This window comes from Hemitrygon akajei, chromosome 5, assembly GCF_048418815.1.
Source record: "Hemitrygon akajei chromosome 5, sHemAka1.3, whole genome shotgun sequence".
NCBI classification, from domain to species: domain Eukaryota; kingdom Metazoa; phylum Chordata; class Chondrichthyes; order Myliobatiformes; family Dasyatidae; genus Hemitrygon; species Hemitrygon akajei.
The window spans coordinates 167,154,157-167,442,514 of NC_133128.1; the positions used below are offsets into that span (position 1 = coordinate 167,154,157).

General features: G+C 39.9%; 2 protein-coding genes across 9 annotated transcripts in view; both read left to right on the forward strand.

Moving 5' to 3' along the window:
• The first annotated feature begins 6,446 nt into the window (after positions 1-6,446).
• Positions 6,447-134,759, forward strand: sestd1 (SEC14 and spectrin domains 1). 4 transcript variants are annotated; one of them, XM_073047108.1, is made up of 19 exons: positions 6,447-6,551; positions 16,655-16,718; positions 20,419-20,510; positions 27,559-27,667; positions 34,207-34,297; positions 51,662-51,775; positions 71,496-71,609; positions 88,477-88,574; positions 96,138-96,193; positions 103,479-103,690; positions 105,162-105,284; positions 116,976-117,170; positions 117,703-117,817; positions 124,012-124,171; positions 127,135-127,216; positions 127,325-127,447; positions 129,006-129,197; positions 131,819-131,952; positions 133,746-134,759. In XM_073047108.1, exons 3-19 carry the CDS (start codon positions 20,456-20,458, stop codon positions 133,867-133,869), a joined length of 2,097 nt encoding a protein of 698 aa, XP_072903209.1. In that variant the 5' UTR covers positions 6,447-6,551; positions 16,655-16,718; positions 20,419-20,455; the 3' UTR covers positions 133,870-134,759. The 4 variants fall into 4 exon arrangements, with proteins under 4 accessions (XP_072903209.1, XP_072903208.1, XP_072903211.1 ...); XM_073047107.1 differs by lacking the exon at positions 6,447-6,551 and adding an exon at positions 6,560-6,693; XM_073047109.1 differs by lacking the exon at positions 6,447-6,551 and adding an exon at positions 6,753-6,957.
• A 21,048-nt stretch (positions 134,760-155,807) lies between these two features.
• ccdc141 (coiled-coil domain containing 141) overlaps positions 155,808-288,358 on the forward strand; it is a 144,881-nt gene continuing 12,330 nt past the window's right edge. For 3 of the 5 annotated variants that reach the window (XM_073047113.1, XM_073047112.1, XM_073047114.1), the window contains exons 1-23: positions 155,808-156,067; positions 156,324-156,446; positions 173,670-173,861; positions 174,020-174,128; positions 177,567-177,820; positions 178,657-178,776; positions 181,792-181,986; positions 194,316-194,488; positions 208,566-208,707; positions 229,566-229,685; positions 230,781-230,972; positions 231,476-231,649; positions 238,885-239,064; positions 240,448-240,573; positions 241,883-242,071; positions 253,191-253,370; positions 253,466-253,615; positions 264,077-264,217; positions 264,331-264,528; positions 269,189-269,372; positions 275,792-275,910; positions 278,089-278,640; positions 281,928-282,901. In XM_073047113.1, coding sequence (XP_072903214.1) covers positions 155,966-156,067; positions 156,324-156,446; positions 173,670-173,861; positions 174,020-174,128; positions 177,567-177,820; positions 178,657-178,776; positions 181,792-181,986; positions 194,316-194,488; positions 208,566-208,707; positions 229,566-229,685; positions 230,781-230,972; positions 231,476-231,649; positions 238,885-239,064; positions 240,448-240,573; positions 241,883-242,071; positions 253,191-253,370; positions 253,466-253,615; positions 264,077-264,217; positions 264,331-264,528; positions 269,189-269,372; positions 275,792-275,910; positions 278,089-278,640; positions 281,928-282,901 — 4,889 coding nt within the window. In that variant the 5' untranslated portion in view covers positions 155,808-155,965. Of the gene's footprint in view, positions 156,068-156,323; positions 156,447-173,669; positions 173,862-174,019; positions 174,129-177,566; positions 177,821-178,656; positions 178,777-181,791; positions 181,987-194,315; positions 194,489-208,565; positions 208,708-229,565; positions 229,686-230,780; positions 230,973-231,475; positions 231,650-238,884; positions 239,065-240,447; positions 240,574-241,882; positions 242,072-253,190; positions 253,371-253,465; positions 253,616-264,076; positions 264,218-264,330; positions 264,529-269,188; positions 269,373-275,791; positions 275,911-278,088; positions 278,641-281,927; positions 282,902-288,358 lie in introns of those variants that run through there. The other 2 variants (XM_073047115.1, XM_073047116.1) reach the window with 2 other exon arrangements.

The window sequence follows — 288,358 nt, forward strand, 5'->3', positions numbered from 1 at the left end:
TTGATGGACCTGCCACTAAAGGGGTTTACTTGTCAATACATTGACTAACAACCCAGTAAGCCACTGTCAGTTCCTTTCATAGGTTTCATCTTCAGTCCTGCATATCTTCATTCCCTTGGGGCAAGCTGTAAGAAAGCTGCCAATCCTATTGCTTCATCACTGTCACCCTCACTTGAGCTGCCAGAGGCAACTGTGGATCCATATCATGTCCATCCTGAAATTCATCAGAGTTCAGATGGTGTCACTGTCGCAGAGGACTGTCGAACATGGGTAGTAACTCCTTGGAGTTCAGATAGTGTTGCGGTCTTGGACGACTATCCAGTGTAGGGAGTGTTTTCCAAGGAGAAGCATCAAAAGATGTGTCACTGGCAGCGTCACCGCCCATCAGAGGGTCCTGCTCAGCTTTTAGATATTAGCTCAGTCAGCCCTGAAGCTCTGTACACCGTACTTCAAGTTGATTATATTTATCATGTTGTTTTTCCACCCATTCAGTTAATGCAGAGATTTGCTTTTTAGATGTTTTAGAGTCTGTATCATAGTGTTTTTAATTGATCACACATTTCTCTCCCAACTGGTGAGTAAATGTCTTTACTTGCCCCATTAACTATTTTAAAAGTTCACACAGTCAATCAAATGGACCGTGTGTTCTTATCTTTAACTCACATATTGCAGGTTTCTTCTTTCCCTCTGGATCTTATCACATGCTTTCTTAATAAATTTAACATTGTTGGTATATTGCATCCATTTCTTTCATTAAATTTTTCAAACTGGTATCTTTTATTCAGGTACGATCTCGGTTTAACAACTTCTGTCATCGTCTTAATTCAATCCTGCGTAACACTTGATTTGTACCTACTTTTTACATTGACTGTGACCTAAAAATATTGTTAGACTGCAACCAAAATGATATGATAACGGAGCAGAATTAGGCCATTTGGCCCATTGAGTCTGCTCTGCTATTTCATCATGGCTGACCCATTTTCCCTCTCAGCCCCAATCTCCTGCCTTCTTCTTGTATCCCTTCATGCCCTGACTAATCAAGAATTTATCAATCTCTGCCTTAAATATACCCAATGATCTGGCCTCCACAGCTGCCTGTGGCAACAAATTCCATAGATTCACCACTCATTGGCTAAAGAAATTCCTCTGATTGAGGACTAACCAATCAGGAAGGACAGACTACAGGGGTATAAATACCATCTGACTAGACATGTCCAGGCATCATCCCTGATGAAGATGGTAGAGTTTGTCACTGAAATTATTGTCACCAGTTATAATTGATACCTGTACCTGGTTGGAAGCCCAAGAAGAGCTTATTCATCACTTACACCAGGAAGTCACTAGATTATTTTTTGTTAACCAATCACACAGCCCTATTTAAATAATGTGATACCAGAGAACTTTCCAGATTCACACTCTGTGACCACTTGGGAAACATTCTAAACAGTTACATGTACATAGGTTATATGAAATAGAAGTAGGCATAAAAGTTGAGCTGTAAAGAAAATAACAATCATACAATCTAATCCAACTAATATGAAAAGCAGCAGCAAAAGAATTGTCCAGCCAAAAAGTAAACCTTTTAAAAATAGCTTCTCTCAAAATTGATAGTGCACCAGGCATGATTGGTAAAGAGACAAGTATTGTCAATCTACTAAATATGTTAGTCATCCATGATGGACTTTCATCGTATAGTATACGAGGAGGCTTTGTGTGCAAAAGATGGCCTTAAGGAACTTGAAGATGTGATGAAAATTGTAACCAAGGTAATTCATTTTATTCCTGGGCATGCTTTGAAAATAAAAAGACGATTTCAGAATTTACTGAGTGAGGTGAATTTGTAATACACAGGATGAAGTGTCTTGAGAGGTTGGTGATGAAACTTACCAACTTCTGCCTAAGAAGCGACTTGAATCCACTCCAATTTACCTACTGGAGCAAAAGGTTCCCAGCAGATGTAATCTCATTGGCTCTTCACTCAACCCTGGAATACTTGGAGAGCAAAGATGCATACATCAGGATGCTCTTTATCGAATACAGCTCAGCATTCAATGCCATCATCCCTTCAAAGCTAATCAATAAGGTCCAAGACCTAAACCTCAATACCTCCTTGTGCAATTGGATGCTCAATTTCCTCACTTGCAGATCCCAGTCAGTTTGGATTGACAACACATCCTCCATAATCTCTATCAGTACAGGTGCCCCACAAGGCTGTGTGCTTAGCTCCCTGCTCTACTCATTTTGCATTTATAACTCTTGTGGCTAAGCACAGCTCCAAAGCAAATATTCAAGTTTGCTGATGACACCACTGTCGTAGGTCAATTGAAAGGTGGTGATGAATTGGTGTATAGCAGAGAGATTGAAATCTGATTGAGTTGTGCCATAAAAATAACCTCTTACTCAATGTCAACAAGACCAAGAAGTTGATTCTACGTCCTGACGAAGGGTCTCAGCCTGAAACGTAGACAGTGCTTCTCCTTATAGATGCTGCCTGGCTTGCTGCGTTCCACCAGCATTTTGTGTGTGTTGTTTGAATTTCCAGCATCTACAGATTTCCTCGTGTTTGCCCCAAGAAGTTGATTATTGACTTCAAGAGAAGGAAACCAGAAGTTCATGAGCCAGTCCTCATCAAAGGTTCATAAGTGGGGAGGAGGAGCAGCAACTTTAAATTCCTCGGTGTTATTATTTCAGAGGATCTGTGCTGGGCCCAGCAGGACAACAGCAACGCCTCTACTTCCTTTGAGTTTGCGAAGATTTGACATGATGACTTAAACTTTTACAAACCTCTATAGATGCATAGTGGAGAATATATTGACTGGCTGCATCACAGCCTGGTATAGAAACGCCAATGCCCTTGAAAGGAAAATCCCACAAAATGTGATGGATATGGCCCAATCCACCACTAGTAAAGCCTTCTCCACCATTGAGCGCATCCACACAAAAAAGCTGTCGCAGGGACCCGCAGCACCCAAGACATACTCATTTCTCGCAGATGTCATTAGGAAGAAGGTATACAAACCTCAGGATTCATACCCCCAGGTTCAGGAACAGGATTTTGAACTAAAGGGTTCACTTCCTCCCTCACTGACATGTTCCCACGACCTATGGAATCACTTTCAAGGATTCTTCAACTCATGTTCTTGATGTTTGTTGCTTATTTATTTATTACTATTATTTCTCTCTTTTTATTTGTTGTCTTTTACTCATTGGTTGAACGCCCAAGTTTTTTATTCCATTTATTGAGTATGCATTAAAAAAATCTCATGGTTGTACATGGTGGCATGAATGTACTTTGGTACTAAATTTACTGTGAATGCAGAAAACTTTGAAATCAAACTGTAAGTATTTAAGCATGTTACTGAAAATTGCACTTTTAAGTATTTCCTAGGCATGAAAAAACACATGATAGATATTAAAATTCCTGGAAGGGTAGACATTTAGAGACTTCTAGTGCAATCTCTGAGAATCATTGGTTCAACTACTGAACAATGCTCTTGAAGATTCACTAAGATCAGAATCGGAATCAAGTTTAATATCACCGGCATATAGTATGTTGTGACATTTGTTGTCTTTGCGGCAGCAACACAATACAATACATAACACCAGTGAAAAAATGTGATTTGTGATAAATGTGAAATGTGATTTACTGTAAGTATGTACTTTGTATATATTCAGTCGTAAAATGAAATGAGGTAGTGTTCACGGGCTCATGTTCATTCAGAAATTGAATGGCAGAGGGGAAGAAGCTGTTCCTGAGTGTGTGCCTTCAGGCACGTGTACCTCCTCCCTGATGGTAGCAATGAGGGCATGTCCTGGGTGATGGGGGTCTTTAATGATGGATGCCGCCTTTTTCAGACATTGCTTCTTGAAGATGTCCTGGATACTATGGAGGCTCGTGCTCATGATGGAGCTGACTAAGTCCACAATTTTCTGCAACTTCTTTTGATCGTGTGCAGCAGCGCCCCTGAAGCAGCCAGTGAGAATGCTCTCTATGGTACATCTGTAGGAATTTGTGAACGTCTTTGGTACATACCAAACCTCCTCCAATTCTTAATGAAATATAGCTGCTGTCATGCCTTCTTTGTAGATGCATTGATATGTTCTCTTGACCTTTCTGAAGTCCACAATCAGTTCTTTGGTCATACTGCTGCTGGTGTAGTTGTTACTACACCACAACTCAACTAGCTGATCTATCTTGCTCCTGTACACTCTCTCGTCACTATCTGAAATTCTGCTAACAACAGCTGTATCGTCAGCAAATTTATCAATGGCATTTGAGCTGTGTCTGGTCACACATCCATGGGTGTAGAGAGAGTAGAGTAGTGGGCTAAGCACACATCCCTGAGGTGTGCAAGTGTTTGTTTGTCAACGAGGTTGAGAAGATATTTTCAATCCATACCTGGAGACCATAATCTGTGAGGAAGTTGAGGATCCGGTTGCAAAGGGAGGCACAGAGGCCCAGGTTCTGGACCTTTTTGAACAGAGCTGTGGTCAATAAACAGCATTCTGACATGAGTAACAAAGAAGATGCTGGAAATCCAAGCAACATGAAAAAAATGCTGGAGGAACTCAGCAGGCCTTTGGAAAAGAGTACAGTCGATGTTTTGGGCTGAAACCCTTCAGCAGGACTGAATATGTCAGCCTGAGTCCTGCCAAAGGGTCTTGGCCCAAAATGTTGACTGAACTCTTTTTTCCATCGATGCTGCCTGACCTGCTGAGTTTCTCCAGCATTTTGTGTGTGTTGTTTGGATTTCTAGCATCTGCAGATTTTCTCGTTTGTGATTGGATTACTATACTGCAAAATCTCTTCCAGGTATGTCTACCCTGAAGAAGTTTAAATCATCCCTTCGACAGGAGTTCAATGAAACCCTCTGTCACTGTTCCCCCGTGATCTCTGCAGACCTGACATGAGTAATTGTATTGTCCAAGAGATCCAAGGCTGCTTGTCATCTGAATAAATATTATAATTCATAAAGTATGCAGCCAATATAACATTAGACAAACAGAATTTGAAAATGTTGCAGTGGATTGATTTGGAAAATTTTGAAATGCAATTGATTGATTTACAACAAAGCTCAATATTGAGACAAAAATATGTTGATTTAAGAGCTCAACTAGAAAATAAACTAGATTGGTTAGTGACTGGATCTAAGCATAAAATCTCAGACAGTAGTTCTGAAACTCTGGAATTCCATTCCTGAAACTTTAACTGTCTGAAATATCTTGTAATGGCAATATTAACAGTATTTTCCTCAACATAGTCACGTGACCTATTGTTTTTCAAGTCTAATAACAGTAGAAGATTTACTAATGAAACTAGGGCTACTGTATAACTCAAAACAACCAAATACAAGCTGGATATAAAATATTTGTTATTAGTGCAGCAACAAAAATTTTACTGAGAATAAAGTGTGTTTATTTTCCTTGATCTTTTATGAATATGCACTAAAACTTATAATTTCACATTCACTTTTCCTATGTTATAAATGAGGTACAATAACAATAGTATTTATAAATGATGTCATTTTCAATTGTCTTCTGAAAAGATTAATATTAATAAATAACAGGTTTTCTGAAATGCTTCATTTATTTCAATCTATCTCTATTGTACTTTTATTAATAGTAAAACAATCAGTAGATGTAAATAAGCAACAGGATTCATCCTTTTCCCTTAAAAATCCACAATTATTGTTACTAATTCATTAATTAATGATAATCTCTGCTGAAAATTACAATGGGAAACAAAATAATTTTTTTAGAAGATTATAGCCAATTTGGGCACACATTCTCAAAAAGGTTTGCCACCTCTTATTTAAGATGTTCTGGTGATTTAAGAAAGCACTTTTGATGAAGGTGCCTGTGTGGATTTATATCTATATACAATCAATGCCTTCAGGAGAAAAGGTAGAAAAGTGTGAAAAATAACTCTTGATTGATATTAAATACAAATCCGTTACATTTCATCATATTTATGTTAAATTGTACTGATAAACTCGGGTAAATCTGAACGAAGTTATTACTGCCCTTTGTCTTAATAAAGCCAGAACTTCATTCTGGGGATATCATATTACACTCAATAAGAATACATATTATTGGCCAGCTTTATATATAACCCGCATGTAGACATTGAATAGTCCGTTAATGATTTGGTAGTAACTTTTTAAATAGAAAGGATATTTATCCTCATTTTTTAAAATTTACGAGGCTAAGTATTGAAAAAAAGACTACCTTGACTATCTTGCTGAAAGGAGGCGGGAATATCAGAGAAAGCAAGTAGGATGAACACTGATTCCATACATAACGTAGCATCTCTCAATTGAAGGGTGTTTTCTCTGTTGTTATGAGACTTACTTGGTCCGTTCATTGATCTCAATTATACAGCACGGCATCGTAAAGTGGGTGGGGAAAACTTCGGGCTTGTGCGTGAAATGTTAATTTTGGAGTAGTGGTTAATTTGCCTTGTGTTAAACGCTGCTGCGAGTGGTGGGCGGGGGAGATACAGAGAGAGAGAGAGAGAGGAGAGAGCGAGAAGGAGAAAAGCTTTAATTGAGGCAAGTTGCAGTGAGAGCGCTGCTGCCTGATGCGATTGCCGTCCGTTGTTACTGAGGAAGGGGTGGGTGTCCGGCTGCGTTGGCAGGCGGCTGGACGCGAGCAGCCGGGGAGAGGGGAGCTGCGCACGGCGGGCGCTTGCAGGTGAGCGGGGGAGCGCGGGCTTGCGTTGCTTCACCTGTGTGCGGCGAGCTTTGCGTGAGACGGGGCAGCCCGGTTCACCCCGGGCAACAAAGGAGGGCGGCCGCCCCGGTCTGCTGGCGTGCCCTCCCCTCTGTCCGCGAATCGTGTTGCCGCGGCCCAGCGGTTTGCCACCACTGCCGCCGGTAAAATGACCGTCCTTCATATAAATGCGAGAGAATTCGCGGTGGAGGAGATTGCTTGGCCGAAGAGGACTCGAGGGGAAAAGTAGGCCTGAATCAGTTGGTTTGGATGGAGCTTTGTTCGGTGGCAGCGCCCACAGCCTATTGGGTGGCTGCAGGTTATTTTCCCAATCTGCAACCCCCCGGTTTAGGATTTTCATTTTATTTTTAATGGCAATCCATGCCCCCCTGTCCACGCGGATTTAAAATCACAGCCCCCGGTGCTGAAAACGGGGTGCGCGCTGTGTTGGGTCTATTCCAGCCATTTTCAAAAGGGATTGAATGAGTACTTCCTGTGGGTTGGGAGCGGATCATGATATAAGAGAGCAAGTGCTGCTTCTACTGTAATATCACATTACTGCCCAGCCCGCTGGTTGGAAGGATGTGATTAAGCTGCAGAACAGATTTATAGGAGTGTTGCCGGTATTGGAGGGCTTGAGTTATAAAGAGAGACTGGAGAAGCTGACTGTTTTGCCCTGCAGTGAAGGAGGCTAAAGATGAAGTTTAAAAAATCACGAGGGTTGATAGTCACACTCTTTTTCCCTTGGTGGATTCTAAACTTAGAGGATGTGATTTAAGATAAGAGGGGAAATATTTAAAGGGGGTGGGAAGGCCAATTTATTTTTTTCTCACAGAGTGGTGGGTATATGGGATGCCCTGCCAGAGGTGTATGAAAAATTTGGACTGGTACATGGTTTGAAAGGATATGGGCCAAAGCATTCAAATGGGATTAGTTTAGATGGGTATTTTGGTTGGCATGGATGAATTTAGCCAAAAGGCCTATTTGCTGTATAATTTTATGACTCAATAAATAATGTATAACTACAAAGATAGAAAATAGATTATTTTCTAAATTAGATTGATGAATGTTCTTTATTTGGTCAGCTGAATGTCTAAACCCATCATCATGCTTTAGACTAAGCTGTTGAGAAGTCTGCTTAATTGTTCATATGATGTGGAATGTTGTCATAGTCCAACATGTCTCAAATCTCCAATTGGGATGCTTCTTGTGTTAAAACCATTAAAACAGTCCAATTGCCAAACAGTACTTTGCTTCTGTTTTTAAAACTACTTGGTGGATCTAGATTTTAGTGAATAATACAGATTATTTGCTGAACTGTAAAAGTATCAGTATGTGAATAGGGTGGCACCTTGCTCGAACTCTTGCATCTGAATAGCAAATTTCACATTGTCATACTGGGTATTTGAGCACATAGTATAACACTAGTATAGGAAACTGGTGTGTTGGCTATCTTTTGCCGATTAACTTTAATTGATGTCATGTGTTTTTAATTGTAGAATATACTTGGAAATATACTTGGTCACTTAAGTTCTTCAATCTGTTTTGCCATTTCACAAGATTATTTTTGACCTGTGACAAGTCCAATTATTTGCCCTCGTTCCCATATCTTTGAATGCTTACTGGTTAACAGAAATCCTCAAGATTGGACTCTTAATATTTAAATGAACATCTACTACTTGAAGAGTTCTAAGCTTTCACCCTTTGCAAATTTTAGGTTCACTTCTGAAAAGGCTGGCTCTGATTTATATATTGTACCTATTTGATCCTGACCTTTGGTGTTGTGTATTTGGAGCTTGCTTTTTCTCCTGACTTTCCTCTGGTATAATCTGGCTCCCTCCTACATTTCAAACATTATAAAGACATTTTGTTTGTTATGTTAATTGGTTACTGTAAATCACTAATAATTTGGGTGAATGGTGGAAGAATCAAATGGGCAAGATATATAGTACTGGCAAAAGTACTAGCCTGGTGTCCTGATGCAGGGTCTCGGCCCGAAAATCACCTATACTCTTCTATAGATGCTGCCTGGCCTGCTGAGTTCCTCCAGCTTTTTGTATGTGTTGCTTGGGTTTCCAGCATCTGCAGATTTGCTTTTGTTTGTGATAATGTCCACAACTATGTTTTCTAGTGCCATGCATTTTCATTGTCTTGATATATCTTTTAAATTCTGTTTTGCCTTGATATTTAATGCCTTATGAAGACCCACAACAGAATTTGATTCTGTTTTTAATTTGTCAAAGTGATGTCTGACATAGTTATGGATTGTTATCTTGTACTTTCATATATGCAGCATACAATGTTAATTAATGATCATCATCAAAATTGAAAATAAATCAAGAAATACCCCGAGGTGCTTATTTTTTTCTCTTGCTTATCCAAGTTGTAAGTAGCCACACCTAAATTGCCCTTTAGTCGCATATAGCTAGTTGCTAATATTGACTCCATTGGCATAAAGGCACCATTTTAAATACTTGAGGGATCTCATGCCATTTGTGTCCAGACCATTAGTTGGAATAACCTGAAATATTCACTCTGCTCCACTTTCCAGAGGTTTTCCTGACCTAATGGTTGTTCCATGCACTTTTGTTTTTGTTGCAGATTTCCAGATTCAGCTTTTTAAAGGTTTTCATTTAATAATTTTATTAATTTACTGACTCTAGTTCTGTTTAAAAGCTATAAATTGATCATTGTCAAAGCATATCCAGCAAGGGTTTAGCAGGGAAGGTGCAAACTGATTTAATCTCTTCCTGGTCTCAGTTCTTTGATTGTTCATTTTATTTCTATAATCTGTTGACATGCTTGCAAGATTACATTATCAATAATTCATTATTTTAACATGCTACTTAATTATAGTTTTTAAGTACAATTCTATAAACCCTGTCTTAAATTCATATACATAATTTTACAGTATCATAGGAACATTTTGCACATTGGTGTCATTGTGCAGGAGAAATTGCATAACTGAAATTCCAGGCTCATGGATAAGTTAGAAAAGAGTTTGATTTAGATTTCCTGTTTTATCACACTCTACATAGGTTACTGAAATCTGTTTTGTTGGATGATAAATAGAACCGCTGGAAAATGATGCTGGAGGGGTAGTAATAGGGGGCAAAAAATGTCAGGTGAACTAAATAGGTAAGTATTTTGCCTGAGGATGGTGACAGAATATATGAAGTTACCGTTACTGGGAAGCTGAAAGGTATGAAGGTAGGTCAACCACCTGCACTAAGTGGTTTACAACCCAGAGTTCTAAAAGAGGTGGCTGAAGAGGTTGTGGAGGCACTGGTTTCTTTCAAGAATCAATGGATTCTGGCACGGTTTCAGAGGAATGGAAAATTGCAAATGTTATTCCACTCTTCAAGAAGGGAGAGAGGCAGAATAAAGGAAATTATAGGCCAGTTAGTCTGACCTCAGTGGTTGGGAAAATGTTGGAGTCGATTGTTAAGGATGTAGTTTTGGAGTACATGATAACATTTAAGGGAAAGCCATGCCTGACAAATGTATTGCAATTCTTTAATGAAATAACAAGCAGAATAGACAAAGGAGAACCATTAGATAGTCTGCACTTGGATTTTCAGAAGATCCTTTGACAGGTTGCCGCGCATGAGTCTGTAGTATTACAGGAAAGATACTAGCATGGATGAAGTAGTGGCTGATTGGCAGAAGGCAAATAATGGGAATGAAGGGAGCCTTTTCTGGTTGGCTGCCAGTGACTAGTGGTGTTCCACAGGGGTCTGTGTTGGGATGTTGGAATTAATGGTTTTGTGGCCAAGTTTGCAGATGATATGAAGAGAGATAGAAGGTAGTTTTACAGAAGCAGAGAGGTCACAGAAGGACAGACAGATTATGGGAATGGGTAAGTACCGGTAAGTGGCAGATGGAATGCAGTGTTGGGAAGTGTATGGTCTTGCACATTGGTAGAAGAAATACAAGCATAGATTATTTTTTAAATGCTGAGAAAATTAAAAAATCTGGGGTGGGACATCATTATGCAGGATTCCCCAAAGGTTAATTTTCGGTAGAGTCGGTGGTGAGGAAGGTAAATGCGATGTTAGCATTCATTTCAAGAAGACTAGATTGTAAAAACAATGGTGAGGTTTCATTTAGAGTATTGTGAGCAGTTTGGGCCCCTGATCTGAGAAGTGCTGAAATTAGAGAGGGTTCAAAGCTGGTTCACGAAAATGATTCTGGGTTTGAAAGGCTTACCATATGAGGAGTGTTTTATAGCTCTGGGTCTGTACTCTCTAGAATTCAGAAGAATGAGGGGGGTGGATCTTATTGAAACCTATTGAATGTTAAAATGTTTTGGAGAGGATGTCCTACAGTGGGGGAGTCTTGAGACTGGGGACACAGGTTCAGAACAGAAGGATGTCCATTCAGAACAGAAGGATGTCCATTTAGAACAGAGATGAGGAATTTAATTAGCCAGAGAGTGGTGAATCTGTGGAATTCATTGCCACAGGTGGTAGTGGAGGCCAAGTCATTGGGTATATTTAAGGCAGAGGTTAACAGGTTCTTCATTAGTCAGGACATGAAGGGATACAGGAGATAGCAGCAAATTTAGCCCATTCAGTCTGAGTCCGCTCTGCCGTTTCATCATGGCTGATCCATTTCCCTCAGCTGCAATCTCTTGCCATGTTATGGTTTTATAAGTTTGTCATTTTCTGTTCTAGACTAATGTAAACATGCTTATTTAAGATAAAAATGTGTGGAATCAGGATTTTGTTTAGCCACAGACTGAGTTTCATGCTCTATAACTGAAGTGTTGCTGAGATGCATCCTAGAATGCAACAGGTCATGTCATTAGTGATGTAACCAGGGGTCATTGGGTGTCTCAGGTCTTTCAACATCAGACACTGTTGTTCAAAAAGACAGCCAAGGTTGATCAGGCCCCAGCTTGTGTCTCAGCATCATTAGTCCACAGGTCATGCTTCTTGATCCACAGCCATCTGGAGGTGTGCTCAGCAGCCTGATGGTTCTTCTCTTTTTAGCCTTCGTTATGCCAAGGGAGAGTGTAGGTTCTGCAGAGTGAGCATGTGATGGAGAACATTGGATAAATGCATTTCATACACATGCGAATTCACTCACACCTACACATTGCCTTGCCATTTTGCTGTTGTTGCGGTGAGTGTACGCACTTGAATGTTTTCTCTCTGCATTCTACCAACATTTAGAGTCAAACACCAAAGTTAAGTTTTAATTTTAAACCGAACTGATGTGCTTGGGTTGGCTTAATAGTGCCTTTTCTGCAATACATAACAGAATATATTTCTTTAGTAATAGGATGTGTAAATGTGTATATATGTTGCTTGTATACTGTATTTAAGGTAGATACTTGTTTTAGCATTGTGACAGCACTATGGGATGCATCATATTCTAATTCATGCATAGTGGTAAGTTAACTTTCTGGTCTTTAAAGGTGGTACCCTCAGTAAGGGAGAGGGATAGGATGCGAGGAGTTCACACTGAACAAGAATAAGTACAGAGCTATTGTATTCTTGTAGATATAATTTTGTAAATATTGGCATTTTTTACTATCATTAATTTTTATGAGTTTGAATTTTGACGCACCTACTGAACACCCTTGCACTAAAGTGCTAAGTGACTCTAGCTGTTTTTTTTGGGTTATAACCCACGTGTCTAACATTTGGCAGCAGCGGTGGGATGGCCAGTCGCAAAGGGGTACATTCAGCTCTGGGGAGAATGGGATTGCAGTCCCGAGTCAAGAAACCCTGAGGCTAAAAATGAAGCCGATGCCCGGGAAACAGTGGAGACCTCAGAGAAGGAAGAATTTCGGCCCAGGGCCAAACTCAAGCCTGAAGCGGAAAGGTCTTCAAGTGGCAACACCTCTGAAGCCTTCTTGGAAAATTTATTCAGAAATTTTGCCTCTGCCCAGCAGAGGAGAGATGATGCTTTAAAAAAGGAACACTAAAGCCTGCAGAAAGGTCCCATGATGCCTTGGCATTAAAAGGTAACGATATTGGGAAGTAGCTCCTCAGGTTTGAGAGGATGGCCTGGATTATGGCAATGGCCAGAGGAGGAGTGGGCCTGTCTGCATTCCTATACTCTACCACCAGGGGAGTCAACCACTGAAAAGTATTATCACTTGAGGGGACCCTACAGCCGATGGATTTGACTAGAGCAGGAGTCCAAGCAGGAAGCTGGTGAGGCTGTCGTTCTATAGCATCTGCTATGGGTTCTTCCTCTAGACACCAGAGCAAGGGTCCGAGAGCATAAGCCAATGGATAGACACTGCAGTACGTCAATGCCTGCAAGGGGGCTTCATCATGGCCACCATTCTGAAGCAACAGAGACTCTGACCCTCCAAGGTACTGGCAGGGTAAATGCAGAATTGGAGAGTGGGAGATATGAAGGCAACGGACCTTTGGTAGTTTCTTCAAGGCTTATTTGCTACTATTGTCAGTTGCCGGGTTATAAGTTCTGTGTCTCCTCTCAAGAAGCCCAAGTTGTCAGGTATGTGCTGTGTACCAGGCGAGGGAGAGTGTGGTGATGATGATAGTGACTGTAATGATGCTGAGTATGGTAATGGAAAATGAGAAGAATGTGAGGAGAAAGTTAATGGAAAACCTGTTAAAGCTCTTTTAGATTCTGGTAGCTCACTGTCATTAATTAAGAAAATTATGCCCTTCTTTGGTGTTAACTGCAGTCACTAGACACCTGTCCAGTGTTTCCATGGTGACTGGACGTCTGAGTCGCTTACAGAACTCGCTATTGATGAAAGTGGGTGTTCTGGAGAGATTACCAATTGACATGATTCTGGGGAGATACTAGCCTGTGTTACTTGAGTTACTGAGGAAGGGAAATGGCCAATCACATCCATCCGTTAATCCAGGAGTAGATGTGCTGTTTGTTATTTTGCCTGCTTTTTGGTTTCGTGCTAAAACCAAAGCATTGGCTGATTTACAACCTCTGTGCAAGGGAGGAACCAAAAGGCCTAGAAAGTCAGCACTGGCAAAGGTGCTCTGAGAAATATGCCAATTCTCCCACCAACAGCACATCTCTGCTAGATGCAGAAGAGGATGACTCAGAAGGGGTTGTGGAGGCCTGGAGGGGCCCTGGGAAGGTTGACCTCTCCCATCTTGATGGCCATTAACCAGTGGAACTGCAGATGGTGTTTGCTGACTTTCAACAACTGTTCCAGCAGAGACTAGGACTGCCGAAGGCCCTAAAGAATTCCACCAGGATCAGAGCTGATCAGGGTTCAGTACACCAACACTGCTACAGAGTGTCTTGTGGGGTCCCTGAAAGATGAGATTTGGACCAAGCTGGAATTGGGAGTCATTGAGACGTTAACTAGTGAGTGGTGCAGTTCTATTGATATTATCCCCAAGAAGGATGGCACCATGGGGGTATGCATTGAGTTCTGAAAGTAGAATGCCATGTCTTGTTTTTTTGATAGTTGTCCTATGCCCTGCTTTGATGACCTACTAGAAAGCATTGGATGGGAAAACAACATTACTACACTGGGCTTTACAAAGGCTACTGACAGATTCCCCTGATTACCAAACAAAACCTTTCACTGCCTTCCACACACCCTGGGTCTGTTTTAGTTCACCATGATGCTTTTTAGTCTTCATGACGTACTATCATATTTCCAGTGACTGATGGATTGGGTGCTCCAAGGCTGTGAGGACTGCAGTGCAGCCTACCTAGATGACTTGATTGTCTACAGCCAGATGTGGTTAGAGCACATGGACCATCTGAACAGGGTCCTGGGGAATATTCATGCTACCAGTCTCACCCTCTGTCAACAAAAAGTGAGTAGGCAAAAAGGGAAACTAGATATTTTGGCTACCAGCTGGGACACAGAGTTTTGAGCACAGGTGGACAAAGTAGAAGCGATCCGTAACAGCCCCTCGACCTCACACCAAGAAGGAAGTGGAGTCCTTCCTGGGTCTGGCAGGGTGGTATTCCAGGTTCGTTCATCAGTTCACCATTCTGGCCACACCTCTGATGAACCTTACTGGGAAGCTTGTAAACAACCCAGTGGCTTTGACAAGTGTGGATGAAAATGCTTTTCAAGCCCTTCAAGCCCACATGTGCCCTTCACCTGTCCTTCAGACTTTGACAAATGGTTCCTTGTCCAGGTGGATGCCTCAGGAGTAGGTGTTGGAGCAATGCAGACACAAGGAGAACCTGGAGTCGAGCGACCTATTCTTTAGCAGAGCCAAAAACTCCTCCCAAAGGAAACCAGCTTTTCCACCATTGAAAAGGAGTGTTTGGCCATTATGTGGGGTCTTGACAGCCTCTGGTACTACCTCCTTGGTAGGGAGTTTGGTCTTTACACAGACCACACTGCATTAATGTGGATTCTTACAATGAAGGACCATAATGCCAGAGTGACATGGTGGTACCTGGAGCCCCAACCCTTCAAATTCTGTGTCCACCATAAAGCATTGAAAGAAACTGTTACTGCAGACTACCTGTTTTGGCTGCTGAGCATTGTCGCTGCAGGAGAGAAGGGTGGTAATGTGACAGAGAGCACTCAGTAAATGCACTCCTTAGACATGCGAATTCATTCGCATGTAAACATTGCCTTTTCCTTTAGGTGAGTGTAGGCAATTCAACATCTTCCATAGGAACCCACTGTTTTCCCTCTGCACTGCTACGTACATTCAGAGCCAAACACCAAAGTTCAGTTTAATTTTAAACCAAGCTGATGTGCTCCAGTTGGCCTTATGGTATCTTTCCCGCAATGCATGGCAGAATATTCCATTTCTTTAGTAATGGGGATGTGTAAATGTGTATGTGTTGTTTGTATGCTGTATTTAAGGTCGATACTTCTGTTTATTTTGTAATAATGTAACTATACTATTTGGTGCATCATATTCATATTTAGGCTTAAGTTAACTTTGTTGGTAATTAAAGATGGTATGTCCTAGTGTCAAAAAAAGGAGCTTTTTGCCCTCAATAAAGGAGAGAGATAGGGACTATGAGGAGTTCACAATGGGCAAGAAAATATATGGAGCTATTGTTGTGTTTATTTGTAGAAATATTGCAGTTGTTTTTCACTATTTTCACTAATTTTTGTAAGTAATTTCTGATGCACCAAATAAACACCCTTGCATTAAAGTGCTAAGCAACTCAAGTCATCTTTTCTTTGGTTGTAATCCAACTATCTAACAGAGCAGCCAGCAAAACCTTTACACCCCACCTCTGTAGGCTCCTCGATATGGATTACATCCTTCTCAAACTGCAGCCACTTCCTCTGATGGTTTGCTGGAGGCCACTTAACCAGTCAGTGATGTACCTCTCTGCCTGCCAAAGGTTGATGTTCCTGTCCTGGTGGGGTGCTCATCCAACCCCCTTCCCCCCCCCCCCCCCCCAGGGTCCCCTGTGGTTATGTCCTGTAGATCTGTAGCTTGTATGTAGGTTTTTTCCCTCTTGGAAGATGCAGGTTGGGTTGTTAGTCCTTCTTGAGCTTTGTTGTAATGTCTGCCTTTTCTACCTTCCTCCCCACTACTAGTTTCAACCTTTTTTTTTCTCTTGTGCTTCCTTGCTTACTTCAAAGTCACTGCTATCTGTAATTGTTCTCCAATCATCCATTACTGTATTCCTTGAAATTCTGACTTATTGTTCTGTACTACTTTGACAAAATCCTCACCCTTTTTGCAAATTTATTTACAAACCTGACAATCCTCCCAGTTTTCACATCTGTCTTAATACTGGATTTAAAGTATATTTTTTGTTAAAGTATGTATGCAAGTCACAACCCTGAGATTCGTCTTTCCACAGACAGCCATAAAGAAAGAAGCACAATGGAACCTGTTCAAGGAAAACATCAAACACCCAAAGCACAAAAAAGAGCAAATCACGCGAATGGCAAAAATCGAGCGAATAACACAGAATATTAAACATTGCACTGCAAAATCCTTGAAACGGTTTACCATTATATCAGCTTTATTATTGTATTTTATAGGACATGGACTTGTGATGAATTTTGAGACTGAAGAATCATGTATCTGCTGACAGAATTCCTTCAAGTAAGTGGTAACATTTCTTTCCGTAAGCCACATAACTTCATAAAGCAGGTCAACAATAAGAGCATGTGAAGTAGAAGCAAGAGTAATAAAAAGTTAAAATTAAATTGTCGAAGTATCTATATGCTACCATATACTACCTTGAGATTTATCTTGCAGTCATTTACTGGGAAAAAAACTAAATACTGTAGCGGGGTGCTACGCGCAGCGCTGAAATTACGACACGGAGTCGGTAAACTGCAACCACGGAATAAGTTTATTTCACAAACACAGTCTTGCTTAAAAGCCTGTCTCCCCCCACTCGAAACTTGGAGAGGCACATAACTGAAACTCCCTGAGGCTATGTATCTTTGTCTCTGGCTCTGGCTAATTGTCAGCCGGTTCGAGTGTGCTAGTAATTGGGTCGCCACAATACAATAAAATTATATGAAAAAGAACTGTGCATTAACGACCAATGTGCAAAAAAAGGACAAACTGTATGAAAAGTAATACTGAGAACATGGGTTGTAAACAGTCCTTGAAAGTAAGTCTGTAGGTCATAGTATCAGTACAAAGTAGTAAATAAAGTTATCTGCACTGGTTTAGGAGCCTGAAGTTGGGTAATAACTGTTCCTGAACCTGATAGTGTGAGACCTATCAGGTGATCTGTATCTCCTGCCCAATTGTAGATGTGAGAAGAGGGCAAGGCCTGGATGGGTGGGGTCTTGGATGGATGCAGCAGTGCTCCTTGTAAATCTACTCAATGGTGGAGAGGTTAATTTGCTCTATGGCATCTGCTCTGTCATTCAGTAAGGTCATGGGCGATCTTTTACATCAGCAGTTTAGTTGGACAATGCTTTTAACACATTGAATTTGTATTTTGCTTGGTTTCTTAATTTCAAGTAAATGTGTAAATTTAGTTGTGCACTTTGCCCAATATAATTCGGTATGTTACTGAATAAAGTAACGTATCTTGCCCGCAGGTGTAGCCATGCTTCCGGCATCAACATATGTCTGGAATATGGGTGAAAACTGGCTCACCTGGAGGAAACCCATGCAATTACAGGGAGACATAGAAACTCCTTACAGACAGTGGTGGTAACAGGACCCCAGTCGCTAGTGCTGTAAAACATTACACTAACTGCTATGCTACTGTGCTGCCCCCAGATACGTACATGGATTTGTATCATATACACAAGTACATACATGCACATGTGCAATAATAAACTTAGTTGCAGCAGCACCATAGGCACAAAGAATCATATAAACAATATTCACTAGAAAAACACAAATTAAACATAAATTGTACACAATTTTTACACAAAAGAATGGCATTAGAACAAAAAAAGTCAATTTTTGGTGCAAATTGATCAAGTCAAATGGGTCATGGCGTTATTAGACTGGGATGGCCAGTTAATTCAAGAGCCAAATGCTTGAAGGGAAATTGCTGTTCTTGAACCTGGTTATGTGGGATTTAAGCTTCTTTCCTCCTTGCCTGATGGTAGCTCTGAGAAGGTGGCATGCCCTGGAGGGTGGGAATCTTTTCGATGGGGAATTTGGGTAGGGGTTGGCTTCCTGAGGCAGCATCTCTTGTATAAATTACTGATGATGGGGAGGGGAATTGAGCAACTGAGAGTAGGTTGTTGAGAATGAGAGCTGTTTGATAACATAATACCTTGCAATTATTTTGAGGTTGATGGTGACTGATGGGACTGTAATTGACTGCTCTGTTTTATTCCTGTTTTGTGTCAAGAGCAAGTGGGCTATTTTCCACGCTGATTGAATTGGCGTCAGTGTTGGGCACTGCCATCACAAAGGATGTAACCTCTTTATGGAACCTACTCCTCCTTATTGATTGCTTTAACAGATGTACTATGATTGTAAAGCTTTGATTAAATCTTTTGTTGACCAGTTGGTTAAATATATCTGTACAGTACTATGTTGAATCTCAAAATGTACAGGTTTGGGTAATATGACAGGTTTTCTTCATTAATAGTAATTGGTGATCTAAATGAATCTACAGTAGATTCCAGTTAATTGGGTCATCGATTAATCGGGGCAGCTCTTATTTGGTTCACGTCTTAAAGAACATAGCCGGGATTCCCTATGTTTATTTGGGACACTATGCCCCTTAATTGGGACAGAAGACTGTTGGTCAACTATGTCTAACTAGCATTGGTTGCATGTACTTGTGAGGCTGTTAGGCACTACACCATGATTAAGAGTGAACACTTTTTAAAGTAGCGTCAGTTGCTTGTATTTGTGTTGAAAAAGCATTGATTTTTTGTCATTGATAGTTGGTGGGAAATTAGCAGTAAGACTGTTCAGAACAGTATTGCTCATTGCGGTTTCAAGTGTTTTGGCTTGGAGATGTCAGAACGGCTAGGAGTGAAAATGAAACTTTTATAACTTCAACAAATTAGGAACTATGAAGAATTTGAAGGTATTGACAATCACCTTGAATGTTACAATGAAAGTGAAGATTTGAAGGATGCTATCATCACAGCATTGTATGAAGGAAGTCTATTATCTGCACTAGGTTTATGTGCAGACTTTATTCATTTATAGTCGATCAAAAGAAAACAGCGTACCATCAAGAGCTATTTGGAGCTAATATACAGCATTATAGTATGGTAGCAATATTTGTCGTGTTCCAATTTATTTTGTTATAATCTGGGTAACAATTTGTTACTCAGATGATAGTTTTACTTTTTTTTGTTACTACTTTTGTAACTATTTACATAAAACTTGGACTAATTGGAGCAGCTGTTTAATTGGGCCAAAATGTACAGGTTCTGATCTGTCCCAATTAACCAGAATCCTCTGTGATTGAGGGGTTTTTGTTGTTGACGTGAATGATATTAGCTATTTATTGAATTCAATATTATTTTGTTCATGAATTTAAATTCCAAATTTTTTCCCAGTTTCACAAATGCTGCTAACTTGCACTATCTCACCACTCACATAGTTTACAGGAAATATGACACACATACATGTTAATCACTTGCATTTCAAAACCCTACTTAAGACCACATTAGACAACATTGTTTAGTAACTTTCATCCAAGTACATTTGATGAAACCAGAATGTCCTGAAACATTCTGATTGTCATTTTACATGTATGCGTCTTATTGGCAAGTGTTTTGTGTAGAAAGTTGCTTGATTGTAAACCCATGCAGTGTGAAGAAACTGATACTTAGAGCACCAGTTTGGGGTTGGTGGCTGGAGGCGAGAATTTGATTGTTTATCCAAGTTTGGATTTTATAGAATTAGTTTGCAAAGTGGCAAAAACCTGTCATGGATGTTCACTTGCAAAGGCAGAATTGTTATTGAATTGAATAGTTTTTGGCAAAGATATGTTCAGGAATAAAAGTGTTAAAATGGTTACTTTACTGTGAATTGTTCTGTGTGTGTCATATCATGCTTTAGCTATCCCTGGTACTTCATTACTGCATTTGTTGTGAGGTACATTTATATGCCCAATATACAGCCAGTGAAATGGCATGGAGCCAACAAGAGGAAGGGGATTTTGTTTTGCTTGTGTACCCAAGGTGGATTTTATCAAAGCATGTTTCACGCAAAGGATTAGAGTTGATGCCTGGAAATTGGTAAAAGTAATGTTGCTAAATTAGTGATTGACTCACTACTATTCTTATTCTACATATTCTGAGGCAGAGCTAATTTTTTGAAATGATGCTGATTCAATATATATTTTTTCTTACAGAATTGTGGACACTTGTGACCAATCTCATCTTGAAACAATGGAAGCCACAAGTATGTTGCCTATTCTGAAGAAAAGGCTAGCCTTTCTTTCAGGTATAGTGTTTTGTGTTACTTGTTTGTACATGCTAAGTAGTTCTCAGAAAGATTTGTGTTCCCATTTATGTACATACTTGGTTTAATAAATGCTTGTGGTTCTAATAGTGTATTATTTTATCTTTGTATTTTGAATTTTATTAGTATATTATTAAGGTTACATATTAAAGAAATTTTTCAAATATGCGTCATTGGGGTTTCATCAGCAATTTCAGCTTGTGGAATGTTTGTATTGGATATCAGAAAATGTATTGCTAATGCTGTAGAATATTTTTTTAAAGATAATATAGTTGTGCATATATTTTGATCAGGCTTATTGTTGCTGTTTACTCATACAAAATTGGAAAGTAGTACTGCCTGATTTTTTTTTCTTTGAGTTGTGAGGCAGTGATAGAATGCAGAATTAAATCTGGAAAAATGTGAAGTGATACACTTTGGAAGACAGAGTACAGGTTTACAGCAGTGTGGAGGGACAGGAGGATCTTGGGGTCCATGTTCATAGATCCCTTCACGTTGTCATGAAAGTTGATAGGGTGGTTATGAAGGTTTATGGTGTATTTGCCTTCGTTAGACAGAGAATTGAAGCTGTATAACAGTCTGGTTGGACCACTCTTGAATTATTGTATTCGGATCTGGTTACTTAATAGGAAGGACGTGGAAGCTTTAGAGAGGGTGTAGATGAGATTTACCAGGATAAAGCCTGGGCTGGAGAGCATGTCTTAATGGGGAAAGGTTGAGCAAGCTGGGGATTTTCTCTCTTGAGCAAAGGAGGATGAAAAGTGACTTGGTAGCGGTTGTTGAGACAGGAGGAGGCATAGATAGAGTGGACAGCCAGTATCTTTTATCCAGGGTGAAAGTGGCTGTCATAATAGTACGTTATTAAGGTTATTTACAGAAAGTATAGAAGTGTCTAAGGTAGATTTTTTTTTTACATGGAGTAGTAACTGCATAGGACGTAATGCCAGGGATGGTGTTAGAGGCAGATACGTTTTCTTTGTTGTGATGCCATTATCCCACACTACTCACTACTACTAAAACACATTTGAATGAAACAGTCCCTGCAGGTGGGAAGCACTTTACCTGCAAGTCTGTCAGTTCATATACTGTATCCAGTGTTCCCCGTGTGGCCTTCTCTGCGTCAGTGAGGCCCGTTGTAGGCTGTGGGACCACTTTGTTGAGCACCTATGTTCCATCTGCAACAAGCAGGATTTCCCAGTAGCCAACCATTTTAATTCCACTCAGACATTCCCATTCTAATATATCAGTCGGTGGCCACCTCTACTGCTACAATGTGGGCAGTCTCAGATTGGAAGAACAATATTTTATATTTGGTCTGGGTAGCGTCCAAACTAATGGCATGAACATCAAGTTGCCTAACTTCCAGTAATTTCTACCACCTTCTGCTCTATTTTTCTATTCCTCTTTCAGGCCTCCCTCTTACCCAGGGGTTCCCAACCTGGGGTCCATAGACCCCTTGATTAATGGTAAGGGTACATGGCAAAAAATGTTGGAAACCCCTGCTCTTATCCCTTCTCCCCACCTGCATATCACCTCCCTCTGGTGCCTCTTATTTCCTTTTCCCTGTGGTCCACTATTCACTCCTATCCAGCTTCACCTATCACCATCTGGCTCGTACTATTTCTCTCCACCACATTTTTGTTCAGTAGGTTCAATTTAATGTCAGAAAAATGTATACAATCTACATCCTGAAATTCTTTATCCTCACAAACATCCACAAAAACAGTGGAGTGCCCCAAAGAATGAATGACAGTTAAATGTTAGAACCCAAAAGCACCCCTAGTTCCCCCTTCCCACACATAAGCAGCAGCCAAGCAACGAGACCCCCCCCTCCCTCACCAGCGAGAAAAGCATCTGCACCCTCCACCAAGCACTCAAGCGTACAGCAAAGCATCAATAAGGCCACAGATTTGCAGTACCCCAAAGACTACTCGTTCACCCAGTAATTCAATATATCACAGCCACTCTCTCCCTAATAAAGGGAAAAAGAGTTGTCCCCCCCCCCTCTCTCTGTGAAATGGGGACATAACAAAACAACTCACCGATTTATGGTGTTAAAAGTCTGTTGCGTCGCTTTTTCCGAGTTCTGCATCCAAAGATCTCGGGTCTCAGGGCACACAGCCAGTTTGGAGCTTACAATCTTCCATATCCCACGACGCACCAGTTTTCAGAGGCAGCACTGACCTGGAATCTGCCTGCCTCCAGCGCCTTGAAGGTGTGCTAGTCTCCAAGGCCAAGCCCTTGGCATATCGAGAAACGGCTGGTCATGAGGCCCTGAGAGTGGGTCCCATTCCAGCAAAGAAGGAAGTCAGCATGTAACCCCAGGTCAGGGTCTTCAAAAAAAAAAACCCTGAAAAGGGAAAAAAGATATTAAAGATAGAAATAGAGCTGTTTCCAAAGATGCAAGCAAAGGAGTCACAGTTAGACACCACCATCCTAAGCTCCACCCTCAAAATTCAGGCTTCTTCCCTCTTCTTTTCCAGTTCTGATGAAGGGTCTCAGCTCAAAACATCGACTCTATTCCTTTACATAGATGCTGTCTGACCTGCCGAGTTCCTCCAACATTTTGCATATGTTACAAAGTTAATACATTCACGACAGATGACAGTGATATTAAACCTGATTCTGAAGAAAAGGAAAGTTGTGACATTTTGGGTATATAAAGCGATACCTATAACTTTTCAGATGAAAGCAAATGTATGTTGTCAAAATGATGTTTTAATTTCTAAAATTTTCAAGTTTACATTTAATAATTAATTTTGCAGTTTACAAGAAAGAAAATGGTGTGGAATATTAAGACAATAATTGGATGTACATTACTTTGTGCCTCCATTTATACGGAACTGTTTTGTCGAGGTCTAAATATTGAAATTTCACCAGTAAACTTAAACTGTAAAAGCAAAAATGATCAAAAGTGACCCTTAGCTAATATTTTGTAACAAATTCAGTTGGCTTACCTTGCTTTTTACTGTAAGCATTCTCTTGATAAGCATTAAATAGCACAGTAACCTTGAATTTTTCCCCTTTAGAAGGACAAGTAAAACTTCCAAGTTGTGTAAATATTTTTTGAACTTGGAAAATATTTATAGATTCCATAGTGTTGATAATCATTTGATGTAAAAGAGTCTGTTGGCATTAGGTTTACCAAGAATATCTAATGGACTTCTGCACAAAACTAGATTCCCAAAGTGCAGTCTTTTTCACTTTCTGTATATTAAAGATAGATTTGGACTTTTTCCACTAGGATTGCAAATAAAGTTGCTTGTTTCATCCTGTTGATTAATTTATTGTAATGCTTTTAATAACTTAATTTTGACAATAAAAAATAGTACACATCTTATCTGAAAAATAAACTTGCAAGTCTAAGCCTTCTGATGTCACTAAAGCCATAAAGCTGAGAACTTTGTGTCTGTGTGGAATTTCTAAATTGTTAGATTGGTTTATTATTGTCACATGCACTGAAGTATAGTAAAAAAAAATTAGCTTGCATACCACTCAGAGATCAATTCATTACAAACAACAGTGCATTGAGGATAATACAATGTAGAACAACAGAGTGCAGAATAAAGTGCTACAGAAAGTGCACTGCAGTTAGACGATAAGATACAAGGTGTTAATGAGGTAGATTGAGGTCAAGAGTCTTATTTTATTGTACAAGTGAACCAGTGATTAAGACCCTACGATATAGAAGCAGAATTTGGCCATTTGACCTATTGAGTCTCAGACATCCCACCTCTCCTGGAAGTTCCAGGAGTCTCCCGCATATAGATAGCAGTTCCCTGATGCCTGCAAATTATATACAATATCCCAGAAATAAAGTTGGATCACTCATTCTTCTGAATTTCAGTGAATACAGGCCCAGAGCTATCAAACACTCTTCATATGATAAGCCGTTCAATCCTGGAATCAATTTTGTGAATTTCCTTTGAACCTTCTCCAGTGTCAACACATCCTTTCTAAGATGAGGGGCCCAAGACTCCTCCCGACACTCCAAGGGAGGCCTCTCCAATGCTTTTTGAAGCCTCGAGTAAAGAATAGCCTCTCAACAGAGGGATAGAAGCTGTTCTTGAGCGTAGCTGCTTTCAAGCATTAGTATTTTCAGGCCAACGGTAGGAGGGAGAAGAGAGAATATCTGGAGTGGGTGGGGTTTTTAATAATGCTGGCTGCTTTATTGAGGCAGGAAGAAGTGTAGACTCTTCATGGTGGGGAGGCAGTTACAGAACAGAACTGTGTTCATGATTCTGCAGCTTCTTGCAGTCATCTAGAGTGGTTGCCATAATGAGCTTGGATGTACTTGGATTGGATGCTTTCTGTGGTGCGCCAGTTTAAAATTGGTGTGGGTCAGAGGGGACGTCGAATTTCTTTGGGCTCCTGAGGGAGTAGAGACACTAGTGAGCTTTCTTGGTCCTGCCGTCTATGTGATTGGATCAGGACAAGCTAATGTGATGTTCACTCTTTGGAACTTTAAGCTTCCAACCCTCTCAACCACAAACCCATTGATGTAAACAGGAGCATGTGAACTATGACCCAATCCCACCTTCATGAAGTCAATGACTAACTCTTTTGTTTTGATAATATTACTGGGAAGATTATTATGATACCATGTCACTAGGTTCTCCTTCCTGTACTCCGATTCATTATTTAAGAGGCAGCCCACTGTGGTGGTATCATTGACAAACTTGCAGATGGCGTTGGAGCTAAATCTGTGCATACGGTTGTGAGTGTACAAGGAGAAAAGTGGCTGAGGACTCGGTCTTGTGGGGCACCGGTGTTGAGGATAATTGTGGTGGAGATGGAGGTGTTGCTGCTTCCCCTTGCTGATTTGCAGTTTGTTGGTCAGGAAGTCAAGGATTGTGTTGGAAAAGGAACTATTGAGTCCCAGTTTGAGGAGTTTGGAGATGGGTTTGCTTGGAATTGTATTGAAGGTGGAGCTGTAGCCAATAAACAATAGTCCTATCATAGATGGGTTTACTGTCAAGATGCTCCAGAGATCAGTGTAGGGCTAGAGAGATAGCATCTGCTGCAAGCCTGTTTTTGGTGGTAGGTGAATTGCAGTGGGTGGAAGTTATCCTGGAGGCTGAAGTCAGTGCATGCCACTGCCATTGAAGCACTTCACAATAGTAGATGTCAAAACAGCTGGTTAGTAGTTATTAAGACTACTTGGATATAGGGATAATAGTGGTGGGAACTTCAGATTGAAGCAGGGAGAGAATAAAAATTTCTGCAAATGCCCCGCCTGCTTATCTGCACAGGATATAAGGACACAGCCAGTGATACCATCTAAGCCAGATGCTTTCCTATTGATCTAAGGCAGAAAATTGTTTAGCAAAATGGGAACAGTTCCCTAATTTACTGAAATGCAAGACAGATCACACATTGTGCGGTGACACCAATTTATTTTCTGCTTTCAGATAGTTGCTGTGCAATTATAATTTTATTAGATCTTGGAAATGAAACCTCCTGGGGAATAATTCAACAAGTTCATTTAATTTACTGAATGGCAAGGCCACTCTTGCACATTCTTTTGTAGGTAAACATCACTGAATCTATAACCACTCCCACTTCTTTCATGTTATTATTACCTCTGATACCTGATGGTGGGATCTTTTTCTAAGAATAGTCTCTATTCTTTCACAGATTTTGCAGTGAATAGCTTTAACTTCATCTAAAACTCATCACTTTTTCTTGCATTCTATTGAAACAGAAGCTTTGTAAAATCAAAATTGGTATGTTTTAAATTGGGTTGTAATGAAAGAGAAGTCTAAAAGGTTAAGATTTAAAGAATAATTTTATTTTTACATCGAAATTTTCAGTGAAATGCATCATTTGTGTAAAGACCAACACAGTCAGAGGATGTGCTGGGGCACTCCACAAGTGTCTGCATGCATCCGGCTGCGATGTAGCATGCTCACAACTAACCCTAATCTGTACATCTTTGGAATGTGGAAGGAAACCGGAGCATCCAAAGGAAGCCTGTGCAGTCACAGGGGGAAAGTACAAACTCCTTACAGACAGCAACAGCAATTGACCCCTTATTACTGCCACCATAAAGAAATGTGCTGACCGCTGCACTGCCATTCCACCCATCTTGAGCCACCTAATGTTGAAGAAATGAGGAATTTGTGAAGGGGGTGCACCTGGATGACAAGCTTGAGTGGAGCATCAACTCAGAGGCTACAGTTGCCTCTGCTTCGTGAAGAGACTGAAGTCCTTTGGAGTATGCGTGTTCTACCAGTCTATTATTGCCAGCACAGTATTCTATCCGGTGGTGTGTTAGGGCAATGACATCAACACGGGTGATGCCAACAGGTTCAGTAAACTGATTAGAAAGGATGACTCTGTTATAGGAGTCAGACTGGATGCACTGGAGGCTGTGGTAGAGCAAAATTACCCTATGGAGAATCCTGGCAATTTTGGACAATGTTTCTCACCCTCTGCATGCCACCTTGACTGAACAGAGGAGCACTTTTAGTAATAGACTAAGACAACTGTGCTGTTCCAAAGAATACCATATGAGGTCATTCTCACCCTCGGCCATTAGATCCTATAATGAGTCAATCTATAGTCGGGGAATGACCTGTTCCTGTTAGACTGTTTGTGGTAACTTAGTTTTTATTCTTCCTATTTCTTTTCTAATATTTGTATCTGTGCACTTGTAATGCTACTGTGACAATGTACTTTCCTTTGGAATCAATAAAGTATATATCTAACACTTGAAAAATCAACATGATATAGACTTCACCATTACAAATGCATTGAGCACATAAAGATCACGATTATAAATTCATCTTAGTAAGAGTACAGAGATGACCTAGCATGGGCATGATGGGTGGGGGAAGAAAGTCAAACATCTGTGGATGCTGAAGGTCTAAAATAGAAAAAAAATTGTTGGGAATACTCAGCAGGTTAGGCCACATCTGTGGGAAGAGATGAGACCAGTTGAGGTTTTTGATGTGATTAGATTCTAATGAGATTTTGTATTGATTAACTTTATTAAAGACAATATGCTAACAAAACTTGTATTTTTCAGGAGGCAAGGATAGAAGGAGTGGCCTTATCCTAACAATTCCACTCTGTTCAGAGCAAACAAACATGGAGGAGTTGAGTGTAACTCTGGATTATTTGCTCAGCATTCCAAGGTGACTTTATTCATGTATTTTTTCTATACTTTAAAGATATAAATATCTTTATTAACCAGATGGCTACAAGTTACTAAATTAATAATTAACATTGTTTTGACAAACCCTTTTATGGTCACTATATCAAGATATAGATATAACTAACCTTAAGGTTGATTACCAAAATCCTTGTGAAATAAAATTGCTGTCAGATTTTGAGCAACTCACACAACATGCTGAAGGAACTCAGTAGGTCAGGCAGCATCCGTGGAGGGGAATAAATGGTGGAAAAGAAATAAAATAGAAAGAGGACAGGTGAGGAGGAGGGGAGCCAGAGGCGAGTGGTGAACAGATGGGAAGAAAAGAAGTGGTGAGAAGGTAACCATAAAGCAGAATGGAAAAAGAGAGAAGGAGGCAGGGCAAGAAATTTCCTGAAGTTAGAGAAATTGATGTTTATGCCATCAGGTTGGAGGCTACCCAGACAGAATGACGTGTTGCTTCTCCCACCTGTTTATCTTCATCATGGCAGTAAAGGAGGCAGGCCATGGACAGATATGCCATTATGGGAATGGGAAGTCAAATTGAAATGGGTAGGCGCTGAGAGATGCATCCTCTTGTGGTGGACAAAGCAAAGATGTTTGACTAATTGATACCCCAGTATGCTTCGGGTCTCACTGATATAGGGGCAACTGCACCAGTAGCACGGGATACAATAGATGATCCCATTAGGATCATAGGTGAAGTGTTGCCTCATCTGGAAGGACTATTTTGGGCCCTGCATGGTGGTGAGTGAGGAGGTATAGGGGCAGTTGTAGTATTTGTTATGCTTGCAGGGATAAGTGCCAGGAGGCAGATTAGTGGGGAGGGACGAGTTGACAAGGGAGGTGAGGGATTCTGACAAAAAGCAGAGGGAGCTAAGGGAAGAAAAAATCCCATTGCAGATGGTGGAATTTATGGGGCCTTGTGAGGTGGTAATTAAGGATAATGAGCCCCTATTCCTGTTATGGTGGAGAATGGAGTGAGGTTGGATGTGCGTGAAATGGAGGCAATACAGGTGAGGGCAGCATTGATGATGGTGGAAGAGAAATTTTGTTCGTTGAAAAATGAAAACACCTCAGATGTTCTGGAATGGAAAACCTCATCCCAAGAACAGATGTGGCAGAGGAACTGAATGAATCTACGGGACTTCCTTCCTCGTTCATGTCCATCCTCGCCAATTTCACTCCTGGTACTATCAACTTATGACTTGTATAGAGAGTAAAGCTTCCACTAACTGAGACAAATTGCTTTGGCTGATGAAGAATCATCTCAGAATCTGTAGTTTTGTATTTCAGGTGTAGATACTGCTTTGGAAATTTCCATTTGTATTTACAGCATGTTCTAAATTTTAGGATTTATTACGTTTTTGAAAGTGCAGATTCTATGAACCAGTTCATCTCTTCCTATCTTGCGATTATACCATCATTTTATGATTTGTACTTGGGGGTGGGGGGCAGTAGTGTAAACCACACTGAATTGACTAACTTGTACAAAACCTGCACCATAATATTTGTGTCAAAAATTAGGACTAAAGATGTATCAAGGATCTGAAACCATAAGTGCATTCTGTGAGGGTTGTAAAGCCAAGATGGATTTTGATGGCATTGAAGATGTTTTTTGAGCCTAATGATGTAGGTTTAGGGTTAATGATACACTACCTGTATTTACCACACACATCCGTAAATGCACTGAAAGTTAGTTTGAGACATTGAATGCTTATCTCAGTGCCAAACACGGTGAAGGACTCCAGATGGTAAATCATTCAGTATTCCAAAGGTTGTGGTATGGCTTTGTCATCTCTATAAAGCTTGTGTCAGCAACTCTGTGTGTGTCCATGAGTAGGTAGATGCATGTTTCTGGCCTGCACATGAACTGCACGAGGTGCAGGACATTCCTGATGAGCAAACTTTGCTTTGAAGATCTGCAATGGTTAAGTGCGAGGTGAGGACAAATATGACCATTAAATGTAGGTTGCAGGTTACACTCAGCAAAACTTTGATTAATTTATGTGTACCATCTGATGCTGTTATGCTCTTAAATAGCAATTATTGTCATTTTTCTGTTGCATTGAAGTATTTAGTGTTTTCTGTACCTGTAAAATCACAAAGTTTAACTGCTTAAAATGGATAGGGAAATACACTCCTTTATTTGCAGCTACTTGTAACTCTCCAGGGATAACGGTGAGAAGAGCTGCCTCATTTTATTCTTTTTGGGATGGTGGAGATCATAGACATTCGGGAAGGAAACAGGCCTTTGTCCCAATTAGTCCATACCAATTATCAAGGAAAATTTGCACTAATATTCTATCCCATAGATAAAATGACCCTGAAAGCTTTTATGATATAATACGCCAGCAAACAAAGTTAATAAATTTGTTACAATTAATTGTGTAAGAAAATAGGAGAAATCTGGAATATGCATTAGCTAGTGAGGAGTTTCTATCAACATAAGAATAACTGTTTTAATCACATTTGTAATATTTCTTTGAAGAGAAACCCAGACATTTCATTGTAGATTGTGATGTGCTCTGAAGAGCATTGACTTCATCATCACTAAATGGTTAAAGCCTATGTTAAGAATAAAGAATGTTTTGCTTTTGGAGGCACAGAATTCTAAATTAGCATAATGAATATATATTAATACACAAGTATTAATGCATATACATTCCAGAACCAAAACTCTTTATCCAATTAACTGTGAACAGAAAAAATACATTGGATGTACAAATGTATTCATTCTAATTTAAGACCATAAGACAGGAATAGAATTAGGCCATCTGGCCTATCAAGTCAACTCCGCTATTTCATCATGGCTGATCCATTTTACCTCTCAGTTCCATTCTCCTGCCTTCTCCCCATATACCTTCATGCCCTGACCAATCAAGAATCTATCAACCTTGGCCTTAAATATACATAAAGACTTGGACTCCACAGCTGCCTGTGGCAAAGAATTCCACAGATTCACCACTCTGGCTAAAGAAATTACGGTCAGCCCTCCTTATCCGCGAGTTCCGCATACGCGAATTCAACCAACCGCGAATCGAGGAAACCTGGAAGTGCTCTTCCAGCACTTGTTCTTCAAACATGTACAGACTTTTTCCTTGTCATTATTCCCTAAACAGTGCAGTATAACAACTATTTACATAGCATTTACATTGTATTAGGTATTATAAGTAATGTAGAGATGATTTAAAGTATACGGAAGGATGTGCATAGGTTATCGTGGATCGGGATTGGAAAAAATCAGAAGTTCTCTTACTAAGCAAGTTGGAACAGCTACATCCAGTATTATTTAGCGTCAGTTAGTCAAATGTTTGTCTTAGAAAATAGTATATATTTTACCTTTCTATGCATATAAAACACTTAAGAAAAGTATGTATTTCAATAATTAAACCACTGCGTTGCTTAGTAATAATTGTAGCTTTCATCGGGGCAGGACCTTTCTCACTTAATCCGTTGTTCCGATCGTTGACCGACTGTAGCCTAATGCTTTTCCAATGACAGATGGCATTTCACCTCTTTCCGATTGCTTTATTATTTCCACTTTATTTTCAGTCGTGATCGTGATTATTTTCGTGAACAGAAACACTGCGGATTCAGAGCTCCACCGGGTCCTAAAGACCATTGCACTGAAACAGGTTAAATAAGGGACTCAAGTATCTGTGGTTTTTGTTATCCGTGAGGGGTCCCAGAACCAATCCCTCACAGATAAGGAAGGCCGACTGTACTCCTAATCTCAGTTTTAAAAGGATGCCCCTCTATTCTGAGGCTGTGTCCTCTGATCTTAGACTCTTTTCTCCCCCCCGCCCCCCAAAGGAAACATACTCTCCACGTCCACTCTATCAAGGCCTTTCACCATTTGATAAGTTTCAAGTTATCATTCTCCTAAATACCAGTGAATACAGGCCCAGAGCCATTAAACACTCTTCATGTGACAAGCAGTTCAAACCTGGAATCATTTTCGTGAACGTCCTTTGAACCCTCTCCAGTTTCAGCACATCCTTTCTAAAATAAGGGGCCCAAACCAGCTCACAATACTCCAAGTCAGGCCTCAGGCCTCACTGGTGCTTTATAATGTCTCAACATTACATCCTTGCTTTTATATTCTAGTCCTCTTGAAATGAATACTAACATTGTATTTGTCTTCCTCACCCCAGATTCAACCTTTAGGAAATCCTGCACAAGGACTCCCAAGTCACTTTGCTCATCAGTTTTTGTATTTTCCCTCCATTTAAAACATTGTCAACCCTTTCATTTTTTCTACGGATGTGCATGACCGTACATTGCCCGACACTGTATTTCATCTACCATTTCTTTGCTCATTGTCCAAATCTGACTAATTCCTTCCATAGGCTCGCTACTTCCTCAAAACTACCTGCCCTTCCACCTATCTTTGAATTGTCTGCAAACTTTGCAACAATTCCATCATCCAAATGATTACCGTACAACATTAAAAAGGTATCAAATCATGCAAGTGAAAGGTTTCTGTTCCTAAAGATTGCATTATCATCATTCATGGTGGGATTTACCTGGACTCCAGATTCAGGCTGTATTTTTCATGTGGAAACAGGTGTAAGAAATTCTGAAATGCCAGAGGAAGAGAAGCAGTGTGATCAAAGCATGGGTTCTTTCAGAAGTCCAGCGTTCCCATTTAGTTTCCATATCAGTCATAAATAACAATTATTTGTGTTTGTCTTCTCTGCAGCTGCTGTTGATTTTTCTACAGTAAATTCCAAAACAATACTTCTGCTTTGACCCATAAATAACATAACTGGGCACCTTCCATGTTTAATAAAAACACAAAATGCTGGCAGAACTTGGCAGGCCAGACAGCATCTATGGGAGGAGGTAGTGATGACGTTTCGGGCCAAAACCCTTCATCAGGAGTGAAGTAACATGGGATGGTTGAGGGGGGGATAAGAAGTGGGGGAAGGGATGAAGTAAACAGCTGGGAAGTGATGGGCTGGGGGAAGGTGGAGAATTATGGGAAATAAAAAAGAAAGAAAGGTAGGGCTGGGGGGAGATTATAGTTGGGGGGGGGAGGGGGGGAAGAGAGAGAAAGAGAACCAGACTAAAATTATAGATAGAGATGGGGTAGACCTGCTGAGTGCTTGTGAAATAGACCAACTCAAATTTAATATGGAAATCCTTCTGGTATTCTGAATTGCAGAACATTGGACTTGTTGCTATCATTTTATGTTTGTCAAATTAGTATAAGATTCAGTTTCTGTATTTCTTAAGGTATTTTAGTATAGACATTGTACTTCATTGCAAATACACAGTAACCTTAATAACAAAACACAATAAAGGCAGTTTCACAAGAAACACTGACATTTATGAATAATTGTTACTAGCTTCCTGTGATAAAAACATTTGCATTTAGGAGTATTAACACAACAGATAAAGCAAACATGAGCAGATAATATTAACAATGTCTGTAACCCATAGGCATTTATGAGCGAAGTTACAAAAAGTTTGTGTGCATCGTTTATTAAACAGTGTGTATGTTTTATACTCTGCTATCACATTATTCTGTCACATTTCTCTTATTTACAAAATAATAGGCCTGAAAAATATCTTTTCCCGTTTATTTGACTTGAGAACCACAAGCAACCTCTGAATGCACATGAGAATGTAATGACCTTGTATCTTGAACTGTTGTGTACTTTGATAATGAACATTTATTACTGTTGTGATGCTAGATGGATGTTCAGGATTAACATGGGGATATAATTAAAAAGGTGGAGTAAAATACGTAGTTTGTAGATTGTGCCTGAAACCCTTCTGGGTCAATGAAAATGCAGAGTTGGGAAGTGTTTTGCAATTGTTTTTATAGGATGCACATACAACTACTGCAGTGCATTGGTTTGCCAGTTTATAATGTTACAAATGCTTTCAGGGCCTTTGCCTTTGTGATTCAAAGGATTAGTAAATAGTTCCTTGTCAATTGGCATAGACTTAGTGGGCCAAAGGGAAGTCCCAAGTGGAAACAAGACTGAAATGGATTGAAGCAGTGAGTGTGAAAGCAACATGATACAGAAGTGAGTTGTGGATGAAAAATGCTCTCATCCACAATATTATTTGCTGAAACTCTAGACTTAGGCTTGTTTTTAAAAATGTCTTTAAAACCTTAGGTGTACTTTTGCCCCTTCTTTTTCTTTCTTGTATCCTCTGTGCTGTGAAAAATTTCACATCTACCAAGTGCTTAGTGCTTTACGTAACTACAAATTTGTAAAAGGCAAATGCTTTTCTAAATATTCATCAACACTGAATTTCGTGTAGTACTCCTTTGTATATTTCAACTTTGACCTTTAAGCTCTCCAAAGTAAATGTATTTAGTTAAAATCAGACAAATAGTTTGTTGTGAAATGCTTGTTTTTTTTTTAAAAAGCTCTAATAAAGCTTCTTAGAATATTTTGGAACAAGACTTAAATAATATAGTTAATGTAACATATGAAGTAATATAGTATGTATATAATACGTTTTTCGGTTAATCCAGGATGATTATTTTCTCTCTTGCAGTGATAAGTGTAAAGCCAGAGGTTTTACTGTTATTGTGGATGGTCGGAAATCTCAGTGGAATGTGGTGAAGACTGTTGTGCTGATGCTGCAGGTGAAGTTTCTTGACACCTATGTATTTGTTTTTTGAGATAGACAATTTAATTTGACTTAAATGCAACAATTTGGAACAGATTATTGAAATTTGGATTGTTCGCAGGTACCAGCTACCTCATTAAAATTAGTCCACTTTAAGAAGGGCTCAAACTTTTTAAAGTGACTGGAAATGTTATTATTTCATATTATGACACATGAAGAACAGTATAATGGCATAATTTGAGTCATTATATCCCCAGTGTTACAGTGCTTATAAAAATATTCACACCCTCTTGGTAGTTTTCATGTTTTATTGTTTTACAACATTGAATCGCAGTGGATTTAATTTTGCTTTTTTGACAACTTATCAACAGAAAAGGATTCTTTTGTGTCAAAGTGACACAAGATCTGTACAAAGTGATCTAAATTAATTACAAATATAAAACACAAAATAATTGATTGCACAAGTATTCACCTCCTTTAAAATAACATAATTAGTGAAATGGAGATCATCTGTGTGCAGACAAGGTGTTTCAATTGATTGTAGCAAAAGTACTCCTGTATCTGGAAGGTCCAACTGCTGGTGAGTCATATCCTGGCAAAAACTACACCATGAAGACAAAAAAAAAACTCCAAGCTACTCTGCTAAAAGGTTATTGAAAAGCACAAGTCAGGAGCTGGATACAACAAAATTTCCAAGTCTCTGAATATCCTTTGGAGTACAGTTAGTCGATCATCAAGAAATGGAAAGAATATGGCACAGCTGTCTAGAGCAGACCACCTTCAAAAACTGAGTGACCACACAAGAAGGCAACTAGTGAGGGAGGCCACCAAGAAACCGATGATGACTCTGAAGGAGTTAGAAGTTTCAGTGGCTGAGTAGGAGAAACTGCGTAGGGTGTCCCCGGGTTACGAACGAGTTCCGTTCCTAATTCCTTCTTTAAGTCGGATTTGTACGTAAGTTGGAACAGGTACATCCGGTATTATTTAGCGTCAGTCAAATGTTTGTCTTAGTATATATTTTACCTTTCTATGCATATAAAACACTTAAGAAACATATGTATTTCAATAATTAAGCCATAGCGTTGCTTAGTAATAATTGTAGCTTTCATCAGGGCAGGGCCTTTTGCATGCTCCATTATTCTCACTTTTATCCTTTAAAATTGTTCCGATTGTTGACTGTTACGTACCCCATAACTGGGTCACTTACCAGCAAAGATAGAGAGGTCCATTGAAGTCTGATGGTACTATTTTTAACAGTATTTATTGATAAAAATACACAAAATAATATCACGGCAAACATACAGATAATATACGTCGTCAATACTAAATCTAAAAGTGCGGGTCTAATAGTAATCAATAAGAAATAGCTCTATCGTTGTCTAGGGGATAATGTATTGTCCGATGGAAATATAAAAGTCACTCAGTTCATTCAAGCTGCAGCTTTTGGGTTGGAGAGAAAGACGGGTTAAAACTTGCCCATTCCTTTTATGATGTCAATCCTTCGAGAGTCGTTGGGAGTTGATTTCCCCGTTGTTAGCTAAAAACCGTTCTGCCGTGGTACAGGGCCCACCGATTCCGGGGCAAACGGAAAAGGACGCACGTGGCCTTCCACTGGTTTTTGCTAGTACGGGATCGTTAGTGTTTCTTCTGGTGCGTCTGAGGGGCTGTTCCCACAGACCCTCTTTTTATCCTGACTCACAGGGTCTCAGATGTCAATCAGGTTGGGATGATGCAATCCCTCCACCAACCTCCCCCTCGGTTCATTGCCTGGGGGGGCTTCGATGCATCGTACAGGATGCAATACACAAGTCTGTCTCCAAGAGACAATAGCCGGTATCAATGGGTCCGCCTTTCGGAGGCCAGGACACATTCCAACTCTTTGTGGATTCTGCATGTCTTTCTCTCATTTCCTGGGTCTCCTGAACTGACTTACTAGTGATCTTGGGATTCTCACAAAGGAGGGGGCTACCCTGCACCCTTCAGCCCCTCAGAGCTGTGGCACATTCGTAACATGACTGACTGTAGCCTAACACTTTTCCGATGACCGATGGTGTTTCACCTCTTTCCGATCGCTTTATTATTTCCACTTTATTTTCAATTATGACCATTCTCTGTCAACGGAACAGAAATACTGTGGATTCAGCAGCAGCTGCGAGCGGCAGATCCTGAGCTTCCCCTGGTCCTAAAGTCCACCCACACTGAGACAGGTTAAGTGGGTCAAATATGGGTGGTGCTGACTGGAAAGGGGGGGGGGGTCAGGGTGAATCTTGCTAAGAAAAATTTAAGCCAAATACAGTGTTACACACTCAACACAATGTTAACGGCGCCGTGATCCAACTTAAAATGGCAGATGCTGTTCTCCTTCCTTGAGCCAATGAATTTTTAATATAATAGGCTTTATGACAGGCCGTTCGTAAGTTGGACGGTTGTATCTCAGGGACAAGCTGTATATAACAACTATTGCCTGGGTGTTTCAGTTATATTGGACAGTGGCAAAGAGAAAGCCACTGTTTAGAGGGGTTTGGGGGAAGCTCACATGAAGTCTCAGCTAGAGTTTGCCAGAATGTATGTGTAGGGGACTCTGAAGAAAAAGGTTCTATGGTCTGATGAAATGAAAATTGAGCTTTATGGCCATCAGACTAAAAGCTATGTTTGTCGTTAGCCAAACACTGCACATCATCAAAAGCACACCATCCCTACCGTGAGGCATGGTGGTGGCTGCATTGTGCTGTGGGGATGCTTCACTGCAGCAGGCCCTGGAAGGCTTGTGAAGGTAGAGGGTAAAATGAATGCAGCAAAATACATGGAAATTCTGGAAGAAAACATTATGCAGTATGCAAGAGAAATGTGACTTAAGATTTGTTTTCCAGCAAGACAATGACCCTAAGCATAAAGCCAAAGCTACACAGGAATGGCTTTAAAACAACAAAGTTAATGTTCTAGGGTGGTTAAGTCAGAGTCCAAACCTCAATCCATTAGGGAATTTGTGGCTGAACTTGAAAAGTGTTGTTCATTCACATTCCCCATGCAACCTGACAGAGCTTGAGCAGTTTTGTAAAGAAGAATGGGAGAAAATTGCAGTGTCCAGATGTACAAAGTTGATAGAGACTTACCGTAGATTCCGGATTTTAAGCCGCTACTTTTTTCCCACATTTTGAACAGCTTTGAACTTTGCGGCCAATAATCCGATGCGGCTAATGCAAGGTTTTTTTCATGCCGCCTCGTAAACATTTTGCCTCGTAACAGTAGACCAATAAAATTGATGAGTAGTTCACAGAGGTCCAATGAAATTGTACGATAAATCAAGCGCACTTTCACAATTAAATTATTGTAAATCAGTCATTTGTACTCACCCTCATCAACATGGAAAACACTCGAAGCATTGTGCTACCTACCCTCTTAGTTTAAACTATATTTGTTTTCTGTACTACATCGCGGGATGCTATGACGACACACCCGGTTTCGCGGCGTCTTGTGGGAAAATGCCGTTTGCGATGAAACGGAAAGGAGGGGGTCGAGCGGCGGAGCGGCTTTGGATCCGAGCGAAATCTGCTTTTAAATGCCGTTTGCGATGAAACGGAAAGGAGGGGGGGAGCGGATTCCGCGAGCGGCTTTGGATCCGAGCGAACTCTGCTTTTAAGTTAAAGGTATCAATAACTTTTCCTGGTAGGCTGCAGTATATATATTTTTTACCAGTCGTTAGGAGATATTGGAATGTTGTTCAGTAAAGAAGTATACGCAACGTATATTTAAAAGTAGCCGCGTACGGGCACGGTTCGAAAAAAAGCATTTGCAATATGTATTTGTTTTTGTTACCATATGGATTTAATTAAAAGTTAAAAAAATCCTCACGTGTAATATCTTTCTGTGTAAATATCTCATATTACAACGTGGGACACCTGCGGCCTAAAATCCGGTGCGGCCTTTACATTTAAAAAAATGATTTTATTTCTAAAATTAGTGCCAGCGGCTAAAAATCAGGTGCGCTCTGTAGTCCGGAATCTACGGTATTCACACAGATTCAAGGCTGTAATTGCTGCCAAACTTTCATCTACTAAGTAATGGCTTGAAGGGAGTGAATAATTATGCAAATAGTTATTTTGTGCTTAATAATTGTAATAAATTTAAACTCATTTGTAGAAATTTCTTTTCACTTTGACACGAAGGAGTCTTTTCTGTTGATCAGTGTCAAAAAAGCCAAATTAAATCTAAGGTGATTCAATGTTGTAAAACAAGAAAACATGAAAACTTCCAAGGAGAGGGGTGAATTCTTTTTATAGGCACGTTATGTTTATTTTAGTTGGCTTAGTAGTATTTTGAAAACATGCAACTTAGATTACAGCATGAAACTGAAATGTAGATTTTCTTTCTATTAGCAGAGTATTAAGAAACACGAGATTTGTTTAGTTTCGACTGAAAAGTAGTATTTTGGACCAAATGTTGCATTTTTTTTTAGTGCTTGGAAAACTCTTGAGTCATAGCAGAGTTGGCAATTCAGCATCTGCAACTGCCTGCCAAAATTCCACTTAATAGTTTATTGACTTAGAAGTTATGTATTCCAAACTAAGCCAAGCAATTCAGCAAACATACAGATAAAGAAATCTGTTGAGATTGGTTGAACCTACAGTGCGTCTCAGTTGGGAAATATGAAATTTCAGTAACTATAAATTCTAATCATGAGTTTAATGAAAGCTATTTCATTTGTTTTCGGTACTAAAAAGAATTAATCTCGGCAGTAAATATTATAGACTTAATTGTCAACTCAGCACATTTTTGTAGGAGTCATAACTGGTGTCATTTTTTTGGACATAAATTTTAATTTGCATCAAATTATTTCCATTAAAATGAGTGATAATATGTTGGATCTTACAGGATTTGAGAAAAAACAAACAACTTGGGAAGGAAGTAGGCTGCTTGCACACAAACTTACGAAGTTACACACTTAATATCGGGTGACAAAGAATTATTAAGACATTGCAATAGCATCCTTGATATTATCATTGAGTTATCAAATTGTTACAAACCGTTTCATGTTCTGGCATTTAGAGAGCATAAGAATCATTTATAGCTTGAAAAATCTGCTATAAATTCTGGATCCATTATTTAGAAGTAAAATTTAGACTACAGCAAAGTCAATAGATTTAACTTCATGCTACCTTACAGCTCCTCAGTTGTGCAAAGTTGTAAATGTATTGCGTACATATGATAATCCTAAACTAGACCACACTCCATCACTGTAAAACGTTGCATAATTATTTTAGGGGTTCTCTGTTCTATAAGGGTCTCTCCCTGGAATGTTCACTATTCATTCCTCTCCATAGATGCTGCTCAATTTGTTGAATTCATTCAGCTCTATGAGCTGCTCTGTACTTATTTATTTTCCTCTCCTTGCTGTTACAGTTTTTGCTGTGCCAATTTTTGCCTTCAGTTTCTGTATTATTCTTATCATTTTGTCCCATCCTTGGAACGTTTTGTACTAATTTCATATGGAGAGTCTCGACATGAAATATTGACAGTCCGTTTCCCTTCATAGGTGATGCTTGACCCATCATGACCTCCAGCATCTGTTTTGTGCTGCTGTTGATTCCAGTGTCTACATTCTTTTGTCTTTTGATTTCCCTCCATGACCTCACTCGTGTCTTTTCCTTCATCCTTTGATATTGCCTCTTGAATTTCCCTTCAAGCTCTCTCCAAGGTGCCTTTGACATCCCTGTGAAAGCTTTGGCAAGATGAGAAGGGAAATACATAAATATACAGCTGGGGCAGAGTGAATCCCAAATACCGTAGATTCCGGACTACAGAGCGCACCTGATTTTAAGCCGCTGGCTCTAATTTTAGAAATAAAATCATTTTTTTAATTGTAAAGGCCGCATCGGATTTTAGGCCGCACCGGATTTTCGGCCGCAGGTGTCCCACGTTGTAATATGAGATATTTACACAGAAAGATATTACACGTGAGGATTTTTTTAACTTTTAATTAAATCCATATGGTAACAAAAACAAATACATATTGCAAATGCTTTTTTTCGAACCGTGCCCGTACGCGGCTACTTTTAAATATACGTTGCGTATACTTCTTTACTGAACAACATTCCAATATCTCCTAACGACTGGTAAAAAAATATATATATTGCAGCCTACCAGGAAAAGTTATTGATACCTTTAACTTAAAAGCAGAGTTCGCTCAGATCCAAAGCCGCTCGCGTAATGCGCTCCCCCCCTCCTTTCCGTTTCATCGCAAACGGCATTTAAAAGCAGCGTTCGCTCAGATCCAAAGCCGCTCGCGTAATGCGCTCCCTCCCTCCGTCCCGTTTCATCGCAAACCGGCATTTTCCCACAAGACACCGCGAAACCAGGTGTGACGTCATAGCATCCCGCGATGTAGTACAGAAAACAAATATAGTTTAAACTAAGTAGGCAGCACAATGCTTCGAGTGTTTTCCATGTTGATGAGGGTGAGTACAAATGACTGATTTACAATAATTTAATTGTGAAAGTGCGCTTGATTTATCGTACAATTTCATTGGACCTCTGTGAACTACTCATCAATTTTATTGGTCTACTGTTACGAGGCAAAATGTTTATGAGGCGGCATGAAAAAAATCATGCATTAGCCGCTTCGGATTATTGGCCGCAAAGTTCAAAGCTGTTCAAAATGTGGGAAAAAAGTAGCGGCTTAAAATCCGGAATCTACGGTAGTTATTTGGGGTTGCAATAAGGAAACCATAGATACCCAGTGTTTGTTGAATTAGTGGTATGTTCTTGGTGAGCTCCTGGTAAGGCACAATTGCGTTTTTTTAAAAAAAACAGGTGGGGAGAAACTAAAGGCCAGGAATTGTCTTTGTTCTCCAGTTTAAACCTCGAATATGTAAAACAATGAGCTTATGGAGGAACACAGTAGGTTCTTCAGGGTCCTGGCTTCAAACGTAGACTGTCCATTCCCCCTCTCCCCCAAGATGTTGCCTGACCTGCTGAGTTCCTTTGGCAGCACACTTTTTGCTTCAGATTCCAGCAGTGCAGTCTCATGTATTCCCTTGAATGTTTAACTCTTTTGCAGAAGAGAGTGGAGAAATGAAAAACAAACCAACATATCTTAGTAATCTGAAATACTGAAAGTGCTGGAAATACTCAGTAGGTCATGCAGTATTTCTGGCTAAAGAAGCAGAGTTGATGTTTCAGATCAGAGACCCTTCGTTAGAACTGGGGAAAATATTTTTTAAGCAGTTTTAAGTTGCAGACAAGGATAATTAGAGCAGCACACATGAGAATATCTGCAGATGGTGGAAATCTAAAGCAACAAACAAAATGCTGCAGGAACTCAGGTCAGGCAGCATCTATGAAAAAGAGCGAACAGTCGACATTTCAGGCTGAGACCCTTCATCGGGACTGAACAGAGCAAATTAGTCTTTCAAATAGCCTAATAGGAGCAATTAGTTGGTGATAATGCTTCTTTGTCTTCTGTTTGTTCTTGAGTAGATAAGTTATGGGACTTACCCCACAGTTTACTCTACACTAATAAAAAGAGTAAATCTTAGCAAATATGATGGAGGATGGGTAGTAGAAGTGATAAATTCTGATAAAGAATGAAAGCCAGTTGCTAAAGATGTGGAATTTGAACCTGTGTCTGCAAGGCTCTAAAGTGTCCAGATGTGAGATAGGGAGTTTTTCCACAATCCTGTTCTGGATTCATTTTAATAGTGCAGGAGGACACACAAAGGTCAGATTAGGATGGAGAATTATTGTGGAAGCAAACTGAATGCAGACACTCTAGAGCAGTGGTTCCCAACGTGGGGCATACGCCCCACAAGGGGGTAATTTGATTTTTAAGGGGGCAATTCGAGAAAGTTATTAACAGTGAATTTTTTCTAGTAAGTCTGTGTGAGTATGAGTGTGTGTGCAAGTTAATACATATGTGTATATACAGTATGCATACATAAAAATACTTGTGTGTATGTACATGTGTAATTGCGTATGTACTGTATATATAGTGTATCACCATCATTACAACCATCAAATGGCTTTCATAATTAAATTAAAGAATTGACTGATGTAGGAAGGAACGAATGAACAAGTCCAAACGCGTAAGAAACTCGTACGAGGTCGCGCCAATGCTGCTTTTTGTAGTAGCTTTCGGTTCTTGGTGGTGTGAAGGTGTGTACATTGCGTCATGTCTTTTAAACGGTGTATCTGTCTTTGTATGCTGTAGAAACGAATCGGCATTGTTTTATTTATTTATTATTATTATTTTAATATCACTTAATGTTCTTTTTTTACAATTTCTTAATTTCTTTCTCAGAACCTTAACAGTCCTTTGGTTCTTTTATTTTTCTCTTTCATGAATGCCATGTTCTTTGGAAGCTTGTTTAAACCAAGTTAATGGTCTTTTAGGCTTCCTCCAGGTGAATAGGAGCTCACTTTTTGCATAATAAGAATTATATATCACCACAGGGGGCATCAGGATTTTAGAGGTGATTAGGTGGGGCATGGCCAAAAAAAGGTTGGGAACCACTGCTCTAGAGAGTGATTTGGTTTCTCCAAAGTAGAGACCAAATGGTGTATAGCAAATACATTGTTCTCAATTGGAAGTTGTGTAAGTGGAATAATTGTCAGGGTCTCTGGATGAATGGAAAGGAAAAAGTGGAAGGACAAGAATGGCATCAACTTTGGCTACATGGGAAAAGTGCAACATGTAGTTGGTAGGAATGGATATAAAAACCAGAGAGTTCAAGAGGGATTGTACTTTCAGGGTAAGGATGAGCCATTTTAGGGCTAGGGAATTGGAAACTGTCAAAGTGGCAGAGTACATCTGAATTGCGAAAGACTGAACTTGTAAGAGACTAAACTAGGGGTGAAAATATGGACTTAAGATATAAGAAAACAAGTTTGGTGAGGCAGAAGCCATTTGAAAGCTGTGAGAAAGGTCTTCTGAAGAAAGGAGACCTGTGATTGAGTATTCAATTTTGTGCAGCTAAAACTGGAAATGGATGGTTAAATCAGACACATCCTAGTATGTTTCTTGAAATGTTACATGCTGGATGATTATGTAGGATGAAGATGATGACTTTGTAGGAGCAAATTAGTTTTAAGTTGAGGAAATTGGTGAAAGGATCAAGAGCTGCTTGGTATTTTGGATTCTGAGTGGTTTGGTAGATCAGGGAGTGGAGGTGGTAGTCATACAGCATGTCTGTATTGATCATTAGGTTACCCATCTATTTAAAAAAAAAACCGCTTGCCATAACTTCATCTGTAGCCTTCTATGCCTTGATTCAAGTACTTATCTGGAAACTTTATTGTTGTAAGAGTACCTGTCTGCTGCATCTACTCAGAATATAAGTGACAATGAGTTTATCAGTTTGATCATAAACTATATGATGAAAAATCAGTGGCATACTCAGAATATTGAAATTGGAGAAAGGGGCTGGGGAGCAGACATGGAGATTAAAATTATATTGTAAGGATTCATTTAGTTCTGGATGGCGAGGGAGGATATCTTGGATACAAGAGGAAGAATGTTTTGCTCATAGGTCAGCGGTCAGACCTCACCTGGGCTACTGCGTGCATTTCTGGTCAATACACTATTGGAAAGATGTGAGAGGGTGCAGAGGAGACTCATCAGAGTGGAGGAGGTTAAGAGGGGGGCATATTTGAGATGTATAAAACTGAAGGGTATGGATAAGGTAGATTACAGGAAATCTTTTCTCCATATCAGAGGTACACAAGACTATAGGACATTGATTGGGGTGGGGGGAGTGGTAATATTGATCTGCAGATTCTTCGGAAATCAAGAATGAAGCATACATTTGGTGGTTATGGTTGTTTTATTAGGTGTTACAAGAACAAAGTATGAACAAAGAAATACAAAAGGGAAAAATGGTTGTCTCATTGTAGAGATTATCTCAAAGTAAAGAAATTGCATTCCATTGATAAAACGTAACTGATTATGAGCAATATTGATAGGGTAAATGCAAGCAGGCTTTTTCCCAGTGAGGTTGGGGGAGACTAGAACTAGAGGTCATGGGTTAATGGTAAAAGGTGAAATGTTTAAGGGGAACATGAGGCTTAACTTCACTCGGGGTGGTGAGTGTGTGGAACAAACTACCAGTGGAAGTGGTGGATACAGGTTCGATTTCAACATTTAAGAGAAATTTGGATAGGTATGTGGATGGGAGGGGTGTGAGGTGTAGGTCAATAGGACTAGGCAGAATAATAGTTTGGTGCTAATTAGATGGCCTGACGAGCCTGTTTCTGTGCTGTAGTATTCTGTGACTCTGTGAAATAGCCACATTTGAGCAGTACAGCACCTGCTGCAGAAAAATTTAAAACCTTCCAGGCAATACAGAATGGCTGAAATATAATGACTAGAAATTTCACTCAACAATTACCCACACATAAATTATAAGCAAGCACAGGAAAGTTAACTATATGAAAATTAACAGTTTTACACCCTAATCCAACAGTGGTAAGAGATTTAAAAGGAGTCTGAGAGGGCCTGTATTTATTCAGAGTGGTTGGCAAATACCTGGAATACACTGCCTGAGAGAGTGGTGAATGTGGAGTAGCTGACACCATTTATCAAGTATATAGATGAGTATTTGAATTGCCTAAGCATTGAAAGATATGTGCTAAGTGCTAAAAGATGGCTTAAATTGAGGTGGGTGCCTATTTCTATGCTTTATAATATGGTACTTTGAGAGGGCACTTGCCGAAAGTATAGCCAGATAAGAATGCTTCAGGCAAGGGCAAAGCTAGTTATTAAGAATATTTTCTGTGCTTGAGCCCCTGAATTGAATTAGAATGAGCTCCAGATTTGGGCTGTAATATTTTTAATCTGTTCTGTGTTGAAGCTCTGGCTGCAGTCTTTCAGTTGATTGAGGGTGTGGGAAGAGTACTGGTGCTCGAATTTGCAAATGTTGTATTCCAGTTCAAAAACTATAGAGAGGTAAAAACATTGATGCAGAGCATTCATTGTAAAATTCATTAATGGGGGAAAAACTACAACAGACCTTTATCAACAACAAAATGAATTACTTATTACAGAAATAATGTGGGGCTAGTTGGGGCAGAAGAGCCTGTTCTGCACTGTACAAGTGGTCCCCGCTTTTCAAACGTTCGCTTTACGACAACTCGCTGTAACGAAAGACCTACATTAGTACCTGTTTTCACTAACCAAAGAGGATTTTTGCTTTTATGATAAAAAGGCGCCCGAAAAACGTCTCGGCCCGAAATGTCGACAGTGCTTCTCCTTTATAGATGCTGCCTGGCCTGCTGTGTTCCACTAGCATTTTGTGTGTGTTGCCCGCTTTATACGTGGGTTTACCCCGAGAAAGACAACAATGACTGTGAAGCCTTGTGCGGGCAGTTGTTTGTGCATGCATGTACATGCGTATGTGTGTACGTGCCAATTTTTTTTTCTCCAAATCGATTTTGGCTCGCTGTCTTCCTGAGTTTGATAAATGAAACTACACAATACCTACAATATTTCTACTTTACATAGGGTGTATATTTATCATATCATTCCTGCTTTTACTATATGTTAGTGTTTTAGGTTTTGTGTGTTATTTGCTTTAATTTGGTAGGTTATTTTTTTTGGGTCTGGGAACGCTCAAAAATTTTTCCTATATAAATTAATGGTAATTGCTTCTTCGATTTACAACATTTCAGATTACAAACGGTTTCATAGGAACGCTGTACCTTCGGAGTGCAGGGGAAACCTGTATCTCTAAGTAAACAATAGGGTTAGTGTGTCAAGTCAGAAAGAGGGAATGAAGAGTTGAGTTTTTATTCTGGGCTAATTCAGTCCTCTTGGTCTGTGGCACCTACAACACGCAGCCGACGTACAACAAGCAAGAGCAGCAAACGAAGCCCTTTCCCACCCATACAGGCAAATGGGTCTCCAGCTCCAGAACAAGCCACCTCCAGGCTTTAGACCTCTGACCTCTGGATAAAATAAAACTAACTATTTTACTGTTTTTGAGCAATATGAACATATGCAGAACAAATAGCTTATATCTGTACTGTTAAATTCAATGAACGTAACCAGTTTGAAATTGCTAACGTGTTTTCTAATAGCTTATCAACTGAGTGGAGCATGGTGCTCAGAATGTGAAGCATGCACATGTACAAATATAAACCACTGGAATCTGCTGTTGGTATTCTTGCAATGGGAATGTCACTGCTGTAAAATTGTTGGCTGGGTATAGTAAAATCATACCTGAAAAAAAATCAGCATCAGATATTTATTGTGTTTAATCCAAGTTACATTGCCATTTGATAACCTGGCCGAAGTTGACTCGAAAGGGAGAGCAGCAATGGCTGGAGTTCCTGCAAAAAATGAGGGAAGTGCAAGACAGGTATATTCCAAATAAGAAATTTTCAAATAGAAGGAGGACACTACCATGGCTGACAAGTGAAGTCAGAGCCAAAGTAAAAGCAAGAGAGGGCATACAAGGAAGCCAGAGCTAGTGGGAAGATAGAGGATTGGGGAGCTTTTTAAAAACTTGCAGAAGGAAACTAAGAAGGTCATTCAGAAGAAAAAGATAAATTATGAAAGGAAGCTGGCAACTAATATCAAAGAAGTTACTAAAAGCTTTTTTAAGTATATAAAGGGTAAAAGAGATTCAAGGGTAGATATAGGACCAATACAAAATGACACTGGAGATATTGTCATGAGAGATGCAGAGATGGCAGAGGAACTGAATGCGTATTTTGCATCAGTCTTCACAGTGCAAGACCTCTGCATTATACCAGACATTCAGGAATGTTAGAAGTGAAGTATGTGATGTGAAAATTATGACTGAGAAGGTGCTCAGGAAGCTTAATGGTCTGAGGGTGGATAAATCTCCTGGACCTGATTGAATGCACCCTTGGATTCTAAAGGAAGTAGCTGGAGAGATTGCAGAGGCATTAATGATGATCATTCAAGAATTGATAGATTCTGGCATTGTATTGGATGCCTGGAAAATTGCAAATGTTACTCTGCTATTTAAGAAGGGTGGGAGGCAGCAGAAAGGAAACTATAGACCGGTTAGCCTGACATCAGTGGTTGGGAAGTTGTTGGAATTGATTGTTAGGGATGAGATTACGGAGTACCTGGAGGCACATGACAAGATAGGCCAAAGCCAGCATTCAAAATGCAGAGATGCAAAGGGACGTGGGAGTCCTTGTGCAGGATACCCTAAAGGTTAACATCCAGGTTGAGTCGGTTGTGAAGAAGACGAATGCAATGTTGGCATTCATTTCTAGAGGTATAGAATATAAGAGCAGGGATGTGATGTTGAGGCTCTATAAGGCACATTAGACCACACTTGGAGTATTGTGTGCAGTTTTGGGCTCCTTATTTTAGAAAGGATATACTGTTATTGGAGAGGGTTCAGAGAAGATTTACAAGAATGATTCCAGTAATGAAAGGGTTACTGTATGAGGAATGTCTGGCAGCTCTTGGGCTGTATTCCCTGGAGTTCAGGAGAATGAGGGGGGGATCTCATTGAAACATTCAGAATGTTAAAAGGCCTGAACGGATTAGATATTGCAAAGTTATTTCCATGGTAGGGAGATTCTAGGACAATAGGGCACGACTTCAGGATTGAAGAACGTTCTTTTAGAACTGAGATGTGGAGAGATTACTTTAGTCAGAAGATGGTAAATCTGTGGAATTTGTTGCCACAAGTGGCTGTGGAGGCCAAGTCACTGGGTGCATTTAAGGCGGAGATAGATAGGTTCTTGATTAGCCAGGGCATCAAAGGGTATGGGGTGAAAGCAGGGGAGTGGGGATGACTGGAAAAATTGGATCAGCCCATGATTGAATGGCAGAGCAGACGATGGGCTAAATGGCCTACTTCTGCTCCTATAGCTTATGGTCTTATTACATCTCAGAGGCAGAATAATCAGAATTGGGTTTAATATCACTGGCATATATCGTGAAATTTGTTATCTTGGCAGTACAATGCAGATTATGATAAATGTAGAAAAAATAAATCAATTACAGTAAGTATATATGTATTGTTAAATTAAAAATAGTGCAAAAACAGAAGAAAGTGAGGTAGTATTCATGGGTTCAATGATCATTTAGAAATTGAATGGCAGATAGGAAAAAACTGTTCTGGAGTCACTGAATGTGTGTGCTTAGGCTTCAGTACCTCCTACCAGACTGTAACAATGAGAAAAGGGCATGCCTGGGTGGGGAGGGTCCTTAATATTGGACGACGCCTTTCTGAGGCACTGCTCTTTGATGTTTTGGATGCTACGGAGGCTAGTAACCATGATGGAGCTGACAAATTTTACAACTTTCGGTAGCTTACGAACCTGTGCAATTGCCCCCACTCCCATACCAGACAATAATGCAGCCTGAAAGAATGCTGTCCTCAAACTCCTAATGAAGTATAGCTGATGTATTGTCTTTATAGCTGCATCAATATGTTGGGACCAGGTTTAGATCCTCAGAGATATTGACACCCAGGAACTTGAGATTTCTCACTCTCTCCAATTCTAATCTCTCTGTGAGGATTGGTTTGCGTTCCCTTGTCTTACGCTTTCTGAAGTCCAAAATCAGATCTTTGGTCTTACTGATGCTACTGCAACACTACTCAACCAGCTGGTACACTATATCTTGCTCCTGTACACCTTCTCATCTCCATCTGAGAATCTGCTAACAATGGTTGTATCATCAGCAAATTTATAGAAGGCATTTGAACTATGCCTAATACACAGTCATGGGTATAGAGAGAGTAGAGTCGTGGGCTAAGCACACACCCCTGAGGTGCACCAGTGTTGATCATCAGTGAGGAGGAGATGTTGTTATCATTCCGTTCAGATTGTGGCCTTCTGGTTAGGAAGTCGAGGATCCATTTGCAGAGGGAGGTACAGAGGCCCAGGTTCTGTAGCTTTTCGATCAGGTCTGTAGGAATGATGGTGTTAAATGCTGAGCTGTAGTCAATAAACAGCATCCTGACAGATGTTTGTGATCCAGGTGATCTAAGGCCACATGAAGGGCCAATGAGATTATATCTTCTGTAGACCTATTGTGGCGATGGGCAAATTGCAGTGGGTCCAGGACCCTACTGAGGCAGGAGTTGATTTTAGCCATGACCAACTTCTCAAAGCATTGTAGATCATCATTGTAGATGTGAATTCTACTGGACGATAGTCATTAAGGGAGCTCACACTACTCTCCTTGGGCATGGATATAATTATTGCCCTCTTGAAGCAGGTGGGAACTTCCAACCATAGGAGTGAGAGGTTGAAAATGTCTTTGAATACACCTGCCGGTTGGTTGGCACAAATTTTCAGAGTCTTACCAGGTACTCCTTCGGGGCCTACCACCTTGCGAGGGCTCATCGTCCTAAAAGACAGCCTGACATCGGCCTCCGGGTGCTGCAGGGATCCTCACAGCTGTAGTTGTATTTTCCCTTTCAAAGCGGGCATAAAAGGCATTGAACTTGTTTGGTACTGAAGTATCACTGCCATTCATGCTATTGGGTTTCACTTTGTAGAAAGTAATGTCCTGCAAACCCTGCCAGAGGTGATGTGGATCCGATGTCTCCTACAACCTTGCTCAGACTTGTCTCTTCGCTCTCGAAATTGCCATCCACAAGTCTTACCTGGTTTTCCTGTGCAGACCTGCCTCGCCAAACTTAAGTGCCACAGATCCAACCCTCCTGGTTCATCTGCAGCTTTTGGTTTGGGAATATGCAGCAAGTTTTTATAGCCACACATTCCTCCACACAGGTTTTTAATGAAGTCGGTAACAAGTGTGGCATACTAATCAGGTCCAAAGATGAGTCCCTGAATAGAGTCTAGTCCACTGATTCAGTAAGAAGACTAAGCACAATATATTAAAACCATTCTATCATTCCCACTTTTTAATTATTGCTTCCACCAGTTTATTCTTGCTCCCTATGGCATTAGTCTCTTGTTGTCTAATTGATTCAATTTTCATAGTGTAGCTGCATTGCTTAAGGAGAAAAGTTCAATGTTATGGCTGAACTCCACATTGTTCCTGTTAACGTCCATAAATAAGAAAGGTTATGACAATGAAGAAGAGCTGCATAATATTGTTTTGGGTGAATGCAGCATGAATATTGTTTTGGGTGAATAAAGAATACAGCATGTCCATCAATGAGTGCTGAACAATGTGGAGGAGTGACCATTAACGTGCCACTTTGCAGCAAAAGTCCAAGGATATAGGATGTTGTACGTAAGGAGAAAGTATACATTTAATGGCAAGAAAATGAACAGCGTTGATATGTAGTGGGCTGGGGTTCAAATCCAGTTCACTAAGGATAGCCCCACATGAAGATAGGTTGGTAAAGAAGACATATGAAGACATGGATTGCTCGCCTTTATTGGTCAGCACACTGATAATAAGAGTAAGGAAGTCATTTGCAGCTATATAAAATTTGACTACACGTGGAGTATTTCTAGGGCATTTCTGGTCACTCCATTACAGCAAGAATGTGGAGGCTTTGGAAAAGGTGCCAAGGAGATGTACCATGTTGCTATCTGTATTAGAAGTTATGGGCTACAAGAGGGTGGACAAACTTGGGTTGTCATCAGAGGCTGAGGGGAGACCTGATAGAAGTTTATAAAATCAAGAAAAGTGCACAAAAGTGGTGGATATAACCCAGTCACAGGCAAGGTCCTCCCCACCATTGAATACATTTACATTGAGCTGCCACAAGAATGCACCATCCATCAATTACCTCTATCATCCAGGCCATGCTCTCTTCTGGCTGCTGCCAGTGGGAAGGAGGTACAGAAGCCTTGAGTCACAACCCACCAGGTTCAGGAACAGTTATTATCCCTCAACCACCAGGTTCCTGAACCAAAATTCAAAGTAAGTTCATGTGTGTCACCATATACAACCCTGAGATTCATTTTCCTATGTGCATACTCACTATTCCATTGATATGCTAACTGTAATAGGATCAATGAAAAATCACCTAGAGTGCAGACGACAACAACTGTGCAACTGTTCCTGAATCTGGTGGTGAGAGTCCTGAGACTCTTGTACCTTCTACCCGATGGCAGCAGCGAGAAAAGTGTATGGCCTGGGTGTTGGGGATAGCTGATGATGGATGCTGCTTTCCAATGACAGCATTTCATGCAGATGTGCTCAGTGGTTGGGAGGGCTTTACTCGTGATGTGATGGGCTGAATCCACTACCTGAAAAACATATCATGCCACTGAAACAAAGACAACTTTGCTGGATGCTACCACCTGGAGCATAGACAAAATCATGGCAGTCATTGTCAGATACAATACAGATCTATTTCAGGCACCAAGGCCTGAAACACAATGCCCAATATATAGTCAGTTTCTTCCTTATACCTCCACAGTTAGGCTGTAAATGTGGAAGTCTAACTGATTTTCTTTTCTTATTTAGAATGTGATTCCTGCTGAAGTGTCTCTTGTGTGTGTGGTGAAACCAGATGAGTTCTGGGACAAGAAAGTGACTCACTTCTGCTTCTGGAAAGAAAAGGATAGACTGGGATTTGAGGTATATGAACACTTGTGTTCTCTGTATTATATTAACATTGTTTAAATTTGTTTCCAGCTTTCAAAATTACTTGCATTCATTTTTAAACTGTTAATTTAGAAATTGAAGTTAGCTTTTAGTAATCATAAACAATAATAGCAATGCCGTATGTTCATTCTGTCCACAAACTGAAATGATAAAAATTTTAAACATTTCTTAAGATGGCCATCATAATTGTATCAGAAGGTAGATTACTGTCTATCCAAAAATTAAACTCTTTTGGAGGTGGAGGTATATTCTGGTTGAAGATGGCGCTGGTGAAGCTCAGCAACTACTTACTGGCAGCAAAGAAAACAAATGAATACTTTATTAATAACACTTTTTCTAATAAACAATCACAGCAAATAATAACCTGTAACTTCCCTTTCGGAGTTGAGCTTTCGAAGTGTCTGTACGACTTGACATCTTGTAAACTGAAGTCTCAAAGGTTCAGTGTGGCTGTGGCATGGCAGCCGAATCAAGGCACTGGGGCCCAGACCCAAGTGCAGGGAATGAATGAGTTGATGTACGGTCATTGCTGGCGTGGTAGAACCAAGTCGAGGCAATGTAAAGTCATTTTATTCAAATAGACATAAAACTTATTCAAGGATAGATTTTTTCCTATTATCACAAATATTCAAGACAGTGAAAAATATGGAATATAAAGCAAGAATATTGTCAGATCATTCCCCCTTGACAATGATAATGATGGATAAAGAGGAATCGATTTACAGATGGAGATTTAATTCAATATTATTAAAACATCAAGATTTTTGTGATTTCATGAAAAAGCAGATTCACTTTTTTTAGATACAAATTTACATTCAGTTGATGATAAATTTATAGTATGGGAAGCAATGAAGGCATATTTGAGAGGCCAGATAATAAGTTATACTTCTAAAATTAAGAAGGAATATATGGTAGAAATAGATCAATTGGAAAAAGAGATTACAAAATTAGAAAAAGAATCTCAAAGATATATGACAGAAGAAAAATGAAGACAGCTTGTTAACAATAAGTTACAATATAATACACTTCAGACATACAGAACAGAAAAAGCAATTATGAGAACTAAACAGAGATATTACGAACTAGGTGAAAGATCACACAAGATTCTTGCTTGGCAGTTAAAAACAGACCAGATTTCCAAAGCGATAAATGCAATTAGAACAAGTGTAAATAAAATTACTTATAAACCTTTAGAAATTAATGAAACTTTTAAGAATTTTTATTCTGAACTGTATCAATCAGAATCACAAAATGATAATGTCGAGATAGAAAGGTTTTTATCACAAATAACTCTTCCAAAACTGAATTCAGAAGGACAGAAGGGATTAGATATGCCTTTTACATTAAAAGAGGTCGAAGAAGCTCTAGGATCACTTCATAGTAATAAATCCCCAGGAGAAGATGGTTTCCTGCCCGAATTTTATAAAAAGTTTAAAGATTTACTAATTCCTCCTTTAATGGAGTTAATATACCAAGCGGAAAGAACACATAAACTTCCAGAATCTTTTTTGACAGCTATTTTAATAGTATTGCCAAAAAAAAAGAGATCTTTTAAAACCAACATCATATAGACCTATTTCTTTGTTGAATACTGACTATAAAATAATAGCAAAAATTTTATCTAATAGATTATCTAAATACTTACCAAAATTAATACATATGGATCAAACAGGATTGATCAAAAATAGACAATCGGCAGATAATGTAACTCGGTTACTTAGCATAATTCATTTGGCACAAAAGAGGGAGGAAATGAGTGTGGCAGTTGCCTTAGATGCAGAAAAAGCATTTGATAGATTGGAATGGGATTTTTTATTTAAGGTATTGGAAAAATATGGATTAGGAGAATCTTTTATAAAATGGATTAAAACCTTAAATACTAATCCTAAAGCTAAATTTGACAAATGGTCAAATTTCAACATCATTTCAGTTAACAAGGTCAACTAGACAAGGTTGTCCATTATCACCTGCTTTATTTGTGTTGGCGATAGAACCATTAGCTGAATTAATTAGAACGGACCCAGATATTATGGGTTTCAGAGTTAACCAGGAAGAATATAAGATTAATTTATTTGCTGATGATGTTCTGCTTTATTTAACAAACCCATTGCATTCGCTGCGTAAATTATCTTCTAGATTGGAAGAATATGGGAAAATATCAGGCTACAAAATAAATTGGGATAAAAGTGAAATTCTACCTCTTACTAAAGGAGATTATAGTCAACGTCGACTACTAACTCAATTTAGATAGCTGATAAATGGTATAAAATATTTAGGTATAAGAGTTGATAATGATATAAAGAATTTATATAAATTAAATTATTTACCATTATTGAAAAAAATTCAAGATCTTGATAAATGGATGACATTACCAATAACATTAGTAGGCAGAGTAAATTCTGTAAAAATGAATATATTCCCTAGATTACAATATTTATTCCAAACACTACCAATACAGTTACCGCAGATGTTTTTTCAAGAGTTAATTAAATGTGTGAGGAAGTTCCTTTGGAAAGGTAAGATGTCAAGAATGTCATTGGAAAAATTGACATGGAAATTTAACCTAGGAGGGTTACAACTTCCAAACTTTAAGAATTATTATAAAGCAAATCAACTTAGATTTATTGCATCTTTTTTTGATGAAGATAAACAGGCATGGATTAGAATAGAATTAAATAAAATAGGAGAAAATATACCAGAAGATTTTATATATAAGTGGGAATCTAAATGGATACGGGAAAAGAAAGAATCTCCTATATTAAAACATTTGATTGATTTATGGGATAAGATAAATGTTGATGATGAGATAAAGAAATCTTTATTAGCAAAGAGACCTTTAATTCAAAATAAACTTATTCCTTTTACAATAGATAACCAACTTTTATACAATTGGTTTCAAAAAGGGATTAGATATATAGGAGGTTGTTTTGAAGGAGGTATATTAATGCATTTGATCAATTAAAGAATAAATACAAAATATCAAACAACACTCTTTTTTGTTATTTCCAATTAAGGGTTTATTTAAGAGATAAATTGGGTCAAACAATGTTATTGCTGAAACCTAATGAAATAGAAACTTTAATTCAAAAAGGAAAAATTAAAAAAATTATTTCTTGTATGTATAGTTTGATTCAGAAACAGGCAATTAAACAAGGAATTCATAAGTCAAGACAAAAATGGGAAACTGATTTGAATATTAAAATTGAAGAAACAAGTTGGTCAAGACTATGTCTTGACAGTATGATAAATACAACAAATATCCAATTAAGATTAGTGCAATATAATTTTTTACATCAATTATATATTACACCACAAAAAATAAATAAATTAAACCCAAATTTATCTGATCAATGTTTCCGATGTAATCAAGAAATTGGTACTTTTTTACACTCTACTTGGTCTTGTTTTAAAATTCAACCTTTTTTGGACAAATTTAAGAATTTTATTGGAACACAACTTCCACATAATCCAACATTATTTTTACTAGGCGATATTGAAGGGATAAAACCGAAATCCAAACTGAATAAATATCAGAAAGAATTCATAAAAATTGCATTGGCAGTAGCCAAAGAGGCTATTGCAGTTACTTGGAATTCGGATTCATACTTAAGTATAGATCGTTGGAAAAATGAAATTTTGAGCTGCATTCCACTTGAAAAAATTACTTATAATTTAAGAGATAAATATGAAATATTTCTGAAAATTTGGCACCCTTATTTACAAAAGATAGGATTAAATATATAGGTGCTCTGAAGATAAAATTATTGGTTATCTGGGGAAATAAATAAATATATATACTAAAGCTATTATAAACTCCATGGAGCATGTGGGGATCTTCCGATATCCAGGCATTCTTTCTTTCTTTTTTTCTTCTTTTTTTTCTCTCTTTCTATAGGGCTATGTTAGGGGGGAGGGGTTAAGGGGGGGGAAGGGTTGATAGTGTTATGAAACCAGTAACTGGTTTCACTTACCAGCAAAGATAGATATGTCAGTTGAAGTCCAATGGTACTATTTTCAAAAGTTTTATTAATAAAGGGGCACAAAAATTAAGGTTAATACAAACATTCAGATAACATGCGTCAATACTCAATCTAAAACGCAGGTACATTAATAATCACTCAGAAATAAGCTCTTTCGTTGTCTAGGGTATAATACTGAGTCCAATTGGAAATATAAAGAGTCACTCTGAAGTCTGCAGGCTTTTCCCTTTTGGTTTCACGTGTTGGAGAGAGAGAGATAAACGGAAAAACTTGCCCAAAACATCCGTGGAATCAGGGGAGCGATCTTCCCCGTTGTTAGTTAAAAGCGATCTTCCGTTGGTTCTAGCCACAAACTCCGCATTCGGAATTTAACGCACGTGGCTTTCTTCAAAATGGCTTCCCGTTCCCACGGGAAGCGGTATCGTGCTTCTTGGTGTCTCCTTGGTGCGTCTGAGGGTCGTCCTCTTTCAGACCCTTCTTTATACTGCCTCACGGGATCTCAGGTGTCAATCAGGTTGCAGGTGATGCAATCTCTCTCTCTCAACCAGCCCACTTTGCCCGAGGGCTTTACAATGTCCCTGCGAGTTGGCACGTCTGCAGTTCCCAGGTGTCTCCTGAGAACAATGCCACAGTCGCCAGCTTTTGTCCCAGTGGAATGCGGTATCCAGCACGTTGCTGTCTTTCCATTTCCTATGTCCATTCAGCCTGTCTCTCTCTCTCTCTTGCTCTCTCTCTCGGGTCATTGACCCCCCTTTCACTAGGGCTCTTGCAATTCTCACAAAGGAGGGGGCTGGTATCATAACACCTCCCCTCTTAAAGGTTTTTTTACCAGCGGTTAAAAACACAGAGTGGTACAGAGTCTTACAGAAATTTTGAATCTAACACAATACAGAAGCTTTTCTTTTCACTACAGAGTAATACAGTTATACATTCAAGTCAGCATCTAAACAGGTAACAAGTACAGTGCCCCTTTCCTTTAATACCTTAACCTCACGTGCCATGCTAACGCCTGGCAGCATCAGACTTCAGCTCAATAACCAGCTTATTTATTTGTTTTCTTCAGCAACATAACTAAGGAGGTGTGATCTTAGCTTAGGTGCATCTACAAAAGTTTATGCGAATACTAATCGTTTCGGTCGGTTTACTTCGCCGGCAGGTCTCCAAAGGTCTGTCTTTATTATTCACAGGCTTTGGCGCAACCCGTAAAACCTGCTTTGCTGTTTAAAAAAAATGGCATCCCCATTAACCGTCACCTCTTTTCTGGCGAGTCCCCCCGTTGGGACTTTGAGTAATTTGGCGTGGTGAACTCCCGCCCGCCTCGTTCATCGGGGCTATTTTTTTCAACACCATGCCCCAAACTGTCAAGACCCTTCAGGCTATTTGTTTTTAATTCCAACTCCTCTTTCAGGTAGCATTTCGAATGCAACCTCTTCACACCCCACCCTGGCGTAACAATAGAGTGGGGGGCCCCGCTATTTCCCGACTCACTCTGTGAGCGATCTGCCAGGTTTAAAATTTCTTCCTTCGACTTGGGAACTACAGACTTTCCGTTTCCTTCAATAACAATCCTCATTCCCCCCTTAAATTCGGCATTAACCTTGGCCCCACTCTCGAATACAAACACCGTGGAACTCACACTTCCCACGGTTACCAAGGTTAACCCTTTTCCTACTGAACCAACCCTATCTGATCCACAAAGACGGCCGCCCCGTCCCCCTGAATCAAACACCTCAGACTTCCCCTGAGCTCTGTTACCAGGTTCAGCACCACGTGCGCCCCCATCTTGGACACACTCAAACGGGACATTGGCCCCTTCCAGGCTTTCAATACCCGTACCTTTTTCAAATTCTAACGTCCCCCGATCCTTCCAGTTACTCTCTAGGCAGCCCCCCGTTGGGGAAGGCGCAACCCTGCGAGCTGAAACAACCTCCTCGGCCATTTCAGCTGACTTCTCCACAGCAAGGATACCCTTCCTCTCTAAGACTGCCCTCATTTCACTCTCGGGACCATCGAGAACACCTTTAGAACTCTGAACTTCTTCAAACAATTCTGCCAAACCAGACAGATTAACCATGTCCAACTCTGGACATTTTAACAACTTTATCCGTTTCTCAACTTTAGTTCCTACCTCTAGGACCTTTCTCTTCACTAAGGGCAGGGCTATTTCCTCTCCCTTACCCCCTTTTACTATACTGCTTTCTGTTTTACCACCCTCGGAACCCTCATGGTACAGGGTCGGTAAAAACATCTTGGCCAGATTACTGCTGGCCCGATTTAAACTGCTCACTGCTTTTCTGGACAGGCTGCGTGTGACCGCGCATGCGCGATAGCTTTGGTACTCTAGGGGCGGGGCCACCGCACTCGCCGGTCGGCGGGTCGGCATCATGGCTGCCCAAATCCTCCCTCCTGCTAACACACTTTGTAACAACGCGACCCACTGCTCTTGTGGCCACTTCTGGTTCACTGCCACCTTTTCAAAAAGCAAGAAATAACTATCAACATCCGTCTCTTCGAACGGAGGTACTACTCTCAGCTCCCGACTAACATTAAACCGCTCTCTCCTTAGCTCCTCCCTCTCTCTTTCTCTCCCCGCTGCCGCTCTCTCGGCTGCTGCTAACTCTCTGATCCCAATTTCATGCTGTCTTTGCCTCTCAGCTTGATCCTGCTCGTTTTCCACCTCTAACCCCTTCGCCAAATTTAACAAGTCTGATTTGGTGCTCACCTCTAGCGCCGCCACAGTCGCGTTTTTCATAAATTCACACACGTCCATCTTTGCTGGTTTTTCTGTCTGGCTACCTGCGTACCAGATCCAAATTATTTTTTTTTGACTTACAATCCCGATTGACTGACCTCCCCCTTTTTGGTGTCAAATCCCGAGACGAGAACCCCACTTGTTATGAAACCAGTAACTGGTTTCACTTACCAGCAAAGATAGATATGTCAGTTGAAGTCCAATGGTACTATTTTCAAAAGTTTTATTAATAAAGGGGCACAAAAATTAAGGTTAATACAAACATTCAGATAACATGCGTCAATACTCAATCTAAAACGCAGGTACATTAATAATCACTCAGAAATAAGCTCTTTCGTTGTCTAGGGTATAATACTGAGTCCAATTGGAAATATAAAGAGTCACTCTGAAGTCTGCAGGCTTTTCCCTTTTGGTTTCACGTGTTGGAGAGAGAGAGATAAACGGAAAAACTTGCCCAAAACATCCGTGGAATCAGGGGAGCGATCTTCCCCGTTGTTAGTTAAAAGCGATCTTCCGTTGGTTCTAGCCACAAACTCCGCATTCGGAATTTAACGCACGTGGCTTTCTTCAAAATGGCTTCCCGTTCCCACGGGAAGCGGTATCGTGCTTCTTGGTGTCTCCTTGGTGCGTCTGAGGGTCGTCCTCTTTCAGACCCTTCTTTATACTGCCTCACGGGATCTCAGGTGTCAATCAGGTTGCAGGTGATGCAATCTCTCTCTCTCAACCAGCCCACTTTGCCCGAGGGCTTTACAATGTCCCTGCGAGTTGGCACGTCTGCAGTTCCCAGGTGTCTCCTGAGAACAATGCCACAGTCGCCAGCTTTTGTCCCAGTGGAATGCGGTATCCAGCACGTTGCTGTCTTTCCATTTCCTGTGTCCATTCAGCCTGTCTCTCTCTCTCTCTTGCTCTCTCTCTCGGGTCATTGACCCCCCTTTCACTAGGGCTCTTGCAATTCTCACAAAGGAGGGGGCTGGTATCATAACAATAGTTTTTTAAATAATTTTTTTTCCCTTCTGTAACCTATTTGAAAATTCAATAAAAAAAATTTATATTAAAAAAAAGGATTACCGTTCACTTCCCCAAAGCTACCTTTCAGGAACTACCGGTAAGTAAGTTTCATCTTGGTGGTAGTAACAGATTTGTTTAACACTTGAAAGTTTTAAAGTGTGACCGAAGGCAAGGATGAGGCTGATTTCACTCACACTCTCTCGCTATATTCACACCTTTCTCCATGGTGTTGAGGCTGTGAGACTGCTCCAAGTGCTACGAGCTGCGTGCCAATTTGCCCCACTATATGATGAATTGTGATCAAGGTTTTTGGGCCTAATCAGGCTGCTCCAGGGATTCGGATCTATGGGTTCAATTTGGTTTGGAATGCTGTTGCTTGCTTTAGTTGTATGCATGGTTTGTATTTCTTTTTCTCTTTGTGCTTTGGGTGTTGGTCTTTTTTAAGTTGGGTTTCTTGCTTTGTGGCTGCCTGTGAGCAGACAAATCTGAAGGTTGTATAATTTATGCATAATTTGGTAATAAATGTACTTTGAGTCATTTGAAAGAATTAGAAAACAAAGTTTTGGAAGAAAGCATTATGAATTTATTAGCACTGTTTTTAGTTTATTCATTGTGTTCTTGCTCAGTGATCTACTGTGACATGGAAACAGATCCTTCAGCACCTCATCAAGCTCTATTTCTCCATTAATCCTACCATAAACTAGCCCATATTCCCAGCAACTATCCATACAGCTCAATCCCTGATCCTATCATTCATTATCGAGCCTACCATACAACAGTGGGCAATTTATATTAACTCAATATAATAATATTAATATAATCAATTTATATTAACAAAGTCTATTAACTGACCCATCCACACTGTTTTGGGATGTAAGTGACAGAGCACACTGATAAAATTCATGTGGCCATGGAAGGAACAAGCAAACTCCACACAGCAGTGGAGGAGAGGGTTGAGCCAGGGTTGCTGAAGCTGGGAGGCAGAAGATCCATGAACTGCACCACCAAATAAATTGTGTGATAGTCTGATCAAATTAGATTTGGCATATACTCGATACCAAAACCATCACTGCCTTCACTTTTCTGCTAGAGAAACTGCATTCTCTGAAACAATTGCTAATCATTGTCAACTTTAGAACATTCCAGGCAATGTGGGCACTAATGTGTCAGATTCAATTATTTAAAGTCCAGTTATTTCTCAGTTCTAGTTTGATGTGAGATTCTGATTGTTCAAGAGTTAAATTGCTTAACTTGTTAAAAATGCATTGGAATATGCAGCAAAACTCATTTCTTGTAACTCTTGAAATTTTCCAGTTAAAACAGTCTCTTTCAACAGCAGATTAAAAATCTGGAACTAGCTAAAGCAAATGTAAAATTGCATTATGCCATATTTTAATAATTTAATTGACAATCCGTTTTAGATTAGGTTAACCCCATGAGACAGATGCAAGAGTACAGAAATAGAATACAGGTTTCCCCTGCAATCCGAAGGTAAAGCGTTCCTATGAAACTGTTTGTAAACCGAAATGTTGTAAAGCGAAGAAGCAATTACTATTCATTTATATGGGAAAATATTTTGAGCATTCCTGGACCCAAAAAAAAATAAACTACCAAATCAAAGCAAATAACACACAAAACCTAAAATAACATTAACATATAGTAAAAGCAGGAATGATATAATAAATTTACACCCTATATAAAGTAGAAATATTGTAGGTACGGTGTAGTTTCACTTATCAAACTTGGGAAGGCAGCAAACCAAAATCGATTTGGATAAAAAAACTTGGCACGTACTCACATACGTACGCACGTGCGTACACGCATACACACGTACATGCATGCGCAGACAACTGCCCGCACAAGGCTTCACGGTAATTGTAGTCTTTCTTGGGGTAAACACATATAAAGCAGGTGTCTTTTTTTCGTAAAAGTGAAAATCCTCTTTGGTTAGCGAAAACAGGTACTAATGTAAGTCTTTCGTAACAGCGAGTTATCGTAAATCGAACGTTCGAAAAGCGGGGGCCACCTGTACGCATTAGGGACAGGGAAGAAATCAACAGGGGCTGTGAAAGGAGAAAGACTTGTAAAGATATACTCCTGACAAAATGCTTGGAATGTTCCCTTGGCATTTCCAGCACCCTGATTCATCAGAGATGTACAGGGCTTTGTTGCAGCAGTTTTGATCCAAGCACTGGGTAGAACATTCCAAAGCTTCCAAACACTGAAGAAATTTCTCTTCACCTCAGTACCAAACAATCTAGCTATTAAGGTTTTGAGCGCAGTTTAAGTCTCAAAGATTCAAAGTACATTTATTTTCAAAGTTTGTATACAGAATACAACTCTAGTTTTGTCCTCCTGCAGGCAGCCATGAAACAGATACCATGGAACCCGTTCAAAGAAACATCAGAAACCCAGCACATGATAAAAGAACAAATTGTGCAAAGGGCAAAAGGCAAGTGATATCAAACACATAGAATATCAAACATCAAACCAGGAGTTCAGGAGTATTCAGTTTAGTTCAGTTCAGCATCTTGCTGTTAGCCAACAGCAGGCCACAGAGCAGTCTTTGTCATACTGTATTGATCTCCCCAATCAGACCACTCAAAAACAGCAAAAAAAAACAAAATCCAGAAACACATGCAAATGTATCTCAGAGTTCCCCAAAAAGAGTCCTCAGCCATGCCTTGCCAATCAATCCTTGCATTGTGGAGCCCAAGGCTCCTGATCTTTCCTCTGACAGCAGCTAGTGAGAGGGAGAGGAAGAACAGTCAAACACAAGCACGGACACCTGCCTATGCTCCACTCTCATCCTTGTCAACTTCAATCTTGCTTGATGCCTCAATCTGAAAGAAGCAATGGAGTCTATCATGAGCTTGTGTCCCGCTTCCAGGCCTCCAGACTGCACATTCTTGTCTCCAATCTCACCGAACTCCCTCAGGGACAGCAAAGCTAAGACAAATAAGTTCCCTCGGCCTGATGGAATGCATCCCAGGGTACTGAAAGAAACAGCAGAGGTTATAGCAGAGGCTTTGATAATTTACCAAAATTCTCTGGACTCTGGGCAGGTCCCGGCAGATTAGAAGAAGGTGATATTCACACCACTGTTCAAAAAAGGATGTAGGCAAAAGGCAGGTGACTATAGGCCAGTTTAACATCTGTAGTTGGGAAAATGCTTGAAGTTATCATTAAAGAAGAAATGGCAAGGCATCTGGAAAGAAGTGGATCCGTCAGGCAGCCGCAGCATGGATTCAGCAAAGGCAGGTTCTGTTTGACAAACTTACTGGAGTTTTTTGAGGATACAAGTGCAGTGGATACAGGGGAACAAATAGATGCTATTTACTTCGATTTCCAGAAGGCGTTTGATGAGGTTTTGCATAAAAGACTGGTTTATTAGATAAGGTTGCATAGAGTTGGGGTTGATATATTAGCATGGATAGAGGATTGGTTAGGATACACGGTTGTTACTCTGGTTGGCAATCAGTGGTGATCAGTGTGCCGCAAGGGTCAGTGCTGGGCCCGCAGCTGTTAACAATGTACATTAACGATCTGGAAGAGGGGACTGAGTGTAGTGTATCTAGTGTAGTGTTTGCTGATGAGACTAAATAGTGGAAAAGCAAATTGTGCGGAGGATGTGGAGAGTCTACAGAGAGATGTATAGGTTAAGTCAGTGGGCAAGGGTTTGGCAGATGGAGTAGTATGTTGGTAAATGCGATGTCATCCACTTTGGAAGAAAAAATAGAAGATAAGATTGTTATTTAAATAGTAAAAGATTGTAGCATGCTGTTGTGCAGAAGGACTTGGGAGTCCTTGTGTATGAATCATAAAACTTTGGTTTGCAAGTGCAGCAGGCTATCAAGAAGTCAAATGGAATGTTGGTCTTTATTGCTAGAGGGACTAAATTTAAGAGCAGAGAGGTTATGCTGCAACTGTACAGGGTACTGGTGAGGCCACATCTGGAGTACTGCTTGCAGTTCTGGTCTCCTTACTTGAAGGATATACTGGCTTTGGAGGAGCTGTAGAGGAGGTTCACCAAGTTGATTCTAGAGATGAGGGAAAGTATTAATCCTTATTTAACCTGCAAAAGGGAAAATCTGCAGATGCTGGAAATCAGAGCACCATACAGAAATGCTGGAGAAACTCGGCAGGCCAGGCTGCATCTATAGAAAAAAGTACAGTCGATGTTTTCGGCCACAACTGTCCTGCCAACTGTACATTTTGTGTGTGTTAGCCTGTAAAAGTTTGTGATGTTTTGATGTACTTTTTCATCATTCTCTAAAATTTCAAGAATACTGTCTTGAAAACTTGACATTCATGGGATAATTTCAATGAATCTTTGCTGCACTCCTTCAAAGGCAAGAACATCCTTTTTTGGGTAAGGGTTCCTTATTCATCTCATTATGTACCTTGGAGTTGAAACAATTCATCTTCAACTGTTTATTTATGAATATTTCTTTAAAAGGGTTAACTTCAAGAAGAGTATAAGATGTAGGACCAAAATTAGGTCATTTGGCCCATTGAGTCTGTATCACCATTTCATCATGGCTAATCTATTTTTCCTCACAGCCTCCATCTCCTGCTCCCCCCCCCCCCCACCATATCCCTTCATGCCCTGACCAGCCAAGAATCTTATTAACCCCTGCCTTAAACATACATAAAGACTTGACCTCCACAGCTACCTATGGCAATGAATATCACAGATACACCACTTTCTGGCTATAGAAATTCCTCCTCATATCAGTTCTAAAAGGATGCCCTTTGAAGCTGTGTTCTCTGGTCTTAGACAAACCCACCATAGGAAACATCCTTTCTACATCCAATCTATCAAGGCCTTTTCACCATTCAATGGGCTTAAAGTAGGTTATCCCTTATTCTTATGAATTCCAGTGAATATAGGCCCAGAGCCATCAAACATTCTTCATATGACAAGCAATTCAATCCTGGAATCATTTTTTGTGAACTTCCTTTGAACCCTCTCCAGTTTCAGCACATCCTTTCTAAGGTAATGGGTGCACACCTGCTCATCATTCTCCATTGAAGGCCTCACCAGTGCTTTATAAAATCTCAACATTGCATCTTTGCTTTTATATTCTAGGACTCTTGAAATGAATGCTAACATTGCATTTGCCTTCCTCACCACAGACTCAACCTGTAAATTAACCTTTAGGAGATCCTACATAAGAATTCCTTTGCGCCTCAGATTTTTGTATTTTCTCTCTATTTAGAAAATAGTCAACCATTTCGTTTCTTGTACCAAAGTACATGTCCATACACTTCCTGACACTGTGTTACATCTGCCAGTTCTTTGCTCATTCTCCTAATCTATCCAAGTCCTTCTAAAGCCTCTCTGTTTCCTCAAAGCTAACTGCCCTTCCACCTATCTTTGTATCGTCTATGCTACATGCTTGTGTGAGAATGCTGTTTTTGGACTATAGTTCAGCATTGAATACCATAATTCTCACCAGGCTCATCAAGAAGCCTTCACCCTGTCTAGTGTAGCTGGATCCTGGATTTCCTGTCAGATCACCGGCAGGTGGCAAGATTGGGCTCCCTCACCTCTGCCCCCTGACCCTCAACACAGGTGCCCCTCAGGGCTGTATCCTAAGCCCCCTCCTTTACTGTCGTGACTGTGTCGCCACCCGCAGCTGCAATCTGCTAATTAAGTTTGTTGACGACACTATATTGACTGACCTAATCTCAAATAATAATGAGGCAACCTACAGAGAAGAAGTCATCACCCTGACACAGTGGTGTCAAGAAAACAACCTCTTCCTCAGTGTCACAAAAACAAAGGAGCTGGTTGTCGACTACAGGAGGAATGGAGATAGCCCTATTGACATCAATGAATCTGGGGTTGAGGGGGTGAACAGGCATACACATCACCAAGGATCTCACATGGTCTGTCCATAGCAACTGTGGTGAAAAAGACACAACAGCACCTCTTTCACCTCAGACAGTTGAAGAAGCTTGGTATGGGCCCCAAATCCTAAGGACTTTCTACAGGGGCACAGTTGAGAGCATCCTGACTGGCTGTATCACTGCCTGGTATGGGAACTGTACTTCCCTCAATCACAGGACTCTGCATAGAGTGGTGCGGACAGCCCAGCACATCTTTAGATGTAAACTTCCCACTATTCTTGCCTTTTACAAAGACAGGTGTGTGAAAATGGCCCAAAGGATCATTAGGGATCCAAATCACTCTAACCACAAATGTTCCAGCTGCTACCATCTGGGAAATGGTACTGCAGCATAAAAGCCGGGACCGGCAGGCTCTGGGACAGCTTCTTCCACCAAGCTATCAGACTGATAATTCATGTTGGTACAGTTGCTATTGACTGTCCTGTTGTACATACTATTTATTATAAATTACACATTGCACATTTGGACGGAGATGTAACAAAAAGATTTTTACTCCTCGTATATGAAGGATGTAAGAAATAAGTCAATTCAATTCTATTGAACAAAGCCAACGATTCCATCATCCAAATCATTGACATTTAACGTAACAAGAATCGGTCCCAACACAGACCCTGTGGAACACCACTATTCACTGGCAGCCAACCAGAAAAATCTCCCTTTATTTCCACTCTTTGCCTCCTGCCAATCAGGCACTGCTTTATATATGTTAGTTTCTTTCCTATAATACCATGGGTTTGTAGCTTGTTAAGCAGCTTCGTGTCACACCTTGTCAAAGGCCTCGGAAAATCCAAGTGCACAACATCAACTGATTCTCCTTTGTTTATCCTGCTTGTTAGTTCTTCAAAGAATTCCAAGAGAATTATCAAGCAAGGTTTTTCCTTGAGGAAACCATGCTGACTGCGGCCTATCTTATCATGTGCCTCCAAGTACCCCATAACCACATCCTTAACAATCGACTCTGAGCAACATCTACCCAACCACTGAAGTCAGACTAACAGACCTATAGTTTCCTTTCTTCTGCCTGTCTCCTTCCTTGAAGAGTGGAGTGACATTTGCAATTTTCCAGTCTTCAGAAACCATTCCGGAATCTAGTGACTTTTGAAAGATCATTGCTAATGCCTCCACGATCTCTTCAGCCACCTCTTTCAGAACCCTGGTGTGTACACCATGTGGTCCAGGTGACTTACCTACCTTCTCTGCCTTCTCTCAAGTTATGGTAACTTCACACATCTCATGCCCCCAACACCTGGAACCTCCACTATACTACAAGTATCTTCCTCAGTGAAGACTGATGCAAAATACTTATTCAGTTCCTCATTTCTTTGACCTTCATTGCCAGCTTTCCAGCATCATTTTCCGGTGGTCTGATATCCACTCTTGCCTCTCTTTTATACTTCATGTATCTGAAGAAACATTTGTTATTCTCTTCAATATTATTGGCTACCTTACTTTCATATTCCATCTTTACCTTAATAACTTTTTTTATTTGCCTTCCATTGATATTTAAATGTTTTTCAATTCCCTAACTTCCCACTAATTTTTGCTCTATTTTATGTCCTTTCTTTGGCTTTATTGTTGGCTTTGACTTCCCTTGTAGTCTCGGTTGTGTCAGCTTGCCTTAGAATAGTTCTTCCTCTTTGGGATGTATATATCCTGTGCTTCCCGAATTGCTTCCAGAAACTCCAGCCGTTGCTGCACTGTCGTCATCCCTGCCAGTGTTCTTTTTCCAATTAATTTTGGCCAACTTTTCTCTCATGCTTCTGTAATTCCCTTTACTCCACTGTACTACTGACACATCTGATTTTAACTACTCCTCCTCAAATTTCAAGGTGAATTTGATCTTATTATGATCACTTCCCCTAAGGGTTTTTTTACCTAAAGCTCTCTAATCAAGGAAAGACTACACCAACTTGAGCATTCAACTTGTGTGCAAAATATGACAAACTGCATATACAAAAATAAAGAAAAAATAATATTACCGTAGATGCCGGATTATAAGCCGCTACTTTTTTCCCACGCTTTGAACAGCTTTGAACACTGCGGCCTTTACTACGGTGCGGCTAATGCATGGTTTTTTTTCATGCCGCCAAAAACATTTTGCCTCGTAACAGTAGACCAATAAAATCGATGAGTAGTTCACAGAGGTCCAATGAAATTGTACGATAAATCAAGCGCACTTTCACAATTAAATTATTGTAAATCAGTCATTTGTACTCACCCTCATCAACATGGAAAACACTCGAAGAAAAGCATTGTGCTGCCTTTATGGCAGTTATTTAGTTTATAATATTTTTGCTTAGTAATTCATTTGTTAGTATTTTCTAGTTAAAGTTAGAAGTGTTTTAAGTATATTTGTTTTCTGTACTACATCCCGGGATGCTATGACGTCACATCCGGTTTCGCCGCTTCTTGTGGGAAAATACCGGTTTGCGATAAACGGAAAGGTGGGGGCGAGCGCATTAGACTCGCGCGAGAACGCTGCTTTTAAGTTAAAGGCGATCAATAACTTTTCCTGGTAGGCTGCAGTATATATTTTTTTACCAGTCGTTAGGAGATATTGGAATGTTGTTCGTGCACTGTTCAGTAAAAAAGTATACGCAACGTAATTTGTGTGTTACCGATACGTATGTATATTTAAAAGTAGCCGTGTTACAGGCACGGTTCGATAAAAAGCATTTGCAATATATATTTGTTTATGCTACCATACGGATTTAATTAAAAGTTAAAAAATCCTCACGTGTAATATCTTTCTGTGTAAATATCTCATATTACAACGTGGGACACCTGCGGCTTAAAATCCGGTGCGGCTTGTACAAGTACAAAATTGATTTTCTTTCTAAAATTAGAGCCTGCGGCTTTTAATCAGGTGCGCTCTGTAGTACGGAATCTACGGTAAATAAATAAGCAATAATAATCAAGAACATGTAAGGAAGAGTTCTGAAAAGTGAGAATATTGGTTATGGGAACATTTCAATGTTGGGGCAAGTGAAGTTGAGTCAAGTTATCTCCTTTGGTTAAAGAGTCTGATAGTTGAGCATCTATCACCCGATGACAGCTAGGACAAGAAAGCATGTCCTAGGTGGTGGGGATCCCCGATGATGAACGCTGCTTTCCTGTGACAGCTTTTCATGTTGATATGCTCAACAGTGGGGAGGGCTTTTCCCATGATGGACTGGGCCGTTTGCACTACATTATGTAGGATTTTCCGTTGAAGGGTATTGGTGTTTCCTTACCAAGTTATTATGCTATACACTCTGCGTAGCCAGATTCTGCTCCAACTCCATCTACAAGGTTGCAGATGATACCACCGTAGTGGGCTGTATCTCAAATAATGAAGAGGTGGTGAACAGCAAGGAGATATAGAGGTCAGTAACATGATGTTCAGAGTAATTTTATTAGCAAAGTACATGTGTCACGATATACTACCCTGAGATTTATTTCTTGAGAGCATACTCAATTTATCTATAGAATAATAACCATAACAGAATCTAATCCTCTGATGAGGATTGGCTCGTGTACCTCTGGTTTCCTTCTTCCAAGGTCAATGATTTGGCTGCTCAGTCTTGCTGATTGAGTAAAAGCTTGTTGTTATGTCACCACTCAGCCAGATTTTCAATCTGCCTCTTATACACTGATTCTTCACCACCTTTGATTCTGCCTACAGTGGTGGTGTCATCAACAAACTTGGATATGGCATTGGATCTGTGCTTAGCCACACAGTTATAAGTGAAAAGCGAATAAAGCAGGGGGATAAGCACACAGCCTTATTGTGCTCTTGTGCTTATACAGATTGTGGAGGAGATGTTTCCAATCCAAATTGACTGGTCTCTGCAAGTGAGGAGATCAAGTATCCAGTTATACAAAGAGGTATTCAGGCCAAGATCTAGGAGCTTATTGATTAGGTTTGAGGGGATGTTGGTATTGAATGTTGTGCTGTAGCTGATAAAGAGCATCCTGATGTATGCATCTTTGCTGTCCAGATGTTCCAGGGCTAATTGAAGAGCCAGTGAGATGGCAGCTACTGTGGACTTGTTACTGTGGTAAAGCAAGCTGGAGTGAGTGGATCTTAGTCACTTCTCAGGCAGGTGATAGGTTTCATCGCCAACCTAAGTACTGCTTGATGATGGTCATTGACGCAGGACACCGCACTCATCTTGGGCACTGCTATAATTGAAGCCTGCTTGAAACAGATTGGTACCACAGACTGCTGATGTGAGAGGTTAAAGATCTCTGGGTGAACACTGCACCCAGTTGATCATCATAGGTCTTTAGTACTTTGCCAGGTACCCTGTCTGGGCCAGTTGCTTTTCATGGGTTCACCCTCCTGAAGGGTCCTTCATGACTGAATTCACAGGATCATTGGGGGCTGTGGAAGTTTGTGATGGTTCCTCCATGTTTTGACAGTCAAAGCGAGCATTGAGCTAATCTGGAAGCAAAGCAGCTGGTGTCACCTATGTTGATTGATTTAGCTTTATAAGAGGTGATAGTATTCCAGCCCTGCCACAGCTGTTGAGTATCTTTCATTAATTTTGATCTTTGCTAGATTTTTGGTGGGGGGTTTTTTCAAGCAATTTCAACATCATCATCATCAGACAATTCTGAAGGAGGAAAAGAAATCCAGCCCCTTTATAGTCATTACAGGTCTTAACTTTGAGGGCAATAACATTGCAAATTTCTAGATCTGATTTCCCCCCCCATTTTTTTTCAAGTTGATTTCTTTGCTTCCAAATTTGCAGCATCTTTTATTGCTATATAGTTCTGTGAGTGTTTCCATTGACAGTGGGTTGCCATTGTGCTCAGATTCTTTTGCGGCAAAAGCTAATGTACTATTTAACTTTCTAATGGTTTGCTGAACCTGTATATTTATTTTCAGTGAATTGCGCACAAGGACACCCAAGTCCCTTTGTGCACCAGCACCTTGCAGTCTCTAACCACATAGGAAATACACTATATATATTTTTGACTTAAATGATTCATCCTCTATGGTTTACTGCTAATTTAGTTTATCTGCTTTATACACAGATACAATGCCCCATTATTATCTTTACTCTTACTGCGTCCCTCTCTAGGTTTTTGACATCGCCTTTGTATTTACAACTCGTACCAAGTTTACATACACAATGCTGGAAGAACTCAGCAGGTCAGGCAGCATCCGTGAGAAAAGAGTAGCCAACGTTTCGGGCTGAGACCGGTCTCAGCCCGAAACGTTGGCTACTCTTTTCTCACGGATGCTGCCTGACCTGCTGAGTTCTTCCAGCATTGTGTACGTATTCTTTGATCCACAGCATCTGCAGTTGTATTTTTATGTTTCGTACCAAGTTTTCTGCCTGTTGCTTTTTGTAGATGATCTTTGAATGTAAGAATCATTCTCTCTATTGTTATTATCCCATTTATAAAAATCAAGCATACCGCAGCTCCTTTTCCATATTGCCATATTGTGATTAAAAGTTAAGTAGCTTGGAATATATAATGGCCAGCCTTAGTTGCTTTGCAGCCAGACTTCTGTACTTCAGTAACATTGTCAGCCAGCACAATAGGTGGCAGTGATAAGGCTGAACATTTATTTATTGATTAGTGTGTGAGTACCATGGGACCTAGCATTTCTTAATTGACACCAAACAATATTATTTTTTTGATATACTGTATGTGTTTGTAGAGTACTTCAGGTTGTATTTTTTTTTTGTATGTTTGAAGTTGAAACTCATTCCTGGAAGAAATAAAATTACAGATTTTTGAACCTTTTGGGAATCAGAGATGAGCGCTGTTCTTACCAATAATGGAGATTGCTATTCTAGAATTTATAGTCTAATTTGAGTAAGTCTGTTCCAATCAGATTATAGAAACACAAATTCATGTAGAATTTTTATATCTTTGTAACTCAGTTTCAGCATTGTGAAGAGAATGGTTGAGACTCCACAGTCGTACACATGGAATTCAATGTAAAGATGTGTATGAGTTTTGAAATAAAAATTCTGCTGTGTATTTTTTATTATGGAGAGTTATTAAGTGTCTTGCTTTCTCAATTTATTTTCAACAGGTAATTTTGGTATCTGCCAACAAGCTTACACGCTACATAGAACCATGTCAATTGACAGAAGAATTTGGAGGTTCACTTCTGTACGACCACATAGACTGGCTGAACAAAAGATTGGTTAGTACTATGAAGTTGTAGCTGTTGTAAAATCAGCATACAGAATGTTAATTTATTATATACGAGTGATCAGCTAATTGTAACTTTCCTGATTATTTTAAATCATGTCTTGACTGGACTTTACTAAATAGTGCATAGTAGGAGCTGATGTATATCAGATATCTAAGGCAGTAGTGAACTAAATGGGGAATTTAAATTTGTAGGAGCAAAATTAGTCCATTCAGGCATGGAGTCTGTTCTGTTTTTCAATCATAGCTGCTTTTTTTTCAACACCATTACCCCAGCTTTTCCTTGTAACCTTTAACCCCCCCCTTACCAATAGGAACCCACCATTCTTTGCACAAAATACACTCAGTGACTTGGGTTCCACAGCTCTCTAACTGAAGAAATACCTCCTCATCTCAGTTTTAATGGGGCATCTCTTATTCAGAGGCTATGTTTAGATTCTCCTTCTCATGGAAAGGTGCTCTCTGCATTCACTTTATCTAGGCCTTTCAGTGTCTGGTAGACTTCAGTGTAACCCCCTGCTCAATCTTCTGAATTCCCATTGCATTCAGGCTCAGAGACATCAAACCCTCATTGTATGTAAAGCCTTTCATTCCTAGTGTTACTCTTGTGAACCTCCTCTAGGGCCAGTGCAGAATTCCAGATCTGGTCTGACCAATGCCAGCTTGCTTTTGCATTCTTTTCCACTGACTTGGCTAGTAAGTTAACCTTGAGGGAATTCTAAACTAAAGCTCCCAAGTCCTTTTAGACCTCAGATTTCTGAATCCTCTCTCCATTTCGAAAAATAAACTTTATTCTTCCTATCAAAATGCGTAAATTGAAACTAGTCTGCCTTTTTTTCTTCCGCCAAAGAACATGACCATACACCTCCCTTCACTGTATTCCATCTGCCATTTCTTTGCCCACTCTCCCAACCTGTTTAAGTCCTGCAGACTGCCTGCCTGCACAACAGCACCTGTTCCTCCAGCTTTCTTCAAAATGTCTTCAATCTCGGTTACAATTCTAGCAGTTCCTTACAGATCATTAATATACAAAGTGAAAAGTTGTCCCAACACTGACCACTGCAAGACTCCATTAGTTCCCTGCAACCATCCTGAAAAGGCCCACTCTTTGACTTCTGCCAATCAGCCAATTTTCAATCTGTGCTTGTGCCTTGTCTTGATTACCATGGGCTCTTGTTTGGCAGTCTTGTGTGTGGTACTTTGTCAAAACCCTTCTGAAAGTTCGAGTAAATAAATTCCACCAACTCTCCTTTGTTAAACCTGCAATATTATCTCCAAAAGACTTCTAACAGATTTTTGAGGCAAGATCTCCCTTTCACAAAACCATGCTCTCTTCATCCTATTTTAGCCTATATTTTCAAGTGCTCTGAAATTTTATCCTTAAGGCATATGAGAAGAATTAGGCCATTCAGCCCATCAAATCTGGTTTGATCATGATTGATTCATCTTCCCTCTTAACCCCATTCTCTTGCCTTCTCCCAATAATTTCTGATACCTTTGCTAGTCAAGATCCTAACAACCTCCATCTGAACATTTTCCTCTATATATGTTGCTTGACCTGCTGACTTTATCCAGCATTTTGTGCGTGTTGCTCAAGATTTCCAGCATCTGCAGAATCTCTCATGTTTCTCGAATCTTCTTTTATTGTCTAGATTACCTTCATCTTCTCCTGCCTTACAGCTTCTTTTAGTGTACTTTTCTGGCTTTCAAAAGCTTCTCAATCCTTTTGCTTCTCTCTAGTCTTTGCCATATTGTATGCCTTCTCTTTTGTTCTTATGCTTTACTCTCCACCTTTGCCAGCTATGGCTGCCTTGTTGTCCCTTTAGTGTGTTTCTTTTTCCTTGGAATGAAATTCTGTGAAATAGCTCCCAGAAATTCTTTCCATTGCTGCTCCACTGTCTTCTATGCTCAGGATCCCTTCCAGTCAACTCTGTCCAGCTTCTTCCTTATGCCCGTAGTTGCTGCTGCTTAACACTAATATTGTTACATTAGATTTCAGCTTCACTCTCTCAAACTGCAGGGTGAATTCCATCACATTTTGGTCACTGCCTCTGAAAGGTTCCTTCATCTCAAGCTCTTTGAACAGATCTGCCTGATTGTATAATGTCAAAACCAGAATTAGCTGTACTGCAAGCTGCTTTAAAAATCCATCTTCTAGGTATTCCACAAATTCCTTTACTTGTAGTCTACTACTAACCTCATCTTCCCTACTTGGATGTTGAAGTTTCCCATGCTAACTCTAGCATTGTCTTTGTCAAGTGCCTTTTCTACCTCCTGCTATATTTTGTACTCCACACCTTAACTGCTGTCCCGAGATCTATGCACAGCTCCCATTAGGTTCTTTTTACTTTTGCAGTTCCTCATGTCTACTAACAAAGATTCTGCATGTCTCTCCTTGTTATCAATTTAATTTCATTTTCACTAAGAGTCACTTAGAATTAAAATAAAAAGCTCTAATGAAAACTACTGGGAAATTCAGTTTTATTGCAAGCTAGATCTTGACCTTTAAAATCCAGTGGAAGATTTTAAGAGCCTGCATGAAGAGAATTTAAACGATTGAGTGTGTCTATACTGGATATGATTAGAATGTAAATATGCTCTGAACTTGAGTCTAAATAGTAACATCTAAAATCTCTCAGAAACCTGAATCTAAGACAGGATTAATAATCACCTGAGGTGAGGTTAAACTGGTTGTGGTTGTTAGTGTTAGGTTTACACCTTTTTTTGAACAAGATAGTAACATGATTATGTTCTCCTACACAACCTAAATATCCAAAGAATTTTAAAGATTAGTCAATGCACCCCAATTTCTTCTGTCCCACAAGATCCCAAGATGCTTTCCATCTCGTCCAGGAGAATTTCTTACTCCAGCTAACCTTTTTAATACCTCAATGCTATAAATTTTTAAACACATCCAATGTTTGAACTATCTCCTTCCTTGCTACTGTTTGTAAATACCCTTTTTCCTCATTCATGCATATACAGTATGTTTTCATACATTATGTTATACAATTGTTATACAAATTCATACAGTATGTTTTTCTGCCCTCAGCATCCACATGCATCTTCCTGTTTTTGGCCTCACTGAGTTTTAATTCTCTATGCCACTCCCCCACCTCTTTTACCTTCCTCTCTGTTTTTATGTTGTGTGTTGTACTGTTGTATACCACATCAACTGCATCACCCTCTTCAATTCTGTCACTTTATTAAAATTCTGTCAGTTTGGTTCTGTTCAGAGTAAATTGTACTTAACCAAAGCGATAGTGCAAAAGGTTTAGATGGGGCAGAATTTGTTAGTTGGAGAAGCCATACTGGTTCTAGTACTAGGCAAAGTAGCTGGTCAAGGGACAGATCTCCTAGTGAGTTAGTGAGCATTTCAGAGACAGTGACCACAACTCCCAGATCTTTAGCATGGTATTGGACAGGATAGAAGCAGACAGTATGGGAAAATAATTGGGGAGGGCAAATTATGAACTTGGGAGCATAAGTTGGAAACCGATGTACTCTGGGAAATGTACAACAGAAATGTAGGGGTTGTGTAGGGAGCACATGCATGAGTTTCTGGATAGATTTGTCCCATTGAGACAGAAAAAGGATGGTAAGGTAAAGGAACTGTGTTTGTCAAGAGGAAGAAGGAAGCATACTTGATGTTTCGGAAGCAAGGTTCAGACAGGGCTCTTAAAAGTTATAAACTAGCCTTATGAAGGGATTTAGGAGAGATAAAAGGAGACACATAAAGGCTGTGGTAAGTAGGATTAAGGAAAACCCCAAGACATTCTGCACAGGCATGGAAAATAGAAGGACAACTAGAGTGAAAATAGGGATAAAAGAGGAAATGTGTGCCTGGAGACTGAAAACATAGGGGAGGTGCTTAATAAATACTTTGCTTTAGGTATTCACCAGTGAAAGGGACCTTGATTGTGAGGACAATGTAGAACAGTCTAATATGCTGGAACACATCAACATAAAAAAAGAGGCTGTGCTTGAACTTTTGAAAAACATTAGGATGGTTAAATCCACAATTTAGACAGTATATACTCCAGGCTACTAAGGAGAGCGATTGTTGAACCTTTGTCAATGATCTTTTTGCCCTCGCTGACTGCAGGAATAATAGCGGATCTCCCAATGGCTGCACATTTTAATTCCACTTCCCATTCCCATTCTGATATGTCAATCCATTACCCCTCTACTGTCACGATGAAGCCACACTCAGGTTGAAGGAACAACCCCTTATATTCCATCTGGGTAGTCTCCAACCTGATGGCATGAACATCGATTTCTCAAACTTCTGGTAATGCCCCCCCCCCCCCCCCCACCATTCTCCAACCCCTTTTTCCCTTTCTCACCTTATCTCCTTGCCTGCCCATTGCCTCCCTCTGGTGCTCCTCCCCATTTCTTTCTTCCAAGGCCCTGTGTCTTCTCCTATTAGATACCCACTTCTCCAACCCTGCATCTCTTTCACCAATCAACTTTTCAGCTCTTTACTTCCATCTCTTCCCTTCCCAGTTTCACCTTTTACTTTGTTTCTCTCTCCCCTTCCCCCACCTTTTAAATCTATTTTTCATCTTTTTTTCTCCTGTCCTGCCAAAGGGCCTCAGCCCAAAACGTCGACTGTACTTTTTTCTATAGATGCTGCCTGGCCTGCTGAGTTCCTTCAGCATTTTGTGAGTGTTGCCTACGTTCCACTCCTGTACCTAAGAAAGTGCCACTAACTTTTCTCATATTAGGCATTTCCACCCTGAGAAAATTACTGGTGGCTATCCATTCTATCTATGCCTCTTATGATCTTATACACCTCCATCCTTCACCCAAAAGAGAAAAGCTCTCACTCACTCAACCTGTCCTCTTGAGACATGCTCTCTAATCCAGGCAGTATTCAGATAAATCTCCATTTTGCCCTCTCTAGAGCTTCCTTTAATGATGCAACCAGAACTGAACACAATATTCCAAGATTGGTCTGACCAGAGTTTTATAGAGCTACAACATCACCTCATGTCTCTTAATAAACTCAGTCCACCACAACAAACACATTCTTAACCAACTTATCAACTTGTACAGCAATTTCGAGGGATCCGTAGGTGTGGACCTCATAATCCTGCAGTTCCTCCACACTACCAGGAATCCTGCCATTAACCTTGCACACGGTCTTTAAATTCGACACTTTGATGTGTATGCTTCCTACTTTTCCATATCGAATTCCATCTGCCACTTTTCAGCACAGCTGTTAGTCCTATCAACATAATGTTGTAACCTATGACAGCCTTTGACATTCTTCACAACATGACCACTTAATGGTGTCTGCAAACTTACTAAAACCACCCTTCCACTTCCTCAACCACATCATTTACAAAAATCACAAAGAGCATGGGCCTCAGTATAGATCCATGGGGAATATCACTGACCACCAACCTCCAGGCAGAGTCCATCCCTACTACCACACTCTCCCTTCAGTGGGTAAGCCAATTCTGAATCCATGCGGCAGTTTCTTGTTCCCATGCCTCCTAACTTTCTGAATGAGCTTATCATGGGGAACCTCATTGCAAACCTCATTAAAATCCATATTCACTATTTCCACTGCTCTACCTTCATTAAACTGTTTTATCACTCCCTCAAAGAATTCAATCAGCCCCTCACTGCCTCTCACTATCCCAAGCTGACTATCCTTAATTAGATTATGCTTCTGCATATGCTTGTATCTTATCTGTAAGCATCCTCTCCAATGGTTTGTCCACCACTGAAAGACTCATTGGTCTGTAATTCCCAAGATTATCCCTACTGCCTTTCTTAAACAAAGGAATAAGATATACAGGTGGCCACACTGGGAGATGTGCTTGGTGGTGGGATCCCGTTGGAGATAGTGGAAATTTCTCAAGTCCTGCCGAAGGGTCTTGGCCTGAAATGTCAACTGTACTTTTTTCCACAGAAGCTGCCTGTTTCTTCAGCATTTGTGTGTGTTGCTTGGATTTCCAGCATTTTCAGATTTTCTCTTGTTTGGGAGTAGAACCTGGAATGGTCTTCTGCCCATCCACTTCAGTTTTGATGTGTGGTGCATTCAGAGAATATCTTCTGTTTGCTACTGTTAGAATGTGTGAATATTTGAGTTACTGTCACTTTCCTGTCAGCTTGAACTAGTCTGGCCATTCTTCTCTGACCTATCTCATTAACGGGGAGATTTTGTCCACAGTCCACAGAGCTGCTGCTCACTGGGTATTTTTTTTAAGTTTTTCACACCATACTCTAAGCTCTAGTGACTGTTGTGAATGAAAATCACAAAAGATCAGTTTCTAAGATACTCAAACCAACAATCATTCCACAGCCAAAGTTACTTAGATTATACTTATCCCCCAATCTGATGTTTGGTTTGAACAACAACTGAACCTCTTGACCATGTCTGCATACTTTTATGCATTGAGTTGTTGCCACTTGATTGGCTGATTAGATATTTGCATTAATGAGCAGGTGCTTAAAAGGAAGTGGTCACCAAGTGTAATTGTAGGGTGATTGAGGAATGTATAGGGGGAGTGGTAAAGGGGGTTACATTAGGGAGATTTAAGAGACTCTTAAGGATAGGCATAAGGATGATAGAAGGCTATGTGGGAGGGAAGTTTTAGACTGAACTTGGAGTAGGTTAACAGGTCAGCTGAAAGTATTGTTCTGTGTTGTTTCTCCTACCCTTTTACTATTTTTATGTCGTCTTTTTATTCGCACTCTTTGCTGTTCTCATTTTAGTTTTCACTGCTACTCTGATTCTAGCCAATGACCAGCTTAAGTTAATTTTGATTAAGCACACTATAATTGTGTACAGTTTAAAGCAATCATTAACACTCTTTCTGACACTTGTAATTGGAAATGATCATGTTCAATAAATATTCATACCATAGGTATTAACTATTGATGTGCAATTTCGATGAAAATGCAACTTTTTTGTGTGGGGATAAGGCAATTAATGGTAAATTTTGTCAGCAACAATAAACTTTATTAAGCTGAAAATTTGACCTGTTCTCACTAGAGTGTCATTCAGTGGATCAAGGCTCCCCCAGATCTATCTGTATGCCAGGAATCAATGTCTGCACTTTCTGGTCTCAGAAAGAAATGAAAACAAAACTGCTCTTGAATGTTCATCTTTTCCACCTAATGGTATATCTCTGTTAACTTTTCTGTTTGGTTAACATTTCTGTCATGCCCTAATGATATCTTTAATGTGAGTCTAAATATTTAAAAGGATTTGCTGATTTCAGGAAGGTGATTTGTCAGGATGCCAGAAGCAGGTTGCCCAGTAATTCTAATTACCAACCCACTAAGATACAACTCTTCTTTTTTTTGTATCTTAATTGAGTTGTTTAATACGAAGTTCAAAGTAAATTTATTATATATCACCATTTACTACCCTGAGATTCGTTTTCTTGTGGGTATTCACAGTAAATAAAAAGAAACAATGGATCAATGAAAAGTGACACATGACAGAGATGGACAAACTGTGCAAATACAAAAATGAAATATAATAAAAATAATATAGTCAATAAATATCGAGAACATGAGTTGTAGAGTTCTTAAAAGTGAGCCCATAAATTGTGGAATCTGTTCAGTGTTAGGGTAAGTGAGGTTATTCCCTCTGGTTCAAAAGCCCTCTGGCTAAGGGGTAATAACTGTTCCTGAACCTGCTGGTGTGGGACTTGAAGCTGCTATGCCTTCTTCCTGATGGCAACAGTGAGAAGAGAGCATGGCCTGGATAGTGGAGATCTCCGATGATGGATGCTGCTTTCATTCAGCAGCACTTTGTGTAGATATGCTCAATGGTGGAGAAGACTTCACCTGGAATGGATTGGGCTGTATCCATTACTTCTTGTAACTTTTCCATTCCAGGGCATTAGTGTTTCCAGGCCGTGATGCAACCAGACAGTATTCTCTCCACTGTGCATCTATAGAAGTTGGTCAAAACTTTGGATGACATGCTGAATCTGCGTAGACTTGTAAGGAAGCAGAGGCACTGCTGTGCCTTCTCTGTAATGGCAGTTACATGTTGGACCTCATTCTCTGAAATAATAATGCTGAGGAATTAAAATTTGGTGTCTCTCTTCACTTCTGATGCCTTGATGAGGACTGCCTCATGGACCTCTGGTTTCTTCCTCCCGTGGTCAATAATCAGCTCTTTGGTCTGGCTGACAATGAATGAGAGTTTGTTGTTGGAGCACCACTCAACCAGATTCTCAATCTCCCTCCTATATGCTGATTTGTCACCCCATTTGATTCAGCCCACAACAGTGGTGTCGTCAGGAAACTTCAATATGGTGTTGGAGTTGCATGACCTCAGAATCATAAGTATAAAGCAAGTAGAACAAAGGACTAAGCACACAGCCTTATGGTGCACCTGTGCTGATGGAGATTGTGTAGGAGATGTTGCCAATCCAGACTGACTGAGGTCTGCAAATGTGGAAATTGAGGATCCAGCTGCACAAGGAGGTATTACCGCCTAGGTCTTGAAGCTTATTGATTAGTTTTAAGGGATTGATAATTTTGAATGCAGAGCTGAGTCAATGAAGAGAACCCTGATGTACATGTACATCTTTCATGTCCGGATGTTCCAGAGCTGAGTGGAGAGAGCCAATGAAATGACATTTGATACAGACCTGTTGTGATGGTAGATTGTCAATGGTGGGAATTTTGTTCAACTGTATTTCAATTCAGCATGGTTTCAGGTAACTTGAAGTGCTAGTTTTGTCTTTTATATAATTTTATGACACTACAGCTGAAGCCCACAGTCAGAAAGAGAGAATTAATCTGCTGGTAAAATTTGGTACTTTGTTTCCTTACATTACATATTATATATTACGTACAGTGCAGCAACAGGCCATTTAGCTCACAGTGTTGTGCCAAACCAGCTAAAAGGCAAATCAAAAACACCCCAACACTAATCCCACTTATCTACACAATGTCCAAATCTTTCCATCTTAATTACATTCAAGTGCCTATCCAAACGTTTCATAAAAGCCTCTGATCTAGTTGCCTCTACCACCATAACAGGCAGTGCGTTCCAGGTATCCACCACTCACTGAGTAAAAAGTTACCCTTCATGTCATCCTTGAACCTCCCCCTCTCACTTTCAATGCACGTTCGCTGGTATTAGACATTTCAACCCTGGGAAACAGATACTCTCTATCCATTCTATCCGTGTCTCATAATCTCAATCAGTGTTTCTTGCCATCGCCCCTCTTAGGCACAATATACTTTCTGGTGCTCCCATATAGTGTAAAAACATGTCTACCATATGCTAACATGAGAAAGATGATTCTGCTTTAAATTTTTATTTGTCTTTAAACCTGGCTTAATAAGTGCCTGTGCACTGTACAACAGCTTCGATACTGATGAACCTTGAGCTTGATGGTTTTTAGCAAGAGTTGAAATATCTGGTTCAAGTTGTGACCTCAAAAACCTCAAGTCCCCACGTGTAGCAATGTCCAAGCGGTTTCTGTTTTTTGTGAGTATGTGGTTTTCTGCACTGAAGCCTCTTTCAACAAGGTAGGAGGATGGAAATGGATTGAAGAGCAATTTGGCTCTTCTCCAAAGACCTGTATGACAGTGTAGCCACATATCACAAAAGCCAAGATTTTTGAAAGTCATTTTTGTTTTTACATAATTCTGAATTTCGATCATTTCTTCTTGCAAACTCTCTTCCTGTTCTTCCACCTTGCAAAGAAATGGGTTAATTACCCAGTCCATAATTTCCAGATCATTGAAATCCTTGAATTGATTCTGAAAATCCTTCAGTGATTGCAGGTGTAAACAGTACTCTTGCAAATCACTGTCTATGAAAGAGTGTTCCATACTTTCCATGCAGGGAAACTGTGAGAGCATTCTTCTCCCAGTGTTTTGCTTGTATATTTACAATTTTCTGATAAAAGTGGACACTGCACTTCTTGCCTGGATTAAATTGAAAATCTCACCCTGCCGTTTCATATTTAGAATGTTCACTTTGTCATACAGATCTGCTAGGTATGCCACATCTCCACAGAGAAGTACAGTCTTGTTTCCCAAGCTCTTGTTGGCTTTGAGCAAAAATTCAACCACAATGTCAAAAAGATCAAAGAAACATTTAAAGCAGCAGCCTTTTGATAGTCATTGCACTTCAGTGTTTTAGAAGCAAGCACTCAACCTCTTCATCATTATCTTGGCATAACTGGCAAAATATTCTGCTGTTTAATGGATGAACTCTAATTTTGTTGAAAGCAGATATTACCAGAGTAATGCTTGAAAAAAATTTGATGGCTGCGATTTTTGCTGCAAGATGCTTACGATGAATTACACAGTGGATTGCAAACAGACTTAGAATTTCTTTTTTCATAAATGCTACTAAACCAGCCTGGCAACCTGTCATATATGGTGTTCCATCTGTCGCACAAGAAATCATGATTCCTAATCGGAATAATTTTATCCTCAATATACAGATTGATTCTCTGATATTTGTTTTTTGACTTTTTACAAAAGAGAATCTCCTCATAAAGCTTTCCATTTTTGATATTGCCGTTAGCAATGCCTTGTTATCTCGCACAGTTGACTTATCTAGTTGTATCCCAAATTCTGTTTTTTGTAGCTCTGTGCATAGTTGATACTCAGTGTCATCACTCATTTCATCAATACGATGAGCTACAGAGTTATTACTCCAAGGAATTGATTTTAATATACTGGTATCCGTTTTGAGAACCTGGTGAGCAACAGGCATTATTAATCTTACACCAATTATATGAAATTTTCCACACTTTGCTATCATTTTGGAACTGTTATAAGAAGCAACGAGACCACTATTATTAAGGTAATTTGTAGCTTTCTTGGCACATGATTTGAGTGTTCAGTGCTTTTCAAATACTTCTTTCGTCTTCGGGTACTGAGTAATACCATGAGTAGCCTTTTCAAGGTGTCTTTTTACGGAAGTGTTCCTGCAATCTTGATGATTTCATGGCTTCATTAGACAGTACAGCATTTCCAAATAAGACACATGGGGCATCACTGATCTTATTGAATTTTTTGAAGAGGTTACGAGGAAAGTTGACAAGGGTAAAGCAGCGGATGTTGTCTATATGGACTTCAGTAAGGCCTTTGACAAGGTTCCGCACGGAAGGTTAGTTAGGAAGGTTCAATTGTTAGGTATTAATATTGAAGTAGTAAAATGGATTCAACACTGGCTGGATGGGAGATGCCAGAGAGTAGTGGTGGATAACTGTTTGTCAGGTTGGAGGCCAGTGACTAGTGGTGTGCCTCAGGGGTCCGTATTGGGTCCAATGTTGTTTGTCATATACATTAATGATCTGGATGATGGGGTGGTAAATTGGATTAGTAAGTATGCAGATGATACTAAGATAGATGGCATTGTGGATAATGAAGTAAGTTTTCAAAGCTTGCAGAGAGATTTAGGCCAGTTAGAAGAGTGGGCTGAATGATGGCAGATGGAGTTTAATGCTGATAAGTGTGAGGTGCTACATTTTGGTAGGAATAATCCAAATAGGACATACATGGTAAATGGTAGGGCATTGAAGAATGCAGTAGAACAGAGTGATCTAGGAATAATGGTGCATAGTTCCATGAAGGTGGAATCTCATGTGGATAGGGTGGTGAAGAAAGCCTTTGGTATGCTGGCCTTTATAAATCAGAGCATTGAGTATAGGAGTTGGTATGTAATGTTAAAGTTGTACAAGGCATTGGTAAGGCCGAATTTGGAGTATTGTGTACAGTTCTGGTCACCTAATTATAGGAAAGATATCACCAAAATAGAGAGAGTATAGAGAAGATTTACCAGAATGTTACCTGGGTTTCAGCGTCTAAGTTACAGGGAAAGGCTGAACAGGTTAGGTCTTTATTCTTTGGAGCGTAGAAGGTTGAGGGGGGACTTGATGGAGGTATTTAAAATTAAGAGGGGGATAGATCGAGTTGACCTGGATAGGCTTTTTCCATTGAGATTCAAACAGGAAGACATGATTTGAGAGTTAGGGGGCAAAAGTTTAAGGGTAACACGAGGGAGAATTTCTTTACTCAGAGAGTGGTAGCTGTGTGGAATGAGCTTCCCGTAGAAGTGGTAGAGGCAGGTTCAGTATTGTCATTTAAAGTAAAATTGGATAGGTATATGGGCAGGAAAGGAATGGAAGGTTATGGGCTGAGTGCGGGCCAGTGGGACTAAGTGAGAGTAAGCGTTCGGCATGGACTAGAAGGGCTGAGATGGCCTGTTTCCGTGCCGTAATTGTTATCTGGTTATATGATGGGAGTAGAATAAAACTGTACTCTAGGTATGTATCATCGTATTGAGCACTTTCTTCAGTTTCTGTTTCTCAGCAGGATTATAATTCAAGGCTTCACCGCCTTCAGACTCAGAGATCAAGCCATGTGTATTTATCCACAGGGCTAAATTAAAATATAAAATGATCAAAACTAGAAATGCCTTTCAGATGTTAACGCTGGCAGTGTTGACATGGTGGGACAGGTCACACGTCTCAAGTTAGGGTGCCACTTATTGCCTACCCCACCCCACCCCAAAGAATCTTGAACACTCCCCCTCCCCCCAACAGCTTCTATTTTCCTTAAAACCCCTTGGGGCACATAACTGCCCCTGTTGGGAATCACTGCTTTATTAGATCTTCCCTCAACCTCTGACACACCAGAGAAAACAGCTCATGTTTATCCAGCCTCCCATGATAGCATATGCCCTCCAAACCAGGCAGCGTCCTGGTAAACCTCTTTTGCAATCTCTCCAAAGCCTCAACATTTTTCCTATAGTGGGGCGACCACGACTATATGCAGTACTTCAGATGTGGCCTAACCAGAGTTTTATAAAGTTGAAACATAACCTCTTGACTTTTGAACAAAGTCTCAACTAATAAATGCAAGCATTCCATAAGCCTTCTTAATCACCTTATTTGCCTATGTAGCCACTTTCAAGGAGCATGTAAATCTTCTCTGAACCCTCTCCAATGTCAGTATATCCTTTCTAAAATAAGGAGCCCAAAACTGCACACAGTACTCCAAGTGTGGTCTCACGAGTACCTTATAGAGCCTCAGCATCACATCCCTGCTCTTGTATTCTATACCTCTAGAAATGAATGCCAACATTGCATTCGTCTTCTTCACAACTGACTCAACCTGGAGGTTAACCTTTAGGGTATCCTGCACAAGGATTCCCAAGTCCCCTTGCATCTCTAAATTTTGAATTCTGTCCCCATCTAAATAATAGTCTGCTCATTTATTTCTTCCACTAAAGTGCATGACCATACACTTTCCAACATTGTATTTCATTTGCCACTTCTTTGCCCATTCCTCTAAACTATCTAAGTCTCTCTGCAGGCTCTCTGTTTCCTCAACACTACCCGTTCCTCCATCTATCTTTGTAACATCAGTAAATTTAGCTACAAATCCATTAATACCATAGTCCAAATCATTGACATACATTATAAAAAGCAGCGGTCCCAACACCGACCCCTGTGGAACTCCACTGGTAACCGGCAGCCAGCCAGAATAGAATCCCTTTATTCCCACTCTCTGTTTTCTGCCGATCAGCCAATGCTCCACCCATGCTAGTAACTTCCCTGTAATTCCATGGATTCTTACCTTGTTAAGCAGCCTCATGTGCAGCACCTTGTCAAAGGCCTTCTGAAAATTGAAATACACCACATCCATTGCATCTCTTTTATCTAACCTGCTTGTAATTTCCTCAAAAAATTGCAGTAGGTTAGTCGGGCATGATTTTCCTTTCAGGAAGCCATGCTGGCTTTGGCCTATCTTGTTACGTGCATCCAGGTACTCCATAATCTCATCCCTAACAATCGATTCCAACAACTTCCCAACCACTAATGTCAGGCTAACAGGTCTATAGTTTGCTTTCTGTGCTTCCCACCCTTCTTAAATAGCAGAGTAACATTTGCACTTTTCCAGTCATCCAGTACAATGCCAGAATCTATCGATTCTTGAAAGATCAATGTTAGTACCTCTGCAATCTCTCCAGCTACTTCCTTCAGAACCCAAGGGTACATTCCATCAGGTCCAGGAGATTTATCTACCCTCAGACCATTAAGCTTCCTGAGCACCTTCTCAGTCGTAATTTTCACATCACATACTTCACTTCCCTGGCACTCTTGAATGCCCAGTATATTGCAGATGTCTTTTCGCTGTGAAGACAGATGCAAAATACGCATTTGATTGCTCTGCCATTTTTGTGTCTTTCATTACAGTATCTATAGTGTCATTTTCTATTGGTCCTGTATCTACCCTCAACTCTCTTTTACCTATACATTCGGCCCTCCTTATCTGCGGGGTATTGGTTCCGGGATCCCCTGCGAATACCAAAAAACGCGGATGCTCAAGTCCCTTATATAAAATGGCGTAGTATTTGCATATAATCTATGCACAACCTCCTGTATACTTTAAATCATCTCTAGATTACTTTTAATACCTAATACAATATAAATGCTATGTAAGTAGTTGTTATACTGTAATATTTAGGGAATAATGGCAAAAAATTCTGTACATGTTCAGAACAGACGCAACCATTGTAGCTCTTCTGGGAACGCTGAAGCCTCCTCGGCATCAGCCGATCCCGATTCTCCCATGATCTTTAAGCTCCTGAGGCTGTAGCGCTTTACATAGCTAGCCAGCCATCCCTTACTAGTTTTAAACTCTTTCCTATCACTCACAACACAAGTAGCGAACAAACGGGACATGAGGCAAACAATGAGTAATACTTTTAATCATCTCTAGATTATAGTACTTATAATACCTAATACAATGGAAGTTGCTATATAAATATTTGTTACACTATTGTTTGTGGTATAAGGACACTTTGGAGGAGGCTCAATAATATTAAAGTCGGGATCTGTGGAGGTTGAGGGCTGAGGACCACTTCGGCAAGCAACATGCCACTTTTCAAAAGATCTAAGATATTTACTTTCTCGGCGAGAAATAGCACTTTTCTTAGCCTTTGAGGAATTCCTTAGACCATTTAATTGCTTTTTAGGAGCCATTTTTTCACAGAAGCAAAGTAGCAACTGAACAAGACAAACAACGAGTGCTGGAGAGAGAACTTCTGTGTTTTCCCGATTTGCGGTTGGTTGAATCCACGCATGCAGAACCCACGGATAAGGAGGGCCAACTGTATATACTTTTTTAAAAAAAGCTTTTTGTGTCTTCTTTGATATTAGTCGCCAGCTTCCTTTCATAATTCATCTCTTCCTTCCTAATGACCTTCTTAGTTTCCTTCTGCAAGTTTTTAAAGTAAGAAAACCAACTTCAAGTGATTAAACAATGATGGTTTAAGAAATCCATCATGATAAATACAATACCTTGAATTCAGCATTGCAGCATGTCAGTTGTCAGTCTCAGCACTAAAGAAGAAAACCTACTAATATTCTTTATCAGGTCTCGTCATCTCTCTATTTTATGGTGTATTGTTTCTCCGGCAAAAAATTGCAGTTAGCTTGGAGTGACGTGGATCTTTTCTTACCTCCCAAATTATATTCCTGAGAAATGCGATCATTTTCCAAGATGTTTTTGGATAGGGTTTGTATTTATCTACCTCAGCAGATTTTATTTTTTTCTATATTGCTCTTTGGAACTATCATTTAGTTATTGAAATGGATAAATAAATTGATTAGATTGGCTGAGATTTCTTAATGAAATCTTGGTGCTGCATGTGTTTGTAGTCCTATTCAGATTCCGTATTCACTCAGGAATTGCTGTTGCTCAGAGGGCCCCAACTCATGCTCGAGAGAATGATGAATCAGCACATTGATTGTGTGCTAGACACAGTGCATAGATTACCTCACAGCTTGAGATCCAACATTTGCCAAGAGGATGCTTATGTCTTTTTGCAGCCCTGTGCTACTTGTAGTAAACGTGCTCAGAATACTTAGGGCCTATATTTTGGCGGTTTCTGGCATTTACTTTGATAATTCAATCCAATTTAAAGATTTCCCAAGCCAGAAAATTTAAACTCAGGTAATTTATACTTAAAGTAGTTTAAGTATATGTCAGTAGAGTAGCCAGAATTCCTTGCATGATTCCACATATACAGTTCTTTGAAAATGATGTATTATTTCTCAAAACAGCAGGTTGAGTAATTTTTTTTACGAAGTATTTGGGTTTAATCCAAACATCAATAATCTGAATGCTTGTACTCTCAGGTTTCTTGAAACAATTTGAGTTTTTGGAATCATCAGTAAGTTTTCCATGCATTGTCTGATCCTGTATTGCTAGTATAATAAAGAAATTTTTAATATAATGCATAATGTTGCCATTCAAATAATTATTAAGATTGCATCAGATATAACCAAAAAGAAACACGCAGTAAATGATTGATTCTATCATCTGAATATCAGGCTATGCCTGGATAATGAATGGATTCTGTTTTTGCAGCCATCCATAAGTTGGAGAAAATGACTTGATATAGTAACCACAGCATTTAAATGAATGGTATCAAAGGACTGATACGAGAGCAATTACTAAATTACCTTCTTCTGTTTACTGCTACCTTCAGGGAGGAGGTACAGAGTCTTAAAGACACACTCTCAACATTTTAAGAACAGCTTCTTCTCCTTCACCATCAGATTTTTGATTGGTCCATGAACACCACCTCACTATTTTGCTTGCTTTTTGTAACACTGATTTTTTAAAAAATATTTCTTATTGTAATTTATAGTAATTTTAGGTATTGCTCTCTATTGTCGCTGCAAAGCAACAAATTTCACTACAGTGGTCAGTGATAATAAGCCTGATTCTGATCCCCATCACTAAATGCAAAAGTTATTGTGCATCTATGTGTGAGTTAGTTTTAACTTGAAAATCATTTTGAAAGTATTTTAAAGCTGAAATTTTCCTTTTCAACTCAGGTTTTTGAGAAATTCACGAAGGAATCAACATCATTGCTAGATGAGCTAGCTTTAATTAATAATGGATCTGAAAGAGGTAATCAACAGGAGAAAGAAAGGTAAAAATCATGTACAAGATGATTTTACAGTTGAATCAGAAAGTAGTGTGAATTTGTATTGATGGTATCTGATTGTGTTCTTCCCCTGAAGTAAAAACAGTGCACCTGTATAGGTGCTTAATAAATACCTTTCTAGTTTTAACTATCTTCTTTAGATTACTTCTCAGTCTTTCCTGTAGAATTCGGGCCAGTTTTTATTATCCTTTCATTTAACTATTGCAATGCAGTTCTGGTTATTCGGTAAATCGTTTTTGCACAATCTCCAATGCTTCAAAGCCATTTAATGGGGCAGATCAGGGATCTGCTAATCAGGGATTGTATCACGGCTGCAGAAAAGGAGGAAGTCATGGAGGGGTGAAGTCAGAAACAGGAAAGGGGGAATAACTCTACTGGGTGTTATTTATAGACCCACTCCCCCCAATAATAACAGAGATATTGAGGAGCAGATAGAAAGGCAGATTCTAGAATGGTGCAATAATAATAGGGTTTTTGTGATGGGTAATTTTAACTTTCCTGATATGGACCGTCATCTCCTTAGAGCAAGAGGTTTAGCTGGGGTGGAGTTTGTTAGGTGTGTTTAGGAAGGTTTGCTGATACAATATGTATGTAAGCCAACTAGAGAGGAGAGGTTGTACTTGATCTGGTATTGGGAAATAAACCTTGTTAAGTGTCAGATCTCTTGGTGGGAGAACATTTTGGAGGTGGTAATCACAACTCGTATCTCCTTTACCATAGCGTTGGAGAGGGATAGGAGCAGAAAGTTTGGGAAAACATTTAATTGGGGTAGGGGGAAATATGCTATTAGGCATGAACTTGTGAACATAAATTGGGAGCAGATGTTCTCAAGGAAATGTATGGCAGAAATGGGGCAAATGTTCAGGGAACATTTGACAGACAGACATACTTTATTGATCCCAAGGGAAATTGGGTTTCGTTACAGTCACACCAACCAAGAATAGTGTAGAAATATAGCAATATAAAACCATAAATAATTAAATAATAATAAGTGAATTATGCCAAGTGGAAATAAGTCCAGGGCCAGCCTATTGGCTCAAGGTGTCTGACACTCCGAGGGAGGAGTTGTAAAGTTTGATGGCCACAGGTAGGAATGACTTCCTATGACGCTCAGTGTTGCATCTCGGTGGAATGAGTCTCTGGCTGAATATACTCCTGTGCCTAACCAGTACATTATGGAGTGGATGGGAGACATTGTCCAAGATGGCATGCAACTTGGACAGCATCCTCTTTTCAGACACCACCGTCAGAGAGTCCAGTTCCACCCCCACAACATCACTGGCCTTACGAATGAGTTTGTTGATTCTGTTGGTGTCAGCTACCCTCAGCCTGCCCCAGCACACAACAGCAAACATGATAGCACTGGCCACCACAGACTCATAGAACATCCTGAGCATCGTCCGGCAGATGTTTGCAAACATTTGCATGGCGTTCTACATAGGTATGTCCCATTGAGGCAGGGAAAGAATGGTAGAATAAAAGAACCATGGTGTACAAAGGATGTAGAAAATCCAATTAAGAAGAAAAGCTTATGAAAGGTTCAAGAATCTAGGTACTGTTACAGCTCTAGAAAATTACAAGGGTGCCAGGTAGGAGCTCAGAATGAAATTATGAGAGCTGAAAGGGGCCATGAGAAGGCCTTGGTGAGCAGGATTAAACAAAGCTCCAAGGCATTCTACAAGTTTCTGAAGAGCAAGAGGATGAGCTGTGTGAGAATAGGACCATTCAGGAATGAGAGTGGCAACATGTGCATGGAGCTGGAGGAGGTAAAGGAGGTACTTAATGAATACTTTGCTTCAGTGTTCACCAGTGAAAAGGACCTTGGCAATTGTGGGGATGACCTACAGCGGACTGAAATGCTTGAGTATATAGACATTAAGAAAGAGGATGTGCTAGAGCTTTTGAAACTTAATAAGTTAGATAAGCTATACCCCAGGCTACTGTGGGAAGCAAGGGAGGAGATTGCTGAGCCTCTTGCGATGATCTTTGTATCATCAATAGGGACAGGAGAAGTATCAGAGGATTGGAAGGTTGCAAACATTGTTCTCTTGTTCAAGAAAGGGAGTAGAGATAACCCAGGAAATTATAAACCAGTGAGTCTTACTTCAGTGGTGGACAAGTTGTTGGAGAAGATCCTGAAAGGCAAGATTTTTGATCTGATTAGGGATAGTCAGCATGGCTTTTGTCAAGGGCAAGTCATGCCTTACAAACCAGATTGAATTCTTTGAGGATCTCACAAAACACATTGATGAAGGTAAAGTAGTGGATGTCGTGTATATAGATTTCAGTAAGGCACTTGATAAGGTTCTCTGTGCGAGGTTCATTCAGAAAGTAATGAGGCATGGGATCCAAGAGTCCTCGCTTTGTGGATCCAGAATTGGCTGGACCACAGAAGGCAGAGGGTGGTTGTGGATGGTTCATATTCTGCATGGAGAGCGGTGCCCAGTGGTGTTCCACAGGGATCTGTTTGTGGGACCCCTCCTCATTGTGATTTTTATAAATGACCTAGATGAGGAAGTAGAAGGGTGTGTTAGTAGGTTTGTTGATGACACCAAAGTTGGGGGCGTTGTGGATAATCTGGAGGGTTGTCAAAGGTTACAGCAGGACATCAACAGGCTGCAGAACTGGGCTGAGAAGTGTCAGTTGGAGTTCAACCCAAATAAGTACGAAGTGGTTCATTTCGGTAGATTAAATTTGAAGACAGAATATAATATTAATGGTAAAACTCCTGGCAGTGTGGAGGATCAGCAAGATCTTGGGGTCCATTTCAATAGGACACTCAAAACTGCTACACAGGTTGACAGTGTTGTTAAGAATGCGTATGGTCTGTTGGTCTTCTTCAACCTTTGGGATTGAGTTCCAGAGCCGTGAGGTAATGTTGCAGCTGCATAAAACCTTAGTTAGACCCCACTTGGAGGACTGTATTCAGTTCTGGTCACCTCAGTACAGGAAGGATGTGGATACTATAGAGAGAGTGCAGAGGAGATTTACAAGAATGTTGCCTGGGCTGGAGAACATGCCTTATGAGAACAGGTTGAGTGAACTTGGGATTTTCTTTGTGAAGCGGTGGAGGATAAGAGGTAACCTGATAGAGGTGTGTAAAATGATGAGAGACATTGATCGTGTGGATAGCCAGAGGCCTGAAATCGCTAACGCAAGGGAGCGTAGTTTTAAGGTGCTTGGAGGTAGGTGCAAGGGGGCATGTCAGAGGTAAGTTTTTCACATAGAGTAGTGGGTGTGTGGAATGCACTGCCAACGAAGGTGGTAGAGGCGGATACATAGGGTCTTTTAAGAGACTTAAATAGGTACATGGAGCTTAGAAAAATAGAGGACTATGCGGTAGGGAAATTCTAGGCAATTTCTAGGGGAGGTTACATGGTCAGCACAGCATTGTGGGCTGAAGGGCCTGTAATGTGCTGTAGATTTTCTGTGTAACAGCGCTAAGTACACAAAGACTGATATGTTTAAGGTTTAGTACCAATCTAACACAGCTTTGCTATTTTTCAATTCTATTTTGCTACTCAAAGCTGTATTTGATTTGGTTTAATTGATTTATGGACATGTGTTATAAGTTTTTAATGATTTGTGCATATTGACCCAAGACATCAAGGTCTTAAGATGAAAATCGTTTGTAAAACATTAAGTTGTAATTGTCACATCACTGTATTAATAACCAAGGAATTTAATTGAATGTTACAGAATTTTTAAATGAGCTGGTGCCTTGAAACCAGAAACAAAGAACAGTAGTTATATTCTTTTATCAAACTTAAATGCTTGTTACTGACTTTCCAAAGGCATCTGGTTTTCCTTTGGTTCCCTTCTGGTTAGTTCTGTATATGCTTTGCTTTTCTCTTTCCCATTTCTCTCAGGTTTTCTCAAAATTCATCATGACATCCATCTATGTTCTTGATTTAATTTAATTTGAACTAATCTACCAACGCCTCCTTCATTATATTCAACTCTGGATGACCTCAAAAATAAGAATACACATGTCAGGATGTTAATAATTGATTACAGCTCAGCCTTCAACACCATACTAGCTGATAAGTTCATATTCAATCTCTTGGACCTTGCCAGTGTAGCCCCCCTCTGCAACTGGCTCCTGGACATTTTGACTGACAAATGTCCTGGACATTTTGACTTCATTTAGTTAGAATTGTTTATAATATTTCATCCACCTTGATGCATAACACTGCTCTGTTTCCTGCATCCCAATCTTTCTGATCAGATACAGCATCAACTCAATCTTTAAGTTTGCTAATTGCACTCTAGTATATATGACACTAAGCCAATCTGAAATTCCTTTCTTCACACCTTTCTACTTTCTCTTCTCACTGGGTATTTTTCAAGACTGAAATTGATTCAATTTGAGTGCTGTGGGAATTGAAGAATGTTGGGATTTGATGGGAATGTGGACGTGTTAAACAGAACCATCATAACATCAGCCGACCCAAATTACACGTAACTAAGGCCCAACCGTATTAATAAGAAATAGCTCATCATTAATAGAATATTCGGTCTGGGTTAATTACTAATACATAAAAGTGAATACTGCAGGTGGGGCTCATCAGTTGTGGTTGACAGCTTATCTAGGAGAAGGAAAACTCTGATCTCAACCCTCCGCTGCCTTGCAGCTAAACCAACTCATGGGGAAGGCTTCTGGAGTAAATCCAGAGGGGAAAAATCTGCAGCTGAAGCCTCTAAGGCAGTCCTACGTTGAGTTCAACGCTGACTGGCAACTCCTGTGACCAAAGTGTATCGGTCTCTGCTGTTCCTTTGGCTTCATCAGATGCATGGAGAGGGGCAGCTTGCTAAACGGGCAACAACTTGCTCTCCATTTCATACTGCTCAAGCTTGCGTATCTAGACGGCTTGATCAACCCTGACCGACAGAGGCCTCACTCACTTGTTGTGTTAGATCTCAGCACTATTATTTTCAAGAGCAGACAAATGCCATTAATAACCACAAATCATTTTTCATAATTCGACCCAACCTATTTATCTGATAATATCGCTCAACTTCTTTAAATAATACATTTGACTGTTTCAAAAATGTCTTAGTTCTATGGATTTTCCTTGCAATCTTTTCGTTTCATATTTTAACTGAGTGACTTATTTGTAATATGCTCATTTCCACCTTCATTGTTAAACATTTAGAATAAGGAGATGAGGACAAAAATGAGAATCGATAAAAAGAGAAAAGATACTTTACTGTTTTGAACAGAGGTAATTAAATTGGGTTAATTTTAGAAGTTGACAGATCATTGCATTTTCATTTCATCTTGAATAAATTGTATCTATTCTCATAAGCTGGTACCAACTGATATTTACAGTACATTATTAAAACTTTGAACTGCTCTAAAGTGAAAACAGAATTACATACTGAATAAAAAAAAACAAGTTGCTGGAGAAGTCTGCAGGGCAAACCACATCTGTGAGAGAGAAATTAATTAAATGCTGCAGTATTGCTGCCAGCAGTGCAAAGACTTAGATGATATACAAGGACTTTTTCTAGCTCTGTCGGTGTTTGCTTGCTGCCAAAGATTGTTCCAGTTTTGAATGCTCACACTCTGGTGCAGGGCCCTGCACGTTAAGACAAAACTGTTTGGACTCACATAAGTAAGTCCAAAAGTTCTAAAACCTTGGAGGCAATTGACACAATGTTCCAAAGTGCTGGTGAAACCACACCTGAAGTACTGCATGACTTTGGTTTCTATATCTAAAGAGGAAAATACTTGCATTGGATTCACTTGATTGATTCCTGGAATGAAAGAGTTGATATATAATTAAAGATTGTGAACGTTGTGGTTGGAATGAGGGATAGTTTCTGAATAAATATTTCTCCAGCTGGGATTGTTTTTCAAACTGTGAGGCAGGATTTAAAAGGGGGTTGAAGTGGAATTACTTAACTCTTGATTTTTTTGGAATCTGTATTCCTAAAAACTATTGATTTTAAATTGTTGAATATATTAAAAGTGTAGATTTTCAGATATATGAACTGTATGGTCTTTGGAGAGTGGGGAAAAGACACTGAGGTCAAGATTAGATGAATCCTGACTTTTTTGAATGGCAAAGCAAGTTTGAGGGCTGACGGCCTACTCTTACTCTTGTTTCTAAAGTTCTTAAATACTTTTTAGTTAAGATCTTAAACTTTTTAATAAGTCAGGAAAATTAAGTAAACACTTAATTCAGAAAGTCAATTGTATAATATTTACCCTTGAGAGTTACAACCATTACTTTCCTTTGCCATGAAAGGACTTTTTGTTCCTACACTAAGTCTAATCTGGCAACACGCATTGAAGTACTGAAACAACTAATCTGGCATGGTTTCAGCAATTCCCCAGCGTGTTGAGGAATTGCGAAAAGTCTGTGCGAGTCCAAAATCTGAGTGCTGTTTGACAAATCCCCACCGAAGTGCAGGCAGAGAGTTCGGTACTTCCTGTTTAAACTTCCTGAAACTTGCTCTGGGAAATGCTAGTGGTTCATCAGTGAATTATAAGCACCTCTAAGCAAATTGCATGTTAGTGTTTTGTACTCTGATAAGTCATGGACCTAATGCATTAACTCTTTCTTGTTTGCTATATTCTCTCCATTGACCAGTTGAGTATTTCCAGCATTTTGTATTTCACATTACAAGCATCTTGAGTAGCTTGCATTCATGCATTCTTCTTAAGACCCTCTTAAATGTAGTATTTTAGTTTTAGGCAAAGTATACGAGGGGTGATTGATAAGTTTGTGGCCTAAGATAGAAGGAGTCCATTTTAGAAAACCTAGCACATTTAGTTTTCGACATAGTCCTCTCCTACATTTACATACATAGTCCAGCGGCCGTGGAGCGTACAGATCTTGGACCTCCAGAAAGTGTTCACAGCATGGGTGGTTGATAAGTTCGTGGCCTAAGGTGGAAGGAGATGAGTTATATAGCCTTCGTCACATGCAGTTCAACTCTTTGAGTGATTATGCAGAAAGTTTGAAGTTAATAACTCACCAGTAGTGATTGATAAGTTTGTGGCCTAAGCTAGAAGAAGATGTTATTAACTTCAAACTTTCTGCGTAATTGCTCAGAGTTGAACTGCATGTGCATGTAACGAGAGCTGTATAACATCTCCTTCTACCTTAGGCCATGAACTTATCAATCACCCCTGCTGTGGACACTTTATGAAATTCCAAGATCTGTATGCTCCACGACTGCTGGACTAAGTGTGTAAATGTAGGAAGGACTACCGGTATGTGAAAAATAAATGTTCTAGGTTTTCTAAAATTGACTCCTTCTACCTTAGGCCACAAACTTATCAATCACCCTTTGTATTTTCAGACCCAAGCTAGATCTGTTAAACTTTGAATTGTTCTTTGATTTAAATTTGCTGACGCCCGTCTTTAAGTACATCATAAATGACATAGTATCGATTATTGTCGTTAGATGGAGGTAAACTTTAGAGATTTCTAAGGCCAACCAAAATGGTAAAAGTCCATAACTGGTACTTCTATGATTTTTGTTTTGTATCCCAAATGGCAACTAAAAAGATTAACCCTCTTTTAAAATTTGCAGACCTGTAGAGTACAGTTTTCTTCCTTCCGTGGATCCAGAAACAGTATTACAAACAGGTAGATTTTGATATATATGCATTTTAACATATTTTATTATCAGTTGTTTGAAAAGTGAGTCAAGTTCTATTTCTGTGTTTGTTTTAGATGTGCAGATATAGTACAATGTGTAGCAAATGGCAGTGTATTATTATGTTACCATTCAGATAATGTGATCATGGACTTTTTATTTGCTTAAAAGAGGAAACTCCTCCTTATACAAGTATCCACTAAAGCTGCCACAATATCAATAACAATGATGATTTTCATGTTTAAAAAGCTTGCCACTGCTTTCATCAGTGTATTGTTTGTTTATTCCCAAAGACAGTTCATGAATTCTCTATTACCTTCTCCCATATGCAAAAATTGACTTTCCCATTAATGTTCTTTTTTGGTTCTTGATCGTAATTTAGATTATCTGTTGCTCATAGAAATAATGTTCAAAATGTTCAAACTAGAATAGGCTTTGCATTCAGTCTGTAGATGCAACTGTTCATCTTTTCCCTCTATTTTAGTTAAATATTTAAATATCCTGCTCTGCAAATACTTCCATTTTGTTTCAGAATGTGGTTCATTTGAACTATAGCTCCTCCAAGTTTATAGGATGTGTTCCATTTTATGACAGATGACCTCCAACGTTTGCATTTTTCTATAATGAAGTACTGCTCAAAAATAAATGCTACCACTCATCTGGTGGCAATCATTGCATGCAACTATTCTGAGGATGTACCTAGTCACATTCTACCTGGAAAGCAGGAAGACCAATAGGTCTGTTGTCTACTTAGCTGTTCTCATGGTGAACTCATTAGATTAGGTAGTGCATTGTCAAGTTGTTAATCTGAATAATCATTCTTGGCAGAGCAATGTTGAAGGGTTTTTTTGGTAGATAATTAAAACACCTACTCTTCCTTGTTTGACCATCAGACATAAGACATAGGAGCAGAATGTGGCCATTCAGCCTATTGAGTCTGTGTCACCTTTCAGTCATGACCAATTAATTTTCCTCTTGTGCCTGTAATGGAAATAACAATGCGCAAGAATGGAACAGTGTACAGAAAGTGGTGGGCACTGCACAGTCTATCACAGGCAAAGCCCTCCCCTCCATTGAGTGCATTTATGTGGAGTGCTACCACAAGAAGGCATCATCCAACATAAAGGATCCCTACCATCCAGGTCATGCTCTCTTTTTGTAACTATCATTGGGCAAGAGGTACAGGAGCCTTAAGTCCCATCCTGCTTGGTTCAGGATCAGTTATTAACTTATCGCCATCAAGCTCCTGAAGCATCATGGATAACTTCACTTATCACAGCTCTGAGCTGATCCTACAATCTACAGACTCACTTTCAAGGGCTTTACAATTCATGATCTCAATGTTATGTATATTTTTGTGCAATTTGTCTTCCTTTGCACATTTGTTGTTTGTCAGTCTTTGTTTTTTTTTCATAAATTCTATTGCATTTCTTTATTTTTCTGTAAATGCTTGCAAAAAAATGAATCTCAAGGTGGTAAATACGTAATTTGTATATACTTTGATAATAAGTTTACTTTTGGCTCTCAATCAAGAACTTATTAACCTCCACTTTAAGAAGACCTAATGACAGTACCCACAGCTGTCTGTGGCACTGAATTCTGTAGATCTCCACCCTCTGGCTAAAGAAATTCCTCTTCATTTTTATTCTCCTCTTCTGCACCTATACCTTCTGGTCTAGACTCTCCCACTATTGGAAACATAATCTCCACATCAACTCTATCTAGGCCTTTCAATATTCAGTAAGCTTCGATGAAATCCCCCCACATTCTCCTAAAATAAAGACCCAGACCCATGTGCCTCATATGTTAACCTTTCATTCTCAGAATCTTTCTCATAAACATTCTCTGGGCACTCTCCAATGTCAGCACATTTTTTCTTAGACATGGAGCCCCAAAAATGCTCAGTGCTACAAGTGTGGTCTGACCAATACCTTATAAAGCCTCAGCATTACATCCTTACTTTTATATTTTAGTCCTCTTAAAATGAATGGTAACATTGCATACTAATGAATAAACCTGCAAGTTAATCGTCAGGGAATCCTGCAATAGGTTTCCCAAATCCCTTTGCATCTCTGACTTCTGAATTCCGCCCCTCCCATTTATAAAATCAGTTACATCTTTATTCCTCAAAGCGCATGACCATACACTTCCCCACACTGTATTTTATCTGCCACTTCTTTGCCCGTTCTCCTAAACTGTCCTATTCCTTCGGCGTATTCCGTTTCCCTCTGCCTATCTCTGTACCATTTGCCAACTTGGCCGCAAAGCCATCACTTTCATCAAACAAGTTATTAACACACAGTTGCAAGAAAAACATTTGTGAACCCTTTGCAATTACTGGTTTTCTGCATTAATTACTCATAAAATGTGGTCTGTTCTTCATCTCAGTCGCAATACTAGACAAACACAATCTGCCTAAACTAATAACATGCTACTGTACTACTGTACTACTTCTCGTCAATGCTGAGTACACCACTTAAACAGTCATAGTCTAGGTTCAAAAACATATGTGAAACTCAGGGATAATGCCTTCTACAAAAGCTATTTAGAGTCAGTTGGAATCAATGAGTTGAGATTGGAGGTGTGAGTTGTAGAGGTTCCCTGTCTTATATAAAAAAAGACACACAAAGTCAGGTTACTGATAAAGCCTGCTCTTCTCAAGAAAGATCTGTTTATGTGCTCCATGTCTCGATTAAAATAAATTTCAGAAGACCTTAGAAGAAGAAGAAGAAGAAGTAGAAGAAGAAGAAAATAGAGATGCATGAAGCTGGAAAAGATTTCAAAAGCATTTCTAAAGACCTGAGTATTTATCAGTCCACAGTAAGAGAAATTGTCTACAAATGGAGGAAATTCAGTTCTGTTGCTGTTTTCCCTAGGAGTGGGTGTCCTGTAAAGATCACATCAAGATCACAACATGCAATGCTGAAGGAAGTGTAATATAACCCAGGGGTAACACAGCAAAAGACCTGCAGAAGTCTCTAGAACTTGCTAAAGTTTCTGTTCATGTGTTCACTATAAGAAAAACACTGAACAAGAATGGTGTTCATGGAGGAGACCACTGCTCTCCAAATGAAAATAATTGCTACATTTCTCAACTTTGCAAAAGACCACCTGAATTTTACACAATGCTTCTCAGACAATGTTCTGTGGACAGATGAGACAAAAGTTGAACTTTTTGGCAGAAATGCACTCTACTATGTTTGGAGGAATAAGAACACTACACACCAATTGCTGGGGCTGCTTTGCTGCTTCAGGGCCTGGACTGCTTGAAATCATTGAGGAAACAATTAATTCAAAATCTTATGAAGACTTTTTACAAGAGAATGTCAAGGTAGTGGTCAGTCACATGAAACATAATAGAAGTTGGATAATATAACAAGACAGTGATCCAGAACACAAGAGTAAATCATTCCCACTTTTTGTCTTATGCCAGTCATCCTTCCCCTGACCCCAGCTCTAATCCCTGCCCTGTAATCACCATCCCCTGTGACCTTCCCCTTTCTGAGTCAGCACGTTCTATCCTCAGCAATGGCCTTGCCTTTGCCTTGTGCTCGCACCTCAGTGTTTTCCTCATCCGCCATGACACTGAGCTCTCTTCTGTCACCTCTGGCTCTGAGCCTACACCTTTAGCAAGGATCCCCACCCCTCCGATGACCCATTCTCCAATCTTCAACCCTCCTCCTCTTCTTAGACACCTCACTCTGGATTTTTTTGTAATTTCTAACTCCTGATGCGATAGAAATTGTCTCATCTTCAGCAGTCCTGTCTCCTATTCAAACATCATGCCCTCTCACCACAGTACTGTGCACTGTCTCTGCACTAATCTCAACCTCACCATCAAACCCACAGATGGGGGAGGGTGCTCTTGTAGTGTAGTGGACTGATCTCTACCTTGCTGAGGCCAGGCAGCAACTTCCACAACACCTCTTACTTTACTCTTGAACAGGACCCCACTAAAGAGCACCAGGCCATTGTCTCCCACACCATCACCAAACTCATCAACTCAGGAGATCTCCCATCTACTGGCACCAACCTCATAGTTCCCATACTTCTCATTGCTCATTTCTCCCTTCTGCCCAAGATCCAAGATCCAACCCTGTCTGTCCTAGTAGGCCCATTGTATCTGCCTGCTGCTGCCCCATGAACTTCTGTCTATGTATTTTGACTCCCTTCGTTCAGTCCTTTCCCACCAACATCCATGACCGTTAGCACGCTCTTGATCACTTCAAGTTCCCTGGCTCTGATCACCTCATTTTCGGTATGGATGTCCAGTCTCTGTACACTTCTGTCCCCTATCAGAAAGGATTTAAAACTTTCAGATTCCTTCTGGACAACCTATGTAACTGGTTCCCCTCCACCACCACCCTGCTCCACCTGGTGGAATTGGTTCACACACTCAACAATTTCCCTTTTGGCTCCTCCCATATTCACTAAGCCTAAGGTACAACCATGGGTCCCCACTCTTACTACGCTGTTTTGATGACTGCATTGGTGCTGCTTTATTCACCCATGCTGAGCTGGTCAATTTCATCAAGTTTGCCTCCAACCTCTATCCTGCCCTCGAATTTACTAGGTTCATATCTGACACATCTCTCCTCTTTCTCAATCTCTCTCTCTCCAGCTCTGGAGGCAAACTATTTACTGTTATCTTTTATAAATTACTGACTCTCAGTTCTCTTGACTATACCTCTTCCCACCTTGTCACTTGTAAGAATGCTGTTCAGTTTTCTCAGCTCCCCCGTCTCTGCTGCATCTTCTCAGGATGAGGTTTCCATTCCAGAATATCTGAGATGTCTGCCTTTTTTAAAGAGTGGGGTTTCCCTTCCACCACCATTGATGGTGCCCACACCTGCATCTCCTTCCCACACATCTGCTCGTGCCCCATCCTCCTGTCGCCATAGCATAGATAGGGTTCCACTTATTCTTGCCTACCACCCCATGAGCTTTCATATCCAGCACATTATTCTTCGTAACTTCTCCCATCTACAATAGGATCCTACCACCTGGCACATCTTTCCCTCCCCCCCACACTCTCCACCTTCCATAAGTTTTGCTCACTGCATGACTCCCTTGTCCATTTGTTCCACCCCACTGATCTCCTTCCTGACATTTATCCCTCCAAGTAGAATAAGTGTTCTGCATACCCCTATACCTCTTTCCTCACCACTATTCATGACCCCAAACAATCCTTCCAGGTAAGGCAAAGTTGTATCTCTGAATCTGTCGGGGTCATCTATTGGATTGGGCACTCTCAGTGCAGCCACCTCTACATCCGTGAGACTGGTACGCTGAGCACCATTGCTCAATCCCCCACAGAAGGCAGAATTTCACAGTGGCCACTCATTTCGATTCAACTTCCGATTCCCATTCCGACATGTTGGTCCATAGCCTCCTCTGCTGCCACAATGAGACCATGCTCAGGTTGGAGGAACAGCATCTCATATTCCATTTGAGTAGCCTCCAACCTGTTAGCATGATCTAAGATTTCTCTAATTTCTGGTAATTTCTCTCCTCTGCCCCTTCTCTCTACATTCTCTATTCTGGTTCTCTTCTTGCTCCTTCTCTTCTCCTCACCCTTCCATTACCTCCCTCTGGTGCCCCTTCTCTTTCCCTTTCTTCCATTGTCCACTATCCTCTCCTATCAGATTCCTCCTGCTTCATTCCTCACCACCTTCATCTATCATCTCCCAGCTTTGTACTTCATCACACGTCCCCTATCCAGCCACCTTCTTCCTCACCTGGTTTCACCTATCACCTACTGGCTTGTACTCCTTCCCCACCACCCACCTTCTTATACTGGCTTCTATCCCCTTCCCAATCCCAATCACCCAAAACACCAACTGTTTATTCCCCTCCATAGATGCTGCCTGACTTGCTGAGTTTCTCCAGCATTTTTGTTTGCATGCTGACTTCAGCCTATTTTATCATGTGCCTCCAAGTAGTCTGAAACCTCATCCCTAATAATAGACTCTAAAATCTTGTCAACCACTGTAGTGAGATTAAATTGTCTATAATTTCTTACATTTTGCCTCTCTCCCTTCATAAAGAGTGGAATTGTGTTTGCAGATCCCAGTCCACTGGAACTATCCAGAAACTAGTGTATTTTGAAAGATCACCGCTAATTCCTGCATAACCTCTTAAAATATCTCTTTCAGAATCCTGTAGTCATCTGATCCGAGTGACTTGTACATCATCAAACCTTTCAGCTTCCCAAAATTTTCTCCTTAGTAATAGCAATTACACTCACTTCTGCCTCCTGACCTTCTTGAATTTCTGTCATACCACTGGTGTCTTCCACAGTGAATACTGATGCAAAATACTTATTCAATTTGTTCACCATTTCCTTCCTCCCCTGTACTTCCTATCCAGCGTCATTTTCAATGTCCAATGTCCACTCTTGCCTCTCTTTTACTCTTCATTTAACTGAAAGAAGAATTTTGATATCCTCTTCTATAATATTAGCTGGTCTACCTTCATGTTTTATCTTTTCTCTCCTTGTTGCAGTCTTAGTTGCCTTCTGTTGGTTTTTAAAAGTTACCCACTAGAACCTCAAGTTTCCCACTAATTTTTGCTCTCCCTTTTGCTTTTATGCTTTCTATGACTTTACTCATCAGCCACTGTTCCCTCATCCTCTTCTTTGGTCTGAACCAATCTTGATTCTTCCAAATTACTTCCAGAAACTCTGGAATTACTCCTCTACCATCATCCCAGTTAGTTTCCCCTTCCATTCAACTCTCTCATACTTCTGTATTTGTTTTTACTCAACTGTAATACCAATACATCCAATATTAGCTGCTTCTTGCTAAGTAAATTGTTTGGTATTCTGATCACTGTCTCCAAAGCATTCCTTTAAACTCCCTAATCAAATCTGGTTTGTTACACAATTTTTTTTTGGCTATGACTCACTATACACTCCCCTCCTCGCCTGCTCTAAAGTTTTTGCATATTTGTTCAAGTTTCCTGAAGTCTTGTACAATAGGATATGTTCTATTTTTTGTTCTGAAATTTATCCTTATGAAGGCATAAAATTACATGCAAACAGGAAATTTTCAGATAATTGTTTAGATTAAGTGCCTAAATTATGTCAAAAGGCAGCAGCCATTAGCCTTACAAGAAAATGTTCTGTGCCCAAGCAAATATTTCCTTAAACAAAGTGTCTATGCATCGTCTTTTTGCAAATTACGCTTTTATTTTTCACGTAAATGATGTTTTGACTTGTGGTATGTATTGTGAGACTGAATATGTATTTAGACATTTTCTAACCTTATTCTGAAGGTCATGAACTGCTATCAGAGTTGCAACAGCGGCGCTTTAATGGATTAGAAGGAGGCATGTCGTGGTCCCCAATGGATGATGAGTTGTTAGCTCAGCCCAAAGTTGTAAAACTACTGGATTCTCTACGAGAGCAGTATACACGATATCAAGAGGTCTGTAGACAACGTAGTAAACGTACTCAACTTGAGGAGATACAGCAAAAAGTTATGCAGGTGAACAAAAATTACTGATCTTTCAGCAAACTATGGTGGTTTGATCTGAGTTGTGTTTACTGTTCGTTCATTGAGTTGAATTCTACAGCTAAAAGAGATTTCTGATTAGAGTCAAACTCTATGATCCGCTGAAGCTGACCTTTCATTACTTTTATCTGATCAACAAACTTTAAGATTGTATTTCCTGTGCCATTGTTCAAATGTAAAATATACTGCAAAGAAAAATCAACCAAGTACAGTGAATCCGGTTAATTAGGACACATCGGGATCAGTACATTTTGGCCCAATTAAAGCGACTGCCCCAATTAGCCGATGATGTTTCTTGGAAAGCGATAAAAAGGTATAAAAAGACAAGCTACCATATAATTGAGTAAAAAAATTATGTATTTAATTGAAATACAGAACAAATTAGAACTCTGCTGAAACTACTACAGTACTATAAAACTGTATTAGTTCCTAATAGTTATTAACGGAGGAATTCATTCAGTGGTGCCCATGATGGTGCTGGTTGAGTATATAATCTACTATAGCTTTTCTGATCTTATGTATTGGCACTCTCATACCAGACAGTGATGCGGTCCGTCAGAATGAAAGTTTGCCAGACTCTGGTGACATACCAAATCTCCTCAAATTCATAATGAGATATGACCACTGGCATGCCTTCTGCAGTGTTAAACATTGATATTTAAAAAGCTCGGGAGATTTCAAGTAGTTCTGCCATTTACTAAAGGTTTAAGCATAGAATGGTAGTGTGTGATGTACTGTAATATTTGGGGGTATTCTTCATGCAAACAGCATATTCAGCAGCCCCCCCACCCTGCCCCTTTCCCAGGGATACCAGATGTCTAATAGTCTATTGTTCCATGTATTAATTCCCAAGGACCCGAATCCAGTGCTGCAGAAGATTAGCGATCTTGCATAAAAAATTTCATGTCCTGCTAACAGTAGCAATAGCCTTTCAATCACCACGCCCTTATCTATCTCAAACAGAAATTACACGTATGATTTATCAGTTCACTGCACAAACTTTTGCAGGGATGTATTTGCATCTTATGGTGCATGACCTATTGTACTCCTCATCAAACACTAAATTAAATTAAATTAAATCGCAAATTGATTGCACCAAAATCCAGTTTCTGCTGGCATCAGAAAGCACGAAATGTTGATGTCACAGTTGGTCTGCTCGGCATATCTTGGTGAGTGTTGGTTGGAAAACACTAATGCAATCATTGAAATGATGACTGGCACAATTTGCATCAGCAGTGTGCAGGCAGCATCCATGTCATTTAAGAATCAATACCAAGAGTTTTTTAACTTAATACTGAAATTGTGCAATTTTATATTGCTGCTTTGCCCCCTCAGTTATATTGTACTGCATATTTTTGAATTTTCATTTTTCTATAGATACTTGATAACTTTGTTGTGACAAGGGTTTGCTATTCAGATCACCAAAAATATTTTCTCACTTCAGGTTGTGAACTGGCTGGAAGGACCTGGATCAGAGCAACTCAGGACACAGTGGGGTATTGGAGATTCTATTCGAGCTTCACAAGCCTTACAACAAAAACATGAAGAAATAGAAAGTCAGCACAGTGTAAGCGATTGGTTTTGCAAGTTTTCAAAATAAGTGTATTTGGCATTCATAGATTTAAGAATGCAAGCATTTCTTTGGGTTTTTTTTTGAAAGAATTCATAATGTTGGCTATAATTTAGTTTGGTTGTAGAAGTTAGCATTGGAAAGATGAGATTTAAAAGTAAATTACTTTGATAAAATATCATGCAAATAAAATATCCATAAATTGTGTCTTTCTACAGTACATAATTTTTCCATCTGAAATAGATGGAACGAGAGGCGAGAAACATAATGACTGGATTAGTATTCCAGAAGAAACTGTACTTGAGAGTATCAAATGACCACTTCAAGGGCGCTTACGAGTCTTGGCCTTGTGTGACAGATGCTAAGGTTCAAAATTAATTTTAAACTTAATAATATTGTAGAATTTGAAGCTATTAATATTCAAAATACAATAGCTTCCTGTTAATTGGGCCATCGTTTAATCGGGGCAGCTGCTAATTTGGGACAGGTCTTAAAGAACAAAATCAAAGTTTTAAAAAAGCCAGGATTCCCTTCATTTATTTGGGACATTATGTTGCTTGATTGGGACAGGAGACTTGCCGAACATTTTCTAACTAGCGTCAGTCAACTGCACTTGCACAGCTGTTAGACACAGCCGTGCATCAAGCAAACAGATTTTAAATAGCATCACTTATGTGATTCTATTCAGAAAGCAGTGATCTTTGTCACTAATAGTTAGGGAGTAATAAACAGTAAGATAATTTAGAACTGCTTTGCTCACTGTGGTTTCAAGCATTCTGACTTGGAGTAAAAATCAATTATTTTGCTACTTCAATAAGGTAGGAACTATGAAGAATTTGAGGGCATCGGCAATCATCTTGAATGTGACAATTAAAATGAAGATTTGGAAAATGCAATCATCAAAAGCATTGTTTGAAGGCAGTCCACTATCTACACTAGGTTTTGTTCATTTACAGTCAATCAAAAGAGCACGTCAGTGTGCATTGAATGAAATCCTCCGTCAATAACTATTAGGAGCTAATGCACAGTTTTATAGTACTGTAGTAGTTTTGGTACTGTTTTAGTTTGTTCTGTATTTCATTTAAATGCATAACTTGTTCAGTTATACATTTTTTGTTTTTTATACCTTTTTAACTGTTTCCATGAAATTTTGGCTAATGGGACAGCCACTTAATGGGCCAAGATGTACTGGTCCTGTTGTTCCCCAGTTAACTGGAATTCACTGTACTTGTCTGTACACTACGATGTTTCAAAGTAAGCAATAACAGACTGTACTGCATTCATGCACCATGCCAACCATCGTCTCTTAAAAGTCACATAGCCTGGGGGCAGACGAGTGCTACAGCAAATTTAATTTTCAATCTTTGGTGAAGTTGGGGGTTGATAAATTCTACTTGCTATATCTTCTTGCTTCACTATAGAGTGATACTGTTCTTCAAAAAAAAATTTGGAAACAAGTAAATCACATTTTTCATTTTCCCATCAAGTCTATTCAAAATCTGGAAAAAAAATCAACAGTACAAAATCTTTTGCTAAGTAAAATAAACACTGCCCAGTTGGCTAGAATTCAAGTTCTAGCCAATGTACTATTTTATTAATTTATTGAAACAAACTTAAGCATAGAGCCTTTGATCTGCTAGCATGACCTTTTCTGATAATGATATGCAAATGGAATATTCAAGTCTTTATTGGTTTAGGAGAGTTTTTACTGGAACCATTGCATAGTGTAAAAACATGATTTGCTTCAAAAAGGACTTGTATGTGCTGATCCATAGAGTTGCCTCCCAAGCTCTTGTGACTCAACCATATTTCATGGTTGCAATAAATTTAATTGGAGGGAAATGAGAACTTTTTGGGAGTTAACCCACTTATTTTATTATTTAATCAGATTTACAATTTCAATGAATCTCCTGGAAAATACGCAGTCCTTAGACAAATCCTGAGTGCTTGCATAATTTAGCATTGCCATTCTCTAATAGTTTTAAGTGGTTGTGGCTGTTAGAAATATTAATTTAGAAAATTTGATCTTGCTATTAATTTAAATGTCTTTTTCATAATAACTTGCATAGAGTATCATAGCACCCCAAGAAAATTATTATTTAGCACATATAATGATAAAATCGTTCATAATTTTATAGAATTTCTGCATCATAATAGTGTATGGGTAAGCAATTGTTAGGATGTAGGATTTTGGCATTCTTAGACCTTTTGTTTCCATGTGATCTCTACTTATTAAATGAAAGGAGAACTTTGTTCAATTACACCAGATTAGCTGTAGGTTAACTGCACGTTTATGTTGACTTGTCATTCTTTTACTTTTCATTGAAATTAGAATGATCAACACAACTTGTTAGTAAAATAGAGACACAGTCCTTCATATAATAATGCTTACCAAGATGAGTCTTGCTAGCATTGTACAAAATGATTTAACGGAAGAGAATATTAAATTTTCCAAATGCAAATTAGCATATTAGTTACAGTACAATATGTTACGAACTGTTTCTTTCGTTAGTAAATGTAGCATATATCCGATGATGTTGTTTCACTTCTTCAAAATATTACTTTTATATTTTTCCCAAATAAGACTACGTTTTTCCAACTATGCAATTAAATTGCATTTTAAAGCAAAATGAGTGCTTCCAAGAATTTCATTTCAAAAAATTATTTTAGATGATAAGAGAAAGGAGCAGAATTAGGCCATTTGGCCCATCGAGTCTGCTGTGTCATTTCATCGTGGCTGATCCAGTTTTCCTCTCAGCCCCAATCTCCTGCCTTCATGCCCTGACCAATCAAGAATGTATCAACCTCTGCCTTAAAGATATGTAAAGACTTGGCCTCCACAGCTGCCTGTGGTAAAGAATTCCACAGATTCATCATTCTCTGGATATAGAAATTCCTCCTCATCTCCATTCTAAAATGACTCTCCTCTATTCTGAGGCTGTGTCCTCTGGTCTTAGACTCTGCCATCATAAGAAACATCCTCTCCACATCCACTCTTTTTTTTAAAGAAAGGTCTTTCACCATTTGATAGGTTTCAATGAGATCACCCCTCATTCTTCTGAATTATAGTGAATACAGGCCCAGAGCCAACAAACACTCTTCATATGACAAACCATTCAATCCTGGAATCATTTTCGTGAACCTCCTTTGAACCCTTTTTCAGACATCTTTTCTAAGATAAGGTGTCCAACATTACACACAATACTCCAAGTGAGGCCTCACCAGTGCCTTGTAAAGACACAGTATTATATGCATCCATGTTCTAGTCCTCTTGAAATGAATGCTAACATTGGATTTGCCTTCCTCACCACAGACTCAACTTGCAAATTAACCTTTAGGGAATCCTGAGGAAGGACTCCCAAACAAGAGAAAATCTGCAGATGCTGGAAATCCGAGTAACACCCACAAAATGCTGGAGGAACTCAGCAGGCCAGGCAGCATCTATGGTAAAAAGTACAGTTGACATTTTGGGTTGAAACCGTTCAGCAGGGCTTGATTCTTAGTGACTGTGCACCTCAGATTTTTATATTTTCTGTCCCTTCAGAAAATAGTCAACCCTTTGATTTCTTTTACCATAGTTCATGACCATACACTTCCTAACACTATATTCCATCTGCTACTTCTTTGCACATTCTCCTAATCTAAGTCCTTCTGTAGCCCCTCTACTTCCTCAAAACTACCTGCCCCTCCACCTATCTTTGTATCGTATGCAAACTTTGCAACAAAGCCAACAATTCCATCATCCAAATCATTGACAGAAAATGTAAAAGCAATTCATCACAACACAGACCCCTCTGGAACACCACTAGTCACTGGCACCCAACCAGAAAAGGCTTCTTTTATTCCCACTCTTTGCTTCCTGCTAGTCAGGCACCGGTTTATCCATGCTAGATTCTTTACTGTAATACCATGTGATCATAGCATGCTAAGCAGCCTCATGTATGGCACCTTGTCAAAGGCCTTCTGAAAACCCTAGTATGCAACATCAATTGATTCTCCTTTGTCTATTCTACGTGTTATTTCTTCAAAGAATTCCAACAGGTTTGTCAGGCAAGATTTTCCCTTGAGGAAGCAATGCTGACTATGACCTATTTTATCATGTGCCTTCAAATACCGAGACCTCATATCCTTAATAGTTGATTCCGACATCTTCTGAACCACTGAGGTCAGACTAACTGGCCTATAGTTCCCTTTCTTCTGCTTCTCTCCTTTGTTGAATAGTGGCCTCTCTCCCTTCTTGAATAATGGAGTGACATTGCAATTTTCCAGGCTTCCAGAACCATTCCAGAATCTAATGATTCTCGAAAGGTCATTACTAATGCCTGCATGATCTCTTTGGCCACTTTTTTCTGGAGTTTACACTATCTGATCAGGTGACTTATCTACTTTCAGACCTTTCAGTTTCCCAACAACTTTCTCTCTAGTAATGGTAACTTTTCACTCTTCATGACCCCTGACACCCAAAGCTTCCACCATACTGCTGGTGTCTTCCACAGTAATACTGGTACAAAATATTTATTCCATTCATCTGCTATTTCTTTGTCCCCCGCTACTACCTCTCTAATGGCGTTTTCCAGTGGTCCAATATCCACACTCACCTCTGTTTTACAATTTATGTATCTTTAAGAAACTTGGTATCCTTTTTAATATTATTGGCTAGCTTTTGTTTTCCATCTTTACCTTCTTAATGACTTTTTTTAGTTGCCTTCTGTTGGTACTTAAAAGCTTCCCAATCCCCTAACTTCCCACTCATTTTTGCTCTATTTTATGCTCTCTCTTTGGTTTTTATGTTGGCTTTGACTTCTCTTGTTAGCCATGGTTGTGTCATCTTTCCTTTAGAATACTTCTTCCTGTTTGGGATGTACTCTGCCATCATTCCTGTCAGTGTTCTTTTCCTATCAATTCTGACCAACTCCTCTCTCATGTCTCTATATTTTCCCTTTTTCCACGATAATACTGATACATCTGACTTTAGCTTCTGCTTCTTAAATTTCAGGGTGAATATGATCATATTATGATCACTTGCCCCTCTAGATTCTTTTACCTTAAGCTATCTTATCAATTCCAGTTCATTGCACAACACCCAATCCAGAATAACTGATCTCCTAGTGGGCTCAACCACGATCTGCTCTAAAAAGCTATCTTGAAGACACTTCACCCTCCTGGAATCTAGCACCAACCTGCATATTGAAACCCCCATGACTATTGTAACATTGACCTTTCAGCAAGCATTTTCTATCTCCCATTGTAATTTGTAGGCTACATTATTTATTACTGTTTGGGAGTCTGTACACAAATCCCATCAGGGTCTTTTTACCCTTGCAGTTCCTTAGCTGTATCCACAATGATTCAACACTTTCTGACCCTATGTTACCTCTTCCTAATGACTTGATTTCATTTTTTACCAACAGAACACCGGCCACTCTGCCGTCCTGCCTCCCTTTTGATATAATGTGTATCCTTGGACAGTAAGCTCCCAGTTATAATCTTCCTTCGGCCATCATTCAGTGCTGCCTACATCACTTATGCCAATCTGCACCTGTGCTACAAGTTCATCTACTTTATTCCATCTACTACATTCAAATATAACACCTTCAATCCTGTATTTACCCTTTTTGATTCTGTCTGCTGTTTACATTGCAGCTCATCCTATTGACTGCAGTTTTGCTGTATCAACAGCCTCTCCTCACTACACATTGCCTCTCGAATCCAGCTGCCTCATCTTCAGCACTCGCATCCACCTTCCTACAATACTTCTTGCATTGACATGTAGGCAGCTCAGGACACTAGTCGCACCTTACTTAACTTTTTGATTGCCAACTTTGTCTGAGGTGTTACAACATCTGCCTCCACAACCTCTCACTAACTGCTCTGGCACTGTGGTTCCCATTCCCCTGCAACTTTAGTTTAAACCCTGCTGAACAGCATTAATAAACCTTCCTGCTTAGGAGGTTATGATCTATTTTGAAATTGGTGGTTGCTGTAGTCACGGGTAACTATGCTGGCTGGTTCAGCTAGTGTTTTGAGGGTTTTTTATTTTTGACTGCAATTATCACCTAACAGGTGTATGTAACAAACAAGTTCTAAAGAAAACACTGAACAGTCTAATAGAGCTGTACGTTACAGAAATAGGCCCTTCAGCCCAATTGGTCCACACTGATTGGATTCTCCTCTAAACTAGTTTCATTTAGCGCATATGGCCCAAAACCTTTCCTACTCATATACATGTTCAAATCATTTTAAAATATTGATAATGTACATGCCTCAATCATCCCCTCTGGCAGTTCGTTCCATATACTGACCATGGTCTGTATGAAGAAGTTGCCCCTCAGGTTATTGTTAAATCTTCCAACCCCTCCCCCACCACCACCTATAATCTCCAGTTCTTAATTCCCCAACCATGATAAAACGACTACGTTTACTTATCTCTGCCCCTCAAGATTTTATTCGCCACTCAAAGATCACCCCTCATCTATTCTCCAATGAATAAAATCTCAACCTGCTCAATATCTCTGCATAACTGAGTCCTTCAAGTTCCCACAATCTTCCCTGCACTCTTTCCAATTTAATGGCATGTTTCCTGTGGTAGGATGTCCAAAATCAAACACAATATTCCAAATGCTGTTGCACCAACATCTTGTACAACTGCAACATAACCACCCAAGTTCTATACTCAGGAGCCTGACCGAAGAAGGCCAAAGTTCTTCACCACTCTGTCTACCTGTAATGCCACTTTCATAGAAGCGTGTACTTGTAGACTAGAGGGACTGAGGAGTCTACCAGTCACTGTGCAAGTCCTTCTTTCATTTGTCTCTTGTTTCAAAGCTCTGCTGCACAGATCTAGTTTTATCAGGAACTCCTGACTGCTTACAATGCATTATTTGAACTATTCTTGAGAACTTTTATGAGGGGTTACCTGATTTCAAATCTTTCTCCTTTTCAGTGCAAGTTTATTGTAACATCTGTATTTTAAAAACGCTTTTAGAAAAAAACTAGATAACCGGGTGATCCATTGGGGCACCCTTTGAGAGAAAGGTAGTGCAGTCTGATGTGACCAGAATGAACATTAAATTTTCCTGAATGCTATTGCTATCGCTTCACTTTGGAAATTGAAGAAGAAAGATGCGAAGCAAAGAAAATATAGCTCCTCCTCGTTTAATGAATGACACATTTGATGGCAACATTTCTGGTTGATCTGCCACCCTTGTGCCTTTCGTTGTCATTCTGAAGATGTGCAGTCCTTTCATCTGCCGTCTCTTCATGTCTTCTGCTGTTTGTTGTTTGTCTCTGATCCTGGAGACGTGCATTTCTCTGCTCCTTTGTCTCTTCCTCGCTCCTCCTCCTGTGCCTGTTTTTGTCATTATGGAGGTGTGTAGCCCTTTCATCCCCCATCTCTTCATCTCTTCTGCCATTTGTTCTTTCTCTCTGATCCTGGAGTCATGCGGCCCTGGCCTGATCCGATTCTTGTTCTCTCCTCTTTCTGTGCCAGTTATCATTCTGGAGACGTGCATGCCTCTCCTCCTCTGTCTCTTCTTCTCTCGTCTTTTTTTGTCCTGACTCTTTGATCCTGGAGTCGTGCAGCCCTGGCCTCATCCAATTCTTGTACTCTCCCTCTCCTTGCTGCTTCCCAACGACGTTTGGCATCATCTCTTGACCATAATGTCCCCCTTCTCTTTCCACGCTGCATAATTAGGCTGACAATATCTTTTTTTAACCTTAATGCTGGATGGAAGATATGAACCAGTAACACCAAAGCCTCCAAGATGCTGATTATTCTTGATGATGTGCTTGGCACTCTCCTAAATGGACGTGATATAGTCACTGCTGTCCTTTGACTGCAGCAGGGTTTGATGGGTGTCTCAAAGTGCATCATTACAATAAGATTTAACTATCTCTTATTGATGGGTGGCAGCTAGATCTGTCCCAATCCTGCACATGCTGATGGTGATTAGCAGAATGTGACCACTCGAAATAGAGCTGCTCTGCCCTTTTGCTCCGTCCGGTTGGTGTCGCTGCTGTGAGCATCGTGAGGCGCTGCTGAGGTTGGCCGTGCGCAAGCATCATGGTGTCGCATCGCAGTTTCCATGAAAGGTGGAATCGGATCGGTGTGGAGAACGGGGCCTGTTGATTGACGAGTGAGCAATTTTATAGGAATATATAACCTTGAACTTGCATGCATTCTGTAAGTTAGCGCATTTTAAGTCGATTTAGTCCAAAAAAAAGTGCTACTGTAATGCACCGTTTGGGCTAATTGGAGGTCACAAACAGAGAATGAGAGTTTTCGTAGTATATAGATGTCCAATTATCCCTGCAATCTAATAATATTATATTGAATAAAATTTGACATGGAAAATTGCCCTAATATTTTGATTCTGAAAATAGAAGTTGACTTTAGAATTGTTTAATATATTCCAGTAATGTATCTTGTAACCAGGGTATTATGCTAATAATGTTTAAAAGATGGTTGCTCATCTAGCCCTTTAAGTTGTACTAAGACATAATTGTCATTCAATTTCTCACTCTGAGAAATTAAAATATAATGCAAATAAATGTAATTGAGTAATATACTGCTAAATTCTTATTTAGTTATTTAGACAGAATGAAAGTAAAATTCAGTTTTGGTCTTTCATGTGTAGTTATTGCAACATAATGCAAAATGTAATATTGCTTTTTGTGACTGCTAGGCAGTTTACTGAAAGTATCTTTAATCAGGACCTGATGAAATTAGGATTAGCAATTTATCTTAAATCAAATACACTGAAAATTGTTGCAGAATTAGATTGATAATATATCTATTATGCTAACCATTAAAGTTAATAGCGATATAGTCACATTCTCGGCAGGTAATGTAATAAATTCACGATTGAACTTATCAAATTTCTAAAAATAAATTATCAGCAGAGGCATTTCCAATAAATGGTCATGTTCATAAAATTGTCAAAACATAGATGTAGGCTATGTTCATATGAGAACTTCTCTCACCACTGTCATTTTAGGTGTAAAAACTGAATATACATTTTTGTTCTCAGCGGGTCAGCAATATCTGTGAAGAGAGAAGCTTCAACGTGATTTTTTTTAGAGCTAGTGTAAACTATAAAGGGAGAATATTTTAAGTTGCTTAAAAGGAGGATAGATAGAACAAAAAAATGATTGTGATAAGATTGTGAATTTGTTGTCTTGATAACTTTTTGTGGAAAAAGTATCTCTGTGCTTTCCTTTTATTTCTTCTGTTTAATTATTTTGAAGACAGGGTTCAGTTACCAAAATAAATGCATTTTTGCCATTTGCTTTGTTAAAACCTCTCATGATTTTGAATACCCCTGTTAGGTCTTTGCATAACCTTCCAGTCTTTAAGGAAAGAATCTCAATTTTTATAATTTCTCCTTAAAATCACCACTCCTGGATTTGATTTGAGAATACCTTTGGTATCTTCTTCCCTCATAAAATATTCTGGTTGTGGTCTGACTCATAATTGTGAGAGGTTTTATATATTCTTGTTTGCTATTTACTGCCCTGATGTGCAAAACCAGTTTCATCATAGCTTTTCTTAACTAGGTGTCATAGCAGTTAGCTATTATAGAACTAGTGACCCAGCTTCAATTCAGCCTCTGTCTGTAAAAGTTTTTCTTGTCACCACATGGGTTTCCTCCTACATTCCAGAGACTGGGGGTTAGTAGGTTAATTCATCACATGGGTGTGACTAGACGGCGTGGGCTTGTTGGGCCAGAAAAGCCTGTTGTCATGCTGTATCATTAAACATTATATTAATGAAAAACCTGCCTTGAAATGTTCCCGATTCATTTCTTGTTTCATCTCATTGTATGCTTTGCTTCAGTCAGGAAAGGTTAGTTAACTTGAACATGTCTATTTCCTGAATTGGTTTGTTCCTGGTACTTCATTAAATTCCTTTTGTGTGTTCAAAGTCTAATGTCCACTAAGGTGTCACCATCATCATTTCCATTACATCTGCATTTTGTATTTATGTTATGAGAACAATTCATAAAAATGCATTTATATAGTGGAAACAATATTGAAATGACAATGGAAAGAAACTGTGAGACTACAATGAAGTAAAATGTCATACATATGTAACTCTCCCTTCGGCTGGTGGCTTAATATAGGGTGTGATAGCCCCTGGCCTGGCCAAACTTAAGAAATCTTGTTTAGGTGGATGCTGCGTGGTGTGTCCCCTGTTACAAATCAGTAGCTCAAAATAACAAACAGTACACAATATGAGATTAAATGATTGAGCTTTATAGTTCTTATTTTGACTATATGGTTAGTAAAGAAACAAAAGAAAGAAGAAGGGCCCAATCTTATGAAACAACTTATTGCGCAAAGTAGCCGATCGTCCTCTATCGACCTCCTCTGATCATCGCTGGCCTTCGGACCCTCGCTCCAAATCCACCCTGTCCAACAGTCTACCAACTCTCTCCATTCATATCTTCTCTCCTCATCTCTCCCCGGCAAAAGACCGCGAAAATCTCTCTTCCAGACTCACAAGAAGGAACAACAGCATTCCAGACCCCATTATCTCTAGTCATAACCCGAACATTGCTGCTACAGAGAAACTATTACACTATCAGGGAAACCTTACAGCATGTTACACAGCAGTGAAACCCTACAGCATGTTACACATGTATTTGTCAGTGCCCTAGATCTTCATTCTGGGTTATCTTTAAGAACATTAGACTGAATTCTGTTGGGTAACTAAGAAACTTAAAAGGTGAGAGTTTGAAATTTGTTGCATATTGATATAAATGAATACTGTTGTGATTTCTAGAATGCTTAAATAGTAAATCAGGAAAGATTTAATCTCTTTCAACTCTTTAGTGGCAGTTTCATTTGTCGTAACAAGGAAGGGAGCTCAATATAATTCCAAAAACATTGTTTTCTTGTGCATATTTTCCTATGTGAAACGCTAAATTTGTGCCTAACTTGTACCCAATCAGTTAGTGTTCCCCAAGGCATTGGCCGTTATTTACAGCATCCCAGTAGTATTCCCCCATTGCATTAGCCATTATTGACAGAATCACATACTTGTGTTAACTTTGTCGGTAAATCTTAGAGTGATCAAATGTACATTTTAAAGTTATTAGAGCACAGTTCTCCATGATACAATTTTCAGTGCTTGCCATTATCTTTATCTTGTTTGCCAAAGGAGGCTAGCCTCAACTGCTGGAAAAGGTACTGATTATTGATATGGATTATTGATGTTTCAGAACAGTTTAGATAGTGGTCCCAATGCTTGAGAGTTCACTTTACAAGATGAAGATATAATGACCAGAGGCAGTGTATTTCTATCAATGGATAGAAGTATTCAGAGTGAAATTGTATGAAGATATAAAGGTCAAAACAATGTGGGAATTTGGGAAAGGTGCTGAGGAATGGGACTTTTCAAAAGAGCTGGAACATACAGTATGGCACCTGTTTTGTGTCATGCTGTGATTTAGTAATGTTCAAACTGTCAGTTAACTTTCAAGTGGAAATAGTATGTACTTTGTTTTCATCATTAGCAATTGAAAAACTATACAGTTAATATTCTAGCCAGATCTCTTTTGCAGGTCTTTAACATTAGTAAATAATTGTTAATAGAAAATAATTGAAATCTTCTCAAAGAAAGACATCATGTGCTTTGGTTATTGAGTAAGGGCTCTGTCTTTTACTGTAATTTCAATTTATTTACAGGAATGGTTTGCAGTATATGTTGAGCTTAATCAGCAGATTGCAGCTTTGTTGAATGCAGGGGATGAAGAAGATTTGCTTGAGCTAAAGACATTGCAACAACAACTAAGTGACGTATGCTATCGACAGGCCAGCCAACTGGAGTTTAGGCAGAATGTACTACAGACAGCACTTGAATTCCACAGTATTGCTCAGGATGTAAGTTGCTTGTTAATGAAAAACATTTTACATTTTCTGGGGCAAAGATAATTTAAGTAAATGGTATCAATACAGTACACCACTTCCAAAATTCATTCCATTCATGTTTAGTGTTACTGGTTGGAAATGAATTCCTTGGCATTCATCTGTCTCATTTGCCACTGTAAATTTGACAGCTCTGTTAGGAATGGATGAGTGTGGAGTATATGGAGTTACATAGAATATCTTTCTTCTGTGAAGATTGATGCACCATCAATAACTCTGAGACGTGGGTTAAGGTAGGCTTTTATGAGGAAGGGTCTGTGGCTCCAATCGCCTTTATACCGGGGTCTGTGGGAGGAGCCACAGGAGCAGTCAGTGGGGGGCCGTGTCCAGGCAGGTATATGTAGTTCACCACAAAGATGATGCATTTGTATTGAATTTATTTTAAAAATTATTTTTAAATGTTCATTTTTATTGTTTCAAATGAATGAATATTGTGCAAAATATCTGCAGCCTTGAAATTTAAGTTGTATTAATGGATCTTTCACAGTTGTCCCAGCAGCTCGATGGGTTACTTGGAATGCTTTGTGCTGATGTAGCACCAGCTGATGGAACTGCCATTCAGCAAACTTTGAAACTCTTGGAAGAAAAATTAAAGAGTGTTGGTAAGTGGGAGAAAGGTGTATTATAATTTCATAAAATCAGTTCAAATACCATAAATGCTCAGTAAATCGTAATATATTGAGCCATTTTAACCAATCATTTAGTTAAATCACCCACATTTAAACTGTTTTACTATCACTATGTTTTAAATGTGGATGAAGCTGCTGGTTCATGTTTCTTCCCAGCCAGTGGTAGCAAAGTCAATGGGGGTCACTAAATATTAAGCTTGTTACTACTGAGTTTCCTTCAAGTTCAATTGGAGGTGAAGAGGGAAATCATAGAATCCAGTTGGTATATCAACACTTGGTGCAGCCACTGCCAGACCCCTTCAATGGCCAACGTCATTCATAAAACTGGTTGAAGCTATTTGGCAGCTGCTGAAAGAATGAAAACTTGATTAGTGACATGAAAACAAGAATTTTAGATGAGATTCAATTGAAAAGCTAAAGAAAACTGCAAATGCTGGAAATCTGGAAGAAAATTACTGAAACTCTGCAGCAGGTTAAGTAACATCATGGAGAGAGAAATATAGTTATATTTTTAGGCTGTTAACACTTTGTTAGATAAAAGTCATGTTTTTGGTTTAGATCAGATAGATTGAGATAGAATTTAAAAACTTGTCTTATGTTACATTCATACAGATCAAATCATTATATAATACATTAAGGTAGAACTGAGTAAAACAATAACAATGCAGAATAAAGAACAGTTACAGAGAAGTGCAGTGCAGGTAAATAATAAACTGCATGATCATAACAAAGAAGATCGCAAAGTCAAGAGTCCATCTTGTACTAGTGAACCGTTTAATAGTCATGACAATGGGGTAGAAGCTGTTTTTGAGCTTGGTGTTATGTACTTCCAGGCTTTTGCATCTCCTGCCTGATGGAAGAAAGAAGAGTGAATGGTCAGGGTGGGTGAGGTGTCTGATTAAGCTGGTTGTATAACTAATTTAACGAGAAGTATAGGCCAAATCTATTACTGGGAAGTTGGTTACTGAGATGATAGATAGATAGATAGATAGATAGATAGATACTTTATTCATCCCCATGGGGAAATTCAACTTTTTTTCCAATGTCCCATACACTTGTTGTAGCAAAACTAATAACATACAATACTTAACTCAGTAAAAAAATATGATATGCATCTAAATCACTATCTCAAAAAGCATTAATAATAGCTTTTAAAAAGTTCTTAAGTCCTGGCGGTTGAATTGTACAGCCTAATGGCATTGGGGAGTATTGACCTCTTCATCCTGTCTGAGGAGCATTGCATCGATAGTAACCTGTCGCTGAAACTGCTTCTCTGCCCCTGGATGGTGCTATGTAGAGGATGTTCAGAGTTTTCCATAATTGACCGTAGCCTACTCAGCGCCCTTCGCTCAGCTACCGCTGTTAAACTCTCCAGTACTTTGCCCACGACAGAGCCCGCCTTCCTTAGCAGCTTATTAAGACGTGAGGCGTCCTTCTTCTTAATGCTTCCTCCCCAACACGCCACCACAAAGAAGAGGGCGCTCTCAACAACTGACCTATAGAACATCTTCAGCATCTCACTACAGACATTGAATGACGCCAACCTTCTAAGGAAGTACAGTCGACTCTGTGCCTTCCTGCACAAGGCATCTGTGTTGGCAGTCCAGTCTAGCTTCTCGTCTAACTGTACTCCCAGATACTTGTAGGTCTTAACCTGCTCCACACATTCTCCATTAATGATCACTGGCTCCATATGAGGCCTAGATCTCCTAAAGTCCACCACCATCTCCTTGGTCTTGGTGATATTGAGACGCAGGTAGTTTGAGTTGCACCATATCACAAAGTCCTGTATCAGTTTCCTATACTCCTCCTCCTGTCCATTCCTGAGCTGTGTCCATAACTCTGCAGTTTCTTGTGATCACATGCAGAATAGTTGTCATTCTAAGCCATAACACATCCAGATAGGATGCTTTCTAAAGTGCATTGATAAAAATTGGTAAGAATCTGAGGGAACGTGTCAAATTACTTGAGCGTCTTAGGGGAGTAGAGGTATTGTTGAGCTTTTTTGGTCATGGCATCTGTATGGTTGGGCCAGGACAGGTTATTTGTGATGTTCATTCCCTGGAATTTGGAGAGCACCAGTGTTTAGAACAATCATGGCAGAGGTGATACTGATTGTGATCTGTTGGTCAGGAATTGAAGGATCCACCGGCAAAGATTTGGAGTTGGGTGATGAGTTTGCTTTGGATTGTATGAAGGTGGAGCTGTGGTCAATAAAGAATCATCTAACATGGGTGTTTTTATTTTCCCAGTGGTTCAGTAATGAATGTAGGGTCAAGGAGATGGTGACCGCCATAGACCTGTTTTGGTGAATTGCAGTGAATCGAGGTTGGCTGGAAGGCTAGAGTTAATGAATGCCATGACCAGTCTTTCAGAGAACATAATGATGGTGGATGCCATTGGACAGTATTTGTTAAGGCTTGTTTTTCTTAGGTTTTTAAAGCAGTTGGGAACCACCGGTTGAAGCAGAGAGAGGTTAGAAATGTCTGTAAATACCCTGCCAGCTGATCTGCACAGGATCTCAAGTAAGGGTTCCCAACCTTTTTATGCCACGGAGCCTTACCATTAACTGAGGGATCCATGAACCCCAGGTTGGGAACCCCTGATCTAAGGACACAGTCAGGGACAGCATCAGGGCCTGATGAATCTGCAGGTCCTGTGGCCAAATGGACTAATTCTGCTCCTATGTCTTATGGTCTGATTGGGTAGAAGGCAGGAAATTGGGGCTGAGAGGAAAAATAGATCAGCCATGAAGAAATGGTGGAACAGACTTGATGGGCCAAAATGGCTTAATTCTGCTCCTATGGTCTATGGTCTTCTGGGTTTATTCTCCTGAAGACTGATCTTACCGCCCCTCTGACTGTTGGTTCGGGTGCATTGGAGGCTGGTGGGGAGGGTGGTGACATAACCATTCCTTTCTCTTCAAATTGTGCAGAGAATGCTGTAAGCTCATCAGGAAGAGATGTGCTGTTGTTGGCGATACTGAACAACTTTGTCTTGTAGCCTGTTATAGAATGTAAGCCCTGCCACAATTAACAACTGATCTGGGAGATGATTTTGGACTGATACTGTCTCTTAGCATTGCTGAAAGCTTTATAGAGATTGTATCTTGATTTCTTGTTAAGGTCGGGGTCACCTGATTTAAATGCTTCAGTAGGGAATGGTCTCCTGGTTATTCCATGTTTTAAGCTTTGGCAACACCAGGATTGCCCACTTTGGTACACAATCCTCAACACATTTGCTGATAAAGTCCATGATAGTAGCGACATATTCATCTAGGCTGGCAGCTGAGTCTGTGAACGTGGACCAGTCAACTGACTCAAAGCATAGAAGTCCATGAATTTCATTAAGTCAGCTTTCTGTACTGGATCCTTCCGTTTCAGCTTCAGTTCGTATGCAAAGAGTAGAAACACAGGCTAGTGGTCTAATTTGCCAAAGTGTGGTGAGGAGGGGAATGGATTGGTAGGCATCTTTGATAATTGTATAGCAATGGTCAAGGGTGTCCGGGCCTCTAGTGGAACATTCTGATAGTATTTTGGTAACACACTCTGCATTTGGCCTGGTTGAAGCCATTGTGAATTATAGAAAGGGCTTCTGGTTAAGATATCTTAAGCTACACACACAAAATGCAGCATCTATGGAAATGAATAGATATTCGACCTTTCTGTTCCCAAGATGCAGCCTTCCATTCCACAACGTCAGAGATGTCCGCTTTCTTTAAAGAACGTGGATTCCTTCCTTCCCTCCATGCACCATTGATGCTGTCCTCACCCACATCACCTTCATCTCCTGTGTATGTACACTCTCAACCTATCTTCCCACCACCTTCATTATGATAGGGTTCCTCCTGTCTTTACCTATCACTCCATCAGCCTCCGCATCCAACACACTATCCTCCACAACCCGCAATCTCCAAAGGGATCCTACCACTAGATATATCTTTACCTTCCCACCTCCCCCTACCCCCCTCCCCCCACTTTCTGCAGGGATCGCTCCCTCCACGATTCCCTTGTCCATTCATCCCTCCCGACACTTATCTCGGCAGGCGGCCCTAAGTGCTACTTCTGCCCATGTCACCTCTCTCACCTCCATTCAGGACTCCAAGCAGTCCTTCCAGGTGAGGCAACACTTCACCTGCAGATCTGCTGGGGTTGTCTATTGTGTCTGGTACTCCCAATGCAGCTTCCTCTACATTGGTGAGACCCATCGTAAATTAGGGGATGGGTTCGTCAAGCACCTCCGCTCCATCTACCAAAAGCAGGACTTCCCAAAGGCCAAACATTTTAATTCTGTTCTGGTTCCCATTCCCATTCTGACATATCAGTCCATGACCTCCTCTTGTGCCAAGATGAGGCCATCCTTAGTTTGGGCGAGCAACGTTTATATTCCGTCAGTGTACCTTCCAGCCTGATGGTATGAATATCGATTTTCTTCTTCCGGTAAGCAAAACCCCCCCCCCCCCCCCCCCCCCCTTCCCTTATTCCTCACTGTGACCTTTTACTTCTTCTCACCTGCCTATTACTTCCCCCGGGTCCCCTGCTCCTTCATTCTCCTCTCCTATCAGATTCCTTCTTCTCCAGCCCTTGACCTTTCCCATCCACTTGGCTTCACCTATCACCCTCCAGCTAGCCTCTTTCCTCTTGCCCCTTCTCAGTACGGAAGAAGGGTCTTGGCCCAAAACATCGACTATCTATTCATTTCCATAGATGCTGCATGACCTGCTGAATTTCTCCAGCATTTTGTGTGTGTTGCTTCGGATTTCTAGCATCTGCTGACTTTCTCATGTTCTGGATATCTTGTTTCAAAGCTATTGACCACTGAGTATAGTTTGTTGAGTGCAGGTTTCATGGTAGTCCGAGTTGATCAGGGTTTGAAGGTAACAGCATTCAATAACTTTGTAAAGGAAAGTCAGTGTTGTATGTTGGATGGTAGCTTGACAAGCTGAGAGTGGAATTTTGAGTGAGGAATAAAAAGGAAATCTTTAAGACCTAGTTAAGGAGGTAGAACCGTTGACACTGTCAGTCATCTGAAAAGATCATTACAACAGAAAATAGTTAAATTGTGCATCAAAAATCACTTGTTTTAAAAAATAGTACAGGTAGTCCCCGAGTTACAAACGTCTGACTTACAGACAACTTGTACTTACGAACCGAGGAAGGAGAACGCCGTCCACCATTTTAAGTTGGATCGCGACGCCATCCGCCATTTTAAGTCGTTGTTGTTGACACTGTGTTGAGTGTGTAACTTTGTATTTGGCTTAAATTTTTCTTAGCAAGATTCACCCTGACCCTCCACCCCCCCCCCCCCCCCCCCCCCCACCTTTTCTGGTCGGCTGGTGGCACCGTGAGATCAGCACCGGGCTCGAGACAGACCGCTCCTGCCCGAGCACGCCGAGTTGATATCGATCCAGTGACTCCCATACCATCTGTGCCGGGTTGATGTCGAGCTCGCAACTCGACTTCATTAAAAAAAACACTGCCACCTCCAGTTTAAATTCCCACGCGGAATACTGTGGAAGATCAAATACTCAAACCCAGCACAGCCCCCGCTGTCCCATTTAGCCTGTCTCAGTGCGGTGAAATTTAGGACCCAGGGAATTCAGTGCAGTGGTCCTTAGGACCCAGCGGACCTCGGGAGCCGGTGGAAGTCGGGACCCGCTGCTCGCCGTGTTTCTGTTCCATTGACAGGAAGCAATCGCAATTGAAAATAAAGTGGAAATAATAAAGCATTTGGAAAGAAGTAAAATGACTTCGGTCTTTGGAAAAGCCTTAGGTTACAGTCGGTCAACGATCGGAACAATTTTAAAGGATAAAAGATAAAGTGAGAGTAATGGAGCATGTGAAAAGCCCTGCCTCGATGAAAGCTACAATTATTACTAAGCAACGCAGTGGTTTAATTATTAGAATACATACGTTTCTTAAGTGTTCTATATGCATAGAAAGGTAAAATATATACTAGAACAAGTGTTTGACTAACTGAAGCTAAATAATACCAGATGTACTTGTTCCAACTTGCGTACAAATCCAACTTAAAGACGGACTCAGGAACGGAACTCGTCTGTAACCCGGGGTCTGCCTGTATTCCTGTAGATTCCTTCTAGCTGTACTCTTATTCCTGATGCTGTAGTGACAGTAAGCAATCTAATCTTACATGTTTTTGTTTTGTAGATACTGCTTTACAGAACTTGCAGGAAAAGGGTCAAGGTCTTCTGGACCAAATGACTTCCCAAGCTCCTTGGACATTTGGGAAAGATGTTTCCATTGAAAATAAAGATAATATAGAACATATTCAAGGCCTAATGGAAGATATGCAGCTTCGAAAGCAAAGGTATAATTTAACTGTTCCATATGCAGATTATAATCTCCCTCTATGTTGGTTAAGAACAAAATAATACTTAAAAAATATCCTATGTAATGGTCAGGTTTTATAGAGGTGTATTGACAATAACCCAATAACTGGCTGCATTTGTTGGATTTCCGCCTAAATGTATAAGATCTGAAGTTGAATTAGCTGTAAAAGTAGCTTTGTAATTATGCTCCAGCTTGGGATAATTCATAGAAACATAGAAAACCTACAGCACAATACAGGCCCTTCAGCCCACAAATTTGTGCCGAGCATGGGCCTTACCTTAGAACTGCCTAGGCTTACCCATAGCCTTCTATTTTTCTAAGCTCCCATGTATCCATCCAGGAGCCTCTTAAAAGACCCTATTGTTTCCACTGCTGCCGGCAGCCCATTCCACACACTCACCACTCTCTGCGTAAAAAAAAAATCTTACCCCTGACATCTCCTCTGTACCTACTTCCAAGCACCTTAAAACTATGCCCTCTCGTGCTAGCCATTTCAGCCCTGGGAAAAAGCCCCTGATTATCCACACAATCAATACCCCTCATTATCTTGTACACCTCTATCAGGTCACCTCTCATCCTCTGTCGTTCCAAGGAGAAATGGCCGAGTTCACTCAACCTAGTCTCATAACACATACATGAGGAAATCTGCAGATGCTGGAAATTCAAACAACACACACAAAATGCTGGTGGAACGCAGCAGGCCAGGCAGCATCTATAGGGAGAAGCACTGTCGACGTTTCAGGCTGAGACCCTTCATCAGGACGAAGGTCTCGGCCTGAAACGTTGACAGTGCTTCTCATAACGCATGCTCCCCAATCCAGGCAACAGCCTTATAAATCTCCTCGGCACCCTTTCTATGGTTCCCATACCCTTACTGTAGTGAAGCGACCAGAATTGTGCACAGTACTCCAAGTGCGGTCTGACCAGGGTCCTAGTTAGCGGCAACATTACCTTTCGGCTCTTAAACTCAATCCCACATGAAGTGATGAGGGCCAATGCACCGTATGCCTTCTTAACCACACAGTCAACCTGTGTTGCAGCTTTCAGTGTCCTATCGACTCAGACCCCAAGATCCCTCTGATCCTCTACAGTGCCAAGAGTCTTGCCATTAATGCTGCATGCTGCCATCATATTTGACCTACCAAAATGAACCACCTCACACTTAATCTGGGTTGAACTCCATCTGCCACTTCTCAGCCCAGTTTTGCATCCTATCAATGTCCCACTGTAACCTCTGACAGCCCTCCACACTATCCACAACACCCCCAACCTTTGTGTCATCAGCAAATTTACTAACCCATCCTTCCACTTCCTCATCCAGGTCATTTATAAAAATCACAAGGAGTAGGGGACCCAGAACAGATCCCTGAGGCACGCCACTGGTCATCGACCTCCATGCAAAATATGACCCATCTACAATCAGTCTTTGCCTTCTGTGGGCAAGCCAGTTCTGGATCCACAAAGCAATGTCCCCTTGGATCCCATGCCTCTTTACTTTCTCAATAAGCTTTGCATGGGGTACCTTATCAAATGTCTTGCTAAAATTCATGTACCCTACATCTGTGGCTCTACCTTCATCAATGTATTAAGTCACATCCTCAAAAAATTCAATCAGGCTGGTAAGGCACAACCTGCTTTTGACAAAGCCATGCTGACTATTCCTAATCATATTATGCCTCTCCAAATGTTCATAAATCCTGCCTCTCAGGATCTTCTCCATCAACTTACCAACCACTGAAGTAAGACTCACTGATCTATAATTTCCTGGGCTATCCCTACTCCCTTTCTTGAATAAGGGGACAACATCCACGACCCTCCAATCCTCCGAAACCTGTCCCGCTCTCATTAATGATGTAAAGATCATCGCCAGAGGCTCAGCAATCTCCTTCGTCGCTTCCCACAGTAGCCTGGGGTACACCTCGTCTGGTCCCAGTGACTTATCCAACTTGATGCTTTCCAAAAGCTCCAGCACATCTTCTTCCTTAATATCTACATGCTCAAGCTTTTCAGTCCGCTGCAAATCATCCCTACAATCACCAAGATCCTTTTCCATAGTGAATGCTGAAGTAAAATATTCATTAAGTACCTCTGCTCTATCCTCCGGTTCCATACACACTTCTCCACTGTCACACTGAATTGATTCTATTCTCTTACGTCTTATCCTCTTGCTCTTCACATACTTGTAGAATGCCTTGGGGTTTTCCTTAATCCTGCTGCCAAGGCCTTCTCGTGGCCCCTTCTGGCTCTCCGAATTTCATTCTTAAGCTCCTTTCTGCTAGCCCTTTCATCTTCTAGATCTCTATCATTACCTGGTTTTTTAAACCTCTTGTAAGCTTTTCTTTTCTTCTTGACTCGATTTCCAACAGCCTTTGTACACCATGGTTCCTATACCCTACCATCTTTTCCCTGTCTCATTGGAATGTATCTATGCAGAACCCCATACAAATATCCCCTAAACATTTGCCACATTTCTTCCGTACATTTCCCTGAGAGCATTGTTTCCAATTCATGGTATTCAGTGTAGTATTGTGCAGTTGCTATGAGACCCCAGTGGTTCTGATGACATTAACTCGTTCTTTTCCACAGATACTGCCTGTTTCCAGCAATTTTGGCTTTTATATCATATTCTGTAAAACGTACAGTATAATTGGAGCTGCATGTTTGTATTGGAATAGTACTGAATATTGCTGATAAATTATACATGTGCTGCAGTCTTAATATTTCAAGTTAAATCTACTAAAATTGAAGCTGTTATTAGCATTTGTTGTAGTATGATAAAGTCTATTTTGTGGGTTAAGTGTATAATAATTGATTTTGTTCTGTAGAAACTTATCAGTTAAATTCCATTAAAATTGGAATTTATTAACTGATCAAAATTTCAGAGAATAATTGCTTTATCTGGTTAATGGCTTTTTGTAACTTCTATTTTGAAACTTGTAGATGTGAAGATATGGTGGATGTACGGAGGCTAAAAATGCTTCAGATGGTACAGCTTTTCAAATGTGAAGAGGATGCTGCACAGGTAAGACATTGAATTTGAGGTGATAGGTAAATTTACTGAGTGTCAAAATTGATAATACCACATTACAGATGAGTTGTAAATTGTTTCTTTTATCTGCTCTTTGAAAAGGCTGTTGAATGGTTAAGTGAGCTTTTGGAAGCCCTTCTGAAGACACATGTTAGACTGGGAGACGATGCACAGGAAGCCAAAGTTCTCTTGGAAAAACATCGAAAATTTGTTGATGTTGCTCAGGTATATTTGATACACAAATTATTTTAGCTACTTTATATTCAAATAGGAAACAAACAAGATTACCTGAATACAGCATTGGCAATAATTAACTGGTCAATAATGGAGCAATGAACACAAGAAAAACAATTTTCATTTATATAGTGACTTTATCATAGAAAAAGCTCCCATGGCACTTAATTGAGGCTTAAGAAAAACATGGACACCATTAAAGGAGGAGGTATTAGAAGGGGTGGCCAAGAGATTGGTTGAAGAGGTGGGTTTTGAAAGTTTTCTTTCTCCATTTTTCTAACTCTGCATTGTGCGCCTGGGTTTATAATTCTGGAATCCCATTACAAACCTCACCATTTTTCCAACTCCCTTCTTTTAAGATCCTCTTTAAGGCCAGTTTCTTTGAGCAAACATTTGATCGCAGCTTCAAATTTCCCCATTTCTTTCTTCTGTGTCTTTGAAGTACCTTGGAATACTTTTTAATGTTAGAGGCATTGTAAAGGATTTGTAGTTGGTTCTTACTACAGGCAGTGCATTATTTGTAATTTTTTTTTTGTCTATCCACTAAAAGAGTGGAATATTCTTCTGGTAATATTTTATTATATTGCGTTGTTTGTTTATAATTACAAGGTAATTACCCACCTTTGTCTCATGATTGTGCAGCAATTAATTTGGTCCACATTATATAAAAGTGTATATTATTTCATAGGGTCATGCCTTTGATTCATTTCTATTTTATTGAATCCAATGAAGAATCAACTCCACAATATGTTATCTATATTGCACTTTTGACCCTTCATTAAGGACAATATAATGTGCTCAGGGCTTTTTAGTGCAGGGGTTCTGTTCATTGTTGCCTACTATAAAACATGCTCTTATACGTTTCTTTGAGTACTATATGAAAACTCCTGATTTTTTTTTCTAACTATCTACTTGAAATCTCTTAAATTTTGCCAGTTTGCTTTGGTTACAGGAAATTGTTTCATATTGTCCATAATTGTAATAAATATTTAAAAAAAACATAGAAAGTCAGTGGAAGGGGGAAAAGTAAGTTAAAATATTATAATCACAACTAGGATCTGCAAGACAAATGCATTTTTAATACAATTGAACAATGCAAAGAGGTCAAGGAGAGATTAGCAACAAAATAAAAAGTGCAAGTGTAGGACGTCGTCAATCAGAACCATCAAGTTTCTGCTGCAGTATAAAGTGAAAGCTAAGAATTGAGTTTCAATTAAAGTTGACGTTAATGTTTCTTTTAAATAGGTGAAAATACATTGGATGTGTATAGAAATCATCCCTTTGAGTTATAAGGAATAATAAGTTTACAGATACCTTGGTAGGGTGACAAAATAAGTGATGTTGATTACTTTGATACTCTTGCCAATTTAGCATACTTGAATTATTCTATGAAGTCTTGTAAGCTAATGATTTCTAAATAGCTTAAGTGTGATCACTTCAAAACTTGCCTGTTCCTGTTTTAATGCTAATTTTATAAAATAAGTTAGCATTAATTGTACTTTAAGTAACATACTGTTTTCTATCTTATTTAATGATACACTATATGTAGAGCACCTATGATTATGGAAGACAGTTGCTGCAGGCTACAGTGGTGCTCTGCCAATCTCTACGATGCACCACAAGGTCCTCAGGAGAGACGCTACCAAGACTGAATAGAGTCTGGAAACAATTTACAGTAACATCTGAGGAACGGATTCACAGACTGAATTTGGGTTACGCATTCAACTTAGCTGCTGAAAAGGCTTGTGTCTTATTTAACTTTTTATCGTGGGTATCTGAATGCACAATAGTGATTCTGAATTTTATTTTTCTCAACCTAGCTTAATGACTGCCATAATCATGTAGGAGCATTTATGAGCTTAGCCAATAATTATTAACAGAATGCTTATCTGAGTGGGCTTTAGATCTGAGGCTGATTCTGTTCTCATCTGCCATTGTGTGTGCACTTGCAGAAACAGTCACCAGGTGATTATCAAGAATGGACAATCTGTGCGATTAGGTTTTCTTTTCTTGTTTTGACCTCAGCAAATGAGGTCTGTTGTATTTCTAAGCTATTGTGATGTTAAGACTGAAATTGGCTAATTAGCAACTACCTGGGGAAATTTCTGCTTTACAAGAATTGGTGGTGCTATCATGCACAATCACTGACTATTCAAATTTATGCTGTGTGGAAAAGAAGTTTTAGTATTATTTGAGCTTTTAAGGAAGTGCTTGTTTCCAAGTGTCTATGAAATTTTTTTGAAGCTTTTATTCAGGTAATGCTGGTCCAATCTCATTACTCCAGTTTCAATCATTTGCTGAAGCAAACAAAACTAAGTGTAGTTTCTTCATTATGTTTCTGTGAATGGAATCTATTAATTGACTGATTGCTGTTGTTATCAGCGTCCATTAGTCCTTTCAGAGAATCAGCAATCTTTAGAGAATGGAAAGATGAGAAGCACATCTCTAATTTGCCTCATAAATACCCACTCCACTTGAGCGAACCAATAAACATTTGTTTGAACAATAATTACCGGTATAAATTCTTCAATGAACTATTTCCACTTGCACAGAGAAAAGAAAATCTGACATTTTTCCAAAGCATCAGCTAATCTTTATCCAATGTAAATGAAATGTGATCTTAACATTGAAATTTCTACACTACTTTCAACTTCACATTGCTAATTGCTATATTTATTAGCAATTACTGAATTGCTGTATTCAATTTTGTTTCCACCCAGTGCCGTAACAGTATCCCTGCATATATTGTTGCAATGTACTATATGTTTAATTATATTTTTTAATTGGCTTGGTGCTTGAACATTAGCATGTACAGTCGGCCTTCCTTATCCGCGAGGGATTGGTTTCGGGACCCCTCGCGGATACCAAAATTCGTGGATGCTCGAGTCCCTTATTCAACCAGTCTCAATGCGGTGGATCTTAGGACCCAGTGGAACCCCAGACCTTATTTAACCTGTCTCAGTGCGGTGGACATTAGGACCCAGCGGCAGAGATCTAAATCCGCAGTTTCTGTTCATGAAAATAATCACGATAACGATTGAAAATAAAGTGGAAATAATAAAGCGATCAGAAAAAGGTGAAACACCATTGGTCATTGGAAAAGCATTAGGCTACGTCGGTCAACGATCAGAACAATTTTAAAGGATAAAGTGAGAAAGGCTCTGCCCCGATGAAAGCTACAATTATTACTAAGCAACGCAGTGGTTTGATTATTGGGTTTTGGGTTTTTGATCCTCCATATGAACCCAGCATGATGGAGAGTGCACTCAGAAGTGGTCTGTCACTAGATCGAACTCGGGAATTTCTGTTGCCGAGCCCGGAGCTGAAACATACATTCTTTAGTGTTTTATATGCATAGAAAGGTAAAATATATATTATATACTAAGACAAATGTTTGACTAACTGATGCTAAATAATACTGGATGTACCTGTTCCGACTTACATAGTAAGACAACTTCTGATTTTTTTTTTGATCCCGATCCACGATAACCTGCATACATCCTCCTGTATACTTTAAATCAGCTCTAGATTACTTATAATACCTAATACAATGTAAATGCTATGTAAAATAGTTGTTATACTGCATTGTTTGGGGAATAATGACAGGAAAAAAAACGTCTGTACATGCTTGAACAACAAGTGCTGGAAGAGCACTTCCGGTTTTTCTCAATTCGCAGTTGGTTGAATTCGTGTATGCGGAATTCGCGGATAAGGAGGGCCGACTGTAGCTGACATATTGAAACCTGGTGATACACTATAACCAGGTTTATCAATCATGTTGGGGTAGATTATTTTGAGCTCACCCATACTTTGGGTTTATTTCCAGTGAAATTCTTGTTTTGTAATTTTGCAGCTGTGTAGGTCCTGAGATTCTTGAAGCTCCAATGCTATAACCACTCCATAGAATCATCTGTGACCAGCAAACAATCTTTGGGAAGTACAAACTGATAGACTGCTCTGTCAGAAGGCATTTTCCACAGTTTGTAAATATCTATGATGAACAACTAGCATCACTTATCTTTCATACGAAGGTCTATGACCCTTCCCCCCTCCTTACACATTCATGAGATCGCCACTTGCCTGCCAATCATAGCTTGCATGAAGCTGCAAGGCCTGACAATCAGAAAGATAGAATGAGGATGAGCTGACTCACTTTCTCTAAGGAACTGGCTATGAATATAATCTAGCTCATACATCTTCACAGTCAAGCAAACTTGAAAATACCATTTTTTAAGAAGAAAATATAAAATTTTAATATTTTTCAGCTAACAAAGTCAACAGTATTTAATTATAAATTATAAGTAATTGCAGTTTACTCAGAGGACTACTACCTTACTTTGCAATTAACAACTTTTTTTTCAGATCCTGAAGGATAACTCCCAATTGGAAGAGCAAACGGAAGCCTGGAAAGAACTTCTTGAAAAATTTGATGAAGTTGAAGCAACTGGAAAAACTTTATTAGATCGACTAACAGTGCCTGTAATTTACCCGGATGGGTAAGATGTTGTTTGTTGCTTAATCGTTCAGTTAAAGTGGTATTTATCATCTATTGAACACAAACCTGTGGAGGACAGGGTAAATGTATTTATTTTTCTGATCAAAGTTTTTTTTAAATAAAAACGGTTTTTAGATGTAGCTTAAAATGTTGAAGATGTTCCAAGGTTTGTTGTAGTAAAGGGAGGGAAATAGTTTAAATAAACAAATAAATCAACGGTGGGTCATTACTGAAGAGCAGTGAACGTAGAAATTTTGTTTAAATTTTTTAAGCCTGTTAGAGAAGAATTTCTCAAACACAGGACCAAGATAGCTGTGAAATCAGCCAATAATGCTAGGTGGAAGAAATGGAAAAATCGCCAGACTTTAGGAACTAAAGCAAGTTGGAGAGAATAGAAAATATTTTGCAAATATAATGTTGGCATAATGATGGAGTAATTTAAAGAAGTTATTACAAAATTGTATTTGTAGTGCGATAACAAGCGCAGTTCATTATATACAATTTAATGTTGAAATGTTTAGAACAGGAAACTTCAAAGGTTCAAAAGCCCAATTTAATGTCAGAGAAATGTATACATCCTGAAATACTTTTTCTTCATAAACATCCACAAAGACAGAGAAGTGCCCCAAAGAATGAATGACAGTTAAACGTGAGAACCCCAAAGTACCCTCCCAGCTCCCCCCCCCCGGCAAAAAAAAAGCAAGCATTGGCACCACCACTGAGCACTCAAGTATGAGCAAAGCAATAGCAAAGACACAGACTTGCAGTTACCCCAGAGACTTTGTGTTTCACCCGGCATTTGACATCCCACAGGTTTTCTCTTTCCTTAGTAAGGGAGAAGGAGGTATCTCCATTTTCCCAGCAAGCGGGGAGACATAACAAACAACTCGCTGGTTTATGATGTTAAAAGTCCGTTACGCGGCTTTTTTTTGGGCACTGTGCCTAAAGATCACAAGGACCCAGGTTTTCGGGCCCACAGCAATAGATTTTCCAACTATCCCAACGATACATGGGTGTCCTGCCATGACACCAACCCTCAATCTGCCCATCTCCAGAACCCCGAGATCTTAGGCTTCCAAATCTGAGCCGGAGTGCCGAACAGCAGCCAGTCCTGAAACCCAGAGAAAGGGTCCCATTCCCACAAAGAACCGAAGTCAGTGTATAACTCCAGGTCAGGGTCTTCAAAAGAACCCTGAAAGGGAAAGATAAAGATATTAAAGTTGGAAATAGAGCTGTTTCCGAAGATGCAAGCAAAGGAGTCGCCATTTAGCGCCATCTTAACTTTGCTCCGCCTCCCTGAACTTGAGAAGAAGCTGAGTTTTAAGAAGTTTGGTTTATGGAAATTGATACGAAGAATTTTAGAGAAATAACTGAAGTAACAAGATAAAATAAATAAAACTCTTGACAGTTTAAATTAGAGATAACTGACTTGCAAAGTGCATACCGTGGAGAATTTGTTGGCACAGTGAAATGTCTAATTCTGCACATATACCCTATCGTGTCATGGTTCAAGTCAAGGTAATCTTGTTTTTCTACCTTAATATGACCTTACCATAACACAGTAGGGTATAAAACCGAATTAGACACTTAGCCCATCAAATCTTTACCATTCAATCTCAGCTGTTTTTTAAACTTCACTCCCCACTTTATCCTTGTAACCCTGCAATTGATCAATAACCCTTAGTCAATGAAAGATGGATTGTCTGAAATACATAAGGTATCCTAGTTACATTCACATTTTATTTTAATGATTCTGCTTTATCTAAATTTATATATAATATTTTAATTTTCCAGAACTGAACAATACTTTGGAAGTCCAAGTGACACAGCCTCTACAGCAGAACATATTCGTGAAAAAATGAGAGTGGTTAGTCAGAAGAAGCCAGAAACTCTAGAACCAGTCTCCCATGACAGTTAATGAATCTTTTTTATGGTTATTCGGAGTACAGAGTCACCTTTCTAGTGCAACGCTCGGTTATTAAAACTTGTTTTACGTATTATACCACCATCTTATATTGGAAGTGGATCCAAATCCAGGTATACGTACTAAGTAGAGGATTGATAGTGGACCTTGAAGCAATTTTTAAAAATTAATGTGCACTGTTGTGCATTTGAAAATAAGGCTGATACCCCTGATGTGCATTATATTATCTACAATTATGGTACAAATGTATCTGCCATGTCGGGGAAACAGCTTCAGTTCGTGCATATTCTGCAGCTTGCATTCGAATAAAGGCCGTTGTCAGCTTTGACTGTAGAAGCCATATTGATGAATGCTGCAATGATAGTAAGATCTGAGAATTACATAAGAGTGAAATATGAGGCATTGCACTGAACTGAATTCTTACTCCTAGAGCTTTACATTCTTGTCAACTATTATTTTGGTGGTTGGCAAAAAAGCTTAGTGGTGCTATAAAATCTTTTAGAGTGTCCATGCACTAAGCAGTTACCTTTTATGTTCTTAGACAGGTTCTGTGGAACTTTTAGGCTTTTAATATACCTGTTAGTAGATGTTGATAAAATGTTTCCCTTGTAATTATGTCTAATTTTTAAATTTTTTCCAAAGTTGCTGCTTTAATTTGTGCCAATACGAAATGTACACTTATTGCCTATGATGTATTTCATTTTTTAAACATAATTTGTTTTGCATATTATACTAATTACATATTAAATGATAATTGTGGATAATGAGCTTTAAAATATAAATAAACAACTGTATTTGTTTTGAAAACCAATTTTAAGCAGGAATTTTGCATTAGGGATTAAGATTCTCATCCTTGCAAAATAAAAACCAACATGTGCACTGTGTATTGCTGATGTCCTTCTCCTTCGTAATAGAAATGGGATTCTATTAATTTGGAAACCTGTATTGCAATGTTCTTAGTTGAGCTGTAAATAGAGAAGTGATGTCATATATGGATTATACTAAGTATGAGGAAGGACAGCCAAGGGAGACTGAACTAGACAAAAAACATTACATGAATCATGATTTCAACACAATGAGAATATTAATAGGAAACCTGATACAGCTGACGTTTAAGTTGAGGTCAGAGGTCTCTTGCAGAATAGAATGAGGATGTGACTGTTTAGAATATCCAGCCAAATGAGTTGAAGTCATTCATGGACAAAGTCGTACTCTATTTTGATTCCTGTAGCCAGCTTCCAGTTTAGGGAACTGAAAGAAAATTAGTCTTTATCCAACAACTCTAAGTTCTTAAAACATGAAACATTGCAGACCCATGCTGACCTTTTAACCTACTTTAAGGTCAATCTTCCCTCATACATATCCCTTCATCTTTCTGTTATCCATGTGCCCATCTAAGAGTTTCTTAAATGTCCCTAATGTATTTGCCTCTTACTACTCTCCTCGTAGCTTGCTCCACGCACCCACCACTCTGTATGTAAAAACAACTTGCCCCTGGCATCCCCCCACGCTTTCCTCCAATCACTTTAAAATTATGCCGCTTCCTATTAGACATTTCCACTCTGAGGAAAAATGTCTCTGTCCACTTGATCTATGCACCTCTGTCAAGTCAGCTGTCATCTTCCGTTGCTCCAAAGAGAAAAGCCCCAGCTCACTCAACCTATCCACGTAAGACATGCTCTCTAATCCAGGTGCAAAGATATGTTCTTATAAAGATAATATAAAGTAATGAATGAAGCAGGCTCATAATAAATGAAAAGTGGTTATGAATTTGGGCCTGTTGTGCACATTGTCCCAGGTTTTGTGAGATCTGTAATGCTCAAAACCATTATCAATATTTCTCTTTTATGAGAGTTAACTGATGGTAGTTTGTATAATAACGTGATCCAGGAGTTTAATAGTGCAACTCCTTGTGATCTGAGTCGAGGCTCTCTCCAGGATATTTCTACTGTATTTCCAAAGTCAAACAAGTTAGTACTTGGTAAGATGAGATTTTATTCAAATTGATGAACTGTTTTGTATTAAGTTGATGTATAGAATAACACATTTATTTGGATCAATCACTACAGATGATCATTATGCAATTTTATAAAATTAGCAATTTTTTTGTGACATTTTAAATGTCTGATTAAATAACATAAATGACAATGTTGCAAGATAAGGTGAATTTAATGAAAGAAATTGGAGCCAAAAATGAAGTATATAAGACTCCAAAGATGTACAGTGCCATTAAAAAGCATTCCCCCCTCCCCCAACAGAAATTTTCATGTCTTATTGTTTTACAGCATTGAATCACAAAGGATTTAATTTGGCTCTCTCTTGACACAGATCAAGAGAAGAAAACTCTTTCATGTCAAAGTGGAAACAGATCTCTACAAATTGATCTAAATTAATTACAAATATAAAACACAAAATAATTGATTGCCTAAGTATTCACCCCCTTTAATATGACACACCAAATCATCACTGGTGCAGCCAATTGGTTTTAGAAGTCACCTAATTAGTTAAATTGAGATCACCATATGCAGTCAAGGTGGTTTAATTGATTGTAGTAAAACTACACCAGTATCTGGAAGGTCCAACTACTGGTGAGTCAGTATCCTGGCAATAACTACACCATGAAGAGAGAAGAACACTCCAAGCAACTCCATGATAAGGTTATTGAAAAGCACAGGTCAGGAGATGGATATAAGAAAATTTCCAAGTCCCTGAATATCCCTTGGAGTACAGTTAAGTAGTCGGGTAGATGGAGCTCGACAGCCTGGGAAGGCAGCCCATCTGAGAGAGGGAAAACTCTGATTTCAAACCTCCGCTGCCTTGCGGCCATACCCACTCATGGGAAAGGCTTTGGGAGTAAACCCTGAGGACAAATCCGGAGCTGGAGTCCCTAAGGCAGTCTGACCTCCTTCTGGCAACTCCTGAAACGTCACTGGTGCCAAGCTGTATTGGCCCTTGCCCTTCCCTTGGACAGCATCGGTGGCGTGGAGAGGGGAGACTTGCTGCATGGGCAACTGCTGGTCTACCATACAGCCTTGCCCAGGCCTATGCCCTGGAAACCATTCCAGGCGCAGATCCATGGTCTCATGAGACTAACAGATGTCACTACAGTTAAGTCAATCACCAAGAAATGGAAAGAATATGGCACAGCTGTAAATCTGCCTAGAGCAGTCCATCCTCAAAAGCTGAGTGATTATGCAAGAAGGGGAGACCTATGACAACTCTGGAGGAGTTACAAACCTCAGTGCTGAGATGGGAGAGACTGTACGTATAACGACTGTTGCCCAGGCACTTCATCAGTCGCAGCTTTATGGGAGAGTGGCAAAGAAAGCCACTGTTGGGGGAAAAAAAACTCACATGAAATCCTGGCTAGAGTTTGCCAGAAGGCATGTGGGTGATAGATGTCAGCTGGAAGAAGGTTCTACGATCTGATGAAACCAAAACTCAGCTTTTTGGCCATTAGGCTAAACGCTATGTTTGGTGCAAGCCAAATACCGCACATCATCAAAAACACACTATCCCAACGTGAAGCATCATACTGCAGCAGGCCCTAGAAGCCTTGTGAGGGTAGGGGGTAAAATTAATTCAACAAAGTACAGGAAAAACCTGTTGCAGTCTGCAAGAGTACTGTAACTAAGGAGAATATTTGTTTTCCAACAAGACAATGACCCCAAGCATAAAGCCAAAACTACACAGGAATGGCTTTAAAACAACAAAGTTAATGTCCTGGAGTTGCCAAGTCAGAGTCCAGACTTAATTAAGAATTTGTGGCTGGATTTGAAAAGGATTGTTAACTCACAATCCCCATGTAATCTGACAAAGCTTGAGCAGTCTGGTAAAGAAGAATGGGGAAAAATTGCAGTGTCCAGATGTGCAAAGCTGATAGAGACCTATCCACACAGACTCAAGGCTGTAACTGCTGCCAAAGGTGCATCTACTAAATAATGACTTGAAGGGGGTGAATGCTTATGCAATCAGTTATTTATTGTTTATATTTGCAATAAATTTAGATCTCCTTGTAGAGATCTGTTTTCACTTTGATGTGAAAGAGTCTTTTTCTGTTGATCAGTGTCATTAAAAAAGCCATTAAATCCACTGTGATTCAATTTTGTAAAATAATAAAGCATGAAAACTTCCGGGGGTGGGGGTGAATACTTTTTATAAGCATTGTATGTAGGGTCAAATACTAGAGGGGAAGAAATTTCGTCAAAAGTGGCAAGGAAAAGGTGGTTTCTGTGCCCTGGCAGTATAATAGGAAAATAAATCCAGGTATCAAGATTACAGAACTTTTGGCAGTATATACCTACTGAGGATGCCCAGGCTAACTGCCGGCTCACAAACTTTCTCATCCTTTACACCTTCTGGCTTAACATTAACTTCATCAACTTTAAACCGTTATCACAACTCCCGTTATCTTTCAAAGAGCAGGTGTATCAGCACTTATTGGAAATGCCAAGTTTTGCTATTTAAGCACGTGTGTAAGGTACAAAGTTGAAGTCTAATATTGTGCTAATTTATTCCCCAATGTTGCTGTAAATTGATTACTTTAAATCCTCATCCACAGAAGAAAATATTGGCTGAAGGTACATTGATTATTTGCACAAAACACCAATGTCATAGCCTTGACTCAATGATTCAATGCCAGTACATTTAGTGGAGCTAAATTTTTGAAACTTGGGTACAAGAAGTTGCAGCAGCCATTTAGTGCTTCAGTCAGGGAGGCAGTTTGAAGCATATATAGTTTATGTATTTCAGATATTGTATACGATCTTGCCTTAATCACTACAGAAAGAACATGTATGTGGAACAGTATTCTTGATGGAGAGGTCTGAATTGGTTATATTCACTGTTTCTTAGTCTGTGTGATGATCTCCCACAGAGGACTGGGCTTAGTGTTCCTTTATCTTGACAGAATTCAATATCTGGATAGTCTGTAAGTGGTCATTCTGAACATGCTCTTTATCATTATCCAATACTACTGAATCTCCTTTTTCATAAAAAGAATCCTGTAGGCATGTCATGTCAGTCAATGGCCTCCTCTATTGCCGTGATGAGGCCACACTCAGGTTGGAGGAGCAACACATTATATTTCATCTGGGTAGCCTCCAACCTGATGGCATGAACATTAAATTCTTGAATTTCCCATAGTTGCCCCCTTCCCTTTACCATTTCCCCCATTCCCGTTTCTCTCTCTCACCCTAGCTCCTTGCCTGCCCATCACCTTCCTCTGGTGCTGCCCTTCTGGTTGCCCCTTCCCTTTCTACCATTCTATTCTGCCCTCTCCCTTCTCCAGCCCTTTATCTCTTTCACCAATCAGCTTCCCAGCTCTGTACTTCATTCCTCCCCCGTCCTGGTTTCATCGATCACTACCACCTTGTGCTTCCTCCTCCCCTTCCCCACCTTCTTGCTCTAATTTCTCATCCTTTTTTTCCAGTCCTGATGAAGAGTCTCAGTCCAAAACATCAACTATTGCTCTTTTCCATGGAGACTGCCTGGCTTGCTGAGTTCCTTCAGCATTTTGTGTGTGTTACCAAGATATCTTATTGGTGGAGATGATGTTATAAAGCTTCCATCTGGGCTGCTAAATATTTATCCCCGTAATGCGATTTTGGTAAACCACCAGTCTTTCATTTACTATGCCACTGAGGAGTGTAGGACAGTAATAGGTGGAAGCACATTATGGCAGATGGAACTCAGTGGGACAGGGGATGGCAGAGGTGATCAGAGCGATAAGAAAACTAGAGGCACAAGGAATGTGTGGGAGGAGAACACCAAAAAAGGACATGGAGGATAAGGAGATCACTGCTGTTCAGGCATTTTAAAGTAAAGGAGTTGTTGAGTCTCTTGAAAAGCATTAAGGTGAATATGTCCTCAGGGCCAGATGGGATATACCCCAGGTTATTGAGCGAGGCAAATGAAAAGATTGTTGGGGCCTTGACCAATATCTTTGTGTCCACTCTAGGCACAGTAAGGTCCTGGAGGACTGCCAGGTAACTAATGTTCCATTGTTCAATCTAGAGGTCTGTGATTAGTGGTGTTCTGCAGGAATCTGTACTGGGACCTCTGCTGTCCGTGATGTATATAAATGACCTGGATGAATATGTTCATCAGTGGGTTATAAGTTTGTAGGTGGTACGAAGATTGGTGGTGGTGTGGATAACATAGATAATGAGAAAAGAATATAGCAAATGAGAAAAGAATATAGCAAGATGTAGATGATTTGCAGATATGGATCAAGAAATGGCAGATGGAGTTGAACCAGGCCATCCGTGAAGTGTTGTACCTTGGTAGGTCAAATGTAAAGGGACAGTATACTGTAAATGCAAGACCCTTAACAATATTGAGGAACAGAGGGATTTTGGGGTCAAAAGTTTCTAGCTCCCTGAAAGTGGCTACACAAGGCATATGGCACACTTGTCTTTATTTGTTGAGGCATTGAGTTCAAAAGTCAGCAGGTTATGTTGCAGCTTTATAAAATTAGTATTGCATACAGTTCTGGTCGTTCTGTTATAGGAAGGATTTTGAGGCTTTGGAGAGGCTGCAGAAGAGGTTTAACAGGGTGGAGGGCATACGCTTTAATGCGAGGTTGAACAAACTTGGGTTGTTTTCTCTGTAGCAGTGGAGGCTGAAGAGTGGGTAGTTTAACATAGGGGTTATAAGAATCTATAAGGCATAAATAGAATAGACAACAGTTTTATTTCCCTAGGTTGAAATGTTTAAAACCAAGGAGCATGCTCTTAAGGTGGGAGGAAATGATTTTGAAGAAGATGTGAGAGGAGTGTTTTTTAATAAAGTGGTGGATGCTTGGATTGTGCTACCTGGGGTGGTGGTCGAGGCAAATACGTTAGAGACAATTAAGAGATACTTAGATAGGTATATTAATGATATGGACATTGTATAGGCAGAGGGGATTAGTTTAGTTGGCCATTTGATTACAATTTTTTTGGTTCTGCATAACATTGTTCCTATGCTGTATTATGTTCTCTGTTCTGATTTGTGTTTGGCATCTCAACAGCAATGAGGACAGACTTGACCAGGTGGAAAGCAGGAGCGTATCTACGGAAAATAGCGCCTGTGACAAGCACTGAAATTGCATCCCTGTCCAAACATCTGACACCCATCTTTTAGATAACTTTACCATAATATTAGCTCAAAAATACAAGTCAAGCTCGTTAATCTTTTAATTAACAAATTATGGCGCTACATGAAAATTATAACTGCACCTTCCTTGCTTTCACTGATGCAAATTTGTCTATGATGTGATCAAAGTCAGTTTTTTCAGTTTCTTTTTCTACACTCAACAGAGCAAGATCACAGAGTCTGCCTTGACCCATGGAGGCTCTCAAATACGAAAGTATTAGTTTTAACTTGCTGAATGATCTCTCGCAGCTGGTGATGGAAACTGCTATGGTTAGCATCATCTGAATAGCAATGCTAAGATTGGGGAAGACGCTCTCATCTCCATACTGAACAATAAATTCAAGAAGCTCTTCAGGTCTTGATATTTTCATGTTGACCTGCCTTGATAGCAACATACTGAAATCCAAAATTTCTTCATATAGCTGCTGTCCATCAACATCAGAGCTGTAGAATTCGCCCAAATTTTTGCACTTCTTCTTTAGGTTGTTACTGTCGGCGTCATAACACAGTCCCTCGACATCGAGAAGGAACCCAAACTTGGCATCAGTGTCGTGCAAACGAGCAGACCTTCCACCCAATTTCTGTGAAGACAGTCGAGTGTTCCCTTCGTGACTCTTTCCATTTTCTCCTTAGCTGTTAACCCAGCATCTCTTGAGTTCTCCTCAGCCATTCATTTCTTTCATCTCTTGACGTCTTTCAACTTCAATATTCCATTCTTGACAGAGACTGACTCCTTGTTTGAGTGATTCACTGACCAACACTTCTCTTTCATCATAAAAAAGATCTTGGAGGGTTTTCAAATACGGGAAGCATCATGGAAGTTCATGCTAAGATCCTGCAGCCTCTTTTGAATACGGTCAATGCGAATGAGAACTTTGTTCCAAAATCCTAGCAAAATCAGAAAATCGTAACTCAACATGCAGTTGTACAGCTGCCTTGCGTCACTTCTTGTTTCACTGATCTCATTTTCATTGTCTGTCATGTCCTGGAGAACTTGAAGTATCTCCTCAAGGTACTTGTTGATGGGCTTCACTGCTTCTGTCCTTGCACTCCACCTGGTTTTGGACTCCAAATTAACAACCTCAGGCACAGCTTTTTTGAGTTTTTCCCAGCACTGTGTTGATAGAGAGAAAAACACATAGAGAGCTTCAATGGTGCCAAAAAATGTGACCATCATTGTATCCTGCTTGGTTGCATGTACACACACCAGGTTGAGTGGGTGATTGTTGCAATCCATAAACTGTGTCCAGCCATCACAGCAGCATTGTCATAGCACTGTGACCGACAATCTTATAGCTCCATTTCGTCCTTCTCTAGCTGTTTCAAGATGTCTTCAACCAAGCTCTCAGCATTCTTCTGGCTTATCTGGATAAAACCAAGGAAGGACTCTCTAACATGGACTGTTTTCCTCTCAAAGTCAACTTCCACATACCTCACTACTTCTGACATCTGCTCATGATGTGCCTGATCAGGAGTCGAGTCGAACATGAGACCACAGTATTTGGCTCTACGAATGCATCTCAGTAAACTCTGGCGAATGGTGGATGCCATCATGTGGATGAATTTGTTCGGGACACCCGGTGAAAGATAAGACATGGATCCAGGACGACTTTCCACAGGTGTTCTTTTATGACAGGGTCAAAGATGGCCAGTAATTTCAGTAAGCCAAGGAAATTTCCCACATTGAAGTCATCGTCTAGCTGAAGTGGCTCCGTGTCCTCGAAGCCAGGTTCTGAGTCGCAAGGAACTTTATGCAGTGAAGGATTCTCATCAAGATATCACACGACCCCATGGAACGTGTCGAACTACTTGTTCCGGGCTTTTCAAAGAAGGTCATGAAGAACTTGCTCTACTTCTTGGCTTCCTCCACCTCCAACTTTCATCCCTTCCGTCCTTCAGCTCCACTTTCCTCCTTCGTAAAGAAACGTTTCATGGTCTTCTTACACAATGCTCTGAAATAAGGCCATCCTAGTGCTTCTCACCCATGATAATCAAAGGTAGATCATACATCTGAAGAAAATTCTTTTTTCACTATCCGAGCACGGCTTGTCTGACTTTAATAGAAACTGCTCAGTGACGCCCCCTTTCAAGTGGCGCCCAGTGTATGTGCCATACCTGCCATACCTTAGATATGCCACTGGTGGAAAGTGGAACAAAGATTAAACGACGTGCAACTGGAAACTTGAGATAGCTGTTGCAGATCCACAAAATGGTTGCCTCATCTGTCCCACTCGCACACCTCCTCCTTGCATTGATACATACTGGTGATCTTTCTTCTTTCCTTTCAGTCCTGACATAGGTCTCAACCTATAACATAAAGTTCTACCTTTTCCTGCCACAAATACTGCTCAACTTGCTGAGTTCTTCCAGCATTTTTGTTTTTTTGTTCCACGTTTCAGCATTTGCATTCTTCAGCGGATAATATTGAAACAACTATGCTTTCAGTCAAGAGAAGCCCTTCAATCATCAAATCGATGTCTACCTATGCTACTTTAAGACTCAGCTGTTTATGTAATTTCCTCAGTGGCTTCTCTACCAACCTTTATATATCTGAACTCTGCTGATATTTAGTCCCACACCCTTCAATAAGCTCTACTTTTTGGCTACATTGGCTGCTGGTACAGCAGCTTATTATCATCCATGTGTTCAACTTGCTCTATGGCATGGTAGCGTAGTGATTGCAGTACCAGTGATCCAGGTTCATTTCCCACAACTGTAAGGAGTTTGGACGTTTTCCCTGTGACCACATGGATTTCCTCTGGGTGTTGGGTTTCCTCCCATAGTCCAAAGAGGTACTGATTGATAGGTTAATTGGTCATTTTAAATTGTCCAATGTTAAACTGGGGGTTGCTGGGTGGCGCAGCTTGAAGAATAAGGGCCTATTCCTCACTGTATCTCAATAAGTGAGACTGTATTTAAAAATAAAAACAATTATATAGAGGTGAAGGTAACACATTTTTTCTGTGCATATTCTATGCTTCAGCCTTAGAATGGTTGTCTGCATTCCAGAAAGGCTCCAGAGAGCTTTCTATAACTGTAACACTTCAATAGTACATTAAGCAGTACTGATCATTGATGTTATCATTGCACTGTGGAATGGCAAATTGCACTGACAACAAACAAAAGGCAATGAAAGGTGATGAACTATTGTGTGGCCATTTCCTACATTTATTTACATCAAATCCTGCAAAAAGCATGAACTGTGATCTGTGCACATACCTTTGTTTAAGCAGCATTTAAGTTTAAGGAGAGCTGTGAAGGAGAGAAGGGGTATAAAGGGGAGTGGATAAAGAGACATGGTCATACATTCTGCTTCCAGGATGAGGTGCGTTCTCAACGACTGTGCCATAACCTCTTCAGCTAATTACTAGGACAAGTACATATCTTTTTTTCCTACCATTAGTAGAAACTGCCTAAATCCAGACTGTTCAAATGTAAGCCTGGTCAATCACCCACTGTTGAAAACTTTACTCATTAAAAGGTACTAACATAAACCTTGTTTTCAAAATTACCCCACACTCTTTCTGAGCCATCTACATCACCACAATAGCTAATCAGGACTCTCCTCAACTTTCTCCATTCGGAAAAAATAAAAACTCCTTCCATGCGTGGATCTGAACAGCTTCATCCCAGACAATATCCAGGTGAACTGCAGTAAATAAGTAGTTGTTTTAACTTTTCTGCCTCAGTCTCTTATGTGTAGTTGATTGAAAAGTGGAATTATGTTTCTCACAATTTATTTAGACATACAGTACAGAATAGGCCCTTCCATCTCTTTGAGCCACACCACCCAGCAACCTCCGATTAAACCCTAGCCTAAGTACAATTTGGTATCCAAACACTGTAATCTTTCAAAATTATTTTTAAAAACAACATTGGGTAGTTTTTGTGATGAAGTGCTCACTATACTGTGAAATAGCAGTATTTTCCTGGATTTCTTTGCATGTGTGTATGAACACTGGATTTTGACCTTTTGACACGTGCTGACCTCTAATTCTGTGACAGCACTCAGAAGAAAGACTTGGGGAATCCATCAATGGAACACAAAGTTATTGAGTAGCCCTTGCGTTCATTGAGGAAAATTGCTCAAACAGTCCATGCCAGGTTAGACCCTCCATTGGGAGTATTCCTAAATTTAAAATGGAGGGATGAAGGTAGAGTATTTTGAACTTAAATTGTTTGAGTATCTCCAGATAGTTTTAATTTTTTAATTATTTAATTCTTGAGTATTGTCTCTGAATGTCTGGAACAATCAGTTTTGTTCTGATAGCTGGCTAATTCAGGAGTGCAGTTTAGTCTGGTTTCAAATATTTTCAGCAGGTCTATGAGTAGACTTCCTCACCTTGAACAACTCCACCTCCCACCCATCCAACTTCATGGACAGTGACACATGCTTGCCCATAGTTACGTTTGGGTATTAGGAGAATTGCACTGAATTAAGTACAAGCATTTAAACACACAGCACAGGTGACTCCTCTCTCTACATCTGCAACTAGACGGAGATTGACTCTTCTTGAGTGAACAGTTGTCAGAATAAATAAGTACTAAATGTACTAACTTTGGCATTTCTTTTGAATCAATATTTCTGGTTATGTAGGTTGCTTTGATGCCTTTCAAATTAAAATCCTTTTGGAAAATAAAGTCAGCACCTATAAGGTTACTTATTTGGGGGAAAATAATTAATTCAAACTGAACAAGAGACACAATAATAGTCAATTAGGTTGTGCAGTTCTAAGGCACTAGGAGATATGATGGTGCAAATGATATGTAGTTGGCAGATCTGTAGTGGCTGTGATGACAAAAATGGAACAAGCTTCTGATAAAGCACAACATACACTGTCCGAGCTATTTCTGGTATCTTCAACAGCTGATGCTTAATGATATTTTAATAGAAATATGTGGCAAACCTGCTTAAAAATCAGTGAAAGAATTGCCATTTGCAGTGAAGACATAATGTTTAGGTATAATTAAGGTTAAATATAGCAAAAGTCTATAATTATTTGGATGCAAAACTGTGGTTGTCAATTTTAAGAAAATAAAAGAGTTAGAGCTTTATTGTCATTGATGAGGACAACGAAATTGCAGTACTATTCCATTCGGTGCAAAACAGTATACTGACAATTCAATTACTGAAACACAATGACTAAGTTTAAAATAATGTATGAATTATTTAGAATGACATTCTAAGTTGCAACTGAATTAAAACCAAACAACTTTAAAATTAAAAAGAAACAGTGGCTGCCCCCATTCAAGTGTTGCACATGCCCATGTTAGAAAATACAATGTTTAAGTACAAAATAGCATCAATAGTTATGCCACTGTATTGAATTTAGAGATTGCCCATAATGCCTATGGATTCTGGGTGGGTGAGGAGTGCATTGTAAAGTTGCATGACAGCCCTGGGGAAAAAACTGTTCTTCAGTCTGGATGTCCGTACAACGATACCTCTGTATCTCCTGCCAGATGTTAGGACATTGAGCAAGTGATTACTGTGGTGTGATGCGTCCATCACAATTTGAATGTGAGGTGACTTTATTTCCTACATCCTTCACATACACGAGGAGTAAAAATATTTACGTTATGGCTCCGTCTAAATGTGCAATGTGCAATCATAGTGATTTATAATAACTTATGATAAATAGAACAGTCAATGTAACATAGAGTACACTCAAATGATTGTGAGTTAATCAGTCTGATGCCTGGTGGAAGAAGCTGTCCTGGAGCCTGTTGGCCTTGGCTTTTATGCTACAGTACCATTTCCCAGATGGTAGCAGCTGGAGTAGATTGTGGTTGGGATGACTCGGGTCCCCAATGATCCTATGGACCCTTTTTACACATCCTTGTAAATGTCCTGAATCATGGGAATTTCACAATTGCAAATGTGCTGGGCTTTCCGCACCACTCTCTGCAGAGTCCTGCGATTAAGGGAGGTACAGTTCTCATACCAGACAGTCATGCAGCCAGTCAGGAAGTTCTGAATTGTACCCCTGTAGAAAGTTCTTAGGATTTGCGAGCCTGTTGTAGACATCATGGGTTGTAGATGGTTTCCATATCTGGTCGTTGTTTCCCAATGATGCTCTATGCAGTCCTGATCACTTGTTGAAGTGCTTTATGGTCGATCTTGTTGCAGCTAGTGTACCATACTGTCATGCAGTAGGTCAGTATGTTCTCAATTAGTAAAGGTTTACCAGCAGTTTTGGGGGTAAATTTGCTTTCTTTAAACTCCTAAGATAGTATAGGTGCCACTGAGCCTTCCCTACTATCAAGTAGATGTTGTTGGTCCAAGAGAGCTCCTCTGTCATTTTCACTCCCAAGAACTTAAAGCTGGAGATCCTTTCCACTGCTTCATCATTTGTGAATAGTGGAGCCTGTCCATATCTTCTTGATTTCTTGAAATCGATAATCATTTCTCTTTTTTTGGTGTTGTTGAGTGAAATGTTACGGTTATTGCACCATTCAGACAGTTTCTGCATCTCCTTTCTGTTGGCTGTTTCATTGTTATTTGTAATTATCCAGTCACTGTGGTGTTGTCTGTAAATTTGATGGTGGAGTTGGTGGCGTAGGCAGGGGGGTCACAGTCATGGAAGAAAAGAGTGTTAAGGAGTGGGCTCAGTACACACTCCTGCGATGAACTGGTGTTCAGGGTCAGGGAGCTGGATGTGTACTTGCCTAGTCTGACTGTCCGGTTGTGATTGGTAAGACAGTCCTGAATCCAGCTGCAAATTGTATTGAGTCCCAGATTGTGTAGTTCAATGAACATTTCAAAATGATGCGGCAAAACCAGCAAAACAAAAAAGTTTAAAGGGAACATGGGGGGGGGGGGGGGGGCTTCTTCACACAGAGTGTGATGGGAGTGTGGAATGAGCTGCAAGATGAAGTGGTAAATGCAGGCTCACTTTTAACATTTAAGAAAAACTTGGACAGGTACATGAATGAGACGTGTATAGAGGGATATGGTCCAGGTGCAGGTCAGTGGGACTAGGCAGAAAAATGGTTGGGCACAGCCAAGAAGGGCCAAAAGGCCTGTTTCTGTGCTGTAATATTCTGTGGTTCTAATGTGACCAACAGCCATGTACTGCAGACAGTTCACGAAAATACTTCTTTTACTTCTACTAATAAGCTGCATGTGATTGGAGCCTGTGATTTACATTTTGCTGGTGTGTTGTTGGGCTGATTGAGCGATCTAGCCCTTTGCTGTCTCCCAGGCGGTTGGGCAAGGTTGGGAATGGAATGTGTGGTTTGGAGGCCTGGGAGCCTGGAGATGAGTCACAAGCCTATGATTGACTCCATTGCTTCTCTCCGACTGAGACACTGAGCAAGGATGAAGTCACAAAGTCAAGAGTAGAGTACTGGCAGTTGTTCAGCTCTGTCTGCCTGCACTTGAGTGGTCTTAATCTCCTCGCTAGCGGCTGTCGGAGGAAAGTGTGGGAGTCTTGGGTTCCACGTTTCAAGGATTAATCAGCAAAGCTCATGGCTGTGGACTTATTTTGGGAGACTGAGATTCGTGGTGTATGTATTACTGGATTCTGGTGACTCTGTGCTGTTTTTGAACAGTTTCATTGGGGCAGTCAGTGAGGACTGAGGCTCTTCAGTGAAGACTGAGTCTCTTCACTGAGGACTGGGGCTCTCCAGTGAAGACTGGTACTGCAGACTGCAGTCGGCTGGTGGTGCTGAACTGAACTAAACTGAATACTCCTGGTCTCTGAGTTTGATGTCAATAATCTATGTTGCTCGCTTGCATTATGCCGGTTGCACATTTTGTTCATTTTCTCACACATTGTGTGTTTGATATTTTTCTAGAACAATATCCATGGTGTTTCTTTGTTTCATGGTTGCCTGCAGGAGGAAGAATCTCTGTTGTATTCTGTACACATACTTTGATAATAAATGTACCTTAAACTTTGAATCTGGTGGTCCTGCAAGTAACCCATTTTACATAAGAGGTATGAAAATAGGAGCAGGAGCAGGCTAGCCTTATCCCTCAAACTTCAGAATCAGAATCAGGTTTATTATCACCAGCATGTGATGTGAAATTTGTTAACTTAGCAGCAGTAGTTCAATGCAATACATAATACAGCAGAGAGAGAAAAAAATAATAAATGAAATAAAACATAATAACTAAACAAGTAAATCAATTATGTATATTGAATAGATTTTTTTTAATGTGCAAAAGCAGAAATATTGTATATTTAAAAAAGTGAGGTACTGTCCAAAGCTTCAATGTCCATTTAGGAATCGGATGGTAGAGGAGAAGAAGCTGTTCCTGAATAGTTGAGTGTGTGCCTTCAGGCTTCTGTATCTCCTACCTGTTGGTAACAGTGAAAAAAGGGCATACCCTGGGTGCTGGAGGTCCTTAATAATGGACAAAATAAAAAACACAAAATGCTGGCAGAACTCAGCAGGCCAGACAGCATCTATGGGAGGAGGTAGTGACGCCGTTTCGGGCCGAAACCCTTCATCAGGAATGAAGTAACATGGGATGGTCGAGGGGAGATAAGAAGTGGGGGGAGGGATGAAGTAGAGAGCTAGGAAGTGATAGGCTGGAAGGAAATGGGCTGGGGGAAGGTGGAGAATTATGGGAAATAAAAGAGAAAGAAAGGTAGGGCTGGGGGGAGATTATAGTGAGGGGGTAAAAAGAGAGAGAAAGAGAACCAGACTAAAATTATAGATAGGGATGGGGTAAGGGGGGGCAGGGGTATCAACGGAGGTCTGTGAGTTGAATGTTCATGCCGGCAGGTAGGAGGCTACCTAGGCGGGAGATAAGGTGTTGCTCCATCGACCTGCGTGTGGCCTCATCTTGACGGTAGATGAGCCCATGGACAGACATATCGGAGTGGGAGTGGTCTGTGGAATTGAAGTGTGTGGCCACAGGGAGATCCCGCCACTGCTGGAGGACTGAGCGCCGGTGTTTGGCGAAACAGTCTCCCAGTCTGCGGCGGGTCTCCCCAATGTATAAATGGCCACATCGGGAGCACCGGATACAGTATATCACCCCAGTTGACTCGCAGGTGAAGTGGTGCCTCACCTGAAAGGACTGTCTGGGGCCTAGGATGGTGGTGAGGGAAGAAGTGTGGGGGCAGGTGTAGCACTTCTTCCGTTTGCAGGTATAAGTGCCTGGAGCGAGGTCAGTGGGGAGGGATGGGGGGGATGAATGGAGAAGGGAGTCGCGTAGGGACCGATCCCTGCGGAAAGCCAAGAGTGGGGGGGAAGGGAAGATGTGGCTGGTGGTGGGATCCCGTAGGAGATGGCGGAAGTTGCAGAGGGTTATACGTCGGATCTGTAGGCTGGTAGGGTGATAGGTGAGGACCAGGGGGACTCTATCCCTGGTGGGCTGGCGGGGGGGATGGGGTGAGGGCAGTGGTGCGTGAAATACGGGAGACGCGATGGAGGGCAGAGTTGATAGTGGATGAAGGGAAGCCCCTTTCTTTTAAAAATGAAGACAGGTTGCAGGAGACAGGGTGGGAGGAGGAATAACCTAGACTATTTCTCCTCCCACCCTGTCTCCTGCAAAAATGCTATCCTTTTCTCTCAATTCCTCCGCCTCTGCCGTATCTGCTCTCAGGATGAGGCCTTTCATTCTAGGACAAAGGAGATGTCTTCCTTTTTTAAAGAAAGGGGCTTCCCTTCGTCCACTATCAACTCTGCCCTCCATCGCGTCTCCCGTATTTCACACAACTCTGCCTTCACCCCATCCCCCCGCCAGCCCACCAGGGATAGAGTCCCCCTGGTCCTCACCTATCACCCTACCAGCCTGCAGATCCGACGTATAATCCTCCGCAACTTCCGCCACCTCCTACGGGATCCCACCACCATACACATCTTCCCCTCCCCCCCACTCTCGGCTTTCCCTAGGGATCGCTCCCTACACGACTCCCTTGTCCATTCATCCCCCCATCCATCCCCACCGACCTCCCTCCGGGCACTCATCCCTGCAAACGGAAGAAGTGCTACACCTGCCCCCACACTTCTTCCCTCACCACCATCCCAGGCCCCAGACAGTCCTTTCAGGTGAGGCACCACTTCACCTGTGAGTCAACTGGGGTGAAATACTGTATCCGGTGCTCCCGATGTGGCCATTTATACATTGGGGAGACCCGCCACAGACTGGGAGACTGTTTCGCCGAACACCAGCGCTCAGTCCTCCAGCAGTGGCGGGATCTCCCTGTGGCCACACACTTCAATTCCACAGACCACTCCCACTCCGATATGTCTGTCCATGGGCTCATCTACCGTCAAGATGAGGCCACACGCAGGTCAATGGAGCAACACCTTATCTCCCGCCTAGGTAGCCTCCTACCTGCCGGCATGAACATTCAACTCACAGACCTCCGTTGATACCCCTGCCCCCCCTTACCCCATCCCTATCTATAATTTTAGTCTGGTTCTCTTTCTCTCTCTTTATACCCCCTCACTATAATCTCCCCCCAGCCCTACCTTTCTTGCTCATTTATTTCCCATAATTCTCCACCTTCCCCCTAGCCCATTTCCCTCCAGCCTATCACTTCCCAGCTCTCTACTTTATCCCTCCCCCCACTTCTTATCCCCCCTCGACCATCCCATGTTACTTCACTCCTAATGAAGGGTTTCGGCCCGAAATGTCATCACTACCTCCTCCCATAGATGCTGTCTGGCCTGCTGAGTTCTGTCAGCATTTTGTGTTTTTTATTTATTTCCAGCATCTGCAGATTCACTCATGTTGCCCTAATAATGGATGCTGCCTTTCTGAGACACCACTCCCTAAAGATGTCCTGGGTACTTTGTAGGCTAGTGCCCAAGATGGAGCTGACTAGATTTACAACCTGCCATTAAATACTAGCACGGCTGATATGCCCCAGGTCCTATCTCCTATGCCACTTCCCCATATGCTACAACTCTGTGATTTTCTAAAAATGATCTACATATGTTGAATATTTTGAATGAGACCACAGCAATTAAAACTAACAAATTAAGTGTCTTAAATTGCTTTGCTTGAGGCCAGCTCATTATTCAAACTACATGAGCCGCTTTGCATCTCTGATTATATTGCCAAACATTTTAGATGTTGTAGTAAGCGGAATATGAATTTCAACTACTCACTGTTCCAAGCGTTTTCGTTAAAGTCTACAAAAAGTAAATACAGAATTATCGTGTGGTACACCACAGAAGGTGGGCAAATGCACTGGTCTTTTTACACAATGTGTGTTGCAGTACATATTATTCACTATTGTGAAATTGCAGTTTTTATTTTAGCAGATTATTCTCTTTTTCTGCTGAATTTGGCGTGTAGTTTCACATTATCTTGTAGCGGAAAAAGGTTGATTTAAATTACCTGCTTTCTTGGTCTTGGGATGGGGTGGAAGGATATTGTGGGTGGAGGAGGGTCTGTTTTCTTATCACTTGGCAAGTGTGCTGGCCTGACCCAGCACTTGCATGCTTTGGGCCTCACACTATCAGACTGTTCAAATGCCGTTGTTAATAACTGATGAGGTTTGAAGTGAAGTACGGGATGATAACGTGCAGTGGCCAGCTGTGCGTTTGTGGAGGTGAGAGAAGTCTGTCCAACTCTTTGGGCTCAACATGTGTAGTGGTAGAAGTGATCACTAACTAAACAGTGACCACTAGTTAAAGACAGGACACATGAATGGATCAACTGTGTCAGATATCCCCTCATGTTTCTGATAAAATTGAAATTCCTGTTAATTCTGGAATGCTTCGATATTCTGTGTTGCTATAGTGTTTCTCAGGACAAGGACAGAGCTTATAAAGCATAGACTGAAGGCGTAGTACTCTATTTCAATAAAGTTACAAAAAAATGTTCAAATTTAGGGCTCCAGTTCAGAATAGTATTTACCTACTACTCAATAGTTGTGACTTTTCATTTCCCACATCGATACTAGGGAATGAGACAGGTCAGGTGATAGAGTTTGTGTAGGGAAACTCTTTGCATCTAGTTATCATAATGCATTATTAGTTTCAAAGTAATTATGGAAAAGGACAGGTCTGATCGTTGGATTTAGATTCTAAATTGGAGAAAGGCCAATTGTGATGGTATCAGAAAGGCAAGTGTGGATTGAGATAGGTTGTTTTCTGGCAAAGGTGTACTTGGTAAATTGGAGGCCTTCAAAGATGAAATTTTGAGAGTACAAAGGCAGGATTATAGGATTATGGAACCTTGGTTTTTGAGAGATATTAAGCAGGTTCATATTATTATAGGCAGGAACAAATGAGGTACTTGAGTATATGAAACGCAAGAGAACACTTAAGAAAGAAATCAGGAGGTCTAAAAGAAGACATGAGGTTCCTCTAACAGACAAGGTGAAGGAGAATCCTAAAGGCTTCTACACATTTATTAAGAGCAACAGGATTGCAAGGGATGGAATTGGTCCTCTGGAAGATCAGAATGATAATCCATGTGTGGAGCAAAAGAGGAGTGGGAGATCTGAAATGGATTTTTTGCATCTGTATTTACTCAGGAGATGACACAGACTCTATAGGTGTGAGGAAATACAGCAGAGAGGTCATGGACCCTATACAGATTACAGAGGAGGTGGTGTTTGCTGTCTTCAGGCAAATTAAGGTGGATAAATCCCCAGGCCTTGACATTGTGTTCCCATGGGCCTTGGGGAGGGTAGCACAGAAATTACATGGGCCTTAGCAGAGATACTTAAAACATCCTTAGCCACAGGTGAGGCGCTGGAGGATTGGAGAATAGCAAATGTTGTTCCTAAGAATAAGCCAAGAAATTATAGGTAGTCAGTAGTGGGAATGTTATTGGAATATATTCTAAGAGAGTAGGTATATAAGTAGTTGAGTAGGCTGGAACTGATTAGGAATAGTCAACATGACTTTGTGCATGGTGAGTTGTGTATAGGCAATCTTATAGAATTTTTGGGAGGAAATTACCAGGAAAGATGATGAAGGCAAGGCAGTGGATATTGTCTGCATGGACTTCAGCAAGGGATTTGACGAGGTCCTGCATGGAAGTTTGGTCAAGAGGGTTCAGTTGCTCAGCATTCAAGATGAGGTAGTAAATTGGATTAAACATTGGCTTCGTGGAAGAAGCTGGAGAGAGGTTTAAATGATTGGCTCTCTGACTGGAGGCCTGTGACTAGTGGAGTGCCACAGGGACTGGTGCTGGGTCCATTGTCGTTTGTCATCTATATCAACGATCTGCATGAATATGTGGTTAACTGGATCAGCAAATTTGTGGATGACACCATGATTGGTGGTGTAGTGAATAGTGAGGAAAATGGTCAAATCTTGCAGTGCGATCTGGACCAGCTGGAAAACTGGGCTGAAAAATAGCAGATGGAACTAAATGCAGACAAGTGTGAGGTGTTGCACTTTGGGAAGACCACCCAGGGTAGGTCTTACACGGTGAGTGGTATGGCACCGTGGAATGTGGTAGAGCAGATGATCTGGGAATACAGATCCATAAAGTGGAGTCATATGCAGATAGGGTCATAAAGAAAGCTTTTGGCATATTGGCCTTCATAAATTGATGTCTTGAGTTCAGGAAATTGGATATTATGTTGAAATTGTATAAGATGTTGGTGAGGCCTAATTTGGAGTATTGTGTGCAGTTTTGGTCACCTATCTACAGGAAAGATGTAAATAAGATTGAAAGAGTGCAGAGAAAATTTTAAAATCATGTTGTTGGATTTTGAGAACCTGAGTTATAGGGAAAGGTTGAATAGGTTAGAATTTTATTCCCGAGAACATAAAAGACTGAGAAGAGATTTGATAGAGGTATACAAAATTCTGAGGGGTATAGATAGGATAATTGCAAACAGGCTTTTTCCACTGAGGTTCGGTGAGACTACAGCTAGAGGTCATGGGTTAAGAGTGAAAGGTGAAATGTTTAAGGGAAACATGAATGGGAATCTTCTTCACTCAGAGGGTGTCAAGAAGTTGCCAGCCCAAGAGATGGGTGCAGGGTCAATATCGATATTTAAGAGAAATTTGGATAGGTACATGGATGAGAGGGGTACGGAGGGCAACTGCCTGGGTGCAGGTTGATGGGACTAGGCAAATTAATAGTTCAGCATGAACTAGATGGGCTGATGGGCCTTTTTCTGTGCTGTAGTGCTGTATGACTCTATAACTTTTCTACAAGTGAACCAAAATTGATATTTGAATATAATATTGTTAAATTCTTCCATATTTTTGTAGTTAAACTGTGCACAGTTAACTAGTGAATTCCAAATTCACTTCCCTTGATTTAGAAAACGAAGCATTTTTACCACTAAAGATTCTTTCAATATCTTACTGGTAACTATTTCCGGAAACTAAATTTATCCAGAAAGCTTGCGTAATTCTGGTAAGATCAGTAGCATTCTGCTCATTCCTATAAAAAAAATGTTGCTCTTGGACAAAACTAATGTCAATGTAATAAATTGTAACTGTGTTTGGATGCTGGTATGCTCTTGTATATTCTCAGAATGGAACATACAACCATATGTTATGTTACGTTACATTAAAACACCAGTGTGTTAATTATACTGTAAGCTCAGAAATAAAACCAATTTCTGTTTTCACAAAATTCATCTGAATACTCTTCATGAGTCAACTTTATGTTTACAGCTCCTACTGCGGGACAAAATAACTTTTTTCAAGTTGTTATAGTTTCCATTCGGTCTTCCAAGGTCACTTGATTTTGTAAGGACCACATTCATTGTTTCTCTGTTGATAAAGGAACAGAACTGACAGATTATTGCTGTCAAAATAGAGATGTGTCAGCTTTCTAAAGCAGTGATACAACACATGCTGTCTTATTCTATTTTTAAACTAGCTGTTCTCTGCTGTGGAACCTTAACCAGTATTAGCCGAGCCCTTTTTCTGAATACATATACTGTACCGTAATGAACATTCAACTTAATTGTTTAAATGTTACTTAACACCTTATTTACACTTACTTGAAAAATTCTGTTTGTTGGATTTATCTATCCGCTATTTGAATTGTGAAGTTGCGGACATGTCTAGTGAAAATAATTTTGGAGGTCGACCTTCAGCAACGACTGTTAGTACAGTAGCTGTCCAAATAGGAGACTCAAGAATTGTTGTCGCTATACTAAAGGCAAGTTGTTTTTTTCTCTCTTTATGGTTAACTGTGCTGTGTTTTTATTGTTCTTTGATATAGATAACTTTGTTAAATTTGGCCGATCATTCACATAAAATTCTGTGTGCTTTTGTATTAAGTGGCTTTGTTAAACTTCTAATCTTAAGCATTTCGCAAGTGTTACTTACAATTTTATAAAATATAAAACAACAACTTAAAGTAAAAGTCATGGTCATCCTGATTTCATGTTAAATAATTACTCTTTGTATTTCAGTCTGGGATGTGTGTGGAACTACAGCTTGTTGAATCAAAACCAAATCTACTCGAGATTGGCAGTAATCTGGATGAAACCAAGAAATTACTGAATGAACATGAGATCCTTCTGGTTAAACTGAAGGTAAGGGGGCATAGCATGCCCAGACAATCATTAATTGGTAGTGTTCATATCACTCAGGCAATGAGATTAATCTACATATTTTATTTTCCACTTAGAGCTTAACATTACCAAATCTTTATTCGTTGCTGGCACAGAAAAGTACATGGTCATGAGAGTGAATGAGAGAAAATAAAGCTGGAGGAAAGAGCTACTCATTTGGTTGCACCATTGACAAGTACAGATTTGGGAAGGGAAAATCTGGAGGCTATAATCACACTGGTCCCATTAGAATTAATCCATTTGGAATTGTTAGTGGGAGAGCACTACATCAAAATGGATCAGGCAGGCAATTTTGTTCTTGATGCAAGAAGTTTATAAAAGAACCTTGCCAGCTTCAACATATGAATAAGCAGCTGGTGGACATTGACAATATAGGAAATTGCAAAGTTGTTTAAATTTATAAGAAAAGAACATCAAATATTTTAAATGGTGAGAAGTTAACAGTTACACTTTACAGAGAAATCTTGACTAAAATGCAGCAGGTTAACATGCAAGCATAACTTGTAAGGAGAAGGACAAGTGGTGTGTTTCCTGTTATTGGGACTGAAGTTCTTGCTGCATTGCTGGGCTTTGTTGCTGAACCCATCTTAGGACCATAAAACATAGGAGCAGAAATAGGTGATTTGGCCCATCGAGTCTACTCTGCATTTCAATCATGCCTGATCCTTTCTTTCGCTCCTTAGCCCCACTCCCCAGCCTTCTCCCCGAAACCTTTGATGCCATGCCCTATCAAGAAGCTATCAAGTTCTATCATAAATACACCCAACATCCTGGCCTCCACCGCTGCCTGTGGTAATAAATTCCACAAATTCACCACCCTCTGGCTAAAGAAGTTTCTCCGCATCTCTGTTTAAATGATCACTCCTCTATCCTGAGGCTGCGCCCACTTGTTCTAGACTCCCCCTCCATGGTAATCATTCTTTCCACACCCACTCTGTCTAGCCTTTCAACATTTGAATGGTTTCAATGAGAATACCCCTCATCCTTATAAATTCCAGTGAGTACGGTCCCAGAGCTACTCCTTGTATGATAACCCTTTCATGCCTGGAATCATCCTTGTGAACCTCCTCTGGAACCCTCTCCAATGCTAGCAATCTTTTCTAAGATGAGGAGCCCAAAGCTGTTCACAATACTCAAGATGAGGCCTCATCAGTGCCTTATAAAGCCTCAACATCACATCCTGCTCTTATATTCTGGACCTCTTGAAATGAATGCTAACATTGCATTTGCCTTCCTTACCACCCATGAACACCCAAGTCCTTTTACATCTCAGATTTTTGGATTTTCTCCCCATTTAGGAAATAGTCTGCACATTACATTTCTACTACCAAAGTGCATGATCATGCATTTTCCAACATTGTATTTCTTTTGCCACTTTCTTGCCCATTCTCCTAATCTGGCTAAGTCCTTCTGCAGCCTACCTGTTTCCTCAACACTACTTGCCCCTCCATCAATCTTAGTATCACCAATATTCTTCAGTAAAATCTCCTCATAGTACTGTATCTTAAAGAAGTGAATGGGCTCTTACTTCAGAGGTCACTAAGAAGTACAAGTAACTCACAACTGATTACATCCTGAAATATCGACACTTGATATCATTAAGGTAGGACTGGAATGGTTTGAATATTACCTGAATCAGTAAGTTTGGAATCTGCTGCTGACCACTATATCTCCATATTCAGGGAACTTTGCACTTGTACCTTAAGATCTTATTGTTCACTAACACTCCCCAGGGCACTTTCTTTCATTGTCTATGTTCTTGCCTGGTTTAACTTCTCAAAATGTATAATTTTACACTTGCCTGGATCTCATGTATTCTGGCTTACCATAACGAACCTTGTCAAAGACTTGCTAAGTCAAAAATTTGCTAAAGTCCATGTTGACAATTTCCACCATCTTGCCCTTGTCATTCCTTGTGGTCGTCTTCTCAAAAACCTGTGTCAAATCTGTGAGCCGTGATCTTTCATGGAAAAGCCATGCTGACTATCCTGAATAAGCCTGTGCAAATAAACCCCGTCCCTCAGAAATACCTCCAGTAATACCTTCATCACTGATGTAAGTGTCACTGACCTGAAGTTTCCTGGTTTATCCTGAAGTCCTTCTTAAATATTAGCCATCCTTGATAAACATTAGCAAACTTCTGGTACCTCGCTAATAAAGATACAAAAATCTGTGACTGGACCCCAGCAATCTCCTCCCCTGTTTTCCACATTGCCCTAGAACACACCCAATTAGGGCCTAGGGATTTATTGATATTTATACACTTTAACAACTCCTTCAGTGTAATGTCAATATGCTTCACTATTCTCTCCCCTGAACTCAGCAGCTTCCATGTCCATCCCTAAGGTAAGTTCAGATGTCATATATTAATTTAAGACCTCATCTATTCTTCCATAGCTCCACACATAGATTGCCACACCGATCCTTAGTGGAAGACTACTCTCTTACTAGTTAACATTTGATTTTAATATATTTAAAGTATCTTTTAGGATGCACCTTTACTTTATCTTCCAAAGATATACCTTGTGCCCTGGTTGCTTTCCGAATTTGTTTTTAAAGTGTACTCCTGCTTTGTTTTTAATCCTTGAGACTAACTTTATTCTCAGCTTCCTGTACCAGACACAGTGCCTCTTCCTCTTTCCCTATTAGAACTTCAGTATTTCTTATCACTCTAGGGTCCCTAATCCTGCCAGCGTTGGCCTTCACATGAACAGGAACATGCTGACCCTGAACTTTTCCTATCTCAATTTTAAAAGCTTTCCACATATCAAACCTGCTAAAGACCTCTCACAATCAACATTTGCAATTTCCTGTCTCATGCCGTCAAAGTAAGCCCTTCTCCAATTTAGGATTTTTAATTTGTGGATCAGCCCTTTCTTTTCCCATAAATATCTTAAAACTAATGGAATTAGTCCAGAAATGCTGCACCAATGACACATCAGCCATTTGCCCAACCTAATTTCCTAAGAGGAGATCAAGTGTTGCCCCTTCTCAAGTGTTGCCATCTACAAATTGCCTCAGAAAACGTGCCTGGATGCATTCAGCAAATTCTACCCAATCTCATCCTTCAGCACTATGATATTTAATCCCGGAAAATTGATTGCATATTGTAAATTGGTTTAAAGACCTAGCTTTTCAGGAAGTGTTTTTTGCTTGGCTCGCAGTTCTGTGCTTGTTTAAGCACAGCATTCATATTGGTGCACAATGGTTTTCTGCAGTTAGATTTGGCCACAGACCACTGGGGCAAAATGGAGGTGAAACATTTCTGCATTTATGGCTGTGTGGTGTCCAACCTACCTGGATTCAATACTTGCCCAAATTACAAAAATAATTACATAACATTAAAATGCATTTTTGCAAAAATTCACTGGGAAGAATGCATTTTTTGCAATATACTTTTCACTCATTATTTAACTCTGCTGTTACAGGACTACCTTCCAATCAGATCAGTTAAATTGTTTTTCTTTTATTAGCAAAAAAAAACAGGTAATACTTTCTCACAGGTACCAGACCTCAAACTACCAATGATTAAAACTGAAATAAGCTATGTAGAAGAAACATATATTTTATTTTCTGCAAAGCACAATTGAGCAGATTTAAAACAACTTAAGGCTATCATTTTTGGTCAGAATTTAGTCTAGGGACATTATTATGATACAATGATTTAACCAATAATTTTATATGCAATTATATTTAACCTTTTTGAGATTTCATATATCTTATTGACTGACTGTTCTATTGGAAAACAAAGCACAGTTAAGTCAAAGAAGTCATTGCCTCCAGTTCAATTCTTACACCAAGTACCTGTCTGCACCACAGAGTCTGCCAAGAAAATGCAAGCAAGTGTGAGCTGAGCACAAACAAGTTTCTGGGGTCAGTTCAAGTTTTATCTTGAGCTGATCCCTATAATAGCAAACAGCATAATATTTAAGGTTTTACTGACTTCTCTTTTTATTTGGTCATATAGAGAAAAGGGCTTTGTTCATCATAAGAAGAAGCTGTAAAAGCAAATCTATATGTATAGAAACAATATTTTAAGTGAAAGAAACAGCATTGGCTTTGAAGAACAAAAACCTAGCCATAAAATTGCTGTTATTAATAGATGAATGGGAGTTATTCCTCTTTAACTATTCAGATAAATCCTTGATTTGTAATTATAAATTAATTAACAACTATTTGCTAGAGACAAAGGCATAAACAGAAAAAAATTAAATATACAGTACTGTGCAAAAGTTTTGGGGGTGCGCGTGTACACACACACACACACACACACACACACACACACACACACACACACACACACACACACACACACACACACACACACACACACACACACACACACACACACACACACACACACACACACACACACTGTAAGTGATGATAAACCTGATTCTGATATGATCTCTATTATGGACTGAGAGTGGGAAGGGGACAGGGAGGATGGAATCATGCTTGGGGAAAGAGGAAGGGAGAGGGGAGGGAGCAGGAAGCACCAGAGAATCAAATGACTTTGCTTGGAATCAAATGACCTTGCCTGGTGTCTCAAGGCTGGATGTGTCTGCACCTGCATCACCCCCTCCCACCCTGTCCCTGGCACCCCTCTCTGCCACCTATCCCACACCCTCATCATTCCCAACATCCTTTGCTCCTGCCAGATTTGCAAACTCACTTTGCGCTCCACATTGATAAATATTGTACTGTGCAAAGGTCTTAGGCACCCTAGCTATATATATGTGTACAGTACAGTATATATTCTAATCTTCACTATTTTCTGAGTACTAACCTCATAATGAAGTTTCAGTATTGGCAAATGCTGAAATACAGGACAATAGAGTGCTGGGTTTCTCTTTCACTATTACCAGTTGTAATGCCAAATTCACTCGTAAACAAATAATAACTCACTCACAATATTGATATTATTACCCATTTTCTCTCACTTTCCACATAACCTATTTGTCTCTATTTCAAGTATTAGCCTGTTCTCTAGAACTTCAGGATTGCAACTGTTTCTGACACACTTCACAGCAAAAAAATAATTAAAAATCACTCATAAAAAGAATTATCCTACATGGTATTTTCTCATCAGTAATTTTAAGTTTATGATCTTTCAGAGTGACATCCTAACATGAAGAAATAAATATTTTTGCCTCATGCTGAGAAAAAGAAATGGTAATCCTAATGGCTGGCTCTGTAACAGTTGAAGTAATCATTTTCCTCTTTACAATATTTGCATTACTCATAGTACTAGAACATAGAAAACTACAGCACAATACAGGCCCTTCAGCCCACAATGCTGTGCGGAACATGTACTTACTTTAGAAATTACCTCGGTTTACCCATAGCCATCTATTTTTCTAAGCTCCATGTACCTATCCAAGAGCCTCTTAAAAGACCCTATCTTATCCACCTCCACCACCATCACCGGCAGCCCATCCCACACACTCACTGCATAAAAAACTTACTTAAAATAGTAGTCTGTTGGTTTTTCTTTTCTTTATGGGAGAGACTAAAGCAATATAGATGCTGTCTGATCTGCACTGTATTTACAACCCTTCATACCTTTTGAAAGCAGTATTTTTATATAGCTGAATTTATTTTTAATTTTTTTCTGTATTCCTGCATTCTAAGCTCCGTAATTATAGTGCCCAAAATAATTACCTGCACTTGCAATTTCAGGATATTGGCCTGGATATTCCTGCCACAGGCCCAATGCTTGTCCTTAATATTCACGGTAATCTCATTTAAATCCCTGCAATCAAACTTGCTTGGCCAGCAGGTCAGAGACACAGAATGGCAGCAGGGTGGGCCCGGTGATGGGTGGGGCTGCTGCCTCTAGCTCTGGGTGCTCTCTGTATGGGACTGATGGCTTTGTGGCCAAGCTTGGGGACAATACAAAGATAGGTGGAGGAGCAGGTAGTGTTGAGGAGGTACGGAATTTGCAGAAGGACTTGGACGTATTTGAAAAGTGGGCAAAGAAGTGATAGATGGAATACAATGTAGCCAATAAAAGTAGAAGTAATAAAGGAATAGACTACACTGGATTCTTGTTAATTGGGCCAGCGGTTAGTCTGGGCAGCTGCTTATTTGGGACAATTCTTAAAGAACAAAAATAAATCAAGAAAATAGCTGGGATTTCCTTCATTTATTTGGGATGTTATACCATTTAATTGGGCGCAGGTGACTGCTTCTAACTAGTATCAGTCACCTGAATGTCGTATGGCCATTAGACACTACACTCTGCTTGGAGTGAACAGTTTTTAAATAACGTTACTTGCATGTTTGTGTTCAGAAAGCGGTAACAGTTAGCGAGTAATAAACCGTAAGACAATTCAGAATTGTTTTGCTCACTGCGGTTTCAAGCATTTAGGCTTGGAGTTGCCAGCAACAGCCAGGAGTGAAAATAAATGACTCTGCTACTTCAACAAGTTAGCAACTGCAATGAATTTGAAGGTATCGACAATCATCTTGAATGTTACAATTAAAATGAAGATTTGTAGGATATAGTTGTTGAAAGCACTGTTCGAATGCAATCTGTTATCTGCACAATAACTGCTAAGAACTAATACACGATTTCTAGTACTGTAGTAGTTTTGGTAGTGTTCTAATTTATTCTGTAGTTAATTTAAATACATAATTTTTTAACAACATACACAAAATGCTGGAGGAACACAGCAGGCCAGGCAGCATCTATGGAAAAGAGTACAGTCGACGTTTCAGGCCAAGACCCTTCGGCAGGACATTTTGTGTGTGTTGCTTGGATTTCCAGCATCTGTAGATTTTCTCTTGTTTGTACATCACTTGTTAATCAATTAAACGGTAGTTTGCCTTTTTATACCTTTTTAACTATTTCCATGAAACTTTGGCTATTGGGCTAGCTGCTTGATTGGCCAATTATCCAGAATTTCTCAAAAGGTAGCAGATCAGAAATCAGAGGTGCAATTGAACTTGGGAAACCACATTCAGAGTTCCCTAAAGGTTAACTTGCAGGTTGAGTCAGTGGTGAGGAAGACACATGCAATGTTAGCATTCATTTTGAGAGGACTAGACTATAAAAGTAAGGATCTGATGATGAGACTTTATAAGGCACTGATCATACCACACCTGGAGTATTGTGAGCAGTTTTGGATTCCTTATCTAAGAAAGGATGGTCCGACATTGCAGAGGGACTAAAGGAGGTTCATTAGAATGATCAAAAGAATGAAAGGGTTAACATATGAGGAGCGTTTAAGGCATTGAGCCTATACTCATTTGAGTTTAAGGGGATCTTATTAAAACCAAATGAATATCAAAAGGTCCAGATAGTGTGGATGTAGAGAGGATGTTTCCAGTTGTGAGAGATTCTAGGACTAGAGGACACCACCTCAGAATAGAAGGATGTCCCTTTAGAACAAAGATGAGGGGGGAATTATTTATCCAGAGGTTAGTTAATCTGGTGAATTAATTGGTATAGACGGCTGTGGAGACCAAGTCGTTGGGTATATTTAAAGCGGAAGTTGATTAGTAAGGACATCAAAGGTTATAAGGAGAATGCAGGAGAATGGGGTTGAGGGGAATAATAATCAAGTGTGATGGAATAGTGGAGAGACTCAATGGGCCAAATAGCCTACTTCTGCTCCTAGGCCTTATCTTATGAAGCTTCCTCCAGGTGTCCCATTTTCCTTTCACTTCCAAGTGAAATGTTGGTATGTTAATTGGCTACTGTATGAATCAAAGGGGAGTTCGTGGGCATGTTTGACTACAGGTGCATAAGTGAAGGGGGACTGGGGCCGATAGGACTGTCCTACTAGGAAACTGCATGAATTTGATGGGCCATATGCCACCTTCTGTGTTGTAAATAAGTTAATGATTCATATCAGGAATCTTCTATTAAAATGTTGTAAGTTTATTCAACTGACTTTTTAAGTAGATAGCAGTCAGAAACATTGAGAATCTTGAAAAAGCAAATGAACGTGAGAGTTTCCTTTTATATGGATGAACTGGATAGGGCCAAATGGAGTTTCTTCATCTAAATTTATTAAAAATTATGTTTTCAACTGTAAAATGATGCAAAAGCTGTGCATGGAATTTGCAGTAAACCATGGATTCTTCATCTTCAATGCTAAGAAATGAATCATTTGTTTGAAAGATAGTTTTGAAATGATAATTTTGTGTGATTTAAGAGTTGTAAGAGCATCAAAATTAAAGTCAACGTTTCTAGTTGTGAATGAATACCCTTTAATTTATGTATCATAACTTTTGTCAAGTTTAACACAAATTTTATCTTGTAGAAATCATGATTCATGATGAATCATAATCCTATATTTATTGGAGGTTATCACAATGACAGCTTCTAGAAACAAATCCATCCCTTAAGTGAATTAAAAACTGGCATAGTGCATGGAGCAAACATTAATTTAAGGCTTGAGACTAAAAACTTACCCTTCTTGTTACATGAAATGTGAGATTGTTCTAATTAATCGTCATTTCTGTCAGCAGAGGAAATTACCAGGCAAACAGACTTGCACACATCCAGCTCCATTATGGCTTACTTAATGTCAGAAAGAAATAGCTGTGGGCACAAGCTAAAATAAATAAAATGGAGAACGTACATGTGCCCTTTAATAGAAAACTATATTTTATTTTAATCCACCATGACAATTATTTCAAGTTTTTTTCCCCCTCAGAAAATTTGAACTACCAAGCTCAGAGTTTGGAGCCCACAACATTGCCACCGGACTCTTTCATGCTCATAGCTTTCGTTATCAGTCTTATTGAAATGCAAGTATTTGCAGTGATCATCATATTTAACATGTAATGGTTTGGTCTTCTGTCATTATGTTTATGTTTATGTTCATAGATCTGTGCCACTAGTTGTTGTGCAAAGGGAAATTGATTTTAGAAGAGGGGAGGATTTTTTTACTGCATTTATTTATAGCAGTTCAATGAAATTGTGCTTATAAATGATATTAATATTCTGAAAATGGTGTGGAAAGTTCTCCAAGTCACCTCTTACTTTAATTCCCCAAACACCCTTTTTTTTTTGGCTTGTTTATGCAATTCCATCAAAGCTTAATTTAAGCCTTGAAGGGTGTAATATCCTTCAGGACTCTGCATTCAACAATTTCAGATAACAATTCTGCTGCTCCTGTTTATATCTTCTCCACAATAATATTTTCTTTCATTTTTTGTCCCAATAGCACCCTCTTCTGTTATATCATAATTCCTTCTATCTTCCAACCTGCTGCAAGCCTTATCTTTTGTTTCCCACTCCTCCAATTTTTGCTGTTTCCTCTGTATCGTAATCCATTGTTTCTAACATTTTCCGATGAATAGATACTAACTGAACTGCTGAGTCTCTGACCGAATGATAAAATGGTGCTGGAAAAAACTGCAGGTGCTGGAAACCTAAAATAGAAAAATAATTGAAATACTGAGCCAGTCTGACCATTACTGTGGGAAGAGAAGCTCTATTAATTCTGTTTTTCCTTTCACATTAATTGAATACAGTATTTCCAACATCTTCTGTTTTTTTTAATATTAGGATAGAGGATAATATTCCTTCATAACCACTGAACCAGGTAACCTACTAAACCATTCCTGAACCAGTTGAAGAGTTAATCGTAACATTGGGTCTAGAATCAAATATAGACCAGAGCAGGTTCCTTTCAGTGACGGACAATTTTTTTTAAGGTTTATGGGTGACGTTACCAATTTTAATTTTTATTCCTTTATGCTAGTCATTAATATTAAATTCTCAGGTTACTGTGGTGGGAATGAAATTCAGTTCTTTGAATCTTTACGTAAGCCAATGGTTCCCAACCTGAGATCCATGGACCCCCTCAGTTAATGGTCGGAGTCCATGGTATAAAGATGGTTGGAACCCTCTGAATTAAACTGTGAGTCCACAATGAAACCATAACTCTTCGTTCTGGCGTCTTCCCACTTCCTTTCCAGTCCTGGTAAAGGGTGTGTTGCTCTGGAATTCCATCATCTGCTGAGTCTCTTGTGTTTAGAATACTGAAAGGCCTAGATAGAGTGGAGGTGGAAAGGGTGTTTGCTAATATGGTGAAGTCTCGGACCAAAGGGCACAGCCTCAGAATACGAGGATGACCTTTTCGATGGAGATAATGAGAAATTTCTTTAGCCAGAGGGTGGTGAATCTGTCAAATTTATTGTAACTGATGTCTGTGGAGGCCAAGTCATTGGGTATCTTTAAAGCGGAGCTTGATAGGTTTTTGATTAGTAAGGGCATCAACAGATATAAGGAGAAAGCAGGAGAATTGGGTTGAGAGAAATAATAAATCAGCCATAATGGAATAGTGGAAAAGACTCAATGGGCCGAATGGCTTAATTTGCTCCTATGTCTTATAGTCTTATAAACACTTCAGCTATTAAATGCACTATTCATTTAGCTCACAGCAGGTCAACATATACCTGCATCTTGATAAAGGGACCACCACAGGAAAATTCAGAGTAACACACACTGAAGTAACTCCGCAGGTGAGGCAATAAGACCATTGGACCGTAAAATTGCGAAGCAGAATAAGGCCATTTGGCCCATCAAATCTGTTCCACTATTTTATCATGGCTGATCCAATTTGCCTCTCAGCCCTAATCTTCTGCCTTCTCCCCATATCCCTTCATGCCTTGACCGATCAAGAATTTATCAACATCTGCCTTAAATATACATAAAGGCTTAGCCTCCACAGCTGCCTGTGGCAAAGAACTCCACAGATTCACCACACTCTGGCTAAAGAAATTCCTCCTCATCTCCATTCTAAAGGGACGCTTCTCTATTCTGAGGCTGTGTCCTCTGGCCTTAGACTCTCTTACCATAGGAACATCCTCTCCACATTCACTCCATCAAAGCCTTTCACCATTCAATAGGTTTCAATGAGGTCACCCTCTTATTCTTCTGAATTCCAGTGAATACAGACCCACAAGCCATCAAACACTCTTCATATAACAAGCCATTCAATCCTGGAATCATTTTTGTGAACCTCCTTTGACCCCTATCCAGTTTCAGCACATCCTTTATAAATTAAGGGTCCCAAATCAGTACACAATACTCCAAGTGAGGCCTCGACAGTGCTTTCTAAAGTCTCAACGTTGTATCCTTGCTTTTATATTCTAGTCCTTTTGAAATGAATCCTAACATTGCACTTGCCTTCCTCACCACAGACTCAACCTGCACACTCCCAAGTCCCTTTGTTCCTCAGTTTTTTGTATTTTTCTCCATTTGGAAAATAGTCAACCCTATCATTTCTTCTACCAAAGTGTATGACAGTACATTTCCTGACACTGTATTCCATCTGCTACTTCTTTGCCCATTCTCCTAATCTAAGTCCTACAGCAACCTATCTACTTCCTCAGAACTACCTGCCCCTCGACCTATTATCATATTGTCTGCAAACTTTGCAACAAAGCCATCAATTCCATCATCCAAATCATTGGCATATGATGTAAAAAGAATTGGTCCCAACACAAACCCCTGTGGAACACCACCAGTCACCAGCAGCCAAACAGAAAAGGCTCCCTTTATTCCCACACTTTGCCTTCTGCCAATCAGCCACTGCTTTATCCATACTAGAATCTTTCCTGAAATACCATGGGCTCGTAGCTTGTTAAGCAGCCTTGTGTGTGGCACCTTGTCAATGGCCTTCTGAAAATCCAAGTACACGGCATCAACCAATTCTTCTTTGTCTATCCTGCTTGTTATTTCTTCAAAGATTTCCAACAGATTTGTCAGGCAAAATTTTCCCTTAAATAAACCATGCTGACTATGGTCTATTTTATCATGTGCCTCCAACTACCCTGAGACCTCAGCCCTAATTATTGACTCCAGCATCTTCCCAACCACTGATGTCAGACTAACTGGCCTATAGTTTCCATTCTTCTGTTTCTCTCCCTTCTTGAAGAGTGGAGTGACATTTGCAATTTTCCAGTCTTCTGGAACCATTCCAGAATCTGGTGATTCTTGGAAGATCATTACTAATGCCTCCATGATCTCTTCAGCCACCACTTTCAGTACCCTGGAGTGTACACTATCTGGTCCAGATGACTTATCTGCCTTAAGACCTTTCAGTTTCCCAAGAACCTTCTCCCTAGTAAAGGTAACTTCACACACTTCATGACCATTGACACCTGGAGCTTCCACCATACTGCAAGTGTCTTCCAGTGAAGACTGATGCAAAATACTTAGTTCATCTGCCATTTCCTTGTCCCCCATTACTACTCCAGCATGTTTTCCAGCGGTCCGATGTCCTTTCTCACCTCTCTTTTACATTTTATGTATCTGAAGAAATTCTTGGTATCCTCTTTAATATTATTGGCGAGCTTACTTTTGTATTCTATCATTACCTTCTTAATGACATTTTTTAGTTGCTTCTGTTAGTATTTAAAAGCTTCCAAATCCTCTAACTTCCCACTAATTTTTGCTCTATCTTATGCCTTCTCTTAGGCTGTTATGTTGGCTTTGACTTCTCTTGTTAGCCACAGTTGTGCTGTCTTGTCTTTAGAATACTTCTTCCTCCTTGGGATGTATATATCCTGTGCCTTCTGAATTGCTTCCAGAAATTCCAGCCATTGCTGCTGTGCCATCAATGTTACCAGTGTTCTTTTCCAATCAATTCTGGCCAACTCCTCTCTCACCTCTAATTCCCTTTATTCCACTGTAATACTGATACATTTGACTTTGGCTTCTCAAATTTCAGCAAGATATTTGATGGAATTACGTATGATCACTTGCCCCTAAGGGTTCTTGAGCTCTCTAATCAATTCTGGTTCATTGCACAACACCCAGTCCGGAATAGTTGATCCCCTAGTGGATCCAACTAGGTGCTGCTTTGAAAAGCCATCTCATAGGCATTCTAGAAATTCCCCCTTCTGGAATCCAGCACCAACCTGATTTTGCCAATCTACGTGCATATTGAAATCCCCCATGCCTATTGTAACATTGCCCTTTTGCCATGTATTTTCTATCTCCTGTTGTAATTTGTAGACCACATCGTTACTACGGTTTGGGGCTCTGTATGCAAATCCCGTCAGGGTCTTTTTACCCTTGCAGTTTCTTAGCTCTTCTTGATTCAACGCCATCTGACCCTGTGTCACGTCTTTCTAATGATTTGATTTCCATTTTTACCATCGGAGCACTGCCACCCCTTCTGCCTTCCTGCCTGTCCTTTTGATACAATCTGTATCCTTGGACATTAAGTTCCCAGCTATAAACTTCTTTTAGCCATGATTCAGTGTTGCCAATCTGCAGCTGTGCTGCAAGTTCACCTACTTTATTCTGTATACTGCGCGCATTCATATACAACACCTTCAGTTCTGTATTCACCCTTTTCAATCCTGTCCACCTTTTAAATTGCAACTCATCCTGTTGACTGCAATTTTGCCCTATCAACAGACTCTCCTCACTACACATTATAAACTAGCTACCTCATCTTTAACACTATCATCTGCCTTTCCTACAACACTACTTGCTTTGAAATACACACAGCCCAGGACACTAGTCACACTATGCTCAACCTTTCAATTCCTAACTTTGTTTGAGGTCTTACGAACATCTACCTCCACAACCTCTCCACTAACTATTCTGGCACTCTGGTTCCCATCCCCCTGCAACTCTGGTTTAAACTTCACTGTGCAGCATTAAAAGACCTTCCTTCTAGGATATTAGTCCTCTTCCAGTTCAGGTGCAAACTGTCCCTTCTGTACATATCCCAATCTTCCTGGAAGAGAGGCCAATAATCCAAAAACTTAAGTTGCCCCTCCAATTCCTTAGCCATGTATTAAACTATATAATCTTTCATGTTCTGGCCTAGTAGCATGTGACACGGGTGCAGTCCTGAGATCACAACCCTGGAAGTCCTGCCCTTTAACTTAGCACATAACTCCCTGAACTCCCTATGCAGACCCTGGACCTTGGCACCCAGAAGGCAGCATACCATCTGGGAATCTCATTCTCACCCACAGAATCTTCTGTCTGTTCCCCCATCCAGCGAATCTCATATCACCACAGTGGGCCTCTTTCCCCCTCTGCATACATACCACCCTGCAAAAACTCATTTCAGGGAGGTAGCACCCCACCCCCCGCAGCCCCATATCCTCCCCCCCCCCCCCCCCCGGTTGACCTCCAAGGGTGTATGTAATACTTTGTTTAGTGATCTTGTCTAATCTGTAATCCAAGTTGAGTATATGCAGAAAATGTGACATTAAAATATGTACTTCTATTCTATTCTATTATATTATCATGGAGTCATTTTTTTATTCTATTACAACTTTAAGCAAATCTACGGGGAGTTTGGCCTCATCACGTAGGACATCAATAGAGTAACTCCTTAAGAGCTAGCCAGCCAGCTTAAATAATGTTAGCTATGCTAATAAATGAATGACACCTGTTAAACTCAGCTCAACATGTCTTTTACAGTCATTTAACCCACCATGGGCAATAGAAAAGTCACTGTTGCAAACAGTGCAGCGAGCAACACTGTCATTATTTTTTTACCCCTATTAGGCAGGGGTACACTTTAGTGTAGTCTGGGGTGAAGTACGTTTTATATTTTCTTTTTTTGGAACACTCTGCCATGGCACAGCAGGACACTAAACTGAACTGATGGACAATGAAAGAGAGAGAGAGGGGTCGACTGTAAAGGCCGCCCACAGAGAAAACTGATAGGTCTATTTAGCGTGAAGAGAGACCAATCAGGATGCTCCCTCTCGTTCTCGTTCTTCCTTCTCCTCGCCCTCTCCCTCTCCCTCTCAAAAAGATCAATTTCCGGAATATTGTATATAATTTGCAGGTGTCAGGGAGCAGCTATCAATATGCAGGAGACTCCCGGAACTTCCAGGAGAGGTGGGATGTCTGCCTCCGCCACCCCCACATGCCTTCTCTTCAGAGTCACAGAGGTAGTCTCAGTGCCAGAGACCTGACCACCGTGACTTTCCTCTGTTAGGTCATCTCCCCCGACTGTATCCAAAGTGATATATCTGTTGTTGAGGGGGTTGTCCACAGGGGTACTCTGCACTAACAGGTGAAATAGGGCAAGATTTCATTGCAGACAGATCATGACGGATGGATTGGATTTCTGTAGTAGGACAGTGGGTTATGGGGTAAGCTTGGTAGGAGTGTTATGTTCTTATTTAATGTTAGATTTTCAGCATCGGTCTGGGACATGCTGAAATTCCAAAGAAACAGGATCGCATGGAATTCACATTTATGTTTAAATATGGAAGTGGCATTCTTTGCACCCGTATAAGTGCCCTCTTTTGCTTTTTTTTCCCCATTAAGCTGTGCTAGATTAGGATTTCCCATGGACCAATTCCATGTGCTAGATTAGGATTTCCCATGGACCAATTCCAATTCCATTAAGCAACGGGTCCATGGACCCCAGGTTGGAAACCCCTGTGCTGGATGCCTGTGATGGTATTGGGTTCCGTGTCTGCAGAACTCAGAAGAAGACTTTAAGCTTTATCTGATATACCGGTACATATCTGCAGGTACCTTCACTATAGGGAGGTTATACTGTATCCACCTACTCTTTAAAGATGAATTTACTTCCCTGTCTAGTGTCTCTGGTAAGATTTTAGCTGCCAATGCCCACTACTTGAGTGGTGGGTCACCCCTCCCTACCAAGGAAGAGGTAATTCCAGCTATCGAAGTAGTTTAAACATAGTTATTTTATTTTAATGAAACCTGATTAAATTTAAACAAATAATTCTTAACACACAACTAATGCTCACAGAAGATTTCTAATTTATAAAAGACCAAAGATTTACAAACTACAAAGGATTTTCAAACACAGGTACAATTCTTACAGACTAGAAGAACATATCACAAATTTGCAGGTGAATGAGTCATCTGTCACAAAAACCAAAGGTCGAGGAATGGATACTAGTTCTTTCTGTAGCCCCATCTCCCTTGATCTCCTTGTCATTCCTAACAAGCCCCAGTGTTTGTGATATTTATACTATGTTCTACTAAATTACATAATCTGCAAATGATGTTTTCCAGATACCTTTGTTGGGACAAAATAATTTTCACGGATGGTCTTAAGAGCTTCTGGCAACAGAAATCCCAAGCATCCACAATTAATACCGTGAGGTTGACCCTCTGAGTACACAAATATCCCAGCTTGTAACCATCTTTAATGTGCTAAGGGACATAACTGCATTGTCTTGTGTTTGGCTAATGCAGACAGGAAGAGGTTACTTCACTTTGCAAAGCAAACTCTTAGTAGGCAGTCACCTGATGCGGGATTTCAGCCTGTATTCTGTAACAGTTTGGAAAGCTCTGCATCCAAATTTAAACTGATTGTTGCTTGCAATTTACATTAAGAACTTGAGAATGATTCTTGTTTACAACAAAAAGCTGAGCAAAGAATATTTGTTAATTGTTTAACTTTATCACCAAACTTCGGAAAGGTCATGTCACTGTGCTGGAAAGCTGAGCTCAGCTCTTAGGCCCTGGACAGTGAAATCTGTCACTTCACAACAATAGCCATGGACTATGCAAATAGCACTGATTTTCAATAAATATTTTATTTTTCATTAAAATTGAGTTATGTATCACTTAAAAATAGGCGCAACACAATTAGATTTCCAGGCTTGCTTTCCTCTTCACAGATACGGCTTGTCCGGCATTGATTTTAAATGATGAAAACCTGGATGACTACCAACTTTTAACCTTTCCCTGCTTTTGTCAGATATCCTGTTTACTCTTGTACAATACTTTTAAACTTAGATCATGAAGTCTTCAAGTAAACTTTGAAGGCCAGTTGTCAACAAAAGAAATGTAATTTTAAAATATATAAAGTTGCTTGATCTGGGGTCAAATATAGGCAGAATATAAGCATTGTAATTTTCCTTCACTTTTAAACAGTATTGAATAAAATGATTTTATGACATTTGATAAGTCCATAGATTCCCTTGCTAATGTTGTTTCTCACCCCAGAGTTAGTTATTTGGTGAAACTATCAAATTCAATGTTTGATCAGCAGATTTATTTGACAGTAAAAAAACATCCTTTCACAGAGTTGGGCTGAGTCAGTTGCCCCAGCCAAAAGAAATGTCTGGGAAATAAAAAGTCAGAGCCATCACCAAACTGGTTGGGAAGAAGTAAGATATTGAAATTGTTTTCAATATAAATATTTTATTGCATAACAAACATAAATATTTTAGGGTCTTTCTCTGTAACAGGCACATGAAGAAGGTGTCAAAGATTTGCTGCATGAAGCTGACAAAACAGCAGAGGCTCATATAGACCAGAGTCAATTGTACGATGAGATGGGAAAAACACTGGGAGAGAACTGGAAAACACTCAACCAACTGCTTGAAAGTCGCAAGAAACTTTTAAAAATGGCCTCTGAGTTCTTTGAACAAGCTCTGGAGGTCAGTAATGTGCAATGAAATATGATTTCAAACTATAAAGGCAAATTTTTGATCATAAATTTAAAGTCTGTTGTTTATTGGAAGTTCATTGCTTAATGATCTCTTCACTAAAGCCTCATCTTAAAATTGATTCTATTAAAATAAAATATACTTTTCAGTTTGCTATAAAAATTGATGAAGCTGAGGATTTTCTGAACAGCACTCAGATACTTGATGACCTGGAATCTTTAAAGCAACTTCTTTATGATCATCAACAGCTTAAGAAAGGCAAGTAGATGCATTGAATTTTGCCTAACTATTCTTAATTGGTAAGGGGAAGCAGAATGAGGTTAATTGCAAACCTTCTCATTGGCCATAAAATTATCATCTTCATAAAATTATTTTGACAGTGTGCTAGAAACATCAAGTAAGACTGAAGAATTAAAAAATAAGTTATTAGAAATACTGTGAGTAATCTCAGACTGTCCACAGACAGGTCAGCAGTATCTGTGCAGCAAGAAACAACATTAATGTTTCAGGTCAATCATCTTTTGTCAAAAGTATGAAAAAACTAGGTTAATACTACAACTGTAGTATTGATGCATTGTTGTTTTGTTATCTACACTTTCAATTTTCTGTTCTTTTGTTTGCTCAACGTTTTTTGAGAGAGTTATCAACAATCAGTCTTAAGATCATGGAGATGGCTTTACAAGAGCAAGGATGTGATGCCTAGGCTTTATAAGGCATTGGTGAGGCCTCACCTTGAGTATTGTGAACAGTTTTGGGCCCCACATCTTAGAAAAGATGTTTGGCATTGGAGAGGTTCCAGAGGAGGTTCAAGGAATGAAAATGTTATCATATGAGGAACATTTGATGTCACTGAGTCTGTACTTGCTGGAATTCAGAGGGATGAGAGGAGATCTCATTGAAACCTTTTGAATAATGAAAGGCCTAGACAGAGTAGATGTGGAAAGGATGTTTCCCATGGTGGGAGAGTCGAGGACATGAGGGCACAGCCTTGGGATAGAGGGGTGACTTTCGAAACAGGGATGAGGAGAAATTTCTTCAGCCAAAGGGTGGTGAATTTATGGAAATTGTTGCCACATGCAACTGTGGAGGCCAGTTTGTTGGGTATATTTAAGGCAGAGATTGATAGGTTCTTGATTGGACATGGCACCAAAGGTTACAGGGTGAAGGCCCAGAACTGGGGTTGAAGAGGAGATTTAAAAAAAAAGGATCAGCCATGATTGAATAGTGGAGCAGACTCGATGGGCCAAATGGTCTAATCTGCTCCTGTGTCTTAAGGTCTTATGGTCTTGTATCCCTCTTGGGTAAGGGCACTAGAACTATGCACAGTACCATGCCTATTTTTAAGTGATACAGAACTCAATTTCATTGAAAAATAAAATATTTATTGAAAATCAGTGATTGCATACTATTTGTGTAGTCCATAGTTATTGTTGTGGAGTGACGGATTTCACGGTCCAGGGCCTGAGAGCTGAGCTCAGCTTTCCAGCACAGTGATATGACCTTTCCAAAAGTTGGTGATAAAGTTAAATGATTAACAAATATTCTTTGCTCAGCTTTTTGTTGTAAACAAGCATCATTCTCAAGTTCTTAATGTAAATTGCAAGCAACAATCAGTTTAAATTTGGATGCAGAGCTTTCCAAACTGTTACAGAATACAGGCTGAAATCCCGCATCAGGTGACTGCCTACTAAGAGTCTGCTTTGCAAAGTGAAGTAACCTCTTCCTGTCTGCATTAGCCAAACACAAGACAATGCAGTTATGTCCCTTAGCACATTAAAGATGGTTACAAGCTGGGATATTTGTGTATTCAGAGGGTCAACCTCACGGTACTAACTGTGAATGTTTTGTGATCTCTGTTGCCAGAAGCTTTTAAGACCATCCATGTGAATTACTTTGCCCCAGCAAAGGTATCTGGAAAACATCATATGCAGATTATATAATTTAGTAGAACATAGTATAAATATCACAAGCATTGGGGCATGTTAGGAATGACAAAGAGAACAAGGGAGATGGGGCTATAGAAAGAAGAAGTAGTATCCATTTTTCAACCTTCGGTTTCTGTGACAGATGACTCATTCACTTGCAAATTGTTGGTATGTGTCTTGCTCGCACCTTGTATAATTGTAACAAAATTTCCCTATTTTTAAACTCAAATCCTTTGCAATAAAGGCAAACTTACCATCTTCATTTTAACTACTTGCTGTTCTTGTCTGTTAACCTTGTGTGATTCATGTATAAGAACATCTAGAACCCTTTGTACTTTACTCTTTTTCCAGTGTGTTTTTTTACTTGCCTACTGACTCTTCATACCAAAGTGCATGGCTTCAAACTTTTCCACATTACATTTTAATTGCAAAGCTTTTGTCCCCTCTTTCAATCTAACTATATCACATTGCAGCGTATTAATAACCTCATCATAACTTGCTCTTTCATCTACTTTTTGTATTACTGGCAAACATGGACACCTACTCTTGGTCATTAAAATAAATTGTAAGTAACTAGGGGCTAAGAGCTGATTCCTAGGGTACTTCACTAGTTAGATCCTTCTGACATGAAAAAGGCACATTTATTCCAACTCTGTTTTTTTACGTGCTAACCAATTTCAATCCACATGAACACAATTCCCCTAATGTCATAAACATTTAAACTGTGTACCAACCTTTTGTTTGGCACCTTATTGTATGTTTTTTGTAGATCCAAATTATCCACATCTACAAATTCCCCTCTCTCTACTCTGCTTATCACATTCTCAAAAACTCAGGCAAGTTTATCAAACATAATTTGTCTTTCATGAAACCATGCTGACAGTTGTTTGATTAGATTAAGCTTTACTGGGTGATTAGCTATTTCTTCTTTGATTATTGACTCTCATATCTTGTCAATAATATGTTAACCTAACTAGACAATTTTTGACCCCCTGCCTTCCTAAACATGGCAACCGCTCTTGCTATTTTTTTCCAATCCACTTGTACCATCCCAGAATTCAATGAGTTTTCAAAACCTTCAACCAACGTGCCCAGGAAGAAGTGACACTCATTGAGCAGAGACTAAGCAACATGCTGAGAGATCATTTACTTTAGAAGCAAAGTGGTATAATGTCATAGCACCACTGTTGATTGGAGTGGTTCAAATTGAATGTGTACATGTTCTCAATCATTTGAGAATTTTGAGTTGGGTGGCCTGATATCCAGTCACCCCACACAAATGTGCATCATCCAGCTCACTTATAAAACATTCATGACAGTGGAGGGTGCATATAAGTTTATAACTTCCTTGCTTTTGCAACAATGGAGATTTTAAAAGAAAAAGCAGGAAAAAACATTGGTAATGAATTAGAGAAGATATGGGCCAATTAATAGACATTGAGGTAGGACTGATGCATTCCAATCATATTTCAATCATTAACAAGAGATGCTGGAAATCCAAGCAACACACAGAATGCTGGAGGAACTCAGCAGGCCAGGCAGCATCTATGGAAAAACGTACAGTCGATGTTTCAGGCTGAAACCCTTCAGCAGGAACTTTTTATTCCATAGGTGCTGCCTGGCCTGCTGAGTTCCTTCAGAATTTTGTGTGTATTTCAATCATTATTTGAAATTTTCTGCAAACAAAAATCTGATATAAATGATTTTAGAACTATATCAAATGTTAACTGTGAACCGTGATCTGATTCTGAGCAATTTACTTCTGTTGTAGTTCTTTTAACAAACTCAATGGATCTTCTTAACAAAAGTCAAGAACTCATCACCATTATCAAAGAGTTTAAGGCGCCTGGATCTAAAATGAATTCTGAATTAATTTATGGTGCTCATAGCAGCTGCATGAAAATTGAGAGTCTATTGGAAATGCTACAGGACAGGAGGAGACAGGTGGAGGAACAATCCTATCACCAGCGGCTCAGTCTGGAAAAAATTCTGCAACTGTATCAGTGGGAGCAGCAGGTAGATGAGGTAAGAGTCCAATTTATATTTTTACTAGCGTTCTGCAAATTTATTCTGGAAGTAGTACAATACTTGTTCCAGTATGGAATTGTTTTCTTTTTGGGGATATATTAATTGGTTAAAAGAGCTGCTGTTGATTGCTTGCTTTTGAAGATTTTACAATTTTTCCAAAATAAAACTGGTGATCAAGTGCAACTTTCAAGCACACATCTCAGAATGGAGAATAAACACCACCAATTTTTACATCCTGAAAATGAAATTTAAAAATCACTTTCAAAAGGTTGCTGGGAAAGGGTTTGGAATTCATTGTTTTCATTAATGGGATGAAAAACATATTCTATCAGGTTGATTCACTTTCACTCCTGTTCTTAAATGTACGTCCTATTCAAAAACAAATAAACTGTTCTCATTTAAACTCAGTTTTAGCTGAGAAAATAACATAAAATAGTTGCCATTCACCTTGCCAAGTTGAAAAATAATGATTTATAATTATTTGACTGAAGTATAAATGGTAATTTTCTTTCATGCAGTCTTGAATATTACGGGGAATTTTACATTGAGTTTAAAATTAAGAAAATTAAATTGACTTTCAGATCATTCAGTTGTTTTATTTCATTATAAATTGTCTTGCCTTATAACTGTAATTAGCTTCATGACTTAATATTTTTCAGTAAACATCCATTAAAATCACTCATGCATTTACAGAAGTCAATATAAGTATGAATGTTATGTGTGGTATCTATGCTGTTTCATTGATTGCTATGAATGAAAATAGGTGAATATAATTTGTCCATATTATGCTTTATACTAAATGTCTTTACCAATCTTCTCTGTAACTGGCAAAGGTGATGCAGTGGTTCCAGCACCATGGTGAGACATATTTACAGAATGAACGACTGGGCTCATCCCTGACTGAAAATGAACAGCTGCAGCAAGAACACCGAGAGCTTGAGTGTAAAGCCAAGGTATGTGGACGCTCTCCATAACAGCATTTGAAGATAATCTTAGAGACACGATTTACAAGCATTTGGAGAAGCATTGTCTTATTAAAGCTAGTCATGTGGCTTCATGAGGGGCAGGTTGTGCTTCCTGAGCTTGAATGAATTATTTTAGGAGGTGTCAGAACATATTGATGAAAGTAAAGTGGTGGATGTGGTGCATTTGGATTTTAGTAAGGCGTTTGACAAGGTTCCTACAGTAGGCTCATGAGGCATGGGATCCATGGAATCTTGGCTGTGTGCATTCAGAATTGATATGCCTGCAGAACGCTAGGGATAATAGTAGGTGGAGCATGTTCTATCTGGAGATCAATGCCAGTGGTGTTCCCCAGGGATCTGTTCTGGGGCCCCCACTTTGAAATTATTATAAATGATTTGGATGAGGAAGTGGACAGATCGTTTAATAAGTTTGCAGATGACAGGAAGGTTGGTGGTGTTCTGGATAATGCAGAAGATTATCATAGGTTACATCAGCATATAGACAAAGTACAGAGTTGGCCTGAGAAGTGGCAGATGGAGTCTGATCTGGAAAAATGTGAAATGATACACTTTGGAAGATCAAACTTTAAGGTGGAGTACAACCTTAATAGCAGGATTCTTAGCAGTGTAGAGGAACAGAGGGATCTTGTGGTCCATGTCCATAGATCTGTCTTAGCTGCTGTGCAAGTTGATAGGATGGTTAAGAGTGTGTTCACTTTCATTAGTTGGGGAATTGGGTTCAAGAGATGTGAGGTAATGTTGCAGCTCTGTAAAACTCCGGTTAGACTACACATCCGGTTCTGGAAAGAAATGGAAGCTTTAGAGCATGGGCAAAGGAGATCTACCAAGATACTACAATGATTAGAAAACATGTCTAATGAGGAAAAGTCGAGCATGATAGCACTTTTCTCTTTGAAGCAAAGGAGAATGAGAGGTGACGAGAGGGAGGTGTACAAGATTATGAGAGCAGCACCTTTCTCCCAAGGTAGCAGTGGCCAATACCAGAAAATATCTATTCAAAGTGCATGGAATAAAGTTTAGAAGAGATGTCAGAGGTAGGATTTTTATACAGAGCGCAGTCGGTGCCTGGAACACACCGCCTGGGTGGGTGGTAGAGGCTGATATAATAGAGACATTTAAGGCCCTTAGATAGTCACATGGGCTAAGAAAAATGGAGGATTTTGGGTTGAGTGGGAGAGAAGGGGTTTAAATGAGGAGTGTGTTAAATATGGCAGAGCTACACTGTGGACCAGAGGATCCATACTGTACTTTCGGTTCTGTGTTCTAACTTTTAATCCATATCATCTCCCTGGCATGAAGTAGTATTGAAACACATTTCTTGAAATGTTTAAACCAAGATACCCAAGTGAAATAAAATATACATGTTTGTTTTATTTTAAAAAGGACAAAATGAAATTTAATCATTAACTTCATCGGAGCTTACTAAGTAGGTACTTTGCTGTCACGTAATGTATTTATAAAATGTGGAAAGAAGCGTTATTACTCCAGGTAAGTATTTTACAAATACATAATAACCTTTCATTGTTCAAGTGTGAACTGATTTGGGATCAAAGTCATTGAAATTGTGTCTGCATTCACAGCCAGGTTTCACTGCAGGGTAATTGTCTGCAAGTAAGCAATTGCCTTGGGAAATGGAAAAAATTTGTTGCCAATAGTGTGTTAGTTGCTAAATTAATGAACTATTGACACCTAATTTTCACTTGAACTTTCATGTCGTCCCATTCCTTGTGCTTCCTGGAGTTTATTAGCGAAAGCAAGTGGATAACCAGGATCAGAATATAATTTATTGTCACTGGCTTCTGAAAAGAAACAGCTGCCAGTAGGTCCTCAGAGCTGCATTTTAAGCTGCTTGTGGGAAAAGGGTTTTAACAGTAAACATGCTGCGAGTTACTTCACACACTTTGGAGGTCCTGCTAACATTTCAGTTTCAAGTAAATTGCTACTTAAGAATGGCAAGGGAGCATCAATATTACCTTATAGATGCAACATGTACCACAAGCTGGAGGAACTCAGCAGGTCGGGCAGCATCTGTGGAGGCAAGCAGTCAACGTTTTGGGCTGAGACCCTCTGTCAGGACTGAAGAGGGAGGGGGCAGGGGCCCTATAAAGAAGGTGGGGGGAGGGTGGAAGGTGCCAGGTGAAAAACCAATCAGAGGAAAGATCAAGGGGTGGGGGAGAGGAGGCAGGGAGGAGATAGACAGGAAAGGTGAAGAAGGAATGTAAGGGGAAAGCACTGTGTAATAGAAGAAGACGGAATCAGGAGAGAAGTGATAGGCAGCTAGAAGAGGAGGCAGAGTGAAACTGGGATGGGGGAAGGGAGGGGGAGGGAATTACCGGAAATTGGAGAATTCAAATTCGAGTTCCTCCAGCATGTTGTACCACAACATCTGCAGTGTACTTCGTGTTTACTTTATAGATGAACTGTTCTGACATCAGTCAAGTTGAAGATGCTGTAGTCCATTAATAATATACAATAACAGATGCTTAATCTGATACGGTGTCACTTTATAAAAGCAAAATTATGTTTGACAAATATATTAGCATTTTTATTTGAGGAAGTAAATAGCAAGGCAGATAAAGAAGCCACCAGTGTTTGTATTTTCCAAAGGCTTTTAATACGATACCACAATAAGGATGGTTACATAAATAAAATGCTCATGTTTTTCAGTTAATGTTCCAGCATGTAAGTTGGTTGTGGAGTTGATCAGCGTGCAAATGAGTGTAGTTAACACAACAAATAAATGGGGTCATGGGACTGATGAAAATACTTTGAGAACTGACATGGAATCAGTGGATCAAATGGCTGCTGTCTTTACATTTTTACTGGAAGTAATAGACAATATAATTGTTTCAAAATAATCACCATTTTACATGCTTTCTGGTCTGTAGTATGGGATATAATGTTAACATAGTTACATATTTTTCCAGATGTTTTCTCTGTGGCTTTAGAAAGAAACACAAAATTTTAACCATTTTATTGCAGGAATTCACCTCACTGGTTGAAAGATTAAAAGGTGAGGCTGACGAGATGTTGCTTAATGCAGAGATCACAGAAAAGGAACAGATGGCACTTCAAAATCAGAAAATGCAATTGATGTGTGAGGAGTTTTGGCTCCTCATGAAGGATCGAGATGTGTTGCTTCAAGAGGCATATGATTTTTTTAGAAGTGCAAATAAGGTCAGTTTTGATTTGCGGCCATGTTAACATTTGTGTTTTATACATCCAAGACATCTTTACATAACTTGTACTTTTGTTAGGAAGATCAGTTGATATTTACTGTGTTCTATTTTGGAAGAAGGATAAAGAAAGCAATGTTGATAAAATTACATTGAAAAATCTCTTTCATTAATAATACTGAACCAAATCAAATCAAATTTGACCCATTGCCTGCAGCATCCATCCACCAGAGCTATCGATGGATACCAAGGAACAATTAGGACAGCCCTCTGTACCCTGGAGATTTCGAGCACATTGTTGTGTGGCCCTCGAGGCAAGTAGGTCCCAGGTGGTGCCCTAGGAAATACCCTGATGGGAGGCAAAGCAGTGGGCAGAGCTTTGTCTCCTGCAGGGCCAACATTGTAATTTTGAATTCCTTCAGCATTTTGTGTGTGTTGTTTGGATTTCCAGCAGCTGCAGATTCTCTCTTATTTGTGATTGTAGCTTAAAAGGTTTTAAATGTGTCAGCATTTCAGAGACCTTTAGGAACTAAATCAACTTAATCAAATAAATTACTTAATTAAAATGCATTAATTAAACGCATGAAACACTTAATAACCTACTTCTCCAGTTGGAACTCTTACGATACTCTACCAGGCATGACTGGTGTTGGATCTGAGAAAGGAATTCTCTCACAACTCGTGTGTTACTCTGTGTAGAGTCCAATTATGAGTGGATTGGTAGACTGGCATCTATCATTAAGCAGTCTTGAATTGCAGTGTGTCTGCATTAAATCTAGGATCTGTATGTTGTGGAGCAGTTTGCTGCTACTGTCGCTACACAATGTGGATACCATCAGGATTTTTGTTGTATCATACAGTCTCTCTTCATGATGCTTCATCCGGAAATCTACATAATGCATAAACATTTCAGGCAATTAACTTCTGTGAGGGCTGAGAATGTATGGGCACAACTGATTCACCTCTGTGAAAAATATCAGAGAGTTCCAAGTACCCTGTAGAAGTGTAGTGATCCAGGACATACAATTCTCACTTCATTTTTATCAATTTTTCATCCTAATTTAGGCAAGGGCACAAAGAAAGCTGGACCAGCATTCCTCAGTGAGCCAATGCGGAATCTTTCAGATCTCTGATTAGTAGTTGGAGAATTATGTGTTTTAGACGATGTGAATAGTCATTTTAGCTTGTATCGGGTCCTATAAAAAATATAGGACTGGAGAGGCAGTTTCAATAAGAACGTAATGGTTGTATTGCATCCAGGATGCTAACTGTGTATTCATGTCACAGATTTTTGGCTTGGCTGCTAGCCAGTTTGGTCATCATCCAGATGATAAATTGTGAAGAAATGATAGCTAATTGGCAATAATGTATTAGTTGAAGTCAAGATTTGCCTGGTCATCCTTGTTCCCTAATTATTTTTGGTCTTCCAAAACAATCTGTGCCTCTATAAATACTTGCAGTCTTATTCTGAGGTTTAAAGTATGTAAGCCATTTTAGACAACCAATTCAGTGTCTGTTTAAATCAAACCCATACTACATACTGACATGGATACCATCTCATACCAATGACAGTGAAACTTGATTGTGCCACTGTGGTGAACTACATTTACTTGTCTGGACACGCCCCCCCCCCCCCCCCCCGGCTGACTACTCCTGTGGCTCCTCCCACAGACCCCTGTATAAAAGCGGTTGGAGGCACTGCTCCTCCCTCAGTCTCCAGGATGTTGTGTGGTGGGCTCTGGCTGCTGACGCTGCTGACTGTGCTTTCTTCCAGCTAATAAAAGCCTATCTCGACTCACGTCTCCGAGAGTTATTGATGGTGCATCAGCCACTCACGCCAAATCAGATTCTCATATTTGTTTGGTTATGTTACTTAACCCATTGACCCATTGCTTCATTCATCATTATACTTTAATCCCTGAGATCTGGACCAAAATTTGTGTTCATACATGTAAAATGAGTTTGAAGATTTCATCCTTTATTTTCTCACACTCACACCTTCCCGTATAAATATAAATCTGTTTCATGCAATTTACTCTTATCTTTCTAAATGTATCTGAGTATCACAATAAAAATGCAAATTGTAGTATTGATTTTATGATACCAGGAGAGATGCTTGCTCGTTCCCTAATGTGGATCAGGAAGTTGCAAGCAAACGAGCAAAAATATTAATCAATTATAAAATAAATAGAAGAAAATAATTTTGTTTGAGGGTGCTCAGAAAATCAGTTCAGTGCGATTCAATCGATATAAAGTTTTGAAAATCAATTTGTTTTTTATGAAGCTGCTTCTACTACATTCCTGCTGTCCCACAGTGTGCTGACAAATGTTGGTGTCTTCTGAATTGCCTGGAGTGGGATGAAATCTTGCTGCAAAGGGTGGAAGATGCTGGGATTGCATCTGGCACATTAGAAGCATGTACCTCAGATGAAGTATATGCCTTTGCTGAGGTGCGAACCAAGCAAACTGGTCAATGCCATAACTATTTGTAGAGCATGGCAACCAGCTTCTGTGAATAAACTGTGAGGTGGTTCGTTGCTTCAGAACAAATGACAGATTGCTTCTCTGCCACCATAGTATTTTCATCATAACCACTTTATTTGGCATATGTGTTTGCAGTATTACAATAATGCCCACAGAATACTAAGGATACTAAGAGTTTTTTTAAATATATGAAGAGTAAAAAGAATGACACGGGTAGATATAGGACCGATTGAAAAGGATGCTGGAGAAATTATAATGGGTAACAGAGATGGCAGAGGAACTAAATGAGAATTTTGCATCAGCCTTCACAGTGGAAGACATTAGCAACATACCTGATAGCCAGAGGTCTCAGGGAATAGAATTAGGTACAGTCAAGATTACTAGAGAGAAAGTCCTTGGGAAGCTAAATGGTCTAAGGATAGATAAGAGGTGCACCAACGGGTTCTGAAGGAGATGGCTTTGGAGATTGTGGAGGCATTGGAAATGATCTTCCAGGAATCAATAGACTCTGGCATGGTTCCAGAGGACTGGAAGGTCGCAAATGTAATTCCGCTGTTTAAGAAAGGAGGGAGGCAGCAAAAAGAAAATTACAGACCTGTTAGTCTGACATCGGTAGTTGGAAAGTTATTGGAGTCGATCCTCAAGGACGAGGTTATGAAATACCTCGAGGTGCATGACAAGATAGACTCAAGACAGCATGGTTTCATGAAGGAAAGATCCTGCTTCACCAACCTATTGGAATTTTTTTGAGGTAATCTCAAATAAGATTGACAAGGAAGAGGCTGTGGATGTTGTGTATTTGAATTTTCAAAAGGCCTTTGATAAGGTGCCGCATAAGAGGCTGCTTAATAAGATGAGAGCCCATGGAATTATAGGAAAGATATTGGAATGGGTGGAGAATTGGCTGATAGGCAGAAAGCAAAGGGTGGGACTAAAGGGATCCTTTATTCTGGTTGGTTGCCGGTTACTAGTGGTGTTCTGCAGGGGTCGGTGTTGGGGCCGCTTCTTTTTACACTCTATATCGATGATGTAAATTATGGATTAAGTGGTTTTGTGGCTAAGTTTGCGGATGACACCAAAATAGGTGGAGGAGCTGGAAGTGTTAAAGAAACGGAAAGGTTGCAGAGAGACTTAGTCAGTTTAGGAGATGGGCAAAGAAATGGCAGATGAGATACAATGTTGAGAAATGTACGGTTGTATGTTTTGGAAGAAGAAATAATCGGGCAGATTATTATTTAGATGGGGAGAAAATTCAAAAATCAGAAGTGCAAAGGGACTTGTGGGTCTTCGTGCAGGATACCCTAAAGGTTAACCACCAGGTTGGATCGGCAGTAAGGAAAGCGAATGCTATGTTGGCATTCATTTCAAGAGGAATAGTGTATAAGAGTAAGGAGGTGTTGATGAGGCTCTATGAGGCAGTGGTGAGACCTCATTTCAAATACTGTATGCAGTTTTGGGCCCCTTATATTAGAAGGGATGTACTGATGTTGGAGAGAGTTCAGAGAAGATTTATGAGGATGATTCCCGGAATGCAGGGGCTAACATATGAGGAGCATTTGTCGGCTCTTGGACTGTATTCATTAGAGTATTGAAGAATGAGAGGGGATCTCATAGAAACATTTTGAATGTTGAAAGGGTTGGACAGAGTAGATGTGGAAAGGCTGTTTCCCTTGGTGGGTGAGTCCAGGACAAGAGGCCACAGTCATAGAATTAGAGAGTTCTCATTTAAAACAGAGATGAGGAGAAATTTTTTTAGCCAGAGGATCGTGGATTTATGGAATTCATTGCCACATACAGCTGTGGAGGCTCGATCATTGAGGGTGTTTAAGAAGGAGATCGATAGGTATCTAATTAGTCAGGATATCAAGGGATATGGGAAAAAACCAGAAATTGGAACTAGATGGGAGAATAGTTTAGCTCATGGTGGAGTGGCGGAGCAGACTCGATGGGCCGAATGGCCTACTTCTGCTCCTTTGTCTTGTTATCTTGTGGTCGATGTCCCCCTTTAACCTCTGACAGCCCTCCACACTATCCACAACACCCCAACCTTTGTGTCATCAGCAAATTTACTAACCCATCCCTCCACTTCCTCATCCAGGTCATTTATAAAAATCATGAACAGAAGGGGTCCCAGAACAGATCCCTGAGACATATCACTGGTCACTGATCTCCATGCAGAACATGACCTGTCTACAACCACTCTTTACCTTCTGTGAGCAAGCCAGTTCTGGATCCGCAAAGCAAGGTCCCCTTGGATCCCATGCATCCTTACTTTCTCAATAAGCCTTGCATGGGGTACCTTATCAAATGCCTTGCTGAAATCCATACACACTACACCTACTGCTCTACTTTCTTCAATGTGTTTAGTCACATTCTCAAAAAAATTCTATCAGGCTCGTAAGGCACGACCTGCCCTTGACAATGCCACGCTGACTATTCCTAATCATATTATACCTCTCCAAATGTTCATAAATCTTGCCTGTCAGGATCTCTTCCATCAACTTACCAACCACTGAAGTAAGACTCACTGATCTATAATTTCCTGGGCTAACTCTACTCCCTTTCTTAAGGAAACGACATCTGCAACCCTCCAATCCTCCGGAACCTCTCCCATCCCCATTGATGATGCAAAGATCATTGCCAGAGGCTCAGCAATCTCCTCCTTCACCTCCCACAGTAATCTGGGTTACATCTCGTCCGGTCCTGGGGACTTATCCAGCTTGATGCTTTCCAAAAGCTCCAGCACATCCTCTTTCTTAATGTCTATATGCTCAAGCTTTTCAATCCGCTGTAAGTCATCCCTACAATCACCAAGATCCTTTTCTCGTAGTGAGTACTGAAACAAAGTACTCATTAACTATCTCTGCTGTCTTCTCCGGTTCTATACACACTTTTCCACTGTCACACTAGATTGGTCCTGTTCTCTCACATCTTATCACCTTGCTCTTCACATTATTGTAAGTCATCGATGAATTGAACCTGCTGTAGAGTTTCATCATCAATGTCTGCCTTTACTATAGGATAGTACTGGGAAATATTCCGCTTTCACAACTCCATTGACTGAAGATAGTGTGCTGTAATCAGGTATGTTGCCAAAGAAACTTGGTTTAGCAGACTTTGACTGTAAGATCCTTCCTCTCGTCTGCTTTGTTGAACAAACTGACAATTCTTGGAATGTGGTGCCTTACCACAACAAATACAGGTATCGTTTGAATACTACAGCTTGATACTAAGGTTTGGGTAAACTAGAAGCTACAAACCCCATTTCCAGAAAAGTTGGGATATTTTCCAAAATGCAATAAAAACAAAAATCTGTGATATGTTAATTCACGTGAACCTTTATTTAACTGACAAAAGTACAAAGAAAAGATTTTCAATAGTTTTACTGACCAACTTAATTGTATTTTGTAAATATACACAAATTTAGAATTTGATGGCTGCAACACACTCAACAAAAGTTGGGACAGAGTTAAAATAAGATTGAAAAGTGCACAGAATATTCAAGTAACACCCGTTTGGAAGATTCCACATTAAGCAGGCTAATTGGTAGCAGGTGAGGTATCATGACTGGGTATAAAAGTAGCGTCCATCAAAGGCTCAGTCTTTGCAAGCAAGGATGGGTCGTGGTTCACCCCTTTGTGCCAAAATTCATGAGAGAATTGTTAGTCAGGTCAAAAGGAACATTTCCCAACGCAAGATTGCAGAGAATTTAGGTCTTTCAACATCTACAGTACATAATATTGTGAAAAGATTCAGAGAATTCAGAGACATCTCAGTGCGTAAAGGGCAATGTCGGAAACCACTGTTGAATGCGTGTGATCTTCGAGCCCTCAGGCGGCACTGTCTAAGAAACCGTCATGCTACTGTGACAATTATAGCCACCTGGGCTCGGGAGTACTTCGGAAAACCCTGGTCACTTAACACAGTCCGTCGCTGCATCCAGAAATGCAACTTGAAACTGTATTACGCAAGGAGGAAGCCATACATCAAATCTATGCAGAAATGCTGGTGAGTTCTCTGGGCCCGAGCTCATCTCAGATGGACCGAAAGACTGTGGAACCGTGTGCTGTGGTCAGATGAGTCCACATTTCAGCTAGTTTTTGGAAAAAACGGGCATCGAGTTCTCCGTGCCAAAGATGAAAATGACCATCCTGATTGTTATCAGCGAAAGGTGCAAAAGCCAGCATCTGTGATGGTATGGGGGTGCATTAGTGCCCACGGCATGGGTGAGTTGCATGTATGTAAAGGTACCATTGACTCTGAGGCGTATATTAGGATTTTAGAGAGACATATGCTGCCATCAAGGCGACGTCTCTTCCTGGGACGTCCATGCTTATTTCAGCAGGACAATGCCAGACCACATTCTGCACGGGCTACAACAGCATGGCTTTGTAGACACAGAGTGCGTGTGCTTGACTGGCCTGCTGCCAGTCCAGATCTATCTCCTATTGAAAATGTATGGCGCATCATGAAGAGGAGAATCAGACAACGGAGACCACGGACTATTGAGCAGCTGAAGTCTTATATCAAGCAAGAATGGACAGAATTTCCAATTGCATATCTACTACAATTAGTATCCTCAGTTCCAAAACAATTAAAAAGTGTTATTAAAAGGAAAGGTGACGTAACACAATGGTAAACATGCCTCTGTCCCAACTTTTGTTGAGTGTGTTGCAGCCATCAAATTTTAAATTTGTGTATATTTACAAAATACAATTAAGTTGGTCAGTAAAACTATTGAAAATCTTTTCTTTGTACTTTTGTCAGTTAAATCAAGGTTCACGTGAATTAACATATCACAGATTTTTGTTTTTATTGCATTTTGGAAAATATCCCAACTTTTCTGGAAATGGGGTTTGTAGAATGTAGTCACAACAGGCTGAACAGTTTTTAATTTGATTAGTTTTACGCTCACAGGGAGATTGGTAGAAGTGAGGTGCAAGATTGCAATAAGAAAAATTGAGAAAGGTGTCAGGGCTGTGAGACAGCTTTGTTTAATGTTGTGCTTCGCTGAGAATTATTCTACTGTAGACCTGTTGGTTAGTATCATGGAGCTAATGAAGTAATGTTAGGCTGTGTTTTATTTCACTTGGAGTGGAGGAGGGTCAGGAATATCTGATTGAGCTATCTAAATCATGGGAGGCACAGATAGGGTAGATAGTGAGAAGCTTTCATCTTTTGCAGTGATGTATAAAATTAGAGGATTTGTGTTTCTGGGAAGGTGTAGGTAGTTTGAGGAGGTTCTGAGGAAGGTAAAGTGGAAAATGGGATTAGTATAGATGGGTTTTCGATGAAATGTATGGATATGGTGGCCCATTGGATCTGTTTCTCTACAACTCTAAGATAAGAGCAGCATCAAAATTTAACTGTGCCCAGTTAATGGCCCATTGGCCGGAGTTATTTCTCTGACTGTTTAACCAGTTTATCTTTTAAACCCCATAGTTAAATCCATTGATTTTTCAACCCAGTTTCCTTTACACAGATACATCCAACATAATTTGTCAAATATTTCAAATGGTTGATTATATTTTTAAAAATATCTTTTGGTGATATTACTTCCTGAGGAAGATTGCCCTTCTTTATTTGCCATGGAGAATCATTAATTTTAAACTAGGCACAATTGTTTAAGTGATGCAAACCACTTTGCATCCCTGTTATTTTCTAAAAGGAAGTCACTGTTCACAGAGTGATAAGCACATCAGTTATTTCAGGCAGAACATGTGTTCTTGTGAGTAATTTATACCTTTCTAAACAATAATTACCAATTATACTTAATCACCTCACAGACATGTTGGCTAATATACAAAGTATTTGAAGATATTGTGAACTCAGTGGTTGACAAATGCAGCTTTCACACTTTATTTAGTGGTTTAATGAGTTACAAATGGAGGATTTCACATGCAAAGACAATATTGAAAGACGTTCATTTCATTCCAGTCTAATAATTTAATGGTCTGTTTTATTCCACATCATTAGCAAAGGGTCATTTCTGGGTAACAGATCTGGGTAAACCATCCAGTACAAATTGTGACCAAACAAGATTAAGCAACTACTTTCTTTAATGTTGTAATATATTGTTACTAAATGCATACTTTTAAAGCATTTTTCAAATTTTGTTTTTGACTTATTATGGATAATACTGCATTACCACATGAAGTAAATAAAAAAGATAATGCACACTAGGGCTCTGGTTAGTCCACACTTGGAACACTGCGTTCAGTTCTGGTCACCATTTTATAGGAAGGATGTGGAAATTTTAGAGAAGGTGATTTAGAGAACGTGTCTTACGTGGAAAGGTTGAGTAAGCTTTGGAGCAAAGGAGGGTGAGATAAAGTTGTATAGATAGAAGCCAGCACCTTTTAACCCAGGTGTATTAATACCAGAGGACGTCCTTTTAAGATGAGTGAAGGAAAGGTTAGGGGAAATGTCAGAAATAGATTTTTTTTACACAGAGTGGTAAATGCCTGGAATACCCTGCCAGATGCAGTGGTAGATACTGATACATTAGGGACATGATTTGGATCAGAGAAAAATTAATGGTTTTGGACTAAGTACGAGGGAAGAGTTTGATTGATGGTGGAATAAGTTAAAAGTTTGGCATGATTTCATGGGCGAAAGGGCCCGTGCTGTGCTGTGCTGTTCTAAATTCTATGACAATGAATAGTTAGTTGTTGGTGCTATTGAACACAGAGAAGTAATAATCTAGAAATGTAATATCTGGAATAAAAAACAGAAGTAGTAATCTTGATCATGATTTCAATACAGTCATTGTCACTGAAGTGGCAGTGATGAGCAAACTAGTGTGCCTAAAGGTAGACAGATTCCCTGGTCCTAACAGGATGCATCTCAGGGAATTGAAAGAAATAGCAGAAGTTATAGCGGACGCGTTTGTGGTAATTTACCAAAAATTCGCTGGCCTCTCGCCAGGTCTCGGCTGATTGGAAGACTGTGAATGTAAAACCAGGAATGTAGCATACAGTGTGTAAAAGTGGTTCCATCAGGTAGACACAGGATGGGTACTTGAAGGCTGGTCCTGTTCGGCAAACTTACTTGAGTTTTTGAGCACAAGTGGATAGAGTGGAACAGGTGGATATTGTATACTACTTGGATTTCCAGAAGGCGTCGATAAGATGCCGCATAAAAAACTTATCCTTAAAATAAGGAGGTATGGAGCTTGGGATAATGTATTAGCATGGGCAGAGGATCCATTCATCAATAGAAGGCAGATTGAATTAAAGCCAACAAAAAGTAGTGGCTACAGCTCATTCCATCATAGGTAAAGCTCTCCTCACCCTGAAGCACATCTACACAGAGCATTGTCACAAGAAAGCAGCGTCCATCATCAAAGATCCCCACCACCCAGGGCATGCTCTCTTCTCGTTGCTGCCATCAGGAAGAAATTACAGGGGCCTCATAACCCACACCACCAGGTTATTGCCCCTCAACCATCAGGCTCCTGAACCAGATGGGATAACTTCACTCAACTTCACTTACCCCATCACCGAACTGCTCCCATAACCTACGGGCTCACTTTCAAGGACTGTTCATCGTACATTCAATAGGTTTCAATAGGTACATTTAATGTCAGAGACTTGCAGGCAATATATTGAAAAGCGGCCGGTCGTGAGGCCCTGAGAGCGGGTCACATTCCTGCAAAGAACAGAAGTCAGGGTGTAACTCTAGGTCACGGTCTTGATATTTATTGCTTATTTATTATTTGTATTTGTACAGTTTGGTGTATTGTGCACAAAGGTCGTCTTTCCATCATGCTGGGTGTGGTCTTTTGTCGATTCTATTCTGTTTCTTGTATTTACTGTGAATGCCCACAAGGAAACGGATCTCAGTGTTGTATATGGTAACATGTACTTTGATAATAAAGTTACTTTGAACCTCTGAACTTTAAACTTTTTTGAGACTTGGGATAAAGGGGTGTTTCTCGGGTTAGCCATCAGCGGTGAGCAGAGTGCCGTGGGGATCAGTGCTGGGAAAGACTGAGTCCACGACCAGATCAGCTGTAATCTTATTGAATGGCAGAGCCTGGTGGCCACTCTCACTCCTATTTCTTATGATCTGAAAGTGGTACAGACATATGCAATAGGTTCACATACAAGCTTTGGGAAAAAGACCTGTCATTGTTACTCAATGTGTTGTGTGACTTCAAATACACAGCAACGTGGTTGATTTAAAACTATCCACTGAAATGATCAAATACCACTGGTTCAAGAAGGAATCTCACTACAATTTCCTAGAAAGAAATTAGGCATGATAAAAATAGATTCGCACCCCGATAGACTGATCTTGCTATGTTCTTTGAATTTAAAAAAAAACAGCTACTTAAAATTAAACACAAATTCTGCATATGCTGGAAATCCAAAGCAACACACATAAAATGCTTGAGGAACTCAGAAGGTCAGGTAGCATCTATGGAAATGAACAGTCAGCGTTTTGGTTCATGACCCTTCTTCAGGACTTAAACTGATTTGTCAGTGATCACCCACCTGAGTATATAGTACATTTGTGGTTTTCCTGAAATTTTGATCAATCATCCTGAATAAGGTCTATAATGTATGGTATGTATATGTTTACAGAAGAAATTGGATCATTTATCTTTTATCTTTCAAAGCTCATTTTCAATTTCTTTGGTTTTAGCGAGAATTAAAATTGTGCCTGGAAAACCAAATGACCAGTGTAATATGATTTATTATGATTTTTATAATACTGTATGAATTATTATGATGAGTGAAGTGTAACATCATAATAAAAAAACACAACATGAAGTGGAAATCAAAGCAATCAGAACTGTTAATTAGCCTAAATGAGAAGACAGAACTTTGAAATTCCTGTTTGCTGGTGAAGTGAGTGAGGCTGGGTTTTATCCCCTCCCCTCCTCTTGGTGCTGATATTTCCCAAAACCCCAACTTGCATTTGCCCACTAATTCCAGGTAAAGGTCTGACCATTTGCAGAGGTAATAATTCAATCAGAATAAGTTAATGAAATCCCATAAAATAATATTTAGAAAGCTCATTAAAGAGATACCAAATAAAGTAAAAACGTGATTAATCAAAATAGGATCAAGCTGAATATCAGGTGCAAGACATAAGCTTTGCACACTGGTTTTCTTGGTACTTGTATGTTTTCAATAGTTACCCTCTCTTCTTTCACTAGCCAACATACATACAGTAATTCTAGTTTTGAGTGAATGAATCTGATGGGCCTTACAATTACTGCAATATGATTTCGCAGCTAGAAATGGGTCTCATCATTAAAGCTAATAACATGGATTGAAATCTCTGAATATTCTGTACTTTAGTTACTTGATAACTGTGGTGAACTACATATACCTGTCTGGACACGCCCCCCCCCCCCCCACCGCTGACTGCTCCTGTGGCTCCTCCCACAGACCGTGGCTCCTCCCACGGACCCCGGTATAAAGGCGATTGGAGGCACAGTCCCGGCCTCAGTCTCCAGGATGTTGTGTGGTGGTCACTTGCTGCTTGTTCTTTCTTCCAGCCAATAAAAGCCTATATCTCGCCTCGCATCTCCGAGAGTTATTGATGGTGCATCAATAACGAAAAGAGCTTTATCTACTTGAACCTTTCTTAAGTGATAACCATGAGAAGAAAAGCTTTTGGCTATATAGCAGCTTTATACACCTCAATGTTATCTGAAATTCACAATAAAATTTTAGAGCTGTTTAAAAGCAACCAACTAATACTGCAATACATAAGTATCACCATGTTTTCCATGTTAGCTAGAGGCTTTCTGTTTACTTAAATGCTTGTTGTACGTTTGTACATCTATGTACGATGTAGAATAGTTTACTGATATTGTGTTTCCATTGAAAGGGATTTGATGCACTGGGAGGCATAGAGAATAAGTTGAAGCAACTTAATACGAAGACACTTAGTTTGCCAGAACTCTCTAAAGAACATAAGACTCTGGGCCTCGCAATCGAGGATGCAACTTCAGATGCTCTACTGAAGGGGGAAATGCTCCTGAATAAAGCTGACTCTCAGAGGTAAGGAATGGATTACAGTAAATATTGGATTTAGAATGCACAAAATTCCAAGTAAATTATCAGTGACTGGAGATTTTCTTACATACAGAACAGTCGTAGTCGCATTTTGTGTGATGTTGATTAATTGTACAAGTTGTGACATCGCAATTAGAAAACAGTCACTCAAGAAGACTTTTGTTTCCCTAGATATTCACCAGATCTCTTATGTGTATTTTGCAATGCTTACCTTAATATGTTATCCATTTTCATTATTGTATTCTACATTCTAAATGACCTGACATTCTTATTTCGGTTGATAGTGCTTTGCCTTATAATTCCTATGGTGCCATCATAGATTGATTGTTGTTAATATTTTTGAAAGTACTCAAGGTTTCTCCATGTTGATAATATGCAGAGAATACTACCTCTCATAGGACTGTTTTAATACTCAAGAACGGGTTAGTTTGGCTTTGGAGTGATGGAGTGGAAGTGTGGGAGGAGTGCAGAATCTTGGTGGTGTGAGCAGGTAGTGTAGTGACAAGGGAAACGATGAGGAATACACTCTCAAAAAGGTTGCATTCAACAACTTTTTTTTAAAGACTTTCTTAATTCTAATTATAAACTCAGGAAATCCTGCAAATGCTGGAAATCCAAAGCAGCATTGTGGCACAAGAGGAGGCCTTGGCCAGACATGTTGAAATGGGAATCAGAATTAGAATGTTGGGCTACCGGAAAGTTCAGTTTTGGCGGATGGAGCGGAGGTGCTCGACGAAGCGGTCCCTCAGTTCACACCAGGTGTCATCAACGTAGAGGAGGCCACATTGGCAGCATTGGATGCAATTGACGGTCCCAGCAGATTTGCGGGTGAAGTGTTGCCTCACCTGAAAGGACTGTTTGGGGCCCTTATTAAAAGTGAGGGAGGAGGTAAATGGGCAGGTGTAGCACTTTGGCCACTTGCAGGGATACGTGCCAGGAGTGGATTTAGTGGGAAGAGACAAGAGAGTCACCAAGGGAGCAATCCCTGCATGTTGGTCCATGGCCTCCTCTTGTGCCACGATGATGCCACCTTCAAGGTGGAGAAGCAACACCTCATCATGTCCGGGTAGCCTTCAACCTGATGGCATGAATATAGATTCCTCCATCTGGTATAAAAATAATTGCCCTCCCCCCTTTCTATTCCCCACTCTGGAATTTACCTCCTCTCACCTGTGTATCACCCATCTTGGTGCATCTCCTCCTTCCCTTTCTCCTGTGGTCTACTCTCCTTTCCTATCAGGTTCCTTCATCTCCAGTCTTCACCTTTCCCACCCACCTGACTTCACATATCACTTCCTAGCTATCCTTCTTCCCCTTCCACCACCTTTTTATTCTGGCATCTTCCCCCTTCCTTTCCAGTTTCGAAGAAGGGTCTCGGCCCCAAATGTCAACTGATTGCTCATTTCCATGGATGCTGCCTAACCTGCTGAGTTCCTCCAGCATTTTGTGTATATTAATTTTAATTAACCATATAACCATATAATCATATAACAATTACAGCATGGAAACAGGCCATCTCGGCCCTTCTAGTCCGTGCCAAACGCTTACTCTCACCTAGTCCCACTGACCTGCACTCAGTCCATAACCCTCCATTCCTTTCCTGTCCATATACCTATCCAATTTTGCTTTAAATGACAATACCGAACCTGCCTCTACCACTTCTACTGGAAGCTCATTCCACACAGCTACCACTCTCTTTTATTACTTTTATTTTTAACTAACGCTAACTTTTTTAGTAAATGGTGCTGAGAAGGCTAGGATCCAGAGAATAGATGTAGTGTATATGGATTTTAGCAAGGTGTTTGATAAGGTACCCCATGCAAGGCTTATTGAGAAAGTAAGGAGGCATGGGATCCAAGGGGACATTGCTTTGTGGATCCAGAACTGGCTTGCCCACAGAAGGCAAAGAGTGGTTGTAGATGGGTCATATTCTGCGTGGAGGTCGGTGACCAGTGGTGTGCCTCAGGGATCTGTTCTGGGACCCTTACTCTTTGTGATTTTTATAAATGACCTGGATGAGGAAGTGGAAGGATGGGTTAGTAAATTTGCTGATGACACAAAGGTTGGGGGTGTTGTGGATAGTGTGGAGAGCTGTCAGAGGTTACAATGGGACATTGATAGGATGCAAAACTGGGCTAAGAAGTGGCTGATGGAGTTCAACCCAGACAAGTGTGAGGTGGTTCATTTTGGTAGGTCAAATATGATGGCAGAATATAGTATTAATGGTAAGACTCTTGGCAGTGTGGAGGATCAGAGGGATCTTGGGGTCTGAGTCCATAGGACGCTCAAAGCAGCTGCGCAGGTTGACTCTGTGGTTAAGAAAGCATATGGTGTATTGGTCTTCATCAATCGTGGAATTGAATTTAGGAGCTGAGAGGTAATGTTGCAGCTATATAGGACCCTGGTCAGACCCCACTTGGAGTACTGTGCGTTCTGGTCGCCTCACTACAAGAAGGATGTGGAAACCATAGAAAGGGTGCAGAGGAGATTTACAAGGATGTTTCCTGGATTGGGGAGCATGCCTTATGAGAATAGGTTGAGTGAACGGCCTTTTCTCCTTGAATCAACAGAGGATGAGAGGTAACCTGATGGAGGTGTATAAGATAATGAGAGGCATTGATTGTGTGGATAGTCAGAGGCTTTTCCCCCAGGGCTGAAATGGCTAGCACAAGAGGACATAGTTACAGAGGAAATGTCAGGGGTAAGTTTTTTACGCAGAGAGTGGTGAGTGCGTGGAATGGGCTGCCGGTAGCGGTGGTGGAGGCGGATACAATAGGGTCTTTTAAGAGACTCCTGGATGGCTACATAGAGCTTAGAAAAATAGAGGGCTATGGGTAAGCCTAGGTAGTTCTAAGGTAAGGACATGTTTGGCACAGCTTTGTGGGCCGAAGGGCCTGTATTGTGCTGTAGGTATTTCGATGTTTCTAATAAGTGCCTGGCCTATTTACCGTCAAGAAAAAGCTTGGACTATTTCCCATTGTTCAGTAAGCTCTTTCACAATAATCCTCTGACCTGTACCTGAACCTTGTAGCTTAGAAAACACATTTTAGAACTGATTCCATTAATTACCTTGGAAGTATTTACATGGAAATATTAATTGATAGTATTAAGAAAACTACATGAGGTTCTGCTGAAGACCTGAGGTGTATTCACAATCAGTGCAAAACATCAAAAAAGGTGCTGCTTGATCTAAGAATTGGCCAGATGTGTGAGCAGAGCTGGCTTATCATATAATATCTTTTAAAGCTTGGGACCGGGAATGTGGCAAGGCCTGGGATCTTCCACCTGTTCTTAACTCCCGCATCCTCTTGCTTGTTCATCATTGATACAATCACAAAGACGGCCAGAGACCATACTTCATTAGGAATATGAGGGGAGTTGGTATTTCACCAAAGGCTCTTGTAAATTTTTACTTGAAAACAAATCAAAACCGCTCAGAAAATGACACTGTATGACGCGCTTCTAAAGTAACTAGAGTTCAAAGTCAAAAAATGGTACCTTCAATCCTTTATTATGAAACCAGCAAAGATGAAAAATTTGTAGCGATAAAAAACTAACAAGACTAGCGATATGGCAAAATTAACATTCTAATTAGCGTAACTGAGCAGTTGAACTAAATTAGCAATTTTAGCATTATAGAGAAATTAATAATCAACAAAAAAAATCACCCTTCAGCTGCAACTAGACAAAATCTGAACTAAGCATGAATATGTAACTGTACTCATTTGCTACTACCACGTCCCAACCCACATGCAAATTACCCATAATAAACATAAACACAAAATACAACACAGACGGACAGCAAATAGATACGTGGCTCCTACATCCCAGCCCCTAATTATTACATTACAATAATTAAAACTACATACTACTAAAAATAGGAGACAATGAAATCTTCAAGAACAAACATCTTAACATTCATGCAATGCCCTCTTACTTCTTTCAGTCAAGTTCTGTAACCTCTGTTACCAGCATTAAGCCTGGTACAGAGTGATCTTTACCACCACTCTCCGTCAAGTCAGTAACACAAGTCAAAGTCATAAAGTGTCCTCAAAGCTCTGCCTACTGTAGAAGATTGATCTGGGTTATAGGCCTGTCCACACAGCTGGTCTTGGTCTTGTTGCGCACCTGCTGCACAAATCCCCCTATATCTGGAAAGACTTGAATGGCTTTTCCCACGATCCATGAATTTTGAGGGACTGTTGTCAACTACAAGTACAATGTCTTTTGGGAGAAAATTTCATTTTATACCTGACCATTTCTGACATTTCTGTAACTGTAGTAAATACTTCTTGACCCAATGTTTCCAAAACAAGTTTGACACCTATTGGATGAGCATTAATATCTCCCTTTTGGAATTTTCCTGAAGGTAAGGATGGTGAGGTCTTCAGAAGCAACAACTGTTGGGTGCTAGTGCTTCCAAATCATTGGGATTGGAGAATGATTTAATAATTAGATGAACATGATAATATCCTCCACTTCACAAAGGACTCTGTGGAAACACTCTTCGTCAAGATTCTGTACCTTCATGGTGGAATTGTAGATCTTTTGTACAGAGCTGATCAACCTCTCCCATGTTTCTCCATGAGGTGAACCAGCTGGGCAGGTTAAAATCCATTTAGTTCCTTTTTAAAGAAGGATATCTCTGATCCGTGACTAATTCCACTTCTGAATGGCTTCTCGCAACATACACTCAGCCCCAGGAAAGTTTATCGCATTATCAAAGCACGGAAATCGCACCTGCCCTCATCTTGCTATAAAGCGTTGAAGTGCATTCACAAAGGCATCTGTGTCTAAACAAGATGCTACTTTGTATAGTTAGACAGGTGAATATGACCCCATTCCTCTTCACCGTGTCCAAAGAAGTTCACTCCTACATGTGTTAATGGAGGTTCATCTGGAAATATCTTTCTCTCCAAAGAATAGCCAGAGAGTGAATCTGTGGAATTCTTTGCCACAGCTTGCTGTGGATGCAGAGGTTGATAGATTCTTGACTGGTCAGGGCATGAATGGATACAGGAGATGAGCTGAGAGGAAAATTGGATCAGCCATGATGAAATGGCAGATAAGACTCGATGGTCTAAATGGCCTAAATCTGCTCCTATATCTTATTGGTTTATGGTCTTATAAAATACCCTTGTTGTTCTTCATCCATTCAGACTGAGTACAGCAGGATAGTCAATATAACATAGAAATACAGTTGTGTCAGCATGAATTAAACAGTCTGATGGCCTGGTGGAAGAAGCTGTCCCGGAGCCTGTTGGTTCTGGCTTTTATGCTGTGGTACCGTTTCCCGGATGTTAGCAGCTGGAACAGTTTGTAGTTGGGGTGACTCGGGTTCCCAATGATCTTTCAGGCCCTTTTTACACACCTGTCTTTGTAAATGTCCTGAATAGTGGGAAGTTCACATCTACAGATGCGCTGGGCTGTCCGCACCACTCTCTGCAGAGTCCTGAGATTGAGGGAAGTACAGTTCCCATACCAGGCAGTGATGCAGCCAGTCAGGATGCTCTCAATCGTGCCCCTATAGAAAGATCTTAGAATTTGGGGGCCCATACCAAACTTCTTCAACCGTCTTAGGTGAAAGAGGCGCTATTGTGCTTTTTGGACTATACAGCCAGTATGTACAGACCACGTGAGATCCTCAGTTGATGTTTATGCCAAGGAACTTAAAGCTGTTCACCCTCTCAACTCCAGATCCATTGATGTCAATAGGGGTTAGCCTGTCTCCATTCCTCCTGTAATCCACAACCAGCTCCTTTGTTTTTGCAACACTGAGGGAGAGGCTGTTTTCTTGACACCACTGTGTCAGAGTGATGATTTCTTCTCTGTAGCCTGCCTCTATTATTTGAGATTAGGTCAATCAGTATAGAATCATCAGCAAATTTAATTAGCAGATTGGAGCTGTGGGTGGTGACACAGTCATGGGTATACAGAGAGTAAAGGAGGGGTCTTAGGACACAGCCCTGAGGGGCACCTGTGTTGAGGATCAGAGGGGAAGAGGTGAGGTAGCCCACTCTTACCACCTTGTTGGGAGAAAGTGTAAACCACACACACTCAGTCAGGGGTTCCCAACCTGGAGTCCACAGATTCCTTGCTTAATGGTTTTGGTCCATGGCATAAAAAAGGTTGGGAACCCCTGTGCTACATCCATAGCACCCAGGTTGCTAGACCTATGAGGCGGTTACAGCTCTTTCTGCACTATTGTGCAGCCCATTTAGAATCTGGACTGTATTGGGATTGGCCAGCTGTGACCCCATTCACCTGGGTAAGTACAGGTTATTTCAGTACTCTTCCTGCCTCATGTCAAATCAAGAAAATCAAGATGGCACTGAGCTGCACCCTCTATTGAGCCGTGGCTGAGATTTAATTGTTTTCTTTTAGGTTTGTGGGAATGGTTCAGGAACAGAAAGAGGAATTGAGAGTTATGTTAGGGTTTAGGGACAGGGTTGTGAGGGAATTAGCAATCAGGCCAGCGCCTAAGTCCCCACTCCAGATTTGAAGGCCAGTGATGAGAATATGAGACATCCATGATTGGATGTAAGCCTGGAAAAAGTGGACAAGGACCCCACCCCCCAAGGTCTGTGAGTTCAGGGGTCAGGGTTCCATGCGGGCAGGAGGAATGTGTTCCGATGACCCTTTGGGTTCACAAATTAGTGAGACCTGAGTTCAACCCTTGCGTTTGGGGTTCTGTCATCAGCAAGACAGAGTCTGATACCTGGTGTTTGGTGAGTGGCATGTCCTGGGGTCAATGCTGAGGATTAAGCCCAAAGGGTTGAATCAGAAATCTGGATGTTGAGGCCCATTGGCTGAATTTGAGTCTGTGAATCTCTGCAGGTCTGCTGGGGTGGTTGAAGCCCAATGTCTGCAGGCCCAAGTCTGAGTCTGCTGGAGGTCTGTCCTGGGGTTAAACAGCTATGTACAGTGCTTATAAAAATTATTCACCCCCTTAGATGTTTTCATGTTTTATTGTTTTACAACATTGAATCAATGGACTTAATTTAGCTTTTTCTGACATTGATCAACAGAAAAGGACTCATTTGTGTCAAAATGAAAACAGATCTCTACAAAGTGATCCAAATTAATTTCAAATATAAAACAGAAAATGGATTGCATAAGTATTCACTACCTTCAAGTCAGTATTTAGTAGCTGTACCTTTGGCAACAATTACAGCCTTGAGTCTGTGTAGATAGGTCTCTAACAGCTTTGCACATCTCGACACTGCAATTTTTCCCCATTCTTCTTTAAAACACTGCTCAAGTTCTGTCAGATTGCATGGGGATCGTGAGTGAACAGCCCTTTTCAAGTCCAACCATAAATTCTCAATTAGATTGAGGTCTGACTTGGCCACTCCAGGACATTAACTTTGTTGTTCTTAAGCCATTCCTGTGTAGCTTTAGCTTTAAGTTTAGGTTCATTGTCTTGCTGAAAAACAAATCTTCTCCCAAGTCACAGTTCTCCTGCAGACTACATCAGGTTTTCCTCCAGGATTTCCCTGCATTTTGCTGCATTAATTTTACCCTCTACCTTCACAAGCCTTCCAGGTGTTACAAACCCCGTAACTGGGTTACTTACCAGCAAAGATAGAGACGTCCATTGAAGTCTGATGATACTATTTTTAACAGTATTTATTAGTAAAAATACACAAAAATAATATCAGTGCAAATATACAGATAATATACGTCCTCAATACTAAACCTAAAAGTGCGGGTATAATAATAATCAATAAGAAATAAGCTCGATCCTTGTCTAGGGGATAATGTATTGTCTGATGGAAATATAAAGTTCACTGCAGTTCACACAAGCTGCCGTCTTTTGGTTGTCGCTGTGTTGCAATTTGTTGGAGAGAGAGAGAGAGAGAGAGAGAGATAATGGGAACATTTACCGCTACGGGTTTTCCAACCTTCCTTTATGATTTCGATCCGTCAGGTGTCTCGTTGTCGTGGCCATTCACTTGTGGCCTTTCCTTTAGCTAAACCGTTCTTCCGTGATGAGCCTGCCACCCAGGCAAGGGAGGACGCACACGAGCTCTCACCGGCTTTTGCTATAAAACACTGTCCCTGGATCTCTAGCATTTCTCCTGGTGCATCTAAAGAGGTATTCCCCAGACCCCTCTTTTATCCTTACTCACGGGGTCTCAGATGTCAATCAGGTTGGGATGATGCAATCCCTCAACCAGCCCACTCTGGTTGTCCCCTGAGGGGTTTCAATGAATAGTACAGTACTCAATACACAATTCCTTCTCCAAGAGACAATAGCAGTAGTCAGTGGTTCCCTTCCACTGACATCCGGACACATTCCACCTGGTTGTGTATTCTGTGTGTCTCTCTCTGATTTCCTGGGTCTCAGACCTGAAATAATAGCGATCTTGCGATTCTCAAAAAGGAGGGGGGCGACTCTGTACCCTTCGGCCCCTCAGAGTTGCTTCACCTTCGTAACACAGGGCCTTCTGCAATGCTGCCACCAACATGCTTCATGGTACAGATGGTGTGTTTTTGATGATGAGCAGTGTTTGGCTGATACCAAACATAGTATTTAGTCTGATGGCCAAAAAGATCAAAGGCAACAGGAGTGAATCTGCAGATGCTGGAAATAAATAAAAACACAAAATGCTGGCAGAACTCAGCAGGCCAGACAGCATCTATGGGAGGAGGTAGTGACGACGTTTCAGCCTGAAACGTCGTCACTACCTCCTCCCATAAATGCTGTCTGGCCTGCTGAGTTCTGCCAGCATTTTGTGTTTTTATTGGCCAAAAAGATCAACTTTGGTTTCATCAGACCATAGAATCTTCTTCCAGCTGACATCAGATTCTCCCACATACCTTCTGGTTAACTCTTACTGAGACTTCATGTGAGTTTTTTCAACAGTGGCTTTATCTTTGCCACTGTCCTATAAAACTGCAACTGGTGAAGCACCTGGGCAACAGTTGTTGTCTGCGCAGTCTCTCCCATCTCAGCCACTGAAGCTTGTAACTCCTCCAGGGTTATCATAGGTCTCTTGGTGGCCTCCCTCACTTGTCCCCTTCTTGCACGGTCACTCAGTTTTTCAGGACAGCCAGCTCTAGGCAGAATTACAGCTGTGCCATTTTCTTTCCATTTCTTGATGATTGGCTTAACTATAATCCAAGGGATTTTCAGTGACAGGAAATTTCTTGCATCCATCTCCTGTCTTGAGCTATTCAATAACCTTTTCATGGAGTAGCTTGGAGTGTTCCTTTGTCTTCATGGTGTAATATTTGCAGGGTACTGACTCACCAGCAATTGGACCTTCCAGATACAGGTGTATTTTTACTACAATCAATTGAAACAGCTTGATTGCACACAGGTCTCCAAAAACAGATCTCTATTTAACTAATTATGGACTTCTAAAACCAATTGACTGCACCAGTGATGATTTGGTGTGTCATATTAAAGAGGGGGTATGAATTCTTGCGCAATCAATTATTTTGTGTTTTATATTTGTAACCAATTTAGATTGCTTTGTAGAGATCTGTTTGCACTTTGAATGAAAGAGTCTTTTTCTGCTGATCAGTGTCAAAAAACAAAATTATATCTATTGTGCTTCAATGTCATAAAACAATAAAACACGAAAACTTCCAAGGGGGTGAATACTTCTTATAGGCACTGTATGTGCGTGAGGTAGGAGGAAGGATCAGGGCTTGCTTTGCTATTGTTGTTTTGTTGTTCTGCTTTGTATTATTCTGCCAAGCATTGTGGGCATGCTATGTTAGCATCAGAATATATGGTGATACTCGTCAGCTGCTCCCAGCACCCCTTTGGGTGTGGTGGTTGTTCATGCAAACAATGCATTTCATTGTATTCTGTAATGAACACATGATAAATAAATTTGAATCTTGATTCTTGAATCTTAAGGGACTTGAATCTTTTAAGTTTCCAGAGATGTCATGAAATTTTCATCTTTGCAACAACTACATATCCTTTCACATAGATTTTTGCACAATACTATATATTGGTTAAAATAGGAAAGTGGTTGGGAAGCAGAAATAAGCCAACATTGAGGAGAGTACTTTGCATACCAAAAGAATGAATGAAGCTATTGAACAAGACCAATGAGGTCTACAAAATCCAGTGCAGGATCTGTAGCAAATATTATGTTGGCTAAACTGGGAGAAAACTATCGTCAAGGATCCATGTAAGTCAACTGGCTGTGAAGTGGCATGACCAGCTCTCACTAGTCTCTATCCATGAAGATCGCGAGGGGTGCATATTCGACTGGGCGTCAGTGAAGGTCATGACACAAGCAAACAGGTGCCATGCAAGAGAATTCCTAGAAACATGGTTTTCCACAAACAATTCTGCAAACCGACATGTAAACCTTAATTCTATTTATGAGTCAATTCAGGCAAAATTCCAGACCACAACACACAAGGTTTGCCATGCAACCAATCAGTGATGAGATTTCCTCCCTACATCACAATTGAGTTTCTGTAATGATGATCAATCAGCTAATTGATAAGTATATCAAAGGCCAAGCATTTGGAAGACACACTGCAATTCACAGCGTGCTGATGATGTCTCCTCATATGGTGATGAAACATTTGCAAGTAATTTGCCAAGATCAGAGAATAACTTAACCCAACCATCAACCATCCAAGCTACACATTTTCTGAATTATTTCCAACATAATACACAGTACTGTGCAAAAGCCTTAGGCACCCTAGCTATGTATATGTGCCTAAGACTTTTGTATAGTACTGTAGATTATATTATATATCCTATTCCTAGCTTTAAGTTTGGAAATGATATAAATAAAGGTTGAAAACTAAATTGTGAAGAGGACATAAAAAGTTATGAAAGTTGTGAGAAAAATTAAATACAAAAGTAGGGTTTTATTGGTTATCAATGAGACCATACCTGGAGTAACGTATGCATTATGGGTCTAGCTCCTGTATCAGTCGAGGGGGAGTAGCTATACTAAAGAGGTGAGAGGGATGGATAAGTTAGGCTGGCAAGCAACTGGTAGAACATATGAGGAGAAAGATGATGGACAGATAGATCTGGCCAGGGAATGGTTGGAGTTATTTCCCTTCATGCCCCTCACTGAGTACACATTTGAATCACAACCCATAATATATATGCACCTGGATTTGAGAAGAATTGTATAGAAACAAAGTTCCATTAGCAAAGTATTGGATGTGTTTGCAGTTCTTATTCATTTAGAACAAATTATGCAAATTAGAATGAGGATTAAAACTTTAATGAATAGGAGATCATATCTTTAACAGATTACCTTTTATACCTAATGTGCATAACATTTGATGCATAAGCATTGAATTTGATTTTAAAGTTTAACTATTTGACTGATCTTTCATAATGAAACTATCGGTATATCCAAAATGTATCAGAAATGTTTCGGATACCATGGACAAGCATCAAACAGAAAAAGCAAATATCAGCTATCTGTTTGATATATTACTGTTGCTACAAATTCTCCCAATAATGCCTTTGCCAAAACATGCCATTTATCCTAGGGTACTGAAGATGTTAATGTAGCATTTCTGTGTTTGGAAAATTCTTGAAAAAAGGTAAATTTTCAATTTTCATGTCCGTTTGTGAAACATGGCAATTTTTACAAGAAGCATGAAATGGACAGCTGCTGTATTCCATTTATTGGATACAGTGGATTTGGTTAATTAGGACACATCAGGACCAATAAGTTTTGGCCCCAATTAAGCAGCTGCCCCAATTAGCAGAAGTTTCATGGCAATAGTTCAATAGGTTTGAAAAAGACAGACTCCTCTTTAACTGAGTAACAAATTACATATTTAAATGAAATACAGAACAAGTTTAAACAATACCAATACTATTCCAGTAGTATAAAGCTGTATTGGTTCCTAATAGAAATTGACAGAGGAATTCATCCAGTGTACTGCCATGATATTTTGATTAACTGTAAATTTATAAGATCAGCGCAGGCACCTAGTGCAGATAACGGACAACCTTCATACAATGCTTTTGACGATTACATCCTCCAAATCTTCATTTTCATGTAGTGTTCAAGATGATTATCGATGCCTTCAAATTCTTCATAGTTCCCAACTTGTTGAAGTAGTGAAATCATTTCATTTTTACTCCCAGTCATTCCTGGCATCACAAACTAGAGTGCTTGAAACCACAGTAAGCAGAGCAGTTCTGCATTGTCTTACTGTTATTTCTTGTCAGTTATCAGTGACAAAAATCACTGCTTTTTGAGCAGAAACATGTATTTACAAACTGTTTCCTCTAAGCATGGTGTAGTGTTGAACGGGCATACAAGTGCACGCGACTGGCGCTAGTTAGCAACTGTTCAGCCACCGTCTCCTGCCCCAATTAAGTGGCGCAGTGTTCCAAATAAACGAGGGGAATCCTGATTATTTTCTCAATTTGTTTCTGTTCTTTAAGAGTTGTCCCAAAGAAGCAACTGACTGATTAACCAAGGGCCCAGTCACCAGAATTCATTGTGGTTTTCTTTTACTATTGTAGGGAGGCCACACTTATAAATTTCTAGTCCTCATTCTAATATGCCCACAAGCATACTTAAAATAATCTTTTACACTCAATGTCATTGGCAAAGTATTGAGTACAGGAGATAGGATGTTAGTTTGAAGTTGTACAAGACATTGGTGAGGCCTAATTTGGAATATTGTGTGCCGTTTTGGTCACATAACTACAGGAAAGATGTAAATAAGGTTAAAAGAGTACAGAGAAAATTTACAAGGATGTTGCAGGGACTGGAGGACCTGAGTTATAAGGAAAGATTTAATAGGTTACGACTTTGTTCCTTGGAATGTAGAAGATTGAGAAGAGATTTAATAGAGGTTTACAAAATTAAGAGGGGCATAGATAGGGTTTTTCCAATGGGACTACAACCAGAGGTCATAGGTTAAGGGTGAAAGGGAACATGAGGGGAAACTTCATTCAGAGGATCGTGAGAGTGTGGAACAAGCTGCCAGGCCGGCCTGTCATGCTTTCAGAATTGTCCTGAAAGCTCTAACGATCCCCTTCATTTTGAGAGCCAGCGTGCAGTATAAACTGTCCACAGGTGGCAGCAAGGCAACAAGGAAAAAGGAATACATGTTATGTAGTTCTGTGACCTGTTTTTTAAAGATTTAAAGTGAAGATAAAGTCCTTAGCTAAAAACTAAATAAAACCCATAGCTTGGAAATAAAAACAATGTTAAACATATTTTCAAATATTATTTTTATGGATTAAAATTACATTTTGATACAAGGAAGTAAAGTCAGCAAATGCTGAAAACACTCAGCAGGCCAGGCAGCCTGGGGGTAAGGAAAGCAAAGTTAATGTTTCAGAGTGAGGAGGCTCTCATCAGAACTGGAAATGCGAGAACACAATTTATTTTACTTGTAGAAATTATGAGAATGGGGTGAATGGGTGTTTGCAGGGATGGACATGACAAAGGGGTCATCTCTGATAGAATGAAACCAAGGTTGCTGAGGTGATAAACTATTAATGAAGCCAAGTGGTTGATGGATTAATCAGGGAAGCTGATTAATCTATCAGTCAGGTAGGGCATGGAGAAACCGTGAACCATCAGTGGAGAGAGAAAAGTTTTGTATATGTTCACCTAATTTTTCTTTCCATGGTTATTTCCTGATCTGTTTAGCATTTCTAACATTCTCCTTTTGGTTTCTGTCTCTGCAACAACTCCGACTGCATTTCACAGGTTTTACATGCCTCTTTGTTTGTTTATTTCCACAGTTGTTGCCTGACCTGCTTTTGTTTCCAGCATTTTCTGCTTTTATTTTTAGCGTTTCAGCATCTTCAGTCCTTTTGTCTCCCAGTTACAATTCATTCATGTGCAAAAATTACTCGTTGTTTAAAAATTCTGAAAGGCAGTTCCTGTTTAACGTTGGCATGCAACAGTTTCCAAACACTCAAATTTGCAAGGTCAAAGGGATGATTTGCTTTTCATGGAGGCATATACGTTACAAAGGCCTGGCTATTTTTATTATGTGAATAAATACCCTGAATTCATTTGGTACTCTCTCAGTCCCTTTATTGGCTGTGGAGACATATCAGCAGCTGTCTCTGTATGTTCAGTTTCAGAGCCTTTGGAATTTCGGAGATGATTGGCTACATTCAACAGAGAGTAGATCAGCTGACTGGACAATGCTTTGCTGATAAGGAATTAACTTCAAAGAAACAACAACTGACTGCTTCATTTGATGATCATTTTGAAAAGGTATAACATACGATACAAACAAATGTATTCCTTTAATAAAACATGTTCCTTAACTGTGTTAGGAAACCTCAAGGAACAGATTATGCTATTATTCATTTTCTTTCATGAGACCTAGAAATCTCTGACATTCCAAGTATTCATTCCCCAAATCCAAGTGTCTTCATCAAGGTAGTGGTGAGCCATCTTCTCAAAATACTACAATCTATATGATGAAGATACTTTGCAGTGTTATCAAGAGAGGAGTTGCAGATTTTATCTCACCCAAAGTAAACAAGCAATGGTATATTTACATGTCAGAGTGGTTTGTGAGATGGAAGGAAAATTAGGGGCTAAGCCAATTTGATGAGTTCCTCCAATGCATTAAGTAAGTGGTTCACTCTGTAACCAAAGTATGTTAATAGTTGAGAACATAAGTATTTAGGGCAATAGATGGATGCCAATCAAGAAAATTCCCTACTCCTGGATGAAGCTGAATTCCTTGAGTATTGTTGCAGATACTACCGTCCAGGTAAGTGGAGAGTGCTGTATTTATGCATATTTTCATCTGCAGAAACCCACATGCATTATGGCCTTCTGCATTACTGCTTGTGCACTCTTGGTAGTGTAAAAATGTTCAGTTACCATCAATGTTTAATTCAACAATATTTTAACTAATTTTCCAGGCTAATTGTTGGAAATGGACAAGCAACATGTATTCTTGCCCACTTTCTTCTCAGTAGGCTGTGAATATAAGAATGTCAGTTATTAACATACAGTATTTCATTTGGTACTGATGTCCTTACAAACAATCATTATTAATAAGCAGGAATCAATATATAAGTAATTATGTTAATAACTTGATATGAGGATTATTTGCATTTATAATTGTTTCCCATTATGATCAACTTTAATTCATTTTATTTTATGGCTATAACTATGGAAGTATAAGCAATTGCAGCTATTAGGCTGTAAATTTGAAAGATCATCTAAAATTAGGATGCAAATTAAGCTGTCTTGAACATACAGAAATACTGAAATACAGAACAAGGCAAACTTGCAGGAGAAAGATTATGTTGATTCTTACTGAAGGGTCTGTATGTAGATTTTGAAGAACTAGCATAACAAATTGAAGAAAGGTAAGAAAAGTGATTAAACATTTTTTTTATATCATACTTCAGAATACCTTGAATTTTTTGATGGAAGCTTTCACTGTGTCCATGACTATGCTATAAGCACAAACTTACAGGGAATTCACATCCCAAAAGGGTAGTGTTTCTGGAATGGTGTAAAGTAACTCTAAAAGAGTCAGCTCTAGGAACAATGAGAAACTGAGAAATGTTTTATGACTAGAGTTTTTTTAATTACTCAATTTTCTAGATGAAAACTCTGTATATGTGTTGATTTTCAGCAATAACTACAAAAGGATACAAGAAATAAGCCCAAGAGTAGGCCATATGCCACTTGAGGTTCTCAAAATTCCATAATATTTAATTAACTGAATTTACATTCTCCAGGTGCCAAGATAGGAATTGAATTACTGTTTTTGGATTTTGTTAACCTAGATGGCAGATTTTCTTGGTTCAGTCATTTGACCATTATGCCTCTAGTTCCTATATGATAGTTTATATATTGGAGTAATAGAGTAATTCAGTATAGCCCCTGGCCCTTTATCCCACCATATCCATGCCAACAATCAAGTACCTCTCTATGCTTATCTAACCTTCTGTGTACAGCCAATTCAGGTGTTTGTCTAAGTGCTTCTTAAATGTTGTGAGACTACCTGTCTTCACCAACCACTCAGGCAGTGCAGCCAGATTCCAAGCACCTACTGGGTGAAAAAGTTCTTCATTAAATTCCCTTTAAATTTTTAAGCACGTATCCTATCCTCTGTAAATCTCTAAATGCTCATCCTAGATCCTACTGGATTCAGCCCAGTACATCACGGGTAAAACCCTCCCAACTATTGAGCACATCTGTATGAAATGTTGTCATAGAAAAGCAACATCCATCATCAAAGATCCTCAGCACCAGGCCGTGCTCTTTTCTTGCTGCTGCCAACAAGTAGAAGGTGCAGGTGCCTCAGGACTCACAAAACAGGCTCAACAAGTTACTACCCCCCAACCATCAGGCTCTTGAACAAAAGGGGAAGAATTTCCCTCTCTGGATCAATAAAATATTTATTATTATTATTAACTACATTAATTGTAGTTACTTATCTTGTTATTTATTGCTATTTATATTTGCATGTGCAGTTTGTTGTCCATTGTTTACAGCTACTTTTCTGTAGATTTGCTAAGTATGCCCATAGAAAAAGAATCTCAGGGTTGTATGTGGTGACATGTATGTACTCTGATAATAAATATTACTTTGAACTTTGAACTATAAGTAGATTTAGCTACTCTGTTATGGGGGAAAGTGTCCTCCTATCTACCTTATCTATACACCTTTATAATAAATAAATACAGATCATCCAGTTTCACCTCATAACTCACCACCTCAAAGTTTTGTAAGATTTTACCTTAACCTACTTACTCCTACATACCATGCCTTTGCTAATTATGGTAAGCATTTCATGGCAAGTATCATAGGTGTCGTGAAGTAGAGTTTTGGCCCTAAACGTCAACTGTTTGTTCATGTCCATGGATGCTGCCTGACCTGCTGAGTTCCTCCAGCATTTTGTGTGTGATGTGTTGGATTTCCAGCATCTGCAAAATTTCTTTAAGTATTTTGTGAGCCTTCTTTACCACTTTATCCATCTGTGCTGCCACCTTCAGGGAGTCTTGCACTGGTACACCAAGACCCCTGTTCCTCAATGTTTGCTGTAATCCTACTGTAGAGATTATTTGCATTTTGTTTGAAATGACAATAAATATTAAGCAGTGCAAGAACATTTGTAGCTGCATTGATCATTCAAATTAGCAGAATTATTTTGATTGAAATATCAGTAGATGCCCATACCAAAATCAAGTAATGAGATTTTACCTATTTCATGTTTATTACTGGAATTAGTTTATTATTGTCACATATACTGAGATGCAGTGAAAAGCTTCCATATTGTTCATACAGTTACAATTATTACACAATGCTTTGACATAGAACAAGTTAAAACAATAGCAAATGTAAAAAACTACAGAGAAAATGGAGTGCAGTTAAGCAATAAAAGGCAAGGTCATAATGAGGTAGATTGTGTGGTCAAGAGTCCATGCTATCATACAAGAGGTCTGACAGCAGCGGAATAGAAGCTGTCCTTGAATCTGATGACACATGCTTCCAGAGTTTTATATTTAGGAGGGGGAGAAGAGGAAATGTCTGTGGTTGGTAAGATCTTTGATAATGTGGCTGATTTACTGAGTCAGCGAGAAGTATAGACAGTCCCTGGAGGGGAGGCTGGTTTCAGTATTGTGCTCAGCTGTGTCAGTAACTCTCTGCAGTCCCTTGTGAACATGTGAACAGTTTCCATATCAAGTTGTTATGGATCCAGATAGAATGATTTATAAATATCAACTTCTCTGTGTTATTCGTACTACAGTATAATGTAGAGGATAGGTTGGCTCAGTTAATAGTAATCTGGCTCCTTAATCAGAAGATTGTGGATCCAAGACTCACAATCGTGAACACAAACATTGGTTGGCATTTCATTGTAGTCTGGATGTGATGGTATTGGGTTTGATGACCATAAAGTTCTAAACTCAAATGATGAGTTTAAGCCCTAGCAAATACAAATAGCTACAAGTACTCTCACTAAAGGGAAATTATGCTGTAAGTACCCAATCTTTAAAAGATAGTTCACTTCCCTGTTTATTTTCCATGGCAAGTTTAACTGCCAATGCCCACTATTTGAGTGGTGGGTCCACTCTCCCCACCAAGGAGAAGATATTTTCAGCTAACAAAGTAGTTTAAAACACAGTTCATTTATTTTCAGTCATACTCATTTAAATCCCACAACCTTTTAAAAGACATTGAAAATTCACAGAGATTGCTAATTAAAAATTTCCAAATCACAAATCATTTCTAATACACAGAACACAAAGCACATAACACATAAAGGATTTTTCAGACATGAAGGATTTCCATAACACAGGTACATTTCCTATAAACTAACAAAATATATCACAATGCATCCATTGCAGAACTTGAAGCTAGAGGAATGCATTCTGGTTCACCCAGTGTTTCTTCTTGATGTTCCTTACCTATTCATAATAAGCTTGAACAGCTCTCTACATTTATACCCCTTTTCTCCCACATAGGTGACTTCACATGCATATGATACTTCCTCAGCTATCCTTTTAACATGAATGGTCTAAAAGCTCTGTGGAGACATAGTTCTTCAGCTAATACTCACAGTTCATGATAATGCTGTAAAGCTAACTTCTGAGTACATAAACCTTCCACTAAAAATACATTAGTAATTAATATGCTAAATGATATTATCCATCAAGCTTCCTTGAACTAAGCAACTTAAGAGTCAGCTTGTCTGTTTGAAACAACCCAAATTAAACAACCCATTGTTATATACTACATCTTGAGCAATAATAAAACAGGTGTAGTGACTTTCCACAGACAGCGTCTGTAAAGCTGTTCTACAGAGGGTTTTTTTAAAAACTTAAAGCAGACTATTGCTTTCCATTTACATTCTAAGAACTGAAGACTGACTTCCTTTTACAACCAGAAACTAAACAAACTGTCAGCTGTAAGTTTACTTACAACTGTTTTTGATCAGCTGTGTTTAGAAGACAAGCTTAGCAAACATAAGCCAGCAAGCTAATCGCTATCATGTAGAACAAATGTTGCATTTTCAGTAGGGTTGTCCTTTGGCTCAGAGAGCACAAAGGACGTGCCTTTTGAAAGTTTTTTTAGAAGTTTTCCATGATGCTACAGGATTTTCTAAAACTCAGTGCCAACAATTCTACCCTGATCATCCCATCAAAAGCCAAATGCCAATACTCTGTGCTACTTGGAATTTTTAAGAACATGGAATTAAACCTTGAGGATAAACCAATATGTAGATAGGTGATAAGCACATTAGGAGGAAGGCAACCCTTATAATGTTCAGTAGTGATCTCTTATATCAATCCCATTGTTTTCTGAGGAACTGGGCCATTGTTTTGATCAATATCTCCCTCATTACAAATTAGCTAAAACAGATTGAAAATGTATGCAACATTTTATAACTTCAATATCTCTTGTGCACAAACCCACGCTTACAATGGAAATGCCTGAAGCACTCGGGTAATTTTAAAGGAAATAGAAACAGAGTTTGTGTTCTAGCTCAAACATTCTTTGTCCGATCCTTAGGCATTTAGATTAAACAGAGGCAAATTTATGTAGTAACACAAATTTACAGCAAAGAGACCGTTCAAATCTGTGATTCCCCACCAGCCAAAAAGCACCACTTTGGTTGACCCTGCTTCCCAGCACTCAGTCTGCATGCAGTATATACAGACAGGTGGTGCCGGGAAAAACCCAGCAATATCATAAAGGATCACACCACTCTCCTCATGGACTGCTTGTCCCATTCCCATCAGGGAAGGAGGCTATGTAGCATCCACGCCAGGAGCACTAGACTCAAAAATAGTTACTTTCCCCAAGCAGTAAGGCATATCAACACCTGCATCCACTAACCCACCTCACCATAACCCTCCACTGCCACCACTATATCATTTCCTGTCATAGTCACCTTATGTACAACAATCCTGTACTAGCATCACTTTATGTACATATAATCAATCTAAGTATATAAGCTGTGTAACATTCTATGTATATAATATGTATTTATATTTTTTGTATTTTTTATTACTGAATTCTTTATCTTATTGTGTTTGTTTTGTTCTATATTGGATTCAGGTAACAATTATTTCATTCTCCATGACACTTGCATATGGGAAATGACAATAAAAAATCTTGAATCTTGTAGGCTATTATATTTCAATTGCACAACCAGAATTGGTTTGAGAAAGGAGCAAGGATAAGAAGTAATCTATTTGGTAATTAATCCATTGGAAGTAGCAAATATTCAACATCAATTTCCATTCCTATTTGTTATGAAGTGCCTTTTTTGTAAAATGTGATATTATGAATTGTTCAAATTTGGTCTCCTTATTTAAGGAAGGGCATTCATGGCATGGATTCCTGCAATGAAAAGGCTATCTAATGAGGAAAGATTAATTATACTGGGCCCACAGAGTCATAGAGGAGTACAGCATAGAAATGGGCCCTTCCGCCCATCTAGTCCATGCTAAAACCATTTAAGATGCCTACTCCCATCAGCCTGCACCGGGGCCATGACCAACCACACCCAAACCATTCATGTACCTATCAAACTTCGCATAAACATTAAAATCGAGCTTGCATGCACCACTTGTGCTGGCAGCTCATTCCACACTCTCATGACTCTGTGAAGAAGTTTCACCTCATATTCCCCTTAAACTTTTCACCTTTCCCCCTTAACCCATGACCTTTGGTTGTAGTCCCTCTTACCCTCAGTAGAAAAAGCCTGCTTGAATTTACCCTATATATACCTCTCATAATTTTGTATACCTTTATCAAATCTCCTCTCAACCTTCTATGTTCTAAGGAATAAAGTCCTAATCTGTTCAATCTTTCATTATAATTCAGGTCCTCCAGACCCGGCAACATCCTTGTGAATCTTCTCTGTACTTGTTCAACCTTATTTACATCTTTCCTGTAGGGTGACCAAAACTGCACACAATACTCCAAATTAGGCCTCTCAACATCTTATACAACTTCAACATAACATCCCATATTCTGTACTCAATACTTTGATTATGAAGGCAAATATACCAAAAGCTTTCATTATGACCCTATCTACCTGTGATGCCTCTTTCAACAAATTAAGGACCTTTATTCACAATCTCTTTGTTCTACCACACTCCTTGGAGCCCTACCAGTCACTGTGTAAGACCTACCCTGGTTGGTCCTACAGAAGTGCAAAACCTCACACTTGTCCGCATTAAATCCCAAATGCGATTTTTCAGCCCATATTTCATTCTGATCCAGATCTCTCTGCAAGCCATGATAGCCTTCCTTGCTGTCCACTGCACCTCCATTCTTGGTGTCATCCGCAAATTTTCTGATGCAGTTCACCACCTTATCATTCCAGATCATTGATATAGAAGGACTCAGCACCGATCCCTGCAGCACTCCACTAGTCATAGGCCTCCAGTCACAGATGCTACCGTCTACTTCCGCTCTCTGGCTTCTCCCACAAAGCCGAAGTCTAATCCAATTTACTACCCCAAATGACTGAATTTTCTTGACCAACCTCCCATACAGGACCTTGTCAAATGCTTTGCTAAAGTCCATATAGAAAACATATATTGCCTTGCCTTTAACCACCTTCCTGGTAACTTCATCGAAAAACTCTGTAAGATTGGTCAGATATAACCTACCACACACAAAATCATGCTGACTATCCTTTACAATCCATGTCTATCCAAATGCTGATATATCCGGTCCCTTAGAGCACCTTCCAGTAACTTTTCCACCACTGATGACAGACTCACCAGCCTATAATCTCCTGGTTTCTGTTTAGAGCCTTTCTTAAACAGCGGAACAGCATCAATAGTCTTACAATCCTTTGATACCTCTCCTGTTGCTAAGCATAATTTAAATATCTCTGCTAGGGCCCCGAAAATTTCTGCACTTGCTTCTTGTAGGGTCCGAGGGAACGCCTTGTCAGGCCCTGGGGATTTAGCCACCCTGATGTTCCTCAGGACAGCAAACACCTCACTTCTATAGACTCTGTCTCCTGAGTAAATAAAGATGCAAAGAAAATTTAAGATCACCCTCATCTCTTTTGGCTCTACAGTTGGATTACCATTCTGATATTCCAGAGGACCAATTTTGTTCCTTGCAATCCTTTTGCTCTTAACATATCTGTAGAATCCCTTAGGATTCTCTTTCATTTGTCTGCTAGGGCAACCTCATGCCATACTTTTAGCCATCCTAATTTCTCTCTTAAGTGTTCTCATGCATGTTTTATACTCCATAAGTACCTCCTTTTTTTTGTACCTGCTATGCACCTCCATTTTTTTTTCTTAACCAGGGCCTCCATTTCTCTTGAAAACCAAAGTTCCCTTCACTTGTTACCTTTACCTTTTATTCTGACAGGCACACACAAGCTTTGAACACTCAAAATTTCATTTTTGAAGGCCTCCCACTAACCAAGTACTCCTGTGCCAGAAAACAGCCTGCCTGATACCATCAGAATTGGCCTTTCTCCAACTGACAATCTTAAATCATGGACCAGACCTATCTTTTTGCATATTTATCTTGAAACTAATAGTATTATGATCACTGGATGTAAAGTGTTCCCCTACACAAACTTCTATCACCTGCCCTGTCTCATTCTCCAACAGCAGTTCAAGTATTGCACACTGTCTCATTGGGATTTCTATGTACTGATTAAGGAAACTTTCCTGAACAGATTTGTCAATTTCTGTCGCATCTTTTCCTTTTACACTATGGGATTCCCAGTCAATATGTGCAAAGTTAAAATCACCTCCCATAACATCCTGATATTTGCAGGATACAATTTCACAATGACAGCAAATGTGGCTGAATGTTAACACAATCTAAACACAAATATGAAGAAAGACTTATTGAACAATATATTAAAGAGATAAAGAAAGCATCGTTACTTCAGCGGAAGATTGTACCTGAAGAAAAGGATGGAAATATGTTTAGTAATTTTTTTGAACGTTTTTCTTAGATTCAGCATCTCAGGTTACATTTAACAGTCAGACTTTGTCACTTATGAATGGTTTAGAGAGGCTTGTTATTTGTCCAGACTTTTAAATGAATACCAGCGTGCCAATGGATTGAGCAGTGACTGGGTTAGTGGTTTTATACATCGTAACTCGATGTTCCTTCACTTTAGATATGCTAATGTAGGCTGTAACTTGACATAATTGTTGAATTTATTTATTAAATTGTAAAGAACAAGTGATCAGTAATAACGGCACAACCTAAGTTTGATTATAAATGATAAATCTGCACACTGAACTGCATAATATTTTCTGGTGACTCATCGTCCATTGCCTGAAGTGTTCTTCAATAGGTTTGGACATGCAGTTCTACAAAGTACATGCAAGGAATAGCTGAGTGTGTTCAGTTCTTTTGTATCAAATCGAAAACTGAACAGATAATCAAAGTCGTACAGTATTTGAACAGACTCCACAAAACTTTGTGTTTGGATGGAATGGTTTGGCCATCTGCCTGACTATGAAGCAATGTAATAATTAGATTTCAATAGTTATGGGGAAAGTGTGGTTTGAATGGAAGCGGCTTGGTGACCAGGGTGATGGGCACATTGTGACAGAAGAAAGCACAGTCATTTTTAAGGGCCAGATGCTATCTAGATAAATCAGCAGCATACTTATAAGGTTGAAAATGTGAATCTGAAGAGGAAGAATGTTGACAATTTAATTTGAATCAGAGAGCCAAGTTGTGCACTGGCTGAGAGAAGAAGAAAGACTGCTCCAAGTTCTCATTGGCATCTATGAATACTCTGCTGGGTGCAGGAACAGCCAGGAGAGAGATGGTGTTCCTCAACAGTGGAGAGATGGAAGATGAATCCATTGCCGAAGTCAGGAGTTTGGTGGTGCAAAGGTGGTGAATTTCAAGGCACTGCCAGAAGCTCCTTGATTTGACTTGGTCAATAAAGGTAAGTGTACAGCTGTGTTCACGCAAGTCCTGAAATACACCTCTCCCCCCCCCCCCCACTTTTCTTGTCAGTCCTATTGTACTTGTATATTTTCCTGACCCCCATTTCTCTGATCCTATACAATCACAATCACAGTGTCCATGTGATTGTATGGGAATTACCTTATTCCCTTGATCTGTCTAGCTTGCTTCACCTGTCCACCAATGACAAAAGTCTTCATTTCATCATCTGCTGCCCCAGCCATCTGAAATCATTAAAAATTTGCATCCTGCTGTGATTGCTGGTGACGATTGTCAATCTTCAGAAGGTAAACTGGAAGGAAATGCTTGACATTGAGTCAGTAGAGGACCAATAGGATCGATTTACAGAGGTAATACGCGCAGTGCAGGAAATCTTCATACCCAAGGTCAGGAGAAGCAATAATAACAATAGATCAATTACATGGATGAATAAAGATATATATAAAAATTATTGAAGAAAAGACAGCTATATAAGGAATACAGAAAAATAGTAATGATATTAACCGTAGGGCATATGAAAATATGAGAGCTATAATCAAGAGGGAAATTTGGATTTCCAAAAGGCAGGTTGAGAAGGTTATTGCTGTTAATGCTCAGATTGACCCCAAGAGATTTTTTCAATACTTTAGTAGTAAAATAAAAGTCAAGGAGGAAGTTAAGTGTATTAAGAATAATAGTGGGGTGTTAAATTATGCAGAGAAGGACATAGCAGATACTCTTAACTCATATTTTGCTAAAGTATTCACCTGTGAAGATTTTAGCAACATGCCAGGAAGTGTAGCGAAGAATAAGGTTGTCTTAATTGACTTAGAGATCTTAGAAAGTGAAGTCCTGCTTCAGCTGAAAAGACTGAAAGCTAATAAGTCAGGGCCAGACAATATATATCCAAGGGTACTTAAAGAGGTCTGTGATTACATATACAAACCCCTAACATGTATTTTTCATAAGTCAGTGAAGACTGGTGAAATCCCTAAGGTCTGGAAATGGGCTAATGTTGTCCAGGTATGTAAGAATGATGACCACACTGACCTGGTAACTATAGAGCAGTAAGCTTAATGCATATCGTAGGTAAGATAATGGAGACATTAATAAAGAATGAGATGGAAAAGCAACTGATAAGAATAGACATGTTAGCAGAAAGCCTGCATGGGTTCAGAAAAGGGAAATCATATTTTACAGATATTTAAGACCTCAGTCAGACCCCACTCGGAGGATTGTGTTCAGTTCTGGTCACCTCACTACAGGAAGGATGTGGACACTATAGAGAGAGTGCAGAGGAGACTTGCAAGGATGTTGCCTGGATTGGAGGGCATATCTTATGAGAATAGGTTGAATGAACTTGGCCTTTTCTCCTTGGAGCGATGAAGGATGAGAGGTGACCTGATAAAGGTGTGTAAGATGATGTGGGGCATTGATCGTGTGGATAGCCAGAGAATTTTTTCCCAAGGCTGAAATGGCTAACATGAGGGGTCATAGTTTTAAGGTGCTTGGAAATCGGAAATGAGGGGGTGTCAGGGGTAAGTTTTTTACACAGCCAGTGGTGGGTGCATGGAATGCACTGCTGGCAGCAGTGGTGGAAGCGGATACAATAGGGTCTTTTAAGAGCCTCTTAAATGGGTAGATGGAGCTTAGAAAAATAGAGGGCTATGGACTAGTGAAATTGTAGGTAGTGTCTAGAGTAGAACATTGTGGGCTGAAGGGCCTGTAATGTGCTATAGATTTCTATGTTCTATTTTCTAATATGCTGGAGTTCTATGAAGAGTCCACTAAAATTTGTGATAACAATAGAGCAGTTAATATCATTTACTTGAGCTTTCAGAAGGCTTTTGACAAGGTAGTCAAATTTCAGGAGGCAGGGAGGGATTCAGGGTAAGGTATGTGAATCGGTGCAGAATTGGCTCAAAAACAGAAAACAATGAGTTATGGTGAGAAGATAATTTTCACACCTAGTAGATGTTGAAAGTGGGGTTCTGCACGGATCAGTTTTGGGGCCACTGCTTTCTAATTTATGTTAATGATTTGGATAAGCACATAACAAATAAACTAGTAAAGTTTCCAGATGACGCAAAATTAAGGGGATGGGCTGATAACATTGAGGCAGTAGAATCAGTAGAGTCAGATCTAAACAAAATCCAAATGTGGGCAGATATGTGGCAGATGAAATATACTGTAAGTAAATGTAAAATATTACAAACGTTTGTATATATAGGAAGTAGAGATAGTAGATATAAATATACAATGGGGGGGGGGCTTGAGTTAGAAAGTGCACTGTCTAAGATTTGGGCGTCCTGGTAGACTCATCACTATCAACATCTAGACAATACACAGAAGCAATTAGGAAGGCAAATAGATTGCTAGTCTGTATAATGCGCTCAGTGGAGTTCACGTCTAGAGATGTTCTCCTTAAGTTGTATAATGCGCATGTGAGGCCACACCTTTGAGTATTTTGTACAATTTAGGTCTTCATATTTTATAAGGGAGGTGAAGGCACTGGAGAGAGTTCAGAGAAGGGTGACTAGACTCATTGCAGGTCTGCAGGGTATGAGCTATGAAGAAAGATTGAAAGAATTGAATCTTTTTAGCCTATATAGATGTAGAATGAGAGGAGACATGATAGAAGTGTTCAAACTCATTCAGTGTATAAGTAAGGGGGAAGGCAGCTGCTACTTCAAAATTAATCCATCAACAAGGACACAGGGTCATAGGTGGAAACTGATTAAAAGGAGATCTCAGACTCACGTAAGGAAGGATTTCTTTACACAGCGATTTGTGGACACATGGAACAAACTATCTAGTTGTGTAGTTGAGAGTAGTACCATAGAGACTTTCAGATCTAAACTCGGTAGTTACTTTAACACACTCTGTGAATGTTGGGCCAAATGGGCTGTTCATATCAAAGCTTTGTACTTTTCAATCACCTACTTCATGTATGTGTCAGATTTTGAGCTTTGCCATTTTCCCTGTAACCTGGGAACAGAATTAGGCCTTTTATCTTCTCGGGCTTATTTCAACTTTCAGTGAGATCATTTCTGAAATGTATCAAAATTATACCTACTTGATTCAATTTTTCCTTTCTGTGCTGTTAGCAAAATCTATCAATATTTCTTGATTTTTTAAAATCTGCCTAACTGCAGCAGAGTTTCACGTTCACCATCTCTTTTGTGAAAAAGAATCGGTGTGCTTGGAATTGGTTTATTATTGTTACAGGTACCGAAGTGCAGTTAAAAGCTTTTCTTGCTTTGCTGTTCATACAGATCAAATCATTATAACAATGCCTTGAGGTGGTGCAAGGTAAAACAATAACAGAATGCAGAATAAAGCACATCAGCTACAGAGAATGTGCATTGTAGACAAACAATAAGGTTCAAGAACGTAACGAGATAGATTGTGAGGTCAAGAGTTCATCTTATCGTACTAGGGAACCATTCAATAGTTTTATGACAAGGTAGAAGCTGTCCTTGACCATTCTGGGAATGCTTTCAGGCTTTCATTTGAAGAAGGATGTCCAGGGTGGGTGGCTGCTTTACTGAGACAATGAAAAGTTAAAGACGTCAGTGAACACTCCAACCAGTTGATCCGCATGGGTCTGTAGTACTTGGCCAGATACCCCATTTCGCCTGGATGATGTCTGTGGGTTCACCCTCCTGAAAGCTGTTGTCACATCGGCCTCAGAAACTGAAATCACAGGGATATGGGAGTTTGTGAAGTTGTCTCCATGCTTTGATGGTCAAAGCGATGATGAAATGTACTGAGCTCATCTGGGAGTGAAGCCTTGTTGTCTATGTTGCTTGATTTCACTTTGTAGGAGGTGGTGGCATTCAAGCCCTGCTACAGCTGCCGAGCATCCTTCAGTGATTCAAGTTTGGTTTGGAATTACCAATTTGCATGTGAGATGGCTTTCCAGAGATCGCACTGAACCTTCTGTATTTTACTTGGTTGCCAGATCTGAATGGCACTGATCTGGCCCTCAGCAGATTGTGGATCTCATGGTTGATCCAGGACTTTAGTTTGGGAAAGACCCTGAATGATATTGTGGGGTCACATTCATCTACGCTATTTTTTTTTAATAAAGTCCAAGACAACCATGGTGTACTGGTTCAGATTTTCTGATGACTGCTTGAACACGGCCAAGTCCATCAACTCAAAGCTATCCATAGCCACTCCTCTGCCTCCAGCTACCACCTCTTTATTGTTCTTATCTATGCAGCCTTGCTCTTTAGCCTCTGCCTGTATGAGGAGGACATCTAAGTGATCTGATTTCCTGAAATTTGGTCCAGGCATGGAAAAGTAAGCGTTCCTAATCTTGGTATAGCAGTGATCAAGTGTATTGAGACCCTGGGTGTGATATGTCTGCAACAGTCTAGTCCATCATTTATATTGAGAAGCCCTCAGGTTTTATCTGACGTGTTCAGAGTGAGCCATGTCTCTATGAAGCAGAGAATGCATAATTCCTCATTTCCCTCCGATACAGCAATCTTGCCATTAGGCCTCAGTCTTGTTCTCCAGCAACTGTACATTTGCTAATAAAATGCTGGGTAGAGGAAGTTTCGTGCCCCTTCCTTTTAGCCTGGCTTGTGTATCACCCTTCCTCCCTCTCTTTCAGCTGTGGCGATGTATCTTCATCTGCTTAAAACATGCCTGAGAGTTAAATCTGCAGAGTCCTTCAGAAGATCGCAAAATCGCTAGTTCATTAAGATGGTTCAAAAGTATGTTACTTCAAGAGAAATTAAAGGCTGCAGATTGCAGTGTGATTAATTCAAAAGAAGTATATTTAGAAGTTCTATAAGCAGCTCGCAACGCATCGCCATGTTGCTGATATTATGTCTTAACATCACTGATAGCTTTAAGGAATTTGTATCTTGATTTCTTGTAAAGGTAAGGTCATCTCATTGGAATGGTGCAGATGTAGACTTCAGTAGGAAGTAGACCTCCTGGTTCATCTCTGGTTTCTGGTACACAGTCCTCAACGCTGTTGATAAAGCCCGTAAAGTTGGTGAATATACTCACCTAGGCTGGCAGCTAAATCTTTTAACATGTTCCAGTCTTAAAACTCTAAAAAGTCACATAGAAACTCATTTTTACAAATGTAGCATAGAGAACATTCTAACTGGCTGCATCACCTTCTGTATGGGGTTGTGGGGGGTGGGAGGGGATTAGGCAGGGTGGCTACCACACAGTATCGGAGTAAGCTGCAGAGAGTTGTAAAATTATTCATCCATCATGGACATTAGTCTCTGTAGTATCGATGACATCTTCAAGGAACAGTGCCTCAAAAAGGAAGCATCCATCATTAAGAACCCCCACCACCCAGGACATGCCCTCTTTTCATTGTTACCATCGGGAAGGAGATACAGAAGCCTGAAGGCACACTCTCAATGATTCAGGAACAGGTTGATCCCATCTGCCATCCAATTTCTGAATGGACATTGAACTATCTCACTACTTCTTTATTTCTGCTTTTGCCCTACTTATTTAATTGTCTTGTCTTGTCCGTACTGCACCAACCGCCGCCACTGGGCTATGAACGTGCAGGAGCAATGTGTGGTTAAGTGCCTTGCTCAAGGACACACATGCTGCCTCAGCTGAGGCTCGAACTAACGACCTTCAGATCACTAGCTCAAAGCCTTAACTACTTGGCCACGTGCTATTATATATATATATATTTATTCATACATATATATGTGTGTGTTGTTATGCCCTCGGCCCCCTCCTTTGTGAGAATCGCAAGAGCCCTAGTCGAGGGGGGGTCAACTGACCCAAGAGAGAAAGAGACGTGCTGAATAGACACAGGAAAATGGGAGAGAGAGAGAGAGACGTGTGGAAAACCACGTTCTCCCAAGAAGCAGAATAAAGGCGACATTGACTATTGTCTCATGGAGACCACGTGAAAAGCCCTCGGGCAAAGTGGGCTGGTTGAGAGAGAGATCGCATTACCTGCAACCTTGATTGACACCTGCGATCCTGTGAAGAAGATAAAGGAGGGTCTGAGGGGGGGGATCCCTCAGACGCACCAAGGAGACACCAAGGAAGCATGATACCGATTTCCCGTGGGAGCGGGAAGCCATTTTGAAGGAAGCCACGTGCGTTAGATTCCAAATGTTGAATCTGTGGCTAGAACCAATGAAAGACTGCTTTTAACTAACAACGGGGAAGCCTGCCTCCCTGATTCCAAGGATTTGCTCTGCAAAGACAACGGGCAAGTGTTTATCTTTTCTAAACCATCTCTCTCTCTCCAACGTGAAAACCCCAGCGGTTCCCGCAAGGGAAAAGCCTGCAAACTTCTGAGTGACTCTTTATATTTCAATTGGACTCAGTATTATCCCTAGACAACTATAGAGCTTATTTCTGATTGATTATTATTTTTTAGATTGAGTTTTGACGATGTATATGATCTGAATGTTTTGTATTAACCATACGTTTGTGCCCTTTTCGAATAAAACGTTTGAAAATAGTAGCATCCGACTCAGCTGATCCATCTATCTTTGCTGGTAAGTTACCTGGTTACGGGGTTACGTAACAGTGTGTATATACATAATTTACTGTAATTCTGAGTTTTTTTCCATATTATCATGTGTTGCATTGTGCTGCTGCCACAAAGTTAACTAATTTCACGAAGACATATGCCAGTAATGTTGAACCTGGTTCTGATTCTTCCATCAGGCCAGTGTTGTACAACTTTCTGTTCTGTATCCTCCTGTTTCTGTTTTTCACAATGCAGCAACAGGGAGCACAGCCTGGTGGTTTGATGTACCAAAGTGTGGGTTGAAGTTTGGCACAGTAGGCACGTTTGATGGTTGCATTATTAATGAATGTTCTTATCTTAACTGCTCTTATGTTTATGTTCCATTGTTCTGGGCTCTAAAGAACGCATACATTCTTCAAAGTTTTTCACAGGTATGTCATGTCTCTCTTACAGAAGTAGAGATTGTGACCTACTAGAAAGGGAACCAGGGTCAGAAATAGCTCACAGGAGTTAAATATCCCTGCTGGCATAAAAGAGGAGTAAGCATTTCCAAGTTTTGGCATTGGTGTTAGATGCCCAGCAGAAGAAAGTTGCAGTATTGATTTTTCTTCCCCCGCATCTGACAACTTCACTTCAGTGAACTATAATATTGAACATTTTGGTTGATTATGTCTTGGTTCCTAAATTGCATCACTTAATGTTGTTATTCCTTTCTCTGCAAGAGCAATACAGATAGAAAAAAAATCTCCTTATAGTGAAGCAAGCATTCTTCAAAGGAAATATCACCCTAGAGATCTACTGACATAGGAAATGAGTTTGCAGGCAATTCCATTATGTGTCTTTGGCTGGTAGACTGGATTGCAATTGCTTACTTTTAGAGCATTAGTAAGCAAGAGCAGGGATTGATGAAAGGGGCAACTGTTGTGATTGACTGCCAGAGGGTACTGACTTCAGAAACTTTGCTGAACAGGAGAAAACACAAACCACTGGGGTTTGTGATGAACAGGATGTATAAGATATTGGTAAGCTTGTCAAAAGAGTCTACAAAAGGAGAGAGAAATGAGGAGCTCAACTTTGGCATATGTGAGATAATGCTGCAGGGTGCTTTCAAATATTATCATTCATAAAAGGGTGTATAATGAGCTTTTGGGAAAGTTTTGCACATATTGATGCAACTGGTTATTGTTTTCTTTTAATAAGCTCAGGTGGCAGCCTTGCAGACTCTGGGTCAAAATTATCTCAGTTGTCTTCCCCGAACTCTCTCAGGGCTTTGGGCAGCACCTTGGGCTCAAAGAATTTAGACAGAGTTGATTACACCTTCCAAATCTTAACTGATCTTCTGGATTTGGCCTCCAGAGACAAGAAGGCCTGTTGTTGCTATGTTGTCCTGTTAATTGCATGTTGGAGGAGTAGAATGAGAAATGGAATGTTTATACATCTCAATCACTAATGCTGGTTCAACTTGATACATTGCCTCACTCCAGCTGCTAAAACACAGGAAGGACAGTCAATGTCAGGGCTGTCATGGCTTCCAGTGCCCAGGATATCAGCTGCAGATTCTATCCTGGGATGTCCAGAAAACTCATCATATTTGCTGTATCAGACTTGTATAGAAGAGACACCTATAAATGGACAACAGGCATATGGATCACACAAGGTTAACTGAATTGCTATTTTATTGCACTCATTTGAGTTGTGAGGCACATTAACTGTTACCATTTAGACCGTTCCAAGATATCCCTTGATGAATTGTAGATAATCCAAGTATGTTTTATGTTCAATTAATGTGAAAGGTGGAAAGGCCCTTTTAACCTCAAGTTGGGGGTGTTGTCCTTGTGCTTGAAGATCAAAAGGCTGCTTAGGAGATTCTGCAGATGCTGGAATTCCAGAGTAACACACACAAAATGCTAGAGGAACTCAGCAGGCCAGTCAGCATCTATGCAGGGGAACAAACAGTTGATGTTTTGGACTCCTCCTCCTTCCAGGTGAGGCAATACTTCACCGAGCAGTCTGTCAGGGCTATCTACTGTAATCAGCGTGCTTAGTACAACCTCGTCTACGTTGGTGAGAACCGATATAGATCGGGAGACTGCGATGTCTAGTATCTTTGCTCTGTCTGTAACACAGAGGATTTCCCGGTGGCCAATCATTTTAATTCCACTCCCCATTCCCATTCTGACATGTCAGTTTATGGCCTCCTCTTAGATTGGAAGAGTAACACCTCACATTTCATTTGGGTAGCCTCCAACTTGAGAGCATGAACATCAATTTCTCAAACTTCCGGTAATTTCTCCCCATAACATGTTGAGTGGCTGGGATGTACTTTCAATGATAGGGCTGCTCAGAACTGTATAACTGTTACGTAACCCCGTAACCAGGTAACTTACCAGCAAAGATAGATGGATCAGCTGAGTCGGATGCTACTATTTTCAAACGTTTTATTCGAAAAGGGCACAAACGTATGGTTAATACAAAACATTCAGATCATATACATCGTCAAACTCAATCTAAAACACCGGTGTAATAATAATCAATCAGAAATAAGCTCTATAGTTGTCTAGGGGTTAATACAGAGTCCAATTGAAATATAAAGAGTCACTCAGAAGTTTGCAGGCTTTTCCCTTTTGGGAACCGCTGGGGTTTTCACGTTGTAGAGAGAAAGAGATGATTTGGAAAAGATAAACACTTGCCCGTCGTCTTGGCAGAGCAAATCCTTGGAATCAGGGGAGCAGACTTCCCCGTTGTTAGCTAAAAGCAGTCTTTCGTTGGTTCTAGCCACAGATTCAAAAGTTGGAATCTAACGCACGTGGCTTCCTTCAGAATGGCGTCCCGCTCCCACGGGAATCGATATCGTGCTTCCTTCGTCTCCTGGGTGCGTCTGAGGGTTTACCCCCCTCAGACCCTCCTTTATACTTCTTCACGGGATCGCAGGTGTCAATCAGGTTGCAGGTGATGTGATCTCTCTCTCAACCAGCCCACTTTGCCCGAGGGCTTTTCACGTGGTCTCCATGAGACAATAGTCAAGGTCACCTTTATTCTGCTTCTTGGGAGAACGTGGTCTCTCTCTCTCTCTCCCATTTCCCTGGGTCTATTCAGCACGTCCCTTCCTCTTTTGGGTCAGCTGACCCCCCTCTTGACTCGGGTTCTTGAGATTCTCACAAAGGAGGGGGCCGATGGCATAACAATAACCTATGGAGAATGCCTTTCCTCTGATTAGATATTCTGTTAAATTGGCCCTTGGTTGAAAAGGTATTGGGGCGTTTGACTATAATAATGTGAAGGCAGTCAGGGCGGGGAATCAGGCACACAAATGCATGAAGCTATTTTTGAAGTTAAGATATGGTCGACTTTGATGCCTTTTAAGTAGAGGAGTGCTCTGATTGCAAGAAATGAGCAATGAATAGCAATTTTTCTGTACTTTGCTTGTGATATGAAACCCAGTGTATGTTCTGTCTGTTTCCTATAAATAGAAATGTCATGTGTCCCTTGGCATGTAAACCATATGAGACATCTGTAAAATGCTGACAACAACACCCCTGATGTGTCTCTTCTCATAGGCTGCAGAAGCCTGTAGTAATGAAGCCTCCAGTGATGGTTACTTTAATTGTGAATCATAAGGCCCTGCCAAACCTCTGACAGAAAGTTCTTCTTCATAGAAGGCTGCAGAGGTGGCAACCAATAATGACATACAAATCATTTCAATAGTACGATTCCTTGGTGAGCCTCTGCCTATACACATGTGGGTACATATGGATTTTTGCTGTCCAGCAGTCATTAATTTGTTTCATTAGTTAATTAGTAGTTTTACAAACACATGGCAGAAACATAACAGATTTGTGGTGGGATACTTTTTAATAATTTGGGTACAAATACTGTATAATAATATCAGAGAATGAAAACACTTCGTCCGTTGTTGCAAGGAACTGGCAAAAACAGATGACATTAAGTAACAAACACCAAGAGGAAGAGTTTAATACATTTCAACACAATGGGTCATTTTGCTTCTTTAAACTGAAAACAGAATCATTTTTTGTGTTCAGTCAGATAAATGGCTGTTTTTGTTCAGATGGTAACTTTGTCCAGTAGAACTACTATCAGTTCTTACTAGTTGAAATAACACAAAACCTAGATGGTTTCACAAATGATATTGTCATAACTAATAAAACAAATTAAATAAAATTGTACTTTCGAAAAGAGTTGATGTCTGGTGCTTGACTGAGCAAAACACAGAGGAATCCATTTTGATAGCTAAAAGTGTGAAGAAGTTTTAAGAAATTATATTAAATAACAGTGTTGAAATAAAATTCAATAGCAGAGGCAATAGATTTCTTTCCAGGAAACTGTTTCTTCCGTTTCAATGCTTCCATTCTTTTAGGTTACCAAAGGTTAAATTATTGAAGCAAATGAACATGTTTTCCAGAAAATGTTATTGTTAATTGAATAGAAATATATTTTGAGAACAATCAAATAACAATAATTAGAAGCTTGTGTATTGCTGACGATGGTTAACTTTATTAAATCATAGGTTTAAATTATCTATAAACAGCACATGGATTAATCCAATGAAAGTAATACTTGTATGACAAATTTCTCATTTTCCTATCATTAGAAGTGACTGTCCTAGATTTGTCTAGCTAGCTGTATATTGCATCAGTATTTCAGGTTACTTTTTCTGAAATTGGCTTAACCAAAAAATGTGCTGTTTCTCAAGGTCTCAGGGTATCTTCAGGCATGCAGATCTCAACTTTCCAGTAAGTTAGAGCCAGGTTCCTGTCTCTCTGAAACCAAAGATGTTCTGAAGAAATATCTGGAACTGTCTGATCAAGCCAAGGTAATGCATATTTACAGACTTTTTTCTAAATCTATTTTTGAATGAAGGGAGAGTATTATTGTTTTAAATTGTTATCATTATATATGTAAGTGCTTATTAAAATAATAACATTATTGCAGGAATCAAAAATTTATACTGATGGTAAAAAGCCCAACAAATTCCTGTTAAAGTCACCTTACCAAGCCATCAATCACAAATGAATCAAATCACAGAGAAATTAATGCTAGTATTATTCACACAAAAGAACACTATTAATTTACTGATTTAATCTGCAGATTTCCAGCATCTGCAGATTTTCTCTTGTTTGTGATTATTAATTTACTATTTTACAATTATGTTATGCACACTCTTCTTTCAAAAATATTGAATGGATTCAGATTTTTTAGGGGTATGGGATTTTTTTCTTGATTTTTTTTTTAAGGAAAGCCAGACTGCAAATTGAAATACTTCCTTTAACCAAGCCCATAAATCATGTTGGGTTTAAAAAAAATAGGAGTCTGTAGCAACTTTAGTTCTCATATTACTTTGTATTTCCTGATGATATTGAAGAAGGCCATTTGGCCTATCAAGTCTATACTAACTTTCAGATCAATCCCATTTCCCAACTTATTTACCCATAATCCATTCTTCCCATGGTCTTCAATTCCACCTGATTCTCCTATCAATTACCTGCACCAGGGGTAATTTACAATTGTAAATTAATGTACCAAGCAGCATGTATTTTGGTTGAAGAAGGAAACCAGAGCACTCAGGTTATAATCACCAATAAGTATATAATGTAAAAAACAGAATCCTTCATATGGGTGCACGTGACACATAGATAAAAGAAGAAATGTGGCCTTCCATCAAGATAAAAGTAAAATATTGATGATGCAAAAATTTGGAAAAAAATATTTGGAAAATTTTGGAAATACTCATCAGTTCAGGCAGCATGAATGGACAGTACCAAAATAATAATTCAAGTCTGTAAAGGGCTATTGACTTAAAATTCTGTGTCAGCTTTTTCTTTCTCTGGTCAATACTGCCCAACATTTATAAATGGAACTTCTTTTGATTGGTCCAATATATGTTAATGGAGTAATATATTTGTTTCAGGTGATAGCAAATGAATTAAAACATATTGAAGACATCATTAAACAGGCAGAAGCATTTGAAGTCCCTGAAGTAATATCTTTTTCTGAGAAGTTTATTACTCTGAATGCAGAATGGAAAGGATTGTGTTGGAACTTGAATGCACGAATTGATCACTTGCAATATTACATGAACTTTCTGAAACAAGCTGAAGAGGTGAACTGTTTACATTTAGCCTACCGAACCGTTGCTGCACTTTTCAAGATTGTTATGCTAATTTCAAATGTTTTTTAAATCTTTAATTACAGACGTTTTTAGTTCTGAGATTAGCTACTGTAAACTTTGTTACAAAATTTTGATTCATATTATGCATATTAATATGCACATATTTCTAATAATGAAAAATACTTTATTGATTAAATTCTATTTAGATTCTTCACTGTGTTAGCCAGTTACAATATTGATCCCTTGCACAATCAACCAATCACCTTGCTAGCTATGCATTATAATCCTGATGTTCATATTTAGCAGCTATTGAAATTAGCCCCCTATTTGTTTTGAAAATTCCATGTATTTTCATATGGTTGCTGAATAATCTGCTTTCTTGTCTCATTGTTTATAATTTTTGCCCATCATCAAACTGTTCACTGGATTTCAAGATTGTGTTGTGTGACAAGTTAATTTTGAAAGTAATCTGTGATACATTTGATACAAGTTAGGTTGAAGCATCTATGAGAAGCTTCGAGGACTGTTACCAATCTCTGACAATAAAAGACAGTGAAGAAACTATTAGGTCAGTGTTGGAGCTTGCCGATTCCAAATGGCAATTAGTCCTTAAGAACTTCCTTGTTCTCCAAGATCTGGCATTCAACTTCAAGAGTACAGTAAATATGGTAAGTGCTCCAATTAACCCATGTTGATGAAAATCCTGAATTAGTTTTGAAAAAATATACTGTTCTAGACTGTATGTCCTTCACCTAACTTCTTGATTTATATTTGCATTTGCCTTCTTTCCCTATAGCCATTCAAGACTTGGTTCCCAAATTATATTCTGACAGTTTTGTGTTGCGTATCCTGTTATATTTATGTGACTTTAGTGGCTAATGTTAGTATTTCCATTTCCATAGAAAATAGTTCAAGCAGTATGCAAATAGACTGCTATTACTCCTCGACCTGGAACTATCGTTGAAAGCAAACTTTACTCATGTGGTAAAAAGATATTTTGATATTTGATTCACATCCTATCTATTTAATTATTTGGCCTCTGTCACCAGTCACTGGGACAGGTTGCTTTCATAAATGCCTTCGTGTTTCTCATAGATAGTATTTTAACCCCGCTTTTCATTCATTCAAATTGTGATGGCACAACTGTGGAATGTAATTTCAGTGAATGATGTGAAGTTTCAAAAACAGTAGCTGGAAGAAATAATGACCTCAGAGCTATCAGGTTGCCATGCAAACCCATTGTGGTTCACAACTGCCCTTAGAAGATAATATCTAGCTGCCTTATCCAGTCTGGTTTATAGGTACTGTACAGTAAGTCTAGACTCACTTATAGAGTTGACTGTGAAATATATGCTGAAATGCTTTACATTCACTCAGTTCTACATTGAAACTAGAATAGATCAATACTGAATGGGCCACTTGATATTAACTTGCATACCAAATTGGCCCCCAGCCTAGTCAATCTTATAAAACCTCGTCACACACCTCAAATAACTGGTATTTATATTGGGAGAGCTGTTCCACAGACTAGTCAAAGTCCACCCAGGTATTGTCCAACTGAATATCTGAAAACTTAGAGCAATAAATTGGCATCTAGATAATTTGGTTTGTAGGCTGACAGGCAGGAAGTAGAAAGAAATATCTTTTAAAGGGCCCACTATTACATTTGGTAGGACCACCAGCTTCCCAGCAGTTTTTGACATCTCCATATCTTGCTGGCCTTTATTAAACGCTGAGGTTCATACAGCTGATATGTGCTTTCACCGAGATCCTGCATCTTGAAGAAGTCTCTGACAAGCTACCACTAATATGTTACCTGTGGTACCAGAGAAGCAATATACTTAATCACTGTTACACTACAATCAAGAATGGTTACTGTGCCTTCCCACACCTGCACGTTGGTAAGTTTCATCACCTTGTTGTACTTCTATTCCCAGCATACAGGCAGGGACTGAGGACTGCAGCATCAGTGGTGAGAAATGCAAAGGTATGGTCACGGGAGGTGGAAGAGCACTTACAGGACAACTTTGACTTGGTGGACTGGACCATATTCAGAGATTTGTCTTTGGATTTGAATGAATGTGGCACACTCATTACTGACTTCATCAGGACCTGCATGGATGAGTGCATGCCTTTGAGAACATATCAAGCATGCAGTATCTAAACCGGAATCTCTAGATGAGCAAGGAGATTTGCAGTCCGCCAAAGGCTAGAGATGTGGATATGTGGCGTTCAAGTCAGGTGATCCAGAATCTTACAAGAAGTCCAGGTATTTCATCTGTGGAAGGCCATCATGAGAGCGGAAAGGCAATTCTGTGCAGATTTTCTGACACAATTGGATGCACAACAGCTGCTGTGGCAGGGCTTGCATGCCATTATTTCCTATTAGGCAAAACCTAACAGCATAAATGACTGTGATGCTTCATTCCCTGATGAGCTCAAAACCTTTTATGCAGACTTTGAAAGAGAAAATAGTAAGTTACACCAGTGTGAATCCCTATGGCATCTGGCAATTCTGTGATCTCTGACTCGGATCCTTCAAGGAGGTGAACCCTGATAAGGCATCAGGTCCCACTGATGTACCTGACAGGATACCGAAAACCTGTGCTGAACGATTGGATGGAGTTTTCAAAAACATCTTCAAACTCTCACTGCTGCAGTCAGATTTTTTCCACATCCTTCCAAAGAGCATCAATTGTACCAGTGCCCAAAAAGAACAAGGTGAGCTGCATCAACAACAATTGTCCAGACGCACTCACATCCATTGTGATGAAGCACTTTGAGGGGTTAGTCATGACTAGAACTAACTCCTGCCTGAGCAAGGACCTAGGACCACTACAATTTGCCTCCACGACAACATGTCTACAGTGGATGCAATATCACTCGCTCTTGACTTGGCTTTGGAGCACCAAGACCACAGCAAAACATATATCAGGCTGCTCTTTATCGATTACAGCTCAGTGTTCAATGCCATCATCCTATCAGTACTAATCAACAAGCTTCAAAATCTGGGCCTCCATACCCCTCTCTGCAATTGGATTCTTGACTTCCTCATTGGGACACCACAATCAGTGTGGATCAGTAGTAAAATCTCCTCCTTGCTGACAGTCAATACAGGCACACCTCGAAGATGTGTGCTCAGCCCAGTGCTCAAATCACTCTGCACTCATGAGCTCAAACACTATCTATAAATTTGTTGGCAGAATTTCACATGACAATGAGGAGGCATACAGGAGCAAGATATATCAGCTGGTTGAGTGATGTCAAAACACCAATCTCACACTCGACACCAGCAAGACTAAGGAATTGATTGTGGACTTCAGGAAGGGGAAGTCAAGAGAACAGAAGAAAGACCTCATTGAAGTGTCAACAGTGGAAAGGGTGAGCAACTTTAAGTTCCTGGGCGTCAACGTCTTCAGAAGACCTTTCTTCTCAATGTTTTGATGCAATTATAAAGAAAGCATGCCAGCAGCTATATGATAGCAAATTTCTCCGATGTACTGTGGAAAGCATCGCTGCCTGGAGTGGAGTCTCCAACGCACAGTATTGAAAGAGGCTGCAGAGGGTTGTAGGTTCAGCAAGCCTCCCCACCATCAAGGGCATCTTCAGAAGACAGTGCCTCAAGAAAGTGGCAGTCATTAAGGTCCCTCATCATCTGGACATGCTGTCTTCTCATTATTACCATCAGAGAGGAGGTACAGGAGCCTAAAGGCCCACACTCAACCTTTTTGGAACAGCTTCTTCCCCTCTGCCATCAGATTTCTGAACGGTCCATGGATACTACCCCGCTGTTCCTCTTTTGCATTATTTATTTTTATTATAATTTATGGTATTTTTTCATGGCTTGCACTGTACTGTTGCCACAAAACAAGTTTCATGAGATATGTCAATGATAATAAATTTGATTCTGATTCTGATTATTAGCGGTCCACCCAGCACTTCCCTTTTCTGCTGCATGAGACTTTGAGTTAGTTATTATTTATCATGCTTTCTTGCCCCTTAGGCAATAGGAACTTTCTATTGACTTATTTGGAAGAGGAGAAACTCTGTCAAGAAGATCGTCCAATCAGATTGATGCTTCTTCCTTTGAATCCAACCACAAACTTGCTCAGAGATGTTATGTATTTGGTTTCCTAATACCAATCCCTTTGCTAAAAATTAAAAACAGAAATAGCTGGAGATTCTCATCAGATTGACGAGCATTGGAAGCAGGACTGATATTTCAGGCTGATGACTCAAAATTGAGTTAAAGGTATATCAGGTGTTGAAAGGTGGAAAATGTAAAGAGTATTTAAAGAAACGGATCTTGATTCATATTTCCTATTTTTATTTCTGATTTCCAATGTAACTTATTTTTATAAGATCAGTAGGAGTCTGACTACAGAACAGTTAGAGGATTTTTGATTTTTCTTCCACTCAGTTGAATACAAAATAGTAAGATCATTGGGACTTAATGCATCTTCATCAGCCATTTACAGTGCCTGGAAATCATAGTCCTCATTTCAGACAGAAGAAACAGAGACAGCAAATTCTGCTATCTCAATTAGGTGACCTTACACACAGGACAGGATTTTCAAATGAACCCTGCTAGTGATAACTTAGTCTGAAACTTGCTTGGCAACTTTAACAGACATGATGCAGTGATGGCTTAAAGAACCTGGGTGAATCTTTTGATAAACAGCAAATGAATCATTATGGGAAGCATTCAAAACTATTTTTCAGAGGGCAGAGAATAGGATTCATTTAGTGCAAGTTTGTCTGCAATTTCAACTCATTCTAATTGATGCTTGCATTTAAATCTTCTTTTCCTGACTTACCTGTTATTGATCCTGAACTCCAAGAAACACACAGAAAAGTTTTAAGTTTTCATTCAGGTTCCTCAACTCAGCTGGAATTTTCTTCTCACATGGAAATAATTCCTGAGTCTTCTGTTTAAATTTCATTTGCCCTTGTGAATTAGAATTGGTTCAAGAAATGAACATCAAAAATGGCAAATGTTAGAAATGTCCAAAAAAAGTAGAAAATACTGCAATAGGCCATTTGGCAGATGTGGAAATAGTAATAGTTAAGAGTTCATGCCCTTTCACACCTATCACCTCCCAGCTTCTCTCATTATTCCCACCTTCCTCACCCTCCTGCTTCTCCCTCTCACTGGGATTCACCTTCCCTCCTCCTCCACATACTTTTTAATTCTGGTTTCAGCTCCTTTTCTTTCCAGTCCTGATGAAGGGTCTCAGCCCAAAATTTCAACTATGCATTTCCCTCTGTAGATGCTGCCTGACCTGCTGTATGCTCCAGCATTTTGTGTATATTATAACAGAATGTCTCCAGCATTTTTGTATAATTGGTTCAAATCTGAATATGAAAATACTGACTCAAAATGTAAATGAAATTCTAGAACATTCTGTTCATTTAAAACTCATGTGATTGGCCTCTTTATACTGTTACGTAACCCCGTAACCAGGTAACTTACCAGCAAAGATAGCGGGATCAGCTGAGTCGGTTGCTACTATTTTCAAACGTTTTATTCAAAAAGGGCACAAACGTATGGTTAATACAAAACATTCAGATCATATACATCGTCAAAACTCAATCCAAAACACCGGTGTAACAATAATCAATCAGAAATAAGCTCTATAGTTGTCTAGGAGTAATACTGAGTCCAATTGAAATATAAAGAGTCACTCAGAAGTTTGCAGGCTTTTCCCTTGTGGGAACTGCTGGGGTTTTCACGTTGGAGAGAGAGAGATGGTTTAGAAAAGATAAACACTTGCCCGTTGTCTTTGCAGAGCAAATCCTTGGAATCAGGGGAGCAGGCTTCCCCGTTGTTAGTTAAAAGCAGTCTTTTGTTGGTTCTAGCCACAGATTCAACATTTGGAATCTAACGCACGTGGCTTCCTTCAAAATGGCTTCCCGCTCCCACGGGAATCGGTATCGTGCTTCCTTGGTGTCTCCTTGGTGCGTCTGAGGGTTCCCCCCCTCAGACCCTCCTTTATACTTCTTCACGGGATCGCAGGTGTCAATCAGGTTGCAGGTAATGCGATCTCTCTCTCAACCAGCCCACTTTGCCCGAGGGCTTTTCACGTGGTCTCCATGAGACAATAGTCAATGTCGCCTTTATTCTGCTTCTTGGGAGAACGTGGTCTTCCGCACGTCTCTCTCTCTCTCTCTCCCATTTTCCTGTGTCTATTCAGCACGTCTCTTTCTCTCTTGGGTCAGTTGACCCCCCCCTCGACTAGGGCTCTTGCGATTCTCACAAAGGAGGGGGCCGAGGGCATAACAATACAATGATTTCATATTAAATATATATATTCAATTTCATGTTTACTGTCATCGACATACATACCCAGGGTGTAAATACCATTAAAGTTAGCTTTTTGCAGCAGCAATACAGAATATTACAAACATGACAAACGTAAATGACATGTACTGATATAGTTATAAATTCAGCAAATTGTGGGATACCAGCAGAAAATAATTCCTCCTTCAAGTTTATCAATGCATATAAAGACTGTCAGATTTAATTATTAACTTCATCAGGGATGATGCCTGGGCAAATCTAGTCCGGTGTTATTTATAGCCCCATTGTTCATCCCTCCAGATTGGTTAGTCCTCATCCAATTAGGTTTCCACTGTCCCACCTTGTTTACCATCGAATTCCAGTTCTTACTTAGAACGAGACCTTCATCTTCATTAAAATTCTTTTCCTGTAATTTTATTCCAATGACTTCCTTACCAGGTGGTCCCAAAAGCCATTGGTGCAGCACAGTAGTTTTATGCTGTCCAAGTCAGTCCTATGGCCATTGCAAGTGCAATGTTCTGCTACCACCGATTTCTCTGGGTAACACAAAGGAGCACCTCCTGTGCTACTTGATGCAGGTTTCCACCATGCGAACTGTCTGGCCATTACACACTGCTGTGCATTCACAGGGAATCCTGTAAACGCCAACCATCCTGAGTCCCAGGTCATCTTTGACCCTTATAAGCTGTGATTTAAGCTTCCCTATGTGTTTGTGGATGGTATTAATATGGTATTTCTTCAGGATCCTGGCACTCCTTCCAGAAACTGTGGAAATACAGGGAAGACGAATTTCAGTGACTGGATCCTCCTCATTGTTAGGTTTCCTGGTTTTTCTGTTGGCTCCTTTAAGGGCCCAATTGATTTCCTTTGCCATGGAGCCATTCTGTAGGAATGTCATATGTAAGCATTTTATTCCCTTGGGGAGATTCTCCGGGTGCGAATTTTCGCACGGTTAATTAAAGTAGAAGCAACTACTCTTATGTCGGGAAGCATGATAGAGGCTGTTATTGTTGAGGTATAAATCTGTGACAGTGGGTTTCCGATAGATGCCATGTCCGAGGTTACTGTCCGATTTCCATCGTATTAGAAAGTCCAGAAACGGGATGCAACCATTCTTCTACATCTCCATCGTAAACTGACTGTTTGGATGTAAGCTGTTTGGATGGTTGTGGAACTGTTGGAGTACCTGGAGTCCACACTACAAAGGTGTCATCGACAGATTTGAAAAAGCATTTGGGTCATAAAGGTGATGAACTCAGAGCCCCCTCCTCAACATTCTCCATGCAGAACTTAGCAATAGCCAGCGACAAGGGCAATCCCCTGGTCACTCCATCTGTTTGTTCGTAGTAGTTCCACTGATAGAGGAAGTGTGTTGATATAAGGGTGTGTTTAAAAAGACCCTTATCATACCTTGACCGCAGGAGGACCAAGCTGTCCTTAACTAAAATTGCAAATGATAGCTGATTTATTTTATGCTGCTTTGGCTGAAGATTTCTCTTTATTAACCTATGAGTACAAACTGAGGCAATGAAGAAAGAACTGTTACTGCAAAACATTCACATGCAGCTGCTTCTAGATATGAGTTTATTTTTCCTTTTTCAGAAAGATGAAAGTTTGGATTTAAACTTGAAAAAGTCAGAAAATGTACTTGAAAGTACCATTGATCGGTTAGATAAAAGAAAATTGAATCTCACAGAACAGTGGACAAGTTGTCAGCTTCACTTAAACCAAATTAGATCAGTCAAAAAACAGTGGAAAAAATTTAAAGAAGAGCTTAAAAAGGTATGTCATCTGTGAAATACTGCTATTAATAAGACTTTTGCTCACTAGTAGATAATTTTTAAATTAATTTTTCATTGGATCATGTATTAGTTCCTGAAAATGTAATCTGAACCTGCACTTATCTCAGGTTCAAATACAATGGCAAAAGTTTTGAGTAGTTTGGACCAGCCTTAGTTAACTTGCAAGAGAGGAGATGGGATCATCAAGGTTTGTGATAGAAACTATAGACAACACCCTTGATCTCCTCAAGATTTAATTGTTTGTTCATTATAGACCATGTCGTATGTTGTGGGCAATCATGGTCTTTCCATGACCATGATTGCTTTGGCAAATTTTCTACATAAGTGGTTTGCCATTGCTTTCAGAGTTTACAAGATTGATAACCCAGCCATAATCAATACTCTTAAGGCATCAGTGGTCACATAACCAGGACTTGTGATATCCACCAGCTGTACATATGACCATCCGCCACCTCTCCTATGACTTCAGGTGACCCTGATCGGGAGTGTGGAGACTAACTTTTGTGTTCATTATTGAGGGATAGTGCAGAGCACACACCAACACAGCGGCATGCAGGATATTCGACAGACTTTATTGATAATACTGCTTATACAATATGTGAATTCCTCCAATGTGGGAGTGGCTGAGTAGTGTAGGAATAACACTATTAGCTACCACAACACCAAGAAGGTGCTACACCTTATCCAAGGGTGACCTGTGGGCTAGTGGAGGGAAGGAGTACTTTACAGCTCCTTTGGTTGAGATATATCTCCACCCTGCCACCCACCAAGATTTAATAGTACCTGCCAAAATTAGGCTCCACTCTAATTAGTTTTCCAAGTAGGTAATAAACATTTTCCTCAAGTTGTGACTTCCATGTCTTTAAATTACCTATTCAGTATGAGAAGCTTGAACTTTTTCTACAAAGAACACATATTCATTCTGCTAATGGGAATGTTTCATTTACAACTTATTGGAGTCTCAAGTGGTTCTAGGGATTTTGTGCAGCAAGCACTTGGGCATCCTCTTTGTAATTACAACTGGTGTGTTTGAAAACAACAAAGTATGATCTTTGCATGCACCCTACTTCCATAGCACCTGATAGAGACCTGCGAAATCTGCAGCATTTGTCATTCCATGTGCAATGCATGAACTTCTTAACCTCATGTGTTTTGTTCCTCTGATGATAATATTGATGATTATATTCTAGTTATTCATCCTCCATTAATTGATAGCCTAGGTCTCATTTAATGTGTATTTTTATTCAAGTTTATAAATATATATGTGTGTGCATGTAAAGTGTGTTGTTCACTTGCCAGTAATTTCGAGAATGTAAATATTATTTCACATGAAAGATCAATGCAGTTCTCTTGTTTTTTTCAGGCAATTCATGGTTTAAAGATGCTGGAAGATGACCTTGTTCCAAAGTCTAATTTTGAGCTTGGTTGCAATCTTGAAGCTATTGTGAAATTGCAAGATAAGTTCAATAAAGCTAAACCCCAGTTACAAGTAAGAAGTGCTTCCATTCAAACAGTAGTTGTGAAAGTAATTAAGATGAACTGCAAGCCTGATGATCCATGTTAAAACAAAATGAACTGTGCCATGAAAAGCTATAATTTCACCGCATCATCTGTGCCAGATTCTGACAGGCTGCATCACTGTCTGGTATGGAGGGACTACTGCACAGGACCAAAAGAAGCTGCAGAGGGTTGTAAATCTAGTCAGCTCCATCTTGGGTACTAGCCTACAAAGTACCCAGGACGTCTTCAGGAAGCAGTATCTCAGAAAGGCAGTGTCCATTATTAAGGACCTCCTGCACCCAGGGCATGCCCTTTTCTCACTGTTATCTTCAGGTAGGAGGTACAGAAGCCTGAAGGCACACACTCAGCGATTCAGGAACAGCTTCTTCCCCTCGGCCATCTGATTCCTAAATGGACATTGAGTCTTTGGACACTACCTCACTTTTTAAAAAATATGCAGTATTTCTGTTATTGCTGCTGCTAAATTAACAAATTTCACGTCACATGCCGGTGATAATAAACCTGATTCTGATTCTGAGTTAACCTAATAGAAATAGTACAGGTGGTTATAACATTGCAGATCAGAGAAAATTTATTAATAGTTCTTTTCCTGATTGGAGGACATTTGCATTCGTGGACAGAAAGTCAGGATGAAGTTTGGGGCTAAGATGATCACAAACCATAGGGAATCAGGGAAGGAGAAAATGGGGAGAAAATTGTGGCATAAAGTAAATCTCATCCCCCAGAGATAAAAAAAACACCTTACAACCTCAGTAAAAAGCCAATAGTAATAACCATTAGTAAAAAAAATTTCATAAAAAGGTGATCGACACCTAATGGAAGTGAAAATCATTGGATCCGTTAAGTGTTGCATTGGAGGACAGCTGGTTCTTTATAGAAGATGGAAGTAACATAGGTTTAATGTATTTTTATTTTTTCCTTGAAAATATCTTGTGAACTGTCATTGAGATTCTCTGTGATATTTAATAAACTGAACATTAATAATAGCTTTTATAAAAGTGTACTTAATCTTCATCTTTTGGTTTGTAATTAAATTTCTTTTATTTCTGTTTTCATTATGAATATGTTTTGCAGTAAAGTTAGTCCTACTGTATGTAGAAAGTTGTTTAAACATAATAAAATCTAATCTAAATCCAATGACCTTTAACGTGATTGAAATATCTGATGTGAAAGTCTCTCTGAAAGTCAAGTACTGGAATATTATGTCATTTTTTGCAGTTTACTGTAAATTATTCATTCCACAATATTAAAATAGTTTTTTTTCCCCTTATTACTAGCAATTGAATGCTGAGGTAGAATACAGAATAAAAACAGCGGAACTTTGGACATTGAAAGGCGTTTCTACAAAGGAAAGGAATGAAAAAATTATGGAGTTTATTAAGGTCCATCAGCAAGTAAAGAATAAAATAAAAGATTATGAAATGCTCCTCCTAATGGCAATTAAATTTCATCATACAACTCAAGAGGTCTGCACCAAATTTAAATACTTGAATGTATTTTGAGAATGTGCAAGTACGTTTCAGTTCTGTAATGTTGAATGTAATTACATTTCAGAGGTTCGAGCCATACTGAATGCCTACTTCCATGGCTTTTACTTAACAATTTTTTTTCGAAGTTCAAACAACCACATTTTCATACCTTACTTCCATTTAATGCTGTTTGATCTCTTCTTATGTATATCAGCATAATTTTACAAACCTTTTAGTGAAACAATTAAATGTTGTGAAGAATGAAAATATGTAACAACTAATATTTTTCCACTTGTTAGTGAATTAGAGCAACAGGAACATGTTTCAAAAATTTATAGCATATTGACTGTATTGGAAATGTATTAACGAACCTTCATATTTATTACTTCCTTAATAATTGTTAAGGCGCGTAGCCTAGTGGGCAAGGCATCAGACTAGTAACCTGAAGGTCACTGGTTCGAGCCTCAGCTGAGGCAGCGTGTTTGTGTCCTTGAGCAAGGCACTTAACAACACATTGCTCTGCGACGTCACCGGTGCCAAGCTGCATGGGTCCTAGTGCCCTTCCCTTGGACAACATCAGTGGCCTGGAGAGGGGAAGGCCTGCAGCTTGGGCAACTGCCGGTCTCCCATACAACCCTGCCCAGGCCTGCGCCCTGGAAACTCCAGGCCGCAGATCCATGGTCTCTCGAGACCGACGGATGCCACCACCAACAATTGTTACCTCTTCAGGATATTATGACAATACAATTAAATAAGGAATAATGGAATGAGTGAGAATTTAAACAAGTACTTTGTGCCATGGAAGAAAATGTAAAAGTCCTCCCAGGAAAAAGTGAAAAGAAACAGGTCCAGAGTGACCGAAGAGATGAAAGAAATTGGCAAAATGAAAGTAGTTGAATTTCCAAGACCTGACGAAGTGTATTCTAAAATTTTTGACAGAGTGGTTCTGGAGATATGTCTTTGTGTTCATCTTTCAAAATTCCCTTGAATCTAGATCAGTTCCCATAATTCTGAAGGTAGTATACAAGACCATAAAACATGGGAGCTGAATTTGGCCATTTTGCCCATCGAGTCTGCTCTGCTAGTCCATCATGGCTGATTTATTATGCCTCTCAACCTTATTCTCCTGCCTTCTCCCCATAACCTTTGATGCCCTTAGTCATCAAGAATATATCAACCATTGCTTTAAATATACCCAATGACTTGGCTTCCACAACCATCTGTGGCAATGAATTCCACAGATTCACCACCCTCTGGCTAAAGAAATTCTTCCTCATCTCTATTCTAAATGGATAACCGTCTATTCTAAAGCTAAGCCTTCTGGACCTGGACTCAACTCATTATAGTAAACATCCTCTCCACATTCGATCTATCTAGACCCTTCAATATTTGATAGGCTTCAATACCATGCCCCCCATTCTTCTAAACTCCAGCCAGTACAAGGTAGAGCTATCAAATGCTCCTCATACATTGAGCCTTTAATTCCTGGAATCATTCTCATGATCCTCTTCTGGACACTCTCCAATGCCAGCACAACTTTTTTTTAGATAAGAGTCCCAAACTACTCATAATACCCAAGTGCAGTCTGACCAATACCTTACAAAGCCTTAGCATCACATCCTTACTCTTATACTCTATTCCTCTCAAAATGAATGCTAACATTGTAAGTTACCCTTTAAGGGAATCCTGCATGAGGAGTCCATTTTCTCTCCACTTAGAAAACAGTCTATGCTTTTATTTCTTCTCCTAAAGTGCATGCCGTTCATTTCTCGACACTGCATTCCATCTGCCACTTCTTTGCCTATTCTTCTAATCTGTCTAAGTCCCGCTCTAGCCTTTCTGCTTCCTCAGTACTATCTGCCTTTCCACCCATCTTTGTATCATCTGCAAACTTGGCCACAAAGCCATCAAATCCATCACCCAAATCATTGACATATAACATGAAAAGAATTAGTTGCAATACTGACCCCTGCAGAACACCATTAGACACTGACAATCAACCAGAATACACCCCCTTTATTCCCAGTCTTTGCCTCCTGCCAGTATGTCAATCTTTTATCCATGTTGCTTTCTTTCCTGCAACACCATCGGCTCTTACTTCATGCAGAACCTTGTCAAGGGCCTTCTGAAAATCCAGGTAAGCAATATCTACAGATTCTCCTTTGTCTATCCTGCTTGTTCTGTCCTCAAAGAATTCTAACAGATTTATCAGACAAGATTTCCCCTTGAGGAAACCATGCTGATATTGGGCTACTTTAACATGCACCTCCCAGAAGCCTCATCCTCAATAATGGACTCCAACACCTTCCCAACCTCTGAAGTCATGCTAACTGACCTAGAATTTCTTTTATTCTTTCACCCTTCGTTCTTAAAGAGTGGAATAATATTTGCAATTTTCCAGTCCTCCAGAATCTAGAGATTCTTGAAAGATCATTACTAATGCCTTCATAATCTCTTCAGCTACCTCTTTCAGAATCTTGGGTGTAGTCCATTTGGTTCATGTGACTTCAGACCTTTCAGATTCCCAAGCACCTTCTCCTTAATAGCAACTACACACATTTCTGCCTCTTGATACTCCCAAATTTCTGGCATATTGTTAGTATCTTCTACTGTGAAAAATAAGTTTGTCTTCCGTTTCTTTAACCCAGTTACTACCATTCCAGCATCCTTTTACGGTGGTCTGATATCCATTCTCGTTGCTCTATTACTCTTTATGCATCTGAAAAATCTTCTGGTAGCCTTGTTTATATTATTGTCTTGCTTACCTTTGTATTCCATCTTTTCTCTCACATTTTCTTTTAGTTGCCTTTTGTTGGTTTTTAAAAGCTTCCCAATTTCCCACTAATTTATGTTATCTTTGACTTTTCTTGTCAGCTACGGTTGCCTCATCCTTCGACTAGAATTTGTGCCTTCCAAATTGCCCCCAGGAACTCCAGATATTGCTGTCTGCCTTCACTCCTGATAGTGTCCCCTTTCAATCAATTTTAGCCAGCTCCTCTCTTGTGCCCCCATAATTCCTTTTACTCCACTGGTACACCTGACTTTAGCTTCTCACTCTCAAGTTACAATGTGAATTCTAGTACATTATGATCACTGCCTCCTTAGGGTTTCTTTACCTTAAGCTCCCAAATTAAATCTGGTTCATCACACAAACCCTGTACAGAATTGCTTTTCTTTGAGTGGACTCAAGCTGCTTTAAAAACATATTGTAGTTATTCTACAAATTCCCTCTTGGGATCCAGCACCAAACCTGTTTTTCCCAGTCTACCTGCATATTGAAATCCCCCATGACTATTGTAACATTGCCCTTATTACATGCCTTTTCTATCTCCCATAAGGATTCTACATCTTCCAATCCTATATCACCTCTTTCTAAGGATTAGATTTCATTTTTTTCCCCGATGAGCCACCCAACCCCTCTGCTTTCCTGCCTGTACTTTCATTACAAGGTGTTTTCCTGGATGTTAAGCTCACAACTATGATCTTCTTTCGGTCACGATTCAGTGATGCTCACAATGTCATACCTGCCAATTTCTAATTGTGCTTCAAGATCATCTATCTTATTCTGTACACTGTGAGTATTCAAATATAATGCCTTCTCTCCTAGATTTTTCACCCTTTTCAATTTTGCCCACATGTTGCACTTCATCTCATTCCACTGACTGCAATTTTTACATAGTTTCTGCTCTTCTGCCTCTTCCTTAACTCTTAGTGCTCACTGCACACGACCTCTTCCCCCTTTCTACCTACGCCATTTGTGCCAACATGTGGCACAACCTCTGGCTGCTTACCCTACCACTTGAAAATCTTCTGCAGCCTCTCTGAGACATCCTGGACCCTAACACCTGGGAGGCAACACACCATCCTAGCTTCTCTTTCATGGCACAAAATCCACTGTCTACCCCCCCGCCCCCCAACCAGGAACAAAAGGGTTACTGTATGAGGAATGTCTAGCAGCTCTTGGGCTGTATTCCCTGGAATTCAGGAGTATGAGGGGGGATCTCATAGAAACATTCCGGATGTTAAAAGGCCTGAACAGATTAGATATGGCAAAGTTATTTTCCATGATAGGGGATTCTAGGACAAGAGGGCATGACTTCAGGATTGAAAGATATCCTTTTAGAATTGAGATGTGGAGAAATTACTTTAGGCAGAGGGTGGTAAATCTGTGGAATTTGTTGCCACAAGCGGCTGTGGAGGCCAAATCGTTGGGTGTATTTAAGGCAGAGATAGATAGGTTCTTGATTAGCCAGGGCTTCATAGGGTATGGGGTGAAAGCAGGGGAGTCGGGATGACTGGATGAATCAGACCAGCCCATGATTGAATGGTGGAGCGGACTCGATGGGCTGAATGGCTGACTTCTGCTCCTATGTCTTATGGTCTCATGACTATTGAGTCTCCTATCTCTACCACTCTGCCTGACTTTACCCTTCCCTGCTGAGCCTTGGAACCGGCCACATTGCCATTGGCCTGGCTGCTGCTTCTGTCCCCGATAGAGAATTCTGTCTCCGCAGTATCCAAAGGGGGTATACTTGTTACTGAGGGAAAGAGCCACAGGGGAACCCTGCACTGACTGCTCACCCCCCCTTACTTCCCCCAGTGGTCAACCATTTACTATCTAAACCCACACTCTGGGTGTGACCACCTCAGTAAAAGTCTCATCTATGACTTTTTCACCCTTCTGGATGATCTTGAGTACATTCAGCTCCAGCTTGAGTTCCTTAACCTTGTCAGTCAGGTGCTGAAGTCGGTTGAACTTCCTGCAGATGTAGTCATCAGTGAGGCCATGAGCTACCCTGCAATCCCACATCTTCACTGCCTTAACTACCATCTTGCCTGCACTTGTTTTACCTTTGGATCTAACTTCTTAAGTTTAAATTCTGCAATCAACTAAGTGACTCTAAAACATTTAACACCTTTAGCCCATGCCTGTTCTTGCTGAAACCAGTTGAGCCAAAGCCTGGCCACTCTAACACTGGCCCACTGCAACAATGGCCAATCTGCTTACACCTCCTTTCTATTTACTGGCTCAAATAAGACTCAGTTCTGATGAGACTTGCTGCTTTCAAATAGCTCCCACCCTACAAGTTGTCACTCTCTTGACAATATCAATTAAAATAATTTAACCATCTTAATTAACAACGTATAAATTCACTGAAACCTACTTTTCTCCCTTGTAGACATTTCTTTCCATTGAAATTAATGCAGTTACTGTCCTGACTCCAGGTCTAACTTATATGGGTTCAACAGTATCAAAGAGTTTCTTTGTTATTATATTCCTGACACTTGTAAGTGGACTGGTATATAAATGCCACTTACACTGAGTTAAATGATACCATGGATCTGTCACTGACGTATACTAATCAGCTCCTACCATTTTTTCTGGGTTTGTGCCATTATAGAGGGGCATATTTTCATAAGCCTACTTATGCAGAGCAGTCCTGCAACCTGATATGGAATGCAAACCAGAGGAGCATGCCAACATGATGTTATTCCTGTTAAAGAAAGTGATTAAAATTTAGGCTGTTGCATTCCTCAACCCAGCTGAGACAATCTACAATACTTCTGAAGGAAATTTTAAATATTTGCTCATTATTCTTGGTTTCAAAGCAGTTCCATTCCTCAGGCACTCCATATTGTGTACTTTAGGCATGCACCAGCCTCTCTGCAGTCCTATTAACACTGGTCCTCTGTTTTCCAACCTCACATTACAGTCCACATCTTCTAGAGCTTCTTTATCTGTGTTGCTGCAAACTGCAGGCCTTGATGCTTAAGTTTTGTGCTCAGATGCCAATGACATGTTTCTACTTCCCTATCTATTGATTTATTGAATGATTAATTGATCGATAATAAGATTTGATAGCAAGACCAGCATTTATTGTCTATCCCCAATTACTCTTAGAAAGGTAATGAAGTGTCCACTTTCTGTACTCCGTTGGCCTTTGTTGCACAACAAAGTGGTGGCAAAGAAGCTGCAGGATTCAGATTGAGCCAGAACAAGCTGTTGGGTCCACATTTGGATCAAGGCTATAATAGAATTTGGAGTCAAGGAGTCCTGCCAAAAAAAATAGAGTATTAATAGGCAATTTACTAGTGAGTAAGGACCACTTGATTTCCCTTTCGAGATGGATCTTTGGAGCCTCTGCACTTGTGGCTGGTGATGTTTGCAAATTCTTCAGCTTTTATTTGGGAAAGCCCTCATCTCATTCGCTTTGTGAATCATTAAGGAAGTTCACCAAGAATCTGTATAGCAGTACCTGGAATGAAGGAGCCTCTGAAAGTTAATAACGAAGAGTCCATGGCAACGATGCCATTGGTTAATTTTAAGGATATAGACAGGCTGCAGAGTTGGGCAGAAAAATGGCAGATGGAGTTCAATCTGGACAAGTGTGAGGTGATGCATTTTGGAAGGACAAACCAGAAGACTGAGTACAGGATTAATGGTCAGTTACTTAAGAGTGTGGATGAACAAAGGGACCTTGGGGTTCAAATCCATACATCCCTCAAGGTCGATAGGGTAGTTAAGAAGGCCTGTGGGATGCTAGGCTTCATAAACAGGGATTGAGTTCAAGAGTAGAGAGGTCATGTTGCAACTCTACAAATCTCTGGTGAGACCGTCCTTAGAGTATTGTGTTCAATTCTGGTCACCTCATTATAGGAAGGATGTGGAAGCTATGGAGAGGGTGCAGAGGAGATTTACCAGGTTGTTGCCTGGTTTGGAGAACAAGTCATATGAAGCAAGGTTAGCAGAGCTGGGACTTTTCTCTTTGGAGCGTAGAAGAATGAGAGGGGACTTGATAGAGGTCTACAAGATTATGAGAGGCATAGATAGGGTGGATAGTCAGTACCTGTTTCCCAGGGCACCAATAGCAAACACCAGAGGGCATATGTACAAAATTAAGGGAGGGAAGTTTAGGGGAAACATAAGGGGTAAGTTTTTTACACAGAGGGTTGTGAGTGCCTGAAATGACTTGCCAGGGATGGTGGTGGAGGTTAAAACATTAGGGGTATTTAAGAGCCTCTTGGACAGGCACATGGATGAAAGAAAATAGAGGGTTATGGGGTAGTGTGGGTTTAGTACTTTTTTTAAGGATTATATGGGTCGGTACAACATGGAGGGCTGAAGGGCCTGTAGTGTGCTGTAGGGTTCTATGGTTAACTGGGGATGATAAAAGCTTTTTTTCAGTAGAAGGGGGAGGGGAGAAAGAACAGAAGCCGGTGATGTCCACCATGAGGGATACAGAGCTGGAGAAGGGAAAGGATCATGGGACAGGAGGCCTAGGGAGAAAGAAGGGGGGAGGGTAGCACCAGAGGGAGATGGAGAACAGACAGAGTGATGGGCAGAGAGAAAAAAAAGGAGGGGAAAAAAAACCTAAATATATAAGGGATGGGGTAAGAAGGGGAGGAGGAGCATTAACGGAAGTTAGAGAAGTCAAAGTCCATGCCATCAGGTTGGAGGCTACCCAGCTGGTATATAAGGTGTTGTTCCTTCAACCTACTGTCTAGTACTTTCTACTGTCAAGATGAAGCCACACTCAGGTTGGAGGAACAACAGCTTATATACCGGCTGGGTAGCCTCCAACCTGATGGCATGAACATTGACTTCTCTAACTTCCGTTAATGCCCCTCCTCCCCTTCTTACCCCATCCCTGATATATTTAGTTTTTTCCCCTCCCTTTTTTTTTCTCTCTGCCCATCACTCTGCCTGTTCTCCATCTCTCTCTGGTGCTCCCCTCCCCCTTTCTTTCTCCCTAGGCTTCCCGTCTCATGATCCTTTCCCTTCTCCAGCTCTGTATCCCTTTTGCCAATCACCTTTCTGGCTCTCAGCTTCACCCCGCCCCCTCCGGTCTTCTCCTATCATTTCACATTTTCCCCTCCCCCTCCTACTTTCAAATCTCTTACTATCTTTCCTTTCAGTTAGTTCTGACGAAGGGTCTCGGCCCGAAACGTCGACAGTGCTTCTCCTTATAGATGCTGCCTGGCCTGCTGCGTTCCACCAGCATTTTGTGTGTGTTGCTTGAATTTCCAGCATCTGCAGATTTTCTCGTGATGTCCACCATGCCATTTTTCTTTATAACTACTTCTGCCTACTGAGTCTATTGAAGAGAGTAAGCCCATCACCCCTGCAGTGGCATAGGCCACTGATGGGAGCTTCCCTGAGTGCTCTGTCCTGAGCCAGGCTTTCAAGTTTTCCCAGGAGTAGCCCATCTTCTTGGTGTATCCTTCCTCTTCCAGCAATGAGATCTTTGAAGCTTCCATTGCTGTTTTCGTTGCATTTGGATTTTACAGGATGGGATTTCTAGTCCCATGCCCAATCCTCCTCCTTTCACAGATTGGCTCTGGACTCGCCATGATGGAGTTAGAGCTACCCCATGCCACATTAGTTTTTCCTTTTTCCTACTTTCTCCACGCTCCCATCATTCCCCCACCCCCATCCACGATCTTACCCCATGGTTGATTGCAGAGGCTAATTAACCAGCCAACCTGCATTTGGGAAGAAACTGGAGCCAATAGGGAAATCAATGTGATCACGGAGAAAAATTTCAAATTGTACACAGCAGCATTGGAGATCAGGATTGAAACTGGGTCATCTGATCTATGAGACAACTAGCTCTACTAGCTGAGATTTTGTGCTGCTGTGTTGCTAAAGAGTTAAAGGAATGTTTTGATAACTCAAGTCTGGCAATAGGTAAAGGGTATGTATGTGATATCTGAGCTAATGGCTGTTTCAAGTTTCTCTTTGAATTATAATTATTTGGATTTGGACATGGTAAGTACAATTGAAGATTGCAGTCAGCACAATAGATGAGAAACAACAGCACAAAGATAACATGAAAGTAAAATGGGATAAAGTCATAATATGGGATAAGAATATAATTTAAATACGATTGAAGAGAATACACTTTGGAGAGCAAAAATAACAAGGCATTAGCATGCAAAGGAAGGATGATAAAGGCATGGGATGTTGGCTTCTCAGAGTCTGAATCAGGTTTATTGTTACTGTCTAAAATAGTGTGAAATTTGTTGCTTTGTGGAAGCAGTATAATGCAAAAACATTAAACTACAGTACCATAAATTACAAAATACAGTCCAAATAAAGGAATAACAAGGTAATATTCATGAGCCTTTCTGAAGCTTTGATGGTGGAGGGGAAGAAGTTGTTCCTAAATCATTGAGTGTGAGTCTTCAGGCTCCTGAACCTCCTCCCCATTGGTAGTAACAGGATCAGAGCTTGTCCTGGATGGTGAGGGTTCTTAGTGATGGATGTCACCTTCTTGAGGTACCGTCTCTTGAAGATGTCCCCACTGGTGGGGAGGGTCATGCTCAAGATAGAGCTGGCTAAGACTGCAGCCTCTTGCAATCTGTGCATTGGAACCTCGATACCAGGTTGTGATGCATCCAGTCTTAATGCTCCCCATTGCACATCTGTAGAAGTGTGCGTAAGTGTTTGGTGACGTACCAAATCTCTTCAAACTCCTAATGAATCAGAGCCTTGGGTGAGCCTTCTTTGTAATTGCATTAATGTGTTGGGCTCAAGATAGGTCCTCTGAGACATTGACACCCCCCCAGAACTTGAAACTTCACACTCTTTTCACCACTGACCGTCTGTTGACCACTGGTGTGTGTTCTCCTGACTTGTCCTTTCTGAACTCCACAATCAATTCCTTGGTCTTGATGACATTGAGTGCTACATTGTTGTTGCAACTCCACTCAACCAGCCAATCTAACTTACTCCCGTATGCCACCTTGTCGCCATCTGATATTATACCAACAGTGGAGTCATTTGTGAATTTATAAATGGCATCTGAGCTGTACTTAGTCACACGGTCATAAGTGTAGAGAGAGCAGAGCAGTTGGCTAAGCACGTGTCTTTAAGATGTGCCGCTGTGAATTGCAGTGAGGAAGAGATACTACGGATCTGTACTGACTGCAGTTTCTCAATGAGGAGCTCAAAGATCCCATTGTAGAGGGAGGTACAGAGGCCCAGGTTTTGAAGGTTGATGATTAATACTTAGGGGATGATGGTATTGAACACTGAGCTGTAATCAATAAACAGCAGCCTGGTGTATGTTTTGCTGTTGTCAAGGCACTGCAAGGCAGACTGGATAGTCAGTTGGATTGTGTCTACTAAATACCTGTTGTGGCAGTAGGCAGATTCTAATGGGTCAAAGTCCTTGCTCAGGCAGCAGTTAATTCTGGCCATGACCGACCTCTGAAAGCACTTCAACACAGGAGATCTGAGTGCTATTGGGCAATAGTCATTAAGGCAGCTCACCCTGCTCTTCTTGGCACTGGTGTGATAGTTGCACTTCTCATAACTTTGCACAAAAATTTACTTTTTTCTTCTTTGCGTTCTTTCTTATAAAAATATGTGTAATTTTTTTTCCCTTAAGAATGTTACTTATTAGATGCCATGTGTCTGATGATACTGCAAGTAAATTTTTCATTGCACCCGTGCTGATATCTACTTGTACATTTGACAATAAACTCGAGTGACTTTGCTCTGGAAATATGGGAATTGTAAAACAAATACAATTCTTACAATTTAAGTCATTATTAAGTAAATAGTTTTTTTTTGGAAATTTGCTGAGTCATAGTGAGTTACTTCAGAGAAAAAGGCCTTTCAACCCACCAAGTCCGCACTAATGATCAATCATCCATTTTCATTAATCCTACATTAGTCCCTTTTTTATTCTTCCCACAAGCTTATCGTTTTCTTCTAAACTCTATCACTTGCCTACAGACAAGACTTACTGTGGCCAATTAAACTTCAAACTTGCGCATCTATAGGATGTGAGAGGAATCAGAGCCACCAGAGTAAGCTGATACAGTTACAGGGAGAACGTGTAACTCCAGACAGTGGCATCTGAGCTGAGAATTGAACCTGGGTACTCTGAGACCGCAATCTATTAACCATTCCATTGTGCCACCCAAATTTGATAAATTCGAAGAGCACAGTTTAAAGTGGATGTGATATTTGTCAAAATGTGAAACCTTTTCAATGTAATTTCATTTGGAAATTGATTTTTACATTAGGTCTAGTTAATTAGCCCAATTATTTAAGTCACCTAGCATGATTTTGATACAAAATATAATTTAATGGATTGTATTTCAGCTCCAGGATATGATGGAGTCAGGAGAGCTAGAATATCCTGAAATATCGACAATCCCAGACAACAGCAGTCAAGCTAAGATCCAACTCAGACTACATCAAGAAAATCAAGCACATGTGTGTCATTTGTATAAATTGTCCCTCACATTAGCGATGGACATCATCTCTATTACACAGCATTCTGTAAGTTAAGTCTGAATTGCACAGTAATCATTTTGTTTACTCAGATTTGGACATCCAATGCCAAGCTTGTTCATCTTTCTGACTTGTTTTGGTAGAAATCCATCCAAGCTTCAGTGGACTCACTTCAGCAAAAGCTTGAAGTTTTAGAAAGTGGCAGTGCCCTGTGGAGTGCAAAGGCACACCAACAAGCAGAAGAGCTGGAAGCAAACTTGCACTACTGTACCACAAAAGAAGAAATAAGTGAGGTTAGTAAAATAAAAGTTTTTTTTCAAATAAACATTGGTTTATTTGTTTCAATATTTCCATGAGGGAGGACTGTTTGGAAGTTATAACACCAAGTACGTTTCCATTTCCATGTCAGATTTCAAGCTTGCTACATTGCTCTCAGGTGGTGCTTGCTTACTGTTTACCTTTCTTCAGCCTACCATCAAGCTCTTCTTCAAGATGACGAACTTGCTCTGGTATACATAACTGACGTTTACTCAGACTACTGGTGCACTTTTCAGATTTGAAATTGGTGAATATATCTAAACAAACCTCCAGCATCTCTATAGTTGCAATAGTGAGTTTGTCATTGCTAAAAAAAAGTGTCTTAAGAAATAATCACCTTTAAATTGTAAACAATGGTTCCCAGTCTACCATAGAACCATAGAACACTACAGCACAGTACAGGCCCTTCAGCCCTCCATGTTGTGCCCACCCATATAATCCTTAAAAAAAAAGTACTAAACCCACACTACCCCATAACCCTCTATTTTTCTTTCATCCATGTGCCTGTCCAAGAGGCTCTTAAATACCCCTAATGTTTTAGCCTCCACCACCATCCCTGGCAAGTCATTCCAGGCATTCACAACCCTCTGTGTAAAAAAAAACTTACCCCTGATGTCTCCCCTAAACTTCCCTCCCTTAATTTTGTACATATGCCCTCTGGTGTTTGCTATTGGTGCCGTGGGAAACAGGTACTGACTATCCATCCTACCTATGCTTCTCATAATCTTGTAGACCTCTATCAAGTCCCCTCTCATTCTTCTACACTCCAAAGAAAAAAGTCCCAGCTCTGCTAACCTTGCTTCATATGACTTGTTCTCCAATCCAGGCAACATCCTGGTAAATCTCCTCCATAGCTTCCACATCCTTCCTATAATGAGGTGACCAGGTCAGTATACTTGTCAAGGTCAGGTAATGAGGTCTACATGTTGATTTCACCTCTTTCTGGCACTGTATGTATATTTATGTTATATTTATATGTGGTTGGCATCTGTCTGTCACGAAGGGCAATGGGTGATGCTCATCGCCATCACAAGTTGGGTGGAAGGTATGGAGATCCTGAGATAGCCAGTTGTCAAGATCCTCCTTGCGGCCTCACCAGTGTAGTCCAAAGGAATGCTTATAAAGCAATACCTTCAGCATTAGCTTGGCTGCAGGAGCTGCCAGAAGGATGTTCAATGACAACCAGCTGCCTTAGGGACTCCACTCCAGATTTGCTGTCTGGGTTGACTCCCGGAACCCGAGGCTGCCCGCAAAGCAGTGGGGCTATTTACCCTTTGCTGGTGATCTGGTTCATGAGCACCAGGGCGTCTCCACACACCGGTGGGCCCGCATGCTACTTGTGCAGGGACCAGACCTCCTCCCCGTCCTCTGTAGTTCAGCCGGAGTCTGAAAGGAGTTCAGTTTCCAAGTGTAGCTGCGATGAGGCATTACATGAGGCTTGCTTTTGGAAAGGCTATGTACTGGCAGAGAGAGATTTACACATTCAGCTCTCTTTTTCACAAGACTGCTAGCCAGTGGTAGAAGCTGAAAGTGAGAGCGACAAGCACTACCCACTACACTACCACACTAGATGCATCACAACAACAGTTTTGACACCATTATTTATCTGTAACCTATAGAAAAATAGCGGGTTGCTGGGCGTTGCAGATCGTTGGGCTGGAAGGGCTGTTTCTGCACTGTATCTCTAAATAAACTTTTAAAATTTAAAGATGACACCATAAGACCATAGGATATAGGAGCAGAAGTAGGCCATTTGGCTCATCAAGTCTGCTCTGCCATTCAATCATGGGCTGATCCAATTCTTCCAGTCATCCCCACACTGCTGCCTTTTCCCCATACCCCTTCATGCCCTGGCTAATCAGGAACCTATCTATTTCTGCCTTAAATACACACAATGACTTGGCCTCCACAGCCGCTTGTGGCAACAAATTCCACAGATTTACCACCCTCTGACTAAAGTAATTTCTCCACATCACAGTTCTAAATGGACATCCTGAAGTTGTGTCCTCTTGTCCCAGATTCCCCTACCATGGGAAATAACTTTGCCATATCTAATCTGTTCAGGCCTTTTAACATTCGGAATGTTTCTCTGAGATCCCCCCTCATTCTCCTGAACTCCAAGGAATACAGCCCAAGAGCTGCCAGACATTCCTCATACGGTAACCCTTTCATTACTGGAATCATTCTTGTGAATCTTCTCTGAACCCTCTCCCATGTCAGTATACCCTTTCTAAAATAAGGGCCCAAAACTGCACACAATACTCTAAGTGTGGTCTCACAAGTGCCTTATAGAGCCTCAACATCACATCTCTGCTCTTATATTCCATACCTCTAGAAATGAATGCCACCATTGCATTTACCTTCTTCACCACTGACTCAACCTGGAGCTTAAACTTTTGGGTATCCTGCACAAGGACTCCCAAGTCCCTTTGTATCTCTGCATTTTGAATTTTCTCCCCATCTAAATAATAGTCTGCTCATTTATTTCTTCCACCAAAGTGTATGACCATTTACTTTCCAACATTGTATTTCATTTGCCACTTCTTTGCCCATTCCCCTAAACTATCTAAGTCTTTCTACAGCCTGTCTGTTTCCTCAATCATACCTGCTCCTCCACCTATCTTTGGATTATCAGCAAATTTAGCCCCAAATCCATTAATCCCATAGTCTAAATCATTGACATATGTCATAAAAAGCAGCGATCACAACAACGACCCCTGTGGAACTCCATTGGTAACCGGCAGCCAGCCAGAATGGGATCCTTTTATTCCCACTCTCTGTTTTCTGCCGATCAGCCAATGCTCCAACTGTGCTAATAACTTCTCTGTAATTCCATGGGCTCTTATCTTGCTAAGCATCTCATGTGCGGCACCTTGTCAAAGGCCATCTGAAAATCCAAGTACACCAAGTCTATTACATCTCCTTTGTCTACCCTGCTTATAATTTCCTCAAAAAATTGCAGTAGGTTAGTCAGACAGGATTTTCCTTTCAGGAAACCATGCTGGCTTTGGCCTATCTTGTCATATACCTCCAGGTACTCTGTAATCTCATCCTTAACAATCGATTCAAACAACTTCTCAACCACTGATGTCAGGCTAACAGGTCTATAGATTCCTTTCTGCTGCCTCCCACCCTTCTTAAATAGCAGAGTAACATTTGCAATTTTCTAGTCATCCGGTACAATGCCAGATTCTGTCAATTCTTGAAAGATCGTTGTTAATCCCTCCTCAATCTCTCTAGCTACTTCCTTCAGAACCCCAGGGTGCATTCCATCAGATCCAGGAGATTTATCCACCCTCAGACCACTAAGCTTCCTGAGCACCTTCTCAGTCATAATTTTCACTGCACACACTTCACTTCCCTGACATTCCTGAATGTCCAGTATACTGCAGATGTCTTCCACTGTGAAGACCTATGCAAAATACACATTCAGTTCCTCTGCCATCTCCACGTCTCTCATTACAATATTTCCAGCGTCATTTTCTATTGGTCCTATATCTACCCTCAACTCTTTTACCCTTGATATACTTTAAAAAAGCTTTTAGTATCTTCTTTGATATTAATCGCCAGCTTCCTATCATAATTCATCTTTTCCTTTCAAATGACCTTCTTAGTTTCTCTCTGCAAGTTTTTAAAAGCTTCCCAATCCTCTATCTTCCCACTACTTTGGCTTCCTTGTATGCCCTCTCTTTTGCTTTTACTTTGGCTTTGACTTCACTTATCAGCCACGGCAGTGTCCTTCTTCCATTCTTATTTGGAATATACCTGTCTTGCACATCCCTCATTTTTTGAAGTAACTCCAGCCATTGCTGCTTCGCTGTCCTTCCTGCTAGTGTCCCTTTCCAGTCAACTTTGGCCAGTTCCCCTGTCATGCCATTGTAATTTCCTTTGTTCTACTTGTGATGTGATGCTATGCTTCCTTCACTTCTGAATTATTAAGCAGGCAGTAAAATGTTATCAAACTCTTTCTATCAGACACAACAAATGCAGTTTAATTGCATTGTGTTAGTTTGCTATAAAATAACTGGTCTTACTTTCACTGGTATTTCTCTTTCTCAGCTGGTAGAGTGAATTGAATAATTTTCCAATCTAAGGGTATTTTTCCTGAATCAACAGACCTCTGGAGGTTTCAACTTTGGGAATCTGCAGTGCTTTTACCTAACTCATGTAAAACAATAACTCTGCACTCATCCAGTCTTGGGACTTATTATTATTTAAGTCTGTGACTTCCTGTTTTTTAAAAATATATAACAAATATGCCATGTTTTTCTACCCTAAATGAATTGAATTGACTTTATTACTTACATCCTTCATATACACAAGGAGTAAAAATCTTTATGTCTCCGTCTAAATGTGCAATTATTGTAATTTATAATAAATATTACGTACAACAGCCTGTTCCACCAATGGCTGGGATCGGACTTAATGGGAGTCAATAGCACAAATAATATCTCTTCCTCAAAGATAATTCATAGAGGTTCATTTCAAGAATGCATGCTTAGCCCACTGCTCTGTTCTCTTTACACTCATATCCATGTGGCCAGGAACAGCTCAAATGTAATCTATAAATTCACAGCTGGCGTCATTATTGTTCGCAGAATCTCAGATTGTGATGAGGAGTCGGACAGGAGTGCGATAGATAAGCTGGCTGAGTGGTTTAAATGGTTCAATTTCATATCAGTGAATGGATACAGTTTACAGCCTGAAATTCTTACTCTTCACAGAGACATCTCAAAGAATGAATGATAGTAACATCAGAGCTCCCTCCCCCACACACAAGCAGCAGCAGAAGCATTGATCCTCCCCCCCCCCAATTTACCCAGCAGAAGCACTGACCCTCCCCACACACCTCTGCCAAGCTATGAATAGGAGGGAGGGAGGGAGGGAGAGAGAGAGAGAGAAAGAAAGAAAAGGAACAAAAGCACAAAGGCGTGCATCTTCCAGGCTTCTTCTGGAGATAGTGAAATGCCAGGCTGCACAAACAGTCTGAAAACCTACTGCTTGCGGTTTAAGTCATGGACTCTGACAGAACCCCAACCATCTAGAAAAGAAAAGAAATATATGTTAAGAAAAGAATGAGCTGTTTTGTGGACGAACTGGAGGAAGTCTACAAAAACTGCTGGCAACATCTTTGAGGTATCATAAAGCAACTTTGGACTCAACATCAGCAATACCAAGGAATTGATTGTGGACTTCAGGAAGGGAAAGTCAGGAGAAAATGCTCCTGTTCGCTTTGAGAGCTCAACTGTGGAAAAGGAGAGCAGCTTCGAGTTCTTGGATTTCAGCATCTTGGAGGATCTATTCTGGGCTCAACATATTGATGCAATCTTGAATAAAGCACGCCAGTGAATCTACTTGTTAGCAGTTTGGGGAGAAACTCGTGCAACTTTCTCCAGATGTACAGTACAGTGGAGAGCATTCAGACTGGTTGCATTGCAGCCTGGAATGGAGTCTGGACAGGATTGTAAGAGCCTGCAAAGGGTTCTAGACTTAGCAGCTCCATCACGGGAATAACCTCCTCACAATGAAAGACATCTTCAAGAGGCAGAGGCTCAGGAATCCAGCATCCATCACTAGGGACCTCACAATTCATGACATACTCTCTTCTATTATTGCCATCAGGGAGGAAGTATAACACAACAATTCAGAAACTGCTTCTTCCCCTGTATCATCATAGGTCTCAATGGTCCATGAACATGACCTCATTATTCCTTATTTTGCACTATTTATTTAATTCATAATCTATAGTAATTTTATAACTTTTTACCGTGCTGCTGTCATAAAACAACAAATTCCATGTCATATAAGACAGTGACAATAAACCTGATTCTGATTCATACTAAGTCAATCTGGTGCACGGTCTATAACCCTTTGATTTCAATGAGAATCATAGGACTATGGATGAGAAGGCAAAAGGGAGAGAAACTTCTGTTTTTAAAAATAGATTTTGCTTTAGTTTCTACCTTTTCAGTATTTGTAAGGGTTTTTTGTGCATTTAATTAACTTTTATTTTTAAGTATAAACCTATAAGCTCCACACAGGTGGTCAGGATTGGACTAGAAGTATGAAGCAGCAGCATTACCTGCAGTACCATTAATTTGTCTCTAAAACTGAACCTTTATCCTACTCTTTGTGTTCAGTTTTGTCTTTATTTTTGTGGGTGTATGCCAGCAGAATTCTTAATCATTACAACAGGGAGGGCCAATAGGACAATGTCATAAGTTCCCTTCTCTGCCCTCTTTATTTAAATGCAACCCTGCAATTTATGCCCCTAGCTTCCCTTTGGTTTGTTTTGGTATTTATATATACTAAAGAAGGATTTACAATAGCTAATTAGCCTACCAGTGCATCTTTGGATGCAGAAGGAAAATAAAACAACCTGGTGGAGATCAGGGGAGAACGGTAATGAGGAAAATGTGTCTATTCCACATAGACAGCACCAGTGGTCAGGATTGAATCCTGCTCTTGCATCTGGAAGGCTGCAACACTAACTGTTGGACCACTGGGCCACAATTTCTGTATTTCCTATAGTATAAAGTGTGATTTACATAGATATCTAACATGGATATACTCCTCGTTGTTGTTAAGTGTTACCGAGCCGTCATCGACTCTTGGCGACCCTATGGATAGTTGCCCTAAGTGAGCTTCTACCCTCGCAAAGGTGGCTCATTGTTGATTACATTGCATTCCCAACTGTCCTTACTGTGTCCATCCATCTGATTGGCAGCCTTCCTCTCTTCCGTTGTCCTTCCATCTTGTCGAGCATGATATCGTTTCCCAGGGGGCTGTTTCTTCACATGACGTGTCCAAAGAACAAGAGGCTGAGTCTTGTCAAGTTTCTCCAGAGAGAGACTTGTTTTGATCTTGTTGAGGACCAATTCATTTATTCTATGTGAGGTCCATGAGATGCGTAGTATTTTTCTCCAGCACCACAGTTCAAAGGCGTTGATATGCTTCCTATTCTTCTTCTTTACCATCCAACTTTCACATCCATATGATGTCGATGATAACACCGTCGCCTACAATAATGGAATCTTAGTATGTAGAGATAGATTCCTATTCCCAATGACCTTCTCTAAATCCTTCATGGCTGCCCTGCCAAGGGCGATTCTTCATTGGATTTCTTAACTGCTTGCCACTTCAGTGTTAATCATTGATTCTAGCAAGCTGAAGCTGTCAACCAGTTCAATTGCCTCTCCATTGAGATTGAAATCGGTTGTGCTGCCTGTAGTCATAATCTTAGTCTTCTTCAGATTAAGGTGCCGACCCCACCTTGAGGCTATGTTCCTTGATGTTGGTTAGCAGCTGCTTCAGGTCTTCTTCATTTTCAGCCAGTATTGTAATGTCATCAGTTTACAAAGGTTACTGATGATTCTGCCACCAATTCTTACCCCTTGATTCTCCTTGTATACTCCTCCTTCTCTGCAGATTAATTAGGTGTGTAAATTAAACAGGCAGGGGGAGAGAATACAGCTATGTCATGCCCCTTTACGAATGCTGAACCATTCTGTTTTTCCTGTTCCTGTTTGAACTGCTGCTTCTTGATTGATGTAAAGATTGCGCATAAGGATGATCAAATGTCCTGGTACGGCCAGGTGACTTAATGTGATCCATAGTTTGTCATAATCGACACAGTCGAAGGCCTTGCTGTGGTCAATAAAACACATATAGATGTCCGTCTGGTATTCTATATTCTCCTTACCTGTAAAATAAACTGAAAAAGTAAAGCAAATATTTATACTCTAATGTGATTATATTAAAAAATCTCATAATAATCTGGCTTTTGGTTCTTAAAATAACTGTGGAATAGAGGAGATATTTTTTTCACTGGCTTAACATGTAGCAAATTCCTTCAATCTGGACTGGGCTAATTTCTGAGATTAATAGAGAATATTTAAGATTTTTGCCTTTGACAGCATCCTCAAGTTTCACTTTGTAAAGATTTGTAGAAATGAGCCTTTAAATGCAGGATGTCTGACTTGCAGAAATGTACAAAGGGCTGTTGGAAGGGTTCAGCAGCTTGTATTTTTGGTTTATTACACCCAATTCAAAATACAGGTAACATATTGTGTGCCTATTGGTTGGCAATATGTAGGCAAGCCTGTTATTCACCAGCCACAGAAGTTCAGATGCAAAATAAAGCATGCAGGTCCAGCATCTGTTCCTGTGCTGTAGTGCTCTTTGACTCTATAAGAGATATTCTCAATAATGAGACATGAAAAAGGGAATATTTATGCTTAAAACACTTCTTACTTGATTTAAATTCTTTGATTGTGACATACTGTATATTGAAGGTCAAAGAATGTTACACAATATTATTTTCTCCACAAAATCTGGCTGATTTGTATTTCTTAATTTGAAATCTAAACATTTGTGTTGGTAGTCTAGGTCTATGAGAACAGTATTAAAATGCTGAATGTTAGAAAAGTTTTATAAATGTTATTTAAATCACATGGGGTGTAGATTTAAGCAGATGGTTGCAAAGGCTCTATCGATACAACAGCTGTGAAATAACAATTATGCTTAGGAACAGAAACTTCCAGAATGAACCAACAAATATAATCTATTGAACTAGTCATCAGAAAATATTCGATACAGAGAGAATATTGGCCTAACTTGGACACGTAGTTGGTAGAATTCTTGTGAAATAAAAGCTGAAGCCATCTCAGAGACTGCATTACAAGTGGTGTCAGTATCATGGGATTTAAAAGAAGCTGGTGACTTTAAACCTATAAAAAGATGTGGTGTTGGGTCATCGAGAACAGCTGTCTCTCTTTGACATGAGTCTGAATTATAATGGTGTGATTTTCATGCTAATGAACATGTATTTCTAGAGATGTAGTTCAGTATTAAAAGTCAAACCTTAAACAAGAAATAATATCAATAATGAATTCAACTACCCAATTTCTGGAGAACTGAATTTTAAGTTTAATTAAACAATACACATATCAACATAAATATAAACTATAGTTTAGATTGAGCACAATAAGGTTGAGGCTGATTCCTCACTTCACTGAATTCCTTGTGTGAAATTAATAACCACAATGAAAAGGATCACAATTGCATGTCCTGCGTCTTCTGATAGGGAAATAATGTTAGTTATCTCTACATTTCATTCTCTCATCATTGAGCGGGGTACCCACTAATATCTAGGCATTAGAATATTACTTGTCTGGAGAAGCTGTTGGATAGAAGGGGAGAAATTAGCTGGTGGATAATCTGTATACAAGAAAATGCAACGGTTGTCAATTTACCTTCTATTAATTTAAAAGCCATCTTTGAAAATACTATTCAAATCAATTACTTTTTTCAAATTTGTGGATAGAATTGTTGGACATTAATATTACAACATAATCCATTTATCTTAATGGCCTTTTCCCAGTCACAGGTTAGAATAATTTTAAACAAGAGTGGTTAGTTCTTTTACACTATCCTCCCACATGGAGAGTCAGAAATTACTCATGTCCATTTAATTTGGTTCTACAATCATCAGGTCTCAGAACAAAGAGGCCTGAGATCATCTACAAAATTGCATTGGGCTACAGTTATGTCCTCTGGTGCTAGCAAAAGGAGCTAATCTTCAGAAAAATAATTTTAGGCTGTAGGATACATAGAATACATAGGATACATAGGATGCCTTCAGATACATTCCAATTTAGGGATGAGTCAAATCATTCAAATTGAAGTGGGATTGTTGAAAGAAATATTTCTGTTCTCTTAATTATTCTTTGCATTTATTGAAGAACTTTAATCAAATAGGCTGCCTGAAATATGATGTTGCCAAATTTGTCTCTTATTTTACCTGTAAAAGAGAAATAAAATATGCTTTCTACCCCAATATGATGATGAAGCATTTTCCATTGTGGCAAAGGTTTAAAGACTGATTAAAAATTCCCGAAATACATATGGTTTTCTCCACCCTTTAATGCATTATAACTTTTCCTTGCAGAGGAAGAAAATAACTTCCAACCGTCGTAATGCAATGATTGATTTGATTATTTTACAACAGCTGACATTGGCACTCGTTGGTACAGAGTAGCAAATTTCCTTGCCTGTGACCTAGGCTACTGCATTTGGTTCTTGGGCTGGAAATGAGCTGACAGTGCTTCTGTCATACCCTGTGCCTCTGTCAATCCATTTCAAAGGAAGGCTCACAAAGCCATAAATGTTCTTAGATAGATGAGGGTAAATTGAATAAACTTTTGCACTGCATTGAAAACTAAGGTCATAATATTTATTGTTGGTACCGTTAAATGCTTTATTTGTCCTATGACAAAGCACTGTTCTTACAATTTAATAATAAATGAAGCTGCCTATTAAATAAACTGACTTCTTTCTGACTGCAGTTATCAAGAATATTCAGATGTGGTTCTTTTAAGTTATTCTTTAGAGTCAAGATGATAAGTAAATAATCTTGTCAAAACATTTATTTGAAGTTAAAAGAATCCTATAAAGACCTCAAGAGGAAGTTTAACAACTTGAAATTCAGTCATCTGAAAAAAAAAGAAAAATTTTCCAATCTGAAAGTCATCAGGACTCAAGTCCAGCAAGTTGAAATGTACATTGAAAGAATTGAGGTAAAACAGTATACCTACTTTCAATGACCAAACATAATCGTTCGGTGCAACTGCACCCTCTGATTGTTGTACATGTGCGTGAGCTGATATCTATCTGTGCTTTCTGTGTTAAGAACTTCAAAAAGAAAATGCTTCAGTGTGCCACAAAAGTCAGTAAAGCTCTTGAAATATGCACGAACAAAGCAGAAGTGAATCCAGTTGGAGAATCCCTGAATGAATTACAGAGAGATCTCAATGAACTTAACAGGACAGTGGAGGAATACAAACAAAATTTGGACATGACTGTACATTTACAAAAGGCAATGGAAGAGGTAAACAATGTATTTGAATGTATAGTACTCAATAAATTTAACTATAGTATGTTCCTTGCATCTAAGTTTTGCTCATGTAACTAATTGCAAATGAAAAACACGTATATACATTTAAAATAACATTTGGCTGTTTCAATAGTTTTGGCATAGATGGAACACATTATTTAGGTGTGGAAATAATACCATTATTTCATTTTCACAAATATGGGAAAGGGATTAAACACCTGTGCTAACACCCTCAACAACAGGTATACCACTTTGGATGCTGTTGGAGTAGTGAGGAATTACCTAGCAGAGGAAAGTCACAGCAGGCAGGTCTCTGGCACTGAGTCTGGTTCTGTGACTCAGAAGGGAAGGGGGCAGAAGAAGTGAGCTGTGGTGATGGGGAATTTATTAGTTGGGGGAAGAGAAAGAAGGTTCTGTGGACCAGAAGGTGCTTCCTGGGTGGTATGTTGCCTCCTGGGTGCCAGGGGCCAGAATACCTTGGATCAGGTCCTCATCATTCTTAAGTGGGAGGGTGAACAGCCAGAGGTTGTGGTCCATGTAGGTAACAATGAAAAAGGTAGGAAGAGAGATAAGATTCTGCAAAGTGACTTCAGGGAGTTAGGTGCTAAGTTGAAGTGCAGGACCTTCCAGGGTTGTGATCTCAGGATTGTGACCTGTGCCACGTGCTAGTGAGGCCAGAAATAGGAAGATTATACAGTTTAACAAGTGGTGAAGGAGTTGGTGTAGGAGGTAGGGCATAAGACCTTTGGATCAATGGGCTCTGCCAGGGAAGTTGGGACCTATAAAGATGAAACGGTTTGCACCTGATCTGGAGGGGAACTAATATCCCAGCAGGAAGGTTTGCTAGTGCTACACAAGGGTGGGTGTTTAAACCAGAGTTGCAGGGGGATGGGAGCCAGAGATCTAGAACAGCTAATGGAGAGCTTGTGGAGGCACACGCTGTTATGACTGCAAGCAAAGTCAGGAATCAAAGCTCAGAACTAACGTTCTGAGCTGCATATGTTTCAATGTAAGAAGTATCATAGGAAAGGTATATGAGTTCAGGGTGTGGATCAACACCTGGAATTATGATATTGCAGCCATCAGTGAGATTTGGTTGCAGGAGGGGCAGGACTGGGAGCTCTATATTCAGCATGAGGGATTAAACTAGGAAGGGTGGTGTTACTAGTCAAGAAAAATGTCATGGCAGTGCTAAGCCAGGGCAGACCGGAGGACTCATCTAGTGAGACATCATGGGTGGAACTGAGCAATACAAAAGTTACACCATGTTAATGGAGCTATATTACAGACAACCCAGCGGTCCACGGGATTTAGAGGCACGGATTTAGAGAGATTGCAGACTGTTGTAAGAAACTTAAGGTTGTTATAGTAGGTGATTTTAACTTTCCACAGATTGACTGGGACTCCCATACTGTAAAAAGCCAAGATGGAATAGAGTTTGTCAAATGTGTTCAGGGAAGCATTCTTGATCAGTACATAGAAGTCCCAATGAGAGAGTGTGCAAAACTTGATCTCCTTTTAGGGAATGAGACAAGGCAGGTGATAGTAGATTGTGTAGGAGAACACTGCATCTGGTGATCACAATGCCATTAGTTTTAAAGTAAATACACAGAAGGATAGGTCTGGTCCATGGACTGAGATTCTAAAGTGGAGAAAGGCCAATTTTGATGGTATCAGAAAGGATCAAGCAAGTGTGGATTGGGACAGGTTGTTTTCTGGCAAAGGTGTACTTAGTAAATGGGAGGCCTTCAAAAGAGAAATTTTGAGAGTACAAAGCTTGTGTGGGCCTGTCAGATAAAGATAACAGATGAAGGGAACCTTGGTTTTCAAGAGATATTGAGACCCCAGTTAAGAAAAAAAGGAGGTTCATTGCAGGTATACGCAGGTAAGAACAAATGGGGTGCTTAAAGCATATAAGCAATGCAAGAGAACACTGAAGAAAGAAACCAGGAGGGCTAAAAGAAGGCTTGAGGTTGCCTTAACAGACAAGGTGAAGGAGAATCCTAAGGTATTTTATATATATGTTAAGAGCAAAAGGATTGCAAAGGACACAACTGGAGCATCAGTGTGGTAATCCATGCCTGGAGTCAAAAGAGATGGGGGAGATCTTAAATGCATTTTTTGCATCTGTATTTACTCAGGAGAAGGAAACAGAGTAAGACAAAACAGAGTAACATCGTGGACTTTATACAAATTACTGAGGAGGAGGTATTTGCTGTCTTGAGGCAAATTAGGGTGTATAAATCCCCAGGGCCTGACAAGGTGTGAAATTCAATGTTGAAAAATGCATAGTCATGCATTTTGGTTGTAGAAATAAATGTATGGAGTATTTTCTAAATAGGGAGAAAATCCAGGAATCTGAGATGCAGAGGAACTTGGGTGTCCTTGTCCAGAACACTCTGAAGGTTAACTTACTGGTTGAGTTGGTGGTGAGGAAGGCAAATGCCATGTTAGCATTCAGTTTGAGAGGTCTAGAATACAAGAGCAAGGATGTAATGCTGAAGCGTTTATAAGACACTGGTGAAGCCTCTCCGTGAGTATTGTGAACAGTTTGGGGCCCCTCATCTTAGAAAAAATGTGCTGGCATTGGAGAGGGTCCAGAGGAAGTTCACAAGAATGATTCCAGGAATGAAAGGGTTATCATATAAGGAACGTTTGATAGCTTTGGGTCTGTACTCACTGAAATTCAGAAGGATGAGGGGGGATGTCATTGAAACCTATCTAATGTTGAAACGTCTAGACAGAGTAGATGTGGAAAAGAAGTTTTCCATGGTGGGAGAGTCTAGGACAAGAGGTCACAGCCTCAGTCAGGATAGGAGAGCGCACTTTCAAAACAGAGATGCAGAGAAATTTTTTTTAGCCAAATGGTGGTGAATTTATGGAATTTGTTGCCACATGCAGCTGTGGAGGCCAGGTCGTTCAGTGTGTTTAAGACAGAAATTGATAGGTTCTTGATTGGACATGCCATCAAAGGTTATGCGGAGAAGGCCGGGAACTGGGGTTGAGGAGGAGAAAAAAGGATCAGCCATGATTAACTGGCGGAGCAGACTCAATGGGCAAGATGGCTTCTATGTCTTATGGTCTTATGGTTCCCTTGGATCCTGCAGGAGGCAAGTTCAGAAATTGCTGGGGCTCTAGCAGAGATACAGTATTTAAATCATCCTTAGTGACAGGTGAGGTACTAGAAGATTGGAGCATAGCCAATTTTATTCCATGGTTTAAGAAAAGCTCTAAAAATAAACCAGGAAATTATAGGACAGTGAGCTTGACGTCAGTGGTGGAAAAGTTATTAGGAGGTATTCTAAGGGACAGGATATATGAGTGTTTGGATAGACATGGAGTGATTAAGGATGGCTTGGCTTCAAGCATGCTAGGTCATGTCTAACCAATCCTATAGAGTTTTTTTGAGGAAGTTACCAGCAAAGTTAACGTAGGCAAGGCAGTGGTTGTTGTCTATATGGACTTTAGCGAGACATTTGACAAGGTCCCGCATGGGAGGTTGGTCAATAATGTTCCATTGCTGGGCAGTCAGGATGAGGGAGTAAATTGGGTTAGACATCGGCTTTGTGGGAAAAGCCAGAGAGTGGTAGTAGATGGTAGCCTCTGTGACTGGAGGCCTGTGACTAGTGGAATGCCACAGGGGTCAGTGCTGGGTCTGTTGTTTATCATCTATTCCGATGATCTAGATGATAATGTGGTTAACTGGATCACCAAATTTCTGGATGAGACCGAGATTGGTAGTGTAGTGGAAAGTGAGGAGGATATCATGGTTTGCAGTGAGATCTGGACCAGCTGGAAATATGGGCTGAAAACAAATAGATTGAATTTAATGGAGACAAGTGTGAGGTGTTGCACTTCGGTAAGACCAATCAGGGTGGGTATTACACAGTGAATGGCAGGGCACTGAGGAGTGCAGTAGAACTAGGGATCTGCAAATACACGCCCATAATTCATTGAAAGTGACGGCACAGTTTGATAGGGTTGTAAAGAAAGTTTTTGGCACATTGGCCTTCATAGATCAAAGTACTGAGTACAGAAGATGGCATGTTATGTTGAAGTTGTATAAGACTAATTTGGAGTAGTGTGTGCAGTCTTGATCACCTACCTACAGGAAAGATGTAAATAAGGTTGAAAGAGTATAGATAAAGTTTACAAGGGTGTTGCTGGCCTGGAGGATCTGAGTTACAACAAAAGATTGAATAGTTTTGGATTTTATTTCTCGGAATGTAGAAGATTAAGGAGAGGTTGATAGGGGGTTTCAAAATTATGAGGGGCATAGATGAGGTAAATGTAAGCAGACTTTTTCTGCTGAGGTTGGGTGGGACTACAACCAGATGTCATGGAGGACTGTGAAAGGTGAAATGTTTAAGGGGAACATGAGGGAAAACTTCTTTACTCAGAGGGTTGTAAGAGTGTGGAACAAGCTGTCAGCACAAGTGGTGCATGAGAGATCGATTTCAAAGTTTAAGAGAAGTTTGGATAGATACATGGATGGTAGAGGTGTGGAGGGCTATGGTCAATGGGAGTAGGCAGTTTAAGTGGGTCAGCATGGACAAGATAGGTCTGTTTCTATGCCATACTTTTATATGACTCTATATGTACACGTAATTTTATAGAAATCACAGGATTTTGATGTTTACAATCTCTATTTCAGAGTCAGTTCTGGTGTGAAGACACGAGTGCTACAGTAGTCAGAGTTGGAAAGTATTCTTCCGATTGCAAGACGAAGGAAGCAGTGGCAGTTCTCTACAAGCAGTTTGAGAAGTTTGTATGGCCTACTGTACCACAACAGGAGGAGAGGATCCAACAAATCACAGAAATGGCAAAACAGCTATATGGTTAGAGCTAATAGTTACTGCATTTCTTTTTTTATTGCACTCACTAAGCTGTGAAATGTTACTGCAGGGAGGGTGCCCAACTCCTCCTGTCACCTTTGCAACATCAAGATATACACATTAGTATCAAATGGTTGGATGCAAAGTCAATTTTCCCTCACTCTGCTCCATCAGTACTCATATATTCACTGTGCCCCAAGTGTGCCCTAATCTCACCTGCAGAAAGAACAACCTGTGGCCCTTCCATGTATTTATTGACATGACGCTTATGGGATCTCTAAGAAAGATTACTAACTGGTAAATATAGTTGTGTTGATGTACAAAACTGAGAGTGAACTGCAAAAGTAAATTCTGTGAGTTTAGGAAATCATCATCTAGAAAGGGACTAAAGATTACATTTTCAGGTCAATGATCTTTTCTAGCAGTTGAGGTTCTAGCTTACAGCAAAATTTCTCACATTTATCTTTAGTGGGAATGTTTATTCTGTAAAACCTAAAAGGTGGTTTATGTAAGCAATTTCTGTATCAGTCCATAGTCACAAATTTATGTGACCAGTACAGAGACATTTAGTTTCATAAGGCAGAAACAAGCTGCATCTACATGTTGAGCATGGGCTCAGGGCTGTGGCACTCAAAGCTGGGAGGGACCGACTTTTTCATTGACTGTGCAGGGCCTTCTACATCCTTTTCCCACTGGGATGACCCTTGAACCTCTAGATCTGCTCCATCATGTTGTATCGATGGTCTGTGTTTGGGAGGAACACCTGAAGTTTTGATTTTTAATGGTTAGTGTTAGAACATAGAACAGTACCGCGCAGTACAGGCTCTTCAGCCCATGATGTTGAGCTGACCTTTTAACCGATTCCAGTATTAATTTAATCCTTCCATTCTACATAGCCTGCCATTTTACTCTCATCCATGTGCCTGTCTAAGAGTCTCCTAATTGTCCCTAATGTATCTGTCACAACCACCAACCCAGTAGAACTTTCCATGAACTTACCACTCTCTTTGTAAAATCCTCCATCTGATATCCCCCCTTTACTTTCCTCCAATCATCTTAAAAATATGCCCTCTTGTCATCCTATGGATAAGATGCTGGCTCCCATTCTATTTATGCCTCTTATCATCCTATACAGCTCTATCAAAGTCCAACGAAAATTTATTATCAAAGTACATATACGTCACCTTGAGATTCATTTTCTTGTGGGCATACTCAGTAAATCCATAATAGACTAATAACCATTAGAGAACAGATGAAAGAGCACACTGACTTGGGTGTTCAACCGGTGTGCAAAAGACAACAAACTGGGAACTATAAAAAGAAAGAAATAACAACAATAAATAAATAAGCAATAAATATCAAGAACATGAGATGAGGAGTCCTTGAAAATGAGTCCATAGGTTGTGGGAACATTTCAGTGACGGGGCAAGTGAAGTTGAGTGAAGTTAACCCTTTGGTTCAAGAGCCTGATGGTTCACGGGTAATAACTGTTCCTGAACCTGGCTGTGTGAGTCCTGAGGCTCCTGCTTCCTGAAGACAGCAGACAGAAGAGCGTGTGACCTGGGTGGTGGGGGTTCCTGATGACGGATGCTGCTTTCCTGTGACAATGCTTCATGTGGATGTACTCAATGGTGACGAAGGCTTTGCCTGTGATGGATTCATCCTAGTTTGCTTCAAAAAGAAAAGCTTAGTTGCACAATTTTTTCTCATAAGGATTCTTGACAGTGTGGAGGAACAGAGGGATCTTAGAGTCCACATCCATAGATCCTTCAAAGTTGCCACACAAGTTGATAGGGTGATTAAGCTGTGTTGGCCTTCATTAGTTGGGGGATTGAATTTGAGAGTCACAAAGTAACATTGCAGCTCTATAAAACCCCAGTTAAACCATGCTTGGAGTATTGTGTTAAGTTCTGGTTGCCTCATTGAGCAGTAGTAAGGATGTGGAAGCATTATAGAGGGTGCAGAGGTGAATTACCAGGATGCAGCCTGGACTAGAGCTTATGTCTTATGAGGATAGGTTGAGTGAGTTAGGGGTTCTCTCCTTGGAAAGGGGGAGGATGAGGGGTGATTTGATAGAGGTTACAAGATGGTAAGAGACTTGGATCGAGTGAACAGCCTGCGACTTTTTCCAGAATGGGTAGAGCAAATACGAAGGGGTATAATTTTAAGGTGATTGGAGAGAAGTAGATAGGGTTGTCAGAGGTGTGTTTTTTATACATGGAGAGTGGTGGGTGCATGGAATGTGCTACCAAGGGTGGAGATAGAGGTAGATACATTCGAGACATTTCAGAGACTTAGATAGACACATGGATGATAGAAACATGGGAGGAATATGTAGTTAGGAAGGATTAGATTGATCTTAGAGTAGGTTAAAAGGTCGGCATAACATTGTGGGCTGAAGGGCCTGTACTGTGCTGAATGTTTTATGTTCTATATTCTATGTATGACATGCTCTCTAATTCAGGCAGCGTCCTGGTAAATCTCCTCTGCATCCCCACTAAAGCTTCTATCTCCTTCCTACTGTACAATGAAGTGACCAGAATTGAACATAATACTTTAAGTATGATGCAAGCTGAGTATTTTACAAGCTGCAATATTACCTTGCTGCCCTTGAACTCAGTCCCCTGACTCTTGAGGCCAACACGCCACATACCTTGTTAAACACCCTATCAACTTGAATGGCAACTTTGAGGGCTCTATAGTCGTGAAACCCAAGATCCTTCTGTTCTTCCACACTGTTTAGAATCCTCCCATTAACTATGTTCTCTGCCTTCAAGTTCGATCTTCCAAAGTGTATCATTTCACACTTCTCCAGACTGAACCTCACCTGCCACTTACTCCTCAGCTCAGCTCTGCATCCTATCAGTGACCCACTGGCTATAACAACCTCCTATACTAACCACCTTAAACCTTTGTGCCAAATACAAATTTAATAACCCACCCTTCCATTCCCTCACCTAAGTCATCTATAAAATCAAAAAAGAGCAGCAGTTCCAGAACAAATAATAGAAAAAATGTGCCTTAATATTTTGTGGATTCCAAAAGTGAAAGAATAGACAATATTTCTGTGTACAAGTAATTGTTGACAGAGAGCTGTGAACACCTGAGTTACTGAATTCCGCAAGTGCAGTGTGCAGGGGATGCATTATTAATTTTTGGGAAGGAGGAAGAATAGCCATTGTTTTATTTGCCTGCCATCCTTGGGTAATTGAACCCTTTGACCTATTGCTTTGCTGTCCTGAAATGAGAAGGAATAGCACCATGCTATTACTACCTCCCATTGTGTGGTTTACTTAACAGGTTTTTACACCTTCCTCCTGTGTATGTGGGGCAGATGTTCTTTAATGGAAGTCAGTTTCATGGAATCTTCTCATTTCAAAGAAAAACTTCATCATGCCCCAACTGGGTTCTCAGTCAATGAAGTATTTTTCAAAACTGGTTAATGTTGTATTAAAGTAATGTACTGCTTCCATTTATTTGATCCCATTTCTGTGTTCTTTGCCAATTTTGCTGCTAAAATTCAGAAAATAAGCAGTTAAGTATTGTTAAACTGTACCTGATATTTCCTTTACTCATCAGCCTTTCCTATCCACTAGCAAAGTTTACCCATATTTCTGCCTGCTCAACACAAATTAATCCAGTGATTGATAAGAACCACGGGCACTGTCGACAAGCAGTCCTAATGACTAGCATGGGATTATTGAGTGCACACATTGTCTTGGCAGTGCAAAGCCAGTATTAATGAATCTGTGGAAAGTTGCGGGTTACATTTATACATCTCAACTTGTTCCAGGTTCCATTAGATATCCAAACGAAAAATGCATTTTGTTTTTATAATCCTGCTGCTTTGCTGGAAACCCGTTGTTATTTCTTGTACTTCTAAAGTCACTGCTATTTATAAATAAGAATTTATAGCTTAGCAAACCGTGCTTGCTTATCGCTATTGCCACTTTAAATATACACAACCTTAAAGGCATCCAAAGCATTCCATTTGATTTAGTGACAACTGTCTGCTATATATACGTAGGATAAGATATAAATTCCTGACACCTCATCGTAAGTACATTGTAGTAAGTGGATACATCTGTACTGACAACTCAACAAAAGGCAAGGAATTTCTTTTGTAAAGAAATGCATCACAGTCTCATTTGTCACCATGATTTTAATGGATATATGTGCCAGGTTACAAATTCCTTTTGCTACACTAACAGTATCCTACTTAACAATATTCCTCTACTTTCATGTGCTGAGATTTGGAACCGAGCAGCAAGCAGACTCCTATAAAGACTGTTAAGTTCAATTTGCTAAAGCTAAACTGAAAATTATGTAGATTTCCTAATGCTAATTCATTATTCCCAGTCACAGCTGCAGGAAAATCTGCTACAATTTTTTAGTTTTTATAATTTAAAAAAATGCTGTGAACAGATGGATCTCAGCTGAATTCCATTGAGACTCTCAAATAAATTATAAAGGGGCTATTATCTACTTCATAACTCCAAAACCAGCATGTTTAAACTGCCTACAGTTACAATATTGTCTCCTAAATTTATCCAATCATTTTGAATTTAGCAGTAATAGTATTTTATACTCTGAGGGGAACATCAACCAAGAAGAGAGAAAAGCATGTGTAATGTAATAATTGAAGTAACTTAGATACTCTTAGTCACTCTGTAGAGTCATACAGCACAGGTTCCTCGGCTCAAGTCCAAGTCTACTATCAACCTATCATTCACAGGAATCCTATAGTAATCATGTGTTATCTTTGTAATCCCCACATTCCCATCAACCCTACCCAGATATACTACTCAGCCACACAATAGGAACAATTTGCAGTTGCCGTTTAACCCAACAGCCTGCATATCTTTGGGATGTGAGGGAAATCAGAACAGCTGAAGGAAGCTCACATAGTGACAGGGAGAACGTACAGACTCCACAGGGACAATACCAAAGTCAGGATCAAACCCGGGGCTTTGTAGCTGTAAGGCAATAACTCAGCTAACTACACCACTGTGCCACTGAGTTGCCCGGAAAATAAAGGAATTCATTTTTAAGATGAAATATAGGGTTCTGATAAAACATGATGAGGCTCTGTTACCTCGGTTGAATGAAGGGAAAAATGCATTTGACATGGCGGTTAGGTAAAAATAGGAACCACAAAGTCATTGGAAAAGAGTTAATGACCAAAAACCTTGCTCATCTTGCTTGAAACTCCATTGCTGAATTCTTCCAATCCCCTCTCTTCCTCTGCTGTAACACTGAAACAGATCTAATCAAGGACACAAATGACATCCCTGTAACAAAGGTAATCCACCCATCTTCATCTTTCTTTAATCTGTGTTGGAACTGCATCTTTTCATGTAGTATGTCAATGATTTGGATGATGGAATTGATGGCTTTGTGGCCAATGTTGCAGATGATACGAAAATAGGTGGAAGGGCAGGTAGTGATGAGGAAGCAGGGAGCCTGTAGAAGAGATAAGGAAAATGGGCAAAGAAGTGGCTAATGGAATATAATGTATGGTCATACTCTTTGGTAGAAAGAATAAAGGCATAGACTATCTTCTAAATGGGGATAAAATTCAGAAATCAGAGGTACAAGCTGAGTTGGTGGTAAGGACAGCAAATACAATGTTACTATTAATTTTGAGAAGACTAGAATATGAAAGCAAGGATATAATGCTGAGGTCTTATAAGGCCACACTTATAAGATAAATAACTAAATAAGTTATTTAGACCACACTTGTGGTATTGTGAGCAGTTTTGGGCCTCTTACCTAAGAAACGATGTACTGACATTGGAGAGAGTCCAGGGGAGGTTCATGAGAATGATCCCTGGGAATGAGAGGGTTAATGTATAAGGATCATTTGATGGCACTGGGCCTGTACACACTGAGTTCAGAAGAATAAGCAGGGGATCTCATTGAAACCTATCAAATGTTGAAACGCCTACACAGAGTGGACGTGGAGAGTATGTTTCCAATAGTCAGGGAGTCTAGGACCAGAGAGCACAGCCTCAGAATAGAAGGACATCCCTTTAGAACAGACATGAGGGGGAATTTCTTTAGCCAGTGGGTGGTGAATCTGTGGAATTCATTGCCACAGATGGCAATGGATGTCAAGTAATTTGGTATATTTAAAGCAGAGATTGATAGTTTCTTGATTAGTAAGGGCGTCAAAGGTTGCAGAGAGAAGGTTGCATCAAATTAAAAATGAATGTATTCAAGGACTGTGCATTTGAAAATCAGACATGATCTGAAGCTTCACACACAAAATGCTGGAGGAACTCAGCAGGTCAGACAGCATCTATGGAAAAGCATCAATGTTTTGAGCCGAGACCCTTCTTCAGGATTTCCAGCATCTGCAGAATTTCTCAGGTTTGATCTGAAAATCAATGGGCTTAATGTGTCCACATTTACATTTAAAGGTCCAGAAGAAGCAAAGAACATTGTGAAGCAAATGATGACAAAACATAACGAAATCCTTGACTCAATAAAGGAATTGTGCAATGGGTTAAGAGATCTTGAATCAAAACTTCACAATACGGTAAGCAGAAAAGTCTGGATTTTTTTGTTGTTGAGAATATTGCTTGACTGACATACAGTAATGCTTGGGTAGAAACTGTCACCAATTATATATTGTAAGACAAGGTTTCCAGCTGGATTCCTTAGTTACGGACTCTGACCTGGGAACTGTCTGACGCTGACCTGACAACTTGGCATATTGCCATTCTTTCACACTACGTATTCTCATCATTATCAACTTCACCTGCTTCCATGTTCAACACCCACACGCAGTCTTTTACTGAAATGTTCCAACTGACCTTGTTACCTCCCAGCTTGACAATTACAATGTGCTTGTCATCTGCCTCACTTCTTTCATCTTGTATACGGATGAACATAAACACCCATATCCCATTTAGCTCTCTCTCGTTCTATACTCAGAGCACCATATCATAGAAAGATAGAGATTGTATTGGAGAGACTGCAGAGCAGATTCACTAGTTATGAGAAGATGCTGGATAGACTGTGTTTCTTTTCCTGAAGCAAAAGATGCTGAGAGGTTTGTGGAGGCAAGGCTCCTGACGGACATACACAAGCTTATGAATTATATGAAAAAGTTCATGGAGAGAGGTTCATGGGCCGAGCACAGGAAATTAGGACTAGCTGTCTGGGTATTGTGCTCAGCATGGCAGAGTTAGGCCAAAGGCTCTGTAATCGTACTCTTTTACTCTGTAGCTCTAATATTACGGAAGTTAAAATCACTTGCTATTTCAAGCCTTTTATTACTACAGTTATCTGCAGTCTCCCTACATATTTGCTTCTCTAATTTCTGCTGACCTTGGGAAAGCCTGTAGTATAATCCCATCAAAGTGATCACCCCCTTCTCATTTTGAAGTTCTACCCTTATCGCCTCACAGTACATTTCCTAGGAATACCTCTCTAAGCACTGTTGTAATATTCATGATGTGGAAACAAAGTTTTATCTGAATGTAATAGTAGCATGTTTTTCAGTACGGATAAATTGGATAGTGGACAGTTCAGCAAAGGGAGAAAAGTTTAAGCAATACCAAAACATAGTAGGTAAAATAGCATGAAGCCTTGAACCTTAGAATATTAAAAAAAGGTGTCAGAAAAAGGTGAAGAGTAATGAAAGCCATTTAGCCAAGCAGGCTTGGAGGGACGAACCGAAAGAGCTGGCAAAAATATAGCTCTAATCAAAAGAAAGCATAGTATGGGAACTGTAGTTACTGAAGTCAAGGGGGCGGGGCATAAGGAATACAACTGTATAAAAGGAAGCAATAACTAAGTGAAGAGGGGAGGAAGTATCAAACAAAACACCTGCATTTTATAGTGCCTAATGCTCCTTTAGAAATGCTTTCAAAGTAATAAATAACGTTTAATTTTAAAAGCTGAGAAATTGAATGCCAGAAATAAAGAAAAAATGTTGGAAATACTTAACAGCACCGACGGAAAGAAAAAGAAACCAAGTTAACGTTAAAGGTTGATCTCATTTCATCTGAACTACGAGAAGATGATACATACATTCAGTGGCCACTTTATTAGGTACACCTGCTCATTAATGGAAATGTCTAATCAGCCAATCATGTGGCGGCATGTAGACGTGGTCAAGAGGTTTAGTTGTTGTTCAGACCAAACTCCAGAATGGGCAGGAAATGTGATGTAAGTGACTTTGACCATAAAATGATTGCTGGTGCTAGATGGGGTGGTTTGAGTATTTCAAACATCGTTGATTTCCTAGTATTTTCAAGCACCGCGGTCTCCAGAATTTACAGAGAATGGTCAAAGAAACTGAAAAAAATATCCAGTGAGTGGTAGTTCTGTGGGTGAAAGCACATTATTAATGAGAGAGGTCAGAGGAGAATAGCCAGACTAGTTCAAGCTGACCAGAAGGCAAATGTAACTCAAATAACCACACATTACAACAGTGATGTGCAGAAGAATATTGCTGAATGTACAACACATCAAACCTTAAAATGGATGAGCTACAGCAGCAGCAGACCATAAACATACACTCATTATTAGGTAAGGAGGTACCCTAATATAGTGGCCACTGAGTGTATGTTATATATACAATTGATTTTTGTTCTTTCCTGATTTGTGGTAACAGTTGACATTTCAATGAACTACATGAAAGATTAGTACTTGTTTAATCATTGAAGTTAACGTGGCTCAATTGGTATCTTTCTCTAATTCCTGTTAGACGGATTCCAGTGGTTTCACCCAATCATCACCTGTGGATCCAGACTTGCAAATGACATCTCAAACAATGGAGAACCATGAGCAAGAAGAGCTGATCGAGGCTTCATCAAAGTCCAGTGTGGATTTAGTTCAAGTGGTAAAAGAGAGCAAAGCACTAAAGTTAGCTTCTGAACGTGGCTCAGATCACAGTCATGTCCTGGGATTACCCACAGAAGATGTCCAGAGAGTAACAGATAAATTGAAGATCTCTGGTGAAGGAGGCATAAATACTTCGTGCTATGTTACCATTTTAAACCACCCATTTAGAATGAAACTACCTCAAACCAAATCAGATTTCCCAACAAAGTATTTCACTGAAACTGAAAGAAGAATTTTCACTCTTCATCTTGCAGAAAACACACAAGAACACACAAAACTTTCCATGGAAGATGTTGGAAACTACTCCAAAGTTTCCAAGTCTAATTCTTCCAAAGAGTGTCAAGTAGAAGAATTTGAAAACAGTGGAAAATTGTATAGTCAGTCCAATCAGGAATGCCAGTTTTCATACAGACATGTATGTACCTCGTCAAAATATTCACTAACAGTCTTCTGCTTCTTCTTCTTCTTCGGCCCATAACCCCTACTGAGGCATAGGGCCACCAGTGACAGATCACTAGAAACCTCTGTGCTGGGCCATTCTTTCAAGTTGTCTCTGGGTGTAGTCTATCTTCGAAGATCCTTCTTCTCCCAGGGAGGAGGTCTTTGGAGCTTCTGTTGGCATTTCTGTAGCTCTCGGTTTTTCAGAATGTGGTTGCTAGCCCCATGCCCACCCGCGTCACTTTGCAGCCAGGTTTGGGACTGTCTGTGGCAGAGTTATTAACTAATAATACTATAAAAGAAAGGTTGATTAATTCATCATAGGAAGGGGGCCTGCTTAAATATAGGAAAAATTGTTCTAACACAATGTTTACATAAAGGGTAGTTTTTTTTAAAGCATGAAGGCTGATACTTTGTCAGCAGTTCACCAAGTATCTGCTAACATTTCCCTGAACAATTGCCTGCAATTGTAGGATTTTTATTCAAATTTTCAATATTTCTGCTAATTCTTCACAGATATTTTAGCAGTTATATTTCTCTGTTAGACTCCTCAAGAAGTAACCTACTATAAAGTTAAATATCAATATTTTTAGTTTTTTATTGTTTTAGTATATTTCAGTGTTTATAAGTATCTTGGATTTAAATTCTTCAGTTATCCATGAAAATGCAAATCATTTCTAACAATTTTTGAATGTTTCTGAACCTCAACATTCTGATAACTTTGTGAGTACCTGAACTACTCAACAAACTATAAGAAGTTATTTTAAGCATTTCCCTCCCTCCAGTGTGATGGTATTTATGCCACTAAAGATGCTGTTGGTTAATGAATGGAACTTCTCTCTGAAGGTTCTTGCTGTTGAAACTGTGAGGCTAGTTGGAACTTTGTATTATAAGTTATTGTGAACACAAAATTGTTGACTTCAAACTCAGAGCATATTTAGTTTTTATATGGAGAGATTCCTTATTGATTTTTTTAAACCAGATTATTAGTGGAAATGCATTTTAAATTTGATTGTGAATTAAGTACCTTTTAAAATAGAAATATTATTAAAAGAGTTCTTTGCATTTATCAAGCAGGTTTAAGGTGGTAAAAGAATCACAGGGATTTCACAGGTGTGTTATCAGATATAACTTTGTACCAAGCCACCTCAGGGAATATTGGAACTGGAAACATGCATAAAAAGATAAATTCTAAGGATAGCCTCAAAAAAGGAAAGACAATAGGTAGGGGAGAAGACAGAAGATGAACCCTCACAGGTCTAGGATGTGGAATCAATAAAAATCCTGTGGGACATAATTAAAATCAGAGACACTGAACTTCTGAGGAGAACAATGCAATCAGAGCAGAGCAATGTAGCCAATGCAAAGATGATAGCTGAATGTCATTGTTTGATTTTAAGAAATGGGTCACAAAACTTTGGATGAACTCAAGTTTATAGAAGGAAGAAGTGTATTGTATTAACATTGTTAAGTATTTCAGCAACAGATAGTTTGGGAAGGCCAGAGTTGTTTCTGTTCATTTTTTTTTAGAATCTGGGCATTGCTGGCAAGGCAGCCTTTATTACATATTCCTAATTGCCCTTGAGAAAGTGTGGCTGAACAGACTTTTGAAACAACTGCAATCCTTTTTGTTATGTACGAGGGTTGATTGATATGTTTGTAGCCTAAGGTAGAAGGAGTCAATTTTAGAAAACCTAGCTTATTTATTTTTCAACATAGTCCCCTCCTACATTTACACACATAGTCCAGCGATTGTAGAGCATACAGATCTCGGACCTCGAGAAAGTGTCCACAGCAGGGATGATTGATAAGTTTGTGGCCTCAGGTAGAAGGAGATGAGTGATACAGCTCTCGCTACATGCACATGCAGTTCAACTCTTTGAGTGATTATGCAGAAAGTTTGAAGTTAATAACTCATCTCCTTCTACCTTAGGCCACACACTTGTCAATCACCCCTCGGACTCCAACAGTACTGTCGAGGAGTGAGTTGCAGTATTTAGACCCAGAGATGATGATCGACTGGTGATATAGTTCCAAGTGAGGTTGGACTTGGAGAGGAGCCTGAAAGTGGTGGTGTTCCCTAGTGCCTGGTGCCCCTCTCCTTCTTGGTGTTTGGGAGGTTCTGTTGGAGTAACCAAGTGAAAAACTGCAGTGCATTTTGTATACTGTGCATGCTGCAACCACTGTGTACCAGCCTGGAGAACCAGTTCAATGGGCTGCTTTGGTCTGGATGGCTTCAGGAGCTGTTGAAGCTGCACATATCCAGTCAACAGAGAAGTATTCAATCAGACACCTGACTCTAAACTTTCCAACTGAGACATCAAATGGTCTGCAGTCAATGGTGAGGATTCCTCCCACCTGTATATCCTTATACTGCCACTCTGGTTGATCCATCCAGCCAGTAAGATAATCCTCAGCCAGTGATTATGATGGAGTCTGGGACATTATCTGTAAGCTCTGCATCTGCATGTTCAGTTATGTTAGGCTGTTGTTTAACTGGTCCATCTGAGAGCTGTTCAATGTGGATACCAGCACACAGATGTTTGTGACAATAAGTTTGGAAGGTCAAGTACATTCAGTTGTTTCTGAATTCCACCTGGTTTTATTCTTTCTCTGTTTAAATATAGGGGCAATACTACAACCAAGTTTTTTTACGAGGCCAATTCAGGGTCAACCATGTGGTATGATAATGAAATGGCATAGAAACCATGCTGGGAAACGATTGCGTATTTCCTTCCCATGAAAGTCATTAGTGAATCATATGGGGCTTTTTTTTCATCATTTGATTAGATTTTATGGTAATTTTACTGTGTATTTTTCTTTCCCTTTCTACATTACTTATCAAATTTAAATTCTATGGCTGCCAGGACAGGATTGAATTCAGCTTTCTATATTATAAACCCAACCCTCTGGATTTCTAGCCCTGTAATTTATCTGCTGTGCTGAAAAGTTAATATTTTAACCAATACCCTGTTTCTTTTTACCATTGTGAGTTATTTTCAGTAAATTTTGTATTAGGTGTAAAATTATCTTATCTTTTCTGTTGCTCAGCTAACTGATTGATGTACCTTGGACTCCAACCTTTAATAATTTAGGACTCTGACAGTAGAAATTGTAGTTGTAATTGTAAAACAGTACTGTATTACAAAAAATTATCAAGGTTTCACTGAAGGTCATGGCAAAAATAGTCATACTATAATAAGCAGGTGGTGATGTGCCTAACAACCTAAATAAATTATTGATAAAATTTCATTTGTTTTTAAGGAACCTTTAAAGGTTAAATCGGATGGATTTGTGAGCAATGAAATTACAGATTCAGTTGCAGAAGATCCAAGTCGACAGGAAGCTATTGAGTTACATCATCTCTCCACTGATGGCAGCACAGTGACTGAGGGAGATCTACAGAATGAACTTTTAGCAGACGAAAATCTGTCAATAGAAGAATACGAATGTATGTCACCTGACGACATCTCCTTACCTCCGCTTCCTGATACTCCCGAATCAACTCTCCTCCATTCTGAAACAGAAGTGGACAAAACCTCCAGACTAAGTTTTCACAGTCTGCATGCTGGGTTGTGCAGTGGCCAGCCACAGAAGCAAATAAGCTGTAGCAGAGTGATGGACACATTTGAAAACCTAGCACCTTTGACCCCTGTTGATAAAATAAATCATCCAAGGCCATATAGTGAATTGGAATGCCATCATGCATCTGATCCAAATCCCAGCGATAAACCTTGCACTAAATATAGATCAGAGTCTTCCTCCTTTATTCACAGCCCACTGACAATTCTTGCCCCCAAAATTGTTTCAAACACGCTTTCACATATCTTAAAATCCCAAATAGTAACCAGTTCATCAGTCTGCGATTCTACCCATGAAGCGCATGAGAGACGATTGCAGACACATGATATGCATGAGAGTCTAACAAACCAGGAATCACTGCATGATTCTAACGGTGATTGTTTTAGAAAAGAAATGAGTTCTAACAAAAATGATTTGTATATTTTGCCTGGATCACTAACAGTACCCCACAATGTACAAAATATAGTACATGATGCAGATCACCGCATGGATATTGTCATCCACAAGGAAATCAGACATACGTCAAGAAATGTGTGCAAACTGGCTTGCACTAATCCCACCTTCTCCAAGATGCTGTCCAATGTCAGTGTGGTAGAAGGTTCTCCTGTGACCTTGGAAATCGAAGTAACAGGACTCCCAGAACCAACATTAACATGGTGGGTAACCTATAATTAACAGGCATCGTATCTGCAAGTAGAACTGTTTCTAATTGGAGCATTTTTTATAGAATTAATAAATATTTAGCTAATTAGCATGCAGTTGTGGATGTCTGCATGAATCTGATATTTTTGGTTTTATTACAACATAGCTCCCAGATAAAGTCCAAATCTTCCAAACATTCAACAAAATTTTAAGAAGGCTTCGCTGAAAATGTGAGAACTTTGCTTTAAATAATTATTCATTAATCAAGTGCCCAGCATTGTATTTAGTCAAATACAAGTTAAATGACCAACAACTACTTTTTTTTTGCTAGCTATTGAAAATGATATAGGCAGCTAAGTGGACAGTGGTTAAAAAACATACTGGTAACATTGGAACTGAAGGTAATAAGGGTGGAAAAAGAGCTTTAAGAAAATGTTTGGTGTGTTTAAAGAATATGGGGGATGCCTTTACATTCCATAATGATCTTGAGAAGATATGGCACATGAGCAAGGCCTTCTTGTGCTTAATATGCTCCATTCTGACTTTACATGCCAATTTTAAAAAGCAGGCAGGGCCTTTTGGAACTTCTCTGTGAAGCGGGAGATTGCTTGGGTTAATTGTAACTAGGGTTAATTTGCAAGGGCCAATAAAATTTAAGCTGAGCGGCCATTGTGTGAGTGGGTAGTGTTAGGCTGGTCAGACTCAGGCGATAATTGGCACAGGCTAGAACTTAAGGCTGAGAAGTTAGAGGTACAAGTGTAGGCAGGATGGTGGTTCAGGCAGTGGAATGCTCCTTCTGTGAGATGTAGAATTGCAGGGTACCTAACAGTCTCCCTGATAACTACATCTACAGGAAGTGCATCCAACTTCAGCTCTTGACTAACAAGGTCAAGGGACTGAAGCTGGAGCTGGATGTACGCAGTCCTATTCCAAAGGCTGAAAACTTAATAGGTGAGCCTGTACTGAGGTGGTCACACCCCGAGTGCAGGCTTCAGACAGTAGATGGGTGAGCACAGGGAGAAGTAAGGGGAATAAGCAGTCAGTGCAGGGATACTACTACCCCTCTTTGTATAAAGGAGCGAGGTACATTGGGGCATTCCGCCGGAGTGGGTGTGAGTGTTTCTTCGGAATGTCGAGGTGAAGGAGTTATTAAGAGCTGTCGGAATTCTGTGTGAAAGCCAAAGAGAAAACATCTCGAGTTTGAATATGCTTTAGGGAGTAATTTAGAGAAGTTCTTTTTCCAAACAAAGATGCAGGAGAGAAAAGGGAGATACAGGAGATGGATGTGATAATCTCCTTTGTGATTGAAATGATGGGAGATAAACCCAGAAGGGTTAGGGTTAAAGCTGAGAAGTGGTCATTAACATAGGTAAGTTGATAAGGAGTGTAAGCAGAAAAAGAGTGAATTCAAAGGAGCAGTGGAGGTGAAGAGACTACTAAATTTATGGAGGAATTTAAGGTGGGGGGTTATATTGGAGGCAGCCAACATTGTGGGCTGAAGGGCCTGTAATGTGCTGTACTGTTCTATGTTCTATGAAATGGGGGTTGATGCAGAAGCTCTTCAAAGAAAAGAATGAGATTTTCACAACATAAAACTTTGATGGTACTGGGCTCGATTTTAAAGAAATGATAATGTAAGTATGATAGATCAAGGTATGGGCGAAAAAGCCACAGACTCGTGTGAGGCTTGGTGGTAAAGACAATCCAGAGAATGTTCCCTCTACTTCCTCTCAGACAAGCGTATCCTTCATTACCAAGAAGAGCAAAACTGTATACTCTATTTCAGGTGTAATTTCAACACCAGAGTACCCTGAGAATATAAAAAAATGTGGATGCTGGGAATCTAAGTGAAAAAGGGAAAATGCTGGACTCACCCAGCCGGTCAGGCAGCCTCCGTGGAAGGAGAAACAGAAATCTGATGAATCTGAAACATTAATTCTGATTCTCTTTCCACAGATGCTACCTGACCTGTTGGTTCCTTCCAGCGTTTTCTGTTTTTACATAATATTCTTTAAAGCACACGATACAACTACATTGCAGTAAAGGTTAACTATTTGCCTTCCTAAATACTTGCTGTACCAATATCTTATTTTTTGATTAATGTTAATATAAATTCCAAGTCCTTTACTACTGTTTTTTTAAGAATAATATTTTGCTTTTCGTTACTCCTATCAACATGGATAATTCCTCATTCCTCAAAAATACTTCAATTCTTGGCCATTCAGTTGACCAACTAGAGTCACAGCATAGAGTCATAGAACACTACAGCACAGAAACAGGCCCTTTGGCCCATTTAGTCTGTGCTGAACCATCAATCTGCCTAGCCCCATCAACCTGCACCAGACCGTAGCCTACCACACCCCTTCCATTCATGTACCTATACAAGTTTCTCTTAAATGCTGAAATCAATCCCTGTTTCACACACTCACCACCCTCTGAGTGAAGAAGCTCCCATTCATGTTCCTTTTAAAATTTTCACCTTTCACCCTTAACACATGACCTCTAGCTGCAGTCTCACCAAACCTCAGTGGAAAAAGCCTGCTTGCATTTATCCTATTTATACCCCTCATAGTTTTGTATACCTCCATCAAATCTTCCCTCTATCTTCTAGGGAATGAAGCACTAACCTATTCAACCTTTCACTGTAACTAAGGAACTCAAGTCCCAGCAACATCCCTGTAAAATTTCTCTGCAGTCTTTCCATTTTATTTATATCTCTCCTGTAGGTAAGTGACCAAAACTGCACACAGTACTCCAAATGAGGCCTGGCCATTGTTTTATACAATTTCAACATAACATCCCAACTCCTGTACTCAATACATTGATATATAAAGGCCAGTGTGCCATAAGCTTTCTTTATGGCACTATCTACCTGTGATGCCACTTTCATGGAATTATGGATCTGTATTCCCAGATCCTTCAGTTCTACTGCACACCTCAGTTCCCGACTGTTCACCGTGTAGGACCTACTCTGGTTCGTCCTTCTAAAGTGCAACACCTCACACTTGTCTGCATTAAATTCCGCTTGTCATTTTTCCAACTGGTCCAGATCCCATTGCAGGCTTTAATAGTCTTCTTCGCTATGCCAAACACCCCTAATCTTGGTATCATCCACAAATTTGCTGATCCAGTTTACCACATTATCATCCAGATTATTGATATAGATGACAAACAGTAATGGACACAGCACTGACCCATGCGGCACAACGCTAGTCACAGGCCTCCAGTCAGAGAGGCAACCATCTACACCCACTCTCTGGCTTCTTCTGTGAAGCAAATGCTTCATCCACTTTGCTGTCTCATTTTGAATGCCAAGTGATTCAACATTCTTGACTAACCTCCCATGCAGGAACTTGTCAAAGGCCTTGCTAAAATCCATGTGGACAACATCCTCAAAAAACTTTATAAATTAGTTAAGTACAACTTACCATGCACAAAGCCACATTTGTGCCAACTATCAGTCCCCGTTTATCCAAATATTTATATATTCGGTTTTTTAGAATAAATTGCAATTACTTTCCTACTACTAATGTCAGTCTCACAGGACCATAATTTCCTGGCTTCTCCTTGAAGCTTTTTTAAAATAACAGAACATTAGCTATCCTTCACTCCTCTGGCACCTCACTTGTGGCTAAGGGTGTTTTAAATATCTCTGCTAAGGCCCCTGAAATATCTGTCCATAACTTTGCTGCTGTTTTGCCTCACTTCTATAGACTCTGTCCACTTCCCAAGAAAATACAGATGCAAAAAATTCATTTAAAATCTCCCCACATCAGCTCCACACATAGATTACCACTCTGATCTTCCAGAGCACCAATTTTTTCCCTTGTTATCCTTTTGCTCTTAATATTTGCAGAAACCCTTAGGATTCTCCTTCACCTTGTCTGTTAGAGCAACCTCATGTCTTCCTGATTTCCTTCTTAATTGTTTTCTTGTATTTCCTACATTCCATTAACATTTCATTTGTTCCTATCTGTCTATACCTGCTATGCACCTCCTTTTTCTTAACCAGGGCCTTAATATCTCCAAACACCAAGATCCTCTAATCCTGTTATACTTCCCTTTTATTATGACAGGAACATACAAACTCTGTACTCTCAAAATTTCACTTTTAAAGGCCTCTGACTTACCAAGTACACTTTTGCCAAAAAACAATCTGCCCCAATCCACACTTGCCAGAACCTTTCTGACACCATCAAAATTGGCCTTTGTCCAATTTAGAACCTCAACCCTATGATCAGACCTATCCTTTTCCATAATTACCTTAAAACTAATGGATCGCTAGATGCAAAATATTACCCTGCACAAACGTCTATCACTTGCCCTGTCTCATTCGCTAATAGGAGATTTAGTATCACACTCTCTCTAGTTGGGACTTCTATGTACTGATTAAGAAAACTTTCCTGAACATATTTGACAGACTTTCCCCATCCTGACTTTTGAGAGTATTGGAGCCCAGTCAAAAAGTAAAATTGCCTACTATCACAATATTATGTTTCTTGCACCAATCTGCAATCTTTCTACAAATTTGCTCCTCTGAATCCCACAGACTGCTGGGTGGTCTATAACGTAGTCCCATTATATCTATTACCTATTGATACTGCTTTTCAGCTGATATGGTCCCGTTCACAGTTTAATTTGCTAACTGTCACAGGTAAATTTGTATACCTGTGACTAAATCCCCTAATCATGTCATTGCAAATGATTGCAAATAGTTTGGCCCCAACACTGATACCTGCAACACCCTATCAATTATAAACTGGCAAATTAAAAATGCTTTGCCTGTAATTTCTGTCTGAGAAGCAATCTAAATTATTATTTTACCTCCAATCCTACCAGCCCTAATTCCATGTCCCATTCCCATTCTGATATGTCTATTCCTGGCCTCCTCTACTGTCAAGATGAAGCCATACTCAGGTTGGAGGAACAACACCTTATATACCAGCTGGGTAGCCTCCAACCCGATGGCATGAACATTGATTTCTCTAATTTCCGTCAATGCCCCTCCTCCCCCTTCTTACCCCATCCCTGACATAATTAGTTGTTTGTTTTTTTCTCTCTCTCTCTCTGCCCATCACTCTGCCTGTTCTCCATCTTCCTCTGGTGCTCCCCTCCCCCTTTCTTTCTCCCTAGGCCTCCTGTCCCATGATCCTTTCCCTTCTGCAGCTCTGTATCACTTTTGCCAATCACCTTTCCAGCTCTTAGCTTCATCCCACCCTCTCCGGTCTACTCCTATCATTTTGCATTTCCCCTTCCCCCTCCTACTTTCAAATCTCTTAGTATCTTTCCTTTCAGTTAGTCCTGACGAAGGGTCTCGGCCTGAAACGTCAACAGCGCTTCTCCCTATAGATGCTGCCTGGCCTGCTGTGTTGCACCAGCATTTTGTGTGTGTTGTTTGAATTTCCAGCATCTGCAGATTTCCTCGTGTTAGCCCTAATTTGTGTTTTTTTTTAATTCAGCAAGTTCCTCTT

Coding starts and splice junctions, on each gene's coding strand:
- sestd1 (XM_073047108.1), top strand. CDS start 20,456: ATGGAAGCCACAAGTATGTTGCCTATTCTGAAGAAAAGGCTAGCCTTT. Junction 20,511..27,558: donor AAGGCTAGCCTTTCTTTCAG/GTATAGTGTTTT, acceptor TGTATTTTTCAG/GAGGCAAGGATAGAAGGAGT. Junction 105,285..116,975: donor AAATAGAAAGTCAGCACAGT/GTAAGCGATTGG, acceptor ATTTATTTACAG/GAATGGTTTGCAGTATATGT.